Below are 212465 nucleotides of genomic sequence, written 5' to 3' on the forward strand. Positions count from 1 at the left end.
CGGCCCCTCTGCGCATCGCGGCTCGCCGGGCGGCGGCGGCGGCGGGGCGAGCGCAACAGCGCGGGCGGCCGCCTCCTCCGCCGTCGCCCGCCGGGGACTGGGGTCCGCGCGGCCGGCGGGCGGGCGGGCGACGGAGGAGGAGGAGAAGGAGGAGGAGGGGGCGGGAGGGGAGGAGGCGCAGGCCGGGCTCGAGGAGGAGCGGCCCGCGCCTACCGTACTGTGTGGAGTAGCCGCCCGCCTGCCCACCCGCCAGCCGCCCGGAGCCCGGCGCTTTGGCTTCAGGGAGGGCAGCCTCAAATCCTCTTCCTCATTCATGCATTCATCCTTCCATCCACCTGTTCATCCATTCATTCATGCCCTCCCATACCATTCCGTTTCATCGGTGACCTCATTCGGTCACTCATTCACTTACCCTCCCATTCCACCCGCTCTTCAGCTCATTACTCTATGCATTTCCCCATTGTTTATTTTTATCCATCTTTCCACAAACGCGTGCATCCGTCTATACATCCAATCAGGCAAGAGCATCTCTGTTCTGTTTTCCCAGTGCAGGCCCTGGCACCTGGTGGATATCTGTTGGACAAAATCACGCCAGATCCACGTAGCCTAAAGAAGTTATAGGATACATTTCCAAGTCTGGGTTTAAAACCTGACTCTGTCCCCTCCTGGCTTAGTGATCCTGAGCAAGTTGCACAATTTGAGACTTCATGTCTTTACATGCAAAATGAGAATGACAATACTGCTCTCCACAGAGGCATTGTTGTGGGCATTAAATTTAAAAAAATGCATTCAAAGAAACTAGCACAGCGCCTGGCTCACAATAGGTATGCAATAAAAGCTCTGTGATAATCAGTACAATAAAACATAGCTTATCACAAATACATAAATGCAAAAGTTTTTTTTTTCCTTTCTGATGTAGATTTGAGATAGAGTAACAACTTTGCCACCCATTGCAGGAATAGAGTCTTCTGAGACCCTAACAACTACAATCACCAGATCAAGGTTCTGAATTTTCAAAATATTCTTTCAGGGCATCTCTAGTCACAAATCTGAAGCATTAGGACACAGGCTGTTATTATTCACTATGAACTGACCGCCAGCGTTCTATTAACTAGCTTTTCAGCATGGCCACAGCACAAAGAAGACTAGTTAGAACAGTGTCTCTGAGTTTCTACCAGATTCCATGTTGACTTATATATCATCTAAAATTCAATTATATTCCAAATCATTCTTATATTAACATTATATTTTAATTATTTGGGAACCCATTATATTTAAAATTCTAGGAATGAGAATGTTTAATATCCTGGAACCTCTTGCCAAGCAGGCACCCGGAAATGGCAGCGTGTAAGGTCAAAGCGTGGGCTGAGAAATGTTGCAGTCAAGTGAGCACAAACAGTCCATTGGTTCTCAATGAGGATAAGGTACCATCGCAGTAGGAGGTATCTGGAGTTGTGAGAAGGATGTTTTGGGTTGTCACAATGACTGGCAAGTTCTATTGACATACACTAAACCTCTTACAGTGCTTAGGAGATTCTAGCATGACAAGAATCAACCTGGGCCAAGTGCCAACATGGGGGTCCTGTTGAGAAATGCTGATCTATGCTAAGGCTTGACGCTTAGGCCTTTCAGGTTTAGAAATGACCACCATCGTGTTGTTCTGTGGCCCAGTGAAACAGAAATGCCCAAACTCTGTCTTGCCACCTCTCCTCTTCCTCAAGGAGGACACGTGCAACAAGGGTAAATTAAGGCACAATAACACTGAAGTAGTAGCCGACGGTTTTAGCTTCAAACACCCAATTGGGACAGTTAGCCTTGACCAAACAGAGAACTTCATTTTCTTAAACTCCACTGACGTATCTCCTTCCTCTGAATCTAAACCCAAGTTTTGGATTTCACTGCTCTGATTGGTGGAAAAATACAACTTCTGACACCATGGGAAAGGGGTTCTAGATACCATATCTATGGATCACCCTATTTCTCACTTGGATGTTTAATACCCAAAATGCTTGTTTATATGCCCCCCCCTTCGCCCCTGCAATCTATTTCTCCTTCTGGAGTTTTGGTATCTCTAGACACTTAGTTGCTCAAGCCAGAAATTAGGTGGGAATCATCCTTGATTTCCCTATTTTCCTCACCTCCTGCATTAGTTATCTGTTATCTATTATTAGTTATTATTATCTGTTATGCATAACAAACTACTCCAAAATTTGGTGGCATAAGATAATCCACATACAATCTCATCACTTCTGTGAACATTCCAGAACAGCTTAGCTGGGTCCTCTGCTTCCCAGGCTCTCACAAGGCTGCAATAAATTGTTGGTTCAGTGCTGTGATCTCATCTGAAGACTCAAATGGGGAAGGATCCACTTCCAAGCTCATTTACATGACTGCTAGAAGAATGCAGTTTCTTTCAGGTCATTGGACTAAGAGTCTCTGTGCCTTGCTGCCTGTTGACCAGGGGATGCCCCCAGTTCCTCACCAGGTGGCCCTCTCTATCAGCATAAGTCTGTAAGAAAAGTCAGAGAGAGGATGCAACAATACAAAAAAAGTCAGTCTTTTATAACCTAATTTCAGCAATGACATTCTGTCACTTTATCGCGTTCTTTTAATTAGAAGCAAGTCATTATGTCTCATTCATACTCAAGAGGAAAGGATTACACAAGGGCTGGAATACCAGAAGGCCAGGATTATTGGGAGCCATTTTAGATGGCTGCCTTTCTCACCTCCCATATCCAGAGAATTAGTGAATTCTGTTAAAGCTACTTCCCAAACGTGATTGGCATCTGTCCAGTTCTCTCCTTCTGAATTGCCAATCATGACGGCTTGACAAGGCCAAACCTTGCTAAATTCTTAATAGCCTCATTTCTATTGTATTGCATATAAATTGTGCCCATCTCACGGCCCACGGCCCACCCCCCACCCCCGTTATATGATGTGGCTGTTCTATGGCCTACACGCAAGAGCAATTACCTTCTAATTAATCTCCTTGCTTCTTCCCAGGCCTTCTTCCAATTTTTAAGCCAGGATGATTTAAACAAACAAACAAACATAAATCGAGTCTTATTTCTCCCCTGCTTAAAACTCTTCAGTGATTCAGTGATTCTTCATGGTTCCTTTTTTTTTTTTTAGGCTCCACCCAGCATGGAGCCTAATGCAGGGCTTGAGCTCAAGACCTGAGCTGAGGTCCAAAGTTGGAGGCTTAACTGACTGAGCCACCAAGGTGCCCCTTTTTCACGGTTCTTTAAATAAGTCTGAGCTCCTTACCATAGCATCTAACTCTAGGATGATGTGGCTGGCCCCTGACTGCATCCATCCTGGGGCTTGCTCCAGCCCCACTGGCTTTCCATCAGGGCCTCTACCATTCCTGGGTCTTACTTGCTTCAGTGTCTTTGCATTTGTGCTTCCTTTTGCTGATTCTGTGCTCTGGAAAATACTTCAAGATTTAGAGCTCGGCTTAAAGCCACCTCCTTAGAAAAGCCTTTTCTGACCACCTTCTTTAAGGAGATATTGTCCCTCCCATTATTATATGCCCATTTTGTTTCCTGCAGAACCCTTCCCATAAACTGTATACACATACATAAACATATAGGTACACGTACAGATACACATATATATACATTCAAATTTATATGTCTATATGTTTTTAATTGGAATTATTTATGAGCACTAGCATATATAGTTCTTAAATGTATAGCTAGATATACCACAAAAAACAACATATAGAACATTTCTAACATCTCAGAAGACTCCTTATGGCCTCTCCCAGTAGTTATATTCAAGGATAATAATTACTTTAATTTCTAAATCATAGATTAATTTTGTCTGCTTTTTGAAACTTTATATAAGTAGAGCCATATGACAGGTACTCCCATTCAACATATTGTCTGTGAAATCAATTCATATTTTTCCATGTAAGTTTGTTTGTACATCTATTTGTTTGCTGGGTAATATTCCATTATATGAATATACCATATCTTATTATTTTTTATCCATTTCACTATTGAGATAATGAAATTATTTGCAGCTATTATGAACATTTTTATACAAATCTTTTGCTGGACATAAACATATATCTCTTTTGGGTATATAACCAAAAGTGGAATTTCTGGGTCATACAGTTGGCATATATGTAGTTTTAGATGCGGCCAAATGGTTTCTGAAAATGGTTGTACCAATTTACACTCCCAAAAGAACTCCAACTTACTCCACATCTCCATCTATACTTGATCTTGTGTGTTAATTTAAACTTAGCTATGCTGGTGGGTGTGTAGAGTACTGTGTTAGAGTTTGACTTCTCATTTCTCTTGAGCACCTTTGATATATTTATTTACCATTTGGATATCTTCTTTTGTGAAGTGCCTCTTCTGCCTATTTGGGGGGTAGGGCATCTGTCTTTTTCTTATTGATTTGTGGGAATCCTTTATGTATTATTAATATGCGTCTTTTGTCAGATACACATTTTGCAAATAACTTCACTCAATGTGTGGCTTTTCACTCTTCTAATGCTATCTTTTGATAAATAGAAATTCTCAATTTAATGAAGTCCAACTTTTCAATCTTTTATGGTTAGTATGCTTGGTGTTTTGTCTAACAAATCTTTGTCTTAGTCACGAAGAAATTTTTTTATTTTCTTCTAGAATATAGCTGTATGATAGAACTTTATGTGATAATGGAAATGTTTTGTGTCTACACTGCCCAAAATGGTAGCCACTAGCCCCATGTGGCTATTGAGCCCTTAAAATGTGGCTAATATGAGGAACTGAATTTTTTAGTTTTATTTAAATAGCCTTATGAAGCTAGTTGCTGCTATATCAGATAGCACAGTTCTAGACACTTTATTGTTTTGGTTTCTACATGTAAATCAATAATCCATTTTGGGTTACTGTGTGTGTGTGTGTGTGTGTGTGTGTCTGTGTGTCTGTGTAAAATAGAAGGTAAAGATCAGGATTATATTTTTCTATATGGATATTTAATTGATCCGTTTGTTGGAAAAAAAAACCCATCTTTTCCTCAGGGAGTTCCCAATGACTTCGTTTTAAATCAGGTGACCATTCTGTAACAGAAACGAAGAATGCCTTTGATGTGCCCATTATAGACTAGACACAGCCGTGGAAAAAGTTTCTGAGCTTACAAACATGTCAATAGAGACTTCTAAAACTGAAAAAGAGAAAAAAAGACTGAAGAAAAGGAACAGAATAACCAAGACATGTGGGATATCTACAAAAGGTGTAACATACATATAGTGGGAATACTAGAAGGATAAAAAAGAAAGAAAGAAGCAGAAGAAATTTTTGAAGCAATAATAAGTGAGTGAGAATTTTCTCCTAATGTCAGAAAGCAAACCACAGATAGAGGAAGCTCAGAGAACACTAAGCAAGATAAAATTCCAAAAGACTATACCTAGGAATGTCATAGTCAAGCTCCATAAAATCAAAGATAAAGAAAAAATCTTGAAAAAGGCCAGATATAAAAAAATACTTTAACTATAGAAGAGCAAAGATAAGAATTATATCCAACTTCTGCAAAACCATGCAGGCAAGAAAAGAGTAAGTGTAATACATAAAGCTTTGAGAAAACAAATTTACCAATCTAGAATTCTGTAACCTCATAAATTATCTTCCAAAGGTGAAGGAGAAATAGACCTTCTCAGAAAAACAAAAATTGGGAGAATTTGTTGTCAGTAGATCTGCCTTGAAAGAAATGTTAAAAGCGTTTCTTCAGGGAGAAGGAAAATGGTACAGGTAAGAAAAAAATCAGATCTACATGAAGAAAGGAGGCACATCAGAGAAGGAATAAGGTAAAATAAAAACTTTACTTTTCTTATTCTTAACTGACCTAAAAAAACAGTTTGTTTAAAATAATAGCAATAATGTATCAGATGCTTAGAGGTACATATAAATGAAATGAATGACAGCCATAATACAAGGAATGGGAGGAGGACATTAGGAATATTTTATTATAAAGTACTTGCACTATCTATGAAGCAGTATAGTGTTATTTAAGAGAGGACTTGGATTAGCAGTAAATGTGTATTGCAAATCATAGGGCAACCACTAAAAAAATATATATATATATTTTAATTTTATTTATTTATTTGACAGAGAGAGACACAGCGAGAGAGGGAACACAAGCAGGGGGAATGGGAGAGGGAGAAGCAGGCTCCCTGCAGAGCAGGGAACCCGATGCGGGACTCGATCCCAGGACCCTGGGATCATGACCTGAGCTGAAGGCAGTCGCTTAACCAACTGAGCCACCCAGGCGCCCTAAAAATATTTTTTAAAAGAAGTATAATTCTTATACTAAGAAAGGAGGGAAAACTAAATTATGTAATATGCTTAACTAGAACCACAAGAAACAAAAGAGTGGAAGAGAAAAAATAGGAACAAAGAAAAAGGCAACAAATCAAAATTAGTAACAGAATAAATTTTAATCCACCTATATCTTTAACTGCTCTAAGTATCAATTGTCTAAATACACCAAATAAAAGAGATTTTCAGTGTAACTCTAAAAACAAGACCCAACTATATGTCAGATGTAAGAAACCCACTTTAAGTATAAAGACATATACAAATTAAAAGTAAAAAAATGGGAACGCAAAGGGGTGTAGAAAGTTATAACATGCTAACACTGATCAAAAGAAAGCTGGAAATGTCCACAATAGCCGAACTATGGAAAGAGACTCAATGTCCATCAACAGATGAATGGATAAAGAAGATGTGGTATATATATACAATGGAATATTATGCAGCCATCAAAAACATGAAATCTTGCCATTTGCAACAACGTGGATGGAACTAGAGGGTATTATGCTAAGCGAGATAAGTCAGTCAGAGAAAGACAAGTATCATATGATCTCACTGATATGAGGAATTTGAGAAACAAGACAGAGGATCATAGGGGAAGGGAGGGAAAAATGAAACAAGACAAAACCAGAGAGGGAGATAAAGCATAAGAGACTCTTTTTTTTTTATTCTTATGTTAATCCCCATACATTACATCATTAGTTTTAGATGTAGTGTTCCATGATTCATTGTTTGTGCATAACATCCAGTGCTCCATGCAGAACATGCCCTCCTCAATACCCATCACCAGGCTAACCCATCCTCCCACCCCCCTCCCCTCTAGAACCCTCAGTTTGTTTTTCAGAGTCCATTGTCTCTCATGGTTCGTCTACCCCTCTGATTTCCCCCCCTTCATTCTTCCCCTCCTGCTACCTTCTTCTTCTTCTTCTTCTTCTTTTTTTTTTCTTAACATATATTGCTTTATTTGTTTCAGAGGTACAGATCTGAGATTCAATAGTCTTGCACAATTCACAGTGCTTACCAGAGCACATACCCTCTCCAGTGTATATCACCCAGTCACCCCATCCCTCCCACCCCACCCCCACTCCAGCAACCCTCAGTTTGTTTCCTGCGATTAAGAATTCCTCATATCAGTGAGGTCATATGATACATGTCTTTCTCTGTTTGACTTATTTCGCTCAACATAATACCCTCCAGTTCCACCCACGTTGTTGCAAATGGCAAGGTCTCATTCCTTTTGATGGCTGCATAATATTCCATTGTATATATATATACCACCTCTTCTTTATCCATTCATCTGTCGATGGACATCTTGGCTCTTTCCACAGTTTGGCTATTGTGGACATTGCTGCTATAAACATCGGGGTGCACGTACCCTTTTGGATCCCTACTTTTGTATCTTTGGGGTAAATACCCAGTAGTGCAATTGCTGGATCATATGGTAGCTCTATTTTCAACTTTTTGAGGAACCTCCATACTGTTTTCTAGAGTGGCTGCACCAGCTTGCATTCCCATCAACACTATAGGAGGGTTCCCCTTTCTCTGCATCCCCGCCAACATCTGTCGTTTCCTGACTTGTTAATTTTAGCCATTCTGACTGGTGTGAGGTGGTATCTCATGGAGGTTTTGATTTGGATTTCCCTGATGCCGAGCGATATTGAGCACTTTTTCATGTGTCTGTTGGCCATTTGGATGTCTTCTTTGGAAAAATGTCTGTTCATGTCTTCTGCCCATTTCTTGATTGGATCATTTGTTCTTTGGGTGTTGAGTTTGATGAGTTCTTTATAGATTTTGGATACTAGTCCTTTATCTGATATGTCATTTGCAAATATCTTCTCCCATTCTGTCGGTTGTCTTTTGGTTTTGTTGACTGTTTCCTTTGCTTTGCAAAAGCTTTTTATCTTGATGAAGTCCCAATAGTTCATTTTTGCCCTTGCTTCTCTTGTCTTTGGCGATGTTTCTAGGAAGAAGTTGCTTCGGCTGAGGTCAAAGAGGTTGCTGCCTGTGTTCTCCTTTAGGATTTTGATGGACTCCTGTCTCATATTGAGGTCTTTCAACCATTTGGAGTCTATTTTTGTGTGTGGTGTAAGGAAATGGTCCAGTTTCATTCTTCTGCATGTGGCTGTCCAATTTTCCCAACACCATTTGTTGAAGAGACTGTCTTTTTTCCATTGGACATTCTTTCCTGCTTTGTCAAAGATGAGTTGACCATAGAGTTGAGGGTCCATTTCTGGGCTCTCTATTCTGTTCCATTGATCGATGTGTCTGTTTTTGTGCCAGTACCATACTGTCTTGATGATGACAGCTTTGTAATAGAGCTGGAAGTCCGGAATTGTGATGCCGCCAGCTTTGCTTTTCTTTTTCAACATTCCTCTGGCTATTCGGGGTCTTTTCTGGTTCCATACAAATTTTAGGATTATTTGTTCCATTTCTTTGAAAAAAGTGGATGGTATTTTGATGGGGATTGCATTGAATGTGTAGATTGCTCTAGGTAGCATTGACATCTTCACAATATTTGTTCTTCCAATCCATGAGCATGGAACGTTTTTCCATTTCTTTGTGTCTTCCTCAATTTCTTTCATGAGTATTTTATAGTTTTCTGAGTACAGATCCTTTGCCTCTTTGGTTAGATTTATTCCTAGGTATCTTATGGTTTTGGGTGCAATTGTAAAAGGGATCGACGCCTTAATTTCTCTTTCTTCGGTCTTGTTGTTGGTGTATAGGAATGCCACTTACTTCTGTGCATTGATTTTATATCCTGCCACTTGACTGAATTCCTGTATGAGTTCTAGCAGTTTTGGGGTGGAGTCTTTTGGGTTTTCCACATAAAGTATCATATCATCTGCAAAGAGTGAGAGTTTGACTTCTTCTTTGCCGATTTGGATCCTTTGATTTCTTTTTGTTGTCTGATTGCTGTGGCTAGGACTTCCAATACTATGTTGAATAGCAGTGGTGATAGTGGACATCCCTGCCACGTTCCTGACCTTAGGGGGAAAGCTCTCAGTTTTTCCCCATTGAGAATGATATTCGCTGTAGGTTTTTCATAGATGGCTTTTATGATATTGAGGTATGTACCCTCTATGCCTATACTCTGAAGAGTTTTGATCAAGAAAGGATGCTGTACTTTGTCAAAAGCTTTTTCTGCATCTATTGAGAGGATCATATGATTCTTGTTCTTTCTTTTGTTAATGTATTGTATCACACTGATTGATTTGCGGATGTTGAACCAACCTTGCAGCCCAGGGATAAACCCCACTTGGTCGTGGTGAATATTCCTTTTAATGTACTGTTGGATCCTATTGGCTAGTATTTTGGTGAGAATTTTTGCATCCATGTTCATCAGGGATATTGGTCTGTAATTCTCCTTTTTGATGGGGTCTTTGTCTGGTTTTGGGATCAAGGTAATGCTGGCCTCATAAAATGACTTTGGAAGTTTTCCTTTCATTTCTATTTTTTGGAACAGTTTCAGAAGAATAGGTATTAATTCTTCTTGAAATGTTTGGTAGAATTCCCCTGGGAAGCCATCTGGCCCTGGGCTCTTGTTTGTTGGGAGATTTTTGATGACTGCTTCAATTTCCTTAGTGGTTATAGGTCTGTTCAGGTTTTCTATTTCTTCCTGGTTCAGTTTTGGTAGTTGATACATCTCTAGGAATGCATCCATTTCTTCCAGATTATCTAATTTGCTGGCATAGAGTTGCTCATAATATGTTCTTATAATTGTTTGTATTTCTTTGGTGTTGGTTGTGATCTCTCCTCTTTCATTCATGATTTTGTTGATTTGGGTCATTTCTCTTTTCTTTTTGATAAGTCTGGCCAGGGGTTTATCAGTCTTGTTAATTCTTTCAAAGAACCAGCTCCTAGTTTCATTGATCTGTTCTACTGTTCTTTTAGTTTCTATTTCATTGATTTCTGCTCTGATCTTTATTATTTCTCTTCTCCTGCTGGGTTTAGGCTTTATTTGCTGTTCTTTCTCCAGCTCCTTTAGGTGTAGGGTTAGGTTGTGTCCTTGAGACCTTTCTTGTTTCTTGAGAAAGGCTTGTATTGCTATATACTTTCCTCTTAGGACTGCCTTTGCTGCATCCCAAAGACACTGTCCCGGAGGGTTCTACCCCCCGCTTAGCCACCAGAGTGATGTCCCTCAGCGGAGCCAACTTCTAAAAGTTCCGATTTTGTGCTCTGTGGTTCTATCACTTGCCAGAAGCGGCTGACGGAGGCCCCTCCCCTGCCGTCTATCCTCCCGAATATCGCCTCGGATTCACTTCTCCGCACGTCCTACCTTCCAGAAAGTAGTTGCTTTTCTGATGAGAGAGTTGTTGCTATTCTTTTCTTCGATCTCCTGTTGAGTTCGTAGGTTTTCAGAATGGTTTGATCCCTATCCAGCTGAATTCCTGAGAGGAGATGAAATCCAGGTCTCCTACTCCTCTGCCATCTTGCTCCGCCCCCCACCATAAGAGACTCTTAATTTTGGGAAACAAACTGAGGGTTCCTGGAGTGGAGGGGGTGGGAGGTAGGAGGGATATGGTGGATGGGTGATGGACACTAGGGAGGGTAGGTACTATGGTGAGTGCTATGAATTGTGTCAGACTGATGAATCAGAGACCTCCACCCTTGAAACAAATAATACATTATATGTTAATAAAAAAAAGAAAGAAAGCTGGAGTAGCTACTTTAATTTCCAAAGAAGCAGACTTAAATTAAAGAAAATTATCAGGGGTAAAGAAGGGAATTCCATACTGATAAAGAGGTCAATTTTCCAAGAAGACATAACAATCCTTAATGTGTATGCATCTAAAAAAAGAATGTCAAAATATGTGAGGCAAAAATTTATAGCACTGCCACAAGAATAAGTGAATCCACTGATATAGTTGGAGACTTTATTGGCAGTCTACCAGAAATGGAGAGCTTCATCAGGCAAGAAAATCGTTAAAAACTTAGCACTTTTGATCCACCGAATATAATTGACATCCATAGACTGCATCATCAAACAAAAACAGAATACATGTTCTTCTCAAGCTCACATGGAACATTCACCAAGATAGACCAGAGTCTGAACTGTAAAACACACCTTAACAAATTTAAAAGGATATAAATTATTCAATGCATGTTCTCAGAACATAATAGATTTAAACTAAAAATCAGTAACAAAAGATAGCTGAAAAACTCTAAAATATTTAGAAGTTAAACAATACACTTTTACAAAGCACTTGGGTGAAAGAAGAAATCACAAGAGAAACTTTAAAAAAATTTGAACTAAGTGAAAATGGAAATACAACTTATGAAAATTTGTGGGATTCAGGGAAAGCAGTGCTTCAAGGCAAATTTATACCGTCTGGTGCATATATTAGAAGAGAGAAAGGTTTAAAACCAATAACCTAAGCTTCCACCTCAGGAAACTAGAAAAAGAATAAATTATATCCAAAGTAAGCTACAGAAAAGAAATAATAAAAATTAGAGCAGAAGTCAATGAAATTGAAAATAAGAAATCAATAGAGAAAATCAACAAAACCAAAAGCTGGATCTTTGGAAAGACCAATAAAATAAATAAACTGCTAGCCAGATTAAGACAAAGAGGAGACACAAATGACTCATATAAAAAATGAAAGAGAGGGCAACACTGCAGTTTCCATGGATGATTTAAAGGATAATAAAAGAATACCATGAACAACTTTATGCCCACAATTTGATGAACAAATTCCTTAGAATACACAATCTGTTACAACTCATAGAAGAAGAAATAAGTGATCTGAATAGGCCTACAGTTATTAAAGAAATTGAATCATTACTTAATTATCTTCTAAAATAGAAAACATCAGACCCAGATGGGTACATGGGTGAACTCAAACAATGAAGGAAGAAATTATACCAGTTGTCTATAAATTCTTTCAGAAAACAGAAGCAGGAGGAATGCTTCCTTATTCTATGAGGCTGGCATTACTCTAATACCAGAGTCAAACAAAGACATACAAGAGAACTATAGTCCAATATCTCTCATGAACATGGATTCAAAAATCCTCAAAAAATTAGCAAATCAAATCCAACAATGTATAGGAAGATTTATACACTACGAAAAGTGAGATTTATTCCAGGTGTGTGTGGCTGTTCAACATTCAAAAATCAACTAATGTAATCCATCACATCAACAGGATATAAAAGAAAAATCACATGAGCGTGTCAAGAAATGCAGAAAAAAATTCAACACCCATTCATGAGAAAAACTCTCAGAAAACTAGAAATAAAAGGAACTTCCTCAACTTGATAAAGAACATCAACAGTCATTATAAGTAACATCATACTTAATGATGAGAAGTTTTCCTAAGATCAGGAACAAGGCAAGGATGTTCCCTCTTAACATTCCTTTCAATATCACAGTGGAAGTCCTAGCTTTTTCAGTAAAACAAGAAAAGAAAATACAGGTATACAGATTTAGAAGGGAAAAATGAAACTGCTTTGTTTACAGATAACAAAATTGTGTCTGTAGAAAATTCAAAAGAATGGACAAAAAAGCTCCTGGAACTAAAAAGCGATTATAGCAAGGTTGCAAGATACAAGGTTAATATACAACAGTCAATCACTTTCTTATATGCCAGCATTGAACAACTGGAATTTGAAATCTATAAACACAATACTGTTTATAATAGAACCCCCCCAAACTGAAATACTTAAGAATACTTAAGTATAAACCTAACAAAACATGTGCAAGATCTATATAAGGAAAACCACCGAATTAGATGAAAGAAAGAACTAGAAATATGGAGAGGTTCCACGTTCACCTATAGGAAGACTCAATATTGTCAAGATGTCAGTTCTTCCCAATTTTATCTATAGATTAAATGCAATCCCAATCAGAATATCAGCAAGTTATTTTGTGGATCTTGCCAAACTGATTCTAGAGTTTATATGGAGTAACAAAAGACTCAGAATAGCCAGTATAACTTTGAAGGAAAAGAAAAGAATTGGAAGACTGATGCTACCTGGCTTAGAGACTTATTCTAAAGCTATGGTAATCAAGACATTGTGGTGTTGGTAAAAGAATAGACAACAGACCAATGGGACAGAATAGAGAGCCCAGAAATAGATCCCGATAAGTATAGTCAACTGCTATTTGGCAAGGGAGCAAAGACAGTACAATGGAGCAGAGATAGTCTTTTTCACAAACAGTGCTAGAACAATAGGACATCCACAGGCAAAAACAAAAAACAAAAAAACTATACCTAAACCTTACAACCTTCAAAAAACCTAACTCAAAATGGTTCATAGACCTAAATGTAAAATGCAAAATAATGGAACTCCTAGAAGATAACATAGGAGAAAACCTAGATGACTTTGTATATGACAATGACTTTTTGGATACAACACCAAAGGCACAATCCATGAAAGAAATAATTGATAAGTTGGACTTTATTATTATAATAAAAAACTTATGCACTGTGAAAGACAATCTCAAGAGAATTAGGAGACAAGCTATAGACTGGAAGAAAATACTTGGAATAGGCAAACTAGATCATGGACTGTTACCCAAAATATACAAAGAATGCTTAACACTCAACAATAAAAAAAAAATCCTATTAAAAAATGGGCCAAAGACCTTAACAGACACCTCACCAAAGATGGCAAATAGACATATGAGAAGATACTTGTGAGAAGATACTGCACATCAGATGTAATCAGAGAAATGCAAATTAGAACAATGACATACTTCCACATATATATATATATATATATATATATATATATATATGTTTGCTGGAGCAAAGAGAAGTGTATAAACTGACATATACAAGATGGTAGCCAATAAAAAAATTCAGCAGGGAGAGGAGGTTTTGGGTTATGTCTGTATCTGTTGGAATGATTTTAGCTACACAGAAGAGAATATCTGACTAACCATGGCTTATACTATGGCTTTTCAAATTTGAATGTGTGGACAAACTAAGTGGAGATCTTGTTAAAATGCAGATATTAATGTAGTATATCTGTGGTGTGACCTAAGATTCTGTTTTTCTAATAAGTTCTTAGATGTTGCTTTTGCTGCTGGTGGTAGTCCAATACTCTGAGTAGCAAGGATTGAATAATAAAGATATATTTATCTTATATATTAAGAAGCCCAGAACACAAGATGCCCATTGACTGATGAATGGATAAAGAAGTTGTGGTGTATATATATACAATGGAATATTATGCAGCCTTTAAAAGGAATGAGGTCTTGCCATTTGCAATGACGTGGATGGAACTGGAGGGTGTTATGCTGAGCGAAATAAGTCAATCAGAGAAAGACATGTATCATATGATCTCACTGATATGAGGAATTCTTAATCGCAGGAAACAAACTGAGGGTTGCTGGAGTGGGGGGTGGGGTGGGAGGGATGGGGTGGCTGGGTGACAGACATTGGGGAGGGTGTGTGCTATGGTGAGCGCTGTGAATTGTGCAAGACTGTTGAATCACAGATCTGTACCTCTGAAACAAATAATGCAATATATGTTAAGGAAAAAAAAAAGAACATAGCAGGAGGGGAAGAATGAAGGAGGGGGAGATGAACCATGAGAGACGATGGACTCTGAGAAACAAACTGAGGGTTCTAGAGGGGAGGGAGGTGGGGGGATGGGTGAGCCCAGAGGGCACTATTGAATGGAGCACTGGGTGTTATATGCAAACAATGAATCATGGATCACTACATCAAAAACTAATAATGTAATGTATGGTGATTAACGTAACAATAAAAAATTCTCAAAAAAAAAAAAAAGCTCAGAACAGATGAAGGACGGGTGGAAGGAAATCTTTTCACTTTATACCTACTGTGGACATTCTTACATTTGTCTTTTGGTGAGCAACGAATTCATGTGTGTTGAGTATATACCTAAGAGGGACATTACTACATCAGAAAGTAGGTAAATGGTCTGCTTTAGTGGATGCCAGCCAACAGTTTTACCAAGTGATGGTGTCAACTTACACACCCACCAGCAGTGAATGAGAATCTTGGTTGCTACACATCATCTCCAACTCTGGTATTATCAATCTTTTTCATATGAACCATTCTAGTGGACGTGTAGTGGTGTTTCATTGTGGATATAATTTTCCTTTCCCTGAGGACTAATGAAGGTCAGCATTTTCCCAGGTATTTATTGGCCAATTAGACATCTTATTTTATGAAGCATCGGCTCAAGTCTTTGGCCATTTTTTATCAAGTTGCCTTTTATTGATTTGTAAGATTATCTAGAATATGCATAAAGAAACCTTACAAATAAATGTAGTTTCATTTTAAAATTTAAATCTTTGATTCACTTGGACTTTATTCTGTTTAAGGCATGAGCCCAACTTTATTTTTTTTCCGATCAGTTGTCTCAAACCAATACGACACAGCCTTACTTCCCATATCAATTGGAGATGTCACCTTTGTCATATACTCCATTTCCATGTGCATTTTGGAATATTTCTGGGCTTTCTATTCTGTTTGTCTGTCTTCCATGGGAGAGTACACTTTTATTTACTAGCATTATAATGTTTTTAAGTATCTACTAGGGGGTCCTATTGTTTTAGAGCTTTCCAGACTATTTTTATTTATTTTTCCATATGAACTCAGAACTGGTTTGTCTCATTTCAAAATTAAAAAAAAAAAAAAAACTTTACTGGCATTGAAATAAATTTGTGAGTTAACTTAAGAAGAATTAACACCTTCCTCATGTTGCTTTTCCAGTCTAACATGATTACATGTCTCTTATTTGTTCACGTCTTATGTGGTATCCTTCAGTGATGCATAAACTTTTTATATGCACAGCTGAGCTGGTGGGAAAGTGAAGACAATGTCTGAGGCCACAAAACTATAAGAAAGTAAGAAACTAGAGTGGTTATTCAGCATTGTAGTCAAACTTTTCTTTGGCTAGGAAATAAAGCTTAGAGCTGAAGCAAGGTGTGAGGTTAGTGTGGGAACACTGGAATAAAACCTGGTCCCCTCAATGGATCTAGAGGGTATTCTGTTAAGTGAAATAAGTCAGACAGAAAAAGATGAATACCATATGGTTTCACTTACATATGTAATCTAAAACACAAAACAAATGAGCGAACAGAAAAATAAAGAAAAAAACAAACAAAAACCAGAAATAGACTCATAAAAACAGAATAAAGTGGTTGCCAGAAGGGAGAGAGTGAGGGGGATGGGTGAAATAGGTGAAGGTGATAAAGAGATACAAACTTCCAGTTATAAAATAAATAAATAATGGGGATGAAAAGTACAGCATAAGGAATATAGTCAATAATACTGTAATAACTTTGTATGGCGACAGATGGTAACTACACTTACCGTAGTGAGCAGTATGTAATGTACAGAATTGTCAAATCACTGTGTTATACACCTGAAACTAGTATAATATTGTGTGTCAATTATACTACAATTAAAAAGTAGAATAAAAAAATAGAATATCATAAAAATAAACCAGATCCTCTCAAAGAGCGTCACTCTGAATAGAAACCTAGAAAACAACCCATCTCACAAGAGAGGGAGTGATGTTGCCTGTGTTAATGGTGTTCCCCTGAGGAGGGAAAAGGTTTGATTGAGAATTCCTAATGACCCACCTTCACATAGGTCTCTGTGGGGCAATAAATAAATAAATAAATAAATAAATAAATAAATAAATATATTTTAAAAAAGAAATTAAAGAGAAGAAAAAAGAAAAAAAATCCAAAGAGAAATTTTAGGTTAAAACAATCACAAATTGGTAGATCTTCAGGGTTCCAAAAGCAAAAGCAAATTTTTGTTGACAGAACACATTTAAATCTTAGGTGTGGTGGGTTGAAAAGTGATTCCTTAAAATTTATGTCTATTTGTAACTCAGGATGTGACTTCTTTGGAAATAGGATCTTCGCAGATGTGATTAAGGATCCCAAGATGAATCACCTTGAATCCAGAATGATGGGCGTCCTTATCCTTGGGAGAAGGAGAGATGACACAGGGAAACACGCATACATGAAAGAAGAAGCTTTGTGAATATGGAGGCAGAGATTGGAGTCTTACTGCCACAGCTAAGAGATGCCATGAGCCACAAGAAACTGAAAGAGACTAGGGAGGATTCTCTGAGCTTCAGAGAGAGCATGGCCCTGCGAACATTTTGATTTCAGGCTCCTGACATCCCAAACCCTGAGAGAGAATAAATTTCTGTTGTAAAAGCCGCCCAGTTTGTGGTAATTTGCTTATGGCAGCCCTAAGAAACTAATACACTAGGTTTCAAGAAATTCACACAGATAGGGTGCCTGGGTGGCTCAGTTGGTTAAGAAATTCACACAGATAAAATTCCAAGGAACTTGATTTCATCATCCCAAACTATAAAACACACACAAAAATAAACCATGGTAGAAAAAAAAAGAATCAACATAAATGTAGAGAACAATCTGCAAAAAGGACAGGCATTGGAATGGTCACTGGGGAATATAAGAATATGCAATAAGTTTTTAAAAGTGAGAGGTTATCGAAACTAGATGTAGGTACAACAAACTACCAAAAGGGATAGGGTGGATTTGAAAATAAAAAAGCATAACTTCTAATAATACAAAATATCTAATTATTCAAATTAGAAACTCAACTTAAAAGTTAAATAGTGTATAAAATCTAGCTGAAGAGAAAACTCAAAAGAAAATAAAAGGAAGATGGAGCTAAGGAAGTTACTGAAAATGAGCACAAAGAGATAAAGAAATGTAAAAAATTAAGAGGTTAAAAGAAAAAGGGATAGAATGAGAGGATTTAATATACTTTTTTTTGGTTATAGGATTTCAATTTTATTTTACTGTATTTACTTTTTTTTTTCTTTCAAGATTTTATTTAAATTCAAGTTAGTTAACATGTAGTGCAGTATTAGTTTCAGGGGTAGAATTTAGTGATTCATCACTTGCAAAGAACACCCAGTGCTCATTACATCACGTGCTGTCCTTAATGCCCATCATCCAGTTACCCTATCTTGCCCCCCACCTCCCCTCCAGCAACCCTCAGTTTGTTTCCTATGATTAAGAGTCTCTTATGGTTTGTCTCCTTCTCTGTTTTTATCTTATTTTATTTTTCCTTCCCTTCCCCTATGTTCATCTGTTTTGTTTCTTAAATTTCACTTATGGGGGCACCTGGGTGGCACAGTTGGTTGAGCATCTGGCTCTTGGTTTTGGCTCAGGTCATGATCTCCAGGCCATGGGATCAAGCCCTCTGTCTGGCTCTGCACTCAGTGCAGAATCCGCTTGGGTTTGTCTTGCCCTCTGCCCCTCCCCCCACCTGCACAAGCTCTTTCTCTAAAATAAATAAATAAATCTTAAAAAAAAAAATTCCAGGGGCACCTGGGTGGCTCAATTGGTTAAGTGTCTGCCTTGGCTCAGGTCATGATCTCAGGGTCCTGAGACTTAGGCCCTCATTGGGCTTCCTGCTCAGTGGGGAATCTGCTTCTTCCTCTCCCTCTCTCCCTCTCCCTCTGCTCCCTCCCCCAACCCCACTCATGTTTTCTCTCTCAAATAAATAAATAAAATCTTTAAAAAAAATAAAATTAAAATTAAAAATTCCACAAAAGAGTGAAATCATATGGTATTTGTCTTTCTTTGACTGACTTTTTGCTTAGCATAATACACTCTAGTTCCATCTACATTATTGCAAATAGCAAGATTTCATTCTTTTTGATGTCTGAGTAATATTCCATTGCATATATATATACCACATCTTCTTTATCCACTTATCTGTCGGTCGACATCTGGGCTCTTTCCATAGTTTGGCTATTGTGGACATTGCTGCTATAAACATTGGGATGCATGTGCCCCTTGGAATCACTATTTTTGTATCCTTTGGATAAACACCTTGTAGTGCAACTGCTAGGTGGTAGGGTACTTCCATTTTTAACTTTCTGAGGAACCTCCATACTGTTTTCCAGAGTGGCTGCACCAGTTTGCATTCCCAGCAACAGTGTAAGAGGGTTCCCCTTTCTCTGCATCCTTGCCAACATCTGTTATTTCCTGAGTTGTTAATTTTAGCCATTCTGATGGGTGTGAGGTAATATCTTATCGTTTTGATTTGTGTTTCCCTGATGATGAGTGATGTTGAGCATTTTTTCATGTGTCTGTTAGGCATTTGTATGTGTTTTTTTTGAGAAATATCTGTTCATGTCTTCTGTCCATTTCTTAACTGGATTTTTTATTTTGGGGGTATTGAGTTTGATAAGCTCAATTAAGGAGGGCACATTCTGCATGGAGCACTGGGTGTTATACGCAAACAATGAATCATGGAACACTACATCAAAAACTAATGATGTCCTGTATGGTGATTAACATAACATGATAGAAAAAAATAAAAACAACAAACAACAACAACAACAAAAGAAATAGGTAAACCATATGGGCAAATCTTTAAAAAAAAAGTATTTTGGAGGAGTTTTATAATCAGGGTGTGACTAACATCCATAAATAAAAACATGAAAGATTAATGCAGATAGTTCAGAGGTAAGTTAAAAGATTAAGATCCTTGCTCTGTTTAGAAAGAAGATAGAAATATTGCTTATATTTTTCCTAATAAAGACTAAAGTTAGAGTTCTTCATGTATGGAATCGACAGTTAACATTAAAAATGTACATATAGGGGCACCTGGGTGGCTCAATCGTTAAGCGTCTGCCTTTGGCTCAGGTCATGATCCCAGGGGCCCAGGATCGAGCCCCGAATCGGGCTCCCTGCTTGGCGGGAAGCCTGCTTCTCCTTTTCCCACTCCCCCTGCTTGTGTTCCCTCTCTCGCTGTGTCTCTCTCTGTCAAATAAATAAATAAAATCTTAAAATGTACATATAAAAATTCAGAGTATAGGTGAATAGAAAGTATTCACTGTAATGTTTCTTTTGACTTTTTTGTATGCTTGAAAAATTTCATAGTAAAATATTGGGAGGGGAAAACCCACAATGAGATTTCTACCAGAATAGCTAAAATTAAAAAGTCTGACAGTATCTAGCGCTGGTGAGATTATGAAGCAACCAAAGCTCATACCTTAGTAATAGAAGTGTAAAAGGGCCAAATACTTTAGGAAAATTACAGAATCTACTAAAGCTAAACATATGCAAACTCTATGCCCTAGAAATCTCATTCGTAGGTATCTTATATATTTAATAGAAATCATATTTATGGGCACAAAAGCTATGTAAAAGAGAGTTCATGGTAGTTTCATTTATAATTGCTAAAAGCTAGAAATTATCCAAATTCTCAAAAAAGGAGTATGGATACATGGTGGTATATATTTATGTGCTAGAATACATGTCAATGAAATTAAGTAAGCTACTACTACATGCAACTATATGAGTGAATCTCATTAACCTAATATTGAAGGAAAGTAGCCAGACATGAAAGAAAACAAACTTATTTATGAAGTTCAAAAATAAGCCAAACTAATCTTTGGTATTAAAAGTCAGGATATTGGTTTCCTCTGGTTAGGAGAGAGAGGTAGTGATTAGAAAAGGGACTGAAGGAGACCTTTGGGGGAGTGGTCATGCTCTAGTTATTGATCTGGGTGGTAGGCATGGGCATGCTTGCTTTCTGATAATTCATCAAGCTGTGCACTTGATGTGTTTTCTAAACTAAAAAAAAATTGTTTTAAAAATTTCAAGGTAATTGCTAGTAATTTCTAAAGACACACTAGGATCAATACTCAAGGTGGGATGAAAGATCTTTCAGTTATTTGGAGGGAACTGAGTTGAGAGGACAGGGGAAGAGAGCCTTGGAAAATGGCCTCATCAGAGGTGTTACCTGTGCCCCACAGACTGAGAACAGAAAGTGGAGTGCATGGCTGAGATCTTCAGAGCAGAGAGGCAGAGGTATGTTTCCATGGCCCTGGAATGAGTCACAACATGGCCAAAAGTTCTATGCCCTAAAGAGGGCACTAAGTTGGGCAATAGAGACCTATCAGGCCCACCCCTAGTAATCACAGGGTCTGGGACAAGGGCATAAACAGAAACCTACCTACTGAAATATTTGGAAGTCAGAAGTCAAACTAACCACTGTCAAATAACATATGATCTATGCTTGTGCTTGACAAATACGCTTTTGTAACAACCTAGAAGGCCAGGATGAACTTTAAGAGTTCTACACTTATACAAGGAGGTGGTGGAGCCCAAGTCCCAAGTCCCGGCCTCTGGCCCACCCCCTTCCTCCACCCCCAGCACATATATGGACACCTTGCCCACACGTCCAAGCTTTGTCCATGGCCCTGCCAACAGCCATCCCTTGGCCACCCTCAGGCGTCAGGCTGAGTACACCAGAGGCAGTTTGCCTTTCTTTAGGAGGCTCACTTGGATAAGAAGCCTGCGCTCAGGAAATGGACTCAGGAGCATTTAGATGGGGACATATGTGGTCTTGGCTACGGAGAGTGTATGCTAGAAGAGGGAGGGGCTGGAGCTCTGAATGGGCACTGCCTGAGGGGGTGGGAGCAGGGCTCTAGAACATGATAGGGTGTAAGGACAGGACAGGTCCTTCTGTGGATGAGGGAAGGCCTCAGCAGAAGTCGGAATGGACTGTATGACTATGAGATAGGACTTGGGATGCTTCTGTAGATGTTTGTGTGTCTGTACAAGAGAAATGACTCCAAGGATCAGCTCTTCCCTCAGCTCACCCCATTCTACTCTATGCCATGATTCTTTGAAAACTTCCTAGAAATGAAATGACACCTTAGCAAGGACTAGGGAGGAAGAGAAGAACATTGACCCCTTGAATTTACCCCAAAGAAACTGAGGAAAAACTCTGAGGTGACTGGGTTTACCAAGATTTGATTGGCAAACCACAGCTGGAAAGAGAAATTAAGTACAGGTATGGAAAGTCAAAGTTACTTTTTTTTTTTTTTTGCACATCTGAGTCTTGTGCACTGAAAAATTCATACCTAATACAGATCATAATAGTGCTGCTTAGGGACACTATGGTTTCAAGATCCATCTACTTTTTAGAATACCTTGACACAGCGCATGCTCATCTCATCACTGGGACAGGGGAGGAAGTTCAAAACTCTGGTCTAAGTAGAACGTGGGCCGGTGGGGGATTGGAGGAAGATGGAGAGCGAGGGAGGGAGAGAGGGGACCGTGACTGTATTACAAATAGCTCACCCAAAGGATGCCTTCAATCCAGGAGTTCTCAGAATCATCAGAAGATGATTTTGTTATTAAAATGTATATGTTATTTCAAAATTTCCAGGCCATAGACATTAACAAAAATTGGACTTCCCAGGACACTATGAAACAAGACAATGTTCACAAAAGACTAACCCTGCCATGGGGCACCTGGTGGTTCAGTTGGTTAAGCATCTGCCTTCGGCTCAGGTCATGATCCCATGAGCCCCATGTGGGGCTCTCTGCTCAGTGGGGAGCCTGCTTCTCCCTCTCCCTCTCCCCCTGCTCGTGTGCTATCACAAAGTATGTACCGGGGTACCTGGCTGGCTCAGTCAGTAGAACATGAAACTCTTGATCTCAGGGTCATGAATTCAAGCCTCCCATTGGGCTGGAGCCTACTTAAACAATAAAATAAAATAAAATAAAATAAAATAATGTTTTAAAAATATGTATGATTTACTATTATAAACAAAAAATCATATATATGTTTAGCAAAAAATGTAGAATATTAATAGTGCAGGTGTATCTGAATGACGAATTTATTTTCATCTTCATGTTTTCCTGTTTTTTTATTTTAATAAGCAATCCCCTCAAAACTCCCAAAACTTCTGTAAGTGATTTCTCTGTATTAAGCAATCCTTGCTTCTTTTAAAACTTAAGAGAAGCAGCCTTATTCACGATGGCCAAAAAGTGGAAACAACTCAAATGTCCATTAACTGGTAAATGGATAAACAAAATGCGGTACATCCATACAGTGGGATACTATTCATCAGCAAAAGGGAATGAGTACTGATGCATGTTATAGCAGGAAGGAACCCCAAAAACAGGCCACGCAAAAGAAGCCAGCCATGAAAGACTACTTATTGTCTGGTCCCATTTATCTGAAATGTGCACAAAAGGCAAATCTTGTGAGACAAAGTAAATTATCTGTTGTTTGCAACTCCCAGTGGGAACAAGGGTTAACCATGAATGTGCAGGGAGATTTTACCGGGACCATGGAAATATTCTGCCCCTGGACGATGGTGAGGATTGCACAACTCAATTGTAAAAATCACTGAAGATCACACCTAAGACAGAGTGGGTATTATGAAATGTAAATTAGACCTCCGTAAAGTTGTTTAAAAAAACCTGATGGAGAATTTGGTGAAAGCTCAGAGACAGAAAGGTGTAGAGAGTCTGTCCGGTTTGGTTTCTAATGTGAAGGAAGGAAATGAGGTAAGAATGTTAGATGCCTTACAACTACAAATTAAAGCAGCTGGCTTGAAACGCTACCGAGGCTGTCGGGATCTATTAGGATGGATTTCCTGTGGCACTTCTGATGCCAGGGCAGAAAGCTTATCTGGATTTAGATGCAAAGCAGGGCTCCCATTTCCCTAACCAACTGTGGGTTCCTGGAGGAAAGAGACCACACCCTAGCCTTGGAATGAACTCCTGTACCACCCAGCTACGTGACCCTCCTGAAATCTCTAGGTTTAAGTTTCCTGATTGTAAGAAAGAAAAGAAAAAAAAAGAATTGAGTTGTACTAGATGGTTTTCATGGCCCTGTTCAGCTGGGAAGTTGTTTTCCTTGGCACTTACCACCCTCACCAAATGGCCCTAGACTCTTTTCCAAGCCTAACTCTTAGTTGCTTCAATTCTTGCAGCCTTCATATCAGATAAGGTGACCTGGTTCTACACTATTTATCTGCACTTTTTCTCCCTGGAGCCTTTGCTCAGGCCCTAGACTTCATTATCAGAAATGAGATGTTTCTAATTGTTCCAACCCCAAGCATTTCTCTGTCTCTGGATCTCCCTGACTCAATCTGTACATTCTTTGTTGTCTTTCACTGCTGTTCCACGTATCAGTCGCTGCATTGCAAACCTCCCCAAAACCTAATGACTTAAAATAGCAACTATTTTATTATGCTAACGGTTGTGTGAATTAGGAATGAGGGTAGGCACCCTGGGGATGGCTTATCTCTTCTCTCACATGGCCACGGGCACAGCGGCATCAGCTGGGGTTGCTCAAAGGATTGGAGGTGCCTGGGATGGGGCCATAAGCCTGGCGCCTTGTTTCTGGCAGATGGCTAGATTCCCCTGGTTTCCATATGGAGTCTGCTGGGGGTCCAATGTCCAAGATGGTGGCATCTTCACTCCTGTGAACGGTGCCTGGGCTGGGATGGCTGAGGCAGCTGGGGCTGGCCATACAGCCTCTCCATGTGGCTAGGCTGGGATTCCCCACAGCATGGTGGTCTCAGGGTAGTTGGATTTCTTACACTGTGGCTAGCTTTCCACAGAGCCTGTGTTGCAAGAGTGCAAGGTAGAAGTGGCAAGGCCTTTTATGACTGGGCCTTAAGAAGTCACATAGTGTCACCTCTGCTGCATTCTCTTGGCTACCGAGGGCCAACCCTGATTCACTGTGGGAAAGGACCAAACAAGGGCGTAATTATTGGGAGTGGTGGTTCATTGTGGGAGGAGGCATCTTTGAAAACTGGCTACCGCAATTGCTAATCCTCCTGTGTTTTTTATTTTCTTAACTAAAGTCTAAATTATTTGAAGTTAGGAATCACGTCTTTCACCTTTTATTATCTCCACTCACTTTGTCCCTCTTCCCAGAGCATCAAGAACAGAAACACGTGGTTTATAGACAGTGGGCTGGAGGCAGGACAAGGTCAAGGGGCCCAATCCTGGCTCTGTCACTTACAAGCCATGGGACTTGGATGATCACTCAACCTCTCCAAGTCCAAGTTTCCTCATCTATAAAATATTGTTGGTGATAGAAAAGCTTTTTTCCTCATAGAGCTGATAAGGGGGATGAAATCACTTGGAAAAATGGCAAGTATACAATAAGCAACCAATAAATACCAGCTATTATTGTTGACTAAATGTAGACCACAAACTTATGATAATTGGGAACAGTGTTGCCCAGGGGAAAAGGGAAGGACTCAAGCATTATTTTCCAGAATGAAAAAAAATTACATTAACTATGGTAATGGAGGCAACTGGCTCCACCATGTCTATTCAGATTCTTTACCATTGGCTGGATGCCATGAAGACCTAGGTTGACGTTTGCTTGTTTCTTTTTGTTTCTTTATGTCTTATCTAAAGAGAGAATAGATCTAGTTGGCTATAAATTATGATTTTAAAAATCACAATAAATGGTTGCTAAATATTGAAATGATCAAGAAAAACAAGTATAAATAAACAAAACCCATAAAGGGAAAAAAATGATGTGAAACAAAAAAATGTCGATGTAGGAAAAGAAGTGTAAATCAATTGAGGGGTGAAGGAACGCTTAACAGAGAATATACACAACCAGAGAGCAGAATGAAGAAAAGCAAAAGGAGACGATTGGAAGAAGGATCCAAGGCTATGTCTTGATTATGTACCAATGACAATAACATAATTACTACCCACATTTTAAACACTAGGGCATCTTGTTGAAAGGATTTATCCTTATTCAGGAAGAAAAGTGACTAATGTGAACTCTTCTGGGAAAACAATATAAAACAATCCAGTTATGTCATTTTAACTTTATAGAGAAGTGTCTGTAATGAGTTTACAATACATACAATCAACAGAAATTGTTTCAAATTGCAGGGGAAACTATTTTTCTCTTGCTTAGAGCTCATAGTTTTATTGACCATTTTCTTCACAAGATTGGTTTTCTTCGAGTGGCTGCAATAATCAAAAGGCGTTCAGGAAGACAGAGAGCCCCAGCAACAGTTTTTTTTTTTTTTTTTTTTAAAGACAGGCAAAATCAAGGTGGTAAGACCCCTCAGTGAAGACATGCCAAGAAATGACCCTGCAGAAAAATCAAGAAAGAGGTCATTGAGTTCATTTTGGGGATTTTGGTATTGAGAGGAAAGTGGGCATTCCAATCTATTTGGAAGGATAGACCTGTTTTCAGAAGGACAGTTGAGTGCAGATGGTTTTGGGGGGATGCTCTTGGGAGCTACACTTGTAAGAAAGGGAAGGTGGGACTGGACAGAGGCCAACAGTGCAATTGCAACCAAGGCCCCTGTCAGTTCTATGGGTAGTTCTGGAGTGGGGATGGCTTTCAAAGTTGTCCCATATAAGGCAGGATGTATCAGGAATTAGCCTTCTGGAAAGGGGTAACTTTGTACAAGGCACTTCTTTGCTGTCAAAGGCAGGCCCCTGTGAGGGACACAGCTGTGAGCCATCAGCAGCTTAGATTCCCAACATCCATGGGTGATCCAAATCTTCTGATTGTTTTCTAGTCATGCACGGAATCCCCTTATAATTGAGATATTACATACAATAAAGCCCACAAATCTCAAATATATGGCTCTATGAATTTTTACGTATGTGTATATTCATGTAATCCCCACCCAAATCCAGATACAGACTACATGTTCATCACCCAGCAGGTTTTCTCATACCTCCTCCCAGTCAATAATCACCTTCACAAAGGTAATCACTATTTTCACATCTATGGCCATACAATAGTTTTGCCCCTTTTGAACTTCACAAAGATGTGAATATATTGTACGAACTCTTTGGGATCTGGCCTTTTTGACTTAACGTGCCCATGTGATTTATGCATGTTGTGTATAGCTTATATTCTTATTGCTGTGCAGCACCCTGAGTGAATAAACCACAATCTGTCTATTGTACTCTTGATGGGCCCTTGAATTGTATCCAGTTTGGGCTATTATGAATAATGCATTTATGAACATTCCAGTACATGTCTTTTGATGGACGATTACCACTCATTTCTGTTATATATCAAAGAGAGGAATTGCAGGGGGTTAGGACATACACATGTTTAACTTTATTAGTATATACTGCCAAACAATTTTTAAAGGTGGTTGTGCCAATGTACAATCCCACCACAATCTTTGATGCCAAAAGAGGTGCACAAAGATCATTTCTGCACAAAGGACTAAAAATACATTCACTCTGAATCAAAGAAAATATTAGTTAGGTTAATCATAACTAGATTATGAGAACTAAAAAAAAGTAACATTAAAAACTTGTCATGTATTTTTGGTAGACATTGTAGATACTTTCCTCCAGCAATTCTGCAGAAGTACAAAGAATCGGAAGGAAGGAGTTTCTCAAGATGAGCTCATGGGTCAGGTGCCCTAGATTTATTTCCTGAAGCAGAGCCTGAGACAAGGATTTGAATGCATGTGATTTATCCAGGGGGCATTTATAAGAGAAACCTGTAAGGAAGGAAGTGAAGAAGGACAGGGAAAGGGAAAGAACTGAGCAAGGGTGTGGGCTTGGGGAAAAGTACTCTTGGCCTGATCCCATAAGGAACTCTGGAGCATAAGCCATCTTGGAGGCATCTGCTCCTTTAAGGCAGTCTCTCTACCCCAGATCAGTTTTTACGGTTGTGGGAGTGGATGGCAGGGTGGTGGTGGTAATTACTTCCTAGAGCCTCCAATCAATCTAGGACAGTCATTTTAAACTGTGGGCAATTCTGTGCCCTAAGAAACATTTGGAAAAGTCTGGGGAGATATTTGTGGTTGTCACAACAGCAGGGCTGGTACTGGTGTTGGGAAGTTGGAGGCCAGGACGCTGCTAAACATCTTACAATGCATAAGACAGCCCTTCACAACAAAGAATTATCTCTCAGAAATACTTGGGATGGAGAAACAATGGACTAGGGCAATTCTTTGAAGAAGGGGTCAAGGGCAAGCCATCAACAACACTTGCTGCTAGTGACAGATGGGTTCCCTGTTTCCATAAAGGGCACCTGGGTAGGGCATCAAAACAACACCTTCTGTAGACGTCTTTCAGATATATGATGTTAAACAATGAGGGAAGCTTGAACTGCTCTTTGGTTAGAATTCCTATGTGATCTGCATTTCATCTAATGGGATGGGACTAGTATCTTGAAATATATGTTGCTAAGCCCTTAGCTACACGCCGCACAAAGCACAAAAATGTTGCAAGAAGTTTACTGGTGTCAGCTGCAGGCATTTTAGATTTTCTTCAGAGCTTTCCCGGGCTTGTAGAAAATTGGAATTGGCCTAAATCCTACCTGAAATACCCATTACTGTGCTAGGTTATTGCCAGTGCTATGCTCTTTTAACAACGTAACTTGAATGGGCTCTAGGATTGGTGCAAGGATCAGAAAGAGTTGTGCTTAACTATAAAGGGGTTTAAAAAACATTGAAGACTCATGGTCTGCTCTGTCTATATCCTGTTGGGCCCATCCCTTAAGCCTCTTTTACAATCCAGTATTCATTTTTAAGTTATCCAAGGATTCATCCAAGCCCTCTTGGAAGCAGTTTATAACTGGGAATTGCGAAACTTACTCTATTGTATTTACTATTGTTATATAAAAGGATATATTTTTTTTCAAACTTCAAAATGTTTTATCTGGTTTGTATTCTAACTTTTGTATTTTTATTCTAGGGTTGTGATCTATGTTTATGATTCTACTATTGGGTTCATCTTTTTTTCCTCTCTCAAAACCAATCATCCCTTTGTTCATTTTTTAAGTGTTACAATACTAACACAGATAAATAAGAAGGGTACAGTTACAGTACAATATTCTTGACCAAAAAATTAGCCAAATGGAAATATTGTAATGCTATGTTAGGTGAAAAAAGTAAAAATATAGAATATGATACCATTTTTGTTTAAAAATCTTTCTATACTTTTCTGAATAGAGTAAGAGTCTGAAAATAGGTACACCAAAATAATAACAGTGGTTAAGGTGTAGTTTGCGAGTTCTGTGTAAGATCCCACCACTTCCCAAAAATGGCTCAGATAATGAACTAGAGCTGTAAATAGCTTTTTAAGGAAGCTATTTCGGTAACATTGTCTTAATCGCCTATATGAATGCCACCTTCTGGAAACAAGGAGCATTTCAGCACTAAAAGAATGCTGTAACAATAGAATTTTGTCATAAGGCTGAAGTTGGAACTGTTTATAGAAAATATATTTTTAAATTTATTTTAACACTTAATTTTGAACCTTGCAGATCACAATCAAGTTTGTTAGAGGATGGGCTTATTTAATATGATCAGAGATGGCAGATTATATACATGGTCTCAATAAGGTGGCCAAGGAGAAAACTATTTTTAAAACACTGAAAGGGCATCCAAAAATAAGCCTGAAGGAAAAAGAAAAATGAAAACAAACAAATACTGTAGCCTTTGAATGGCTCAAAAAATGATGAAAAAATTCATTCTTGTTTGATTTTCCTCTACAACAGTTAACATGAAATGTTGAAATAATGTATTTTCAAGCAATGTCTATATCTAGACACGAAACTCAACTGACTCAACTCAACATGATCCATGAGTCAGTATACATAGGTCTAAAAAATTACCAAAGTAAAAAAATAAAATAATGTTGTAGATTTACATCTATAGTGTGATAATGTGCCCATGCACACACAGACGTGAAGTAACAGGGCACCTAGAAATGTATGTAGAAATATAAAATGTTCCTCTGAAACTAATAATACCCTATATGTTAATTAATTGACTTTAAATAAAAAAATAAAATCGCTATTATTAATATGTTAAATAAAAACCATATGAAAGTGTATCTAGAGGGATTAACTTTGGGGAAGTGGAAGAGGGGACAAAAGTTAGATGGCAGTCGAGGGAAACTTATCTGTAGTATTCTGTTTTCTTAAAAAGAAAATGTATTGAACTTGTGTAATTTGCCACTAATTAGAAACACAAAAATAAAATGAACTATTGCCTAAAATAAAACAACAGATCCCTGTTCTATAGTTGCAACGGTCAATATTTTGTGATATAGCAGATGCAATGTATGTTTCTTACAAATAGCAGCAGTGAACCCTATAGTCTGTTTATCTGTATTGCAATCCTGTGTGTGTGCGTGTGGCCAATTACAGAGTAAAATATCTAGGAAGTACACAGCTCTGCTTTGTAAAGTGCTTTCACTTACAGTATCCTCATGGCTGGCATAGCTTCAGTCTCAGTTATTTCTTTGGCATTAATAATTTAAAAATATTAATGCTTGTGACCTACAGGAATGAGGTCCCCTGGTAGAAGTAAAGATTCCTTCTAGACAAGCTAATTTGAAATGATCCAGCCAAGGGCCTATCTCAAGGGACCTCTTGAGAGCTTTGCTAATTCCAAGTTTGCACCAATTCATTTTCAATTTTGAACATCTATTATTTGTAAGGCTCAGTATGGTCTAAAGCAGGATGGCTTGGACTCAGAACGTGGAACAGTTGGGTAGGTGGTAATATTGGAAGGAGTGAACTCTATAGTATTTTAGAGCCTGGGCCCAGGAATCAGACTCAGTCGGGTTTCAATTCCCATTGCACAACTCACAGCTGTGTGATCCTGTGCGATCCTGGGGATAGAGAATGCCTACTTCAAAGAGCTGTCAGGAGGGAAAAAGGAAATCATTATAAAGGATTTGTCACAGTGCTGGCACATATTAACCATTCAATTAATTCAATTAATCCTTCTGCTACCCAGGAAATAGATGAACGTTTAAGGAGTCCTCTTTCAATTGTTTCACACATAACCTCTTATTTTGTGTTTATCAGAGCTCCCAGAGTTAAGCAGATTGCTTTTTATTTTGAAATTTTTGTTTTACTTGCTCCTGCTGATGTTTGCCTGAGTCCTAACTAATTTTCAAGATTCATAAAATTTGGAGGTTGATAAGGCTTTTGAAGTGATCTGGTCCACTCGCTACCCCAGAGATAACTCTCACCCTTTTTCCATTGACATTTAAAACCAGGAGGTAAATAGTATTTCCTGATTACTCTAGTTTCTGGTGGAGTAACAGGAAACACAATGAGAGGAAGGAAGGCTAAGGGAATATGTAGGGAAAGAGGGAGATGAGTGGGACCGGCACTGGGAGAATCTGAGTAGCATAGACTAAAGTGTATGGAGAAATGTGAGAAAAGGCAAGAAGGGGTACAGAGGGACGGCAATTTGTCAATGCAGGCACTAACAGAGTTTAAAGATCAGACGTTCTGGGTTCTGATAATTTTAAGATGCATGATTATAAGATATAATACTTAACGTCTCTGAGTCGTGTTCTTCGGAGTTCATAGTGCAGATTAAATAAGGTTAGTGGACTGGACGCTCTGTAAATGAGAATACTCAAATAAGGAATTCGGGAGGGGAGAGAAAGTAACAGAAAAAGAGAGGGAAAGGGAGGGGAAGAGAAAAAGGCAGAGAAAGAGGGGAGGGAGAAAGGGGATTTGTGACAAGGCAGGTGAGAACTAAGGAAAACCACAGTAACGACGCTGCTGTGGCTACTGCGGTGACTGCTTCCACACATGGAGCGTTGACAACTTGCCAGGTACGTTGTTAGAGCTTTACTTGCATTTCATGTTATCTTCACATCTCTATGGGGCTAGTATTATTGTCATTTTATTTTATTTTATTTTTTTAAGATTTATTTATTTATTTGAGAGAGCGAGAATGAGAGAGAGAGAGAGAGAGAGAGAGTACTGGGGGGGGGGGGGGGGGGGTCAGAGGGAGAAGCAGGCTCCTCGCTGAGCAGGGAGCCCTATGCGGGACTCATCCCAGGACTCCGGGATCATGACCTGAGCCCACGGCAGTCGCTTAACCAACTGAGCCACCCAGGCGCCCCGAATTATTGTCATTTTAAAGAAGAGTTATCCGAAACATAGAGAGGTTTTGTAATTTTCCCAGCTGAGAGGTGGCCGAGAAGGGATTCCAACGCAGGTTTTCTACCTGCAAAGCCAATGCTTGTTCAAAATCATCTCTTAGGATCTCTAAACAGACTTGATGGGTCTAAAGAGGATTCTCGTCCGGGTTTTTCCAAGTTATGCCCTTGGTTCAATTCCTGTGGTCGGAGCCCCACGCTCCTCTAACAGCGTCTAGTCTCCATGGAGATCGGCGTGGGGCGGGACTTCCTGCCCCACGCAGGAGCACTTCCGTCTCGAGCCGGAAGCGCCCTGGCTACCCGGCCGAGTCCCGGCGCGTGGGGACTTGCTGTAGAGTTTGAGTGGCGGGACCGCGGCGGCTGTGAGCGTGAGCGGCTCGGGCACCCGAGTCCAGCGCAGCCATGCTGACCCCCGCGTTCGACCTCAGCCAGGACCCCGACTTCCTGACCGTCGCCATACGCGTGCCCTACGCCCGGGTCTCTGAGTTCGACGTTTATTTCGAGGGGGTCGACTTCAAGTTCTACGCCAAGCCGTACTTTCTCAGGCGAGTTCCCGCTGTCCGGCCTTGGAAAGAGCGAATTTAGGGGATTGATTAGTTGATTGGTCCATTCATTTTTCACTTACTCATTAGATAGCTGCTTACCGAGGAAGGAGGAAAGGGCGAGGGAGCACTTCTCGATTTAACGATTGCTTTTTTCCGAGATGGCCGCAGGTGCTTTCGGTGCTGAGGAAGCGACCTCGACAGGCCTGCGTTCCAGATGCTGCAGGAAGCTCGTTTCCGTCTTAAACTTCGTTAAATCCCCACCGTAAAGAGATTCCGAGCCACTGTAAAACGTGGCGGTTGGGACCTTGTGACCTTTGCAGTTTCTGCGCCGTCAGCCTAGTTCCCGTACCCTTTTTCTGTTGTTTTCGTCCCGCGTTAGTTCTCCCAGCCTCTCCGCTGCCCTGGGACGGTGCGCACCGACTTCCCAGCCGACCCGTCCGTTTGACTTTTCTCCTTTCCCGTTCTTTTTAGAGTTGTGTCGATCTCTTGGCCGACCGCTCCCTACTTCTTGATATTCTCTCCTTCCTTTGCCTCGTTGACACCAAATTAGCCTTGTTCTCCTGCCTTTTCCTCGTCTGCTACTTCTCTCATTTTGCCCTTTAATTGTGGTGGTTGTCCATGTGCTTTCCTAATAAAAGCTGCCTCTTGAGTCAAGCTGGTTCCTTCACTGGGCCTGGAGCAGTTTTGCTCAGATTTCCTCAGGCCCTTGACTAATGCACCTACTTGCATATACTGCACTTTCCTATTTTTTTAAATTCATTTTTTTACTTTATTTATATGGGGCTGGGTTTTTGGTATCGGGGATGTGGTGGTGTCTCGTGTAGTTTACATTTTAGTGGGGAGAGAACAATAAATGAACAAGTAAACATGTAACTACAATTGTGGTAAGTGCTCTTAAGGGGAGTAAAGTGCACTGATAGAAAAAAGGGAGCCTGTTTAAACGTAAGGTGGCCTGGGAAAGACTTTCTGAAGAAGGTGATATTTAAGGCAAGACAGGAAGAGTGGGAGGAAGATGGTGTGGGTGGTAGCGAACATTTACTTAATTTTTACTTCAGGTTTATACTTTATGTGGATTATCTCATTTGATTTTAGGACAGTACTACAAAGTAGTTTCTGTTAATGTTACAGATGAAGGATCAGAGGCTCAGGGAAAAGATTTTTTTTTTTTTTTTTTTAGCTTGGAACTTTTTATTTCAGTTCATGGAGTGATTGTTTCCATGACTTTTTTTTTTTTTAATTTTATTATGTTCTGTTAGTCACCATACAATACATCATTGGTTTTTGATGTGGTGATCCACGATCCATTGTTTTCATATAACACCCAGTGCTCCATGCAGTACGTGCCCTCCTTAATGCCCATCATGGGGCTAACCAATCCCCCCTTTCCCCTCCCCTCTAAAACCCTGTTTGTTTCTCAGGTCCATAGTCTCTCATGGTTCATCTCTCCCTCCAATTTCCCCCCCATTTTTCCCTTCCTTCTCCTAATGTCCTCCATGTTATTCCTTATGTTCCACAAATAAGTGAAACCATACGATAATTGACTTTCTCTGCTTGACTTATTTCACTTAACATAATCTCCTCCAGTCCCATCCATGTTGATGTAAAAGTTGGATATTCATCCTTTCTGATGGCTGAGTAATATTCCATTGTATATATGGACCACATCTTCTTTATCCATTCATCTGCTGAAGGGAATCTCGGCTCTTTCCACAGTTTGGCTATTGTGGACATTGCTGCTATGAACATTGGGGTGCATATGGCCCTTCTTTTCACTACATCTGTGTCTTTGGGGTAAATACCCAGTAGTGCAATTGCTGGGTCTTAGGGTAGCTCTATTTCAGAGAAAAGATCTTAAATGAGATAGGAATGTAAAATAAAAAATACAATAACAGAAATTTCAAAGTAAAAACCACTTTGCTTAATTTGGGGAGTTTTGATGAAGACCAAATAAGAGGTTATGTGTGGAACAATTTAAAGAGTATTCTTCACATGGACTCATCCATGGGTAACAGGGGCTTGGTAGTTGGGCACACCTGGGTCTCAGCACACTTAATAGTTCTGGGACTTAGGGCAAGTTATTCAGTCTCAGTTTCCTAATTTGTAAAATGGGACTGATATTAGGGATCCTAAAGAGTTGATGTGAGGATTGAGATAATACATGCATAGTTTTTATTACCATGCCTGGTGATTGCCCAGGCAATCAGTTGTTCAATAAACAGTAGATATTTATTAGAAGGGCCTACTTTTCCAGTTATCTGTTGCTGCATAACCAATTGAACTTAATGTTATAAAACAACAATTATTTAACTCCCTCGTCCTGGTTGTGTGTCGGGAATTTGGTAAGGGCTGGGCTGGGCTGGGCTGGTCTGTTCTGACTTGAGATCTTTAAATCATTTGTAGTCATATGGTGGCTGGGAGGAGTGATGTGAGACAGGCCATCAGATGGTGGAGTGGCAGGGGGAGGGCGTCTCTTTTCGTGTACTCTAAGGACCTCCCTATATGGTGTCTTTGCATGTTTTAGTTGTGATTCCTTTGGGAATCCCAGGTGGAGCTGAAGGTTTCGAAGCCAGGTATTCCAGGGGGAAAGGCAGGTTCATATCACCTTTTATGACCTAACCTCAGAAATCATACGGTCACTTCTACTTTATTGTATTGGTTAAAACAGTTCCACAAGGCCACTCAATTTTTTTAAAAAAGTAATTAATTTTTATTTTAATTCCAGTATATTTAATATATAGTGTTATATTAATTTCAGGTTTACAGTATATGTGATTCACCAATTCTGTACATTACTTAGTGCTCATCATGATAAATGTACTCTTTAATCCCCATCACCTATGTCATCCATCCCCCAACCACCTCCCCTCTGGTAACCATCAGTTTGTTCTCTGTAGTTAGGAGTCTTTTCTTTAGGGGCGCCTGGGTGGCTCAGTCCGTTGGTCGGCCGGCTCTTGATTTGGGCTCAGGTCATGCTCTCAGGGTTCTGGGATCAAGCCCTGAGTCTGGCTCCCTGCTCTTTGGGGAGTCCGCTTGTCTCCGTCTCCCTCTGCCCCACCTTGCCCTTGCTCTCTCGCTTGTGCTCTCTCTCTCAAATAAATAAATCTTAAAAAAAAGTCTGTTCTTTGATTTGTCTCTTTTCCCCCCTCTTTGTTTTGTTTCTTAAATTCCACATATGAGTGAAATATGCTATTTGTCTTTCTCTGACTTCACTTAGCATAATACTCTAGATCCATCCATGTTGTTGCATGTGGCAAGATTTCATTCTTTTCTATGGCTGAGTAATATTCCACTGTATATATACACACCACATCTTCTTTATCCATTCATTTATTGATGGACACTTGCAAGCTCACTCAGTTTTAAGGGGAGAGGACATAGACCCCACAGTTGGGAGGAGTGATGTGAGACAGGCCATCTTTGAAAATACAGTTCACTACAGTATACCAGAGGCGAATAAAACCTCGCTCATCTCCTTGAGGAATTGGGTGGCAGATCTGTGAACAAATAGGATTTCACTCTTATGTGTAAGAATTTATCTCTATATTTACAAAGAGTTTAGGAAAAGAAAGTTGGTATTAATAGCTTACATCTTTGGGACTTACCTACTTCACCAGCCACTGAGCCCTTTGCATTATCCTTTCCTTCTCACAGTAACCCTGGGGTAGAGTCTGTTACTTTTCCCTTTTTACAAATGAGGAATAGGAGCTTTGAAGCTGATTAACTTGTACAAAGAAAGTTGCAGAGGTGGTAAATGGCAGAGCTGGGACTCAATTCAGATTCTGATAGTAAAGTTAGTGTTTGTCATCATTATAACAAACAACTTTATGCATTAAACTGACTCCTTCTGTTGGGCTTAGAGGGATTTTGGTTTGGAAATGCAGGAAGCTTTAAGATCAAGGGTACCTAGGTTGTGAAGCCCTGGGTCTTTGGGACCTGCCAAGTTTTGATGGTGATGGTGGTGATGATGATGATAGAATAGGAAGCAGAGGGGAGGGGGTTATAGGAGGAAAGGAGCCTCACATTTTAAGTTTGGAATGGAATGGGAGCTGGTCTGATAGGTGGTACCAATGAGTTTATATACTTGGTGTCAGGCAGCCATAGAAGTTTTTTCAAAAGAAAAGTGATGGTCTGGTTTCTTTTTTAGAAAAATTCTTTTGGGCCCTCAGTGGAAGACTGACTGAACCAAAGTAAAACTGGAAACAGGGAAGTCAGTTCCTTTAGTATGAAAGAAGGGGAGATCTCTGTATAGTAATAATGAGACTTGAGAAAAACACTTTTGCTTTTTTTTTTTTTTTTTAAAGATTTTATTTATTTATTCATGAGAGATAGAGAGAGAGAGAGAGGCAGAGGGAGAAGCAGGCTCCCCGCAGAGCAGGGAGCCCGATGCGGGACTCGATCCCAGGACCCTGGGATCATGACCTGAGCTGAAGGCAGACGCTTAACCGACTGAGCCACCCAGGCGTCCCTTTTTTTTTTTTTTTTTTTAAGTAGTAGTTTGCCCAAAATAAACAGTTGGCCTTGTTGTTCTTTATTGTTTTCCATTTTTAAAATTCTTTTTATGGGCTGGGGAGGAGCACACCTTCTTAGAGCCCCTGCTGTGTCAGGCACATTTATGTTAATAAGTCTCTATTCATTAGGAAGATGAAAGTACTGTAACAATAGTGATAACTAATATTTATTGTGGCTTTTTCTTAAGTATCACTTTTTTTTTCAGTATTGCTTTTATTGGTGACTAGGGAGTTTCAAACAGAACGATGAGTCATCTGTGATTCCTTGTTTCTCAGCTAGGGAAGAGATGTAAGTTATTTAGTTTGTAAAATGTTAAAGAAATGCTGAGGAGAATTGCCTTCTAAAATGGTTGATAGATTTCAGTGGTTAATGTATACTATCACTGATGGTCACTTATACTTTGTGCTTTAAGGACTGAATGAAATCTTAATTTAAATCTGCAGATTAACCCTTCCTGGAAGAGTTGTGGAAAATGGAAGTGAACAAGGATCTTATGATACAGATAAAGGTATTGCTTTTGGAATTTTGTTAGTTTTTTCTTTGGATTCTTCATGTTAGAATAACTATGTCATAGTTATAGTTCAAGATATGATGGCGACCTTTAGATGTTTTGCACATACAGTCTGTCCTGGTCACACTTTATTGTTTCTTAACAAGCCCAGTGCCTATTATTCATGGATTTCTTAACAGGTACAATTTTCTCAGTCCTTTAAAGTACTTCACAATATTTTTAAAAGTTACTTAAATACTCTGTTTCTTAAGTTTATTTTCTACTTCCCCTATTTTATTTTATTTTATTTAAATATTTTATATGTTTATTTGTCAGAGAGAGAGAGAGCACAAGCAGGAGGAGGGGCACAGGGAGAAGCAGGCTCCCCACTGAGCAAGGAGCTGGATGTGGGGCTTGATCCCAGGACCCTGAGATCATGACCTGAGCTGAATGCAGAGGTTTAACAGACTGAGCCACCCAGGCGCTCCATTCCACTACTTTTAGTAAGCATTTAAAAGTCAGATTATGTGAGGTGATTGATTACAAAAGATGTGGGTGATTTTTTTTTTTTTTTTTTTTAAGATTTTATTTATTTGCGAGAGAGAGAATGAGAGATAGCATAAGAGGGAGGAGGGTCAGAGGGAGAAGCAGACTCCCTGCTGAGCAGGGAGCCTGATGTGGGACTCGATCCCGGGACTCCAGGATCATGACCTGAGCCTAAGTCAGTCGCTTAACCAACTGAGCCACCCAGGCGCCCAGATGTGGGTGATTTTTAAGCTCTGAATGGAATTTTCCTTGTGTGCTTTTCAAACTTAAAATCTAATAACATGTATGTGGGAGAGAAACTGTCCAAAGGTGGCATTTAAAGGCTGACTGAATTTTCTTTTCATGATTGATAAGCTCTTCATTTCAGCTAGCCTTGAAATCATTTGTTTTGCTTTTGGAGAAGTCACTGGATTTTCCTTTATCCATGGATCTGGAATAAGAACACCTCGTATACTCTTGAGTAATTAATCAAGTGAATATTTATTGACGTCAGTAAACTAGGGTAAGGGAGGAAGAATGGCATGAAAGAGTTAAATGACAAAGTTATAACCCATAACACAGTGATTAATGTGATAGTGAAATATAATGAAACTGCCTTTCTAGGTAGTAAATCTGCTTTTAATTGCAGGTAAGTTGCATATTGAAACAAATTTATTAAATTTTAAAAGTACCCAGGGGTTTAGGAAGGTTGTATTTACACTTGACCCCTAAATAACATGGGTTTGAACTATGCAGGTCCGCTTATATGCAGATTTTTTTCAATAAATATAGTACCATACTGTAAATGTATTTTCTCTTAGGATTTTCTTAATAGCATTATCTTTTCTTTATTATTTTTAAATTTTATTTTATTTAAATTCAATTAATTAACATATAGTGTATCATTAGTTTGATGTAGAGTTAGTGATTTGTCAGTTGCATATAACATGCAGTGCTCATTACATCACGTGCCCTCCTTAATGCCCATCATCCAGTTACCCTATCCCATCACCCACCTCCCCTCCAGCAACCCTCAGTTTGTTTCCTATGGTTAAGAGTCTCTTATGGTTTGTCTCCCTCTCTGTTTTTATCTTATTTTATTTTTTCCTCCCTTCCCCTATGCTTCTCTGTTTTGTTTCTTAAATTCCACATATGAGTGAAACCATATGATCATTGTCTTTCTCTGATTGACTTATCTCACTTAGCATAATACCCTCTAGTTCCATCCAGGTCGTTGCAAATAGTAAGATTTCATTTTTTTGATGTCTGAGTAATATTCCATTGCATATATATACCACATCTTCTTTAACCATTCATCTGTTGATGGACATGTGGGCTTTTTTCCATAGTTTGGCTGTTGTGGACATTGCTGCTATAAACATTGGCATGCAGGTGCCCCTTCGAATCACTACATTTGTATCCTTTGGGTAAATACCTAGTAGTGCAGTTGCTGGGTCATAGGGTAGCTCTATTTTTAACTTTTTTTTTTTTTTTTTAAAGATTTTATTTATTTGACAGAGAGAGACACAGCGAGAGAGGGAACACAAGCAGGGGGAGTGAGAGAGGGAGAAGCAGGCCTCCCGCGGAGCAGGGAGCCCGATGCGGGGCTCGATCCCAGGACCCTGGGATCATGACCTGAGCCAAAGGCAGACGCCTAACAACTGAGCCACCCAGGCACCCCTATTTTTAACTTTTTGAGGAACCTCCATACTGTTTTCCAGAGTGGCTGTATCAGCTTGCATTCCTCATAACAGGGTAAGAGGGTTCCCCTTTCTCCGCATCCTCGCCAACATCTGCCGTTTCCTGAGTGGTTAATTTTAGCCATTTGACGGGTATGAGGTGGTATCTCATCTTTTTTCTGTATTATAATAACAGCATAGTATGTAATACATATAGCATACAAAATATGTGTTAACTGTTTTATTGATAAGGCTTCCAGTTAACAGTAGGCTATTAGATGTTAACTTTTTGGGGAGTCAGGTTATATACAGATTTTTGACTGTACAGGGGGACAGGCCCTAAGTCCCATGTTGTTCAAGGGTCAACTGTATTGGAGTGTGGTTAAGTACAATGAAAAGGGTAGAATGTTTTAAAATTCAGAGTAGTAAATAATGGAAGTTCATGGGGGGAGTCTGGATGAAGTTGATAAGCCCAATCAGGGAAAGAAAAGAAGTACATAGGTAGAATTTGAGTATACCTTAGACTTTGGGGATATGTCTCTGGAGATCTCAGAGAACTTAATTAAGCTATAATTGCTTTAAGAATTTGTGTGTTTTTGAAACTGCTGGTATTCATTGGATTAGATATCCTGATTTTTTTCCCTTCTAGTCCAGAAGTAAATCTTGTAAGTGGCTATGGGCTAATTCTAAGCTACTACCTGCTCAGTCCATTGAGTTTTAGAGGTTTTGACATGGACTTTTAATATTATCAGTAGGTTAAACGGATACTGTGTAAGACTAAAGCATTCTGTAGCTTTAGCAGATTAATTTCTTATAGAGGTGACAGCTGAATCAGTGATTCTGAAAAACCCTATTTGAGCCTTTTACTATCCTGGTTTTTATTCATAAGGGCATAATGGAGCCTTATGAAATAGAATTATAATTTACTAAGATACATATTTCTTAGATATATTTGTGAAGTCTTTGAATTTTTTAATAGAGCTAAGTATAAAATAAATTTATCTTTAAGGAATTTTTACCATTCGATTGCCCAAAGAAACTCCTGGCCAGCATTTTGAGGGGCTGAACATGTTAACTGCTCTTCTGGCACCAAGAAAATCCAGGACTGCAAAAGCACTTGTGGAAGAAATAGGTATGTTTATTGCAGTTAAGAAGAAATAAAGATAGAGTATTTGGAATGCTGTGTGTTCCTAGGGAAAAGGGACATAGCAGATAGGAAATTGGAGGAAAATCTTCAGTGACAAGGACATCACATGAAAATGCAAAAATAGCTTATTTGGTGACATATAATTTAAAGACAAAAAGAACTTTACCGAACCAGTATGTCAGTCATGTTTTTGGACCAATCAAAACAGCATCTCAGTATTTTGCAAAATCATGGCCTCTCGAGCTTAGATCAGAAGTTTATAATTCAGTGAGTTACATAAAATGAACACCACCTAGGTCAAGAGATGGAACATTTCCAATACCCTTGAATCCTACCCTGAGTCTCCTCCTAGTCACTTCTCCCTCCCTCTTCTCAAGGTTGCCACTACCTTTGGTTTTGCCTGCTTTTAAATTGTGTCTGTAATTCAGATGGTATGTGTTCTTTTTTGTCTGGCTTCTTTCACTTCATATTTTTATGAGATTTATCCATCTATAGCTGAGGTTTATTTGCTTTCATTGCATTTGTCATTTTTGCATCTTACTATCGATGGGCCTTTGGGTTCTATTTTTTTTTTTGGCTATTAAAAATAGTGGGGCTCCGCATATTCTTACATATCCCTTTTGGTACACGTGGGCAGGCATTTTTTCTCTATACTTTTTTTTCCCAAATTGTATCTAGGGAATCCAGTACTTGAACAAATTAATATTTAACACATTCAGGTGCATCTGAGGTTTCTGAGGGAGGAGTAGAAGATGAGGATGGAGAATTCGACTGGGAAATTGAACAGTCCCCCTATGAAGAGGCATCTGAAGGTGCTCTGAATCCTCAGTACCACTATGGCTTTGGAAACTTGCGATCCGGAGTGTTTCAGCGGTTACAGGTATGTTGTCTTTCTAAAACACCCTGGTGCATAAGGTTTTACCATTCGGACATTTTAATTTCATTTCTGTTCCTATTTGGAGGTTTTTTATGACGAGTGTAGGAGGTGACGTATTTAGAGCACAAATCACAGCTTCTTGTATGCAGTGGTGACACAGATGTTTGTTCCTTTCCATTGCTTAGGCTGTTCTGCCCGGTCATACTGCGCTTACAGATGTCAGATGTCCTGTTACTTTCTTTTTTCTCCACTTCATTCAGTATTCTAGACATGAAGTTTCCAAAATACAAAATGGAACTCCTCTCTCCTCATACTTCCTGGAAATCTTTGTTTTATACTTCTAAAAAATGAAAATTATTACATGATGTCGCTCCTGTTTTATAAATATAAATGAGATAGCATGTTCCTGGTGAGGGTGAATTTGTGTCTTTTGATCAAATTGTTTAGTTCTTGGTTTACAGTAGGCACTTTTGTCTATTTACCCTTGATGGGGGTTGAATGTAATCTCTTGTTAAAACCCGATCATTTGTCAGTTAGGCTAAAAAGGAATGACATCACTCTCTCTTCCTCAAAACACATAGGAAATTCTACTTTATTTTAGGCTATGTGGGGAGAATGAAAGGGAGAGAAGAGATTTTGAACTGTTTTGTCCCTATGTTATAGAAAATGCATCCGTAGAATGTTATATAATGGAAGTGTGAACCATTAACTTGGGTTTTTTTGTTTGCTTTTAAGTGAAAGAAACCACAACAAACAGCTTTTTTTTTTCTTTTTTTTTACTTTATCCCTGCCTGGGGAGATGTTAAATCTGTCTAGAGTGTGGCTTATTTTAAGACATATTTGAATTTACTAAGGAACGGTTTACCTTTGTTTTAGTCCCACTTCTACTGTTGTTTAGATTTGGGATGACAGGACAATTATTTGACTACAAACAAGTTTTGTTTCCTCTTTGTCAAATAGGGGTAAATTTGCCCACCTACTTTGTAAGGCCATTGAGAAAACTTAAGGAGATACTACATTGTGAAAACTGAAAAAAAAAGAATAGGATGCTAGAAAGACTTCTGCCCTTGAAAAATATAAATGCGCTTGAGACTCCTTAAAGAGAACAAAATTGGGATTTACTTGAGCAAATAATGCCAATTAGATATTCCCTTCAGAACCTTTTTTTTTTTTCTTTTCTGCTGAATTACGGTCTCTCCGTATTCTTTCTTCCTAATCGCATTTGCTGGTCATCTCTGAGGTAGTAAGAATAGAGTCAGTTTTGTCTACAGCAGAAACTACAGCGAATGGACCTCAATTGGTTAGCCGAGAGCCACTCTGTGGTCAGTCAGTTGTGGGCTTACCTGTCTGAAGCTCTAAATTAATGATAATTCAAGTCATGCAGGCTAAGTACAGATTGTACATTCAGATGGAATGTCATTTCTGAGGCCAGGGAACTTGAATTCTTGCCACTGCCATTGAGGAAAGATCCTTTCAAGGGATTTCTGCCGGTTTGATGAGAAGCTGCCGGAATGCCAGAATGGGAGCCTAGGCCAGTCCTTTAAGTCACAAGTTCTTATATCTGTTGAAGATGTTCAATAAGTAATTTAGGTTTATTTAAAAAAAATTATTTTGAAATACTCTTTGTCTTTCTGAATGTCTTAACCAAGGCACCACATCTCTAGAGACTTATCACCCAGCTTAAAAAGTAAAACATCTCCATAGTTGGAGCCCCTGATTGTGTCATTGTTTCCCCCTCAGAAGTGAACCACTGAATTTGATGTTTATTATTCCCCAGCATTTAACTTGATTATCTAAAATCTTTAAACTGTTCAGAATTTAATTGAAATAACATTGCTATTCTAAGCAGTTTGAAAGCGTATTTTCCTCAACATAGAAAAAAAGAGATCTGCGCGTGTGAGAACACTCTGAGGGATGATGTAACTAGTAATGCTGCTAGTACAGGTGCATAGCCCATGTCTGTAGGATTGGGATCATGGAAAGTTCTGGAAATAAACTTTTGTTTTGTATTCAGTTTGGTGGCAAAACCTGATCGGAACCAGTATCTTTCAGTAGTTTTTAAATCCACTTGGTGTGCACATTCACAAATTTTGCCATAGAAGTAGTAATGTATTTGAATACGGGGGGCTGCCCCAGATTTAGAGGGGGTTAAATAAAATGTGGAATGTATGTATACCATGTTATTCTTTGAAACTCTGAGTTTGAATCCTGAATCCTGAGTCTGAATCCTGAAGTTCACCCCTCTCCAGGGGATCTGGGTAAGAGATGTGGACCTCCAGTGTCCATGCATTGTCAGCTAACAGCTACTGACTACATCCCTGTGCCAGGCACTGTGCTGGGCTCCACGTGACTCTTCCATCCTGGTATTGTTGCTGTTATTTATGTACCTTTTACCAGTGGACAAACCAGTAGACACCTGTAGGCTTTAAAGAATAGTCTATTTTCTTACATGAATAAAATTAGAAGACTATGGTGTCATTCCTGATATTAGGAAAGATTTATTTTTATTTTTGAGAGAGAGTGAGAGAGAGTGCGTGTGTGCATGTGTGGGGGAGGGGGGCAGGGGCAGAGGTACAGGGAGAGAGAGAATCTCAAGCAGACTCCCCGTTGAGCACAGAGCTGGACATGGGGCGGGGCAGGAGACCAGGAGCCGAAATCAGAGCTGGCCGCTTAACAGACTGAGCCATCCAGGCTCTCCCTCACTCCCCCCGTGACATTAGGAAATACGAGACGTTTCAAAAATCATGTGAACCAGAGTGCACCTTCTCTGGGGTATTCAGTTAGATGTGTTTTATGAGATAGTGGCACAAAAATCTCATATACTTGGTATTCCTCACAGAATTCTTCTGCATTTATGACCGCTCTATTTGTGACAGTCACACCGTGTGGTTAAAAACTGAGTGCTCATGTGGTTAAAAACTGAGTGGTATGACTCTCTTTCTGCTAGTGGAGCTACTGGAAGAAACTGAAACGATTGCTGCACTAAGAAATTTGAGAACATCTCTTCTATTTTCAAATGACGTATTTAAGAAACGTCACCATTTTCTCAAGTACTGTTTTCTCACAAGTTTAGAGTTTCTCTCGTTCTGCTTTTGGGTGAGAAAATATCCATGAAGTTTTGTTGATGGCTCATATTTTGCTCATTTTTTTTTTACAGCCTGTTTTCCCCCCCTTACGTGAAAAAATAGCTTTATTTTCTTTGATGATAAAAGCTGTATAAATTCATTATGGATGAATGAATTTATTCATTCAATTTATTCATTATGGATGAATAAAGAAAGGGAAACCTCCATAATTCCGAGACCCAGGTATCTTCTCTTAATTGAATAATTTAACCCTTTATGGGGAGGTTTAGTCTTTCATATTTTTTTTCTCCTCCCATTTACATTTGCTTGGAAACTTCTGTATTTCATACTGGTAATGAGAAGAAAATTAAAGTGTTTTTTTTTTTTTTCTCTCTCACTGAAACAAATTCTTTTTAACGTATCTCCTGCCTCCTGCTGCCCTTTTTCCTTTCCTTTCTGAAATTGCTGCCAGCCGCCAGGCGCCTTTGGAAGACTGCCCTGGCTGCTCAGAGTCAGGCCTTCACAGCAAGCTTTAGGGCAGTGGTGGCTGCCAGGAGCAACAATCCTAGAGTCTCCGGGCGCCAGCCCAGCAAGCTCCTGGGACCACTGCTGCCGGCAGCCACAGGACGCTGGCTTGTTGGCCCTTTCCTTCCCCCAGGGCCCCGAGATCTTGTTTTCAGGAGATCTACTGGCCAGATGTGCACACAGCTCTTCATTTTCTCTCTGGAGAATCTCTGCCCCAGCTGTGCCAAAACTTAACATAAGCCTGATTTAAATCCTACACGACCTTTTCTTGGCAATACCCCTCTTTAAAGGGCTCTCGTAACAGGGGCCATAGCAGTGCTTTAGAAAAGAGAGAGAATCAGAACATTTCCCAACCTCTTATCTTTCTACCTTTGGTTGATGGATGCCGTAGACAGATTTCTCTACCCCAGGCTAACTTTGCTTTGTAGTTTGTTCCAGTGCCTCTCAAGGGTCCAGTTGGAACAGGGCCACTGTGTATGACTGTGGGTAGGATGAGTCTGGCAGGGCTTGTACTGCTGTGGACATTAATGTTCTTTGGGGTACAGGCTACGTAGCTACATGTGGAGGCCCTGAATCTGGAAGCAAGAGGGAAGAGGAGGGAGAGAGGAAGGATAGCTGCATTTTTACTGTCTAATTCCCATTCCCCTGAGAGCTGGAATCTTGTCTTTGTGTTTATTTCTGGATCTCTAGTACCCTGAGCAGGCCCTTGGACAGTATTTGCTGAATGAATGATTTAATACTGAAGGCCAGGAACAGTGCTGGGGATACAGTGAGGAGAAGATTGACCAGACTCCTATCCTCCTGAAATCTTCTAGTGGGGGGGGGATAGACAGTAACCATGTAAACAATAAATAAGATAATTTCAGATAGTGACAAGTGAAGGAAAGGATAGGATGACACGAGAGCCGGGGGAGGGCGGTATTACTTTGGTGAGGATGCCCAGAGAAGGCCCCTTGGAGGAGGTGACATTTGCAGAGTGTTGAATGGTTGAGAAGTGTACTGTAAATGCAAAGACTCAGAGTTCTAGAAATGGAAGGAAGTCTGCTGTGTGGCTTGGGGGATTTGAGCCAGAACGGGAAGGTAGGAGGTGAAGGTGAAGTGCAAGACAGGGGCCGGATTGTGCAGAGCTGTGAGTTGTGGAAAAAGTCTGGGTTTTTTTCTCAGTGCAGTTAGTATTTTGAAATGCCTGTGGTTCTTTTAGTCCATTTATCCTTTGAAATGTAGAGATACCTATAGAAACTCCCAGATTATATCCCACTTGTGACCTTATAGCTGGTCCGGGTGAAATAATGAAGCGGCATATTTTAATCCCTATTTTTTTCTTTTTATTGCTGTGGCCAAGTAAGGAAATGGCAGGGGAGGGAGGATAGGTCTTCTCAGTAGGAAGGCGGCCAGGGAGTAACAGGGAACAGCAGCTAACTTTATTGAATGTATCAAGCCCTGTACTTGATGCCTTACTCATATATTATTTCATTTAATCCTCATCACAGCCTGTGGTAGACAGAATGAATTTGCTCCTTTCCACCCCATTCCCCAAGATGTCTGTGTGCCAGTCCCTGGAGCATGGGAACATGTCATGTTACATGGCAGAAGGGACTTTGCACGTGTGATTAACTTAAGGATCTTGTGATGGGAAGATGATCCAGCATGATCCTGGTGGGTCCTGTCCAATCATAGGGTCCTTATAAGGAGGAGGTAAGAGAGTCAGAGTGGAAAAAGAGAAGGCCGTGTGATGATGGAAGCCGAGGGAGGAACGGCATTGTCATGGGGGGCTACCAGCCAAGGAATGAGGCAGCCATCCTCCAAGATGGAAGAAGCAAAGCAAGGGATTCTTTCCTAGAACCTTGAGAAGGAACCAGCCCTGCCTTCCCCTCATTTTAGCCTCGTGACACTGGCTCTGGACCTCGGAGCACCAGAATTAGAAGAGGATACGTTTGTGTTGTGTTAAGCCACTAAATTTGTAGTAACTTGTTACAGCAGCAAGAGGAGAGTATTACCCAGCCCCATGATGGAGGTGTGACCAAACACGTTCACAGAAAGGAAGCTGAGGTTCAGGGAGGCTGCGCAGTTAGACTGGAGCAGTCTTTGTCTGACTGCACAGTCACAGTTTCTCTGCTGCAGCAGGCTGCTTTCAGAAATGTGTGTGTGTGTGTGTGTGTGTGTGTGTACAACACGTATGTACATGCAGAGAACTCCTTGGGGCAAGGAGGAAAGGAAGTGGGTGACTCAGGGGTGCTGGGGAGAAGGACTTGGGGTCCGTGGGCAGGAAACGACTGTAGTAGTCATCTAGCTGAGGTGAGTCCTGTGCATACAGTACAACTCGACTTCTTCCCCAAGAGCCTATGTCAGCACACAGCTATGTGCCTGGAGGAGGGAATTTCAGGCGGGCGAGAGTAAGGAGGAGAGGAAGGGTCCAGGTTGTCCTGCTTGGGGAAGAGATGTTTCTGATGGATTAAAGTGGAGCTCTGAAAGCTTTTCCCACGGAAACATTGCTGCGGGGTTGTTAAACTCTTTGTATTAAGAGTACTCTATTTAAAGTTTATTATGAATTGAATAAACTTGTGGGTTACCATGAGCATGTAACTACTATTTATGATAGTATTTCTATAGGAAAATACGTTCTTAATTTCCCAAAAGTGATTGTAAAGGAACTTTCGGAATGTAAAATTTTATTTGGGGACCACCAGTAATCAGGTTTCTGCCTCGAATGTTTGTAGTTAGAAGTATTAACATGTTCTGGATATGACTTCTACAAAGTTCTGTGGACCCTTTCGCAGTATTAGAATGTACTTAGATTAAACGTTGATACTACTTGAGCTAAATGGATTGTGGTAGGAACAAGAGAGGTTTTTTTTTTTTTTCCCTTAAGGCACAAATTTTGATTGTGTGTGTGTTGCGGGAAGCGGGGGAGTGTGTATCCTAGTGTCCTTGGCTCCTTCAGTTTAGCTCATTTCCTTATAGAGAGTTTACCTTAAAGCTCTCAAATCTAAGCCCAATTATTAGGCACTAACCTGTCTGTTCCATTTACAAATCTTGTTTTCAGTTTGACTTCACTCTGTCAAGTTATTTCCCGTGATTTCTTTTAGTTAAAGAAATTTAGTTAATACTGTTGAAAGGTTCTAATTCCATACTTCTCAATTGTGGTCAGTAACTGAAATGGGGAGGTTGAAGAAAAAAAAAGGTGTAGCTTCAGGAATATTATGCATTGTGTGAGGTTTCTTGGCTTCATAATTCCAACCAAAAGAAAAAAGCTGTATGGTATCCCAGACAGTTTTCCTACTCTACCTGTTTTCTGTAGGAGTTGGCCTAGGACACATGCTACAATCTGTTTGTGTACATCCAGGTGAAGATTTTTATAGTAAAGTTGACTTACTTAGGATTTTTAAATTTGGAAATGGAAAGTCATATACATTAAAATTGCCCTTAAAAATATTAAATCTGCTTATAAAGTAGAATGCACACAGTTTTATTTGGTAATCCTTATTGAGACCAGCTGAGTTAGACCTTAGGAAGAAACAAAAGGAAGCTTTATGTGAAGATGTTCAAACCACTGATACTCAAACCATTTTGCCTGTTAAAAGAAGACAATTTTCAGGGTGCCTGGGTGGCTCAGATGGTTAAGTGACGGCCTTCAGCTCAGGTCATGGTCTCCAGGTCTTGGGATCGAACCCCATGTTGGCCTCCCTGCTCAGCAGGGAGTCTGCTTCTCTCTCTGCCTCTCGCCCCTGCTTGTGCTCTGTCTCTCTCTCAAATGAATAAATAAAATCTTAAAAAAAAGAAAAAGAAGACAATTTTCAGTGATACAGACTTTTATTTAACACTTCAGGAAGTGAACAGTCTCCATTCAGAGAATTACAAAATGGGACCAAAGGCAGAAAGCTTTTATAGGATAAAGAATAAAGAACAAGAGAGAGAAAGATAGGAAATATCTGATTGGCCAGATTGTCCACCTTGTCTTGGGGGAGAGAGAACAAGGAAGAAAGTATAGCGCCCAAGGTTAGCTTGGCCTCTGGAGATTGGCTGACTGGATGTAGTACATTTCTGGTCAAGCAGAGATTTACAGGCACGTAAAAGTTACCTACATTTCTGTTTGCTGAAGTGGCAGGAGCACCTCCATCTTACTGTCTAGAAATTATTTAAATATGCTGTTAATACCTTGCAAATTCCTATGAGTAAATGGGGAAGAGATGAATTCAATGTTCCTGCTTGCTTGCACGGGGTTTATTGTGTTTTTTTTTTATGATGAACTTTTATAGTTCTAATACCACTTTATTGTAAGGATTAAATGAGATAATGTATGTGAAAGCTTCCAGCAGGGCCTGGCAAGCAATAGGTGTTTAACAAACATTTGCTGGATTTGAATCGAAATGTCACAGGTAGTATGATCAGATGGTTCCTTTGTTTTGGCCTTTTGTGTAAAATTAGATTTTTCAGTGATGAAATGGGAGATATCAATTATTCTTTTTTTCCTGGGTGTTCTTAGGATGAATTGAGTGATGTTATTGATATTAAGGATCCAGATTTCACTCCTGCAGCTGAACGAAGGCAGAAACGCCTGGCTGCTGAGCTGGCCAAATTTGATCCTGATCATTATCTGTGAGTATTGAGTTTTTTGAGGATTAAATAATTGACTTGACATTGATTTGAAAATTTTTGGATGTCTTTTTAAGTATGCTAGGCATGTGGTTTTAGGATTCTAGAAATTAGTGAGGGCTCAGAACCTTAACTGACATTTGAATTAACCTACAAACTTATGCCTCTGTGATCTTTGTAAGATGTGCTTCTCAGTAGGTCTTTCTGGCAATGGAGAACTCTTAATGTACTTCTTTGCCAGGCTTAAAAGTAGAACACCACATTCATGAGAATATTTTTAGTTCTTTTCAGTAGACTTTTTGTTGTAATTAACAGTATATGTAAATGAAAAGATGTTTCAATTTCTTTAAGAATTTGAATCTACATGTACTGCATTTCTTGGCTGATCCAGGGTTTTCCCAACACTTGATCTGCGAGCACCTGTAATTGAAGATCTGAGTCTAATTAACAAATAATTATTCATTGTGGTAGGGTATAAATAAATTCTAATTTTAAAGTTTTGCTGTATTTCCCATCTGCTTTAATTGTGTCTTTCGACATAATGCATCTCTATCAGGCTTGTATTTGCCTAACAGACTTATCTAGTTAATGGAGAGGTAAATAATCACTTGAGACATTGTGATGTCTCTCATTGGCCATGATAGTAACACTTCTTCTAAGTAAGGGATTGTCACCTGGCCTCTGTGGATGCTAGACTGTCTTAGGATGTGAGTTGTATGTTGTTATAGGCCTCAATTATTATTCTTCCCAAGCTCTGGGCCAACAATTTCTAAACTGTTGTATGTGCAGCTATAATCATCATAGTCCCTTATTTTATATAGTACTTTCAGCTTACCAAGTGCTCTCAAGTGATTATTTAAATCAGTTCACAACATTTGGGGAAAGAAGGTTAAGGGACTTGCCCAAGGTCATACCACTACTAAGTGGCTCGGTTGGGACTTGAAAAGAGTCCTTCCATTTGTTATTTTGTATTTCCTTTTCATGTACACTATTTCAGTTTAACTGCTGTTGCTCTTGTGATTAACATTCTATCTCCTGTGACACAGTGGGAGACTAATTGGAATGGCAGAAATATATCTTGTGATGTGCAAATGGATTGAGTGATGTGTAGTGATAAATGGTCGAACCATTCAACGTCCTGGGGGGAACTGGGTAAGAGCAGGGTATGTTATATTTTGGAGGACATCTGAGAGATTCAGCTCCATTTACATTGCCATTTCTAATTACCTTTATCTCTCCAATTGTGGTTTTAAAGGTCCACTGAAGAGTAATTTGAAGAAACCTATTTAAAATCATGCCGAATATTTAAAGTGGGAAATTTCATTGTCAGCAAATTTCTCGGGCCAGCATGAAAACAGAATGAGCTTTACAAGACTAAAATTTCAAGTGGGAGGGAGCTTAATTAGAAGAACTGCCTATCTCTTCTCTTCTCAAACTGGAAGAATAACTATGGCCTGAGAGAATTAGGAAACTGGAATTTATACTTAGCAGTGCGATATTATATGCAGTCCTTATTTTTCTCCATCTTCTGTGTTTCTTTATCCAGAAGCTCATTTTCTTTCATAGTATGCATGAACTGTTCTTTCCATTTCTCAAGGAGTGGTTTAAATTTAGTCATGGGCAGGTCGGAGAGTGGAAGCCATGAGGTAAAGGTTCTTTGTGACTTTTCCAGTAGCAGTGGGACTTGGGCTAATTGTCATTTTTGTGTTATTTCTTACTCATTTATATTGGCTGACTGACTCACCCAAATGTGCTAATAATAAATGAAGTGTAAGTAAAATTCTTTTAAATATTCAATTAAAATTTTTTTTGGCTCAGTGCTTTTTTAATTGTTCTTATTGGTTAATACAGTGGAAGAAAAAGTTTACTTCACTTTTTACCTACCTTGCAGGCAATGCGTTGCATGTATTATATTATACATTTATGTACAAAAATGTAATGAACACGATTAATGCATAACGTATGCTAATGTGTACTATATGACACTTTCAAGTTGTTTGATTTAATCCCTACTGGTCATGATGTTTCCTTATAGTGTCAGGTTTTTGGGGTCTTGGAGAAAACCAATTTTAAATCCATCCCAAGGCAGAACACAGTGAGGTTAATTCATCATACAGAAAAATTCATACATTTCAAAGGCACATATAAATGACTTAGGATAATTACTATTTTTAAATCTTTTGTTGTAAATTCTAGATGCCATCGTGTGATGTTTTTCCCCACTGTGTGTTTTGCAGCCCAGCAGAATACTGGGCATATAACAGATAATCCATAAACACGTATTGTTTTTGATTATCTTTTTTTCTCTATTTGTAACTAACTCCTCTTGGATATTATTATTTTTACACTACAGTTTGTCGAAGGCATCCTGAAACATTGTTTAATAGGCCTTCCTGTTTTGCTTATCATAGCAAAGTTTTCGTATTTCTCTTGCCGAGAGTGTGTTTTTTTTTTTTTCCTTCCCCAGGTAAATTGTTTTTTAATTGTTGGCATATCCTTTGCCTTAACCAATTCATAAAATCTGCCTGTTTCCTTCTTTGGGAGAAAAATAGAAGAATTTAGTCAACACTCTAAATACTGTGAGATAAGAAGGTACAAAAATGATCAGTAGCATTTGGGGTGCTGTTTGAACTTTTCAGTAACTGTACATTTGTTAGTTTGGTATACGGATTAGGCTTTTGGATTGATTGAGGAACCTGAAGACTATAAGTAGGGGAAGAGGGTCACCTGCTCCCAACATGGCTCTTTATTCAAAATGGCAAGCTTAGGAAAAAGCATTAAAATTTCATCTATTCATTCTTTCACATGTGCCCTTGCTTGTTCAACAAATACTTGTTTGGATGAACTGCATGCCAGGTAGTGTCACAGACACTGAGGATTAGAGTGAATATGACAAGGTCCCTTCGCTCATGGGGCTCCTGTTCTAGTGGGGAAACAGACAATATTGTGATTGTTGAGAAGTGCTCTGAAGAAAAGCGACATTGTTAAGGGTTTGGAGAGCGACAGGGTATTCACCGACTCCTCTATCGCAACATGTCCAAAATCGAGCTCATTGTTTTTACCTGCAAAGTCTTTTCTGAATTTTCTCTTTGGCAGAGTGTACCATTTTTCATGCCAGTCATCCAGAGTAGAAACCTGGGATTTATCTTTGAGTTCTTTCTTACCCCAACACTTCTAATCTATCCTGAAGTGGTTAAAATTTCCATTTATCTCTTTACTGTTTGCTTTACTCAGTCTCTTCCTGGTCCTCCCTTTACCGCTGCATCCTAAGGATTCTAGCTTCTAGCTGTAGGTCAGATCCATCCACTTCACTCTATGTCCTTGGCTGCTACCCTCTTCTAGGCCTCCATGATTCCTGTGCCTTGAGGCTTGTTCCTTTAGACCATTTTCCAGACTGCAGTGACACTGGTATTCCAAGACACACCAATTTCAGACCCGTATGTAAAAGATTTTAAGTGTTCAGTTGTTTTTAGGGATAAAAATCCACTAGGATTTTTTGACATGGCTTAAAATGTTGTTGTCACTACAACATAATATTTTCAGCTGTTCTCAGCTTTTTTTTTCCCCCCTTAATTGCGACTTCTTGTTTCCTCGCCTTTGCTAACTGTTCTTTCAGCTCAGAATGCTCTCTCCCACCCTTCTTAAGTCCAGTTAACTGTTAATTATCATCGGCTATTGGCTTAGATAGTCTTTTCTCCAGGCACCTTCCCTGCTGTCCCAGTTTCACTTTGCCATAGATGCTTGTACTGTTAGGTCATAGCAATTACATAGCACTTGCATTGTGATTGTTGGACTCTCCCATGGCGCTGTAAGTTCCGTACGGACCATGACCGCCTCTGTCTTGTCAGCCGTGTAATCCCACTGCCCAAAGTGGAGTTGGAGCGGGCGAAGAGTATAGTGCTTTTTGTTGACTTAGTTAGCATTTTATCCATTTACTCCTATTACTTATCTTTTTGAAATCTCTCTCATGCACGTGACAAAATTGATATTGAGAATTACTATTTCAAGATCATTGCTATTCAGTTTTGTCCAATATGTACTTTTATTTCCTCAGGCATAAAAATGGAATGTTTATATTGGTTAATAGCTTGGATTCTGGAGTAAGACTTAATTGGGTCCAGATCCTGGCCATACTTCTTACCAGTTCTTTGACTTTGGCCATGTTATACAAATTTTCTGACCCTGAGTTTCTACTGATGTAAAATGGGAGTATTAATAGTTCCCCCTACCCCTGGGGGTGGTGTGAGGATTCAAGGAAATAATGGGTGAAAACCATTCAGTGCAGTGCTTGGCACATATGGAGAATTCTGTGAGTTATCTGTGATACTTCTTTTTAGAAAGATTTCACTATCTCAGTTGAAGGAAAAAATATTTCAGATCATAAAACTTTCAGCTAGAAAATCAATTTATGAAATCAGCCAATTCCTTGAGTTTCTAATTAACTGAAATATAAATGAATTTTTCACCCAGAGTTTTTGTCACTCTCTTCCTATGAATACAGAGTTTTCAACTTTGAATGCAGGGTTGTAATTTCTGAATGAATGTCCTCCAGGAGTATAATTTGAATGTAACAGTTATTTTTCAAGTTAAAACTAAGTAAGTAGGGGCACCTGGGTGGCTCAGTCGGTTAAGCGTCTGCCTTTGACTCAGGTCATGATCCCAGCATCCTGGGATCGAGCCCTATCTCGGGCTCCCTGCTCAGGGGGGAGTCTGCTTCTCCCTATGCCCCTCTCCCCACCTCCCCCCGCTCATGCTCTCTCTCTTGCTCTCTCTCTCTCTCTCAAATAAATAAAATATTAAAAAAAAACCTGAGGAAATAAAGTGCAGGATCGAGCCCTGTGTCGGGCTCCCTGCTCAGGGGGGGTCTGCTTCTCCCTCTGCCCCTCCCCCCCCGCCCCCTGCTCGTACTCTCTTGCTCGCTCGCTCTCTCTCAAATAAATAAAATGTTTTTAAAAACCCTGAGAAAATAAAGTGCAGGATCGAGCCCTGTGTTGGGCTCCCTGCTCAGGGGGGGGATGTCTGCTTCCCCCCCCCCCCCCCCCCCCCCGCTCATGCTTTCTCTCTTGCTCGCTCTCAGATAAATAAAATGTTTTAAAAAAAAACCTGAGAAAATAAAGTGCAGGAAAATTAATTTTCTGTTCTTTACAAAGGTTGCTTTTTTCTTTTTCAATAGTTTTAAGCAAAGGAACTATTAAAGTTAGCAGAGCTATGAAAGAAATTGCATCTTGGTAGAAAGTATGAAGGCACATGCTAAAAAATGTGTATGTGTGTTTATGTGTAGCCTTTTTGTGGGTATGCAGTATCCTGTGTTTTCTGTTGATATGTTTACTTTTCTTTGCTTGGTGGAGTTAAAAGTTTCTTTCCTTTACTGTAACCTTACCGGAATAGGTGGTACTTACAAACCTAGCCCAGGTTCCATGCTTCAGTCCATTGTGTGTTCAGATTTGCTTTACCCCATGCCACTGCCGTACATGGGATGGGCTTTCAGGGGAGGACTGGTCTTTTCTGTACCTTGTTTCTGAAGAGAGCAGAAACTATCCCTTTAGTCAGATGCGTAGTTTTCACTTTATGGTGATTAGTAACCACAAAAAAGTAAATACAGTGCTCGTTTCCTTGATCTGTACTTTGAGTTAATAATCTGTATTTCTAGTACAAATGTGATGAGTTAAGATAAAATTTTAAAAAACCAAAACTAGCCCAGTTCTATGTAACATGCTCATTCACTGTTTTCTTTCCAGAGCTGACTTTTTTGAAGACGAGGCTGTTGAACAGGTTTTGAAGTATAATCCTTGGTGGATTGATATATATTCAGAAATGATGGCCTCTTTGGGAAAGAGTCAGGAGCAAGAAAATCATGCTGCATTAGGTAAGAAACTCAAAATTAGGTTCATTTGTTGACCATCTTCCCTGTTATAAGCATACGATTCTAATTGCCTCATAGAGGGAAGATACTATTTTGGTTTGTTAATTTTGGAAATGTAGTCTTTATCCCCGACTGGAAAATGCCACTCAGTGATTAGACTTGTCTTGGAACAGTCTTTTGAAGTATGCTTTACTTTTGAGTCATTGGGGTCCTTTTTAAAATTTTTATTTTTTAAGTAAATATAGGGACATGAACACACAGGACATTTGTAGTAGTTAAGTAATCTGCTTGAAAGATCTGAACATTTAGGGGCACCTGGGTGGCTCAGTTGGTTGAGCATCTGACTCTTCGTGTAGGCTCAGGTCATGATCTCATGGGTCGTAGGATAGAGCTTCCTCTTCTGGCCCCATGTTCAGTAGGGAGTCTGCTTGGGGATTCTCTCCCTCTGCCCCTCCTCCCACTTGCATGCTTGGGCATGTGTGCACACACACACACTCTCAAATAAATAAATAAATCTTAAAAAAGATCTGAACATTCCTCTCCGGTACGGACATCTGAGTATTAGTAATGGTGGAAAAGATCTAGTTTTCATTCCCTTTGTTGAATGAATTTGATATGTCCTTCCCAATTTTTTCAGAATATTAATTCTGTATGTTAGAATTTTAAGTTTTGGATAGATCAAGAATAGAAGGCCCATGTGTTCTGTCATTACTGATTTGGCTTTTCTTTCTGTATTAAAAATGAAATTTCAGTGTTTAAATGAAAGGAGTACACATACATATACATACATGAAGTGGAATATAGAATCTCCTCACTCGGGCGCCTGGGTGGCTCAGTTGGTTAAGCGACTGCCTTCGGCTCAGGTCATGATCCTGGAGTCCCGGGATCGAGTCCCGCATCAGGCTCCCTGCTCGGCAGGGAGTCTGCTTCTCCCTCCCACCCTCCTCCCTCTCATGCTCTCTGTCTCTCATTCTCTCTGTCTCAAATAAATAAATAAAATCTTTTAAAAAAAAAAAAAAAAAAAGAATCTCCTCACTCCAAATTCCTCTTCCTGAAAGTAATCACTGTTAACAATTTTGGGGTGTTTGCAGTGCATTTACCCACATCTGAATATTTGCTGTAAGAAATTTATACACACAGACTCCTACACATTCTGTTCTTCCTTGCTTTCTCCAGTTTGTAGTCTATGTTGTACATCTTCCATATTGGTACTTAAGGCTCTACCTGAGCTTCAGTGCCTACCTAGTATACTGTTGTATATACAAGTGCACATTTGGGCTCTTTACTACCGATGGATCTTTGCATTGTTTACAGACTTCTGCAATGGCCTTCTTTGGCCACTCAGTCTAAAGTAGCTACAGGTCTGTTGCAGAACAGTATTTTGATTCTTTGTGTAGTAATGCAGTAGTCTGTCATTTGCTGTGTTTCCATTGTCTAGCATAGTGCCTGTTATAAGTACTCAGTAAATATTTATAGAATAAATAAATACTGCTGTCAATACTTCTGTAGTTCAGTTTTGTTAAGAGTTTAGGTGATTTCTCCCAGATTGAAAAATTGCTACTTTAATCTTTTATAATTGACTCAACTGCAGAAGAGAAACTCATTTATAAATAATGACTCTTGTTACATTGTTTTCAACAAATCCTTGGTTTTATATTTGATTTGAGTTTAAGACTCTTTCAGAGACTTCCCACATTATATTGACAAATTTTCAGGTAGAGGATTGCTAACACAATTTAGATAGGTAATTATCTATGCAATGTAGATCTGTTTGGAAAGCTTGCTCACTCTGAAATCATCAAGGTTATCTAGTGGTCTGAATCAGTTTCCCCAATTTCAGAGCAGTATTTTAATGAGGCGGTGTGGGTGGAAATTGGTGGTTGTGCAGTTTTCTGTCCACAAGGGCGAGCTAGTTGCCCTAAAAATCAAGAAAAGGCATTCCCTTTGATTTAAATTCTAACTCGCTCTTCTTTGATCAATTGTAGCTTGTTCTAGGTCCTGTTTCCTGTGAGAGCCAGCCTTTGAGTTAGGTTAGTTCTCTGTGTATAATTTTAACAGAAGATTAAGCCAGGTCATTGCTTTAACCACTGCCCCTTCTATCCCTTCATCTACATCCAACCCAAGGCATGTACCCCAACTGGTGCTTAAGGAACAGTCATAGTCTACTAAGCTAGTATGGTGATTCATTTTAAAAGTCACCTTTTAAAATACCAAGGACATGTGATGTAAAGTAGAAGAACTCAAGCTCTGTGTTGTTGTACAGAGAGTACCTTTTCCACATGTGCCAAGTATAGGGTTAAGGATGGGATAGAAGCTAAAGGGGCTCAGGCGTTAATGCCTTGCTCCACCACAGGCTAGTTGTGTGATCTTGCATCTTTGCTGGGTTGCTGCCTACCTCATAGAGTTGTCTTGATGATTGAATGAGATGATGTACTTAAAATCCCTAGCATATTGGAAATGTTAAAGATTATTATTGTAGAGTAAAATCATTGGCAGGAGAGCCAGGAATTGAATGGCTTCTCTGTGAAATCAAGATTGTTGTACATTTATAAAACTTTGAGGGGAAGGTTTTTTGTTAATGAGATTTTTCTTCCTTCCCCCCGCCCCACCCCATTCAAGTATTTGAGACACCTAGAATTGGGAAAATAAGTTGAAGTGTGTCAAACCAGATTACAATATGGGAGAAAGGGAATCAGCGAAGAAATAAACCTTGAAGTCCTCAGCCTACTCAGGGAGCATGCTACTGTTGGATTTTCCCCTCCACTTCCTCTTTGTTCTGTGCCTCCCAGGTCTCCTTCCTTTCTGTGTCACGCCGTTTGGATGTTTCTCTTTTGTGCTCCCTCATCAGCCGTTGCCAGGCAGATAGAACAGGGCAGGTGAGGGCTTCCCTTTGATTCATCCTCGTCATAAAATAGTAAGCTAGATTGTTTCGAATTCCAGATAAGGCTTCGATGGTGAACTTCGCTCCCTGTCTCTGCCTCAGTTGTGATTCCTGTCATTTTCATTGTAGCCCTGAGTTATAACATGGAGACTTTTATTAACATCTTCAGTAATGATCCCAGTCTTCCTCCCCCGAAGGCTTGTAAATGGAAGTGTTAAAACGCTGTGCTCCCCGTGAGCTCTGGTTTCATGAGGACGGACTTACCACATTTCCCATGTTGTCTTTCAGCGGTTAATCTCAGCCCAAGAATCTTGGCACATGGTTGCTTGCTGTGACACCACATAACATTTTTAGTCCGTGAACTTCCTAGCAGGGACATCCTGTTTGGCACCCGTGAGGCCGTCAGTGTTTGTAGAGCTGTCAGTGTCAGCTTTGAAAGTTGTAGCCCTGCAGGGCTACCCATTTAGGCGAAAGGTTTGAATGCAACACATTTTCTTCTGGTTCCCTTGATCGGTTTCCAGAAAGTATACAATACAATCGACAGATTAGCATTCCTCTGAGAGGAGCCAGATCAGAGACTGTTTAATTGTTGACCCATAGAAGACAGAGATATTTGGGAGGGGGATTAAGAGAGAAGGAATGATTTAAAAGTAACAAAACTAGAAAATGTTCTAAGTGAAGTAAGAAGGTCACTTCCCATTTTGATGGGAGCCCCTTTGCAGTCGTCAGACATATTGATTGGGGTTTTTAATGTTGGGAGGTGGTCCTGGGCCATTTGCATCATGCTTCCCCAATTGCATTCATTTCTTCCCCAAATGAATTGAGCTTTCAGCTGCCTTTGTTTGACTGTAGATTATTTATAGAAGTATAATTAACCGAAATGTTGTGAACTATATAGCAGAGCTGCTTTGTAGTGTAGCGAAGTCATACAAATGCTTGACAAATGTTACTCATGGTGGCAATCATCCAACTATTGTTGGCACTGCATCTGTACTTCTTCCCATTGCTGCTGCTTGGTTAGACCTGATTGTGTGCAAACCTCCCCAAGTTCCCCTTTGGCTGATACGATTTACAGCTCCAATAAAAAAAGGCCTTGGGGAGCTCAGACTTTTGGTTTCTCTAGTGATTTCCTATTTTCTTGATATTGTTATTTATCATCTCTGGTTTCTTTGCTTGAATTTCAGAATTTATATCTGTGTATTTATCAATGAACTTTTTAGGCCAAAATGGGACTTGAAAACACTCAGAGAAAGGTGGTATGTTTTAAGGAAAGGCTAGGGGCACCTAGCTCCAAGAATTCAGAAGAGGAATTCCAGTAGGCTTTTCTTACAGATACAGTCCCCGACGGTGACCTGTAATATGGGAAAGCCCTTACTTGTGGGTGGTGGAACATGAGAACCTGTAGTTCCCAGGTCAGCCTTTACAAATTATTCAGCATATATACAGATGTGATTACTTAAGAATGAAGGAGTGAACATTTAGATGAGTTAATGTGTTATTAAGTGGTTCTGGGCATGCTTACCTTCTGATTTAGAATTATCTGGAAGCAGAAGTCCTTATTAGTCAACTAGGATAAAGGCTTTTCTCAAGTGTGATAATATCATCATGAACACCTGGCACTTTCTTATTAGCTAAAGTAATGAACATCTCAAAAACGACACCTTGGGGAATATTGTCTCAAACCTTATGAAATACTAGGGGACTTAAAATACTTTGTTAGGTGTTCTTTCTTCGGCAGTGAGTATGTGCCTTCTTAAATTTTCCTTACATCAGATTGCTTTAATTGAATGGAGAGCTTCTATTTAAATTAAAGGATCTTCATATGAGCCCTTTAATGGGACATTCAATACCTATTTTATCTGTCTTAATTAATTTTGTTTGCAAATATCAGTCTTTAAAAAAGGCTTTACCGGTCACCTACCTGCATTAAGTTTGAAAGTATCCACATTTCTGGGACATCTGGGTGGCTCAGTCGGTTGTGTCCTAACTCTTGATTTCGGCTCAGGTCATGATCTCACGGTCCTGAGATGGAGCCCGGCATCGGCCTCTGTGCTGGGCATGGAGCCTGCCTGAAATTCTCTCTCTCCCTCTCTCCCTCCCCACTTCCTCCCTCTCCCCCTCCCCACTTTCTCCCTCTCAAAAAAAAAAAAAAAAGTACATACACATTTCTTTATGGCCAGCAAATTAAGTAAATGCATTCTCATAGTTATTTGTCACTTATGTAAGCAACACTTGTGCAAATTTATTTCCTTTATCTTCTTAAACTTTTTAATCATAAGATTTCTAACATCATTGAAAAAATGATTACATATATATATTTCAAGACCTGTGTTTTTGCATTAAGTAAATTTTAATGAGTTAAAGGAGTATTGCTTCTAGTAATTTCCAATAACTGTATTTAAGATTCTTTCCCCCAGAGGATAGACTGTAAAACTGCTGGAAGGAAGCCTTTAAACAAAAAGAAGCCATGTTAAGGGGAAGGCTCCTAAGAGAGGACTGAAGTGGGTTAGGGAAGTCTGTGAGAAGGGGCCAGCATGTGTCAGTAATCATATTCTGTCTCTTCTGGCTTTTACCCAGTTGTGAGGAGCAGAAGGGCAGTTTTTGTTGAGCAGAGATAGAAAGGGATGGGGTAGCTAGCTATCGAGAGGGTGATCTGGGAATATTAAAAAGGCAATTTAGGGGCGCCTGGTTGGCTCCATTGGTAGAGTGTGTGATTCTTGATCCCAGGGTTATGAGTTTGAGCCCCACGTTGGGCGTGGAGCCTACTTAAAATTAAAAAAAAAAAAAAAGGCGATTTAATAATTTTTGGACTCCTAAAAGTTAGCATCACAGCCAGCCAGGTGTCTTTGGTTAGTCCTCCTCCCCTGAGAGGCTTCTTGAGTTGGAGCTGGGCATAGGAGTGCTCAGGTAGTGACTGCCCTAGAGACTACCTTTTCTTTTCCTTCTTTGCCACTGGGTGTAGTCATGTGACTAAGTCCTGGGTGATGGGAAATGAGTGGAAGTGCTATGTGCGCTGGATCAGGTCTTTAGAAAGAAGGTGATTGCCATCTTACTCTGCTTTCCCATTGCTTAGAAAATGGTAAAAACCTGGAGCAGCTTTCTTAGATGCATAGATGGAAGTCATATGATGGGATACTGATGCTTCACCAGTCCTGGATCATTCACTCAGAATAACGTGGGAGAGAAATATCTATCTTATATAAGTCACTGTATTTTGGGTTCTTTTTGGTTAGCAGTTTAGCCTGTCCTTACCTAAATATAATGGGCAATTCTAAACCCTGGAGAAAGAGCCTTTTAAAGTTATTTTGGGATTAGGTTGATAGGAAGCCCTGGAACTGGAAGCTGGATGCTCCTCTTTATCAGGCTTAAAAACTTTTTAAGTGAATTTGAAGGTGATTGTCTGATAGGGCATGGAAGGAAAATTAAGGATTACTTTTCAAAATAAGAGATTAATAAAATTTTTATTTGGAAGTAACTTAAAAATACTGGATGGTTGAGTTTCTGTAGAAGTCACTCGAAGACAAGTAGTAGGCCATGTTTTACTTATACTAGCTAGGAACTGAGTACATGTATGTACTTATCTGTTAACTCTTTCTGTAAATCTTGCTTTAAGACAAGATGTATTTTACTTCGTATGTATGGTAACCGATAATGTTCGTTTTAATGTGAGAAAATAGATACTTGTTGGCTTGCCTGTATTGTAGACATCAAAGGTAACTTAGAAGGAACTTCAGTCTTACACTTGCTTACCTTACCAGTGTAGACATAACTTTTTTTTTTTTTTTTTATCATTAGCGTTTATTCAGTACTTTAATTTTTTGGTCTGGGTAGCCAAACATTGGTCAGGATGGTATGTGAAAAGAAATAGATTTTCTCTCTCCTCTCGGTAACTTACTGGAGATGGGGAAAAATGTATTTACAAGTCACAAAAGCTGAAAATGCTTGGAAGTAATTTTTAGCAAGAAAAGCAGCACATCTATTTCATAAAGTTGGTGGTTCAGTACAGTGAGAAAAGATGGATTACTGACCAGACTGTGGTGGCACAATTAACTATTCATCTGGAATTAGCCGAAATCTTAAAACATGAAAAAGTAACTTTCAGATGGATTAAAGACTTATATTTTAAAAAGGAAACCGTAAATCTTAAATGAGAGGGGCACCTGGGTGGCTCAGTTGGTTAAGTGTCTGTCTTCAGCTCAGGTCATGATCTCGGTCCTGGGATCGAGCCCACATCAGACTCCTTGCTCAGTGGGGAGTCTGCTTTTCTCTCGCCCTTTGCCACTCTCCCTGCTCTTGTGCATGTGCCCACTCTTTCTCTTTGTCCCTCTCTCAAGTAAATAAAAAAAAAAACCACACACAAAAAGAAAAGCTGAGAGGCTTCGTGTACAATTTAGGGGTTGGGGAAATCTTATCAAAGGCTGTAAATTCATAATCTGTTTTTTTAAAAAAGATGCACATATTTGGCTACACAAAAAATAAATAATTCATTGGCAAAAGATCCCACAGACAAAGTCAATGGGGATGTTGTAGATTTGGAGATATGACAAGGTGTCTTTCTATAACTGTGAGTTCTTAAAAATTGAACAAGACAAGCCATCCAATAGAAAAAAATGGGCAAAACACATTTAAATGGTTCATTCACAGGTTGCCAACAAACCTATAAAGTAATGCTCAAAGTTTAGCATTTAGAAAAATACTAGCTGCAGTAACAGTGATCTATCATTGTATTAGATTTCTCTTGCTGTATAACAAATTACCACAAATTAGAAACTGTTCTAATTTGACTCAGTTTCCATGGCTCAGGACTCGGGCTTACTTAGCTGGGTCTTTGCTCAGGATCTTATCTGGCTGTAGATAAATTTGGCTATTCTTCTCTTTTCTTTTTTAGTATGTTTTGGTAGCTAAGTTCTTTTCTGGAGCTCACAGTCTTTTTCCAGGCTCACATGATAGCTGGCAGAATTCAATTCCTGCGGCTGTTGAACTGAGGTCCCCATGTCTTTGCTGACTGTCAGCCGGGGGCCACTGTCTGATCTCAGAGCCCCCCACAGCTTGCTGCCACACAGCCCTCTTACAACATGGCATCATATTTCTTTAAAACCAGCGATGAGTCTCTGGGTCCAGTCTAATCTTACTGGGACATAATCATGGTAGTGACTGTCCCATCACCATTACCATATTCTTTTGGATAGAAGCAAGTCACAGGTTCTGCCCACATTCAAATGATGTGATTCAGTGGGTCTCATCTTAGAATTCTTTCTACCACAGTCACTTCCTATCTGTTAAACTGGAAACGAGTAGGAGAAGCTCTTAAATTTATAGCTGGGTGTGAGGGATGTGTGTAGGAAAGAGAACTTGTGTCCGTGACCGTTAAAAAGAAGGAGAGTTGTACCCTCTAAATGAAGTATTTTTTTAAAACAGATGCACTTTTTAACCCAGTGAATCTACTCTTGGGAATCTATTTTGTAGAAATAAAGCTTCAGTATCCAAGGACATGGGGTAAGGACATTTATGCAGCATTATTAACAGTGCAGAAAACTGGAAGCATAGTGGATGCCCATCAGTAGGGGGAGTGGTTGGATAGAGCATACTACGCCATGGAATATTCTACTCCTTTACAAAAATTAGCTAAGTACCAATTGACTTGGAGAGATTTGCCAGAGATCCTGAGTAAGGTAGGCTAGATGGAGAAAAATGATCTAATTCCTTGGCAGGGGTTGGGGTGGGTGAGGTCTAAATTCCCTTGTATATGTTTGTGTGTCTGTATAACATTATATGATAATAGAAATAGGAAATGATATATACTAGATTTTTAATGTGGGGAAGGCTGTCAATGAAGATGGAGAAACGGTGACAAGCCAAAGAAGAAAAGACACACTGTTGTCTTTTCTCAAGTTAAATATGTGTGATGTAACACTTTGTTTCTGTGTATAAAGAATATCAGTATACTTTGCCCTTACATTGACTATTATATGGGAATATTCTTATTTCTTTGTGTAGAACTTTCAAAGTGGATAATGAATATCTACAGAGTGCTTTACTTGGCTATTATGTTTTCTGTTCTTGAACTCTCTTATCTTTATTTTAAAGTTAGTAGCTCCAGCATTTAGATGCCTTGAATACAGGACAGTGTAGCAAAAAAGGGGCATCTTGGAAATAAGAGATATTGTTTAGACATTTCTCCTTTATTTAGCTCTACTAGGGTTTGAGCAGATGCACAGCCCTTAGTAAAACTGTGAAGTCTAGTTTAAAAGTTCTTTCTATATTCAGAATTAAATAACTCCTATTTCGGTTTCTATAATCGAAGTTCTAATTTTGACAAATCCTCCACACTGGGGGTTTTACAAAACTGAATGGAACGTTTAATTTTTAAATGCATTTTTTTCCGTAGTGTCTTTTTCTGAAGAAGAGAAATACCAGCTACGAAAATTTGTCAATAAATCTTACCTACTGGACAAGAGAGCTCATCGCCAAGTGTACTACAGTTTGATTGATATCCTTCTGGCGTATTGCTATGAAACTCGTGTCACTGAAGGAGAGAAGAATGTAAGTGCCTGTATGTCTCTGCATGTTGGCATAAGTGACCAGACTAAATAAACTGTAAGACATCACTCCTCCTGTCGAGAGTAAGAGCTGTTGTGATTAGTTATTCAGGGGGTGCTCCTGGCAGAGCTGCACATGTGTGTCGGTGGGGAGTACCAACGTGAACGCATAATGCTTGCTTGATTTTTTTTCTTCTCTCTGGGCGTCAGTGTTTACCAAGTAGTGGAGCGAGGCAATAAAGCTGAGGGTAGAGAAAGGTTATCCTGAGCTCTCATTTCTTTAGGAGATGAGTTGGCCAAAGAAGAGAGCTGTTTCCACTTGACATTGACAAGAGGTAAACTTTACCATTCCCATTTATTTCCTCTGTCCAAGCTGTCCATTAGCAGATGCAAGCTTTTTACAGAGAAAGGGACTCTGAGCATTTATCCGTAGGTGTCCCTTAATTTATACAGTAGGTATGCTTCTGAAAAAATTATATGTAAATCACATTTTTAAAAACTTGAGTCATATCTTTTTTTGCTATTGAAAGAAATCCTGTAAAAGTAAAGCCTTTTATAAAGTACATTATTTCTTAAATGATCTTTTTTTAATAATATAAAATTTGTTGTATCTCTTCTTAGCCCACATTTGATTTTGTAAATGAAGAGCTAAGCTTCTTTCTTACCTATATCAGTGATCGTATATTTAAAAAAGGCTACAAAGCCAAAAAAAGTCTTTCCAGTTAATGTGCCCCTGCAGCTGTTTATAATTGTACTTGCTCAAGGGTTATTTTCCAGCTGAGTATATGCTTTCCTTTTTTATAAATTGCACAGATAATTCATATCAGTATAAAAGGAAAAATACACATATGAAGAAAATAATTAAAACTTCCTGTAATCTCAGCCAATCAGAAATAGCTAGTGTTATGAGGAGATACATCTCTTCCAGTCTTTCATTGTGTACTTGTGTGTATGTGTATTTAAATTGGGTCGTGATGTATATTATTTAATCTGCTTTTCTCAACATCGTAGCATTAGCATAGTATTAGGATTATTATTTGGTATGTGCCAAATTTTCTGTTTTATGATTCTGAAAATTTCAAAGGTGACTCTTGAGATTTACATTTGACTCTAAAATGAATATTAACGAGTGTATCGGGTATAATATAGCTGGAGATGGTTTTTGTTTCCACTCATCTTTTAAGGATACCATAATTGGAGAAAATATTTTCTTTGACAAAGAAAGTACTTCACATTATTGCTTAAGGAGATGAGTGAGGGTGTTTAGTTATGCTCGATAAAATTTACCATTTTTGATTCTTCGCATATTTGACATCATGAAGTCTTGCAACTTCAAGACCTCTAGAATGTACTTATTCTCTCACAAGCATTTTCTGAAAGGCCAAATTCTTGAGCAGCTTTTTAAGTGCCCCAGTCAGCACTTCAACATTATCTTTGAGTCCTTTGGCAGATTATTCACAGAATGTTTGGGAAGTAACTTAGTTGAGAAGGGACAGAAATTGAGGAAGCATTGCTTTGCTTTAATTTTTAGTTTCAAAGCCCCTGCTTATTTGCTCTTATGTTCTGCTACTCTTATCAGTGGAAGAGCTTTACTTTGTGAAATCCCAAGGAAAGTAGGCAGAAACTTGCCTTTGATAGCTTCTGCAAAGCAATTATTTTTCCTCAGTCATGATGCTTCTTAGTTCTATATGTCAATGCTACTGAGATACTAGTTGAATAAATGGGTATATTTGCTTTATTTTGGAATGACTTTACCTCTAAAATGACAATACTCTTTTCTCCAAAACAAATAAAGGTCGAATCTGCATGGAATATTAGAAAACTGAGTCCCACACTGTGCTGGTTTGAGGTATGATTTTCAGTTCCAATTTTTTAGATTTTGTTTAAAAAGTGATGTTTCTGTTGCCATTCATTTTGGGTAATTCAAGTAATTACTTGACTTTTTAAAAGTGGAAACTTTGTTATACAAGTGTTTTTTCCATCTTTTTAATAAAATTTTGATTGCATTTGTAACTCTTCTGCTAATCATAGTATACGAATGAAGCTAGGTAGGGTGTTGTGGAATTTGGGAGAAGGAGAACACACTTTGGAGGAAGAACCACACATGGTCTGTTGGGGGAGCAGGTAGGGTGGAGTTAGAGCCTGTTTGTAAGTTGGCATATATTGGGGCTCAGAGCTCAAAGTTGGGCAGCAAACCTAGGTGATAATTCTGCTAGCTGCCATTTCCTGACCATCAAGAACCGTGTTAAGCCTTTTATATATATTACCTCCCCTGTTCCTTCCAGTAAGTCTGTGAGAGAAGTATTATTGCTATTTTACAGATGAGGAAACTCAGATTATATAGTTTAAATAACTTATCTTAGGTCCTACAATTAGTATGGTCAGAGCTGATAACCCTTCTAGTATAGTAATCATTGTTTTTATATCTGTTTCATAGAAAATAGTTGTGTAAGTCTTATCAAAGGATGCTATTTTAAAATATACTAGCTCTGAACAAATTGTTGAACATCACAACAGTAATTAGAAACTTGAAGAATGTGTCATTTTAGGGGCATCTGGCTGGCTCATTTGGTGGGGCATATGACTCCTGATCTTGCGGTCATCTCTTCAAGCTCCATGGTGGATGTAGAGATTACCTTAAAAAAGGGGGGGGGGGTGGCGCCTGGGTGGCTCAGTTGTTAAGCGTCTGTCTTCGGCTCAGGTCATGATCCCAGGGTCCTGGGATCGAGCCCCACATCGGGCTCCCTGCTCATCGGGAAGCCTGCTTCTCCCACTCCCACTCCCCCTGCTTGTGTTCCCTCTCTCGCTGTGTCTCTCTGTCAAATAAATAAATAAAATCTTTAAAAAAAAAAAGAGAAAGAAAGAAAAGCTAGCATTAAAAAAAAAAGTGTCAATTTAAATAGCTGATAATTGTATCATTAATTTAGTCAACTAGGTTTTTGGGTTTTTTTCCCAGTTTAAATCCTAAATACAGTAAGGTTAAGTTTTAAATCAGAGTTGTTTTCATGGCATCACTTTGTTCAAACAATAGATGTGAACAGGAATTGAGATATTCAGCTTTGTCAGAGAATTTTGCTACTCCAAAGAATGTTCCGTGAACCAGCATCCTGGGCTGGGAGCTTGTTAGAAAGACAGAATCTCAGTCCAGACCCACTGAAGCAGAAACTGTAGCAAGGTCTCCAGGGATTCATATGCATATTAAAGATGGAGAATCACTGTTCTCTAGACTTCACTTGGGTTCTCCTTATTGCCATGATCAGCATATAATGGAGAAACTGGTTTTTGTAATGATTGCGTTGGTTACTTAGTTTGAAAACAAAGTAGTTGGTGACTAAATAATTTCATAGTTCAAATTATTAAAATCTACATGAGTAAGTTCACCTATTTATGATTTTAATTTGAAATTTTTATTGTTTTTGAGATAACTTTAGAATCGCCAGAGATGTTAAGAGCTATGTGAAACTTTTAAAAGTATTTAGTTTTTGGTAGAGGTTTTAGAAAGTTTATAATTCTATTTTTAGATAGAAGCTGTTCTTTGTCAGATACTCGATATTCTTAATCAGATCTCTCATTCATTAAGGATTAATACACATGGAAATTATTCTGCTCCCTTAGTTTTACTTGTTATATTTTAAGTTTTATATATGGGTTACATTTTTAATACAGTTTTAACCAAAATCCAATTAAAAAACAATTTTGCGCAAAACTGCCTTTGTCTAGCAGTGTAAGTTTTGAATTGCTGATGGTTTCTGTTTGATACTTTTCAAGATAAAACACTTTTTTTTCAAGAAATAACTTTTCTCTTTGGTAAGTGAAAGCAAATTACTGAAGTAAATACCATGTATTTACCATGTATTACTCACGCCCAAAGGACTAAAAAAAGAAGAAGAAGAGGGAGACTGTGAACACACTTCACTGACAAGTTCCACATCTTTCATCTACACTATCTTGAATGGTCCTAAAGCACAAAAACATGAAACATATATCATTTAACAATGTCTTTTATGTGCATCTGCATTTTGTTAGTGCCATGTGTTTTAGATTCATATTTGTAATTCTTAAAAGACTTTTTAAAAGTTTCCTGCTGCATATGTGATTTTTAAGGAGCATTTGTGATATCTTGATAAAGTATGAGAAATGACAAAGACGTCAATTAAGTATTTTATTGTAAGGTATATAAAAAGAATCTCATTTCATGGTTTTGTATTTCTTGCGTGGCTTCATGATGATCCAAGCTTAGAGTTTTTAATTGAGAGTAGTTTCATATTTTGTTGTGTCCTTTTGCTTATGTAATATGGAAATGATTACTTATTTAAACTCTACTTCACAGACTTGGACTAATGTTCATGAAATCCTGGTGTCTTTTGGAAGACGAGTTTTGTGCTACCCACTTTATCGCCACTTCAAGTTGGTGATGAAAGCCTACAGAGACACTATAAAGATATTGCAACTAGGTAAGATATTCTTGTGCTTGCAGATTTGAGAGTGGAAAAGTTACTAGTCTGTGAGGATGTCGTGATTTTTGCTTTTCTGTGCATAAATGAGTAATGAAAATCATCAAATGCAATCACTTCTCCCCCCAGGTATATAAAGTAATAGTTCTTCTCTGTAGGTAGATAGTCACACAGTGAGGTGTGGTACTCTTTCCAGAGAGATGCTGGAAGGATCAGTAGAGAAGATAGACAACTGTATTCCAAACCATTTTGTATGATAGTGGATCGCATCATTCAGTATTGGAGGCCTGCAGTTTTCTGGGCACTATGCTAGGATTGTGGGTGTAATAATAAATAATAAGATATATTCCCTGTTTCTGTGCAGTTTACTGTTTTCCCGGGGGACTGTTGACAAGTAAGCAATTCCATTGTAGAGTGAAAGGTGCTCTGCCAGGGGACGAAGTGATCCCTGGGTAGGGGGCACAGAACCTGGACTTGGGAGGTCAGGAAAGACTTTCCAAAGAAAAGCACAGCTACTCTGAGGACTTTTGACTATTGCCAAATCTAACCTGAAAAGACAAAGATTAACTAGTTTTAAGGATGTGGAACATTCTGAGCTCTGAACCAAATTCCAGAGTGACTATCACAGCGTCATTGGATTAAGTATATAATTTCCAAGGTAATGACTTTGAAGGTAATAGCATCGTAGTTCTGGCACATTTATTTAGAAGTAGCTTTCCATCCTTTATGGTCATTTCTTATATTCTTTCCTGGGAGTCTCGTCATTCCTTTGTCCTTAGATAAAGGTACTTCTGGGGCTTAGTTTCCAGACTTTAGGATAAGAAGGGGAAGTAAGGAAGCTCTTCCCTTTACCACCCAGGTAACATCATTGGCTTAAAAGGAAGAATCCCATCTCTAATGTTTTGTCCCTCCTAGAGGTGTACACTTATGTTTTTCTTTGACTTCTGTGTAACCCGTTGCCTTCTTTTTTTTTTTTTTTAAGATTTTATTTAGTTATTTGAGAGAGAGAGAATGAGAGACAGAGAGCACGAGAGGGAAGAGGGCAGAGGGAGAAGCAGACCCCCTGCTGAGCAGGGAGCCCGATGTGGGACACGATCCCGGGACTCCAGGATCATGACCTGAGCCGAAGGCAGTCGCTTAACCAACGGAGCCACCCAGGCGCCCAACCCGTTGCCTTCTTCTCCTGGGGGGAAAAATCATGTTTGAAGTAGATTCTTTTAAGGTAGATAATAATTCTAATTCTAAAAATGAATTATAGTTAAATGAAAGATACCTTTTTATCAATCCACTTGGATTAGGGTAGCTGTATTTTATTTTGAAGGATTGTTGTTCATAAGATTGTAGAGCTACTACCTTTGAAAAATCGATCTTTCTTAACTTTTTGGTGGGAAAGAAACTGCTTTGTTTTTTTCTCATGTTATTTCTTCCTTGCCTTCTAAGATATTTCTTGAATCCCAAAAGATTACCGTGAAAAATCAACCTACTATAAATGACTGGTTGTTGAACTTGAGTTACATGCCGTCATAATTTCTTACTTAAGTCACGTTAGATGATCTGCGCATTATTCACAGATTTAAGCAGTGAGAATGAGTTTGCGATTATCCTGTTACATCATGGTTTCCAGATGGAAAACTGGCAAAACCCCCGTGTCTCTGTGTGTGTGTGTGTTTGTGTGTTTGTGTATGTGTGCATGCACACACACACACAGTTGCTACTTTCTACTCTGGGAAGTAATCTGGTTCTCTGTATTTTTATTTGAAAAGTAATCAGTTCTGTGATTGCATAACCAGAAATAAATTTGATTGTGTTGACTTACATGGTAATCAATTACTCAAACGGTTTTTGTAGGTGAGAACTGACATTGAGACTTAACTTTTCATCATTATCAATCTGACAAGAAATAGTCTTATCAGTTGTGTCTTGAGAGCCCCAGCAAACCTTAGGTAACACACTGGATGTGTGTCTGCTGAAAATGAATCTGAAGCCTCTGTTAACTGTACACAGCATCTTCTGTGGCTAATTTAGGTCATGGTTAGTTAGTGCTGAAACAGAGCTGGGTTGTCTAGAATACACGCCATAAGCTGTGGGGAAGAGGGTTGTAACCTATGTTTGTACATGTGGATGGCACAAGGATGTCATTATTGCCATTGAAGAATCTCATTTGTTTGGATACTCTAACTGACGCGGGGTAGCTCTTCTGGGGCATTTACTATTTTCCAAGAATGAATTTGTGCTTGCTTATAATTCAAGATGCAATCACAGCGATCACACTTTTTATTAGAAAGGTCAGTTTAGTGTTTCCATTTTTTGAAAGTAACGAATAACTCTCCCCCTTAAGAAATATTGATCTTAACTGGAATGAGCTTTCAAAACCAGCGTAGCAAGGCTTCAGAATCTATAGAATATCTCATTATAGTGGGTTGACTAAGATGTAAGTTTTTATTTTATTTTAAGATTTGAATTTTTAAAAGAACCATGAATTAGCTTTTCCTGACTTCACAGTAGCCTTCACAAGAATTCTTTACTGGGCCTTGAGCTAGTCTCAGTGTTGTGTTTCTTCTCCCACCCCCTAAAGACTGTGTACGTTCATTTCTTGCTGTTGCTACGTGTCTAATCCAAATTCCTTTAAGGGCAGAAAACCTGCTTTGCCCCTTTAAGTACTATTCTAGTGCTTAACACAGTACCTTGTGCATGGAGTTTCTGTCCCTGGATCGGTAACCTTGGGCCACATGATCATCTCTCCACTTTTTGTTTCTGTCCTATGTCTTGAGCACCTTTCACTTCTTCCCCCCTGTTCCATTCTTTTGGGAAGAAGTGGGTAGAATCCTTGACGGAAGCATCGCTTAGCTGTGGTTATAAATGAAAAAAGAGATGAAAAGAACAGCTTTTCTTATATGCCTTGAAATTTTATTCTGTTTAGAAGTGACATAGTTTAATATTTGATATACACTTCGTACAGTTTATTATTTGTACTAATATCTGCATTTCATTAATCTTTATGATGGCATTCCTCACTCTGCTGTTGCTCAGCTTTTGAACATATAATGTAACTATTATATTGAAGGTGCGGAACATCATGGGAAACTTAGTTTTTTTCTCTCAGTTCTTTGAACTCATTCTGTCTGTTCTTTTATTGTTTCTGGATGAAATATATATTCTATAAATATCATATCACGTACACACCTATCTTATATATAGATATTCTATAAATTTTTATATCACTTTAAGTTACAAGAGTCTCTTTTAAGTACTTAAAATGTCCCCTTTGAACTTGATTAAAAAAGTAAATCTTCCCTTCCCCATCTCAGGCCTGCCTTAGGTTGGGAAGCCAGCCCTGGCGAGAGGGGGCTCCTCTTTGCCATTGCAGGAAGTACTGCTTGCGTCCGGGGCAGGCCTTCCACACAGCCACCCCAGGCTGCCCCTTCCTGCTTCTCCATGCGGGGCTTTTATCAGGTGTGGGTCAGACACCAGTCTCTGTCCCCTACAATTTCTAGGGGTGGTCACTTACACTCTCTAGGGGCCCCTCTTAAAACTCCCTTTCTCTTGGTTTAGGGTGACAGGAAAATAGTCCCGTCCCGTCCCCCCCTTCCCCGTGGAGGGTGCTTGAAACCCCATAGCACTACAGTTTTATCCAAAGAGCTCTTCTGGACCTCTTTTCCTTAAACTCCTAGAGGTCAGTGTTGGGCTGAGAGGGTCATAAATCATCAGTTTTTTTGTTAGTCTCTGTAAGTTTAGCATAGAGAGGTTAGCATCTCTTTTTAAAATATGCATATACTTGCTCTTTGCTTTGTCCTTTGTGGGGCTCCTTGGAAATGAGGCAGAAAGAGTCCTGTCTTACTTTGCTAGTACAGTCATAATAACCGCAGCTACCATATCCACTGTTTCCTGCGGGCCAGCGCTAGGCTCCATTCTTCAGATAGCTTATTTCATTTCATCCGTACTGTACTCCTGCGAAGTCAGGATTACTATCCCCATTTTGCAGGTAGAAGACAGGCTCAGAGAAGTTCAGTCACTTGCCCAGGCTCACAAAGCCATTAGTTGGTAGAGCCTGGATTTGACACCAGGTCTATCTGACTCAAAGTCTGTGCCTTTTGAAGTGTTCAAATGGTTATAAATGAAATTATGTGAAGCCTGGGGTTTATTTTGGAATAATCCACAGAGGTTTGGGGGAAAGTGGGCCAGGTGCAGATGAAACGAGGTTGACCCACGTTGGTACCTGCTTGAAGTTGGGTGATGCGTATGTGGCACTTCACCATCGTGTGATCTCTTTTAGTGCATGATTTTCCTTCATAAAAAGTTTTTTGGTTTTTTAAGTGTGGGCTCTTAACCACTATAATTCAATGTTTTAAATTTAAGTTTATTCACCATTTTGTGGAAAACATTATAATTCTTGTTCAGACAGTTGTATAAATTTTTTTGGCTAATGAAAACATATGTTTGAAATTAGTTTTTTTGGTTGTGTATTTTTTGTTTTGTTTTGTTTTTCAAAGATTTTATTTTTAAGCAATCTCTCCACCCAACATGGGGTTCGATTTCAAACCCCTGAGATCAAGAGTCGCATGCTCTACTGACTGAGCCAGCCAGGCGCTCTGGGTTCTGTTTTGTTTTTAAGTCCAACAGAAACCTACCTTTGTTTTTTTTTAAAGATTTTATTTATTTATTTGAGAGAGAGAGAATGAGAGAGCACATGAGAGGGGGGAGGGTCAGAGGGCGAAGCAGGCTCCCCGCCGAGCAGGGAGCCCGATGCGGGACTCGATCCCGGGACTCCAGGATCACGACCTGAGCCGAAGGCAGTCGCTTAACCAACTGAGCCACCCAGGCGCCCCAGAAACCTACCTTTGTATAAACATTTGAGGTCTGATGACTAGTAGTTACATGGCAGGCTGTAACCCAAGGAATAGCCTTCACGAGATTAGTTCTTGTTACCAACTAAAAGCTGGTTTTGCTTCATATAATTAATAGTCCTAACATATTAGTCATTATTGGGCTTAATAATCAATTTTTCAGAAAGGACTGCCTTGGCTCTTCTATAGATAGATATAATAGCACAATCAATGTGGAAGACAAGAAGAGCCATAGCACAAGGCTTGGGGCTGCTCTTTTTCTTTAAGAAGAATGTCCAAGAAATAGGGGTATGGCAGGTGTATTATGCGAATTCTGAGTTCTCTTGCAACCTTGGAGATGAATTGGTTTTTAGCATTTAAATTCTGTTTAGCCCAAAGTCAGTTTAGCAAGTTCTTTGTATTGACTTGTAGAAATTACCCCCAATTTGAAAACCAAAAGATGAAATCACTAGGATTTTCCAGTGTTGATATTTATCTGTTTGTTTGTTTGTTTGTTTATTTATTTATTTATTTTTGAGAGAGAGAGAGTGTGATCTCCTGCACCAGAGAGGGTTGAGGGGGGGTGGTGGGGGAGAGAATCGCAAGCAGGCTCCATGCCCAGCGCAGAGTCCAATCCAAGGTTCAGTCTCACATTCTGAGATCCTAACCTGAGCTGAAATCAAGAGTCAGATGCTCAACCGACTGAGCCACCCAGGTGCCCCATCTGTATTTAATTTTTATGAGTTCCCTGTTACGGACATTTTAAAGAACTGTTAGACCTTCTAATTTTTACTCCTTAAATACATTATGTAAAATTATTTTGCAAGTTATTCACTAATGTTGAACAGTTACTGTGTCAAGGTGCTGATCTGGGTCTGGAGGTATACTTGTGAGCAGGGGAAGTGCGACTCACACACTCAGGGAGCTTAAATTCTCGTGCAGGGCGTGGAATTATACAACTGTTAGGTTTTTTAAAAACTGCATTTGTAATAAGTTCAGAGGAGAAATATATTGGATGAAAATACAAAGTCAGGGTAATGGACTAGCCTTTAAGTTGTCATTTAAAACATGTAACCTTCTACAGAGGGGAGCCTCTACCTTATTTGACTTTTGATTCTCAGTTCCTATTCTAGTTTCCTGTCATTCTAAAGTACTTGTTAATTGGTTGATGAGTTCATGTATTTATCCATTCAACGGTATTTTGTCAGTACCCACTAAAACGCGATTTATTATGTGCAGAGTATCCTGTAAATACAGAGAGCTGCGGAAAGATCCATTAGACTTGTGTACTGTATTTGGGGAGTGTATGTGCTCCTAGGGGAGCTAAGATGTCCGTCAAAAACAAAACACAGTAGACGGTGGTAAGTACAGTACATGAAATGTGGACAAAATAGTTCAAAAAAGGAGAGGTGCTGTTTCAGTAGGAATCAAAGAAAGCTTCATTTAAGGCATGAGATTTGAATTGGGACTTGAAGGATGAGTGGTATTTAGGCACAGAAGGATGGGGGGAAGTATTCTAAATACTATGAGTGAACAGTGTGAAGAAGTTCCTAGACTAGTGTGGTTTCATCAGTGACAATTTAGAGTTGATAGACTGATCCTGAGACTTGCCCTACAGCCTCTGTATCTAGTTCCCTTTCCTGTGTGAGTTAACTGGTTCACCAGAATTGGTTTCTCTCCTTCTTTATTATTATCGCTTAATTCCCTGCTCCCTATCCAGGAGGAAATTCTTACTCTCTGTTCTCTTCCTCTCCTGAATTGTTCTTGAGCTTTTATTTCCTCGTCAATTCCCCATTGCAATTAAAATGTTTCTAAGAATGGAGCAATCCTAGTGCTTTCAGGAAATTTAAATAGCATGGAATTCAAATAAAATATTGAAGTGCCATTTGTGCCTGTTTCTGCTAATCACTTACATACTGACTAATCTAGGAAAGGAGGGCTTCCGAGCCCCAGAGCATGTGCGCTGCAGCTGAAATGAGTAAGAGGAGGACAGGGCTCTGCTGTGTGGTCACGACTGAGCCGGTCCTTGGCCTCTCTCCCTGGATTGTCCTGCCATGTGGCGAAGCAAATTCCTTCTACTCCCTTCTCTTCCTCAGAGCCAAAATCTGTGTCTTACAGTCTCTTAAATTGGCACATTCTTCCTATTTATCTATATTATTCGTCATTGGAGCCTTTGTAGGTTTATACATACACTGCTGTATAGAAGGATATTGTATATGAGCATAAACATTAAGGTGAGGAAAATAAAATTCCAGTCATCTCCATAGAATTCCTTTTTCATCTAATAATCCTGTGGATCACTAGAATTTTAAAAAGTTGCTCTCATGATAATTTCTGGGTTACATTTATATAAAACATTCTTTGTTCTTTTAAAATACTCTGCAGGGGGCAGCATTTCCTGTATGGTTTACAAATAATAAATTGCCTTTTAATTGCCACAGATGATTAAGAGCTTATGGTTATTCTGCTACCAAAAAAATCACTTGAAATATTGTGTTAGGGTGCTTTGGAAATTTGAGTTACATAGTAATGCTTACTGGTGGGTATAGCTCAAAATCAGCTGATCTCTTAAATAATTATTGAAATCTGCATTATATATCCAATACTATTTGAATACTATTCAATACTATTGAATACTGTATTGAAATCAATAAATAATTGAAATCTGCATTATATTTCCAATACTATTTAAGTTTTGTTCATTTCTGCAGTTTTGGAGCTGAGCAATGTGGAAAACCAGGTTAGTTATGTGGTTTGATATTATGGCTTAAAAATTTTTTCTATAGTTCGTGCCTCGTTTAATAAATCTAAAGTCAGTTTTGAGATTTTTATTGATCTGAATTTTTAAGGAAGTAACTTTAAGTTTACTTTTTTTTAAGAGGATAAAGGCAGAAAATTGTATATATTTAAGACAAATTTGGAAGAACAAAGAGGAAAAATTTTATTTGACCCTAATGAATCACTTTCCTGTTGCAGAGTAATAGCAACAGGCCTAGGTGAAGTTCATTAAATAGTACTTCATATGTTACTGGAAAACATGGAAGAATTATATTCTTGCAATTTCGAGTTCCTTTAAATAGGAATTAATACTGAAAAATGGAGACATTTATACAACATATATAAATCAAATTCCTTCTCTGTGCAAGGCATCATAACAGAATCAGCAAAGAGTTATAGGAATATATATATGAGTTGGCCTTAGCTTTTAAGGAGTTTATTATGTAACAGTAATGGTAAGACAAAGGAAAGATACAAAATATGAGTATTTACCAGATACAAAGGAGAAAGTCCCTTAGGAAAATAACTGGACTCAAAGGCCAAATCCAAATGCATCTTGTATGACCTATGAGCCAAAAATGCTTTTTATATCTTTAAATGTTGAACAGAAAAATCAAAATAGTGTTTGATGACATAATGTAAATTATATGAAATTCAAATTTTAATGCCCATAAATAAAGCTTTATTGGAATACATTCATGCTAGTTCACTTACATATTGTTTATGGCTACTTTTGGGATATGATGGCAGAGTTGAGCGGTTGAAACATTATGTGGCCTGCAGAGCCTAAATATTTACTCTCTGGGTCTTTACAGAAAAAAATGATCCTACCCTTGCTCCAGATATATGTATCTAGAAGGTTGAAAGGGAGACTTTCACGAGTGAGCAGAGGTCTTTGGCTGCCTTCCGTCCCAAATACTAGTTAGTGTTGAAGGGGATCATTTCAGCTTTTTGTCTCCTGCCCATAGGGTGAGATGTAGCTGATCTAGCTAGTTCCCATAAGAGTAGGTCCCTCACAACATTAGGGGAAGTGAATTGAGATGCCTGCTTGTCCAGACGGGTGAGTGAGTGACATGGCAGGGTTTAAGTCAGTCAGGAGTAATGAGGCCTGTGTGAGCTGGCAACATACATGCCCCATTTGTAGCCTGTTGTTGCCATGTGGATCTGTAACATTCCCAGTTTGGGGGACTTAAAAAGAATTAGAAAGCAATGATCTTTAAGATAAAAATTTTCAAAAGTGAAAGTATTAATGATGAAGTAGAGTTCTAAATAATATGCTCAGAGCCATTGCATGGCTGAATGCCCAGGTCCACCTGTGTGGGCCCTAGGTTTTTCATTCCGACTCCAAGCATTCCTAGTGCCGACCTGTTTTTCTCACACCCTCTTGCCCCTGCCAGTTTCCAGCTGCATTGAGGGCTTGCACCAAACCCCCGCTCTTTCAGTTCCAGTTTCAGGTTGATCTCAGCCTTGTGTGCCTCAGGAGTAGATTGCAGAAGGAGGTAGGACATAGCTTGCAATACCTAAGTAACTATGCCCAGAAACCTTAAAAAGCAAAAAACAAAAGGTAGAACCCTTACTATTCTTTCCACTTACTTTGTGTTGCTTTGTCAGCCAGAACCTGGTCAGGATGGAGGGGATGAGTCACAGGATTCCAGGACCTGTGACCCCAGTAGGGGGCTTTTGAGTAGAAGTGAGGGCTTGATAAGGAAGAAGCAAACAGTATAGGTCTAATGAGGGAGGCTTAGTGGTAGTTATTACTTAAAGAATGTGTGGAATTTACAAAAGAAATGAAGGAAGGTATTCCCTGAGAAAGTAGAAGGTAAGGAAAAGCAGGTAGAGGAAAATAAGAGTTAGGTCCAAGAAATGGCCAGTACTCTAGTTTGTCTGGAGGCTTGGGTTGTGAAGGGGAATTGTGGGGAAGAGGTGTGAATGGTGTGTTGGGCCAGGATTGTGGGTAGTCTGCAGTGCCTTGCTGAAGAGACTGGGTCTTACTCACTGAGGTACCACTGCAGAGTGTGGTGTTGGTCTGTGACAGGCTCACAAAGTCGGATTCATCCAGCAGTAACACCGAGGATCCAGTCATCGAAGGGGGTGAGATTAGTGTACAGACGAGAGGAGACCACAATTCTTACCTGAAGCCAGGTAGTTTAGGCGCAGGTAATAGGGTCTGAACTGGAGTGCCTGCGGTGGCGTGGAGGAGGAAGGAATATGGGGGCAGATGCTTCTCAGGTAGCGAGGGAGAAGCAGGTGGGGCCCTCAATCCCATCTGACCTGTTGTCCTTCTTCCCTTGTCATCTGTAATGTGTATGCATGGTCATTGTCTCATTTCCTTCCCATAGCAGTTCTTAAGAAGTCCGCCCTCTGTTGACATGTGGAAACAGATTCAGATTAAGGATCAAACACCAGGAGCAAGGGGACCCACAACCCCCATGATCGACCCCCGTGACCGACCGTGGGCTGCGTAACTGTTCCACACAGAACAGTTATAATTGTTACCATTTTTACATTGCAGAGACATTAGCTAGAACTGCACAAAAATTATGTATATGTGGCTTTTTAATGATCTTTCTTTAGCCTTTTCTAATTTGGGACCAGAATTCTAAAATCTTAATTTCATAATCAGAATTCTCATGTAACCTTTTAATGCGCAATAAACTTCCGTGTAGATACGGATGCCTAGTCATTTTTACTAAATTATATTTACTGTACATTGATTAAAATGTAAAGAAGTGTAACTCTGTTTTATCAATGTGCACATCATTTAGCAGTGAACATACACGCACTGTAATACAGGGAGGGTTTTAAAAGGGCTAGTTCTTTCTCCCTTGACATACTCATCAGTATATCAAAGCGCCAGAAGGGGCTCATAAGGCTGGTAGGACTGGGTTGGTTTTTTCCTTTTATGAGCCATTTGAGGGATCCAGTTGTCTTTCTTCCTATATATTTCTTCTTTCTGACTTCATGTACAATTTTAGTTTTCCCAGTTTGAACCTAAACTAAATCCAAAGAAAGTGTCAGAACTGTGAATATTAAGTAATATCTATTGAAAAACAGTCTCATAGTTTTAATTAAAACAACATCAAGATGAATTGATTTGAAGTTGAGCTACCAGGTATTGAGATACATTCTGTATTCATAAGGAGGAACAGTTAAAGTAAAATTTTACCTGCAGAATTACAAAATTATAAACACTATTTGTTTGTTTGTTTGTTTGTTTATTTATTTATTTATTATTTTTTAAAGTAGGCTCCATACCCAGCATAGAGCCCGATTCGGGGCTTGAATTTACAACCTTCAGATTAAGACCTGACCTGAGATCAAGAGTTGGGTGCTTAACCGACTGAGTCACCCAGGTGCCCCTTGTTTTTTTCTTTTTTTTAATCTAGGTTTAGATTGCAATTGTTTCCAGAGCCTTTTTCCTTGAATCTTCAGCTTCTTAACCTTCTACCTTTGTGCTTACTATATAGGTGGGTTTTTTTTTTTTTTTTTAATGTTCTGTCTTGAATTTGGATGCTTCTAGACTGAAACAACTACCGCTTTGACAGGTGACTTTAAGGCAAATGGAGTTAATGTCAAGGCTGTCCTTCTAAACCAGCAAACCTTGCAGGAATTGTTAGAGCAGAAAAGGCAAAAGGCAGCCTTGGGTTAAATCCATTATTTGAACTTTTGATGGTGTAATGATGTAAGAAAGTTGGCATAGTTACATTCTTTCGTGTCAGGGAATAGACATAATAAGGGAAGGCACGAACAAATTGGATATTCCACATTTGTCATGGCACAAAGTTAATCTATAGATCACACAGGTATTATAACTAGACGCTAACTGAGCAGTTTGACCAAGGGTTTCTGAACTTAGGCTTTATGTACTCCAGACTATATTAACAACCAGCCTTATTGAACAGGATCCTACAGTTTGTTAGACATTATTCTAGATGAGGGAAGAAAGGTGAAGAGCCGCCGTGTTCTTTTCCTGTCCAGGTGATAAATATTGACACAGTATTTATTGCGTAGTGGCTGGGAGGCAGATGGACTTACTTTCAAGCCCTGACTGTTGCTTCATAACTGTAATCTTAGCCAACTCCATATCCTTGAGTCTCCTTTCTCATTTATGAAATGAGCAAGGAAGTACCTAATTGGTGGGGTTAAATGATTTAATGTGTGTAAAGTACTCGGTGCAGAGCAAGTGGGTAGCTCCTAACTCCCATATTAGACGGGTGTGCCAGGCATTATGAAAGAGCCCAGATCAGCTGGAGGGAGAGTTGGGACCCCATTTCTAGGAGCAGTACTGCCTGATTTGAGACTTGATGGTGAATTAGGTTTGGACTTGGGAGTTATGCATTCCAGGCAAAGGGAACATCTACAAAGTATATGTTTGCTTTGTGTTACTTTTGTTTGTGGCTATAATAATAATATATGTATTTCTAGTAACTAAAAATGTTTTAAAAATCGATACGGGATCATAAATTTGTGCTCAACATAGTAACTCTTATTGCTTCCTGTGTGTTTCTTATTACAACTCTGAAATGTAAGAGCCTAAATAACCATATGAGGAATTTTTGGATAAAACAGTGAAATGGTTTGAGAAGCATTCATAAAACTGAATTTAATGTATGTTTGTGTTAATTGTTAGGAACTTGACTTTAAGCTACTTCCTAACAGGGCCTGGCATTGAAGCAAATTACCACACTTCGATTCTCTTAATTTTGGTTAATTTGACACAATTACCCTATCATGTGTTTTTATGGTTAATAATCTATGAAAATTAATGTTAGAAGTAATTCCTAAGTTATCCCTTCTGATAATATGGTCTCATCAAAATCCCAGGAATCTAATGATATCTTATCATCTTAAAACGATAGCAGTGTTGGTTTTATTTTAGTTGATTTTTATGAATAAAGACCAAGTAGTGCTTTCCTTCGGGTATTCTAAATAACCACTTTTTTTCCCTTTACTCTTTTTGGCTCCTTGTCTTACATAGCTCAAAACTTTAAAGGGTAGAACTAGATACCCAGAAAACCACAGCCACATAGCAGCTATAATGTATCAGGAGTTGAAAAGAAATTCAGCTTTTATTATGTAGAGTTAGCAATTTATATTATTTTTCGCTGGCTAAAAGCCCCCCCCCCCCCAAAATCCACTATTCTGATCATCTCTTAGTGATGGGAGCCATTTCTTAAGTGCTTCCAACCATGAGCTGGTCTGTCAGACATTATTGCCAAACCTGATCTGCTACAGGAAAATTTCAAATAGCCAGTGGATTCTGATTTAAAATAGCTCAATCTTGTCTCTGTTTTGAGATCTATTAGCCTGAAATGCCACATCTGTACAGAGCAGGAAAACACTGCTCTTAGTTTACCTTCTCTCTCTCTCTTTTTTTAAGTGGGCTCCACGCCCAGCGTGGCACCAAACGTGGGGCTTGAACTCACAACCCTGAGATCAAGACCTGAGCTGAGATCAAAAGTCAGATGGTTAACCAAGTGAGCCACTCGGGTGCCCCAGTTTGCCTTCTCTTTAAAGAAAAGCTGGTGAAGGGGGTAGCCAGAGAATGTGTTAAGTACTGTTTACTGCCCACCTGCTTGTTACTGGCATGCATATTTTTCTTTATGTTGTCATTATGTTTCTCTGTGTTGTTACTGTACAGTCATTTTCCCTGAGGTAAAACATTCATGGCACTTGTCATTTATAATACCAGGATACTAATTTTAAACTGCCTTCATGAGTGAACAAGAGATCTGGGTCCCAGAAGCCTTTCTTCCATGGTTACGGTTGGCTTAAGTAAAGACCGTGTCAATCTGGAGAATCCCTAACTCTGGAGACTTAACATCTTGGAGAGGTCTGTTGGTGCATTGCTGTAGTGAAAACAGTTACTGTGCAAGGCTCCTTGTCTTTTCCTGCTTTGGACCAGGCGGCGAACTGGCTGAAAACGGTTACTTTCCTCCAGTGCCTTTGAGCAGGAAGAATGTCCTCAGATTTACGCCTGAGCAGTTTATACCTATCTGCTATGTGCTGAGCCCACAACTGGATAAAGCCCCCCAGGAGCCAGGTGCTTTGAGTCCCTGAAGGCTTCTGGCCACTGGCCGCGTGACAGCTTGGAGCAAGGCCAGTTTTTTTTTTTTCTTTCCTGATAGCTGTTAGAGAAGTGGTTAACAACCTGAGAGAGAGCAGTCAGTACAAAGGGGAGTAAAAAAAACCTGCGTGCTGCACAAGTCTCTTCACTGTGCGGCTATAATCGTCTATGGTGGTGTAGTGGGAACAAAAGAGACCCAAGTATGACCTTGGGGTACAGTCCACATTGCTGGGGAAAGGATGATTTAAATGTACTTACATTGTTCTAGATTGTCAACTGCCAGTGGCTGAGTTATCTTTTACCTTTTTTGTCACATAGCATACTGTGAAAATAGTTTGAATGAGACATACGGTGAAAACACAGCTTTCCAAGAGTGCACAACTCTCCCTTTCAAAACTGCCTTGCATGTGATTTTCTAAAATTACCTGATCTAAATATTGCTTCTCAGTTCAAAATTACAATTTACAGAAAATTTAAATATGAATTAAAATTTTTTAGCATTCTTTGCCGATATTTCAGAGGTTGGTCGTGTAGCTGAGTGTGTCTCACTTTTTGTTAAACAAATAAATGTTTATTGTGGGGAAAGCTTGAAAAGAGGGGCAAGTACAAAGAAGAGTAAGCCACTGTAGTCCTTCGTGTTAAACAGTGCTGGACACATGTCAGGCACTTAGATACTTTTTCAGTGCATGCAGAGAGACACGTTGATACCCTTTGGGTGTAAATACACTTAAGGTTTTTTTCCTATGTGTATTTGTCTTTTTAAAAAAAAATAGTCAAAATGTACAAATACAATGTAACTTTTCTTTAAATTAAAAAACATTATTTTTGACATTTCTTATATTATTATTATTCTTTGGTGGTAGTGAAGATGTGAATTTGCCTGTGGTCCTTAGCAAGGAGACAACCTTACTTGAGGCATGTCTGCTAAATGAAGCTATATAATTTCATTAGGGTAATGATTGCCTTGGATTTCCATTAAACATGTGACCTTACTTCCATACCCTTCTTAATAAATATCCCTGGAGTTGGGCCTCTTATCCCTGCTGTCCACAGCTGCTTTTAGGCCTTCATACCTCATCCTTCTTACACCTGTCTCCTGAGCCCGTGACACACTCTGACTCCCTCCCAACTCACCTGCTTACTCCTCCCCATTTCCCTGCTTGAACCACCTGCTCCAACCAAATGATCTTTTCCTGTCGTTCCCTGAACCCACCCCATTTAAAGTCTCCTTTTCCCACCATCCTTCAAGCCAGCATATTGCCCCTTTCTCTTCACTCACTTATTTGCTGTGAGGTCTTGCTCCAAATCCTGCATTTTCTATTAACCGGCTTATATTAGTAAGGTATGGGATCTCGAGGGGCAGGATTCTGGGGTGTCACACTATAGAGGGGCTTGTGTAAGTTTCAAGTAAATAGTTTTTTGTTTGTGTTTTTTTCCTTTTGCTTGTTTTTTTGTTGTTGTTTGTTTGTTTTGTAAAGACCTATGGTTAACTTTTAAAACTTTAAGTTGGTAGTTATAAAAGTAAACTCCTTCTCCCTGGACCCTTCCCCTCCAAAAAAGAGAGAGGGAGAGAGAGAAAGTAAAAAATGGGCATATGCTTGCCCTGACATTTTCTTCTCTGTGGCGATTAAAACTGTTCAAGAAATTCTTACACATTAGTTAGTTCTCTGTTGATTTTTTTCTCTTGAGATAACATGGCTAACTTGGTTTCATCACTTCTGTGAGTTTTGATTGTATTTCCTGCCTCCTGTCATCAAACTCTGCCTTCAACATTACATACTTTGTAATGAAAATAGGCTTGCCGTGGGGGGTCCACACTAGTCATTTGATATAGTTAACCCGGGCCACTCTGATAGTCACAGTTCTGGTCTTGACTTAACCAAATGTAGTTTTAGGCCTTCTAAGTATTTGTTTCTCTTAACCAATTGAGCAATAGGGTTTTTATTGGCATTCTTCCCATCTGCATGTGAGGAAGCCACATAGTTAAAACTTTTGAAAAAGGCTTGGCCCCTGCTTTGAACTTAATTTCTAACTCCAGAATAATAAAATGTGTTGGCGACAGAATGGGCCAAGAATGTGTGGGTAATGTAGTACAGTGGCTAGCCACAAGCCAGTCGGTTCAGAATTTGGATCCTGTGAGTATCTTACGATCTTGAACCTCAGGTTCTGCTTCTGTGAAATGAGCAGGGAAGGTTCTGGGGACGATCAACTGTTTCCTTTCCATGTTCCTTTGCAGCGTTCAGTAAAGAGCTCCGAAGACTAGGAGGTGAGCTCAGGCTTCCTGAAGGGTGAAGTCTTAGGCTAGGCCGTGAAGGCAGGCTAAGATGCCATTAAGTGGAGTGGAGAAAAAAGGCAGTCCGGGTGTGGGAGCCATTTGAGCAGAGGACCTTGAAAGCATGTGCAGGGGCGGGGATGAGGAAAGAAGTACATGGAGAAGTGTGTCAGAGGACTAGGAGAGAGTCTGCAATGCGAGGGAGGAGGAAGATCTTATAATCCAGGTGTGAGACGATGAGAGTACAGGTGAGGATAGTTGCACCAGGAGTGGTGGGGAAAGGGCAACTGCGAGGGGCGTTTCCAGGAAGAATCCTCAGGGCTGCAGTATGAGGCCCTGGGATGAGAGGAATTGCGAGGGTGTAAGGCACGCGATCACTGTGTCATTCGTTCATTCTTAAAATATTGAAATTGAAAATCTGATGCTACAAGGTTCTGTTCTAGGTAGTGGGGATTAATCACTAAATAAAACATGGGGCACCTGCATGGCTCAGTCAGTTAAGCGTCTGCCTTTGGCTCAGGTCATGATCCCAGGCTCCTGGGATCAAGTCCAGTGTCAGGCTGTCTGCTCGGCGGGGAGTCTGCTTCTCCCTCTCATTCTTCCTCTGTGCTCTCTCTCTCAGATAAATAAAATCTTAAAAAAAAAAAAAAATCACTAACACAGAAGTCCCTGCTCTTTTGAAATGTATTTTCTAGTGTTAATTGTGTTAAAATTTTAGTGGCAACAGTTTTGGCACCTTGAGATGTATTTAGCTAGCTCATGATTCTTTTATCTGTCTAAAAGTCAAGAGGGAAATGTCGATAAAAGCACATCCAATATCTTCAGGAATTGATATACAGTATTTTTATGTTTTGGGACTGTGAAGATAAGAATGAAACTGTTAACCTGAAAATGCTGTGTTTTACTGATCAAAGGAAGTGGTGCTACTATAGATTTAGTAATTTGCCTTATAGTCAATACATTTCAGGGAATGTCATAAAGTTCGGGACACCTAGGGAATTGTTGTTGAGTTGTCAAAGGTTCCTTTTGTAGGCTTTCGTTGGGATTAAAATTAGGTTCATTTAACAACCAGGCGGAAGTAATTAGATTGAACAAGACTTTAGTACTTGATGGCTTTTTTCCAAGTGATTTTGTCAGCTTATTCTTGAATGAGTGCTGTGATATTTTAGTTTTCATTCTGTGTTTTCTTCAGTTCTTTAAGGTGCAAGAACTTAAGTTAGTACCAGATAATTCCTTAACAAAAAATGTTGGCATAAAGAATAAAAAAGTTTAAAAAACAGAATATAATTTTTTCATGGTGTTTTGAAAGCTTGAATTAGAAGAATATTTTATAATTCTGTGGGGCATTTAAATATTCATTTAGTGAGGAAAACTTTCCTCTTTTTTGCTTAATGTACTTGGTTGTGTTTCATAGTGTTTTTATAGTAACCACAATTAATCAGATATAGAAATAGAGCATAAGGTTTACTCATAATTCTTAATGAAATAAAGAGCTTTGGGCTTTATAGTACTGATAAGATTTCATGCAATAAAGGAATGTTAAAAATATTCTAAAAACATGGTTAAGGTTCTGAACTGCTATAAATATATTACCTCGCAGTATCTGAATTTCTCAGTTTAAGATAAACAGATGTGTTTTTCTTAAGAATGATTTGATTTTTTAAAAAATTTTCTTTAGGTAAAAGTGCAGTTTTAAAGTGTCTACTGGATGTTCACAAAATTTTTCAGGAAAATGACCCCGCTTATATTCTGAATGATCTCTACATCTCAGACTACTGTGTGTGGATTCAGAAAGCCAAGTAAGTTTTGAGTTACTTATGAATTTTACATGCTCCCATTTCTGGAATGCCTCCTGACCTAGGAGGAAGCAAATGAAATAGCCTGGGAGGTAAGTTGTAATGAAAAAGAAACCGCATCTAGCTATCAAACGCTTTAAAGAAGATCAACATGGGGAGCTTGGCAAATTTGCTTCGGGAGGAGGTGCAGATGGTGAAAAGTTCATTTTGCGGGGAAGCATGGTTCTAGTCTAGCAAATAGGCGTGCAGACAGACAGTTGTGAGTATTCATTGCTATGTTATTGATTGTCCAATATAAAATCTCAAAGTTCCATCCTTGAGTATCCAAACTTGTGTCTGCAGATTACTTACATTGGGGGGTGTAAGTGAGTGAGTGTGTGTGTGTGCCATGTTGGACACCTGTGTAAACATCACGGGGCACAGACCTAATCAGCTATCATCCCATTGGCTAACCACTTCTTACAGAATCTGTTCTTCAGAGTATAAAAAAGACAACCTTCAAAGCTTCATAACATGATTCTTGGTAACTAACACATGCATCTAAGGGACCGAACACTCACCAACGTGGTATATATAAGATTTGCCCAAAGTGTTTACCATTGCCTCCCTCGGGTAACCCTATGAAGTTTAAAAAGGCAGTGAACTTTCATTTTGTGAAGAGGTTCAACAGATTATCCATTTCAGTAGCAGAAGACGATTAATTGAGAGCACACAAATAGAGCTCTTGATGGGAGGGCTTCTTAGGTGCTCTGGAAAATGATGGCCCAGTATCATTCTTTTTTTTTTTTTTTTTTAAGATTTTATTTATTTATTTGAGAGAGAGACAGCGAGAGAGGGAACACAAGCAAGGGGAGTGGGAGAGGGAGAAGCAGGCCTCCCGCGGAGTAGGGAGCCTGATGTGGGGCTCGATCCCAGGACCCTGGGATCATGACCTGAGCCGAAGGCAGACACTTAACGACTGAGCCACCCAGGCGCCCCCCGTAGTATCGTTCTTGACTTAGAAGAAAAACAATCATGATAGTTGTCCCACCACTGTGATTGGTCAGTGAGTGCCTTAGTTTACCTTTAGTGCCTGTTCTGAGTGAGCCACTATATAGAATTTATTTTTGGCCTCTGTTCATGGGGAAGCAATTACATGCAGAGTGAACTAAGACAAAACTCGAGGCTCTGTGTGTTGTAAGGAGAAACGGATGGTCTGCTCTCATAAGGCCTACTACCATACAGCAGGTGGCGGCAGTGTTTGTGGTGGAAATCTCGGTTTCGCCAGATGGAAAATTGCATCTTTAACCCCTGAGGTCATCATGGCATGTCATCACTTCATTTCATCCTCCTGCTAATTGAGCTTATCAAGTACCCTGCTGCCACTTCCTGTTGTTTTCATAATAAAATTAAATTGAAATAGTCTATTTGTGTGGGTTTAGGTTTTTCTTGTTCCCTTCAGGGTGAGAATTTTATAAACGTGTAATGAGCATGGAGGTTTGTGTGAGGATCCCATTTCTATGAGCGCCTCTTTTCTCTGTGGCATTCCTTATTAACTAGAGAGGAGATCATGTTTCATTAAAGTGGAAGGGTGTGTGCCCTCATGTCCGTGTGGGGATTAGCACACCTCCTTGCGCTTAAAAAAAAATCCTTTTCCCTTGGTTTTAAGTTGCAGGAAATGAGATGAAATTCTTAGGTCCCTAATAATTGTTATGATAACAGTAATTTTTTCAAAGAGATACAATGTATTGGGAAGCGGGACAGGAGCGGGGAAACCAGCAGGAACTCTTCAGATTACTTTGGAGATTTTATTTATTCATTTGCCAGAGAGAGAGAGACAGCAAGAGAGGGAACACAAGCTGGGGGAGCGGGAGAGGGAGAAGCAGGCTTCCTGCGGAGCAGGGAGCCCGATGCGGGGCTCGATCCCAGGACCCTGGGATCATGACCTGAGCTGAAGGCAGACACTGAATGACTGAGCCACCCAGGCGCCCCTCACTTTGTATCTTATATTTTAACTCTAGTTGAGCCTATTTTTTTCTCCCTTGAAATAACACATTTTTTCATTTACCTGATTTTTATTAAATTTTCTAATTTAATCCTTAATTTTTCAAACACAGCAAAATTGAGCTTTCCAATATCATTTTTACTGTGAACTGTCTTGGCTCTAAAATAATACTGCAGTGAATGTTCATGATTTTCATAACGAATTTCTTCCTCACCTTTCACCTTCTGGTTTCTTTCTTTCCCATATAGTTAGTTTACCGGTGAAATCTAGCTCCTTATTTTTATATTTTAAAAGTTCTGTATTTTCCTTAATCCCTATTTGATGTTTTTGATTATAATAATAAAGACTGAAATTGTATTTAAAATAGCAGATAAGTGCTAAATTATAATGAGCACAAAGAACAGCATTTCATTTTTACAGTCAGACATTCACTTTGGCAAAAACTTGCTGGAATGTGGGTAGCAAAGTCATTCTTACATTGAATTAATGGAGTTCGGTCAACAGTTAAATCCTAAGTTGTGCTCTATACTGTGTAGTTATTTTTCCTTGTGATATCTGTGTCTCATAGAGTATACTCACAGATTTTCAAAACGGAAGGTCCTGTGTTCTTATTCTGAGTGACAGATGGCAAATTATTTTTCTGGAGCCCGGTGATGGGTATTAAGGAGGGCACGTATTGCATGGAGCACTGGGTATTATACGCAGACAATGAATCATGGAACACTACATCAAAAACTAATGATGTCCTGTATGGTGACTAACATAATAAAAAAAAATTAAAAAAGAAAAAGAAAAAGGAACGCTCCCTGTCACCCTTCACCACAAGCTTCCCTGGAAATTTCGAGTGTAGTGGTCACGGCTGCAGATGCTCCCTGGGTGGCAGCATGAGGAAGTGATTTGCTTGAGGTCATGCAGCCTCTAAGAGATAGGTGTCTGGTAGTCTCAGGGTTTTCTGGGTCTGGATTTTATGTTTTCCCAGATAGGCCACCTAGACAACCAGTTTTCTTTACCCATGGAATGTGGGAAAAAACACCAAAAAAAACAGAAGAAAAAAGCCATCCCTTTAGGGAGCTTTTTCTGTAGAAGGAGGAATTAATGACTCACTTGTCTTCCTCCTGGATTCTCCCATAGCACTTGGTTTAAGAACGTATGGGCACATCTCATGCCTGCCTCATTTTGTAGTAATTTAAGTGCTTATCTCTTTCCCGCTCTAAAATTTTAAAGTCCCTGTGAATGAGCACCTGTCTGGGGCCCATCACAGTCCCTTAGGAGCACAGTTTTCATTAAATTGAAAGGTACCTAGTAGAGCCAATTAAAAGAGCATTTTTCATCATTAAAAAAAGAAAAAAAGCATAAACTTTAAAAACTATGCATTGGCTCTTACTTTTTTTTTTCCTCTTATTTTAATTGACATTTTCAGCTACATTCAGTAGATTTTGCCCTTCCCTGATTTTCCTGGTGAGCTGCATTTATCAGTAGCAGGGATAGTTCTAACCCTCTGAAAGTTCACACCCTTTTATGTAAGTGGGGAGAGAAAAGCATGAGCTGTAAAATATGTTCCAGTTTTCCCTCATTGGCCTTTAAGACTTCAGCAGGTCACTTCATCACTTTATCTAATGCAGCCAGCATTAGTATTTTAATATTTTCTCTACTTATTTTCCAGTGCATTTTTTAAACCAGTGAAAAAATACTGCACTTATCATTTTGTAACTTGTCTTATACTTATAATAGTATCCTATAAATCATTTTCCTTTATAACATAATATCTATAGCATGGTATTTTTTTTAAAAAAAATAACTAATTTTTTTCTCATTATAAAAGAAGTATATGCCCACTGAAGAAAATTTGATACCTTACGGTTCTAATGCATGGTGTATATTGAAACATGAGAGATCAAATTGGGTATTATTTTGTTTTAGCTACATGGGGAAAATTTTGGTTGGTTGTTCTTTTTAAAAAAATGAAATTAAAATCTGAAATCCTGGCTGTCTTTAGTCTAAGTTTGAGCTAGTCATGAGGGTGTTAAATCACACCTTTTCTCTCTAATATAGTTTTTTTAAGGTAGTTGGTTATGGGGAAAAGAACAAAAATGTCTTTGATGTGCTGAGCCATTTTACATTGAACTGATAGTTTACCCTGACAAATACATTTGGTGCATTTATTATTTTCACTGCTTTTTAGCATACTTTGCTCCACCAAATCTTATTAGTGGTCCTTTGGACTCAAAGGTGCAAAGTCTGTGGAGGGAAATCATTCTATCACTGAATAATTCTGTCTCATTTGATAAATCCTGCACCTTAGTTTCCTCAGTTGTGAGTGAACATAAAGCCATTTCAGCACTGTAATCTTAAAGTTCTAGAAAACTTAGGACCTCATCATTGCTTTATACTGTTTCCGTTGCTTCCTCTGTGTATGTGCTTTTGTAGGGGATAGGGTTATGCTCCTGGAAATAGCATAAATCTCTTCGATTGGGCCCTCTCTTGTTCTTGATTTATCTGCCAAAAGTCATGGGAGTGGGGGTAACTCAAATCCCAAGGTAGAACATCAGCATTGAGTGTAAAAGGAGAATTACTTATTTTTTCAACTGCTGATTATGGAGCCCCACTATATATGCTAGGTACTGAGGTTGGTGATGGGAATGCTCGGGTGGACGAGAGACACGCCATGTTACAGCTGCTCTCGTGGTGGGGAGTACAGATGGGAGGGGAGCTCAGTGCTGTAGCCTGCGAGCGGTTACAGTAGGGAAGCATGGATGCTGTGGAAGCACTTAGGAAGCCATATTGTCTAGCCTTGGGGTAGAGGAAACAGCTTCTGGAAGGAATAGTTTGAAGCTGAGAATCGAAAGATGAGTAAGAGAGATCAGATGCAGATGAGGAAGCAGGGGCAAAGAGTATTTCACAATAGGTTCTTTTAAAGAGTTCTTTTAAAGTGCTCAAAAGCTCAGGATGGATGGTTCATAGGTATAGGCATGGAAGAAAGAAATGAGGCCAAGGTGTTCATGTGGAGCCTTGGCCACTTAAAGATGCTTGCACTTTGTCCTGGAAGAGTATGGAGCAACTGAAGAGATTAAGCCATGCAGTGTCTGGGTGAGTGATGTGATGAGATTCAGATTCTGCGAAGAGCCATCAGGTCCCCTTACAGGGAATAAATTGAGTGGGGTGGAGCTCAGACTTAACACTGAAAGCCTCACTAGCTTGCAGGTGATGTGGGCAGAAGGCATAGACTGAGCCAGGGGAGTGAGCAGGGAAGGAGACTGTGGTCAGATTTGAGAGGTGGATGAACCAGAACTTAGTAATGACGGGATGTTGGGGAGAGTGAGAAGGGGAAGTGTCAAAGAGGAGATCCACATTTTACTTGGCCAGTTAATGGGGCCATTTGGAGGTGTACTTGCTGAAATTAAACGAGAGTGGAGAGAGGGTGTAGGTAGGAAGAGAAGACAGAGGGAAGGTGAGTTTTAGAAATGTCGATTTGAGGTCTCTAAGGAATATCCATAAAGAAGTAGTCAAGAACATTTGGATCACAGCTGGAAAAGATGTATGGAAGAGAGTTTGGACAAAGAAGGGACATAAATTAATAGCAAAACATAAACAATGGCATCTGGTTGCATAGTACTGTTACACATATGGATATCATAATAATCATAATGATCAGGAAGCATCATGATGAACAGATTTCCTGGTTCTAGACATGGTGTGTTGGAAGGGGGAGAATGGATATGAGGCTTTTTTGCATTTAGATCAGTTTTATCTATCCTTGTCGTGTCCTTTTATTATGAATGAGGGAGTACACAGTTAGCTTGGGGTCGTGGTGTTTTGGTAAGAGGACTGCATTTGAAATCCTTATTTCTCCATTTGGTTACACAAGACAAATGCACTCAGACTTTTATAGTAAAAAACAGGAGTTTAGTTAGGAGCCTACAGGTTATCTTCTGGAAGCCAGGTGCAGGGAGTGCAGCTGGGCCTCATGAGCTCAAGTCCTGAAGAAGTGCGGCAGTCAGCTTACTGTCTGGTAACATGTGGTCTCTTGTGTTGCTCCTTCACGCAAGTTCCTGCCACCCTTCTCTCTTGATGCACGTGGGGAATGGCTGTCCCGCAGCTGAGTTCACATGTATCTGATTTCAGGAGAAGAAACTACGAAGTCCCCTTGCTTGCAATTCCCAGGAAGGAAGAATGTGATTGGCCCGGCCATGGGTCCGTGTCTTTTTCTGGTCCAGTTGCCTTGGTCACAGTAGGAAAGGTGTGGGGATGCGCTCTGAGGTGGTACACACATGGTGCCAGGGCCCACTCTGTCACGAATGAGTGGCATTCTTTGAGAAGGGGGCATGTAGGGCATGCAGCCACCTTAAGAGGACACCGCTGTAAGTCCATGATGCTATTTTGAGCTATAGCTGAGGAAGAACCCTGACACTTGACCGTCACCCATGTCACTGAGACTTACAGTAAAGGTAAGAAAATTGATTTCATGGCTCTGTGGAATTCAGGCATACCAGATGATAACCAGGCACTCACTGTGTGGTTTTACTTTTGTATCGGAAGTTACTTCTGCAATAAATGGTAAAATGTCAAGTGCTACATTAGTTGCTAATGATTAGCATATAGAAATTTCAAGGAACAATTGTGCATAATTTCAAGCAAGTTAAACCTCTCTTGAATTGAAATCATTCTTGGTAAGATGCTTATTCTGGCATGTCAAGTTGCTCTTTGGTTTTACTGTTTATTTTTAATTAAATCCACAAATTCATCCTGGATGGCAGTGGGTTTTATCTCCATAAGAAAAGATTAGTGCATGCCAATGTTCATTCACTTGTATCCCTTCCGTGGGGTTTCATATAGAAAGGATTTACTTAATGGTTCTTTACCTTATCACCAGTAGTTCAGCGGTGCCCACTGGGGACTGTCGCTCTTCATTAGACTTCTCTTACAAGAAATATGCCAATAAATCATAGGATTATGAATGTTCCTACAGATTTCAGGCCAAAATAACTCTGTAAAGATATGAATGCTACCTGTAACTATGTGTATTGAGAAAACTAACAAAAGAATTCTATATCTGAATGTTAAAAGTTTTGTGGGGGGTTTTTATTGTTGTTTTGGGGGTTTTTTTGCTTATTATGTTTTCCTAATTTGTAATTTTTCTCCTACTGTTTTTTAAAGGTAAACATTTTATTTTAGGATCGTTTTATTATTTCTAAAAAATGATAAATATGGCAAAGAGTTCCCAAATAACCCACACGCAGTTCTCCTGTGATTAACATCTTACATTGGTAGGTGTGTTTGTCACCATTAATGAGCCATTATTGATACATTCTTAGAAATGAAATTCCATAGTTTATTTGGGTTTTCTTAATTTTTACCTAACGGCTTTTCCTATTCCAGGATACCATGTTTTGTTTTGTTGTGTTTTTACTAAGAACTGGAACTCATATCAGTAATGTTCAGTGTCTCTCATGTTTTGATTATCCAAGAGCTTAAAAGGTTTTGAAAGGTAGTGAAATACTACTGAAATGCTAAAGCTACCTCAGGAGCTTAATACATACAGATACTCGAATCATCAAGAATCCAGACCTTGAAAACTAAAGGTTTGGCATATTTGAGAATTTTTAGAAATTTGGAAATATACTCGTACATCATTTTTACTTGTGCATGTACTGTGGGCATCATCATTATGATCTTTTAATAAAAAAAATAGAGGTGTGTAAATGTAGAGTTGGCAAGGCTTTATCTTTTCCCATTAATTTTCTTAAGGTAGAGATTAGAGGAGAAAGTGTAGCTGTGAGTTGTTGTAAAAAAGAGATGGAGGGTTTCAGAGGTGAAATAGGCACGCCCCGAACTGGAAAATGCACAGCATTTATTGGTACAAGGAGGTTTGCCTGCGTCAAGAGCATTTTAGAGCCGTGACTAGGTGGTGGTATTAGGTTTGTCTCTGTCCTTACTCATTTTTGGTCCTGGGTACTTGGCTCCAGACTTCTCAAATCCTTGGTTTTGGCTTGCTGGAGCCAGGGCTTTTTACAGCGTATAATTAGCTACCATGTGAGCAAATTGGTATTTTCCTTCACCTCCTTGTTCTGAGGCCTGTTCACCCATCAGAGGTCTTTGGAGGATGCTCACAGGATCAAGTGAGTTCGGGTGGGCTTGATTTAGTCTGGTTTTGTAAACCAGTACTCTCTGCTTCATGTAGAATTGTCACAGTGCTTGGATTGTCTTCACGTGTCATTCAGAGAAGAGGCTTACATTGATTAATGTGGCGTACGTGTGGTTATCGCACTTGGAAAGTGCTCTGTTTAAGGAGAGCTTTGTCAAGAGCGTCCTTTGAATGGAGTCACAAGAAGGCTTTTTAAAAAAACTGTCAACTTCAAGTACAATTTCCTTTTTCTTCTGCCTATTATGATTGAAACCCAATCCTTGTTATAACATAATTATCTCCACCGAAGCCAGCAGGGAGTCGCTGCCTTAATGTAAGGGGTGTGAAGTCCCCTAAATAAATAGAGGATTAATTACACTCACAGCATGTTGTGAAGGTGATGAGATTGATTGTGATCATTTGACTTGTCCCATTTCCTGCTCTGACTACTTTTCTGAATAAATAGAAGCTGGGAAAATAATAAATAGAGCTACAGAGCATATTGTCAGGACTGGGGTGGGGAATGGGCCTGCTTGAGGTATGGTTCCAGATTTTAAGTGATACATGATACTTATTTTAGATAATTTTATCAGATTATTTGCTAACTATTCTCAATTTAAACAGCTTTCCAGGAAATGGTTTTTATCTTTAAAAAATAGGTATCAACAGAATGTTGAAAGAATTTGACAGACTGTATTTTAAATGGGTGGATATCAACAAATTTCTGATTCATTTTTAAATGTTTTTACTTGGTGTGGCCTTTTGAAAGGTTTAAACTGAAGAAAATGTTAGCTGTTAAATATTTGCATTGTCTTTTCCTTATAGAAGCTCTGTGTTTTTCTTAAACTTAATGATTAATTGGTACTGTCATAAAGCACATCATGTTTTCTGTTTTTGTTTTATTGTTTTAGAAGATTTATTTATTTGAGAGAGTGAGAGTGAGAGAGAGAGCACAAGTGGGGTGAGGGGCAGAGGGAGAAGCAGGCTCTCCACTGAGCAGGGAGCCTGATGCAGGGCTCTATCTGGGACTCCAGGATCATGACCTGAGCTAAATGCAGACGCTTAACCCACTGAGCCACTCAGGCGTCCCTTCTGCTTTTATTTTATGTTTGTCTTACCTCCTTTTCCTGGAGAGTTATGTTGTAAAATTGTGATTTCGATATATACATTCATTCTCCAAATCTTTTATTGCATTGGCCTCCAAAGTGAAATGCACTTACCCCATGGAGCACAGGGAACCATCTTTTCGTAGTGGAGGAAGACTGTAATAGGCATATCTGTTTATTTTAAAGGAAAGAAATTAAAGTCATTAATATTTAACATATGGATTGCTGGCAAAACTCATGTTTGATGGGTACCAAACATTTTTTAGTGATGGGATACTTGATCCGAAGTTTAGAGGAATGACCATCCTTATTTCCAGAGGGAAGCACATACGTTTCTTCTGAATGATGGCGGGGGAGGGTTGTCTTGCCTAGGCAATTGGGAGTTGGTCTGTGCCATCTGCTTGAACTGAGTTGAAGACATAGAAACTCAGGTGCTGGAGCTTGAGATGTTTATGCCAGATGTGAAGTGTTCACTCCCTGCTTCAGTTGTCTGTTCTGTTTGCCTGGGGAAGAAAAGGAAGCCTAACTTCTGAATGCAGAACCTTTGTCAGGATGGCAGCACATATTTCCCTAAGCAAAAACGACTGGGCCTTATGTAGTCTTTGCTTTTGGGATTCTTGTGTTAATTTAAAACAGTGAAGAACAAAAACCCAACTACCATTTTGAGGAAAAAAAGAATGAAATTTGAAACAGACGATCATGTGTCTAGGAGTGGGGTGTGATAGAGGTTTATTCTCAAGATGTATGATTCCATGAGGAATGATTTTGTGCTTTGGTTGTTAATTACTGACTCAGGGACAAAGGGCCCAGAGAAATATGGACTGTGAATGTTCTAAAGGGCAAAGGTCATATTCAACTTGGTACCCCAGCACCTTAGCCAAATGTATGCCGCTTATTAATGACATTCAGTAAATGGTCATTGAACTGAAAATTTCCTTTCTAATTCAGTGAAAAGCTTCAATGAAAAGAAGCAGCTTTACCTTCTCTTTACACAGTACTAAACCTGTCGTAAGACCTGCAGTGTGTGTTCTGTTCTTCATATCCTAGCATAAAACAAGGATATATGCTCTTACAGAGATGTTATGTATGAGGATAAATGATGAAGGAAACCTATAACTTCATGCTTGTTTACTTATGTACATGGAAGTCCAAGTGAGTTGGAGGTTATAAGAGAGAATGTGTGGGTGTTTGGATGGGCAGGTGGATGGACATTTAGATCTCCTGCATGCCAACTATTTGTTGGTGTGCAGTATTGGCCCAGAGTGTGGTGTTGGGAATGCCATACACCTTCCCCGAGGAGTCAGGCTCAAGAACTGACCATCCCAGGATCTGTACCTACCTATTGTCCACAAGTCTGGAGACAGTGTGTAAGCCGGTTGAGAAGGAAGAAGGTATTTCAACCATCAGTTCCAAGATGTTCTCCGGACTGTCATCCCCAAATTACGCACATGACCAGGAGACATATTGAGTGATCTGTGATGTGACTGAAGGAAACAGGTATAGCCATTCGATTTATTCCTTTTTTCATGGGCAGATACACCTGTGAAAACAGAGTTTTGTAGATCAAACTACATCTGTCTAAAGTATTTATACGTCTTTATTAATTATCAATACTTTATTTATAATTATCAGTTACTTAATATAATTATTTATAATTATAAATATTTCTCCTCTGTGGCTCATTTGTTTTAAATGAGTTTAGAGTCCGATTGAACCCAAAATTTATTGAGCACCTGGCTGTGGCCAGCATTGTACTCTGTGCTGGAGGTAAGATCAAGGTCAAGATTTCTGCATCAAGGAGCCCACTGTCTAGGAGGGTTAATGATGTTCTACTATCATGAAAAATCATAACTGGAAAGCTGAATGGAAAAAAGCAGCATATATATAAAGCTGTATATGCTGAAGTGGTGCAATCACATTAAAACATACATCAGTGGTCTGCATGCAAGGCTCAACTAAATAAAGGAATGATAAAAGAAAGCCCTCATGCCCTGAATGAAATGAAATAAACAGAATAATTAGATAATCCATCAGTGCTGGTTTGAAATCTCTCATATATAAACTTTGCATTTAACTCAAGTGGTAATTTGACGTTATTTTCAAATGTGGAGTTTCAGTGTTTCCTTGTGCCATTTTATTATTTATATGAAATTACACAGCAGAAAAAAGACCACTGTTAGAAGTCTACTATGCATGTGTTCTTAGTCTTATAAGAACACATCTAGCAATAGAATACACTTCTATTATAACATATTTGCCCTTTGTTTAGTTAAACTTTTCTTAGTCTTATGGTGGATATGTTGCATCACAAATTTAAAATTCTGTGGTGTGCTTTAAAAGACAAGAGTGCAGTGTGAAAAGTGATGTCTGCTCTGATCATCTTATTTTCTCCAGACTCATTCTTGCCTATAACCCCAGGCCACATAAATACCCAGAGTTGTTCTTTGGGTATGTCATTTTTTGATACCTTACTAGAACCCAGAGATACTCTTTGGAGCAAAGAATAAAACACCTTTGCGCGTGTAGTATTAAGTACCCTTGTGCCATTCCAAGTAAGCTCACCAGCCAAATTAGATTTTATTTCTATCCTTAGAGTATCCTAATGCTTCAGGAAAACAAGGGTTTTGTTCTTATTGGGAGAAATTGCCTTCATTTTCAACTTGATGTTTAAAATTATAGTTGTCAGCATATGTCCTATATTCTTGTTTTAATGGACACAGCAGTTAAAAGGATTTCAGTTATGAGCTGTGTAAGCTAAAGCTATCTGAATAGAACTATTGGCAAAGGTTCTCCACTCTATTAATACTGGATTAATTACAAAAACCAAGCTTTAAAAACTGAAGAAGTTGCAAAGCTTGTATTCTGAACACAGCAGCACTACACATACTTAGCTTTCAGAAGCTTTATTATAATCCATGAATTCAGGTGAAATTCCAAATCTAAAATGTTCAGAAGATAAATGCTGGGTTTGTCTTACCTTTTATCAGAAAGATACAGTCTTGCTCCAGGTTTGTAAGAGAACATTTGTTTTTATTTTTAAACAAATGCTTCTCATCCTCTGTGTAGGACAGTGTAACATTGTTCCACAGGTCATATTTTTTCAAGAATTCCCTACCAATCTAAGATGGGCTGTCCCTTTGAGGCTTGGGAATGAGAGGTGAGGCCATGAATCTACTTTGTTTCACATCTTTTGGGATCCTGTTATCCTGCAGTGCTGGCTAGGGCGGTTGTGACTGCTTTAGGCCTGTGTATCTGTTCTTCCATCCATTCGTTCAACATATAGTTATGAGGTCCTACTATGTGCAACATTCCCTGCCAAGATTCTGAGCCTAGGATGGTAAGCAAAAACCAGACATGGCCCCTGCCCTTGAGGAACTTACGGTCTAAGGGAAGAGAATTGTTAATCAAATAATGACCTGTGCAAAAAGTGAAATCAGAACCTTGGAAAGTGCTGCAAAAGAAAAGAAGGTGGCTAAAACAAAGGGTGTATGTGTGGGAGGTGGGGTGGGGGAGGTCACAGCCCAGACCATACAGTCCCTTCTAGGTAGTGTTTGGAAATGTGATTTCTGTCTTTGGAGCATTGGGCAGCCAGAGAGGGATGTGGGGCAGATGGTGGGGGAGGATGCCTGGGGTAGTAGTGTGAATTGCTTATGGGCCTGAATGTGGCCTGACCAGGGAAGTAACATGAGGAACTAGAATGGGTCTGGGGAGAGATGGAGAGGACAATGGGGAGCATGATGCCTGGGTTTATGGCCTGCACAGCTGAATGGATGAAGAGCCCTAACTAGCATAAAGTAATTCTCAAGAAAATTCTTGGCCTTCCTTAGAGAGATTCTTCTGGGTACAGAACTTAGCCTCTTTGTGGGTGATCTGTACATTAGTTACTAATTCAGAAATTCAGAATAAAGGTTAGTTGTTTTTTTTTTTTTTTTTCTTTGTCTCTGTTGTTTCCTTTATTATTTAAAGGAACTATTGGGCTCAGGTATCTGTCGAAGGTTACCTTTTGTGTGCCTTTTCGTGTGTTTATAGAGTTTAGTTATTTTCTTAAAATATTTTCTAATGATATATAAAGTAATACAAGAACACATAAAGTATATATGTACACTCTAAAGAAGAATAAGAAACTGAACATGAATGTACTCACCAGTGACCTTAAGAAATAGATTACTAGGGGCGCCTGGTTGCCTCAGTCAAAGGAGCATGCGACTCTTGATCTCGAGGTTGTGAGTTTGAGTCCCATGTTGAGTGTAGAGATTACTAAAAAAAAAACAAAAAACAAAAACTGTCTATTTATTTATTTGACACAGAGAGAGCACAAGCAGGGGGAGAAGCAGAGTGAGGGAGAAGCAGACTCTCCAATGAGCAGGGAGCCTGATGTGGGGCTTGATCCCAGGACCCTGGGATCATGACCCAAGCTAAAGGAAGACGCTTAACCAACTGAGCCACCCAGGTGCCCCTAAAATAAATAAGCTTAAAAAAAAAGAAAAGAGGGGCGCCTGGGTGGCTCAGTCGTTAAGCGTCTGCCTTCGGCTCAGGTCATGATCCCAGGGTCCTGGGATCGAGTCCCACATCGGGCTCCCTGCTCGGCAGGAAGCCTGCTTCTCGCTCTCCCACTCCCCCTGCTTGTGTTCCTGCTCTTGCTGTCTCTCTCTGTCAAATAAATAAATAAAATCTTAAAAAAAGAAAAGAAAAGAAAAGAAATAGATGACCTGACCAGTTGCCCAGAGCTTCCTGTGGGACCAATCCCAATCATGTTCCCCCCCACCTCTGGTAACCACACCCTGAATTTTGTGTTAATCATTACCTTGCTTTTCCTTAAGGTTTTACCATCTCTGGATGTACCCCAGTTTAGTTTTAGTTTTGCTTGCTTCTCAACTATGTAAATGGAATCCTACTGTGTGTTTTTCTGTTACTTGCCCTTTTTGACATGATGTTTTTTTCTTTTTCTTAGATTTTTACATGGTGATGTACAGTGGTATAGTTTATTTTTTTTCCTACTGTGTACTTTCTCATTGTCTGGATACATTGCAGTTTGTTTTTCTGTTCTCTAAATTGTTTGTTGGTGAATGGTTCCTTCCCAGTTTGGGGTGTTAGGAAAACCCTGCTCTGAGCATCTTTGTGCATGCTTTGGGGTGTACTTGTGTACACTTTTTTAGTAACTTTTATACCTGGGAATGGAATTGCTAGCATTTAGGGGATGGTTGTAGGTGAGACTTGACTGGGTGATGTCAAACTGTTTTCCAAAGTGGTGGTACCAATTTATTTCAATTTATTCACCCACCCAGCGGTGTATGAGAACTTCCCTAGTTCAACCTTAATGCCAATACTTGTTCAGATTTTAAGATTTGACCATCTGCAAGGGTGTTGAAAGAGTTCCTTTTGTCATTTCCATTTTCAATTTTTTTGATAACTAATGAAGCTGAGCATCTTTTCATGTGTTTATGAGCCATTCATGTTCCTTCTGTGAGACGTCAGTCTGTGGTATGGCCTCTTGCTCATTAGTGCTCTCTTTTTCTTTTTGATTTTTAGGATTCTTCTGGTATTCTGGATACTAGTCCTTTATTGGTTAAATATGTTGCAAACATTTTCTCCTGGTTTGTAGTTTATCTTTTAGGTTCCTTGTAGTGTCTTCATAAACAGAAGTTTTTAATTTTAATGTTGTAGAATTTATCAGCATATTCCTTTAGAGGCAGGCTTTTTGTTTCTCATTTAAGAAACTTTATGATGTGGATGTCATAAAGATATTCTCATACAGTATCTTCTAAAATTTTTATTCTTTTGCATCTAGCATCTAAGTCTTTAGTCCACCTGGAACTGATTTGGTGTGTTTTATGAGACAGGGGATCCAGTTTCATTGTTTCTCATATGGATCACCTTACTCCAGCTTCATTTATTAAATAGTCCATCCTTGCTTCATGCATCCTGCAGCGCTCATTCTGCCATACATCAAGTTTACATATACACGTGGATCTGTTTCTGGGTTGTCTATTCAGTTCCAGTGTTTGACTTGTCTGTCAAATGTGGATACCATACATTCTTAATTACTATGGCTTTATATCTTAGAATCAGCTTGTCAAGTTCCATGAAAAACATTTTGATTGGAATTGCTTTGAAATCCATTAATCTGTTTGGGGAGACCAAAACATTTAGTCTCCTTCCATAACATGGTATGACTCTGTATTTAAGTTGTCTTTGGTGTCTTTCAGTGAAATTTTATCATATTTTCCTTAAAATCTCTGTACATCTTTGGGATTATTGCTTTAGATTTTCTATTGCCATGTAAATGATAATTTTTTTAAATGACTTTCAAACTGTTTAAGGCATACAGAAATGTTAATTTCACATTTTTATATTGATTTCTGTATCCTGCTACCTCACTAAACTGTGCTATTAACTATTATGTATAGGTGCTCTCCAGTTTTCTATACAGGAAATAGCAGTGCAAATCATGACAGTTTGGTTTCCTCTTTTCTAATCTTTTTTTTTTTTAAGATTTTATTTATCTATTCATGAGAAAGAGAGAGAGGGAGAGGGAGAAGCAGACTCCCCTTGGAGCAGGGAGCCCGATGCAGGACTGGATCCCAGGACCCTGGGATCATGACCTGAGCTGAAGGTAGATGCCTAACCCACTGAGCCACCCAGGTGCCCCTTCTTTTCCAATCTTTATATTCTTTCTTTTTCTTTATTCTTCATTTTATGGTATTGGTCACACCCTCCAGCACAATGCTGAATAGGTAATGGTGGTAATGTACTTCCCTATCTTGTTCTTTATCTTTAAGAAAATGCTTTTGATATTTGCTGCAGGCTTTTGTAGATAGCCTTTATCAAGGTAAGGAAAGTTCCCATTATTCTTAGTTTGCAAAGAGTTTTTGATCCTAAATGGTCAGTGAATCTCATTGCATATTTTCCCTCCTCTTTTGAGATGCATCTTAAGGTTTTTCTTCTTTAATTTCTTCTTGTTAATGTAATGAATGGCATTTATAGAATTTCTAACTTAAGTTAGGCCTTGCATTCCTGAGATAAACCCATCTTGATTGTGATGTATTATTTAAATATGATTCTGGATTTGATTTGCTGACTATGTTTGTGTATTGTGCACACCAAGAAACATAGGGATGGAGAGAGAAGGGGAGATGGGGGAGTAAGGAAGAGGATGGAAGGAGGAGAAAAGAATCTGGCTCATAATTTTTTCCATTCTTGCACTCTCCTTTCCTTTTTTGTTCTCTGAAATAATTTCTATAAATTGTATTGATCTCTTCCTTGATTCTTCAATAAAATTCACCAAAAAAGCCATCTTGACTTTTTTCTTTTTGAGAAGATTTCTAACTATTCAATCAAAATTTCCAGTTGTTTTAGAACTGTTCTGGTTCTCTGTTTCTTCTTGAGTTGGTTTTAATAGGTTTGTGTTTTTCTAGAAATTTGTCCAATTCATCTAAATTTTGAAAACTATCTGACTTATTTTATCTCTCCTGTTTTCTCTATAGTGTCTGTACATTGTCTTATTGTAATAATTGTATTATTGTGTCTTATTGTAATATTTGTCTTTTCACTCTTTATTAAAGAGAGTGTATTTGATTAATCAAAGAACCAATATTTGCTCTTTTGATATTTTAGTTTTGTCTTCTTTTGCATTACTTTTTACTTTTATCTATCATTTCATTCCTTCTGTTTTGGGGGCATTTATTAGGCTTTTTTTTCCCCCTGACATCTGGATGCTTAATTCATTAACTTTGAGCCTTCATTTAAGCCTATACATTTTCCTACAGGTGTCTACTTTGTGTGCATCTCACAAGTTTTGAAATAAACTGAATTTTCATTATTATTCCATTTCAGATATTTTCTGATTTTATTCATGAAATGTGGAGAAGTGTGTGTTTCTCCTTTCCATGTGTATGGGTTTTTTATAGTGATATCTTTTTTTTTTGAAGATTTTATTTATTTATTTGACCGAGAGAGAGACAGTGAGAGAGAGAACACAAGCAGGGGGAGTGGGAGAGGGAGAAGCAGGCTTCCCGCTGAGCAGGAAGCCCGACGTGGGCCTCGATCCCAGGACCCTGGGATCGTGACCCTAGCCAAAGGCATACGCCCAAGAACTGAGCCACCCAGGCGCCCCTATAGTGATATCTTTGTTACTGATTTCTAACGTCCTTGTATTTGTTAGAGAATTTTACCATTCTTTTGAAATTTGTTGAGATTAATTTTATGTCTCGTATTTTCATAAATTTTAAAGCTTGAAAATAATGTGTATTCTCCAATTGTTAGCAGCTGTGTTCTCTGTCCATTGGATGAAACTTGGCAGTTGAGCTATTTAAACTTTTTATATCCTTGTTGATTTGTTTTGTCTGTTTCATGTATCAGTTTTTGCACTGGAAGAGTTGTGTCAAAGTCTCCTACTGCATTGGTGATCATGTCATTTTCTTTCTGTAGACTTGATAGTCAGTTTTTACTTTATATTTTGAGTTATATTATTCATTGTTATTAGTTTATAATTGTTATATCTCCCTGGCGAATTGAAATGTTTATTATGTAGTGGCCTTCTTTATCACTAATAATGTGTGGGTTTTTTGCCTTTGTTTATTTTGTCTGATATTAATATGGAGATCCCAACTTTGTTTTGGTTGGTATTGTCCTGGCCTATCTCCTTTCTGTCCTTGGAGGAGTTAATTTTTCTAGACATGCTTCAATAAACTTTTGGTGACTAGTTTCAAATTCAGAGATAATTATGAAATCTTGTGTTTTTTGTTGGTGAAAAATATACTCTGAACATCTGACGTAAAGCTGTGATGGATCAGTAATTTGGGAACCAGTTGTGACTTCAGATGTTTTGGGGGTTTTGGTCTTTTTGTTAGGCACGTTGACATGTCTGGGTTCCCTGATTCAAGTGTGTCTGTCTGACTCCCCACTCCACACTGAATCAGTCACGAAGTCCTTTTAATTCTTCCTGTACAATGTCTTTCATTTAAATTCCTCTTTTTGGTCTTCCTTTCCTTTAACTCAGGCCTATATTTTCTCATTGTTGCCAGAGTGTTCTGTCTGTTCTCCTTGCCACCAGAATCTCATTCCCCCTCTTGTTTTTTCCTGCAGTCATGCCAGTCTGATCATTCTGAAATGCCGTTTTGATCATGGCTGTCCTCAGAAGTTCTCGCTGATTTCCCCTTGCCAACAGGAGAAAAGCCTGAGTGCCTGAGCTGGGTTCAGAGCCCCAGCTGTCTATCCTCTTCCTCATCTTTTATGCTTCATTCCTTACTTCTGTTGACTGGGCTCCCTGTCTCTCTCCTGCCAAACAGATAAACTCATCATTTCCCAAGTTTGCCATAAACTTCAGCTTTTCCTTGCTTTTGTGTATTCCATTTTCTCTATTGGAAATATTACATTTTGCCTGAAACTTTTTCTTCTGACCCCAGCAAAGTCATCTCTCCACTGGAAGACTTTCCTTGGTGATGATTATCTTTAATTCTGTCACTTACAGAATTGAAATTCCCGGCACAGTTTTCTCATTTGTAAGGCTTTATTTGGGGATTGATTCCCCCTGCACTGTTGCCACTGTGTGATTGCTTAGCCTCAACACAAAGCTCTAGTGCCTAGAAACCCACTAACGAGTGAGGGAGCCTGTTCTATTCTGAAGCACCTTAGCTTGGTTAAAAGTTCTCCTTTAAGTTGGACTGGCATTGGCTTCCTTCCCACTAGTTTTAATTCTGAACCCAAATAGAATAAGTCCCATTCTCTCTTTAAATGTGTCTTCAGCTGTCTAGAGCATCACTGCTCTATCCCTTCTAAGGCTTCCAGATCAACCTTTTTTGTCTTGCATTTGCTCGTATAGGTCCAAACTTTTCAAATCTTCGGCCTTCCTGGTCTCTTTTTAGGCAAACTCTACTTTTCAATATTGCCCTCGCCCCCCCCCCCTTTTTTTGGTCAGTGCCCCTTTTTTATTTTTATTTTTTTTAAAATATTTTATTTATTTGAGAGAGAGAAAGAGGGAGAGAGAGCGTGAGCAGGGGGAGGGGCAGAGGGAGAAGCAGGCTCTCTGAGCAGGGAGCCTGACGTGGGCCTTGATCCCAGGATCCTGGGATCATGACCTGAGCCGAAGGCAGATGCTTAACTTACTGAGCCACCCAGGCGTCCCAGGTCAGTGTCCTTTTTAAGTATCCTTCAAGCTAGACAAAATACTCCAGGTTTGGCCAGAAAGTAGAGAGGAGCCTTTGAGCTGTTGTTTTCGGGTTTTTTTGTGAACATTACTGTGTTCCTGTAGTCTGGGAGCGCATCTACTCATCGCTGGAAACCTCAACACACTATTCTTAGTTTGTCATTAGCCAGAACCCTTAACATTTTAGCCACAGATGTTGTTTAACTGTAATTCTGCTTCTGTGGTAGTGGTTGAAGAACTTTGCATTTGTCCTTGTTCATTTGCACCTTTTTGGATTTGGTTTATTCTATCCACCTGTTCAGTGTTTTCGGAACTGGAATCCGCCGTCTGCTGTAATGCTGTTTGTAAACTTGACTCTTGAAATCCCTTCAGTAATCCTTTTCGGAGCACTTACTGTGTGCCACACACAAGGCAAGGCCCTGGGGAATTGAAGAGGCCTTAGATAAGGCTTCTGCCCTTAAGGAATTAGAACGAACATTCTCTGCTTTCACCTGTGACAGTGAATGAAAGGCTCAGCGAGAACGTCTGTCATCACAACTTTGTGTGCTCTTCCACCAGCTACTTTCCTTCAGCTTGAAATTGATCTCCCCTGTAAGGTCAGGTGTAAATCCAGTCAGCTTTTTAATCATCTGCCCCGTGTTCTGTGTTCTGCCCATAGAGAAGCCACAGGAGATTGTGATATGCAGTCCTGACATGCAGGTGCCTTCTCTGCCCACGACTCTCCGGCTCAGGCCAGTCGGGGGTATGGTGTCGGTTCTCATGCACCCACGCCAGCTCCTGAGCCTACCATGTCACCTCTTGACTGCCTGCCATTCGTGGATTTGGGGTTCACTGTCTTTGGATTCACCACTTTCCTTTTCCACCTTTTGAAAGTCAAGCAGGATATAGTTGCCTCTTTTCTGTCTTCTCTGTGGATGCTGAAGGCTAGAAACATCATTCTGATTCCGTCACCACTTATTTTTTCTGTGATCAGCAAACTGTCTTTTCTATTCTTGTAACCACTGTCCCAGGTTTTGCCTTCCATAATAACAGCTGTCATTTTACAGTTCTTCCTGGGCATTTTTCTCTTCTCTTCATTCTCAGTTTGTTGAACAGACCGACAGCCCTTGGTCAGATGGACAGAGAAGCAAACTCCTTGGAACTTCTCAGATACAGTCTGGCCCAAGCCAGGCCCTGATCATCTTAAGCCACAGTCCACAGAGCCAAATCCTGCCTTTAATTTGAGAAGGTTGAGGTCACAAAGTTGTCCCTGGCCGTTAGGAATGTAGAGAGACCATGGAGTATCAGGGTTAAGAGTATGGGAGCCAGCTGGCTGTGTCTGTATGGCTTTGGACAACTCATTTAAACCCACTTCAGCTGTTCATGGAATGGGGCGAGTTAGATGAGGAGACGCGTGCAGTGTGATTAGAGCATGTTAACACAGTAGATGGTTTGTAAACAGCGAAGTGCCAGTGATGCAATGCTTGCTTACCAATAACACGGGCTGAATTAGGCAATCAGTCTGTAATAATAGTAGCTGGCTGCATGTCAGGCATTGTGCCGAGTGCTTTACAATCCTCATCTCTCTTCATTTCACGGGTTATGTGAATTTGGGTTATGTCCCCATTTTATGATAGCCCCAGGTTACATGGAAACTGAGGCTCAGAGAGATGAGATAACCCGGGCCTGTTTGTCTTCAGAGCCTGGGCCCGTAGCCACCTTGCTGTGGTCAGTCAGTTCCCTGTCATTTTCCGGAGCGTGTGACACCACCCTACCCCCCATAACACTGCACACGCTGTTGACGACGTTCCACTGCCGGCGGTGTGCTCAGAAGAAAGATCGAGATTTGGGGACGGGGCACTGGGTGTGGTCTATAGGGCTCGGGACGTAGAGGATTGTGCTGGGAACTAAGGATGGACAGGTGGAGTCTGGCGGGGCACAGAGAGAAAGGAGGGGATGTACAAGGCAGGGGCCTAACTGGTGGCAGATCCCCAAAGTCACAGTAGTGTGCTGGATGTGGGAGCAGAGAGAAACTGGTCACACTGGTGTGGCAGGTACGGGTGGAGTATACAGAATACGTTAGAGAATAAGTCTGCAGAATGGGAACGTTCACGCCAGTGGCTCTCAGTGAGTTTTTAAAAACTTTGAATTGGTTGTCAGCACTTAAAAATGGGAAGATTTGATGTAAAAGTCTGGATTTACAGCTGCTCTGGAAATACCGGAAGTTCTGGCAGTTGCTGGGCCCTCATCCCCACATGGTAACAATTGGCTAGAGCTGAGGCCAGCTGTCTCCATTATGTGGGACAAGTGCTCTCTGCCGTGACACAGAACCCCGCCCTCCCCCCTAGACTCCATCTGCGTGGCTCAGGAAGGCCGCAGAGCTGGTGACCTCGGCTGAACGGACAAGGAGTCTGATACTGGATCAGAAGTTCCTTGCGCTTGCCTCCTGCCAAATTGCAAGCTCCATGCAAGCGGGAGCCTTGCTTTGCTCGTGCCCTGCTTTACTGCGAGGGCTCGAGAAATGCGCAGCCAGTGCCGGGCACTCAATAACTGTGGCACCTGGATGGCAGCAGTGACCACGTTAGAGTGGGATCAGTTCTGGAAGCTGCCGCAGCCTCTCGAATGCTGGGGAGGAAACGGGAGGAAACAGACCGTATGGTTCATTTTGAGCCCCGTTCTTAAGGCAAACCGTGGGTGACCATGAAGCAGCAAATAGGCGGCTTAGAAAAAGAGCGTCGTCTGTGCTCGTGTCCGGGAAAGAACTGCTGGTCACGAGGTGCTCTGTGTAAGCGCCTCTCCCGCACGTGGACAGCTACCCTGTTGTTTTCTTCTGCCGACACCCAGGGAACAATAGGAACGCGTAAGGAAGGCTTGCGGCATGTAGTCTGTCGCCTCACTCGGCAGGACCACAGCACGACGGAGATCACAGCCAGAGCTTTTTGTAAAAACCGGTAAAACCGAATTGCTTGTAACCAGGGATATGATCTTTCTTCCGGGCCGCTCATAGTACCCCTCGCCGCGGTTTAGCCTGTGTTCTTGTTTTGTTTATTTATTTGCTTGCCTTTCTTCTGCACTTGGTATTCCTCGGGGCTCCACGCCCCGGGAATGCACCTTGCGCTGGGAAAGAAGAAAGTCAAACTACCTCTCCCCTCGGGCTCCAGCTCCGGAAAAATCAAAGCCAAGCCCAGGCAGCTCTTCGCTGCCTGCAGCAGGGTCAGCGATTTGTGTAATTTTCCCTGTCAGCTTATCTCTGCTGATTTCTGGTGTTTTTGAGCAGGGGAATGAAGAGCTGCCTTTTTCAGCAGGTGGGACCTGCAGCTGGGATCAAAGCCCAGTGTCGGGGGCTCCTGCCGACGGCAGTCCCTACTTTTCTGTAAACCGCTGTGGTGGGGCGGGGTTTGTCTCTGTGGAGTGGGGCAGCTCCAAGAAACACCAGCGCAGATGCCCTGGGAAGGAATGGAAGGAGAGAAGCATGTCTCTCTCGCCCCATGCAGGGAGCGTTTGGTAACATCGTTTGAATCAAACCATAATTAGGCTTTTGCTACCAGTTCGTGTAGGAACATGAAACGCTGTTCAGCCAACAGGTTTCGTCCTAACAACCGTCTAACTGGAGGTTTAAGTTGTACTGTGTATCCCTATATTTAGTCAAATAATATCTTTGAGCCACTTTTTCATTCTTATTTTTAGTAATCAGTAATTTTTCTAGGTAGTAATTTGGGTCTGATTGGGACTCTTTGGCAACTCTTCAGTTCTAATTATAGAAGACTTTTTGCTTATATGTCTTGATGATAAAGTGAACATAGGATTTTAAAGAGCTGGCCAACAAACTAGTTGAGTCCTAATTTTTGAGAATCCTGGCTACCACCTTAAAATGTGGAACAAATTACAGTTCCCGGCCTGATAAAACTACCCCAGGAGACCTAATTTGCATAACTGTCTTGACAAGGATTGGATCCCACACCATAGGAAAGATTCTCCAGCGGTTTTACTGGCAAGTGTCCTCTTCTAGCATCTTGTTTCATGTCATAAATAAGCTCTAATTACCCAGATGGTATCACTGCCTCAGTGTGAGCCAGGACATAGTGGGTCTGCACCGCAGAGGCTCTGGCCTTCCCTGGGGTTAACCCTCTGTCATGAGGCACATGTTTGCTTTTGAGCGCCAGTGAAAATAGGGACAGTGTACAGACGTGTTTAGCTCATGTGGCTGAGGAGAGGATCAGACAGACTCCTGCATCTGAAAGCCATTTGAAACCCTCCAGCCTGGTGCCAGTGTGGAATATTAGTACTCAAGGCTGTGGTTAGCCCTGTGGCCTGAGCTATGTCTGGGCCTCATCTTTGTCAAAGAAAATTAGGGCTTTAGATTAGATCTGTGTGGCCCAATTTTGTGTAAGCCACATGAGGCTATTTTAATTTAATTAATTAAAATTAAATAAAATTTAAGGTCCAGTTTCTCAGTCACACTGGCAACATTTCAAATGCTCAGTAGCCATGTGTGGCTAGTGGCTACCATGTTGGAAAGCACAGATGGAGAGCTTTTCCGTCACTATGTAAAGCTGTCCTGGACAGCCCTGGACTCTGTTATCTTTCAGAGATCTTCCGATCTGAGATTGTGGGGATTTCAACAAAGTGGCTTGCTTGGTCCTTAAAGGAGAAAGAATTGTGCCTTTAACGTCATCCCTGCCCCCCGTACGTAGCAGGGGCTGAAATGCTGGAATCTATTCCTTGTTGCCCTGGTGGCTGAGCAGGAGGCCTTCCTGTGGCATCTTTTACATTTTCTTAGATGAGATAAGTTAGCTGTAGAATGATAGGTTTTTGAGCTGTCAGATAGTTACATCTAGTTTAAATTTGTAATATGCAGTATTATAAATTATGGCTAAGCCAGAATTTTTCTTCTTTTGTGCTAAACCTATGGGTCTTCTTTTTTAGAAACAAGGTGAACTGTTGTAATTTCCCCTGAACTTGGGACAGCGTAGGTTGGGTCTCAGGCTCAGGTGGGTAAAAGGTACGAGAAGGAGTAGCTGAGGCATGCATACATGATGTGAAGATTAGAAATAGCCGCGTGGCAATTCCAGGTAGCTTTCAGGACTAGGGGCCAGGGGCTATGCGTAGTGTTGTAGTGAGCTTAATAGACTAGAGATTCAAGCCCAGAAGAAATGAAATAGGTAAAAAGCAAGAATAAAGCTAGGTCCCATGGTTCAGGCTGTCCCTTTTGTCACCTTTCAGTGAGGCCTTCCTGAAGCACTCATAAAAATTGAACATCCCCTGCCCCTAGTACTCCTGAGCCACCTTTTTAGCTGTCCTTTTCCATGGCACTTATACTCTCTGGCACATTCTGTATTTTACTTACTTTGTGTTTATTGTCTGTCTTTTCCTATGAAAGAGTGTAAGTTCCATGAGCACAAGGATTCTTGTCTGTTTTGTTCAGTGCTTGGGCACATTAGTACTTTCAGTGAATAATGAATGAATGAATGAAAAGAGCAGAATGAGAAAGAAAACGTTTCTGAGAATGAGCCTTATGATCCGGAGAGGCCAAGGTGATGACTCTTGAGCCAAAAGGACCATTGGAGTAGGGCTCCTTGCACTGTTTTACCTGGCACCAGCGTTGGTGAATGAGTGCGGTTTGGAGGTTATATTTGTGCTTTGAGTGACAGAGGGCTGGCTCATAGTCAGGCTGCCCTTTGTAGAATGTGTGAAGTGATAGCAAATGCTTAGCCCTCTAGAACTGACCCAGGAACAAGACAATCTCACACTATTCCCATCCCTTTTAGGTGTTTGATCAGATTGAGTCAGCAATTTTCTTACACGGGAAAGTGTAAAGTGGTGATGATAATTATCACTTTGACACCGTCACAACTCTCTGGAATAGTGCTCATCAAACTTTTGTGTATCCAAATCCCCTGTGGAGCTTGTTAAAATGCAGATTCTGATGAAGAAGTCTGTGGTGGGGCCTGAGATCCTCCAGTTGTAACAAGTGCCGAATACCACTGCTCTGCTGGTCCAGGGATTACCCCTGAAGTAGCAAGGTTTTATTAAGGAGAAAAACTAAGTATTAGTCATCGTTATCAGTTGCCTTTATTAAAAATATTTTTAAATTCCCCTTGAACAGGCTAGGGACCGTCATTTCAGAATGTTCTGATAGATACTTTGCACTTTAGTTCAAGTAGTTGTTGAAATAGCATAAGCAAGCATCAAGAAAACCAGCCATTCCCAGTTTTGATTTTCTGTAGTTGAACACTTGTCAGCACTCTTGTCAGGAATGGCTTTCAATTCCAAGGCTTCTTAAGGCAGTTGTTGAATACCCTAAGTCTTAGCAGACTTCTACATTGATTCCTTACATGTGAGCTGTGGTTGCACCCAGTAGGGTTGTGTGTGTGTGCTAAGCCCCAGATCAAGCTGGTCCCACACGGGCCTGGATAGGAATTAGGAGAAGTCTGTTTTTATGATATAGCACCTGACTCTCTCTGAAGGCTCACTATGTCTTTATAAGAACTACTGTCCTGGAAGATTTTGTTTTTTAAGATTTATTTATCTATTTTAGGAAGAAAGGTGAGGGGAGGGGCGGAGGGGGAAGGAGAGAAATCCTCAAGCAGACTCCCTGCTGAGTGTGGAGCCCAACTTGGGGCTCCATCCCAGGACCCTGAGTACATGACCTGAGCTGAAATCAAGAGTCAGACGCTTAACTGACTGAGCTCTGTCCTGGAAGATTTAATGAGGGCTAAAAGAAGCATCCAGAACCATGGACATTTCAGAATCTGAGTCTGAGAGTCAAGCTCCCTTGTAAATAGATGATCTTACGTGCATCTCTCTTTCCTGCCACATTCCAAGATAGAGTATAGTTGGCTTTTGAACAACATGGGGGGTGGGGTGGGGTAGGGCTGCTGAACCTTCCCCTTCCCCACCCCTTGCCTCCATCTCCATGTAGTCAAAAATCTACATACAACTTTTGACTCTACCAAAACTTAATTACAAATAGCTTACTGTTGACCAGAAGCCTTATTCCTAACATAAGCAGTCAATTAAACATATTTTGTATGTTATATGTATTATACACTGTATTCTTAAAGTAAGCTAGAGAAAAGAAAATGTTACTAAGAAAATGATAAGAGAAAATACCCTCACAGCACTGTATTGTATTTATTGAGAAAAATCTGCATGTTGGTGCCCAGCGCAGTTCAAAGTCGGTGTTGTTCAAGAATCCGTTGTGTTTAGTCCTTGTAGAATGTTGTCTTTCTGTCCTGCAGTCCAGGGATGTAGCCATGGACCTAATGGTGCTGTTGGTCTTGTACTATGATTCTCTGGTTCCCATGTCACCAGAACCATCCCACTTTTCTCACTTGGACTACTCTCACGGGCCTTAAGAATGTTTGTGTGTACATTACCCTTTTTGTAGGAAACCTTCTCTGCTCTTGCCCCCCTTCTCTTTACCGTTTCACTCCAAAATGGCTGTCCTTCCTCTGTGGTCTCATGGCTAGTACTGAATTATAGTCGATTCTCATTATTCACAGTAGTTATGTTCTATAAAGTTGCTACAAACTCTGATTTTGCAAACTCAACCTTTGCTCCTAGGGGAAATACAGGGTTAGGTTCCTGTTCGTCTCCGGTCACAACATTTTCATCAAACAGTATGTACCTTTGTTCTATCTGTGTTTCTGTTTAAAGGCACCTTATATATTGTTGATTAACAGTGACCCTCATGGCCAACAGCATGGTAACTCAAGCCTGAACAAAGCTTATCTAACACAAATACTTTCTTTCATAAGACACATTATAGCCTTCAAGCACTTAAGAATACTAAAGGGGTGCCTAAGGTGGCTCAGTTGGTTGAGCATCCGACTCTTGGTTTTGGCTCATGTCCCGATCTCAGAGTCATGAAATCGAGCCACACATCTTGAGACTCCCTCTCCTTCTGCCCGCCACCCATGCTTGCTCCCTCTGTCTCTCCTTCGCTCTTTCAAATAAGTAAATCTTAAAAAACAGAATACTAGAAAGTAATTTGACAGTAAGTTCGGGACCATTTTAAACAGTGAAATTATCATCAAAAAGCCCAAAATGCAAACAATGTGGCACTCACTAGACCTTGAAAAGGAAAGTTTTTTCACAGTCTGAGAGCTGAAATAAGAAGTCTGGGAACGTGCTCTTTGGCAACTAAAACATTCACCTCTCTGTCCATGTCTGTGAATGAGCATAAAAGTGCTTGAGGGTATTGACTTTGAGGTTACAAATAAATTTTAGCGAGTAGGCAAATTCGCAAGTAGAGAATCCGTGAATAATGAGAATCTACTATACCTTGTAGACAGACTTTATAAACATTGGTAGAGGGAACAGCACAGTAAGAGACAGAGAAGAAGAAATACATGTTTCTTTCCTCAAAGAATTTAGTATTTGAAATTTCAAGAAAAGCATTGAAGTCATCAATCTGGGCTTAGAATTAGGACTTTGGTGGACTTCTTGCCCCCATTTTAAAATACAGAACGTTTTTTGCATAGAATTCTCTTGTGGGAAGAGACTGTCTCCTCCGTGGCTAAGACTCTCAAAGTCCCTGAGCTGGACATTCCCAGGGCACCCTGTGCTAATCATTCTCATAAACTTACTTCACTTCATGCTGTGATGGCTTGTTTCTTGCCTTCCACAGACTGAGATGATCTGATCTTCAGATCAGAGACTGCATTTACCTTCACAATTATATGCACCAAACCTGGCAGATAGCAGGCACTCAATAAATATTTGTCAAAAGACTGACCTTGGACCCAGACAGTTGAGCTGAAAAACTGCAGCCCAGTCTCCTCGCTTCTGGTTCTGTTCCTCAACCCCTTGTGCACAATTCTGAAACCCAGAAAGTTCTGAAAGTACATTTATTTTCAGGGCAATTGGCAGCAAAACCTGACTGACCTGAACTCACCTGATATGAGGCTATTTATATAGATCTTTATTTAGTCCACTGGAGAGACTAATAGTACATTTTGCTGCAGAAAAATATTAGTGTATTTGATTACAGGTTGTTGCCGGGGGTGTTAGGTCATATATGGCATAGTAGTGTAGATCCAGAATTACTTTTCTGAAGTGTAAAACAAACAAATGGAAGTTTTAAAATTCATACAGGTCCCAACGGTTTCAGGGATGGCATTGTTGACCTGTGGTAGAATTTAGGGATTTTCTGTAGAAGTTTTATTTGAGGAAATGGATCATTTATATAGAAGCAAATTAGCCAGAGGCATAAATGGTTAGTCTCTGGCTGATGAGAGGAGAATTAAGTGCCACAATCTGATGGTATAACTCCTGAGGGGACAGCATGTAATGTAAAGTAAAGCCCCAGGGTTAGTTTGAAGAGTGCTAAATAGTTCTTTTTGTCAAGAGGAAGCTTACGGAATGAAAGCGGAGGAGTTGATTCCTCTTAAGACTTTATCATCAATACAAGAAATATTTACATTGAGTGTTAATCTATGCATGCATGTAATCTACACATCGGCGGAGTTTATTAGGAAAAGAAATCCCTTGACTTTGAGAAATGATTTGAAAAATCTGACCATGATGTCCAGTTCTATTATTTCACAGAGAAATGTGTTGGTAAACATACTCTCCTGGCAAAAAAAATAAATGTCGGCATTGAGGCAGAAGACCCGCAAGCGACTGAGGTCAGCCAAAAAACCTGTTCCGTTTCCTAATCATAATAATAATAAACGAAGCATCTAAAGACTTGGTCTTGTTGTTTCCCCCCACCCCAGGTGGGAAGTTTTCTCTTGTTGCTGTGTAAATTTTAATTGGGATTGCAGTTACAGAATGAAGTCTTCTAAACCTTTTATGCTCATTTTTTAAAAAACTTACCTGTTTTAAGAAAGTTAGCTTTATTCTATACTACACAAATTAGATAAAATTGCTCACTTTGAGTAAAATATTCATTCAACCGGTATAAAGACTTTTGGGGGGGTTCATCTTCAGGTTTTTGATAGGTATGAAGCTGTTTTAGGGTTTTGGAAGGAGTAGTAGAAGGAAAATTAGTAGAAATTATTATTTTGTATTTCAAAAAGTACTAGGATTGGTCTGTAGATCAAATGTCTGGGGGGGGGGGGAAATGCCTTTAAAAATGTTATTTGAAATGCCCCACAGACTGACTTTCACTGCTACCTGGGGGATAACTTCCATAGGAGTGAGCTATATACTTCTGCAGAGAACATCTTTCTGTGTATAGTTCGCACATTGAAAGAGATGACTAATGGATCTTTCTCTAGGCATACTTTGAGATTCTCTTTGTATTTTTAGAACGCACCATGCCTTTTAAAAAAAAACATTTACAGTGAGGAGTGTTGCATTAGAGGTCCTGCCAGTTTGCCCAGAGGAAATGGGAGCCGGCTCCGTGATCCTGTCCCCCGCATCCCCCCCATTAGGACACACTCCTTCTTGAGGAGGCTCCGTCCACTTTACCAGAGCAAATGTTAGAAGCCTGTGACTTCTTTTCCGGGACACATGTTTGTTGGTTGTTGTTTTAAGCTAATTTTTGTCGAAGTACACACAGATTATAAGTAGACAAAGAATGAACTCTGTTGTGGTAAAATACCTGCGTGACCAGCACCCAAATCAAGAATCATGCTTGAGAGGCTCTCAGGTGCCCCTTAGTGCACTGTCATTCTCTGACCCCTACCCTGTAACCACCATCCTCCTGACTTCTGTCACCATCTGTCGGTTTTGCCTGTTTTAGAACTTGGTGGAAGTGAAATAATACAGTGTATACTCTTCTGTGTGTGGCTTCATTCCTTCATAAAGCTTTTTTTTTTTTTTTTTTAAGATTTATTTATTTTAGAGAGAGGGAGCAGGGAGAGAGTGGTGGGGAGGGTCAGACGGATAGGAAGAGAGTCCTAAGCAGACTCCACACTGAGTGTGGAGCCTGACTTGGAGCTGGATCTCACAACCCTGAGATCAGGACCTGAGCCGAAACCAAGAGTCAGACGCTTAAATGACTGCGCCACTCCGGCGCCCCTCTTTCAACGTTATTTTTGTGAGTGTTCTAACTCAACATTAATCTTAAAGGTCTCTTTGGGGCAACTTTAAAAAAATCTGGCAGATTGATCTGAGGACATTAAGAAAGTGCACAGCTAGTCCTGTAGTTTTGTAAGGAGTGTGACGCAGGGGAATTGGGGAGGTTGGGTGTCAAGTAGACTATGGGTGGTGTATTTCTGAGCACTTTCCTCCTTGCCTTTGCTGACCAGTGCTAAGACACGCCAGCGGGACTCCTTCCCTGCAGGGTACAGCTTTCCAGGCCCAACAAGGAACACACCTAGTGAGTCTACATTCAGGAAGGAGCTCAGTGCTTCAGCTCTGTCTTCCCTGCAGAAGGGAGGCAAGTTCAGTTGCTGCCCTTATTCTGTCAGTGAGCCGTCCTGATGGGCACAGCGTGGAGCGTAAGAGCAGAGGAGGGTGCAGCAGGCCTGCCCCGGAGCTGGCCTCTTTGTGCTGTGCCTGGCCCTGGGGAGGCGCAGCCTGTCCCAGAGCTGTGTCCTATCATGCTGTTCCTGTTTTCTCCCGAGGAAAGCAAAGGTTCCACACTTCCTTCAGAGAGCCTGTTAAACCGTGGTTCCCAGTGAATGGGAAGAGGCCGCACTTATGTGATACGTCAGACAATTAATAATTTTATAGAGCAGGATTATCACTAAGAACCCACAGAATGGTTCAGGATGAACTGCTTCATGCCGTGGTGATGTGTGTTTAAGAAGACATTCCACGGTGTATCATACCAGTGAGTGGATAAATATTTTGAATTTTCAGAGTTTTTGACTCCTATCATAATTTGGAGAGCTGCATGCTTCAGCCCGTGTGTGTGGTAAACATACCAGCACTTAAGTATTTTCCTGTCTCAGTATTGTGAAAGCAGCAGAGCCCACTAACTTTATATTTTGTAACCAAGGAAAATTTTAGCATTTAGAACAAGCACACAAAGAAATAAACACGTTAAATCGCTTAACCCGGTCTTTCCTTCTCAGAGCATGCCAGGAAATTTGGAAGCAGTCATTTTCATTCTGCTTTCAAGATGGGAAAGTGGAGACAAAAAGGACATTTTTGAAAAATTCAGCCAGAACCTCCACTTCTGTAGACCTCAAAACTTGCCCTGTTTCACCAAGTTCCTAATAGTAGGTCTGGGCATAAGAAGTTGGAGGGCAGAGGGCAGAGCGTACCAGCTGGTGGTCCATGGCATCATGAATGGGTGTTGGGGGAACGAAGATACTGGCCCCTCAGCATTCAGGCTGGCAGGTGGATGCAGACCCCGTGTCATGCCAGGCAAATGGCATCTTCTGTGTGTTCCATGACATGAAATCGCTTCCAGAGCACTGCTTTACATAGACTGCTTTTCTAAGACTGAGGTGGGATTTTAGCTGAGTACTGAATGCGTAAGACCCCTCATGGGAAGACTTAGGGGAAGAATGTTCCAGAAGGAGGGTACAACAAGTGTCAAGGGCCTTGAGGCACGAATGCGCTCGTGTGTCCTTGGGACGGAGAGAGGGCAGTGGAACAGTGACCTGGACACGAATGGTGGGTGACCTCACTGAGAGGCAGGCAGGACCCAAGGGCCAGATCTCTGGGGCTTTGTCCTCACTGGGGAGTTTGGATTTTATTCTGTTTTGGGAAGCCATTGCAGGTTTTTATACAGGGAAACATCATGCTCATAACATAGAAATGTAGAACCATGGTGTTTAGATTCAGAGGGGAATTAGAAACAAACTGATCCATTCTCTGCATTTTATTGGTGAAGGAAACTGTTCTGTGCCTTGCTGCTGATATTTTTTGTGTCATTTTTTTCATCTGTAAAACCAAGAGGTTGTATGTGATGCTTTCTGATTTCCGTTCAGCTCTAAAGGTCTCGATCCCTATATACCCCTCTGTATTAGTGTCCTAGGACCACTGTAACAAATGACCACAAACCGGATGCTTAAAACAACAAAAAGCTATTCTCTCAAAATTCTGGAGGCCAGAAGTCCAAGATCAAGGTGTCTTCCACAGGGTTGGTTCCTTCTGGAGGCTTCAGGGGGGTATCTGTTCCATGCCTCTTTCCTAGCTTCTTGTGGTAGTGAGCAATCCTTGACATACCCTGGCTTATAGATACATCACTCCTGTCTCTGCCACCATTATCACATGGCCTTCTCTGTCTCTGTATCCTCATACAGTACTATTGTAAGGACACCTGTCCCCTGGAGTCATTGGATTGCGGGCCTGCCCGAACCCAGTATGACCTCATCTTGATTTGATTATATCTGCAAAGATCCTATTTCTAATTAAGGTCATGTTGACAGGTTCTGGGGGTTAACTTTGAATATATCTTTGTGGGTGGCACATTTCCACCCATAATACCTTTCTTCCACCACCTTCATAGTAATGCCTTCTCCATCTTGTTGATTGACCTCCACTTAGTTTAATGGAATCTGAACAGCCATTTCATCTGAACAGCTAAGAGGTCAAAATACTACACCTCTGTTACTAAACAACACTGGGTGCCCTTTTCACATAGATGAAATGTAGAAATATTGTCAGAATTGTTCAAATCTGACATACCCAAAATATGCTTCACGGAATCATTTTAGAGAAGAATATATCTGTCTCAGCCTTGGACCCATAATCCTCACTTCCACATATCCTTTTCTATCCAACAGAAGTGGGTTTTTTTTTTGTTTGTTTGTTTTGTTTTCATTTTTGTGTATTTTTTACTTAACCAGCTATTTGGTTTCATTAAAATCACATATTTATTCTTTGCCTTGTACCAGAAATTATTTAAAGCATTTCTGTGTGTGTGTGTGTGTGTGTGTGTGTTTGCGCGCACGCATAAAACAACATGGTGTTAATTAAAGGTGGGGTCAAAGAAGGAAAAAAGCAACAAAATGAAAAGGGAGGCAAGTCGGAGCTTTGGGTACATTCCATCATGCCAAGTGGGTCACAGATTTTACTTTCCTAAAAGCCAGGATGGAAAGGGAGGCCTGCAGGTTTCACACTGCCCAGAGTTTTGTGGGGCCGGTTTTGAAATCAACTCTGCACACCAGTTTGGAGGATTAAAGTGAAGCATATTTCAGCAAAAGCAGTTCTGCTGGGGGCGGGGGGGTAGAGGGAAAGGTGGCAAGTTGATGGGACTCACATTTCCATCTCTGCTAATCTGATTCGGTCTGGCATAAATGCAAAACCATTTCAGGGAGGGATTGAGTCCATTTCTTTCAAACAGTTCTTTATGAACATTGTGCCTTTCTAAATCTGTTTATCACCTTCACCCTTCCACTTCTTAGATGGGTAATCAGTGAAGAAGTAAAAATAGTAGCCTCTCTGGATTTGGGTAAACCTTCATTCACCTACCTGAGGCATGCTCTAACGTATGTGGGATTACCATAGCAATTTTTTTTTTTAATATGAAGTCATTTACTTTGCTCTAAAAATGTGTGCGTGTTTGTGTATCTAGTGCAGCTACTTATGTGTGTCATGCCGCGGTGGGGGGGGTCCTTATTTCTGAATATTCATTCAAATTTCTGTACTTAACAGAGTTACAAAGAGAAGTGATGATAGTCAAAACACAGACATATTCACTAGTGACCAAACCACTTAATAAATTTAGTCCCCATTCTAGCATATCATTTCCTTCCTAGCATCCTACCCACCCATCCGGCCAGTGTGTTTGTTGTTTGACTTCTTGTTGATCGCTGATACTGTACAGTGCAAATAAATTGCAGATTGGGCAAAAGATCAAGGACTTCACAAGGGCAGTGAAAGTGCTTGAGGGAAACATACAACCACTGACAATGAGGCTTGGAAGCGTAGGATTAGCTAATAGTTGAAGAAGAAAACTCTACAATAAGTGACATCAGTGGAAAGTCTTTAAATGCCAAAGGAATCATTTGAGTATCGCATGATTGGAAGACACTTGAGAAAACTGTTGTTGCCTTGGTGATTATTTGTTCTTTGATTTGCTGTAAAAGACTGACCTAAAGTGATGAATGTCATATAGCGCTGTATTGTAATTTTGTTAGAACAGTTACAAAACAATTAATATTTGGTTCATTCTTTGTTCATTTGGAGAAATGGTACCTTAGTTGCAGTTATAACCTACAAATTGAGTCATTAAATATTTTATGAACTTGTTTGTGAGTTTGTAATTTTTTTGAAGGTGAAATCTCAACCTTTTTTTTTGTTACTATTTACTATTAAATTTTGACCTTTTATGTTGATTTACCTTAAGTGACCTTTTTTGGTCTTAATTTATCTTCCATTAATGAGCATCTCCACTGTCTATTTGTTTCAGCTATAAGGGGTGTAGTATGTTGGAGTATCCCCTCAAAATTCCCAGAACCTGAGAATATGACCTTATTTGGAAATAGGGTTATTTCAGATTGTAATTGATTGTTAAGATGAGGTCATGCTGGAGTAAGGTGGGCCCTTAATCCACTATGACTGGTATCCTTGTAAGGAGAGGAGAAGAGACACAGAGACACTTCCAGAGGGAAGATAGCACGTGAAGAAACAGACACACGGGAAGAGTGCCGTGTGATGACAGAGGAAGAATTTGGAGTGATGGGTCTATAAGCCAAGGAACACCCGGGGTTGCCAGCAACACGAGAAGCAAAGAAGCGTGGGAGAGGTTCTTCCTTGGAGCCTCAGAAGGGACTTCTAGCCTCTAGAATTGTAAGAAAAGAAATCTCTGTTGTTTTAAGCCACCAGTTTGTGGTAGTTTGTTATGCCCTAGGAAACTAATACAAGGAATTTTCAGAAAATTATTCTGCTGGTCCATAGACTACATGTTAATTTTCAGAGCCCAGGCCCAGAGAGGTATTACATCAAGTTGGAAATAAGGTGAAAAGTGATTTCACTGGCCCAGACTCAGTATGGCTTAAATAACTTGCAGTATTTTCTGTATTAAATAAGTAGCTTCTTGTTTAAAGCAATGGATCGTTTCTGTTAATAACTGAGCTGGAGGCAGGTTTCACTAGTATAGTGTATCAGCACACAATTTTCTGTTCATCTGTGCATCCGTCGGTACTTGTGTTTCATGGCAGCTTTCAAAAGAAGACTGTCCCTAGCAACTTCTACTTAAAACCAATGCAATATCTTTTACGTCAGGCTCCATATATGTGTTTTGGGCAGGGGATTCTGAAGTTTGGAACTGGTTCTTTCCAGTAGACAGGAGTTACATGATTATATGCCATTATCATCAGTACCCTTTTAAAAGAAAGCTGATGGACTGTTTGTCCCAGACGGAACTGGGGGTGTGTGTATGTGTGTGTCCTTTGAAATTAAAAGGCCAAGTCAGTGTATTCCATCATCCGGTGTGAAATGTTTGTGGAATTGCCTGACTGGAGCCCTGTCTTACATTATCAGTCGCTGGCTCTAGTGTCAGTGTGTCATGCCTGGCAGGTTAGTGGGTTTTGGCAGAGGAAATGAAACCTAGTCAGTTACTACGAGATTTATAGTAGATCTGCTATTGCAGGAAGTGGTGAAAAGTTGATTGATAGTTGGAGACAAAACTCTACGACAAGAAACAGGATGTATGCTTTCTATTTATACCCAGGTTTTCCTACATTTTAGGGCTCCTTTTGCACTTGGTTTTGGCTCTTTCATAGGCCATGCAGTCCCTCACCCTTTAACTCAATCACCAAAATATAAAATAACGGAGGAAATTTTCTGTTAGCTTAGCTATGATAAAGGCACGTATTCCCAGCTGTTACTGTTACTCTTTCCTGGTAGTTGTATTTACTGGAACTTGTCAGAGAGCCGTTTTTAATTTTTAAAAAATCCTCCAAATAGGTTATTATTTCACATATACAAACAGAATAAAAGCTTTTTTAAAAGTTACGTGGTAGGATTACATTTCCAAAAACTTTCTAAGGAAAACCTGTTTTGAGTATCTTTTTAAAATACGACATTACTGTGATCCACTTGTCATGTCTCTTTTTAAAGGATGAATCTCTTCACTCCTGATTGAATACATTCTTAACAAGTAGGTGCTCTTGACTTAGATATAAAATATATACCATAAGTACAACTAGTAACTCAGTGTATTCATTACTTTATATCTGCATGTACCTGGTTTTTGTAAGCATTCTGGTTAACTAATAATGTCACTCGACGGAGCTTTGACATGAACTAGCTGGTCTGTTTTGAGTGTGACAGTGAAAAACCACTAACTACATTAAATGAGGTGCTTTCTGAAATGGAAAGGGCCATTGCAGAGTTAGGTTCTAGAATTTACAAGGAGTGGCAGACTTAGAACCAACTCTAATTGTACCAGTGGTTGAAAGAACAAAAAGCTCCTCTTTCATGGCTTAATTTTTTTTTCTCCAAATGAATAGGTTTTTTTTTTTTTTTTGCAAACAATGATTGCTAAGTAATCTGCATGAAATAATTGAATAGAAAGAAACCCAACTTTCATTCCTTGGACCATTAGGTCACATTCTACATCAATGATGTTTTGAAATTTTTAATTCCATTTTATTCTAGCGTTCTTTAAGTGGAGAATTCAGAATGCTTCTTCCATAAACTTAAGGTTTCTATCACAACTTTAATAATTTAGGGAACTAGCCAGCTTGATGTAGTAGTAAAAGTGGGATTAATAAGAAATGGAGATGAATCAGCATGGTGAAGAATCATAAATGAACATAGAATTCTTTTTTTACATAATTTTTTTTAAAAAGATGTATTTATTTCAGAAAGAGAAAGAGCATGAGTGGGAGGGGCAGAGGGAGAGAGAGTATCTCGAGCAGACTCCATGCTGAGCGTGGAGCCCAACGTGGGGCTCCATTTCATGACACTGAGATCATGACCTGAGTTGAAAACAAAAGTTGGACGCTTAACTGTGCCACCGAGGTGCCTCGATTTTTTTTTTTTTTACATATTTTATATAAATGGGTCACTTTAAACGTAATACAGCAGTTAAAGTGAGAAACAAATGAAGGATGAAAATTCACATTACCTGGTAACAGGCACAAGTCCTGTTAGGGTCACATGGCTCATCTGGGCTACTTCCCTGCCTGTCAGAGTGGATCCTTTTTAGTCTCACATATGTGGGATATGCCGGGTCTGAAAAGAGCCAGGATTACAGGTGAGAGGCTTTGAAATCCAGATTTATTCTGTTCTACACGACAGATACAGTATAGTAGACAATAACAAAGATCCAGGTAGTTTCAGCTTGAGAGCTGACACATCTACTCTCTTCACTGTATCCACAAAAATAATCCAGATGTTTTCTTCCAGCTCTAAGCCTCTGTTGTTCAGGCTCAGATGTGCACTTCATTGAAGCTTGCTAAGCTAAAGCCATCAGTGTTTGCAGACTTCTGTGCCTGGGCCTGTCAGAACTTGCTCATTTGGAAGATGTTGAATAGAGCTCCAAATGGGGAGAAGTGAAGAATGTGGTCTTAGGATGGGAGACTTTTCAGAGCCTGGATATTTGTGGGAGGCTCTGTGGTGGAGGAGTGAGCACACTAGAGCTCTAAGGCGTGGGTTTCCGGTCTTGACTGTGCCTTGTTAGCTGGGTAGATTTCATCAGCTCTCTTACCCCTCCAGGCTTCTCTTGTGTCATCTGTAATGTGGACAGAGATGAAACTGACCCACGAGGTTGTCATTTGGAGCAAGTGTTTGTGGAACATCATCTTTCATATATTGTCAGAAGTATTTGTCATGGCTAATAAGAATGAGATGTAAGGGTCACTGAAGTAAGAGCTTTTATTTTAAAATTTTGTTTCCAATATTATGATTTAGTAAGAGGCATGGTCTTATTTCCCAGATTCCTTGCTTTTTATCTCTTAAAGCTGCAGGTTACTACCCCGAGAGGACCTGCTTCAGTGAAAAAGATGGCAGTGAACTAGCTCCTGGGCTGACAGGGCCTTAGGGCAGAGATGTTTCAGACTGTCTACTAACTCAGACCAGATTCTTTACCAGTGGTCATCAAGGTTTCACAATAAATGGTGGGTGGACACCATTGACACCCGCCTTGGACATGGATGTAACCATCTTACTCCATAACTGTGCTCCTCAAGGTGTCTCAAGCTGGTGAGAGCATCCAGAGTTTATAACCCTTTGGTGAATCATAAGTTGACTTAAGGTGATCTTACTCTAGTTTTTCTCTTTACCCTATCCACCTTCCTTTTTCTAAGCTCTGGGAATTCTAGCACTGACACTCAGGGGTTTCCTTGCACATGAGAAAGTTGCCCTCAGTGAGGGCTGTTGCCCATGGCCGTTCCCCCTGCTCGCTGCACCTTGCACCTGCCCTAGAACCCAGGGGGGATGGAGCTTCCCTGCACAAAGTCATTATTACGCCACATATTCTGAGACCAAAGGGCTCATCTAGGTGGTGAAAAATACCACCTTTGTTCACTCGTTCCCATTGCCCCACCAGTTATTTCAGCTGCAGTGTAACGAGGCTTCACTTTCTCAATACTATGGGATGGACTACTCTTTCAGAAGTGACCTTATCTTGTGAACTCACCCTCCTCCAATGTGCCTCAAAGCCACTAAATGTTCTGTATGCTCATTTCACCTTTGAACTTAGAGACACACAGAAGCCATGTCAGCATGCTGACCACTCACTGCCACCCATTTCCATTGTCACTTCCGATTTTCCTCTTGGGGAGAGTAAAGACAGGGTTTTTGGACACCTATGGTATACTTTTCGTTACTTCTTTCATAACAAAAGGAAAACAACTCATTCATCCAAGTTAATTAAAAAGTTTAGTATAATGTAACATTACAAATTTAGAAAAATACCCTCTGACATAACATGAAATGGTGTTCTGATAAAAATGAAAAGCACTTCATGCTGCTCTCTGTAGTACTGCATTTTCTTTTTTTGTATATTTAAAATTTTTGAATAGGTATTAACATTCACAGAGGCTTAAAAATAATTTGTGGTGAAAAGCCTCCCTCTCACCATCATCCTCCTCCACCTTTCTAGTCCCCACTCTTCCCCCCCCCCCCATGTAAGCTAGTATTTTCTGTAGCTTTCCAGGTTTATTGATAAGTATACAAGCAAATAGATGTGTTTATATTTCTTTCTCATTTTTTAACATAAAAGGTAGCATATACATATGGCACGCCTTTTGTTGTTGCTGTGAAACGGTTTATCTGGGTTAGCCCATGAACAGACTCGTTCTTATGCAGCCATGGACCCTTCCTTTGCATGGAGTGTTCGTAACTTAACCAGTCCCATAATCAGGGGCATTTGGTTGTTTCCCATTTTGGAGTATTAAAAACAATGCTGGATTAATAACCTTGGGCCTCTGTCCTGTAGCATATGTGTTTAATTTCCAGATGTGGTATTGCTGGGTCAAGGGGATGTACATTTTCAATTTTGTAAGTTATTGCCAGCTTCTCCTTCACAAGGGGTCAGACCTGTTTAATTTCTTACCAGCAGTGTAGGGAGGTGCCGTTTCCCCCACAGCCTTGCTAGTCGTGCTATCTAATGTTTGGATTTTTGCCACTGTGATAAATGAAAAATGTATCTCAGAGTGACTTTAGTTTGTACTTCTCTTATTTGACTGGAGTTGAACATCTTTTCATATGTTTAAGAGGAATTTATATTTCCTTTTGTGGGAATTGTCTCCTTATGTCTTTTGTCCATTTTTCTGATGAATTGTTATATCCATTTTTAAGAACTCTGTTGGGGAGATTAGGCCTTGCTCTTTGACATGAGTTGAATTGCCAGTATTTTTCTCAATTTTGTTTTAGTCTTTTGACTTTATGATTTGTTTTGTTGGTTTTTGTTGTTGTCTTAAATAAGTTTGTTTTTTTTTTTAATTGTATTTGTCAATCTTTTCTTTTTTGGCTTCTGGATTTTTTTTTTTTTTTAATTTTATTTATTTATTTGACAGAGAAAGACAGCATAAGCAGAGGGAGTGGCAGAAGGAGAGGGAGAAGCAGGCTCCCCCTGAGCAGGGAGCCCGATGCGGGGCTCGATCCCAGAACTCTGGGATCATGACCTGAGCCGAAGGCAGGCGCTTAACCGACCGAGCCACCCAGGTGCCCAACCGACTGAGCTGAGCCACCCAGGTGCCCTGTGGCTTCTGGATTTTAAGTCATAGTTAGAAAGGGTTTCCTCATTCTAGAGGCATAAAGGGGATCTCCTCCATTTCCTTGTAATACTTTATTTGCTTCGTTTTTTTACATTTATCTCTTTGATCTGTTTTGGGATTTATCTTGGTGTGTCACATGAAGTATGGCTCCAACTTTATTTTGTTGTTCCTGGGCCAATTAATGAATAGTCCTAATATTTCTTCTTCAAATGGCTTTCAAGGTCCAAAAAGTTGGCAACTCTTGCAGAAGCCTTAAAGGAAGTGTCGCTGACAAAGGCCCAGCTGGGACTAGACCTGGAAGCGCTGGAAGCCGCAGCTCTTCTTGTGCAGGAGGAGGAAACGGCAGTAGAAGCAGCCCGTTCCGTTTCCAGGCGGCAGACCCCTTCCTCCAGTTCCGAGGCAAGTGATTCCGAGGAAGCAGACAGCACCACGTCCTCTGAGACTGAGGGCTCAGACTCAGAACAAGGGGAGCTCACAGGGAGTGAATCTGAGACAGCAGATCCCTTGCGAGGCCCCTCCCTGGAGGGAGGCAGCGCCCTGCTTATTGTCAATGGTGGGGTGTGCAGAAACTCAGCCACCGAGACCTCAGATGGCAGTCCCGGAAAGCCGCCTGCCTCCTCCCCGGCTCTTGGAGGGTCCCGGCCGCTGATAGAGGAGCTTGGAGAGCACCTGAACTCGACCGTTCAAGTTTCTGAACTCAAGGACTCGGCTGCTGGAAGGTGACTGGCAAACACCAAGTGATTGACTCCGAGTGGTTTTCCCCACCATTGAGAATTATGTCAGATTTGGTTTCCTTTACTGAATGGTAATTCTTCATTTTCACTTTGTCCTTTTTCTTAGTGTATACAACACTGTTTTTCAGCGAGCTGATATTGATACCTGTTGGTTTCCTTGGTACAACTTTAAAAATAAAGTTTTAAAGTATTTTTGCCAAAGTATAATTAATATTGAAGATGAACTAACAGTTCGGCCAGAATCTCTAGAATGTAGAGCCCATTCATATGGTTTTCTTCAAGATTTTATTTTTAAGTAACCTCTACACCCAATATGGGGCTCGAACTCACAACGCTAAGTCAAAAGTCACAAGCTCTATCAGCCAGCCAGGCGCCCCCATTAATATTTTTAGTAGCCTCACCAAGGGATACTTGACAACAATAAACTGCACGTATTTAAAATGTACACTGTGGTTAGTGTTGACATATATATGCACGAAATGAAATCATCACTGCAGCCAAGATTCTCTTCTTACCCATCATTCCCAAGTGTCCTCGTCCCCCTTTGTTACCCCTCTCCCTTACCCCCTCGTACCACCCACCCCTCCATTCCCCAGCAAGCACTGATTTGCTCTGACACTGAACATTAGTTTGCATCTCTTAGGATTTAATGTAAATTGAATTATAGTAATATGTACTCTTTGTAAAAATTAGGCTTATTTCACTCACTATAATTATTTTCAGATTTGTTGACGTAGCATGTATTCAAGAGGCATTTTTTAAAAAGGTTTTTGTTTTTTCCCGTATCTGAGTAGTATTTCATTGGATAGATTTTTCCATTCACCTACTGATGGACATTTGGGTTGTTTCCAGCTTTTGGCTGTTACAAATAAAGCCGTTACGAACATTTGTGTACAAGTCTTTGTGCGGACATATGCGTGCATTTCTCTTTGGTAAATATCCAGTGGTGGAATGGCTGAGCCCGTATGGTAGTTGTATGTTTAACGGACTGTGTCCCAACATGGCAGTACCAGTTCACGTTTCCACTGGTAAAGTAGACTTCCAGGTCCTGCACATTCTTGTCATCACTGAGTGTGATCTCTTTTTACCATTTTTATCATTTTAATAGGAGTGAGATGGTATCTCACAGTGGTTTTAATTTTCATTTTTTTAAGACTTCTGATGGAGAGCCTCTTTTCAGATGCTTATTTGTCATCCACAAATCTTTGGTGAAGTGTCTGTTCAAATCTCTTGCCCTTTTTTTTTTTTTTTTAAAGCTGGTTTGCTTGTTTTCTTATTTTTTGACTTTTGAGAGTTCTTTATAAATTCTGGATACAGATCCTCGTTATGAGTCATCTTTGCACACCTTGTAACCTTCAATTGGGTGCCACACATTGTAAATTTCACCTTGCTGAATATGTAGCCTTATCTTCTTCAGCTTTGTTTGGGGATGCAGTTAAGTTACTCGAAAATAGTTTGATCTTTGCACGTCTTGCTTGTGTAATTTGTTAGGCAGGTCTGGAACAGTGTTCAGTCTAGGATGAACTGTTGCCTGGTACGAAGGAAAGATTTTCCCATGCCCCTGGAACTACAGATTTTCCAGTCTGGGTGATGGAAATAGGCGCCTGGGTGAATGCTGAGCACTGTTGCCTCTAATGCTTTCAGACGGTGCTTTCCCAGGATGACATGGTCTCAGCAAGAAGTACTCTTGTGAGTATTAGAGGGGCCCTCTCCAGATATCCGTCCTTCTCTGCAGCTCTCTCTTCTCTGGTCCTCTGTCCTGCAAATGCTGGCTGCCTCGGTCTCTGCTCGTCCTCAGCTCTGTCTCCTCACCTCGGGAGTCCACTGGAGTCCCCTGCTCGTGCAGCCTGGACAGTGTCAGCTCGATAACGCAGCTCACTGTGTTGGTTTCTCATCCCTCAGGATCACTGTCTCTCATTGCCTGACATCCAGTGTCTTGAAAACGATTGTTACATGTACTATTCCTGTTTTTCTTTTTTGGTTATGTTGGGTGGGAGAGTAAATCTGGTGTTTATTACTCCATCTTGATTGGAAGTATAAGTCTCCATTAATGTTTTCAATGTGAATTTTCCCACTTGAGTGTAAGCTCCCAGGGAGCGGGTTCTGTGTCGTGTCTGGTTACCACTGAATCATCAGTGCCCATATTCTCAGAGCTCCATAAATATTTGCTGAATGAATGAACAAATGAAATAAATCAATTTGCTCTAGGGAGGAAATGAAATGAAATCTGATCTGTATTAATCTCAGTAGCATTTTTATTTCAAGAAAGGGTCTGCTCCTTTTCACTCTAGGTTTATATAGGTTGCGAGTATTTGTATTTCCAATATAAATTTCAGTTTGTATTAACAGGATAGTTGGGGTGACTGTGCCATTTGACACACATGTTAACTCCTAAACACTCTAGCAGCTTTGTCGGAATGTGTTCAAGACTTTCCTCGGGCTCCCTGGAGAGCTTCAAAATCCCTATGACCATTGAAAATGCATTTCTTCTCGGTGGCACATTACCTGAAGCCAGTTTGAAAATGCACTGTTACTCCTCTCGTTCACTTCTACTAACGTCAAGTTGAGCAGAGCCACTTTTGTCTAAAAGTTTAAAGCCATGGAAATTCTTCCTTCTACCAACTCTGTCCTTACTTAGTTATCTACACAGGATCTACTTCTGTGAAGTTTGCCATGGGTAGAAAAACCTGTTACTTTCTTTCTCAGCGAATGAGCAAACATCCTTCCCGGACATCCTCAGAGCAGAGGAGCTCATTAAACAACTCTCCTGAGTATCAAAGAGGATACGAGTGGGCGCCTTAATTTTCGACTCTGTGTCTGCCATGTTTCTTTTACCTATACCTGTGTTCACAGAGGGTTAAAGCTTTGTGATATCACATTACCCTGTCTTTGTTTAAGATGAGTTAAGAACACTACACCACGTCTGTAACCCAAAACAAGTCCAAAGGTGCTGCCTTTTATTTGATTTTTTTTTTTTTTTTAACTTGACAACCTGCCATGCAACTCTAGGGATCTCCTGTAACCATATGAGTTTCCCAAGAACCCTGGGTGATGGGAGAAACAAATATGTTGGGGAAAGAGCAGGAGAGGACCTCAGCCACTGGTGGGAGCTCAGTGGAAGCAACTAAGGCTTTGGGGTTGATGAGGTGAAAAGGTGAGTTCCGGAGCTAGAGCTCAAGGATGGCCAGCCCACAGAGGGGTACACCCACCTCCGAACCACCTCCTTCCTTTTGAATCTGGGAATAGAGCTATTTTCCTGCTTATCTTAAAGGGTGATGAGACTGTATGTTCAAAACACTTGATGAACTGTACAGTATTAAACCAGCATGAGGGTTTATTACTCTTCTCTGACTTCCCAGAGCTGAACAGGGCTCTGTTCAGCTACCTGCCAACAGGTCACTGGGGGAGCCGGCACTGTGAAAATGAGTCAGCCTTGTTAATCGCTCCAGATGCATGCCCGTGGTAAAAGTCTACACAGTTCAGCAGATGAGAGAGAAATATTAATTATGCCAATGAATCACAGCACGGCCTCATCTTCTGGGTTTGCATTATCGTTGACCTGTTTTTCTGCATTCTGTCTCTCCTCTCCCATTATCCTTGAAGAAGAATCCAGGGCCTTGCCGTGGGCATGATGTTTTAGGTGCTAGTAACTCTGCCCCTATCATCTGTCACTGGCACAAGATTAATTTACAGATGAGACAGGGCTGCTCCCTACCACTTTCTGAGTTGGTTGAACAGCTGGGGGGCTGTTTTCACACCTGCTGGTGGAAAATCCACTTTGGTTGTAGGTATCAAATTCTATGACGAAGAACTTGAGGAAGGAGAGAGAGGGTCAAGTTTTCTCCGCTGTAAGACTTCATAAAAAATTGTTTTTATCAGAGGGGCCCCTGGATATCTATTTTGTTACAAAGAGATTTTTATTATAACTAGAAATTGCCCTCTGTAGTCAGTGGTGACAAAGATACCTCTAAAAGGAAATAGAAATGAGTTTTTAAAGACAATGTAGGAATTAAACCTTACTCAAAAGTATACCGAATCTTCATAACGTATCACAAAATACTTGAATATGCAAAAGTCCCCTCGAATCAACTGATCGGTCGTGTAATGATGCTGCACGTCAGGTGGATTGAAGTGAAACTTCATAAACAAATCTGTTTGGTCAGGCATCTCCATTAGAGCGAGTCAAAAACTGCAAATGTTTCCTTAACATCATTCCGTCTGAATCCCCGACGGCATTCCTGTTTGTGATCTGCTCTCTTTCCCGGCCGTTCTCCAAGCGCATTATATATAGTTGCAATCCATACCAAATGAAGGAAGCATTGATTAGACTTGATTTAAGGCAGCAAGTGATAAATGCAGCTGGAAATTGATTCATGCCTCTCAAGTGACTAGGGCACAGCCATCCACAGTTGACACAACTCTTGTCTCAAGGCTGGAGAAAACAAACAGGGAAACATGTCAGACAGATAAATGACTTCGCTGTTTTGAGCTCTCTGTGGAGCCCATTTGTTTTCCTAGATAAGGAAGACTGCTCTCCAAAGTCATGAAAAGATAAGCCAGAGGAAAAGGATGAATGTGGAATTGGATGCCTGAGCCCTTGGGGAAAAAACCCCGAACAGAAAGGATTTACCTCCGGGAAGGATCTTGCTAGGACGCTCTGCTCTGTCCTCTCCTTTGGCCTCAGGGGTGCTGCGGGCTGTGAGTTGGCCATGCCAGCCCCACTCCAGCCAGGCCCGCGTGCTCAAGGCTCTGTCTCCGGGACCCTAAGTGATGGCAGTGATATGCTGTGGTCCACGTTCTTCCCAGGGAGACATTTCCCAACGGCTCTCTTTGAGTGAGCAGTCAGGGGAAAAAGCAGCAGGAATGGCAGAGTGACTCGACAGCCCCGCTTACAGAATTTGTTTGACCACCAGTCTAGAACCTCGCCCTCCCGAATGCAGTAGCCCTCTGGCAATCCAGTGCCTTTCAGGGCGCCTTTCCCACAGTACATAGTTAAATATTTACGGTATTTTTGCTTTGTGTTAAACTCTCACCTCGACATGTTTGCTCATGCACTGCTTTCTCTTTTTGCATAGGTGGACATTGCACCCACCCTTCACGGCCCCCCCATTCAAATGTCACCTCCTCTAGAAGGTCGTCCTTCATTCTTCCTGGCTGGAAATTATTTCCCTCCTCTGAACTCCTACGCCACAGAGCATCGGGTTCCAGAATTCTTGTGTTCGGAATTCTGTAAAATTAAAATTAGGAAAAAAACCCACCGTGGAATGCAGAGGGCTGCCGACATAAAGCCGCCAACACTTGATTTTGCATATACAGTTGACCCTTGAACGACACAGAGATTAGGGGTTGAAAATCCACATATAACTTTTTACTCCCCAAAACTTTACTATTAGCCTACTGTTGACCAGAAGCCTTACAATAACAGTGAACACGTATTTTGTATGTTACACGTATTATAGAATGTGTTCTTATGATAAAGTAAGCTAGAGAAAATATTATTAAAATCATAAGGAAGAGAGGGGTGCCAGGTGGCTCAGTCGGTTAAGCATCCGACTCGATCTCAGCTCAGATCATGATCTCAGGGTCCAGCTCGGTGCTCAGTGCAGAGTCTGCTTGAGGTTCTCTCTCTCATTCTGCCCTTCCCCCCCACTCCCATGTGCGTGCGTGTGCTCTTTCTCTAAGTAAAATCTTTTTATTTAAAAATCATAAGGAAGAGGGGCGCCTGGGTGGCTCAGTTGGTTAAGCGACTGCCTTCGGCTCAGGTCATGGTCCTGGAGTCCCGGGATCGAGTCCCGCATCGCATCGGACTCCCTGCTCGGCAGGGAGTCTGCTTCTCCCTCTGATCCTCCCCCTCTCATGCTCTCTGTCTCCCATTCTCTCTCTCAGATAAATAAATAAAAAATCTTTAAAAAAAAATAAAATAAAAAAAATAAAAATCATAAGGAAGAGAAAGTATATTTACAGTACTGTATTAATTGAAAAAAAAAATCTGTATGTATTAGTGGAAACGCCCACTTCAAACCCATGTTGTTCAAGAGTCACCTGGATAGGTATACTCACCCAGCCACCGAAACCGTTCTTTCATAAAAGCACGTTAACATCAAAAAAGTAAAAGGACATTTCAGAATCGAAGTCTGTCCTCTAAACTGAACATATTTAGCTTCAAGAGAAACTCTTTTCCTTGAGAACCAGAGTTGGAATCATCGGAATTTTCCCGTCGTGCAGTGTGTTTGCCCAGCACGGACGTCTGGCCTGTCCAGGTGCCTCCTCACAGCTCTTCCTCAGCTCTGGAGCGGCTGCTGTGTTTTAAAGACAGTGTTTTAAAGACAGTACACCTTTGAATTAGGGATGAGACTAGACTTTACTAAGAGCCGTCGCATGGTGAGCCTCCGCCTTGTGCCAAAGTCCATGTGAGGCCTCTCTTGTTTTAAGCATGTCAAGCAGGGACTGTGTCTGCATTCGGTTCTTCTCTAGGCACAGACCTGCAACTGGAGGAGGCTCTGCTCCGGCCTCAGGGGTGAACTTGCCCCAAGGGCAGGCTGGGGCTTCTCCTGGCCTGGAAAGCTTGACTAAACCAGGGGTGCTTCTGTGCTTCTGGCAGCATACTTGGGCCATCTGAGAAGTTTTAAAGAAACAGCCTCCTCTGCAGGCAGTGGAATCGGGATCTCTTTGGTGTCTAAACAAGCAAGAGCTGGGATAATCAGAATTGTGTTCTCAGAAATCTGCACTGGCAAGTGCAGAGCATAATAGGCCCTTGGCAGTGGTTGCTGAGGGTGAGAAATGCATTGAGAAAAGTCACAAAGCAGAGCTGGAGTCAGTCCTACAAACTCAGGAAGGAGAAGAAATATGAACTAGAAGAATCTATGTAGCAGAGGAAATACCAAGGAGAGGATGAAGACACCAGCTGGTCAAGGAAATGCGAGTGGCTGGGCGCCCAAGGATGCAGACACATGGAGTTAAGTCACATTCCTCTCTGAAATGAAGATTCAAACATCTGCCCTGAGGTCCCAGAGCAGCCTGGGGTCCCCATATCACCATTTCATGAATCTCAATTCCTTGCAACTTGACGCTATGATTGTTCTTACTCGTGCAGTTCAGAGGGCATCCGTGTCCCATATTGCTGATCAAATTGGAGGCCTTTCTTATAGATAACAGGAAAACTGACCAAACTGCTTCAAACAATAATGAGGGTTTATTAGCTCATGAACTGAGAAGTCCAGCCACAGAATGGATTTTAGGAGAGGCTTACCCCAGCTGCCCAATGATGGGACCAAAGCCCTGTTTCTTGTAGTTTCTCCGCTCTCCCATCCTCAAGTGTTGATTTCATCCCAATTTTGACACTTCCCATATCCCGAGGTGGCTTCCAACAGCCCCTGCAGCTACCTCCTTTCTTGTTAACATCCGTCAGAAAAGAGAGTATCTGTGTCCCAGCGTCTCCAGCAAGTGTCCTCAGACTCAGTCTGATTGGATCTGTGTAGGTAAATTCAGAAGCATTCACAGCTGGCCAATAAAATGGAATGTACTGGTTGGTTTTGTCTCAGTCACGTGGCCACGCATGATGCTGGGGGTAGCCGTGGCAGTGCCCTACTTAGCTCTCTCTTCAAGGTGAGCTGACAGCTTCATGAAGGGGATGTGGTGTTCACTTGAAGGCCACACTCTCTCCAGGCTGTTCTCCTAGCCACTGATGGGCACAACCAGGTGCTAGACCTGGGCCATTCCTGCCCAATGTGGGATCCTTCCATAAGCTCTTTGCTCTAGGCTCCCTGTTGTCCTTCCAGACTTTCTGAGGTTGCATGGCTGGCTGTGTGGGGTCTCCCTGCCCAGTCTTTCTTTCTTTCTTTCTTCCTTCCTTCCTTCCTTCCTTCCTTCCTTCCTTCCTTCCTTCCTTCCTTCCTTCCCTCCTTCCCTCCTTCCCTCCTTCCCTCCCTCCTTCTCTTCCTCCCTCCACAAGTGCTAGTCCTCCTCGCTGCCTTGGGCCCTCCTCTCCTCCTTTCTTCTCTTTCTCTGAGGTTGCACTTATAATACTTTCTTGGCTTTTGCTTCCCCCAGGACCCACCTGAGACACCCTAGTTATCCCAACTACTCTGAACGAGCCTGATTTTCACAAAGAAGCTCAGCTCGGACATACTTTGCCCCACAAGTGTCTGTGGGGTGATTATTCCCATGAAACAGAAGAGGAGACCAGGTTCCAGGCCAAGTAACTTTGCCAGTCACCCACGCAGCAAGGGGCAGCCTTGCGTGCAAACCCCAACTTCCCCTTTGCAGCCCCAGCTCTTTCCCAACACTAGGTGCTGCCCCTTGTAGAGCCTACTGAGGTGGCCTGAGTTGCTCAAGTTCATCTGGCTCCTCTGGGGGGGGGGGGGGGGGGGTGAATTCCAGCGTGTGTCCCCTCTAGTGGGCTTTTCTTGAAGCATTCACACCTGGGGGGCAGGGGTGGGGACTGTGGGTGGATGGGCTGAAAACATCACTGTCTTTTCGACCGCGCAGACTGCGGGATCCACCGCCACCTTGTCGTGCTTGGACACTTGACAGGTGACACGTCCACAGAAGTGGCATCCTTTGCACATAAATCAGCCGGGCGCGGTGTTTAACAAGGAAGAGCAACGGCCCACGCTGCTCCACGCTGCTCGAGCGGAGCGGGCCGGCAGAGCCGGAGCGCGGCGGCAGCAGGCGGGCCCCCCACCCCGCGGCGATCGCGGTGCCCCTGCTCCCTCGGGGCCGGGCGTGGGTGGGAGCGCCGGGCGTTTGGGCGCGCCGCAGATCAATGAGGAGGCCTGTTCTCCGTTATGCGAGCCCACCCCCTCTAATCCGCCGCATTGTCCACTGACGTGTCTAATTATGTGTCTTACAACCACAGAACTCCCCCCAGAGCAGCGGGGCCCTTCTGGCAGAATGAGGAGCATGATTGCTCCATCTGTTCCTCGGGCGCCCACGGGAGGCGGCGGGCGGGCGCGGGCGGACTGCGCGTGCGCGCGGGCGGGGCGGGGCCGGGGCGGGGCCGGATGGCCGCCGAGCGCAGGTGCCGGAGAAAGGGGATCCCGGTGGCAGGTGCGGATGCCAAGCTCGCCGCGGCGGAGTCTCTGTTTAATTACTGTCGACTGAGGGGGCTGTTTTATTTAAGAATTATAGGAGACAGGTTCAGATGGAGTTCTGAGCCGAGCTCGAGGAGGTGGCAGGCTGGAAGCTGCTGGGGAGGGGAGACACCTGCGTCTTTAATTGAGACTGGCACGCTCAGAATTTCCTGATATGTAAAAACGCTCACCTGGAATACGGGGGAGGCGCTAGGAGAGAAGTCAGCACGCTCCCGTCCTCCACCTTCCTCCCAAGGGGACTGAATTGTTCTTTGGCGAAGCAGATCCCCAAATCACAAGCATATCATTCCCCTCCCAGTAACACTGTGTGTGCGGGATCTGGCTCTAAGTGTCCATGAAAGTATCACCTGCAGAGGATGGCAGAGAGAAGATGACCAAAAATAGGCTCTCCTTGGAACCAAATGCCACCATTGGCTTCCATGTGCCTAGTCCTTTACAGTTTGCAAAGTGCTTCCTTCTGCCTTGCCTCCCTTTCAACAGGGACAGGCAGGGGTGGTCCCATTTTAAAGCGAGGAACCTGAGAGGCGCGCAGGCTTTTGCGGGGTGGGCATTCAGGGCACTGGGGCCCCAGGAGTCATGAAAGATCTCCCAAGAAAGGATGAATAGGAGGTTGGTGGAGTGGAGGGAAATTGGGGTGGGGTGTATCCCAGGTGGAAGAATGTGATGGCAACCAGATTACTTGGGATGATTGGGACAGAGGGGTAGGGTTAGCCCTACAGGATTGGGAAGTAGCTTATAGAATGCCACATTAAAGTTGTGGACCCAAACTCAAATGTGGATCACATAAAGAGAAGGAGGGGAAGAAAACCCAGTACCACAATAACTGAAAAGCTATTGAATATTTACTGCAGTCCTTTGTGAATTTTATCATAAAGCAGAGCAAATATTGTAAAGTCTTCTCCTGTTCTTTCTTGCATAACCTCACTCTCTTGCTCTCTGTCACTCTTTTATCGTGGTCGCTGCCCCGAAAGAGTCACCGTTCTCCCTCCAGACTTCCTCAGTCTCTTTCAGACACTACCCTCACAGCATCTCTCCCACCATCCCTCCCTCCTTCTTGCTTTCAGTGGCTGTGATTTAGATCCTACAGTACCTGTCTTCCCTTCCAGTAGGAATTCCACTTGCCTTGTGGCTCCTTCAGAGTTGACAAACTAGCACTCAGGGGCCAAGTCCATCCTGTTACTTGTTTTTGTGCAGCCTGCAAATGGGCTATGTTTTTTAAAAAAATACATATATTTGAAGCAATTGAAAAGAACTTGTAGAAATTTGTTCTCTCTCTTGTTATGTAAGTACCTACATAATAGCTGTGAGTTGTCCTCTTGGCCTACAAAGGCTAAAATATTTTACAATTTGCCTTTTATCAGAACAAGTTTGCCAACCTCTCAGGTTAGGAGAAATGGGATATGCATACTTCTCCAGGAGCATCTTGGATTCCAGGCCTGTAGCATCTGGGCTTTTCCAAGCCCTCCTGGGGGAGGTTTTGCAGGAAGGTGGGATGAGAGGGATGAGGCTCCTGCATGGCAGTCTGTGGAGAGGGAAAACTTACGGGAAGGGGACAAAGCCGGCTTTTGAAAGAAACCCATCTGCAACTGTCACAGGGGCCAGCCAGGGCCATAATTGTTTTCTCAGGCTGGGGAGTGCCTTCCATTTACCTGATCATTCCTAGGACTAGGAATGGTAGAGTTCCGCTTCAAGGTTCTCTTTCCAAAAGCTGTGGCCCTTTTTGTGGTCCCGCAGTAAAGATGGAGGCCAACCCAGCGTCCAATCACCTGAGAAATTTCATATTCAAGAGATGGATAACCTGGCAGGTCAAGCATGTCTTAGTGGATTATTTTCCACCAAGAGGTGAATAGCCTACCAGAGATGCCTTCCCAGAAAATGTAACATATATAACCATAGAACACAGTCTTCTCCCACTGTTGGGTCTCTTTCTATATACCATGAATACACTCTTATTGCCTCTTATCTTGGGAGACCTTCTCCTGATTTTTTATTTTTATTTTTTTTTTCCTTTGAGCGTTTTAAAAACCTTGTCATCCTAAGCATCTTTCCGTAATCACCTGGGCCACCTTTTTGTCTGCCTGGCACCCTCTTAGGGAAACCATTCCTGACCTCTGTAATAATGCTGCTTATTCCCTGCCTATCTGAAAGGCTGAAACTACAGTGTAATCGCATGGTAGAGTTGGACCCATGGCCCAGGTCTGGCCAATCAAAATATCCTGTTCCTCTCTCTGGCCACAGTGATTAGTTCAGGGATGGGCAGATGTCCCAAGGCCAGCCAATGAAATTCCTCTTCAGAACTTGGGCCAGAGCTATTAGAAATGATACTTTTTCTTCTCAATCGGTGTACAGGAAGAAAGCTATTTTTGAGCTGTTGATGAGTATCTTTGTAATCACGTGGATAAAACCTTCCTGGAAAAGGAATATCATATACGAGAAAGCAGAGATGGAGAGAAGGAAGGAGATGGGAAAGACAGAGAAAGAGATGGAGAGACAGATCTGACATCCTTTCAAACTCAGCATCCAGCCGTTCCTGAAGCTAGTTCATTCCTGGATCATTCAATTACCCAAGCCAGTAAATTGCCTTTTTTTTTTTTTTTTTAAATTAAGCTGACATGGGTAGGATTCTTTTACTTGTATCCAAATACTTCCTGAGCAATGTAGGGGTTTTACCAGGTCTCTTGGGACGTTGGATGCCGCCCCTTAGCAACCCCTCGGCCCTTTGTCATGTAATTTTCAGTGCCCTTATGCTCTGACTCTGGACTTTGAACAAGCTGCTTTGGCCCCTGGGGATGTTTGCACATGTGATGCAGGCACAGTGGGGCTTGTCCTCTCTTTTGCAGCTTTTGGAGCCCTTCTGCCATCATAGGAACAAACCCAGTGTAACCCGTGGGATGATGATACGTAAAGCCCAGGCAAGCTGTCCCAGCTGAGGCCCCATCGACCAGCCAGCCCGAGCTGCTCTGGAAACTGACAGTAGCCATAAGAATGAGGCTGGCCCAAGAACCACCCAGCTGAGCCCACACTTCCAGCCTGAGGAATCGTGAACTCAAGAAATGATAGAGGTTTTAAAACACTTCAGTTTTAACGTGGGTCCTTAGGCAACAAAAGCTGATACACAACAAAAGGTGGAAAAGGTATTTGCAAGGTGCTAAAGAAGTGGTCTTTTCCTGGCTAAGGAAAACTAGGGGCTGTGATAGGGCAACCCTGGCTCTCGACCACCCATACTTTAGCAAGGAACCCATGGCACTTACTGAATCTGAGCCGAGCCACCCTTGTAGGCTGGGAAGTCCATGCCTGGCACTGTCACCCAAAGCCATTCTGGGCACGACTCACTGCAGTCACCATGGCCAGCACAGGACTGGGGATCACATGCACACCTTACAATTCACAGTTCCCCCTAGTCATGTACTATAGCTCTGATAGGAAGAGTCGGAAGGTTGTGGCTTGTTGGACATCTACAGGATTCATAACACAGTAGCCATGTTTTTCTTCTATAGGCCTGACTCTGTATGCTGGTAGTAAGCCTCTCTGACTTAGGGGACTTTTGTTCTTTTATTAAGGTTGATTTGCTAGATAGAATTTTTCATTTTCTCCTTCTATGGGATAGCTCACATCAAATATTGAAATACTGCTATGACTGCTAGGGATGGCTTGCATTTACTGAACACTTACCAGCATCATGCGCAGGGCAAAGGGCTCTAGAGGCCTAACCACCTCTCATCTTCCCTGCAACCCAGGGGGATAGGTGCTGTCCATCCCATTTTACAGATGGGAAAACTGCGTCCCTTGCTCAAGCACACACAGTTCTTAAATGTTGGTGTCACAACTCAAGGGAGACAGTATGGGCTAGAGAAATGGGGAGGCTTCCTGGGGGACACACTTCACCTGCTTTGAAGACAGATCAGGATTTATCCCCTACTAGCTCTCTCACCGTGGGCATCTTACTAAACTTACTCGGGCCTCTGTTTCTTCTTCTGTAGAATGGAAATCATAATCTCACCTTTCCAGGTGGTTGGGGGAAAGAATTAAATGAGAAATATAAAGCTCCTAGCACAGCATTAGGCCCACAGTTGGACCTCGATCCCTTTTTCTTTTTCTTTCAGCAGAGGAGACTAGATCATACTGATTCACAGTGATTCTGTCCAAAAGAATGTAAATTCCATCAGGATGTGGGGCTTTTTGTTATTTTGTTTACACTGCATCTGCTGCACCAAACAGTGCCAGGCGTGTCATAGGCATCCAGTGCTTCTTGAATTGAGCTCTTATTTCTACGAGTCTGTGATTCTATGAGATGTGACCGGCAATGACTTCTTAAGGGCTGGTTGGGACCAGGAGGTAGAGGGAATCCAGGAGCAGAGCTTTGCAAGGAAGTCGGGGGTGGGCTGGGGGGTGTGGGCAGATCCAGTCTTGTCTCATTCAACAGCCCTCCAGGAGCCAGGCTGAGTGGCTTGCAGAGTTGATAAGGACTCCTTGCCATCCAGCCTGGGAAAGCAGCTTGTTTGTTGCTGATGATGCTGGAAGGGGGTCCTAAGGGCAATCAGTGGATGCAGCTTCCTCACCCCCTCCCCCCACCACCCCCTCACAAGCTTGTCCTGGCCTCTGCCCGGGAGCCCCCATCCATCTGCACAGTGGCCAGGCTTGGAAAGAGTCCTTCTTTGATGCCAAGTATCAGCAGGGCTCTCAGAGGGTGTGAATTATTCATCGACAAACCCAGCACCCATCTGTCTCCAGTCATGCTGCTGGCATCTCCCGGGGCTCAGAAGTTGCCCAGGGTACCTCCAACCCAGGTCTGCTGGTGGGTTCCTCATAATGAAGATTCAGCTGCCCTGAGGCTTTTGCCTTAATTGGAGAGACGATGGGGTGAGTAAGAGGCTCTAAAGTGTGCATTTGAAATCAATTTGCTCCTTGAAGTGGCATGAAAACCAAAGTCGAAGAGATGCCCGCTGTGAGGGGATTTCCCTGGTGCCACTCTGCTCAGTCTCTGTTAGTGGCCTGGTTTAATGGCCCCTCGCATCTTTTGCTGCTCTGAAGAGGTTGGCAGGACCCGTGATGGGGTGGAAGTGGCTTTGTGGAGAATATGGGCCTTGCGGTGGTGGCTTCACCTTCAGGGAATCGAGGCTGGAGGACGGGGTGGCCACGATGGCTGAGCTGGCTGCTCAGAGGAGATTCCAGGGGCTCCCCCAGGGGGGGACACAGTAAGCTTGCAGAGATTTTTAATAAGAGGTGAAGTTGCCAACGAACCCAGCCAGCTTCCTGAAATCTCTGGAGGAAATAGGTGACAGCTCATCTGTAGGACAAGAGGCTGGAAGATGGCATATGGGTTGGTGGTCATCAAATCCCTTAATTCTAAGGGGCAAAATGGCTTTTTCCTCCATTGAAATAATAAACCGGGAATTATTTGTGTGCATCTTTAGTGACCAGCGACTGACTTTCAAATCTGCATATCCAGGGTTAAAAAAAAATGGGGTCCTCATTGGAGGCTGTATACCATAGTAAAGAGTTCCCCGTGAACTAATAACAATTGTGACTATTGCCATGTAGCAAATCATTTTAAGATCTTCATTGGCCCTAGTTACTCTTGGTTTTATTTTTTTTATTTATTTATTTTTTAAAAGATTTTATTTATTTATTTGAGAGAGAGAGAATGAGAGATAGCACGAGAGGGAAGAGGATCAGAGGGAGAAGCAGACCCCCAGCTGAGCAGGGAGCCCGACGTGGGACTCAATCCCAGGACTCCAGGATCATGACCCGAGCCGAAGGCAGTTGCTTAACCAACTGAGCCACCCAGGCGCCCCTAGTTACTCTTGGTTTTAGAACCTGACACTACAGTATATATCATATCAAACATTATAGTGTGTCATTATCATATGTGTATATATATTTATATATAGTATATAATATACATATATATTGTATATTATATTTATTATATATCACAATGTACCCATATCATATGTAGGGAGATATATATATATTTATATATTTTTAAAAAATAATTTTTAGAATTTGCTTTTGAACTTACTTGGCTATGAATAGTAACTCATTTAATTTATTATTGGTTCCATTTTATAAGCAGTCATCATGCATACTTAGAAGTTCACACAAAACAAAAAAAAATCACAAATTCTTATCAGATGTAATAAAATCTTTATGAATTCTAAACTCGACAGTGAACAAAGTGGACCTAATGTTTGTAGACATTTAATTAAACACTTACTCATTTTGATTTTGCATATTTTTCTAAATATTTCAAGCTGATACCTTTTATTCTTTCCTGGTCTCTAACATGTTTATGAGGCCTGGACTGTGTGACCATGTGGGGGGGGGGGTGTCCTAGTGGATCAAACACCCTCGCCTGGGTGGGGGTGAGGGGATGGGGAGCCTGGAGGAGCTGGTGTCAAGGACACCAGGCTTCCAGAGTCTTATTTCTCACAGGTCTTATTGGCTGTTTCTCTTGATTGCAGAAATAAGCTCTGCAGGGTCTGTGCTTAGGTAAGGAGGTCTGCCGCAAATCAGCACGTGTGGGTGAGGAAGACCTGGGGCAGAACCAAAGCCACTAGGCCCTGCTGAGAAGTCCAGCGACACCTGTGGATGTTAGCCTCAGGGCACAGTAGTGAAGAAATAAGGAGGGAAGGCTCAGGACTCTCACCTGGCCTTGGTTCATGCATCACTTTACTCAGCGAAGGAAGAGTAAGGAGCTGTTTTCTATGCCCAACCAGAAGTGGGGGAGGTCAGGACAGAAGGGTTATTAGGTTTGTCATCATCACCTTGTCGGTAGCCTCCTCTCCATTAACATGATTACCTCTTGGCTCTCAGCAGCAGTGAGCATTCAACACTAGCGTGGGGCTGAGCGGGTTGTGAATGTCAGGGGCCCCAGAGAATCGTGCCCATGAGTCTCAGTCAGGCCCTGACCACTTTGGGAGCCCAGCATGTTACTGGAGGCACAGGAGGGATGAGGAGGACTGAGTCTGAAAGGACATTTTCTAGGGCTCGGCTGGGGGGCTGGGGGCTCGTCTTAAAGTCGTGTCTGTCACACAGCTTGCCAGACACCACACATGTGTTTGCTGTTGGCTTCCTGACCTTATGCCTCAAGCAATCATGTGCTCTCCTCAGCCGCAGAAATGGAAACTCCAGAGAGTTGAAATGATCTACCCAGAGTGGCAGAGGCAGGATTTGAGCTCAGAGCACTCACACCCAAGCCCTGTTCTGTTTCTTCCACACCGTGCTTGCTCCCCGAATTCCTAGCGATGTCCAGACTCTCAAGAGTATGTTGGTAGAATTTCCAGTATGCCTCAAAAGTAGATTGTTCCTTCCTGAAGCCCGGAAGAGAGAAATGGTGGATGCGCCAATGGCTTCTTTGTCGGGCGAAGCTGCACAGCAGAGGGGTCAGCTGGGGGCTGAAAGCCAGCCCACGGGTCACCTGCCTGTCGGTCCCCTGGTGTTGGACTTCGTCAGACCAGAGAAGGGCCCTGCACCCCTGAGACCCCATCCACCCGATGGGGGCCCCTTTCTAAGTTTCACAGAGGCACTGCTTTGGTTTGGGTTTTCCTGGAGGCAGACCTGGAGAGAGGATGCAGGCATGCAAGCAAGTCTCCTGGGAGGTGATCCTAGGAAGCACTGGGAGGGAGTAAAGAAGACAGGCAAGGGGTGCCAACCGTTCAGGTGCGCACCACGACGGTTGTCACTATAGGTACAGTTGGGGAACAGTAGAGAACATTGCTGGAAGTCATCCCGGTGCCCCATCGGTTATCGTGAGGCCTGCTTCCCGGGGCTCCTGCGCCGGCCCTGCAGGCGGGCTGTGTGTCCCAGGTGGCAGGGGGCCCTCCTTTAGGGTCACGGTTGTTTCTGATGAGCCGCCGTGGTGGCAGGTGTGTGCAGAGGGCATCCGGGCAGGGTGGGGATAGCGTCCTCCCTAGGCACCCTCTAGGTGAGCCTGACTTCTGTCCTGCTGGATCTAATCCGCTGAGCCAGTGTCTGTAACCTAGTCCCCATCCATCAACTGAGGCGTCCGCCTGTGACCGTGTCCTCCCTCAGTCTAAACTGGGATTGCTTCCAGAAAAAAAACCCAAAACACCCAGCACTGCTAAAACATAATCATGACACAAAGCCTCCCGACTTTATCGTCAAGTCTGGGATCTGTTCCTGGCTCTGCTGTGTGTGCCTCTTCCCATGGCCTGGCTTCGTTTTCTGCCTCTTTCTCTGCCTCCCCTCCGCCTCTGGAAGCCCATAAGAAAATCCAGGTTTCCTGGCTTCCCGCCTTCCTGTTTGTATCCTACGGACCTCCACCTCCGGAGGGCTGGCAGGAGCGGGAGGTGGCCGCCCGGAACGTCTCCGGGCTCCGGAGGGAGGCTTGCCAGGGGGGCTGGGGCTCGGCTGGGGGGCGGGGGGCTCATCTGAGAGCCGTGTCTGTCACACAGCTGTGCTCTCTCTTCCCCGGCTTATTTACTGAGGTGGCCAATGGAAAGGCTGGGAGGTTCAAGCCACGCTTGGCACGGCCCCCGGCAAAGCTGAATTCTTGCCTCCGCTGCCTCTGCAGACCTCGCGTCCTTGTCAGCACTGTCCCCAGGCCACCTGGCTCTGCGATCCGCTCGTTCTCGGGGCTTCGGCGTGACCTCAGGAAGTACAGAAACCGGAGGCTGGCAGAAGTGTAAAGAGTTGATTCAAATCAGAAACCCCCCAACACAGAACCGTGACTATTTCCGTTTCTGTCTCCTCCAGCTCCGTTGCCGCTTGTTGTTCACTACCTAGGGGGTGCCTGGGGGGTTTTGATGTTACTCTCCAGTCACCGTTTACCACGTTGGCCTGGAACAGACATGGCTCCTATGGAGGGCCGGGCTCTCCCTGTTGCTTCCCTTGGTACCGCCGGTCTAATGAGGTGTAAATCCCACAGATGCCGCTCGGGCGGCCGACGTAGTAATTTATATCAATTGGTGTGATTAGAGGAAGCCCTCAATCATCCTGTGGTGTCTCGTTGCAATCTGTCATAGCCTAATCAAATGAGCTTCGCCCTGACTTAGTGCCGGGAAGAATACACTGCTTTCCTGGGTTCCGCTCAAGAGCCCACAGGTCAGATCGAGAGATGGGCCCACGGAGGTGAGTCACAGTCCTCCCATTTGCCTGGGAGGCAGCCTGGCCGAGAGGTCCCATGTCTGCCTGTGACCTGTTAGCCTGCCCTCACATGAACTTTCTGGAACACCGGGGGCTCAGCCAGGCTTTGGGCCAGAACTAGGCACAATTAGACCCCCCAAGCGTGGAGCCTCTGGGTCCTGAGAAGAGCCATAGGCCTAGGAGCCAAGGGTGCCACCGCCCCCTTTACCCTCTGCCTTAGTCTCTCCGGGTCAGGCTCTGCCCCAGGTGTCCAGTGATGGGTAAAGCAGACCCACCCTTACCTTCAGGGGATTTCTAGTCCAGTCAGGGAGCCTGACTTTCAACCACCAGCTACACGATGAAGCGGTTAACCAAAGCTGTTAAAAGTGCCAAGAGGGAGGCCTATGGAAGGTTGCCTTCGAGGGTTTACAGGCGATCTGACCAGGGGAGTTAGGAAGATTCCCCGAGGAAATGACTTAACTGAGACCTTAAGTAGAGGTGGGAGAGGGGAGGTTTGTGAGTCCATCAAAGGAAGCAGCTGTGTGGCCCAGCCATGGGAAGGAACTGGTCTCCGGAGGGTAGCATTACCAGATGCGGCTGGAGGAAGAGGAAGAAGCTAACTTCATCTGCCATGTTGAAGACTTAGAACTGCTAAGAAAAATTGTCCAAAACATAGAAACACAGCAAAAAGGAAGACTATAGATTCTTTCAGTGTCAGGCTGGAGCATCATCTACCAGGCCCACCCAAGGAGGACTTAATTCTCTATGGGACCGTGTCTTTGTCTGATTTTGCTGTGTACCCATTTGGGCTGATCTCTGGGAGGTGACGTGTATGTGTGTAGGTGGCTGTCGCTCTGCAGAGAATCCAGTGGTTTCTGTCTGGTGGAGAAGGTAAGCCGAGCGGTTATCACTTCATCACCCTGAAGAACTTGAGTCAGTGTTGTTTCTAACTTGAAAGATGAGCAAGTAAATTAAAACTTACTTCTGTATACCTTTTCTGTAACCCCCCGTCATCAAATGCTGTTTGAACCAACTCTACCATATCCCTTGTTCTCTCATTAATGAGTTAAATAAATGTTTGACACATATTTATTCTTTGTCAGTGTAACAGTTGGGTTTTCTGAAATCACTCTCTTGAAGGCACCCCCATGTTCGTTGCAGCATTATTTCTGGTAGCCGAGACATGAACCCTAAGTGTCCATTTACCAATGGATGGATAAAGAGAATATAAAGAGAGATGGATAAAGAGATAAAGAGAATACACACACACACACACACAATTGTATATATACATTGTGTGTAATACACACACACAATGGAATATGGTGCAGCCATATAAAAGAAAATGCTCCCATCTGTGACAACATGGATGGACCTTGAGGGCATTACACTAAATGAAACAATCCAGACAGAGAAAGACAAATACTGTATGACCTCACTTATATGTGGAATCTAAAAGAAGCAAACTTACAGAAGCAGTGACCAGACTGATGGTTGCCAGGGCAGGAGATGGAGGGTGGTGAAATGGGTGAAGGTCATGAGAAGGCACAAACTCTCAGTTATAAGATGCATAAGCTCTGGATGATGTTAAGTAAACTTACCATGGTGACGATTTTGTAACGTAGACAGATACCCAGTCATTATGTTGTACCTTAAGCTAATACAGTGTCCTATGTCAACTACTTCTCAATAAAACTGGAAAAAAAAAAAAAAAGAATTGGGTTTTTCTCATTGGAACATTATTCTTTGACAGAACTTTCTCCTAAGAGTGATGAGAAACTGGAGGATTTTAAGCCGGCTTCTGCCATGATCACAATTACCTGTGGACGTAGTGCTAATAATGTTCATCTGAGAAATGAAGAGATCCGGCTCCTATTTTTTTTGTCAGATGGGGGTGCTTTCCCTTTTGGGACAAATAACTAGTTTGGTGTAGGTTTATTATAGGGTCCCTCTACAAACAGAGAAGAGGCTAATCATTGTGGTGTCCATTTTGTTAAGATTTAAAGCTGTGGATAATAATTTATTGTAATGGGATCTAAACTAATGAACTCCACTTACAATTGAAATGTTTTAGAAAGCTTTCTTTTCTCCTGGGTCTCCCCAGGAGGCCAAGCGCCGGCAAATGTGGAACCACTCTGCCACCAGGCAGATTGCTCATCAACTGTGTCAAGTGTCAGAAGATGGGGCCATCTCTTTAAAGTGCTTTAAAAAAAAAAAAGGGAGGGGGAAAATACCAGCATTCATTTCCATAAATTATTGAATATGAATTTAAAATCATCTAGTTGGAGAAGTGTTGAAATTACACATGCTAATTGGCAAGTCGGGGAAATGGTGTTGGTGCTGGAGAAAGCCGAACAGTAATTGTTGTTTCTGGAGCGTTGGTGGTCAGACGGGGGGCGGGGTGTGTGCAAGGTGGGGCAGCAACACAGATCCAGAGGGGCTCTCAGGAGGAAAGGCACCGCAGTGATGCTAGGACCCTACCTACGGTATCTCCTTTAATCCTTCTTGCACTCCTGGGGGACCATTATCGCTGTGAGAGGTTGAATGCCCAGCCGGAGGTCACGTAGCTGGTAGGGGGTTGAGGTGACTTTTGAATCTAGGTGTTTGGGATTCAGTGTGTCAACAGGCCTGCCTGTGATTTGTAAACATTCTTCACTTCCGTTGTTACCTTCTCAGTGTTTATACTCCAGTGTGATCAAACCGTACAGTAGAAAGAGCACGACCACCCCCCTCCGCCAACCCTACCCCGTAGAATGAATGCTCATCAGTTTTAGGCAATTGACAAATAATTACATTGGGAAATTATGATTCCTCCTTCCCTGCCTCTCTGCTTGTATTTTTTTCCTTTGTCTTATAAGTACGTATCCTTCAAGTTTTTGCTCAAACATCATCTACTCAGTAAAACCTCCTCTGGCTGTACTACTTAAAATTGCAACCTGCGGGGCGCCTGGGTGGTGCATCCGGTTAAGCATCTGACTCTTGATTTTGGCTCAGGTTGCGATCTCAGGGTTCGTGAGATCGAGCCCCATGTCTGGCTCTGGGCTCAGTACGGAGTGTGCTTGAGATTCTCTCTTCCTCTCCCTCTGCCCCTCCTGCTCATGCTCGATCTTTCCTTCTCTTTCTCTCTCTCTCTCTCAAATAAATAAATAAATAAATCTTAAAAAAATATTGCAACCTGTGTGAGCCCTGACTCAGTAGTCTTGTCTATCACCATATTCTATTTTTTCTTTTTTTCCCACAGCATTTATTAACGTCTAACTTAATATATAATTCATTTTTTTATCTTTATTATTTATTATTTGTCTTCCCTTAATAGAATTTAAATATCAAGAAGGCAAGGATCTTTGTTTTGTTTACTGGCATATTTCTAGGGCTTAGAACAACACCTAGAATGTAGTAGGTACTTATTAAATATTTATTGAATGGATGAATGAATGAATACCTATTATATGGCCATTTATAGTTTAATGAAAATCAAAAACCAACAAAGAAAGCAAGCCAATATTGTGCAAACCCATGTTCTAAGTGTTTGCATGTGTTTTCTTTAATTCTTGTAACAACTGTCATTATCACCATTTTACAGATGAGGAAACTGAGGCCCAGAAGAGTAAAATAACTTGCCCAAGGTTACCCAGCTAGTACTTTTAAAATCCATTTTGTTGAGGGATAAATTTTATATAACAAAATACGCCTATACTTGACATACAGTTGACAAGTGGATACACCCATGTACCCATCACCCAAGCAAGATGCGCAAACTTACCATCCTCTGGTACAGCTATCTTGTGCCGCTCTCTAGTCCGTTCCCTCCAGCCCCTGGGAGCCCCTGATGTTTTCTGTCCTTATCCTTTTGCTTTTTCTAGAATGTGGTATAAAATGGAATCATACGACAGGTACTTCTTTATGCTGAGTATTAGAGATACGTCCCTGTTGCTGTGTGTATCGACAGTTTATTCCTTTTTTTTTTTAATTTTATTTATTTATTTGAGAGAGAGAGAATGAGAGAGAGCACATGACAGGGGTTAGGGTCAGAGGGAGAAGCAGACTCTCTGCCGAGCAGGGAGCCCGATGCGGGACTCGATCCAGGGACTCCAGGATCATGACCCGAGCTGAAGGCAGTCCCTTAACCAACTGAGCCACCCAGGCGCCCAGTTTATTCCTTTTCTTAGTGCTGAGTAGTATTTGATTAAATGATTATACCACAATGTCTTCATCCATTTGCTTGTTGATGAACACGTGGGTTGTTCTGGCTCTTAGAAATAAAGCTTCTGTGAACGTTTAGGTACAAGTTTCATGTGGACCTATGTCTTCATTTCTCTTGGGTACACACCTAGAAGTGAAATTGCTGCATTGTATGCTTGCTCTCTGTTTCAAACGTGATGAGAAATGGCCACCTGGTTTCCCAAAGTGTTTGTACCACTTTGCATTCCCACCAGCTGTATGGGAGATTTCTTCACCCTCACTGACATTTAGTATGGCCAGTCATTTTACCTTGAAATTAAACTCTTTAACTTCAAGCATTGAAGTGGGTGTCCAGCATTGTCTCACCGTGGCTTGGTTTTTCATTTTCCAAATGACTAATGTTACTGAACATTTATCATGTGCCTTTTGGCCCATAGTACATCTTCTTTGGTGAAATGTTTGTTCAAATCTTTTGCCCATTTTTAATTGGATTGTCTTATCGAGATTAAATAATTCTTTTCATATGCTAATTTTTGTCAGATATATGTAATGTGAATTTTTTTTTTCCAGCGTGTGCCTGGCCTCTTCATTTCCTAAATGGTGTCAGAACTGTTTTTGAACTAAAGTCTGTCTGCCCTTCCTTCCTTTCCATTTTTTCAAGTAGGTCTCATCTCGAGGACTAAGATGGACAAGTTTGACAAATAAATTTGCCGCCCTTGAGGGGTTAAAAAAAAAAAAAAGAAATCATAAAGAATAACCAAAATAGCCAGAGGAAAAAACAAAATCTTTCTGTGTTTGTTCAGAGGGTTCAGAAACAAATTACCCTAATGGGAGTCTGAGGGAGGTAGAGAGAAAGTTAATCACTAACCCAGGCTCAGCGTTATTTTAATTAAGCATAATAAGAATAATGAAATTATGCACCTCCTAGGATTTATGGCTTAGCTTTTTGTATGGCACCAAGAGGATTTCAGGAACAAATAGAAATGATGGAATCCCAGGGACTACTCCTGTCTCCTAGATTGCCCTTCCATACCTGCACAGGGTGCTGTGATGAGGTGGACTCACCAGTACTGGGTAGGGTCTCGGGAGCCCTGGTGTGGGATGTGGGGCAGACGCTCCACTCCTTGGGCCCCAGTCTTCTCAAACAGGGAGGATTTGATACGACAATGTGCTACTGAATGTTTAACGCCTAATAAATGCCTCTCCTCCCCCACCAAAGTACATAGATATGTATATATGTACTCACACATATTGCCTATTTATTATACATTTTATTAATATTAGTGATGTATACTAAGCCATTTAGTACAAATAAATATAATATTCTATGCAATTATAGTGTAGAAACATACTATACAATTTAATATAAATTAAACAGACAATATTATACATTCCACATAGCCAGATGATTTTCACAAAATGCTTTTGTTGATGTTTGCCCAACGCCCATATCAGTATCCAGCCAGCAGTTGCAACTGACAAACGGATGCAGCTCCAACATGAATATTGGTTGATAATTTTGCTTATGTTAAAGAGTAAGATGGAAGCAAAACAGGGAAGACATTTGTTTTCATCAGTGGCATGAGTGACTTCTTTGCTGAGCTGGATAGCAGTGTTTGAATACTGCAAGAACTTGCCCTTGATTTTTGTGCTATTCACAACATAACATCTATATAGACGATGCACTTAATTGTTGACATTTTCTCAATCACTTTCGTAAGTCTAGACCATCAATGCAACAATAGATCAAGCTCTGAATTAAAGTGTTTGCCAATGTCTGTGGTGTAAATACACCTGCCTTGACCTAACTTACACTACCAATGTGATGTCACTGAATGGGGATCTGGGACGAGATGTGCAGTTGTGCACCATTCTGTGGTTTATCTACTGTGCAGATACATATAGTAAAATACTTAGGGGTGGTTTTGAGTATTTATTGCCTTTATTTTTAACATAATGTATTTAATAAAAGCTTATGTAATTTACTTTTTGATAATGACGGTGCTTATTGACCACTTTACAGTCAGCTCTCAGGTATGCGTGAGCCCGGTGGCAGCACGGCGCTGGTCTGAGGAGATCTGATCCAGTGTCTGCTCTCAGGTGAGATTTGCAAGAACGGCCCGTGTTTCAGACCTTTCCTCTCCAGAGTCACCGTGTATCCCCACCAGGGCCAGGCCTGCTTCCATTCTGAGAGGAGCAGGTATGTAGTGAGGTATTAGTCTACTTGGGCTTCCATAACACAATACCACAGACTGGGTTACTTAAACAACAGAAATTTATTTTTCAGTTCTGGAGGCTGGAAGTCCAAGATCAAGGTGTCTGCGGCATTGGTTTCTGGTGAGGCCTCTCCTCCTGGCTTGCAGACGGCTGCCTTCCTGCTGTGTCCGTATGTGGCCTTTCCCCTGTGCGCCACACTCCTGTGTCTCTTCCTCTTCTAGTAAGGACACCAGTCCTGTTAGATCGGGACCCCACCCTGATGACCCCATGTAACCTTAATTAGCTCTTTAAAGGCCCCATCTCTGAACACAGTGTCCTTGGAGGTGAGGGCTTCAACATATGAAGTTGTGGGGCACACAATTCAGTCCCTAACAGGTGCTCTCCATTCTGCTGGGGGAGAGGAATAGAAACAGAGAGGTAATGAGGCAGGCCTTGATGCCAGAGGTAGGTCTGGGGGGCTCCTTTCTTGGGGTCTGCAGGGTATGATCAGGGCCAGAGGCTGGCCAGAAGGGAGAGAGTGTAAAGACTGAGGCAGGGCTGAGAACACAAGCCCGAGGGGAGACGGGACAGTGCCCTTGGCTCTCCCACTGTGCCATGGCTAGGACGCTTGCCATTGGAGCCCTGTCTCCCTGAATGGGCAGTGGAAGACGGCGGTCATGGCCATGAACACTGAGCCAGCCTTCCTGGGCTTCAAGGTCCAGCTGTACCATTTACTAGCTGGGTAACCTTGGCAAGTGACTGGTCCTCTCTGTATCAGTGTTTCCATCTGAAGAGTGCAAATAACGCTAGTACCTTCCTCCAAGGTGGCTATGAAGAGTAGATGAAGAAAGATATATATTTATAACTAGAATATAGACTTCAGCTATTAGTGAACATAGCGTTGTGAGTGCTGTGTCAGGGTTAGCAATCACAGCGGCAATTATAGTCCGTTTCCCTCTCTCAAGTGTGTATTTTTGAGAGGCTAGATCCCTGTCTCGTCTGTCTTTGATCCCTCTGCCCCTAGCACCCTATCTGGTGCTTACTAGATATCCAATACGTGTGCTGAATTATAAATAAATACCAAAGGGTATTGGAGTGATTAAACAGTCAGAAACAAGAATATTCATTCATACATGGAATCATCCAATTATTTAATCATTCGTTCATTTAACCAATAATTTTTAACAGCTTTATTGAAATAGAATTCACATAGCATACAATTCACCCATTAAAGTGTGCAATTCAGTGGTTTTTGGTATATTCAGAGTTGTGCATCCATCACCACCATCAGTTTTAGGACATTTCATCACCGTGAAAAGAAACCCAGCACCTATGAGCAGGCATTCATCTTCCCCCAGTGTTCCAGTCCCAGGCAGGCACTCATAGACTTTCTGTCTCTATACATGTGTCTATTCTCAACATTCCACATAATTAGGATCATGTAGTTTGTGGTTTTTATGTTGTAGCAGGTATTGGTACAAATAATTTTTAAATATGTTTAGAACACTCTGAGATAAACCAGAGAACCTGCCATATAAACCTTAGTCTAGAAGACTCATGTTCAGGGGCGCCCGGTGGCTCGGTCGGTTGTGTCTGACTCTCAGTTTTGGCTCAGGTCATGATCTCAGGGTCGTGCGATTGAGCCCCGTGTTGGGCTCTGTGCTCAGTACGGAGCTGCTTGAGATTCTTTCTCCCTCTGCCTCTGCACCTCCCCGTGCTTGCTGTCAATCTCTCTCTAAAATAAGTAGATAAATAAAATCTTTAAAAAAAATTAAAAAAAAGAGAAGACATACGTTCACATAAAGAACAGTACACGATCACTCTTAGCAGCTGGTTCATAATAACCAAAAACGAGAAACAGTTCCATCAGTTACAAATGGTTAAACAAACTGTGGTCTACCCATGCAGTAGAATATTGCTCGTCAACATAGAGGAACAAAATATTAATACACAATAACAACATGAATGGATTTCAAAATCCTTATGCCAAGTGCCAGAAGTCAAACACAAAAGACAAACTACTCTGTGATTCCATTTGTATGAAATTCTAAAAAAGGCAGAGCTTTAGTGACATGAAGCAGATTAGTGGTTGCCTGGGCCTGGGAGTCATGGGAACAGCCCAACTACAAAGGGTCTTGAAGGTGCTTCTGTGGTGAGGGTGCTCTCTCTATCCTGATTGTGGTGTGGGGGGGTGACACCAATGCATAGAATTACCAAAATTCATCAGGCGCTATACTTAAAATAGGTGAATTTCATTGTACTTAAATAAAAAAAATAAATGTATAACCTATAAGCTACTATTTATTAACTGGTACTTACTAAGGGCCAAATATTATAAGAACTTTACAGTATTATCTTTTAATTCTCACATTAACTGAATAGGGTAGATGCTAACAGCTATGGACTGAATTGTGTCCCCCCCAAAATTCATATGTTGATGTAACCTCCATTGGTATTCGGAAATGGAGCCTGTGGGAAGGAATTAGGATTCAATTAGGTCATGAGAGTGGGATGTCCATGTGAGATTAGTGCCCTTCTAAGAAGAGGAAGAAATGAGATCTTTCACTCCACGTGCCTGCCCATAGGAAAGGCCACGTGAGGACACAGCAAGAAGGTCGCCATCTTTGAGCCAGGAAGTGAGCTCTCACCAGAACCCAGCCAGGCTGACAGACACCCTGATCTTGGACTTCCAGCCTCCGGAACTGTGAGAAAATAAATTTCTGTTGTTTAAGCTACCTAGTCTGTGGTCTTCTGTTATGACAGCCTGAGTTAAGACACTATAATAATTCCCATTTTACAGAAGGAGAAATTGAGGCATGGAGCAGTTGCTCTTTCATCAGGCATATCTGGAATCTATTCAGACTTGTGCTAACTATTCCCTAATTTCCATGAAGAACCACCACTTTCCCCACTGTCAGCAAATGTGCTGTGGAGGGGGTTCTATCCCCAGCTGAGACTTAAAGCTCATGACTTGGCTCAAGCCAATCAGCTTATCAGGATCCTCTGGCCGCAGGGATTGGCTCAGGGTTCAGTAGACACCCCAGTAGAGCCACGGAAACATAACACAACTTCTATTGGGACTGCTAGGGCTGAGACACCTTCCTAATGCACAGGAACCTGGGAGGATGTGGGGTAGGAACTTCGACAGGCATATTGCCTCCATGAAGGGAAACTGCATCTAGGATGGACCCAACAGTCTGGAAGCAGAGCCGTAGAGCTGGAGAGGGAGAAAACAGATCTGAGCCCCTGGATCAGACCAGATCAAACACTGGTCTGTCCCTGGGCTCTTCAGTTATACCACCTGTAAATTCCCTTTTTTGCGTGATTCAACGGTGTACGTTCAAGGTCACACAGCTAATATGTGCCCAAGGAGCATGGGTTTAAGCCCAGGTCTCATTCCACTGTGCCCACTCTTTTGACCATTGAGCTCTAGGAGAGGAGAGAAGAAAGAAGGGTGTGTGTGATACAGGAGGATGGCAACTTGGGAAAATTCTGCAGCTTTGGGAACCTAGAGCCTGGCTCTGCCATTGTGAACTGTGTCTGAGACAAGGTACACCATCCCTCGGAGCCTCAGTTTCTCCCTCTGTAAAATGGGGATAAGGAAGCATCCACCCCCGAGAATGCAGGGGTGCATTTTAGCAACTAAGTGCAGCCCTGCGTTATTATGCAAGATAATGAAGAAAAAATATTCGGCACTGCATTTAGGAAGCCCCCCACCGTCCAGTCCAGTAACTACTGTTATTGACTTTGAACCCCCGGACCACCCATTAGTAGTCTGATTACAATGTGAATATTTCACCTTGTGTTGTTTTTACTGAAGGAGATTGAAATTTTTGAATTATTGTAATGATTTTAGCAAGACCAGCCTCCTCTCTGGAAGCTTCGAATTAAAAGGCTGCAAGGATCACAGGGGGATATGGTCTGTGCCCTTGTCCTCTCCCCAGATTTTTGTTCCTCCTGGAACACTCTTAATGGATCTGTCCTGCTCTGAAAAACCTGAGCTGTTTGGCTTCACAAGCCAGAGAGAGGCAGAAAAAGAGTCCCAAGGGTCAGAGCATCCTGCTTCCAAACACCACCCCCTGCGGGGGGCGGGGGTGGGGAGAGCCCTGGGCAGGAGCCGAACCCGCAAGCAGGAGAGGCAACATGGACAGAGCGGGTTCTCCTCAGCTCTGCCTCTCTAGGGGCCCTGGGAAGTGTGCGTGAGGCTGTTCGTGCTGTGGACTGCCCCGGGTGCTGAGCAGGGTGCCACAGTCCTCCTTCGCCGTGGCTGCCCCTGGGGACTCCTGGGGGTGGCTCTCTCTGTCCCTCCAGGACCTGGCTCTGCATCCTGCCTCTCCCACTGTGAAGTTTTGTGACAAGTTAATTCATTGCTCTAAGTCCGATTTTCTCGCTTGCCAGAATGGGGAGAACACTATCAGGCATCGTCGGGGTCACTTAGGAGATGAGACCTCTGGCCTTGCAGTCTCCTCTCCCCGAGCCATTTCCACCCTCCTCCCCTTCTTTGCTTCCTCCTCTCACAGTGTGCTCCCCGGACCAGCAGGGAGCTTGTTGGGGGCAGAGGGAGAGATGCAAAGGCACGGACCCCAGACCAGCTCTACTGAGTCGCACACAATGGCATGGGGTTCAGCAGGCCCTCCGGGGGATGCTGATGACATCAATGTGGCAGCATCGTCCTAGCTCACTCTCTGTATTCTCATCTCGGCTTCGCCAGTTCTGTAACCACAGAGGTGTTTCCTGCCCCTCGGGCCATAGTCAGGTCTCTTTGTTCTGCCCACAGCACATCTAGGACTTGAAATTTACAAAAATATTCAGCACACTTTTAGTTATTTCTTATTTTACTATTTGCTGAACAAATAAATAAATCTGTAGTAATTTATGAAAACAATACCTTCCCTTTATGGTTGGGAGGATACACACTGAGACCCGACCCTGGGGCGCAAATCCTGGCTCGCCCATCGACTTGCTGTGTGACTTGCCTCACCTCTCTGTGCTGCCTTCATTCTCTCAGTGGCAAAATGAAGCCCATGGTATTGGGAGGATTAAATGACTTAATCCATGTAAAGTGCTTAGCTCCGGCAGGGCGCATTTTAGCAACTAAGCGCAGCCCTGCGTTCAGCATTTCACATTCCCTTGCTTATTCCTCTTACCTTATGGATGAGATAGGCATTAATGCTGGCCCATTTCACAGATAAGAAAACCAAGGTTCGGAGTTCAGTAGCTTGCTGAAAGTCCTCACCTGGCTAGGATATAATCAAGCTAGGGGTGCCACTGAGTTCCAAAGCCTGGCTATGCCGTCTTCCTTCTTGCAGACAGAATGCTCAACAAGAATATTCTGTGGATTCATGTAAAAACTTGCTGGCTGAAGCTGCGCTCTTATCTGTGTTCTCAGATTGACCCATGGGCCGAGTGTTGGGTTTACTTTATGAAAAATACAAAAAAAAGGTAGACACAGGCTCTGTCAGCTGTTCTAGCCCACCTGCGGGAGTGGGTCTGGGTGGACAGAATTAGCTTCATTTGTGTCTCATTTCCCAAGATTGATGTTTGGCAGTATCTTCCCCTCTTTACATATCTGGGTGGGAATTCAAAATGAATGTGTGTGATGCCGTGAGTCCAGCAGCAGAACCCGGACGCCTTCTGGAGCCCCTCGACATTGTGCTCCAATGCCTGGGAAGTGAGTGATCAAAGTGAATGTTCTAAAGAGTGATATTTTATCAGGGACCAAGGGCCCGCCTTTAGCCTTCAGCATTATGGACCCTTTAAGACCAAGCCAGCGGCGATGTATTTCAGCGTGCAGACACCAGAAAGGAGAGTGTCTCAAGGTCAGGTCGTCCCCAGGAGAGGACAGCATGCAGCCTGACAAGGTCATGACCAGGAGAAGTTTACCTTGAAATTCAGTTATCACCGGCCCCATGGGCTCAGAAACTCTGTCCTGCCTGTTGGCAGCATTCCTGGGAGGCCGACAACAGCCAACCAGGCGGACCGATGAGTGTGGCCTAAAGAGCTTTCACTTCCTGGACACCTGCTGCACACCCGCCATTTGCGGACCATGCCTCTGACCCTCCCTGCTCATCTACCCTGGTGACAGGCACTTTCGAGATGAGAAACCGAGGCACAAGAGGTGATGTGACCTGCTCAAGCTCCCACAGCTCATCAGTGGCAGAGATGGGATTTTTAACCCTGGGCCAATGCCAAGTGATTCAGTGACAACAAGAAATAGAAATGTCCAGCAGATGGGAACTTTGTAGCTCCCCGTGAGGAAGAAATACAGCCTAGAGTTGCAAACTGTGGACGCGCATCTAATCAGCCTGCAGAGTTGTTTTGTTTGGCCTGGAGAGTATTTTTTTTTTTTTTTAAATGTTTGAATTCATGACCAACTTTTAGAAATAGGGAGTTTTCATACAGAATGCAGATTTCTGGCTTCTCTTGCTAAAGCAGGTGTGGGAACAGGCAGCTGGAGCTGAGGATGGCTGCCCTCTTTAGAAGTAACATGAGCCTTCCAGAGTGTTGTAGCCTGCACCCCGCCTGGGCCTGTCCCATGGGAAGTCGAATAATCCCCACGGCCACAGTGGAAGACCAGATCCAGTAAAAAGGGAGGTTCTTGGATGCCAGCATGTACAGTTACCAGCCTGGCACATCTTAATGAGTATATTAGTTTGTTCGGGCTGCCACTCGGGCTAACCACTTATATTAGTTTGCTCGGGCTAACCACTTACTACAGGCTGGGTGACTTAAACGGTAGAAATGGATTTCTTCTCAGCTCTGGGGGTGTGCTTGAAGTCCAAGGTCAGGGTGCTAGCAGGGTTGGTCTTTTGTGAGGGCTCTGTTTGGCTTGCAGATGGCTGCCTCCTCCCTGTGTCTTCACGTGGCCTTTCCTCTGCGTGTGTCTGGGTGCTCATCTCTTCTTATCAGGACACCAGTCATTGGATTAAGATCCACCCTAATGACCTCATGTTAACTTGATTACCTCCTTAAAGACCCTCTCTCTAAACACAATCACATTCTGAGGTGCTGCAGGTTAGGTCTTCAATATTCAAATTTGTGTGGGGACACAATCCAGCCCATGACAATCAGATATTGATTGTCTCCCACAGGGACAGACCCACTTTTGTAGAGTCCAAAGTTTAGACCACGTTGGAGGGCTTCTTGATAACAAAGAATATATAGTTATGAATGTAAAATTAGGTGCAGGGAGCAGAGCTGCTGGTGTCCTGCCCACATCCCACAGGTCCGGGCATTTCAGAATGTTCCAGCCGTTTCAGCTGCCAGGACCTCCTTCTTTCTCCAAAACCTCTTGCCCACCAGGAGTGCTGGGGAAATAACTCCCACCACCCCCACCCCCAGAAGCCCTCAGCCAGTGGCTTCCTCACCCCCGAGGTGGGACGGCTTTATGGTCCGGTTTGTACCCTGTGCATTAGCCGTGTCTTTATTTTCTGTGCTGCCATTGTTTTGACATCTGGGACCTTGCCGACCCTGGTGGGATTGGCCCTTCCAAGGTTAGCCAAATAGTTAAAAAAAAAAACACACACACACACACACAAAACCCTCACCCTGGGATGTATCCAAATGCAGACCAACCAGTCCAGAGCTCCAGAGCTCATACCCCCAACCACCTCCTTTATTGGGTTCTGACGTGCCAGGCCACTATCCACTATCCACGTGCCCTCACCCCCTGAGGACCAGGTACCAGACAGCTAGGGACCGCCCTACGTCCCAGAGCCCACCGGGACTATTCAAACCGGCCCAGCATAAGCCTGTTCACCCTGCCTCACCCATTCTTTCCTGCAGAAACCACAATAAAGGCTCTGCACAGCTCCCGCATCCTCTGCCTCCTGCCTGAAGCTGGTGCTTCCTCGTGTGGCCCAGCACGGCGTGGCATGCCCTATCGTCTTGAGACCATGGGTGACAATCTGTCTTTTCATTGGCAGTCGTCCGCTGATCTGCTGTCCTTCCCATACCTAAATAAGAATAAAACCTCTATTTTAAAACAGCCTGTCCCCTAAAGGCCCCCATGGGGTTAAGCTCCAAGTACTCACCTGGGGGGCTGGCCTGTGTTGGCAGACTGCCCTCGCTGGTCGCCTTTCCCACTTGCTGGCCAGGGTTTCCTCCCGAGTAACCCAAGTGTGCCCTCGTCCTTGTCCCGGGGGTTGCTTCCCGGGGGACCAATGGGAATGTTTATGTTCAATACAGAGAGGAAATCCAAGTGGAGATGGTGGCCTTAACTGATGGCTGTTGTGATGTCTTACACTGGTACATGTCACAAAATCGTGTGGTCACATGGACGCACTGTAAGGGCTCTTGGAGGGCCCCGCCGCGCCGACTTCATTCGTTCCCAATGAAGCTGCCTCCTGACGAGGACCTCAGCTCGGCGAGTGCCAGGACAGTGCTCAGCACGGTGGCGGGCACAGAGCAGGTGCTCTATGAATAAGGGCTTAGTGAACGAGTAGCCTACCAGGGTAGGCCACTGGGCAGAGCAGACTCGGTGTACCCACCCCTCCCCTGGGTGGTGCTTGGATGGGCATCCTTTAAATCCTCTTTTTTTTTAAATCCTCTTTTTGAAGGCTTCCACTAGTGGTAGCTAAGCTTCCTTCAAAGGGACACAGTTTTTTTTTCTTTATATATGCAAATACTTTCATTCCTACAGACCTAGATGCCATAGTATCCTTTAGAACCACCTTGCCGTTTGCTGATCTGACCTCGTATGGGCTGACTATACGGCTTAACTCCCAGATGGTGATTCTCTCTTCCTTATTTCCCAGTTCTTTGGGGCCCTGGGATGGATAGGTGGGACATTTCCCCCTCCTTCGCTCCCCCACCCCACCCAGGGATTGGTGTATATTGGATTGACTAATATATGATGTGGAGCTGCACAGACCCAGTTGGAGGCCCCTCCACTCCCTGGCAGAGAGATTTGGGGCAAGTTACTTAGACTCCTGAGCCTGAGTTTTCTCGTCTATAAAATAGGGATAATACTGGCATACCTTCCAGATTAATGTCAGGAGTCGGTAAGATAATGCGTGCAGACCTTTTAGCACAATGTCCGATCTGTAGTTAGAGCTCAGTAAGGGGATACCATTTATGGGAATGTGCTACTATGCTCAGAGACCATTAGCCCCACCGGGCTGTGTTTCAGCGCTATCCCCAGGCCTGGGGCAGCATGGAGTTGATTCTACAAGTGACATTTTACCGGTCTCTGGGAACTTGTGAGGCACTCAGGCAATGCTTTAATGTGAACACAGCAGCATAAATGATGTGCTTTGTTTCCTGTGAGGTGGCTTCCTGGTTCCTCTCTCAGGACACCAGACCCCTCCTTCCCAAACAGTGGGCTTCCTGAGGGAAACAGCCCCTCCTGTGGTCAGTCCATCAATTATGTATTGTTGGCCTGGGGTACACTATTTACCACCAACAGCTTCTGGTAACACAGAGAGGTAAACTTAGCGGAGGATCCGTAGGAACAGAGAGGCAGAGGAAGAAAGACCAAGGGAGTGAGAGAGAGAGAGCAATAGAGAGCTCTCTTGGCGAGCTAAGCACAACGAGGATAGTCTGTAGGAAACTATTTACAGAGATGAGAAATGTGTGTGAAGTACGGAAACAAAGAAAGAGAAAGTGAACCAGGGAGAGCTTGAAGAAGAAAGGAACAAAAGAGAGCAGAAGTACAGGAAAAGGGCACATGAATCCAGCAGAATCTGAGCTAAGGACAGCCAAAGCCTGGAGATGGAGAAAATAACAGAATCGATAGGCATACATACCATTTTCTTCTGTTCCTGTGTTTGCAGCAGACATCACTAACCAATCACAGCATTCTTTCAAGGGATCTCAAACCGAGCCTCAGCATCCTCAGTCAGAGAGCCAGGTTATCACGCCTCATTCACCAACACAGAGTCGGTGTTTGCGCTGAAACCCTCTTCCTGTCTGGGTTGTAAGCTCCTGCCGCACATATAGGCAGAAGGCTTAGATTAGGAGAGCAGACCAAGGCACAGAGGACACAAGAGCAGAGACAAGGGGCGTTGGAACTAGCATGTTCCTGGCTGAAGGACAGAAGAACGGGCTCTTCACAGTCCCAGAGCCTGAAGCTCTGTCTCCAACCCTGGTCCACTTGCCAGACTGTCCATTTCTCTGACAGGCAAGTAGAGAGATGAAGGGGCCACACTGAAACTAGATCCTCAGAGTTGTGTATATGAAATCTGTGAAGATAGGGAAAAATCTGTGAGCATAGCAAAAAAAGGACTTGTTCTAGTCATTTTCAGCAGTGCTTGGAAAACAGTAGGTGCTCAATGAAAAATTGTTGGAAGAATTGAACATGGAATGCTCAGTGGTGGTAAATATAGGGGAAAGAACTATTCATTCATCACTGGGGGAGAGATGCACCCTTTCTGAAGGGTGCAATGGCCCTACATAAAACCTTAAAAATGGGTAGAACTTTTGACCTAGAAATTCTATTTCTGGGAGTTTATCCAAACGAAATAGACCATGGAAGTGCATAATATCTTATTTCAAGAATGTTCATTTCAGTGTTGTTTTTAATATTGCAAAAATAATGAAAGCAACCTACATGTCCAACAGCAGGGGATCAGTTAAATGAATAGCAATATATTCAGGACATGGAGGACTATATAGATGTTTCATGGGATGCTGTCTAGGAATGACATGTGACTGTATTTATGATATATCACCAGTGAGTAGAGCACCTTATAAGAAAGCAAGTACTTTATGAAAAAAGAATTAAATATATTTATGCACGCTAAATAGGGCTGGAAGTATATTGGCCAGAATGCTGAAAAATGTTTTTCTGTAGGTCCTTGGATAATAGGTGGTGGTTATTTTTTCTTTCTACTTTTCTATATTAAAATTTTTTCTAGAATAAACAAATTACTTTTATAATAATTCAAATGTTTAAGAGTGATTGACAGGGGCTTATATACCTGGTCATTTACACTGAGATGTGCACATATCCACATCGTGTATGTGACTCTTTATATGTTTGAACTCTTTGGGCTACTGAATAATAACAATATGGAAATATCTAGTATTTAATAAACATGAACACTAAGTAGGTAAGTACCAGGTATTATATTAAGCTGTTCTCATATTTGCCTCTTGTAACTTCATAGCAGCCCTGGGAGGGAGGTTCTGCTTCTCTGTCCATTTTAGACCTGATTTAACTGAGCAGGGGCATGAGTTACCCAGGGCCTCCCAGCTGCTGAGGGGTGGGGGTAGGACTCGAAGGCAGGCACGATGTCTCTAGAAACCCCACTTTCAACCTCCTGGCTACATTGCTTCCAGCAAAACAAAATCTCAGCCAGAAATTTTTGGAATTCTAAGATCGAACCAAGGGGTATTAAGAAATCCCATTAGCAATAATTTTGAGAGTCCCAAATTAAACTAGATTCACATTTTTGGGTATGTGTGTGAGTTCTTGTCAGGACAAAAAAAAAAAAAATGAGGGAATTAAAGTGTCTTGAAAAGATACCTTTTTATAATTAAGCCTTCCTTGCCTGCTTTCTGTTACCCACACTGACACATTATAGCAATGAACGGTGTCGGCGTGTCACAGCGCTGCTGTGTTATGTCAGGGTGAAGGACAAGAGATCTCGCCCAGGCAGCTCCTTGGTTTCGTCAACGGTTTTCTGGGTCCCACATGCACACCCTTAAAGTTGCCCACTGCACTGGAGATCCACTGGGATATGTGTATTTTTTGTCTCTGGGTGGCATTTGTAGTTCTGGTATCTCCCTAAAGCAATTCAGAGGAAATTGGGCCCGAAGGGTGGACAGATGGAGGAAAATCCTCTCTGCCACAGGAGCTGATCCCTGCGATGACTCATCTCCTCTTGAACAAACCAGGGCAGCCACAGAGGGAAGGCCACTCTGTTAGCGCGCTGTTCAGGGCGGCCTCTTCTGGAAACCGGGGTTTCTTTAATCAAAAGCGAAGGGTCAAGTGCTGTATTTGGGAACTGGGAAATGTATGGCTGCAGACTTGCCGGGGAGGGGTGGGGGGAGCATTCATGGGCCCAGAGGAAGAAAGTGTGAAGGAAGGAAAGAAGGGGGGCTTCAGATCCTTTCACCCTCATGAGCTGTGTGACCTTGGACAAGGCACTCACTTCTCTGACCTTCAGTGTCTTCATCGATAGAATGAGAGAAATGCTTGTCTCCTAACTTACCTTCCCGTGGCTTCTTCTGTACTCACCTCTCCCCTCCCTTCCTTCCTCTTCCTCCTTCCTCTCCTCCTCCTCCCCTCCCCCTCTTCTTTTCCTCCTCCTCCTCCTTCTTCTTTTTCCTCCTCTTCCTCTTCTCCTCCTCCTCCCCTCTCCTCCTCCTCCTTCTCCTCCTTCTTCTCCTTCTTCTTCTCCTTCTTCTTCTCCTCCTCCTCCTTCTTCTCCTTTTTCCTCCTCCTCCTTCTTCTCTCTCTCTCTTTTAGGAAGTGAGTAAAACGCCACGCACAAAGGAGACACCCAACAATAACCAGTAAAACAGTATACTTTCGTGGTTATGGCTCAGGGCTCTGGAATCCAACAAAGACAAAAATACAGTAGACTGAAGAAACCGTGCTAGTCCTCCCCGAGAAGCCACGTCTGTCTGTGTCCCTGCCCTGGGTCTGACTGGGCTCTCTGACAGGCTTGAAGCGATGCTGTGCCTGCTGTGGGCCCAGGCCTCAGGCAGCTTCCATGTGGCTCACTCTGAGCCCTGAGCTGCCCTAAAAGCGCCATTACCCTGAGATGGCTTTGCTGGAGAGAGCACACCCTTTCCCTCCGGTGACAGTCCCCACTGAGCCGCCCAGCCTCCCTCCCTGCCAAGGCACCGGTCACTTGAGAGAAGCTGTCTTGGACCCTCCAGATGAACCTGTCCACCAGTTAGATACCCAAAGCGATCCCAGTCAGCACTGCATGGAGCGGAGCCCTGCCCAGATGGTGGTGGTTTTAAGCTGTTATGCTTTGGGGGTAATTTGTTACACAGCAGCAGATAGCTAGAGCATCTGGGTTCAAGTCCCCCTTTACCACTTGCTAACCAGCAGTTTGATCTTTAGCTGTTACCTCTCCAAGCTTCTGTCCCCTCGACTTTAAATGGGGACAGGAACAGTTCCTGCCTTGTAGGAGCTTCACAAACGTTCAATGAGGCAACTCCAACAAGGAGCCCAGGGCAGGGTCTCATGTCTAGTAATGCTCACTGTCACTGGTACTATTCCCTTCCCAGACATTGCCAGTGGGATAACAAAGAAGCAGTAAAGGGAAGGGCTCAGCCCATGTGCCTTTGAGGGCAGAGGGTCCTGGGCAGCTGTCTATTTTTCCCAATACATAGAATTGTCTTAATCATACTTAATCCTGTTCTCAGGAGGGTATTTAAAATTGGAACCGTCATTTATTTGGTTTCCTCTGTAAGAGTTGCCCTAATGAACCCATGTCGTTTGCAAGGGAATTAAGAGACCCTTCTCTGTCCTTAGCTCCCAGAATGCCCCCCCCCCGCATATGATGTGTTAGTGCCCATGGGTAGGGTTGTTAGCACAGCTGCCTTCTTGGTTTTCTTCCTCCCTTTGCTCCAGGGACTGTTCTTTGAGGGGATAGTTGCTGCTGACTTCTGGCTGTAGGTGGGCACCTGGGACGTTTGCCTTGCTCTGCAGCCTGGGACCCCACCCCCCGTGACTGAGCCTGTGTCCTCCTGAGGCAACTCGCAGCCTGCCTTGGCCTCCTTTTACTACTGACTCTAAGTCTCTAAGAAGTTGTTATGTCAGGCTGTTTTGCTGGGTAGCTTCAGAGAAGGTAGGGCCTGGGATAGGCAGGAGTCTGGGACTGAGGGATAGGCCACGGTAGAATACTGTTGAAAAAACACCACAAGGGCGCCTGGGTGGCTTAGTCAGTTACGGTCTGCCTTCGGCTCAGGTCATGATCTCAGGGTCCTGGGATCAAGCCTTGCATCGGGCTCCCTGGTCCGTGGGGAGCCTCCTTCTCCTTCTTCCTCTGGCCCCCTGCCCCCGCTTGTGTGCTTGCACGCATGCTCTCTCTCTCTTTCTCATAAAAGTAAATAAATAAAATCTTATAAAAACTTATAAAAAAAAACCACCATGAGCATTTTGGGGTCATTCATTAATTCAACAGCTATCCCTTCAGCATGCTCCAAGTGCCCAGGACCAGGCTAGGCATGGTTCTAGAAATGTTTGGGTCTGATGCTCTGCCCCTGTCCCTAAAAGTTATCTGACATCCACCCAGCAGAGGGTCTAGAACAAAAACAAGAGCCAATCCCCAGTCTCACTGAGGCAGTAAAGCACCTAGAACTCTCCTACACTGTGGGAGGAGTCTAGCCACTTTGGAAAGCAGAAATGGATACATGCACACGCACGTGCACCAGCAGACATGCTCAGGAATGCTCGTAGCTGCACCATTTGTAAGAGCTGCCAACTGGCAACCACCCAAATGTTTGGCTACGGAACAGATATCCACATCACGGAGTATCATGCTGCCACTAGGATGAACGCACTAGAACCACATGCAGCAACATGGGTGAATCCCACAGACACAGTGTGACAGGACACGAATTATGGACAGAGCGGTACGTATGGCATGATTCCATTTATGCGCATTTGAGAGCAGGCAAAGTGAGTTTATGGTGTGAGTCAGGGCAGTGGTTGCCCTTGGGGGTGAGTGAGTGGCAGAACAGGAGAGGAGCTCCTGGGGTGCTGATCAGGATGGTCTGTGTCTTGAGATCTGGGGTTGAGCTGCTGGTCCCATGGATGTGTTCATCTGGTGAAATCTATCCAGCTGGTAATGTGTACCCTTACAATGTATGCTTTTTAAAATGTATAGTTTAATAAAAGGTTAGAAACACAATAGCCAACGTTGATCAAATTGTTTTGCCTCTTTAAGCTTGATTTCCTTATCTATAAAATATGGGTAACATAGCCTTCATCTTAGGGCTATAGCTCCACAGAGATTTCATGAAGGCGAACAGGATAGTTAACTACCTAAAAATGTTAGGTGCTTCATGAATGATGGCTGTCATTATTGTTATTATTTTTGTTACTAACAATTTCTTTTTCTTAGATCTCTCTAAATGCCTGTGTTGTTGTTGTTGTTATTGTTGTTTTAACAATCTGGGGAAAATGTCATTGTTCTTTAGCAGAGGAAGAAATTTAAAAAACGGCCTTAAACAAGGTCTTTCTGTGGGTTGAAGTTGTTTCCTGATAGGTGTCAAGTCCCCGCAGAAAATGAAAAACAGCTCCCTCTTTTGAAAATGCTCATTTTCTTTCTATGTTCTTCAAATCCCCTTTCCTAAGTGTTCTCCGAGGGTAAAACTTTGGGGAGAGAATGTCCTACCACCTGGAAGAAATTTCCCCCCTGCCCCTTCTCCACACTTTTAGAGAACGTGACCCAGAGCAGATTCTTTAATTCCTCGGGAACCAAGAACATGTCGTAATAAAGTTCATCCCTCTTGGCCAGAATTTTCCCGCACTTTCACGGGGCCGTGTGTCGTGAAAGGGTTTAGCAATGCAGACCATGCTCACCATGGTCTAAAGGCGATCTTCAGCCCCTGGAGAAATGCCCCATGCTTCACTGCTGGGAGCAAGTCTAAAGCTTTTACACTGTGGATATTACATTTCATCCACTTAGAAAGGGTAATCTTGGAATTAGCCATTGGCGGCTGAAAAACAGACCAGCTGGTCACAGCTGAGGGAGGAGGGAGGCCATGGAAGGAGGCCTGGGCTGCAGCGCCGGGAGACCAGAGGGAGCATCGCTGCTGGACCACGGTCCTCGCTCGGTTCCAGATGCACCGAGAGACAGAGCAGGCCAGGGACGGGGGCAGCCTCTGCAGGGTCCGGGATAGAGATGCTGAGTATTCCGCTGATACGTTTTGGCAGACGTGACTCTGGTGTCCAGGCAAGGTTAATGGGGCTTAGTCACAGAGTGAGAGAGGGTGGATGCTTCCCTGCCCAGATGGGACACCAGCCGTCTCGCTCTTCCTTACAGAGATGGGACTCCAGAGCCTCACCTTTGTGGCCTCAGGGAATTGCTTTGACAGTTCCAGGCTCTGCTCACCAACGACGGCACAGATCAGCTCAGAAGGTGCCTAACTGTGTTTGTGAGGGCCAAGAGAAACCAGCATTCTTCTATTTTGTGGGTGGTATGGCGTTTCTGGGGGCCAATTTGATAGTATGAAGTAAGTCTTTAAAAAGTGTAGCCCTTCTGACCTTCGGAACTTACCCTGAGTTTTGACTAATGTGCAAGGATGTTTAGTTACATTTCCATTCACTAAATATTTGGTAAGTGACTGAACCTTAACAGGTGCCAGGCATCCTGCTGAGACTTCACGCATTCCCTCAGACCCTGCTCAGGGTCCCCATTTTACAGATAGGAGACTGAGGCCTTTGGCAGTTAATGAGCCAATTAGTGGAGCTGGATTTGAAGCCTGCTGAGCTGCCTTGAGAGTGTAAACTCTGTGACCGTTTGGTCTCTGAGATTCAGCCCTGCAGGGAGGCTGACACAGCAAAGCCTACCCAGGCCCGCCATCACTGAGGGAAAAGCGTAGGACCCACAGGAACGGGCAACTGGAATATTCCCACAATTGTTGATCATCAGCCAGGAAGGAAATAACCTGAATGTCTGACGATTAGGGTTTGGCTGGATAACATTATATCCATAGTTTGGACTACTGAGTAGCATTAAAATGAATGTTTCAGGGCTATGTTTATTCACGTGGCAAGATGTTCCTGTCGCACTATTAAAGGGAAAACGGTGATTATGGTAAAAAAAAAAAAAAAAAAATCTGTGTGTGTGTGTGTCTGTGTGTGGGGGGGGCATAGAAACAACACATTACTAGTTATTTTCTCTGGGTTTGGGGATTATTTATAGGTTTTTTTTCTTTCCATCCATGACCTTTCTGATTTGGGGGGTGGGTAATTAGCATGTTTTCCACATCTAATTGGAATAACAAGCTATTTCCATTTGAGGGGGAAATAGCTGCTGCCTCTTAAGACACACAGATGGCTTGGTGGCACGCAAGTGTCATACTCTTTGTTTCTTACCAAAGGGAAAGGAGTGGCCTGCAGGTGAAGAAGACGGGTCCACGTATTTGTAGATCCTCGGTCCTCCGTGTGTGGCCTGTGGATCTGCTTCCGAATCACCCAGGGCTGCTTGTCCGTCACCCAGAGCTTCCTGGACTCCACCCTGATATCAATAATAGATCACATTTATTGAACACATATTTTATGCTGGCCACTGTTCTAGGTGCTTTATACTCACTAACCCATTTTATCCTCACAAACCCTATGGTAGGTACATGATTACACCCACTTCCCTGATGAGAAGGCTGAGGCACAGAGGATTAACTGATGTGGTCTCAGTTGCAAAGCTGTAGGTGGCAGAGGGGACACCAGACCCTGTTCTTGTCCCCAGGCCCCAACTCAAAGCACTACCCTGGGAATGTGGGAGTTCAGGAATCTGGATTTTTAATAAGCTGCCAAGGGATCTGGGTGCACACTAAAGTGAAGTACCGCTGCTCTGAAGAATCTTTTTTGGGTAAAGATTTATTTATTTATTTTAGAGACAGAAAGAGAGTGGGGGAAGGGTAGAGGGACAGGGAGTCTCAAGCAGACTCCGGTGGAGAGCTGAGCACAGAGCCGGACGCAGGGCTCGATCTCACCATCCTGAGATCAGGACCTGAGCGTCGGCCGCTTAACTGACTGCGCCACCCAGGCGCCCCCGCTCTGAAGAGTCTTTTACCTCAGAACCACCTGCGTTGTTTAGGATTAAAAGACAGCTGATCCATTTACCCTACGTCAGCCATGAAAGGACTTTCTCTCCTTGAAGTCATTAGAACAAAAATGTCAGTCGGAGGTTCTTGGCTACGGGGGAGTCATCAAACGTAAAAAATAGACGAGCTTTAACAACCCACTAGCCTAATCATCCACCCCGTTTCCTCTCTTCTTTCCTTTCTTTCAAACACATCCTTATTTAGAATCCCACTTCTAAAATGTGGAGGAGTTGGGCCGCTCTCCCTGAAGTTAGGATGTGGAGGGGGCTGTGTAGTCAGGGCCCACCTGGATGCCCTCCCTCTGCGTGGGGATTCTGAAACAACCCTGGAAACACCATTTGGAAAGTCACGGATGCCTGGAGAGCGGAGGCCAAGATTGCCTGTGGGCCCTCAGACTTGGTTTCCTGACTCCTACTTTTTAAAGACCGACCTAGGGTGGCTCCTTGAGGTTGTCCCGATGTGTTAAAATGCCCACTGGCTCACATGGTAGTTGCAAAGCTTGGCAGAGTGGCTGGGTTCAAGTAGCAGCCCTAAGCTGAATGGCACGGTTCCAGAGGCCCCGCTCACATCACGTGAATGGAGCTGGCCTTCGGACGCGGCTCGCATGTATTACAAACTGGACGGTGAAGCACCAAGCTTCTGCCCCAGCTTCTCCATTCTGGAATCAAGGTGAAGGTCCTGGTGGCTGAGTTGCCCCCAAAGGAGAAAATCAGCTTCAAGCAGTGGAAATGATGGCCCCGAAAGGCGAGTCTTCCCAACCTGCGGGGGCGAGCCACAGCAATGACCCTTCCACTCAGCCCTGTTCGCCCAGTGCCTGCTGTGGAAGCTGTGGTGCTTTACACAAGATCAGGGCACGGGCAGTGGGGTCAGCAAAGAGAGAGCATGAGGAGAGCCGGTCCCTTTGCTTGGGGCTGGAGAACAGGGCTTGGGGTCCACCGTTGAGCAAAGGTGTGCCATCCCAGGTCACGACTTGATAGAACGTGCCTGTTGGCATATTCACGGACTGTATCACCTCTGGTGCTCCCCTGGGTGCTCTGAGGTTGTTCACTCAGGCAGATGTTCTTAAAATCTGTCAGATTTTATTATTCTCATTTCACAGATTAGGAAGCTGAGCCTCAGCTTGAGACCACACAGCTAGGAAGAGACTGTGGCACTGGGACATCTGAACCTAGAGTTTTTCTCCCTCTGAGTCAGCGAATGATGCCAGAGAACAAACATCCCTGGGCCAGATTAGGAGAGAGCAGAGACTGTTTTTTTTCTCTCTGAGGAGGTGTTAGTTCTACATTTCCTGGAAGGTTTCCCCTACATACAATATCTCTTGGCTGTACTGATGATCTGCACTAGGCTGAGAATTCTTTATATCCCTCCCCTACCTCAAGACCTGACTTGACTGCTCCAGTTTACACAGGGAATGAAGGAATTAAAAAGAAAACACTCCTGAAAATGAAAGAAATCACAGTGTTTCTCTAGAACTAAAGGCTTTTTATAGGAGTACAGGAAAAACAAACAAACAACAACCAAAAAGCCAAAAAACCCTGATCGTTCTTGGCAGCTTTTGAAAAAATTAGTGTACTGAAAGAATGGATGAAAGAGTAAGGAGTGTGTCAGAGAGAAAGGAAATCCACAAGCTCCCCAAGTGAGTGCCTGCTCCCTGCTCTCTCTGGGAAGTCAAGGGGTAGTGGAGGAGTCCACTTGGAAAATATAGCCATTTCCTTTCCCATCTCAGCTTGAGCCACACCACCCCGAGGGGCCTCCTCTGACTCTAGACCAGACTGGCCCCTCCATCTCGTGTGGTCTGCCAGTCCTCTGCACTTGACCTTTTTAACCCTTTTAATTTTTTGTTCAGCACCTGCCTCCCCCATTTGACTTAGAACTCCATGAGGCAGAGGGTGGGTCTGCCTTGTTCGCCCCTGTATCACTTGGGAATCTTCTGGTTGCGGAGAACAGAAGACCCAACTCAACCTGGATTAAGCAGAAAGGAACATTTTTTTTTTCCACCCAAGTTTAGAGCTGGCTTTGGGAAAACCTGGATTCAGGGGTACTGAGTCCGTATTTGATCTCTCCACCCCTCTTTACTCCACTTCATTTTCCTCCTTGGGATGGTTTTATTTTCAGTCTCCTCATCATGCCAAGACGGCTGTCACAGCTCTGGCCTAGGATGTTTTCAGGGAGTAAGCACCCCTTTCCTGGTAACCAAAGCAGTATTCTCAGGATTAACTCCGATTGGCTTGGTTTGAGTAATATGCCCACCTGTGAACCAATCACTGTAGTCCAGAGAGCTTGGTGCTTTCTGATTGGCTAATCTCTCTCTCTCTCTCTCTCTCTCTCTCTCACACACACACACACACACAGACACACACACACAGAGCTCATCGTTCACCCCAAAGCCATTCCCTCATCCTTCCTTGCTAACAAAAACCCATCAGATATCAAGCAGGTGGGCAAGATGCTCAGGAAAAGTGACCACTCCTCAATCCAGATAACCATTTACAGTAATCCTGTCCTCATGGCAGTGATTGGTTTAGAAGTGTGCGCTGATCCACTTCTGGCCAATAAAACATGATGCCAAGTTGGAGGCTTCCAGGAGAAATCTCCCTTCTTCTGACAAGTCACATCTGTAGGGGGACTAGCTTCTTCCCAACCCCTTCTTGCCTTTGGATATCGTTGTGAGCGGGTGGGAAGTTCGGAGCTGCTACAGCCATCTTGCAACTATGAGGTGAGCTATTGCTGATGTACTGGGGACAGCAGAGTGGAAAATGTCTGCTCTTGGCTTCTGCGGTGTTTCCCTTCTACTGGCCTGCACCTGTGACTTCTTCTGAAGGACCGTCCACAGGCTATTTATTGTAGCCACTTTGCCTGCCCATGCAGAGCACCAGATTGCCTGGGATTTCTGTTCCTAAGGGAACAGCCCATACCAATAACAGATGCAGAGGTGTGAAAGCCCAGCTCCTTGGCTTCGAATTGGGACAAATCCTGAGGTGTACTTTTCACTCCAGGGCTCCCTACAGGATCAGGCCGAGGCTTGGACTTGCTTGAAATCAACCTTCACTTGGCATCTTCTTCTTCCCTGTCCTGCCCTCCCCCCATCTCACCACCAGATGCCCCTGGGAGCACTTCCTTAATCAATCGCTTGCACACAAATCGTTAGCTCCTTCTGGGGGACCTGTCGTATCACGGGGGCTTGCACATCCCAGCTGCTCTGTAAATATTTGTTGCCTGAGTGAATGAATACATGAATGGATGAACAAGCCGGGGAAATCACAGGCAGGTGGAATCCGAACAGGTTATTATACTAATTACAGGCTGTCTACTTTTTTCCCTTTGCTCTGTGAAACAGGTTGGCCCCTTGGGGAATTTCCCCAAAGCTTTTGAAGAGGACAGGGTGTCTTCTTAACAGTCTCATGTGCTTCCTAATTGGGCAGTCCATTAGAAGGTGAGGTCATCTCCCCCAGGGAAGGAGGAGAGGCCTTAACACTCAGGACGAGGGGCCCTGGGGTGGGGACCACCCTGCCTCAACATCTGCAGTGTTTGTCTGTTACTGGAGAGGCTGCTGGAGGGAATGACCATTCTGGAATGAATCAACTAAACCTTTGACCTGAACTCTAGTTTAATTCACTCTTTCCCCTCCATTAGCTAGTGTAAGGGATGAGGGAGGCAGAAGGGGAGGGATAACATATTTTATTTTTATGGCATTTTCATTCCAAATGACCTGCTGGGTCAAACCCACTTTTCTTTCATGAATTATACATTAGAGGAATCCTTTTGTTTTTCTAATGGCTTGAGTTGAGTTCACCCTCTAGAAAGATTTTAAACAAAATCAGGAATTTCAATTAAAGAGTTCACCTCTTGCCATATCAGTTGACATGGTTTTGATTGGGTCATCCCATAAATGCATCTCCATTAGTAGAGTTTTCAAGCTTCCTAGGGTGTTAGAAATCCTCCAGCCCCATCCCCTTACTTTATACATGGGAAGACTAAGAACCCAGAGATGGGAAATGACATGCCCAAGTTCACACAGCCAGTGAGTATCAATAGCTATTAAAAGACAGAAATGGTGGTGTATTTGACTCTCTCTCTAGCCCAGTATTCTTTTCTGCAAGTAAGCCTAGAGAAGGGATATAGTTGCCATGGCTGCAGAAAAAATTGCTCCTAAACCTAGTGGCATAAAGCAATCCCTTGTTATGCTCCTAGATTCTGTGGATTGGGAATTTGACAGAGCACAATGAGGATGGCTTCTTTCTGCTCCATGGTGTCTAGGGACTCAGCTGGAAGAGCCAAAGGCTTGAGGCTGGGTTCATCTAAAGTCTCGTTCGTTCACATGAGTAGAGGTTCATGCTGTCTGTTGGCTGAGACCTGTTGTTGGCTGGAACATCCACATGTGGTCTCTCCATGTGGTCTGGGCTTCCTTACAAACATGGTGGGCTGGGTTCCAAAGGAAGAGTTGAGAGAGGGAGATGAGGGGAGTGGGGAGAGGTCCATATATTGATGAATTGGTGGAAATTGTGTCGCTTTTTATAGACCTGAAAGTCACTCTGTATTACTTATACAACATTCTGTTGGTCAAAGCTGTTATGAAGTCCACCTGGTTTTCAGAGGAGGGAAGGTAGCGCCATAGATCAATGGAGGAGCCAGTTACATTGTGTGAGAGCATATTGAATGGGATATATATATTGGTGCAGCCATCTTGGGAAAATTCACTCTGCTATAAGAGGTTTAGGGCTAGTTCCCATTAAGTTTTGCTGAATTGTTTATTTAGGATCTATCTTTTCTGCTAGATTATAATTTCCTAAAGGGCAAGATATGTGTCTGTCTTGTTTGCTAATATATCTCTGTGTCCAGCACAGCTGCAGCTGACTCAGGGTAAGGACTGAGTACATTTTGGTTTGGAAAATCTGTGTCAAAAAGAAAGTATTTATTGGCTAAAAATAGACTCAGAGATTTCCCTTCTCCTCTTGTGACCTTTCCTTTTCATCAAGAACTTGAATACCAGGGGCATCTGGGTGGGTCAGTCAGTTGGGCGTCTGCCTTCAGCTCGGGTCATGATCCCAGGGTCCTGGGATCGAGCCCCATGTCGGGCTCCCTGCTGAGCGGGGAGCCTGCTTCTCCCTCTCCCTCTGTCTGCTGCTGTCCCTGCTTGTGCTCTCTCTCTGTCAAATGGATAAATAAAATCTTAAAAAAAAAAACAAAGAACTTGAGGGGCGCCTGGGTGGCTCAGTCGTTAAGCATCTGTCTTCCGCTCAGGTCATGATCCCAGGGTCCTGGGATCGAGCCCCCGCATCAGGCTCCCTGCTCCACGGGAAGCCTGCTTCTCCCTCTCCCACTCCCCCTGCTTGTGTTCCCTCTCTCGCTGTCTCTCTCTCTGTCAAATAAATAAAATCTATAAATAAATAAATAAATAAATAAATAAATAAATAAATAAATAAATAAATAAATAAAAACGAACTTGAATACCACCACCATACTTTCTAGAGAGTTGATGATTGAGTGATTGATTGATTCATTCATTCATGTTTGACACACATGGAAGAGGTGCTTAACTAAGTTTTGGAGTGGTCGGAGAAGTTGTGCTGGGGGGGAGTGGTGGATGTAAGAGGAGAACTAGAGGATGAACAAGAGGAAGCTGAGTGAAGAGGCAGGAGGAAGGGCAGAGTGAACAGCCTATGCGAATTGGAGACAAATCATTCAGTGTGGCAGATATATAGAGTTTGAGAGAAGAATGGCAAGAGGTAAGTGAGGCTAGAGGGGCAAGCAGGGCCTGGGTTGTAATCAAGCCTTCACTGCCACTCCAAGGAGTCTGACTTATCCCTAAATAACAGTAGGAAGCCACTAAGGAAGCAACCCAATCAAATTTGTGTTTAGAAGGGCATGTCTGCCGAGTGTGTGATGGATTAGAGTGGGACAAGGTAGGAGGCTAGCTGGGGCATGACTGGCAGAAATCCTGATATGAGATCATAAACACCAGAGCCTCAGTGGGGATGGTGAGAAATGGGGAGATATTTCCAAGGAAGCCCAGCTGATGAAATGGATGTGGGGGTGAGAGAGGGGCTGGGTCAATTCTTGGTCTCTGGGTTAGGCAAGTGGGTGGCTGGGGGTACTGGACCCCAAGCCAAGAAACCCTAGGGAAGGAATAGCCTTGGGGTGGGGCTGTGAGGGGTTCAGTATTTTGGGCATGATGAGTCCAAGATGCCAGGGGGATCGCCTGAGTGAAGGTTCCAGGAGGCACTTGAATTCATAAAACCCAAACTCAGCAGAGTGGTCTGAGCTGTGAATCTGGCCTGGGGACCGATGGAGAGATGGAAACTGAAGCCCCGGGAGTGTATGGGCTTGCAGTGGGAGAATTAGCACAAGAGAGGGGCAGAGAGCCATGTAGAAAGCAGTTTTCAAGAGAGAGGCAGTCAGTGGTACCCAGTCATCTGAGAAATCATGGAAGGAAAGGAGCAACATTGTCCACAGGATTGAACAGAAGAAAAGTCGTTGCAGCTTTCACAAGGACAGTTCCCCTGAGAGAGACAGGAAGAAGCCAGATGAGAGTTGTGGGATAAAGAGGAGGTGAGTGTGATGAATTGAAAGCATGAATGAAAAGTGTTCTAGTAAAGTCTTGACTTGCCTCCTTCCAGGTCTGGTAATTCTGGAAACACTGGGATGGATTTGTCAAATAAACTCCCAAAAAAGAGCAGCCAGGAGGGATCTTTTCTACTCAGCTCTCTCTGTCCCAGAAAATAACCTATGTGTGGGCTGTCCTCCGCATCCCTCCCTAGCAACCAACATTTGTATTTAAATTCTTGTGGGGGGGGGTGCTCTCATTTTTCAGCCATCAACACAGTTCTGTGGTCACATCTGTTGTTTTTGTCTGCACAATAGCCATTTATCAGCATTTGGCTAATAGCATCCCAATCTGGGGAGGGCTGACCCCTTCTCCTTGGTTCCATGGGTGGCACCTGTCCCAAGCCCAATCAATAAGACTCAGGCCTGAGATTTTTTGCAAAACTATTGGGAAAGAGAAGCACTCTTTAGGCAGGGGTGGCTTTCCCTGCACCATGGAAAGCAAATCAGGGACATAGAAAAACAGTCTCGATGACAATTCTTGAACTCCTGGATCCAGCCTTGCCTGAAGACATTTAATCCCTGGATTTTTCAGTTACCTGAGCCAGTAAATTCTCCCTCTCTCTCTCTCTCTCTTTTTTTTTTTTTTAGCCAGGAATTCTGTATGAATTCTAGTGCTGAATGAGTGGTCCCAAGAGGAGCAAACTGCCAAGACATGGGGGGCCTCAGGGTGGAGTTGGTAGAAGAGGTTTACTTGATCCTCTCAGGCATTTCACTGGACATTTCACTCACCAAGTTGCTCCCACCTTAGGAATCTCTCCCTCCTTTTTGCAGTCAGCCCCTTCATTGTTTCAGCTTGTATTCCTACCTTTTTGCAAACCCATCCTTGCTCAGAAACATTACCTGAAGTGCACGGATGCTGTGCTGAAGGAAGGCCCTCTCTCACCACCACCCCACCCCGAGGCAATACACAGGCCTATTATTTCTAACAGGAGACGCTCCCAAGTTGGGAGATGGGGCACTTGCAGGGACCCCCTCCGTGTGCAGTGTCTGTGCCTCCAGTGATTGCTGACAGCCGAGCCGGATGCCAGATCCCCCTGCCTCTGGCCCCACCAGCCCATGTGTACAACAACCACACCAATGGTACAAACTCGTGTTCATTTGTTCAGAATGTGAATTAACCATGCCAGGGAGATTCCTGGCCGCTGGACCAGGTTTCGCTGTGTTAGCAATAAACACCCCATCACCCTGTCACCACAACCCGAAGGGAAAACAGAGGTCCAGAAGTCTCCGAGGCGACGAGGGGACTCCGCGGGTCACCCGGTCACCCGTGGCAGACGGAGGAAGTGACACATTCCTTGTTTTTTCCTCCTCCCTCCCCGTATCAGCTGTGATCTTGGTTTCCTTTCTTTTTTCTTTTTTCTTTTGCTTCTGAGTATGCTTCCTACCTCCAGGCTTCAGTTGCACGGATCATGTTTTCTGTCCAGCCTCCAGTCCGAGCGCTCAGGGTTGGCGTGGGCCCCTACATGACAGCTCCTGGAGGGCGGGGCTTGCGTGTTGCAGCGCCCGGCTTGCCAGAGCCGCCCCGCATCATTTCCTAGCCCTGCTCATTTGGAATTATCAGGCTGAGGTGGATTCCTCCCTCCTCCTCCTTTCTTTCTTTCCTCCCTCTGACTCACTCTACTTACCTCCTCCTGTCCCTTCTCTTCCCCCTCCTCCTTCCTCTCCCTTTCTCCATCTCCCTCCCACCTCCTCTTATGGCTTCATCTCTTCCTCCCTACCCCCATCATCCTCCTTCCCTTTTTCCTTCCCCCTATTTACTTTTCCTACCTCTGTCTTCCCTTCACTCTTTCCTTCTTTCCTTCCTTCTTGTTTCTTTTCCTCCACTTGCCCCCTCCCCCCTACAACGTTCACCCTGTGGTTCCAATGAAATGTGAACGAAGGGAATAATACTGAAAAGCAGCCAGGCTCAGCCAATAAATCCTCTAATGCTTGTAATAGTTTCATGTTCTTCACGTTCATCCTAGTTTAAGAGTTTAATCAACATCTTGGAAATACTTGTGATTTACTCCGTGAGCTTTAATTTGAGGCATGGCAAGTCCCTCCCTGTCCTCCTCCCTCCCTTCCTCCCTTCCTCCCTTCCTCTCTCCCTCCTTCCCTCCCTACCTCCCTACCTCCCTTCCTCCTCCCTCCTTCCCTTCCTTCTTTCCTTCCTTCCTTCCTTCCTACCATTTATTCAATAAATGTTTTTTGAGGGTCTATTCACATCAAGCCCTGGGCTAAATGCTAGACATAGTAAATAGAAAAAAGGACACTATCCCTGCTCTGATGAGTTTACAGTCTAGTGTGAGAGGCAGATTTTTCACCATAGATCACAGATGAATATATTCTTGTGACTTCAATGAAAGTTCTGAATTTCCATGGGGATCTAGGCGGAGGAGTGACCCCGACCGTGGAGGTGTGGAGGCTTCCTTGATGAGCTGATTTGAAGGATGAGTTCTCTAGGCAGTGAGAAGAGGAATGAAAATGCCAAGTAGAGGGAATAGAATATGCAAAGGTCCTGGGGTGAGAGGAAGCAAGGCACTTTCACAGAATTTGACAAGAATAGTGTGGCTGGGACAGAGAGTAGAAAAAATGAGCCAGAGGTCAGCAGTGGTCAGATGTTTAGAGCTCTTACCTGAGGTGAGAGTTTGGGTCTTAACTCCAAAAGCAAGAGGATGTTATTGAAGAGTTTCACCTGGAGGCAGAGATGTCATAATCGGTTTGGCTGCTGGTGCAGTCAAGCTCAGGACAGGTTCTTTGGGTGAGACTTCTCTAGTTTTAGGTGATCTAGGTAGGCGGGGAAGAAACAGATTCGGTCAGATGCAGCATTAGTGTCCCAGGGCCTGGATTGGGGTCAGATAACTGCTCAGGCTTCCCCAAAGGAAGATTATCCTGTCTGCAGACCTCCTATGTGGGTCAGAGGACCCTATCAGATGAGGAAGGTGGAAGGAGCATAGCTAAGAACTTTGGACCTAGAGTCAGCCAGATCTGGCTTTGCTGTTTACCAGCTATGAGACCCTGGGCAGGTTTGCATCTTTTTGGAAACTGTTTCCTCATCTGTAAAATGAGGATAATAATAGTAATAAATGTGTTGTTTTTGTCTGCCTATCATCCCTTTTTCATGGTCATTAGGAAATTAACACTGCATGTGGTTCTGGTGGGACTGGCAATCACTGTGCCTCAGCTACCCATTGGACACATGATCCAGGCCCAACCAATCATCATGCCCCATCTCCCTGTCCCCAGGGATTGGTCTAAGGGAGTGGCCCAAGTAGGGCCGATCAGAGACCTGCCATGGGATCTGATATGGGGCTTTTGGGAGGAGAGGGTCTCTCTTGGTTTTAGATTATAAGCTATAAGATGAGGCGCCTGGGGGGCTCAGTCGGGTAAGCATCTGACTCTTGATTTCGGCTCAGGTCATGATTTCAGGGTTGTGAGATCAAGCCCCACATCGGGCTGTGCACTGGGCATGGAGCCTGCTTAAGATTCTCTCTCTCTCCCTCTCTCTCTCTCTCTCTGGCCCTGCCTCTCTCTCTCTCTACCCCCATCTCTAAAAAAAAAAAAAATTATGAGGTATAAGAGCATAAGCTTGAACTACTGGTGTCCACTTCTCCTGGAAAAAAAATCAGGGAGATGAGTAGGGGAGGGAGAAAAGGAGAGAGAGAATAAGGGAGGCAAGAGGAGAATAAGAGAAAGAACATTCACACTCCAGATGCAACACTTCGTGAAGCCTAGAATACCCCTTGCACTTCTCAGTCAACCCATCAATGCGCATTCTGGCTTAAGCCAATTTGAATTGGGTTTTGTCACTCACAACACATGTTGTGACCAAGGTGCTGTGTTACTTTGTTTTTGTGAGTGTTTAGCTAAAGCACAAAAAGCAAAAGTGAAGTGCCTAGCATGCAGAGTGCTTAGTCATCACTACCTAGGGGCTTTGTTTGGATAACAATGCAGAGCTGTAAGATACATAACTAGAGTATATACTGCTTCTCTCTCTGGTGTGTGGTCTCATATTGCCCCACAAAGGGCTATGTGCCACCTTAGCGATCCTACGTAAAAGCCTCAGATAGTGAACTGAGTTCCTCCTCCCAACCTCCCCTTCTCCCTCTGAAATTGGTGACTCCTGGGTCCCTTGGGCTTTCTTAAAGTGACAGTGGCAGCACCAAGAGAACATAATGACCTGAAGGATTTGACTATGTTTAGACCATTCCCTTTCCATTTCATACCAACTGGTTTCCCATGATCTTTTTTATAAAATGTATTAGTTATCTATTGCTGTGTAATAAACCCCAAACCTCCTGGCTTAAAGCAACTAGAGATTTATTATCTCATGGCTTCTGGGGGTGAGGGATGCAGGATCAGCTTTACTGGGTGCTTCTTGTCATGAAGCAGAAGTGAGAACATTGGCCAGGGCTGCTATCATCTGAAGGCTTGAATGGGGCTGGAGGAGCCATTTACAAAATGGCCTACTCACATGGCTGTTGGAAGAAGACTCTAGGTCCTGGCTAAACCTCTCCACAGAGTTGCTTGAGTGTCCTTATGATGTGGCCGCCAGCTTCCCCCAGAGGGAGTGATCTAAGAGAGAGGAAGACGGAAACAATATTTATATGACCTCATCTTTGAAATCATGGAAGCAATATTTATATGACCTTGTCTTTGAAATCATGAACATCATTTCTGCAACATTCTCCGATGATTATACAGTTCGGCTCTCTGCAGTGTGGGAGAGGGTAAACAAAGGCATGAATACTGGAAGGTTGGGGTCATTGGGGGCCATCTTGAAGGCTGTGGTGGTATTTTTAAGTGTCACTAAAGTTTCTTCTTAATTTCATGGGAATTGTCTTCCTCAAGGAGGCCTTTGGATGCTCAAGATAACATGGCATCTTCAAGGCACCAAAAAACACCCCTTCCAACAACTTGTGCTTGAAAGAGCTTTTTTCAGAGCTTGCAAAGAGCTCCTTAAACTAGTGAAATGACTAAACTAATTTGCTGGTCTGTAATTTCCTGGCACATCTGGAGATTTCCTAATAAATACTGGCTTCAGGTTGGCAACCTGCCAGTGTTACGGCCTTCCCCTGAGTGACAAACAAAGGATATGAAAAGCATCTTGGAGGGTTGGGAAGGTTGATGCATTGCAGGGATAGAGCACAGGACCTGGAGGCTGGATGTTGGGGTCTGAGAGCCAGCCCTCCCTCTTACCTACCGTAATACCTACCATCCCTACCAATACCTAACATATTTCAAGCAAAACACTTTCCTCTCTGTGCCTCAGTTTCTCCTTCTGGGAAACGTGGCGACGACCCTGGTTTTCCATGAATCACATGGCTATTACGAGGTTTGAATGAGCCGATACAGCATTTCTAAGAGGGAGGTCCCTGGGACCCTAGCACCACGGGCTGTTAACCCCAGGAGGGGTTCCATGCTGAAGTGAGCATGGAAAACTGTATTAAGTAAAGCCCAACTATTTTCCATTTTTCATGATGGCAGGCAAGGCCAGCCCCATGGCTGCTAAGAAGGACCCTACACTTGGGGTTTCATGCCCTGCAGTTGCTGTCTTGAAATTCTTAATAATTTTATCTTCGAAGATGTGTTTTGTAAGTGAACCTTGATGGGACAATAGAGCATGTGCCAGGGGATTGGCATCTCAGCTCACAAGAGTGCCCCTCTCCTGCCTCCTTAGGGTGAGCTCTCAGCTGCTGGTCCCGCCCCCAGGCTCCCTGTTCTCTGCCCAGCCCAGAAACCGTGTCCCCAGGGTACCCAGATCACAGGAGCTCAGGACAGTGACTGGCTTGCAGTGGCGGGGGCCTGGGAGGGAGGCCCCATTGTGCTGCCACCCTCCGCCCCCCCCCCCCCACGGGGGCCTGGGCACACGTGAAGGGAGGGCTAGAGTCAGTGCCCGCCCCATGGCGCCACAGGGCAGGGCAAGGAGGCGGCCATCCCAGGGCTGGGCTGGTAGCACCCCGGCACGGTTAGCAGGCGTCTTGGTGGGGGCCTGTCATCTACCTCTGACCCAGGTACCAGGCAGGTTGTAATTCCTCGGGGGTCACCCATCTGGAAGAGGAGATCGTTTCCCTGCCACCAGCCAGGATTGTGCATTCTCACTTTGCACTGGGTCCCGCACATTCTGTGGCTGGTCCTGCCTGCGGAACTTGTCAGATCCTTTGACAGAAGAGAGACTAAAGTGTAGAGGGTCAGAGTGCCAACTTGAGAGCTAGAATGTCCGGGTTTGAGTTCTGGCCCCACTCCTTACCAGTGTCGTCACCTCGGCCCATTTTCGTAGCCTTTCTGTATCTCTGTTTCCTCATCTCTGAAATAATGATCATGTCGTTCCTACCTCAGAGGTTGCTGTAAGGATTAAATGAGGATGCCAAGCATCCAGACTAGCCCCCCGCCATGTAGCAGGTGTTAGCGGATGTGTCTGATGCTCGCTTCGCACAAAGGACCGCAGTGCTGCTGGGGTAGGAGCATCATCCGTAACGTGCTGCAGTCCCGTATGCAGCACCATGGGGAGAGCCGGCCCGTGAACACTCGCTGAATGAAAGCATCTTCAAGGGGGGCTTCCCACAGGGTCCCCACCCGGACCCTTTTATTCCAGAGAGTCATAAGCAATCAGCGGTCCAGCCTCCAAGGCCAAAGAGACACAGCCTCTTGTCCCTGCTCATTCCCTGTCTCCTGACGTGGGGGGCGGAGCACACAGGCACCCCAGGGACTCTCGCCCGGCCGGCCTCCTCTCGGGGCCCATCTGTCCTGCTGGGAATAGCTCCCCTAGACCTCCCACAGGCCACGCGATAGCTCACTCCGCCTCCCTAGCCTCTCTGCCCTTAATTGGGCCAATCTGTCTGCCTGACACCCCGCTCTGGTTCGCTTTCTTCCCAAAGCTCTCTCTTGTCACTTGACAGATTCTCAACTGTCCTGAGCACATTTTTCAATGTGTGCTCTTTCAGTGATTTCCCAAGCAGGTTTCTGCTCTTTTTAAAGCTACTTAATTTTATAATTTCTAAATGATGTTCCTCACCTGCCACGATTCTTCTCCACCCCTACTCTTTGGCTTTCTTCCTGTGACTTGCATTTTCTCAGCCCTGAAGCCATGCAGGTGTTTGTGGGGTGGGGCGGGGGGTGGGGGGACCCTGGAAGGAAGCCTGTTTTTTTTTCCCAGCTAGAGGGAAGATGACCATCTTAGTTGGGGTTCCTCCAAAAGCTGGCCCTGAGATGGGTGCTTGGCATGGGTGCACTAGTTTATTTGGGAAGTGATCCAGGAAGCAGGATGGAGGGGTAATGAGACAGGGAAGGGAGAAGAACTGACAATGTGCCTTATTTTCTGGTTACCCACTGGGTAATGTGCTGGGGGACTGTAGACGCGGAATGTTCCTTTGCACTGTCCCACCGAAGGGAGGGGAGACTGACTGCCCCCCCCAGCCTCCATTGGAGGGTTGTCCCTGGGAAAATTAACTTCCCTGAACTTCTGTCTGCCTGTGCCACTAAGTGGCCTCTCCTGGCTTCGGAAAAAAGCTCGGTTAGCGCTAGAGCTCTAGAAACAGCCATGGAACGCTCCATCTGAGCTCATGTGCCACCGAGGTTGGTGACAGCCAGTTACACATTCCAGGCTCCCCGGAGTCGAGATTGCCTCTTGGGGTGTGGACTCCTTCATTTCTTCATCTTCTTTGGAAGCCCCTGATTGCTGCGGTCAGGGCAGGCTCCAGCCAGCAGGTGCCCTCCAAGGGGGATGGCTGGGGCCCCGGTAGGGAAGGGCCATTCAGCCAGGCAGTTCTAGTGTTTCCGACTCTGGGGATCCGTCTGTGGGGAGGAGGGTATTGATGTTTTCAGAGGGGATGAAGGAACCCGTCTCCCCATGACTTCCAGGGCCCCTGACAGCATTTGGGTGGTGGCCAAATTGCAAAATTGATGAGAGGTCCAGTACTCCAGGTACTGACAAGTCTGAAGATGATGAAGTACGAACATGAATTTGAGTTTTTCTCCAACTGATCTGATTCCTTTCCATGTCCCTTAGTGACACCCTGGATGGATCCCATAGGTCTCCGCTCTCTTTGGATACGGAAAGGTAAAGGTAATTTTCCAGGCTCCTTTCCTCCCTGCTGCCCTGCACAGGTTTGACTCAGCCTGAGGGGTGTGAAGTGAAGAGAGAGCTTGGTCTGCCCACAGGATCCCTTCTCCTCCCCGTTCTCCCTCCCCCTCCTCTCTCATCAGGCAACTCCAGGGAGCGTCACCGACATGGTGGCCTGGCCCTGGGACGGCCTTCACACAGGAGACACTGTGAAGGGTATTCCCTGGACTTTGTGGCAGCCCTGTGTGCTGGGACAGGGAAAAGGGACTGGAGAAAAGAAACATGTCTGTTTTTCCTCACCCAGAACTACTGGAGTCCTCTCTCAGACAACACTGGTTCGCCTGCCTGCACGGTGAGCTCCGAATGATGCCATTTGTGACTTTTCTGAGGTGCGTTTGGGTGTCTGTGGGCAGAGTGGGATGTGGGGGGGCTTCTCCTCAATGCGCCATTCTCCAGCATTGGAGAACCACCCTTGCTTGACCTCCTCCTACTTTCCCTTCAGCAGAAACCGCCCCCCGCTTTACCCCCAGCCACTGGCTTCTGGGGTCTTGCCTCGGGGCCTCCTTCCCGGTTGAGACTCAAGCCTGTGGGGTCCTCTTTACCAAAGGAGATTCCCTGCCTTGTCCCCCTTAGTGGTGGGAGGGTTGACTGCACCCTTTCGCCACCTCACTGTCTCCAGTTCTCTCCTGGCCCTTCTTGAATAGGTCTGAAATTCCTTTTGTTCATGGCAGTCCAACCAGGAAATGAGGCCCCCAGCTCCCCCTGCAAGCACCCTCTCAGTCTCTAAGCTACTCTCCTGGAGCGTTCCTCCCTTGACTTGACAAAGGAGACATACTTCCCCCCTCTCCAGAAGTCACAGTCCTGCTTGCGTCTCCTATGTCTATTCGTACAAGGTAGAGAGAAGGAAGGAAGAAAGGAAGGAATGATGGCCGATTTGCGCATCTTTTAATATGCCCAGATGCACTCCTGGGCTCTTTCTGGCTTTCCCGAGGAAAGAGGTTCTTACCTTGGGCGGGAAAAAGCCTTTATTTTTTATATTTGCTAATCTAAAAATGAAAGTTGGCATTTCTTTCTGTTCCAAATTTTATTATTAGTTGTCTACAACTTTGTCATACATTGAAAGCAGAGATTTTTCATATCACATTACAGGTGTCACAGATATCTGAAAATGACATTTTATGCTCATCTCTATTTAAAAATTACAGTAGTAATTAGACCTACTGCTGGATCTCGTTTTTTAATGTGTTAACGTAGCATCAGTATTACTATATCACAAATTTGTTTAATATTTTGATAGTCGTATAACTCGTTTTCTCTGTAATCCTATGTATTTTATTTTTTATTTTTAGATTGATTGATTGATTGATTGATTAGAGAGCGAGAGTGAGAGAGAAACAGCATGAGAGGGGAGAGGGTCAGAGGGAGAAGCAGGCTCCCCGCTCAGCAGGGAGCCCGATGCGGGACTTGATCCCAAGACTCCGGGATCATGACCTGAGCCAAAGGCAGTCGCTTAACAACTGAGCCACCCAGGCGCCCCTCCTATGTATTTTATTTTGTGCATTTAAAAACCATTATTCTGTAAAGGGACCATTACTTCAATGGGTGCCAACACAGGAAAGATCAGAAGCCCTGCTCTGGAATATGTGTTCTTTGTGCCTAATGTCTAGCTTTGGGGCTTTGAATGCTAGAACTGACATATCCTTCTAGATTATTTTCTACTTTGGCTTTCTTTTTAACCAGGATCCTGTTGCCCCCAATCAGAGCCAATAATAGCTAACATTTTAAGTCCTTCCTCTGTGCAGGCACACTGCAAAACACTCTACATGCATTAGCTCATTTAATTCCCATCTTTTAAGGAGGCACAGAGAGGTTTGGTGACTTGCCCAAGGTCACACAGCTAGTAAGTAGGGGAACTGGGATTTGAACCTGGACAGTCTGACTCGAGAGCCCACATTCTTAAACCTGTAAATTGTCAACTAGGTAAGAGATAGCTAGTTTTCCCAAAAGCCCATGTTCCTGGCTTTAAATAGTGTGGGGCCAGCTAGTTCACTATCACTGTGGTGCCGCCAAAAACCCTTTTCAGCTCCCCATCTGGGAAATGAACATTGAATCACAGCGCCCCCTGGCTTACATAGCAATTCTGATTGCTCACTCTAGGGTCAAGCTGGTCCACAGAAATAGAAGACGAAACTTTATTAGACACCCACAGCATGGCAAGCCCTCTGTTGGGCACTGGGGATAAAGAGAGAATAGGTATAGCTTCCACCTTCCAGGAATTCCTGCAAAGTCAGGAGAGACATACCCAGAAGTTGTGTTGGAATAAGGAGAGCCGAGCTCTGGTGGAGGGTGTGGACACAGAGCCCCTTGGACACTGTGGGGGAAGGGATTTTCACAGGATGGGGGAAAAGGCTTCAGTGCTCTTCAGGCCCCCTACCCTGATGCCATGTTGAGCCCTCTTTGCCTGGCCCAAGTGCCTAGGTTTCCTTTGGCCCTTCCTCCAAACTTTGGTCCTTGCAACTTCTGTGTCTCCCTGCCTCTTCCCTCAGTATGCTCCCACATGGCTGCTTAGCTAATTGCAGAGCCTCATTCAAAGTCAGGGGCTAATGACTCCTGAATTTTAACAAGAGTTCTCAGTGCTGTAAACCAGAGATCACAAACATGAACGGCTGAGGGTTCGGCAGATAATGTCAGTGAACTAAGCAGGCCAGTATTTGCATGTTAAACATGCAGGAATATTTTTTACTCCCACAAAAATAGACTCTCACCTATTTTTTTTCTGAAACACATTGTCTTCCAGAACTATCTTTCCCTTTCTTTTCACTTTTAATAAAGATCAAACACAGATAAGTATTTCTTTACCAGAAGAAAAATGACAGTGCCTGCTGATAAAGGCTTACTAGCACCTGGAAGACTAAAGGGGCTGGGGACTTAGGCTGCCCCAGAAGCAGATTCTGAGAGTAGGATCTGAGTGCAGGTAGTTTATTTGGAAGGTGATTCTGGGAAATGTTGGGAGGGAACTGGGAACAAGGATAGGGAAGGGAAGGCAGCCAGCCAATAAAAGGTGCATTATGGAATGAGCTCCACTCTGGACAGCTGGGACTCAAACTCTGGGGGCCAGTGTAACAGGTGACCTCCAGGTATCCTGTCTGAGAAATGGGGAGCTGGCATATTTATACATTAACTCCCATCAGTTGTTGGTTGGGGTCTTTTGGGGGTGGTAGTGCTTTCACTCTCTAGCCCCTCTGGCTAGGCAGGCTCCAGGGGACAAGAGAAAGCCCTCAGGCAAAGGGACAGAGGTTCTGGGTCTTGGAAGTTAGGTCATTGGGCCCCAAAGGTAAGACCCAAGGGTACAACCATGTCTGTGACAGGCATTGACCATGATTAACTGAAGCAGGCTAGCAGCTGGATTTTTCCAAGCAAGAATTTGGCCCAGGGTTGCCAGACCTTCCGATTTCTCAAGAAAAGCCAAACATTTTGATTTTTAGGTGAAACTTCTCAATTTTAGAAAGGTTGACAACAAATCTGAAATTTTAAAAAGTAAACTATAGGAATCAACCAAAGCATGCCTGTGAGCTGGATCTAGTTTACAAGTGGTCAGATTATGAAATCTGATCTATCCTAAAGGTAGATCCGATCTTGGGTCCAGAAGGTTCTTGCTCAAAGCAAACTATAAAGATGAAATCTGAGAAGGTAAGGTGGATGTATTAGTTAGGGAGTACATTGCGAGTTAGGGAGTAGAGCGAATTGATGTAGTAAGAGACCCCCCAGTAGAGGGTTTGGAACCAGATGGAAGTGTGTTTCTTTCTCATGCAGCAGTCTGGAGGTAGGTGGGTGGTCCAGGACAGCTGTGGTGCGTGTCCAGGGACCCAGGTTCCTTCTATCTTGTTGCTCAGTGTGTTGTCTTCATCTTTGCGGTCAAGGCCAACTAACCAGCTCCTTATTCACATTCCAGCTAGTAGGGAAGGGAAAAGAGAAGCTCGGTCAGTCTCAGTAAGTGCACAGTTCACTTCCTCTCACATCCCATTGGTGAGAACTTTGCCACATGGTCATCTGTAAGGGATGCTCAGAAATGTGGTCTCTCTCTCTTTGGCCATATGGTCAGCTTAACTTGGTGTGTTTGTGAGAATTTGTATTATTATAGAATTAGGGGAGGGCTGATATTAGGGAAGCCTCTGCCGCACTGAGGGAAGTGTCTGGAAAAGAAGATGGACTTCAAGCCTGAGGTAGGATCTACCCAAGAGAAATTTTTTTTTCCCACAAGAATGAGGAAAGTCTGGCTTTCCTCATTAGCCCTCTTTGTTTTGCCTTGGTCAGTCATGAAACCATAGTAGAAGATTAGCCCAACCTGGAAAAAGTCTGTTACAATGCGAAAGAAGCGAACATAATGAGCACCTACCAGATACAAGGGGCTTTCACATATGTGATCTCAAGTAACCTTCACAATTACCCTATGAAATCAGTGTTATTATTCCCCCATTTTGCAGAAGACAAACTGAGGACCAGAGAAGCAGGCTGACACTCAGGCTCTCTAGCTAGGGTTAGAGCAGGGGCACTGGCCAATCAGAGCCACCATACAGGTTTGCCCTCCAAGAAGGGAAGGGCCTTGGCCAGGATTTGAAATGAGGCCCATATGACTGCAAAGCTCACATTCTTTTCCCTGCAATCTGATTTCCTTACACCAGCTGCTTCCCCAGAGACAGCAACAGCAAATCTACTGGGTTGTTGAGAGGGTAAACAAACCGTGATGAATGAATCTCCTCTCCTAATATGAATGCCTTATTGTTGTTATTCTTCATGCCCTGACAGACTATTTACAGTCTCTGCTGTTGCGCTGCTTCTATCTGGTGGATTAAGGAAACTCAGAACTCCGGGCCCTAGCAGAAAGTTACAACTGGGATTTGAGTTAATGAAGAGTTGAAGGCTCAGCAAGTGGCACTTGGCTCTACTATTAACCTGGACAAGGCCATTAACTCTCCTGTAATTAAATGGCTTCTTCCATGACACCCTGTTGCCAGGGAAATACCCATATGGGTGTACCCCACATTGAACAAGCCCACCTATGAAAACAGACTTGGCAAAAAAAAAAAAAGTGGGAGATCATTATTTAATTAACGACAAAAGACTTGGTTTTGCAGAATGGGATTTCTGTATAGCTAGTTTCCAAATAATACTGAAAATTTGATTCCGGAAGAAAGGGAGGATACAAAGATGCATTCGTTCCCTCCTGGTCTATCTGAGAATGTTCTGGAATAGATTAGATTTCAAGAACTCTGTAATGATGTATCAGAGGGAACTTGTGAAATCTGAATTAGGCTAGGGGTGGTTTGTGGTGGATACATTGCAGGAACCTGCCATGCCCTTGAACTAAGAGATTGTGTAGAGCCGGGTTGAGGGACTCTAAAACCATGTGCACTTTCTTAAGAAGGCAGAACGAGAGCATACCAGTCTGTAAAGGCAAAGGGGGAATGAGCTGACACCCAAGCATGGCAGGGCCTGGCTTCCTCAGTTTCTTGTTGTTGGGTGTCTGTCCACGGGACTGCCTGTTGCAGCCTTAGAATGAGCATGTTCAAAGTTCCCACTCATCGGGGATTCCAAGCTGCTCCCAGCTTATCCACCTTGGTCAGGGGTGAGACCTGTTTTTATGCCCCTGTCTGCTTTCAGTGGATCTAGAGGGCTCTGGGAGCCCCTCTGTCCTGGGAGGCTTTTGTCCTGGCCATTGGTTGGGGAAAGGATGTTGTCCCTGGGACACATCTTTGCAAACCGCATGATTGATATGGTTTGGTGGTCTTTGTCAGAAAAGAGAAATGCCTTGATGTCAACTCAAGGAACTCCCAGCTATTTGGAGCAAAGCTGGTGGAGGCTGTGATCTTCATCTTCCCACTGTGCTGCCCTGAGCATAGGGGGCTTTGCTTTGCTTCCTTATGGAGTAAGCAACTCAGTTGTGGCTGAGTTGGATTGGGGGGGTGGAGGTAGGGAATGAAGTCCTCAGGATGCAGCAGGGAAATCTGTTTCGTACAGAAGTGTTGGGTGAACCCACAGTTAATGCCTCAAATGTTACCCCACCCCACTAAGCTTGGGTGGATTTCTGTTACTGGCGACCAAATGTGGCATGCAACATACCAGCGCAGTATTCTGCCCCTTGCTTGTCCCTCTCTTCCCTCCTGATTTCTACAGGAAGCAGAAGCCCTATCTGGCTACCCAGGAGCCCCGGAACAAACTGTCCAGATTTATTGCCCGGCTCAATCGAAATCTGTCATGCCTTGGGGTTTGGCAGTTGTCCTTTGTATATTCATAGGTTTTTATAGACACAACTAACTTGCATTTCAATATTATGAAAGTTTCTTATCAAAGGGCTTGGCTGTCCCCCGACCTCTTTATCTAATCCCTTCCTCCTTTTAATCTCTTCTGGTTGAACAGCCTCTCTCCGCCAGTCCTTTACCCTTCAGTTAATAGTATTCCTTGTGTGTTTTTGTCCACACTTTCTATGTGCCAGCCACTGTGGTAAATGATTTACAGATACCATGTTGTTTAATTGTCACAAACCCCTATGTGGTAGCTACTAATGACCATCCCCATTTTACGGATGGTGAAATTGAGAGGCTACGTCACTGATTTGCTGCCATGGTCTGAGAGTTTTACCACCCTGCTTTGTTGTCGCTCTGGCTTCCCTGCAGTGATAGTGAAATTTCCTCCCATCACTCGCAGTGGCTGAGGGGGAGAAGGCCCAGGTGTCCTGCCTGGCAGCATGGCCCCCAGAACTTGGCTTTTCTCTATCCTCCTTCCCAGCCAGCACGGCTGCCAACCTGGAACATAGCCCTTTCCAAGAAAGCCCAGGAGAGAAGCCAAATGTTGACTCACCTGCCAGACACGGGGATACTACAGCCAAGATGCCTCGGGGCCTGTGCAGGAGGATTGGCAGGGCAGCCCGTGGTGGGGCTCCGAGGCGTGGCTCCATGGGGCCCTTCAAAGGGCCAGGCCTTCTTTCCCAAGTGCTTCAAGTTCCAGAGGCTAAAGAGATCCAGATGGGCTCATCCCCTCCCCCTCCTGCTCTATCCTGCAGCCTTGGAAGTTTCTGGAGGAGACTGTCTCCTCCTCATCTCCATTTGGGTGGCAGGCAGGATTCTAGGAAAGCCCCCATGATTTGCTGCCCTTGCCCCCACCCCAGTGTGCACTCCCCACAGGATCTCTGGGACTGAGAATGTAATGGACAGCCCTGCCATGATTAGATGGTGTTACATGATACAGTTGACCTGAAGAAAAGGAGATGATCCTGGTGGTCCAAACCAATCACAAGAGCCCTTTAAAGGCAGAGGTTTTTCTGGCTGGTGGCAGAAGAGCACGTGAGAGTTTCCAAGCTGGAGGGTTTGACCCGCCCTTTCTGGCTTGGAGATGGTGGGAGCCCAGTGGCAAGGGATGCAGGCAGCTTCTAGAAGCTAAGAGTGGCCATCAGCTCATAGCCAGCAAAGAACCAGGGACTTCAGGCCTACAACGGCAAGGAGTTGAATTCTCCCAACGACGAACATGAGCTTGCAAGTGGATTCTTCCTTAGAGCCTCCAACAAGAACTCGGTCCTGTGGGCACCTAGACTTCAACTTTCTGATAGGCTGAGCAGCAAACCCAGCGGAGTGCACCTGGACCTCGACCTACAGAACTGTCCATTGATGGGGTTGTTTCAAGCTGCTCAATTTGTGGTAATTTGTTACAAAACAATAGAAAAAACAATACACCTGGGATACTGAATAGGCTTCTCAAACCCCACAGATACAGCCATTCCCACCTGTTCTTCACGGTCTTCCCCATCTGGTTGACGAAAACTGGCTTCTTCTTGGCTCAGGCTCCAAATCTTAAAGTCTGCCTTGACTCCTCTCTTCTTGTAGACCCTGTGTTGATCCATCAGCAAATTCTTTCGACTCTCTTTTCGTTAAGTATCCAGCCTTGGACGGTGCCTCACCACCCCCGGTGTGCTGTCTCACCTCTCTGCCCTCGCAGCTCCGAAGTTTATTATAGCCATTGGGAGGGAGGGTCCTCCTGGGCTGTGACTGGCCCCCCTCCTCCTCAGCTTCAGTGCCCCACCCCTCGGGGCACCTGATGCATTCAAACACAGACAGTAAGCAGAAAGTGCCAGAAGAGGAGGCTTCCATGCTGAGGCCTAACAGGAAAAGGTGGGTGGGATTCAAACTCTGGCCACCCTTGGCCTTGGAAGCTGTCAGAGCCGGCTGCCCTGCACGCTTCTGGGTAGAACACAGTTATCACCCCAGAGGAGTTCCCAAGCCTGCTTCAGAACCAATTATGCTCAGAAGTCATGCTGTGGAATATTTCCCAGGGATTGGGATTTTATTTATTGTTCAACATTTTGAGCCAAGAATGAAAAATTATTGTTGATGATGACTGAAGAATTCCCAGGAGGCCTAGAAGAACTTACAGGCAACCAGTCTCCTGGAGTGGTTAAGATTTATAGCTGTCAAGTCAGCCAGAGTATGAGTCCAGCTCATCCTTTCTAGTGGGGTTTCCAGGGCCCTCAATTTCCTCAGTAACGATTAAATGAGATCAGTTTTCTTTCTGGTCAAACATTTAGCACAGTACCTGGCATACAGTGAGTTCTTATTCAATGGTAGCTATTATGCTGATCTGTTGTCCATAATTTATTTCTAAAGCTAAAGCATAGATAATATGTTACATGTGCTTGAGTGTGTGCGCGTGCATGTGTATGTGTGTGCATGTGCGTGTTAGCTTTCATTCACATTGTAGGGGCAGTTAGCTAACATTTTGAAAGATCACAGTCCCACACTCCAGAGGAAGTTACCATAAGTGCTCCAATTATTTGTCTTAGCTCTGCACCCCCGGGTGTGTTAATTACCATAATGGATTTCTAAAACGGTTGTTCATTGATGAAAATAATGGCATGCAGGAAAGGTAGATGGCTAGAAATGTTTCATGGTGCGTCTGCTTTGCCTGGCCTTTGCAAATGAATCTAGCAAGACCGGTTGCTTGTTCTCTTGGACAAGCATCCGAGCTCGGATGTCCAACCAGTCCAGTGTCTGGATGTTAAAAGGTTCATTTTTATCACCTGCCTCAGTAGGTTAGCTAAATACTGCACTGACAGTATTGTCACATCTGCCTCAGACGAACTTTTCATGTAAGAGGCTGTTGAAGTGTCTAAAAGGACAGCTCCTGGAGATGTCCCCAGGCTCACAGAACGGCTCGAAGAGCTGTGTATGTGCCTGCTTGCTAATCACTGTTTCCTTTTTGGTGGAATTCAGGCTGAGATGGGCTCTGTTTGTTTCACACCATCTGGTTAGGAGGTCAAGGGAAGAAACCTGTAGCCTCTGTGGACTTCTGACTAGTGGAGGATGGGGACACCACCATCAAATATTGTAACTTGAACAGCCAAATTGCTTAGGATGGTTTGCAACGATCGCTTTCAAATAAGTAAGAGAATTACAATGGAATCAAGGAACAACTGGTTTCCTGTAGCTTAGGAAAGACATGTTATAACAAGAAGTCAGAAAATTGTGAGAATAAACCTCTGTACGGAATGTCCTGGGGGTAGAATTCTGGTGCTGTTTTAGATGCAGGTAAAACTTAAAAGAGGGTGTGTGTGTGTGCACGTGCATGTGCATGCACGTGTAGACCAATGGAGGAGCAGGTAGAGGATAGGAGATGAGGAAGGTGAGTGGGAAATTCTGGTACCATTTTTCTCCCAAGAAAAGGAAGAAAAAGCCATGGAACTTTCTAGAAGTGGCTTAGCTGACTGAGATGAGCTGGCGTTTGGGCCTCAGACCAGGATTCCAATGCTGCCTCTCTTCCTTTCTAAGTGATCTTGGGCAAGTTTCTTAACCCCGCTGAATCTGCTTCCTCAGTGACAAAATGGATGGAAGCATAGTTTGAGTTGTAATTAAGGTGAATGGACTTGAAAGCACTCGGCAAAATGTCAGGCACAGAATGAGCTTTCAATAAATAGCTGCCTCCCTGGATATTTAGAGCACCAGGGGTTGTGCACGCAGTGTCTAGGTTACAGCAGCAAACAGGCATAGAGGTTTCCTAGAACTTACAACCTAGCTGTGCTGATGAACTTCATGGAGGCGTCCCATGAGAATCCCCCTGGTGTGTCTGTTAAAAATGCAGGTCCTAAGTACCATTCAGGAGATACCAGGGATCAGTGAGTGGGGCCAGGAACCCGATTTTTTTTGAGGGGGGCAGGGGCAGAGGGAGAGGGAGAGAGAGAATCCACACCCAGCACAGAGCCCAACTCTGGGCTCGATCTCACGACCCTGAGATCATGACCTGAGTGGAAATCAAGAGTCAGTGCTTAACCCACTGAGCCACCCAGGCACCCCAGGAACCCAATTTTTAAAAAAGATTTTATTTATTTATTTGAGAGAGAGAGAGAGAAAGAGAGAGAGCGCATGAGCAGGGGGGAGGGGCAGAGGTAGAGGAAGAGAGAAGCAGACTCCCTGCTGAGCAGGGAGCCTGACATGGGGCTTGATCCCAGGACCCCTAGATCATGACCTGAGCCAAAGGCAGGCGCTTAACTGACTGAGCCACACAGACACCTCCCTCCCCCGCCAGGAACCCGATTTTATGAAGCTCCGCAGGTGACTCTGATGGGCAGCCGGGTGGGGGAAATGCACACTTAACCATTAATTCTCTACTATAGCCTCAGGTTTGGCAGAGCTTCAGTCTCTTTTCAAAGGCTCCTTGGCCATGTGTCTGACTTGACTGCACCCACATTTGTGGGAGGCACCGCCTACTTCATAGCCTGAACCTCTCCATTGCAATGGTGGCAGGAGACTTTTTATTTTGCTTATTTTACAGGCAGTGCTCATATATCATTATCAGAAACTTCAAAGACCTTGCTGAGCATGGAATTGACAGGCTATAACTTGCATTATGCAGTTTTCACTGGCTAAACCCTCTAAACCTGAATAAGGCCCTGCTCTTCAGATTAGTGTCTAAGAAAAATGAAAATCTAGTCCGATGCTGCTGTCTGCCTGTGATTTTGGAATCATGTTTCCTACTCTCCTCCCCCTCCTTAAAATCATGTGTTGTGCCTTCATATGCCTAAAAAATAATTCCTACTCACTGTGGAAAATGGAGGTAATAGAGAATTGGCACAGAATAAAATGTGAAAAGATCCCGGGGATCCAGTCCCCAGGAGATAACCACCATGGATATCTTTGCTGTATTTCCTCCCAGCCGTTTCTCAATGTATATGAATACAGGTGTTATTTTTCCCCCCACAAACTCAAGATAGCATGGGTGTGCTGTTTTTTGACCTGCCCTTCTTACGTTATAACATGTTTTTTTAAAAGATTTATTTATTTCAGAGAGAGAGAGAGAGAGCGAGTGGGGGGAGGGGCAGAGGGAGAGAATCTTCAAGCCGACTCCCCGCTGAGCGTGGAGCCCAACGCAGGGCTTGGATCTCATGACCCATGAGGTCATGACCTGAGCCGAAACCAAGAGTCGGACGCTTAACTGACTGAGCCACCCCGGCGCCCCTCATGTTATAACATGTTTTAAAGTAAAAAGTTAGTGATATTTTTCTCATGCCATTAAATAATCCCCTACAATAGTGGTTTTCACACTGGGGTCCAGTGAAAATCTCAGGGTTCTTAGGAAATGCTTACTGGTTACTGGAGGTGGGGGAGGGGTTGGGGGACTGGAGGGAGCAACTGAATGGGCGGGGCTGCAGCCCCACAACCCTATTTTAGTCACAGAACTCCACTTGTATCTGGTAGTAACTGGAGGAGCCCTGTAGATTGCATCACAAAAACATTTGGAGGCTTAAAAAATGTGAAAAACACTGCCCTAAGTCATCATAAAACACTTTTAAAAAAATCTGGTTTCTTTCCTTCCTTTTAAAAAACTTAAATGAAAATGGCTCTTTAAAAATTGTAAGACAAATATTTGCTAATTGTTTTTAAAAACCCAAGTTTTTATTATGTATTTTTAAAAATGTAGACAAATGATATGTGATCAAATACAGGTTTGGTGAAAAACCCATTCTCAAAAATTCCCACCCCCAAATACCTAAGGAACTCAGCACTGCCCCACTGCCCAACTCCAGAGGGCTCTATTCACAAAGAATACCCAGATAAGAGGCACATCTCATTCCAGACTCTTTTCTGTCTGTATGGATTGCCTTGGGTTCAGGTACTCCAGAAATCAACACTGGGACTAGGATTTGAGTGCAAATGTTTTTTGGGGTTTTTTTGCGGGGGGAGGGGAAGTAAGGTATCCAACTGTCCTGGTTTATCTGGGACTGGGGGGGTTCGCAGGATGAACAACCTGGTCACCCTACAGTGGGAGGTAATGCGAGGAAGCACGGATGGAGGATGGAGGAAATGGGATAGGCCAGGAAGGGCAGCTGATAATGAATAGGTTAGCGCTGTGGACAACTAGGGCTCAGGCCTGTTTGAGACCTCTGGGGAGCACTGTAGAACAGCCCTCAGAATTATCACACCTGGGAGGCTTTTCTCCACCAACATGGGTCCCTCACTGGTTGATCCTGGGGTCGCTAACTCTGACACCAGGCCTGCCCACCTTCTGCAGCCCTGGAAAGGCCTGGGCACGAAGACACAGAAGCAGAAATGCCAAGGAACAGGGGCAGAGCACCAGAGCATCTGTTATGAAACGATTTCTGTGCATATATTTTTTTAAAAAGTAGTGATAGGATCACTTCATTCTTGATTTACCGGCACCTTGATTTATGTAAGGTGTCTAAAGAAAAACCATTATAGGCCACCCATCTAATAATGCAGTCACTTCGAGGGACCAGGCTTGGAACTGCCCTTAGGTTAATATCACAAGGCTCATCATGTAAATAACCAGCATTGGAACCAGGTGAAATATAATAATAGTAATAATAATAATAATAATAATAATAATAATAATAATAATACCTCAGATGAGTTCTCTATTGGATTCTGCTGAACCATTAGAAGAAACTAACAAGGGAAGTCTGGAGATTCTAATTCTTCCAGCGCTGCGGTCAGCCCAGCTCCCCCAGGAGCGCGCTAATCCCAGGACTGACAGCAGCTGGCTGAGCCCCTGGGGCGCTCCTGACCCCCTCGGGCTGCCCAGCAGCACAGTGTCAGGTGTGCCACCGCCGCAGACAGCACTTGCCTCCTCCCTCCATGCTCAGCAGCTTCTAGATTGCTCTGTCTAAACAAGGGAGCAAGGAATAAGGGTTCCTTTTGTAACCGCGTCTCCATGGTTATTTGACACGTGATCGCCTTTTTGGAGTTCTTAGCAAAACCGGCTGTGGGTTTGGCTATGATGTTCCTGTCTGTGAAGAAAAGGGAGGGATGGAATTATTCATCCGGACAGGCTCAGGCTGTTTCCTAAAACAATTTGCAAGGTGCAAATACCATCCCTGATAGATCAACTGGATGCTGCTTAAAAAAAAAAAAAAAACAACACTGATTGGCTTTTTGATGATATTAAGGAATCATTACTTTTTCCAAAAGTTGTGATAACGGTCCTATGTTGTAAAAGAGCGTGCCCCGTTTTGAGAAATGCAGTGATATTTGCAGATGAAATGATAGGATCTCTGAAGTTTGCTTCAAAATATATGGTTAGGGATGGACAAAGCAGGATTGGCCATGAGTTGAGAATAATGAGTGCCTGGACATCGGTGGTCCTGTTGGGTCCACTCTCATATATGTTTGAAGTTTTCCATAATGTAAAAAAGATTTTTTTAGCAGATTTGAATACAGGGGCAATATGTTTACATGTTAGACATATGGCTAAGAGATATACATGGCAGAATTCCATTCTAATCTGTTTACACGCCTTTGTAGAATGGAAAACCCAAGTGTCACAATTACGAACAAATTTGTGAGTATACACAATTTTGTTAAAAGAAAAAGGGTGGTAGCTGAGAGACGATTCTGCTTTTTTTTTTTTTTTTTTTTCCAAAGATCATGACAAAGATCCAATGAATGGGTGTGATTGCAAGATAAACTGTGTCAGTTTTTGTAGGGGAGTTACAGGCCAGAGAATTCTACCCTATAGACAGCAAAGATGGTGGTAGTGAGGGGTGTGTTTGCGGGGGGAGGCAGTGGGAATTGCGGGGTGAGTGCAGGACAGCTCAGAGGGTCTCAAACAGAACTGTCCGCCTATGACTGGGCAGGGTGGGCTCTTGAGATGTTAAACCACACTCCACCCCCAAACTCCCCAATTTGTGAAGCCAGACCATTTGCTTTTATTGTCTAGGGAAAGAAAGGACCTACAGAATCCAGGGAATGAAAGGGTTAAAGTTTCAGCGTTTTGAATTTTAAAGTTACTGTCTAAGCATAAGACAAAGACTTTCTCAGTGAGAGTCAGTGTTTTCTTCCCTCCCACCCCCAATGACAGTTAACTTTAGTCGAGCATTTGCGATGTGCCAGGCACTATTCTAAGCATCCTACGGATATTTTCTTTTCTAATCCTCTAACATCCCTATGAGACCATTGATTTTACAGAGAGGGAAACTAAGGCACAAAGCAGAGTCACATAACTAATCTGACTCCAGAGGCTGGGTCCCTAGCCATTCCCTGGATAGATGAAGGAAGACCCCAGGGTTCCATGCTCAGTTTAGTGTGGAATCAGTTAGGTAGAGATGGCCCATCGGGGAGTTTAGGCAGAAAGAACCCGAGAAAGACTGGGGGTGCCAGGGAGAGCATGGAAAGGGGCATTTAAGCCTCAAGGAAGCTGTAACCACACCTGCACCTTGTGCCTTGATACTCCTGAGGACCTCTAGAGCTGGCAGTCAGCCTGGGGGAGAGTAGAGAAATTCCTAAAAGAGAACAATTTTGTTTTTGCCTCCAGGATGGGGGGCCTGACAAAGAAATTAATTTTAGTTGTCAAAAAAAAAAAAAATGGAGCAGTAGTCTTTTGATTGCAGCCTGCAATTTTACATGCATACTAGTATGCTCTGGTTTCTGCTGTTGTGAGTAAATAAGGCATTCTGAAGGAAGCGGGGTTAAAATATTAGATTTTCAAGTCACACTACCCTGGGTTTGAACCTTAACTCTGTCATTTAGTTGCTATGTGGCCATGGTGTGAGCCTCAATTTATCATCAACAGAACAGAGATGGGAGTAGTAATGGTTCTGACCATGCCTACCAGACAGGGTGGTGTGAGGATGAGGCCCAGCTCAGTGCCTGACATAGGGCCACTCCTCACTACCGTGTAACCTATGTTTTCAAGTGTCTCCATTCAATGGTGGGATAGATGAGAATGACTTTATTGTTTCTAATCATTGCCCCTAACCCAGCTACGTGACATATTCCATCAGGAAACACATCCTTAGAAGTTCAGCTGAATTCTGTAATTTACCAGTTCCTTTACTAAAACTATCACTTTAGTTTTTTTAGGCTCTGTCTTGTACATTTTAAAACATCAGTCTCCTTTTGGATTGAAAGCCCTTTTCCTGCTCTGGCCTTGGGTCAGGCTTGAACTATGATTCTGAGGGTCTGGAGGGAAAGGGAGGATGTTCTCGCATAACCTCTGCCCTCGCCACCCCCTCCCTGCATTGGCTTGTATAGGGGAGGGGCAGCAAGAAGGAGAGGAAGCACGGTCCATGCCTCGTCCCTAGACCTGGCGAACTTGCAGACTTCTCCCTAGTTGCCCAGTGCTGCCATTGCCCCAGAGTTCTATGGGCTTTGTCCAGTTGGCCTTGCAAGGAGCCTATTTCCCAGCACGCCCCTGCATGCTGTTGGTCCCTTCCTTGATCTGGCCACAACTTTTAGCTGACCTCACCATAATACTCTGCGTGGGGACCTCTTGGTCCCCATGATAAAGAATCCTTGCTCCTCTGCCTTCCTGGGCAAACTTCAGGGCCACGAGGCATGTATGACATCCAACCTCTGTACTTCTCAAGAACTAGGGACTAGGGACTTAGAACAGGGTGTTCCTGGCCCTCTTCTTTCCTGGTGGACTGCACTATGCCATCCTACTCTAGTTCCATCATTCTCTTTCTGGTTACACAAAGGAATGCCAGCAGATCCTCCAATTAGCAGATGGAATTCTAATCTCTTTTGCCTGCAGATACCTGCAGTCACCAGGAAGTCTTCTCTCTGGGCCTCCCTTTTCTGGCTCTGGAGGTGGGAATACAACTCCTCATTGAGGGGAAGAAAAGAAAAGGAAAGGAAAGGGCCTCTCTTAAAAAATCTGGCACTGTCCCAAAAAGTGACTTCCTTTCTCCATAGCAGTGGCATTGATGGAGATGATGAAGGTGATGGTGATGGAGGTTATGAAGGTAGTGATGGAGGTGTTGGAAGTGATAAAGGTGGTGGTGGTGGAGGTGATGGTGATAGGAGTGATGAAGGTGATGGTGGAGGTGATGAATATGGAGACGGTGGTGATGGAGGTGATGAAGGTGATGGTGGAGCTGACAATGGTGGAGGTGATAGTGGTGGTGGAGATGGTGATTTTCCTGAGAATTACCCCAAAGACAGCCCTGAGGTGGCTGTTCCTTTGGATTCTCAAAGATCAAATCCCTGCACCTAGAAGATGGGCATCAATATCCTTTGTCCTTAGCAGACATTTCAGAAAAACAGGAAAAATTCCACTAACCCTTAACACCATCTTGTTATATGATGTGTAGTGCTACCAATAAAAATAGTTCTTTCACAATCATTGTTAAAGTGGTACTGGAAATATGGTCACAGCCTCTTCTTGTGCTGGATGAGAGGTCTGTGGAGTTTGGGGTACAGGCTGTGGTCCCAGAGGAAACACAGGTAAATGACCAGAAAGAGGCTGAACCAAGGCCCCTGGCCTCCTTAACTCCACAGTCTGGTCAACAGGGTGAAGCAAGCTGGAGGTGATTAGCTGGATGAGGAGGGAATTCCGACTCCTGGTTTTCTTTACTAGTGCCTTATGATAGGTTACTTTCTTTCTCTACAACCAGGACTACCTATAAGCCAGGGTTTCTTGACATCGATACTATTGACATGTGGGGCCAGATGATTCTGTGTTGTGGAGGCCGTCCTGTGCGTTGTAGGATGGTTAGCAGCTTCCCTGACCTCTATTCACTAGATGCCAGGAGCACTCCCCAGTTGTAACCCCAGATGTCTCTAGGTATCACCAAATATCTCTTGGGAGGGCTCACCCACTCCCAGTGGGCACCACTGCCATAGACCCTACTAAAGCTAAGGCTGACCTTTTTCCTGGGAGAGTCTGGGTACTGACGTAGCAGGTACAGTATTTTTGAGCCATGTATTAAAGATGCATATCAAATTTAACTTACTTTGTATTTTTGTTCCGCATTCTTATAACTCATTTCTGTATACTCCCTTTTGAGCCTTCATTCTTCCGGATGACATCTATGGGAAAACTCCCTCTTTTAAAGTTTAAAGCCAGTCAATTCAGGATTCTTGCATTCTCTTTCCACCCCTGTGTTGAACAAAGAAGACTTAGGGGGTTAAATATTATCATGGCACTGATTGGGGAAGCGTGAGGATGAATTTCTCCTCTTATATAATCCTTCTGGATGTTTCCTTCATGGGTTACCAATGACTTAATAGGTCACCAGTGAACCTCATGGAACCAACAGTCATATCTGTCCTTATCTTATTTGACTTCATTTGATTCTTCCTTGTCCTTAACAAAAATATTCCCCTGGCGTCTGTGACCCTTATAGACTCTGGGTTTCCTTCCCACCTCACTGGCACCTCCTTCTTTGCCTCTGTGGCTGAATCCTCGCTCTCCTCATCGCTGAATGTCAGAGCCCCTGGGAGCACAGTCAGAGAACCATGTACCATCAGCTGAGTTCTTCAAACCAAAGATCACAGAGTTATCCTCAGCCAGGCAGTCCCACCACACTCCACCTGGGGGCATGTACTTTTGACTCTCTCTCCAACGCATGACGGGAAACGGTTCACTGAATCGCCACTGCCACCACCTTGGTTCAGTTTGCCTGCATTCCCACAGCGGCCGCCTACCTGATGTCTCCTCGCCCCTTCTCTTACTCTCCCCCCGCCACGATTCACTCACTACACGACAGCCAGAATAAGCTTTAAAAATATGCAAATCATCAGATTATGTCACGCCCCTTAAACCTTCCAGTGGCTCCTGATCACAGGAGTGACATCCCAACTGCTTACCCTGACTCACAGGTCCCACCGGATCTAGCTCTTGGGGGAGAATGATGTCCAGCTTCACCCTCTAACCACCGCCCTTTGCTCTACTTCACGCCAGTCACCCTGCCATCCCGAAGCGTGGGGACTTGCAGGAGCAACCGTGGGTCTTTCTCACAGTTCTGTGGGTTAGCTGGGCTCTGCATGGTCTCTCCAGCAATGTAGCCGGATCGCTTTACATGTTGGGTCAGAGCTCCAGGAGGGTGAAAGAGGAAATTGCCAGAATCTTAGGCTCAGAACCAAAACACTGTAACTGCACCACATTCTACTGGTCAAAGTAAGTCACGAGGTGCCCACAGATTCAAGGGGAGGAAAATAGATGAAGAGGGGAGGCAGGTGCGGAGGTCCTATTTTTTCCTTGGGGCCTCTGCACGTATCTTTCCCCTTGGCGCTGAGTGTCCTTCTCCTTAAACTCAGGATAGCTGGCACCTTCTTCCTAGTCAAACCTCAGCTCCCTCTGAGCTGATGTAAGAGTTGACCACGCAATGAAAGATGCCACCAGTTACTCTCACAGTACCCTTTGAACATGCTCTGCAGAGCATTATCACTCTTACTTTATCAATTTGTTTATCTACTTTTCACTAGACTCTGCCCTGGACTGAAAGCCCCATGAGGGCAGGAACCTGGCTGTTTGGTTTGCCCTGGAGCTTTAGCCCTGGCGGAGAGGAGGAACAGGGAAGGCAAAGGCCCCCAGTCGATACGTGCTGGTAAGTGAATGCCAGAGGCCTCTTCACCCTGCAGAGGTGAAGAACCTATCTTTCCGAATGACACAGACTTGGGTTCTGCCCCTTCCTTGCTGTGTGACTGTGGGAGAAGTTACCTAACTTTTCTGTGCTGTGGTGTCTAACACAGTAAGAAATAAGGGAACCCACCTCCTCCTCAGAGGAAGTGTTAAGATAAATGAGAACAATCAAACTTATCAAGGGACCTAGAAGTCCTCATTATGTTAGTGGAAAATCTAATTGAGTCCCTCCTCTTTACTTCCTTTCTGTGAGCTCCAGAACCAGGAGAGAAAAATTCCAAGTAACTCTAGAAGGTAGGAATCACATTACATTGTGATCTTTAAAATGCTTTCAGGTGGCTGCCTGCTGGCTTCAGGCAAGAGTAGGTCCTTATCTTGCGTCCAGTGGTGCAGGGCAGCCTGGCCAAGGTCAGGGAAGAACCAGAAGGTGTTAAGCCCACTCTCTCCTCAAGGAGCTCTGTGCTTCTGCTGCAAGGGCCCCCAGACCACTGAGGAGTTGTTTTCAGATCTGCATTCTGCCACAGGCTGCACTTGACCCTGGCTTCCTTACTTTTATTAAACTGTTTGGCCCATCCCAATTAGAGCCTTTGGAAACCACCGTACTCAATTTACCACCTAATTACTCTAACCTTGTTTGTTTAATGAAGCTTACCTAATGATTCCGGTGATTTTTATGAAATGTTAGGTGGAGATTTTACTTTTCACTTTATAATTTGCGATTTTTATATTAATGTTTTATAATCTTGGGTTCTTAATCATGAAGTCATAAGCAGCTTAATTGATTTGAAACTAGCCATGCCCTGAAGTGTGTACATGTCAAATTGATTCAGATTGATCCAGTGAGTTTAAATAAAGCTTAGGCCAGAGAACATGATGGCACCTGATGGAAATTTTCCTGAAGTGCTTAACTTGGGTGACTCAATTACACTGCCATCTCAACACAGTAAATTATTGGAGAGATACCTTTTTTTTTTTTTTGCATTTATCACAGCTGAGAAGATAGGACAGTTTAAAAAAAAAAGCCTAGGAAAAGTTAGACAAGTGTAAAATGTTCTATTCATAGTTCTTCCTTCTGGAAAGCTGTGGGGAGCTCACATTTTGAGGGCATGATGACTTGAAAAAAAAATATATGTATATATATATTTTTTGTGAGGAGGAAATGAGTATATATACATATATATATATATTTACATGTTTTGTTTCAAAGCCTGACAGTCAACATCACCATTTTAAGTTGAAAATGGTTGGAAATTAAAGGCTGATACTAGAAGCCCTGGAAAAACACCAAAGTTATTTGGGATGAAAAAATAAAAAAATTTCCCTAAGGGATGAGCAGTAATGGCCCTTTTCTATAGAAAACTTTCCGTGAGCAAATGAAGTCACAGGAGAAATCCTCAGTTACCCAGAACAGGGTGAGTTCTATTTTGCATTGCTGCCAAATGATAGGTCAGTTTAGTCCTATGTAGCCCTAATTGGCACCCCTACCCTCCAGAGGCTGCATTCTTTTACCTGTCTCCCAGCAGCCTTCAAAAAGGTGTGAAACCCTTTTTGGGCTTTGGAAAATATCAGACGTAATTTCCCAGTGGATCCCTGTAAAGCAAATGAAACTGATTGCTGGGTACAGAGAGAGGAGCTTGACTCCAGGAAAGATGCAGTTCCCGGGGCTCGGGGCTCCTGGAGGTCCCAGTGGTGAACAGTCACACAGAATTTTTCCGTATCTGATCTCTCCAAAACGGTTTTCCTTTGCAAGCAGTTCCAATGGTTCCTGCCTTGCTTTTGTATCTATCATTCTAGTTCTTGCTAAGTCTGTCATTTTGCTTTACTCTCTCTTTTCGAGTCTTTGACGAAATGCTTCTTGGACTTGACCATCCGTAGACAGTCTTGTGTACCCAGGGCTCACTGCTACTACTCACCTTAGCGGGGACACTGTGGGCTTGTGTTCCAGACCATGCTTCCCCCTGTGTGCCCCTTGGGGACAGCATCTCTGTCTGCTCTAGTTGCCCCTGTGTGCCCACGGCTGAGCACAGCATTTGATAGCGCATGCTCAGTACGAACTTATTTTTTTCTACAAAGTGCACAACCTTAGGTGGTATCTTGAAAAGTGTTTACTCCACAGTCACCATCCCCCATCAAGACAGTGAACATTTCCAGCCAGCCCAGAAGATTTCTTCATGCCCTCTCTCTCATAGCCCCAACTCTACTCATTCTGGAAGTAACCACTGTACTTTTATCACTGAACATTGATTTTCCTTGTTCTGTCATGAAAATGCATCTCTCGGATCTTTGGCCATGGGGATTGACCTACAGCCGATTCTGCTGGGCTCTGAAATATCTCACCTCCTTTGTGGGAGAACGCACTTCCCGCTGGTACTCCTTCCTCTGACTGGGCATGGCAGGAAGGCTGGTGCAGGGCAGTTCCTGGGAGATGGGGAACTCCTCTGACTGGCAGTTCTGGCTCAAGGACTCCCCACCAGCCTTGCTGAGCTTCCTTAGATCTACACAGTCCCTTCCGTCTCCCCTTCCTTCTCTCCCCCCTCTCCCTCACAAGGAGCAGACCTGCATCACAGTCTGATGGTTCCCAGCCTTTCCCAGCGACCTCCTTATTTCCCCTCAGGGATGTTTGCCCTAATCATCTCTTGGACATTTAATCTTGGCAGCTCCTTGGAGGGCGCAGAGTAACACAACTGTTTACTCTTCTTTGTAGGCTTCTTTTGCTCATCATTAGGGCACTGATTCTTCATGTCGTTGCATGTGGAACAATTCATTCTTCTTCTTTATTGCTATGTAGGCTTCCATTGCATGAGGATGCCAGCAAATCAGTTAGGTCTTCTCCCCTTGGTGGGCATTTGGTTTGCTCCCTGGTTCTGGCTATTTTGGATAAAGCTGTTATGGACATACTCGGAGTGATCCTCTGGTGGGCATATGTCTTCATTTCTCTCGGACGTGTACTTAGCTGTGGGATGGCTGGAGTGTAGAGTAATGGATGTTTAGTTTTAAGAGATACTTCAAAACAATTTTCCAAAGTGGTTCTACCAATTTACTTTTCCATGCTCATAAAGTATTTACTGAATGAATGCACTCAGACCAGAAGGGTCTTTTTATTTATTTATTTTATTATAATTTTTTTCCAGAAGGGTCTTTTTAGAACATAACTTTATCTCAGCTGCTCACACACACAAGGCTTTCTCTGGTGCCCCACTGTTATGGATAATGTCCAAATTCTAAACTTATAAGCTGTAGAAGGCCTGCATGTGTAGCCCTTGTGTGAATCTTCAGTGTCATTCTCACCACAGCCAGCACTAGTACTCAGCACTCAGCACCCAGCACCAGCACCCAGCACCAGCACCAACAACATATACTTCATTTACATTGAATCTTTCATCTTCAAATATGCTGTCATCTTTCTCTCCTCCAGGTTTTTGCACATATTGGACCCTCTGCCTTGAACACCTCATCTTTTTTTGTAATTATTTTCCTACTTTGTCTGGTAGATGAGTTAGAAATGCTTTTGATTGCAAGCAATGAAAAAAAATTGGACTTAGAGGCGTTCAAATAGTGGCTTATTTTTTTGGTCACATAACAGGAAACGTGGAGGTAGGCAGCCCCTAGCATGCTGCAGCAGCATAATAATGACAGGGCTGGCTCTGTGTGTTTTCTTTCCTTTTGTCTCCACCCTGTTCCCTCATGGTTATAAAGTGGCTACTGTAGCTCCAGGCGTTACACCCACATTCAAGGCAGGAAGAATGGGAAAGGGCTAAACCAGCCTTTTCTGTCTCTTCATGAGAAAAGTAAACCTTTTTTTCCCAGAAAAACTTCCAGCAGACTTCTGTTAGAGTTGCATTGGCTGAAATTGGTCATGTAGACCCCTCTGGCTTCAAGGAAGGCCAGGAAGCTACTACCTCTTCAAGCCTCCATTGTGGAGGACAAGAGGAAGAAGAGTTTAGAAATGGCTATTGAGTGAACCTACCCATGATGTGTTCTTCATGAAGCCAACTCCGACTCACCCTCCTGGTCTCAAGCTGGCTGTCCCTTTCTCTTGGAAGCCTTCTTTGATCCCCCACCTTTTAAGGACTAATTTAGATGTTTCAGCATCATACTGATCTCTCGAGTTTTCTCCAGTCTTAAATTTATTTGCTGAACCTCACCTTGACGTATGTGTCAAATCAAGTCCTTAAAAAAAAAAAGAAATGACATAACTTATGATAAAATATATACATGGATCCCACTTGAATCCTCACTTCAGCCAAAGTTTTATCTGTTTTATTATCCAGTCTCCGTGCAACTACAAAGCCCACATGGCTTTCCTCCCACTGGATGAACTCCCAGCAAAGTGTTGGTAAAGTTGTACCCAACATTTGTACCTGTTAAATACCCACCAATCCAGACTGGATACTTACAGCCTTTCTTTTTTTTTTTTTCAAAGATTTTATTTATTTATTTGAGAGAGAGAGAATGAGAGACAGAGAGCATGAGAGGGAGGAGGGTCAGAGGGAGAAGCAGACTCCCTGCCGAGCAGGGAGCCCGATGCAGGACTCGATCCTGGGACTCCAGGATCATGACCTGAGGCGAAGGCAGTCGCTTAACCAACTGAGCCACCCAGGCACCCCAGCCTTTCTTTTTGATTGCTGTTTGAAAGCTATAAAATCCCCTCTTTTAGGGTCAGTCTAGTTTAGCAGGTAAGTCCTTGGACTCTGGACTCAGAAGACTGGGGTTCAAATCTGGACTCTTCATTACCGAATACATGGCTATGGGCCAGCCCCTGAACCCCCTGCATCCTCAATTGCTTCATCTGTAAAATGATGATAATAACAGCACTGACCTCCCAGGGTTGTTGTGAGGAGGAAATGAGTTAGTTCTGGAAACCCTGGCATAGGACAAGGGCTCAGTCCCCATTGGCTCCTTTATTCCCTCTGAGCCATCTTTCCATCTGCTGCCCCCAACCATCCCTCTCTCCTCTCCTCTTCTTTAAACTCGGTTAGTGAAATGCCTAATGCAATCACTGCCTAAATCAGTGATATTACATCTCCTTGGAGAAATCTGCAGTCAGGTGGGAGAGCTCCAACAGGCAGCCAAGGAACTAGAACGCAGTAGCCGGCATGAATTGCATGCTTGCGCTGTGCCCTGCATAGATGAGCTCGTGGCTTGCTCCCACCAGCTCATTGCCTTTTTCCTCAGATGAGGAATCTGAGTCTTGGAGTGGTTCTCCATTAAAGTGTCCCAGCAGGGGAACAAGTGCAGGTGTGTCTCATTGTCTAAAGCCATCGTGCCCAGCTGAATTTGTGACACAGAATGGGCTGGGCAGCCCCAGAAGGCACCAGGTGTCCTGGAGTTCAGAGGTGGGAGAAGTTCCAACCAATCTGGAAGTTTCCCAAAGGACTCCATGGACACACGAGACATAGCGTGGAGGGTGGGGCAGATTTTTGTCAGGTTGCCGGGAGGAAAGGCAGGAAGAGCAAGAAAGGCTTTTTTTAGATGAATGGAACAACAAAAGCAAAGACACAAATTCCAAAAGCGCAGGGTATTTGGGGGGAAATAATGGTTAGGAGTACAGGCTCCAGCATGGGAAGAACCTCAGCTCAAATCCCAGTTCTGCCAATTACTAGCTGTGTGACCTTAGTTCCGTTGCTTCACCTCTCTGCCTCGTCTCCTCACTTGGAAGAATGAGAACAAGAAGAGCACCTCCCTTGACGTGGCTGGGGAGGATGAAGTAAGATGAGTGCTGTGTAAATGCTCCACCAATGCATCGCCCAGGCTGGTGGCTAGAAGTGTCACCTGCTTTCAGGAGATTAGGATGAGAACAGAGGAAGCTGCTTTTGAGGTTTCTCTATGATTTAAGTAAAAATGTTGGAAGCGCTTGTTCCTCTTGATTGGCTCTCCCAGCAAATGACAGTGTGAATCATGCTGTGTGCTGTCTCTTAGTCTGGCTTCTGCAAATTGCCCAGATCAGCAAAATGCAGATAGAAATACAACCATAAAAAAAAAAAAAAAAAAAAAAAAGAACGACACTCATCTAAGTACCTGATTACAAATATTTGGCTTCAGCAGATATTTCAGACTGTTGCCTCGGGGAAAGACTGAGAGGTTGCTTTCTGGGAGGAATTATACAAACTTCGTGTCCAGCCACTACTCTTTCCCGGTCACTGACAAGACCCCAACTCAGCCCCGTGGGGGAGGGAATATCAGAAGAAAAGAAACAGGAGGGTTGGGAAAAAACAAAACACTTTTATATTTCCTTCTCTTTTGAGTCAGCTGGCATGTGGTCAACAAACTGTTTTGAAGGACCTGCTACGTCTCAGACCATCCTTCATGAACTAGTTCTGTATACATAAAAATCAATGCTGAATTTTCCAGCCATCCCTACCCTTACCCGGCTCCCGCCCCCATTCTCCCCGAGGAGATCTAAGGAGAATTTAATCCATATGGTTTTGATTCCCTCACTCATCAAAATGCAGTTTTCCAAGAGCCATTTGATCTCCAAGATGTTATGTGAGTGTCTTTTTGTATTTCATTTTTTCCCTTAGAAAAGAAAAGGCGACAGTTTGCCAAAAGAAAATGAACTCCAACCCCCCGGGGTCTGAACTACGTTCAAGCATTAGTTCCAGGGAAGCCAAAGGGGATGTTGCTAAGTCAGAGGGCTCGAATATTCTCTTCAGAAGCCAGGTGAATCCAGGCAAAGCGAGGAGACTTCGTGTCCTTTCTTTTCTCGTGTATGCGCATGCGTGTGTCTGTGCGCATGCGCGCTTGCGTTCACGCATGTGCGTGCGTGCGTGCGCTGCCCACTCTTCTATTCTAATAACTGAGTTATAATACCGTGTATTGAGCAGCTCCTGAGTGCCAGGCGCAGTGCTAAGTGGTTTATGAGAATTTTCTAATTTGGTCTTTATAATCACCTTTTGAGGATGTGCTCCCTCGCTTCCTCCTCCGTCCCGTCCCCCCTCCTTTCCTTCCTTTATTTATCAAATATTTATTGAGCACTTCTTATGTGTCAGGCTCTATTGGGGTCCGGAGACACATTCGTGAATAAGACAAATTATATCCCTGCATTTGTGGAGCATACATTCTAGTTTATGTGCAATTAAACAAACGAATATTTTCCAGGTAGTATCAGCGTTGTGAAGAAAATCAAACACAGAGGTGGCAGAATGACACCAGTCCTGTTTTATTTGCATGGGTGATCAGGGAAGGCCTCACCGAGCTGAGAGCTGAGGGACACCAGGGATCAAGCTGCAAAGATACAGAGGGAAGAACGAGGGCTAAGTTCCAAAGTGGGCACACGCTTGGCACCTCCAGGGAGCAGACTGAGGGCCAGCATGCTGGAGCCATGGAGCTCTCAGGGCAGAGAGTGGAGGTGAGAGGAAGCTGGGCCAGGTACTGAAGGCTTCATGGGCCGTGGTGGAAGCCTCTGGAGCTTAGGCAGCAGACGCCAGGCCTTGATTCTGTGTTACACCATCGCTCTGGGTTCTGGGTGGAGAAGAGGTTGGGAGGGCCAAGACAAGGGATAAGGAAGCAAGGAAGCTACGGCAGACCTCAGGGTGTGTGTCTCCCTCCCCTTCCAAACACAGAAACCAACAGACAACTGTTTGCAGTCGGCCTCCACCGCTCACTAATGGCACCTCAGGAACTGGATCCCGAGGGTACTAGTCATAGTTAATGGTGGCTCAGACCAACGTGACAGCAGGGAGGGTTGTGCTTGGATTCTGGAAGTCTTTCACTGGTGGGCTTGTTGATAGATTGCAGGTGAAGGAGGGGAGAGGGAGGAATCAGGGACAGCAAGGAGGTTAAGGCTTGAGCCACCTAGACAGCTCAGGGGGTAATCATACCCATTTTACAGGTGAGAACATGGAGGCCCAGAATAGTTGAATCACCTGACAAATCCCATGTAAGGGGCAGAGTTAAGACTCAAGCCAAGGGCTTTCTATCTCTTCGAGTTGATCTCTCAGTTGCCCTTTCACAACTCAAGTTATTGCCCTTGGACTGTTCTGGGTATTTGTGTCTGCTGTATACACAATAAGAGTTTGCTATATGCTATTGATGGACTAATGCCCACATGAATGCTGGTACTTGTATTTGATGGTCAAGAGCTGTAGAAGCCTTTCATTCATTCATTCATTCATTCGTTCGTTCGTTCATCCATCCATCCATCCATCCATCCATCCATCCATCCATCCATCCAT

The 212465-nt window shown here is 42.8% G+C and overlaps 1 protein-coding gene and 1 long non-coding RNA gene across 3 annotated transcripts; both read left to right on the forward strand.

Annotated features, from left to right (window-relative positions):
• The first annotated feature begins 32220 nt into the window (after positions 1-32220).
• SHQ1 (SHQ1, H/ACA ribonucleoprotein assembly factor) lies at positions 32221-129296 on the forward strand. 2 transcript variants are annotated; one of them, XM_034998212.1, is made up of 11 exons: positions 32230-32519; positions 37472-37536; positions 40732-40854; positions 41589-41749; positions 49820-49932; positions 55668-55795; positions 65062-65216; positions 67008-67061; positions 69543-69666; positions 87285-87405; positions 127978-129296. In XM_034998212.1, the coding sequence occupies exons 1-11, from the start codon at positions 32377-32379 to the stop codon at positions 128477-128479; spliced, it is 1689 nt and encodes a 562-aa protein (XP_034854103.1). In that variant the 5' UTR covers positions 32230-32376; the 3' UTR covers positions 128480-129296. The 2 variants fall into 2 exon arrangements, with proteins under 2 accessions (XP_034854104.1, XP_034854103.1); XM_034998213.1 differs by lacking the exon at positions 40732-40854 and having other exon boundaries at positions 32221-32519.
• Positions 124534-126921, forward strand: LOC118005876. The gene is made up of 2 exons (XR_004677885.1): positions 124534-125638; positions 125726-126921. It is a non-coding gene; the product is annotated as an uncharacterized LOC118005876 (long non-coding RNA).
• Positions 129297-212465: the final 83169 nt, after the last annotated feature.

Source organism: Mirounga leonina, unplaced genomic scaffold (genome assembly GCF_011800145.1).
Source record: "Mirounga leonina isolate KUSES-001 unplaced genomic scaffold, KU_Mleo_1.0 Mir_94, whole genome shotgun sequence".
Classification (NCBI taxonomy): Eukaryota; Metazoa; Chordata; class Mammalia; order Carnivora; family Phocidae; genus Mirounga; species Mirounga leonina.

Coding starts and splice junctions, on each gene's coding strand:
- SHQ1 (XM_034998212.1), top strand. CDS start 32,377: ATGCTGACCCCCGCGTTCGACCTCAGCCAGGACCCCGACTTCCTGACC. Junction 32,520..37,471: donor GCCAAGCCGTACTTTCTCAG/GCGAGTTCCCGC, acceptor TTAAATCTGCAG/ATTAACCCTTCCTGGAAGAG. Junction 41,750..49,819: donor GAGTGTTTCAGCGGTTACAG/GTATGTTGTCTT, acceptor GGGTGTTCTTAG/GATGAATTGAGTGATGTTAT.